Raw genomic sequence first — 288,358 nt, 5'->3', positions numbered from 1 at the left:
CATGCCACATCACATACACTGCTGTAATTCATGCAAAGCAAACCCTGACCAAATAGTCAGTAGTCCCACATTGCTGTTAATTTTTTTTTATTCGTCTAAAGTAATATTTAAATTTTCTGAGATACTAAATTTTGGGTTTTTGTTAGCTGTAAGCCATAATCATGTTTAAAAACTACAGAGTTACAGAATCATATTTTAATACATCTGTATTGTAGTACATTCTAAGTACATTGTACTATATTGTACTTTACAAAACTGCAGTATTATGGTACTTATCCCAGTTTTTATCCCAGAAACTGCAGTTATTATTTGAAAGGGAAATGCTTAACAGTATGACTCAAATGCATTTAATCTACCATCACAGTTCACCTTAGTAGGAATGCATACTCTTGTACATCCATGCAGTGCAGGGCTTTAGGAGTAAAAAAAACAATCCATGAAGTTTATTAACCACCTTAACAGTATAAAAGAATGAAAGACAGTATGTAATGTGTCTAATGGAAGTTACGTAAATGCTAGTCAGAGGTGAGTAATTAAAAGCATTTAAATGCTAGTCAGAAATGAGTAAATGCTAATCCAAGGTGGCTAAATGCTAGCTAGAAATAAGTAAATGCTAGTCAGAAGTGAGTAAACGCTAATCGAGGTGGCTAAATGCTAGCTAGAAATAAGTAAATGCTAGTCAGAGGTGGCTAAATGCTAGCTAGAAATAAGTAAATGCTAGTCAGAGGTGAGTAAATGCTTGTCAGAGATGGGTGAACGCTAGTCAGAGGTGAGTAAACACTAGTCAGAAGTGGGCAAAGTAACACGTTAGAGTACTTGGATTACTTTTTTAATGCAATGAGTAATCTAATGCGTTAGGTCTACCATTTAAGTACTCATTTATTTAGTTATTTTTAAAAAAATGTAATCTGCTGTTCAAACAATTTATGTAATACGTGAGGCAGACAGCAGTAATTCCCAATCCATTAGTGTGTGTGTGTGTTTGTGTGAAAGTCGTCCTACAAGCCCCGCCCCGATAACCCACCCTCCTGTTATTTCTGCTGTTATACCTTATCTCACCTATGCGGTTTGACTATGTGAGGATCAACACACAGAAAGATGGAAACGTAATCACAGTGCCAAAACTTGCGGTAAATCATGATACGGCGACCGCGTGAAATCACGTAGGTGAGATAGGGGTATTAGAAGTTAACAGATTATGGCCCAAACTTCGCTGAATGATGATGGTAGAATAATTATTAAGGTCTTGACTAAAACAACATGCATGAGAAATCACAAAGGAGTTTTCGTTTTCTCTAACTAGTTACTTTTATCAGAAAGTAACACTGTAATGTAACTGATTACTTTTTAAAGACAGTAATTTTGTAATGTATTTAGTTACTTTAAAAAACGTCCCCCAACACTGGTCAGAAAGTTAGAGGTGCATAAATACTAGTCAGAGGTGTGGAAAGGCTAACAAGAGGTGGGTAAACACCAGTTAGAGGTGAGTAAACATAGTCAGAGGTGCGTAAACAATATTTCAGAATTTAATAGGTGAATAGGTGCCATTTACCTGCATGTAACATCCACTACAGCCCTGATACATTAACCTTATTGGATGTGGTGAAAAATTTCGCAGTGGTTCGACTCTCCTGTCATTAATATCTCAGACAAATTTAAAGCAAGTCGGCCTTCAAGTGATGCAGTGGTAAAGTGCTTGCCCTATCATCCTGCTGTAACCTCTTGCAGCCGGAGGTCTAAAGAGAGCTGATTGGCCAGCTGATCTCAGAGGGGCGGGATGAGAGGTACTAAGTGCTCCCATAATAATCACGGCTCTACAGCCAATCAGGGGTGTCTGTGAGCTCACGCAAGCAGAAGGAGCAGATAGCGCTGTCCTTCAAGTGTGCAACAAAAACAACAAAAATATTATTTTAATATTGCAATTATTTTAATATTTTAGTAATAAAGCCTCTGTGTGACTTTATGCATTGTGTTGCAGCCACATGATTGGTTAACTAGACAGTACAGTATAAAATTTTACTATCAACTGCTTCATGTTTAGGTATTTGGTGTTCAACAAGCTATCCGTTCATTTACTGGTAATTTTTTCATTTAGAATTCAAGAAAAACAAGAGCTTAAACAATTTGGAAAATTTAAATAAAGCCTCATTAATAATTACAAAAGTACAGAAGATATCAGAGTTGTTTGATCAGGAATAAAGAGGAAAAAAATTCAAGTCCAAGACGCATTTACAGAGTTGATATATTGCTGTTGCAATAACACTGCCGTTTCCAGACATGGTCAGGAGCAGAAGTCAAAGGTCAATCACATGTTAGGCTGAGTCATCCAGTGCTGTATATTTTTCACTGATGATTCTCAGATTGCACTCAAAACAGGATGATCCAATACCAGACATAAAGATCATTATTCACCTTTTATTTTTAACAGCAGTTTACAGGAAAAATCAGTGCCATCAGCTGATGTCTCCCAAAGGAGTGGAGAGGGAGGGGTATATACAGTATATATATATATATATATATATATATATATATATAGAGAGAGAGAGAGAGAGAGAGAGAGAGAGAGAAAGAGAGACATGTTCAAGGTCATGGGACAAAAGGTCATGAAGGTTCACCATTGAGCTCAACGAGGAAGTGGTGGATGAGCAGGATACAGAATACACCTCCACTGACAGGAAACCCATCTTCTCTATCTGGTGACAAACACTTCAGGGGTGTCTACCTATCGGACATGGACAAATGTCTGTGATTAGATTCTGGTTTAGATTATAAAGTCAAACCAAAGCAGTGGGGTTTATGTTTGACAGATTATGGTATCACTTCATGTAAATAGTTTACCTATAAATAGTGTGTGAATGTGATAAACAGTTGATGAAATAAAAAAAAAAAAAATGCAAAAAAGTAGATTCTTCTGATGTAGTAAAAAACCCAGAACAAATGTTACAGTAAATTATAGTATCCAAAATAATATATTATAGTATTACTGTGACACTTCAGATATTAGCATGGTGAGTACTATAGAACTTTATAGAATACCAGGATAGGTACTACTGTATGGCACATCAGTGGGTATCATTGTAGTACTATGGTGTGTACCACAATATCATAGCCATGCTGATATTCAACACAATACAGTGAAACCTCGGATTGCGAGTAACGCGGTTAGCGAGTGTTTCGCAAGACGAGCAAATATTTTAAATAAATTTTGACTTGAAAAACGAGCAAGTCTTGGTTTACGAGTACCGAGTATCATGTATCACGCATCAGAACTGAGCCAGTGGTTTTTCTCTCTCTTGCGCTGCAGAAGTGAGTAATCGCCTCCTCTGCTGGGTCTTACTGGTATAATCATCATCCGTGCACGCATTTTTCCCCTCAGCCTATCGTTATGTATGTGCATGCGCGTAATTTGACACCGTGCCGTTTCACACACTCTCTCTCTCTCTCTCACCTTTAGTAAGAGAGAGAGCAGCAGGCAGGCACTGTGACCTAACACACAGCGTCTGCATGCATAAACGGAAACACTTATATGTCGGGATTTATTTTGACTTTTTTTAAAGGTAAAGTGCAGGTTGATTTGTTTTATTTTTACTTTATATTTTGTATTCATTATTTTTATGTATTTATTTTTTATGGGCTGTGGAACAAATAATTTGAGTTTCCATGTTTTCTTATGGGAAAGTTAAATTTGTTTTACGAGTGTTTTGAAAAACGAGCCCACTTCCGGAACTAATTATTCTTGTAAACCAAGGTTCCACTGTAGTATGATATTGCTTAAATAAATAAATAATCCAAGAATTTGCAGGTTAGACTAAGGGCAGTCTCAAATTGCCTGTAGTGTGTGAATGAGCGTGTAAGTGAGTGTATGTGTATGTGCCCTGTGATGGATTGGTGCCCTGTCCAGTGTGTACATTGCCTCTTGTCCAAAGACTCCTGGGATAGGCTTCAGGCCCCCCATGACCCTGTACATAGGATAAGACGTTATGGACGATGAGTAAGTGAGCTGAGGTGTTTTTTTTCTCTTATCTGTATTACGCAGTTCTAAACTGCTCTTGTAGTTTGTACTTAAGGAACTTCATGTGTAGCCAGTGTTCAGATATTTAATGAAATTCTATTCAATTCAACTGTATTTGTACAGCCTTTTTAACAATGGTCATTTCTGAAAATCATGGGTGTTCTTTTTTTTTGTTGCTTCATTCAGTGTAAAGCTTCACCCTTTTGTTTGGACATGCCACAATGCTAAATTGGATTAGGGAAAGTTTTATTGTCTATTTATGATGTGTCAAAAAAAACACACTACCCCTATATTAGTATATAAACAAAATACTTGAAAAACAAAATAATCTGAGAAGAGCTTTAAGGATTAAAACATTCTGTTTCATCTTGTTTTGCAAATTTTAGAACTGTTTATCATTTTGTAGGCTTTTTGTTCTTAAAATTAATTTATTACCTGTTTGAAGTGACAAAGTGATGCAAAAGGATAACAAACAGTTAGTGATACTGTAAGGAAGTATGCCTGTACCATACTTGCAATCCTTAGTGTCCATTGTAAAATAGGGTTGGGTACCGAAAACCGGTGCCAATACGGCACCGGTACCTATACATATGTACCACGTATACGTATGTACCGAAACGAAACAATGCGAATTTCGGTGCCTCATTTCGGTCACACTTAAATGCTTGTACTGTCGAATAATTGACGCAGTTGTAATAAGCATCAGATTCATCAACACACATGATCGCTAGGAAAATTTAAATACTTCATTCACGGGGTGTCAGAAATGTTCGGAAAAATGAATTATTTCCTTAATTAGAAAAACCTTGAGAACTTCAGAAAGCTTTGATAATACAAATCCAAAACATTGTTGCAGTAATGTTACTGTCCATTTTATTTTTGTAGATAAAAAGTTTATTAGATTAGATAAAAAAATTGAAAGCACAAATCATCAGGAAATGAGACTATCCGAGATGCGTGTGAATGCAGCAACTAACGATACACTTACACTGACGGCAGCAGGGGGTCTACCGCTATCTTAGCTTGCTAAATTAAACAACTTTCGTTAAAATGCCAAAAACTAAACTGTTTTACCTAGAGCAAATGTTTTACAGCAGTTGCGTGTAAAAGGGGAAACATATCAAATCTAATGAAACATTTGAGGGCACACGGACTAAACTTAAAAACAAAGGGTTGCACCGTGATTGACAGTTTGCGGACAACAGCTGGCACTATCGGTGTGGATGACCCCAGCCCCAGTCATACCAACCGTAGCAAAAAGGAGTCCATGATTATGATCCCGACAGCAGCCTTTCCGCAGGTTAGTCGTAGGCTAATGTAATGGTAATTGCAAAATGTTAATTGCGAAATGCAAATTCATAGTCTTTTATTTAATTTAATTTTAAGGTCACGAGCAGTTGTCTAAGCATTTTACTGCATATCGTACTGTGTGACTGTGTTCAAATAAAATTTGAATTTAAAATTTGATCTTGCATTCATGCTAACAAATGGTCAAACGATTTGTAAAATACTAATGTAGCATGGATTCTGTTTATAATTATAGCTTTCCAGCTAGTAATACAACATTTACCATTGCAAATAAAGCTAATTTGACTAAGGAGAATTTTATTTTATTTATTTTTTGTTCAATAAAAATTTTTTTTTGAGTCATTCACCATCATTTTGTGGCTTTTGTAAAGTATCGGTTCAGGCACCGTTTTGGCAACGGTACCATTTTAAAGTATCGATTTGGCACCGGTATCGAAAAAACCCGAACGATACCCAACCCTACTGTAAAAGCATGTAGTAATTTAATAATGCTCTTGTGTTTTGCACGAAAATGGTTTGAGAACGTTCAATGTCCAGGAGATGTCAGTATAGAGCTGAGAAAAGTAAGCCTTCGATACTAAATGGCAGATTCCAAATCTTAGTCCTGGATCCCACATATCCCCCATTTAGTTCTTAATGTTTTTCCTTAAGTACCTGTAGATGATTAGTTATCACTTTGCACTTTTAACCCACTGTTTGTGCACTTTGAATACACAAACAGTGGGTTAAAAAAAAACTAACTTTAACTCGTAAACATCCAGCACATCAGGCGATGGATATTCCCCACAATGGGGGACACCCAAGTGTGTCTGAGAATTTGGGGGGGGGGTTGGAGTTACCTTGCTCAAGGGTCCAACATTGTCAGCCCGGTGACATTGGAGCTCAAACCGGGGACCCCCAGGTCAGGAGTTCAAAACCTAAACCACCAAGCTACCCATCTACAGCGTTACCTAGGGCTGAAGACTATCACAGGGAGCTTAGAGCACAGAGTGGAGTATACACTGGATGAAATGACAGTGTACAGGCACACGCACACACAATTATACAGTATGGGAATGCTTATCAGTCTACAGTGCATGCCTCCAGACTATGAAAGGAAACCAAAGTATATGAAGGAAACCACAAAAGCACAGAAAGAACATGCACACTACATACAAAAACACCAGTGGTGAGAACCCCTATCCCTCGAGGTGCAACAGTGGAAACAGGACCTACCGAACGTACTTCGAGCAAATGCCAACACCATAATAAATGGTGCTGAAGCTGTAACAAAACAGTGATGTGAAGAGTAAGCGCAAATTTAATCTGATAGATTAAACAACGTGGCTAATTTTATTGAAATGTATGAAAAATATATAAATGTGCCTTTCTAGTAGCATTAGATACATTAAGAGGTATTTATTTATTTATATACCTGTTTTTTTTTTTTTTGTTTTTTTTTTAAGATACAGGGTTACACATTATTCTTGAAACTATTCCTGGCTTTAAATGTACTAAATTTACAAACAAATGTACAAACTTTTATGAATTAAAAAAAAAACAATTAAGTGAACATAGTAATTTAAACATTATTTACATTAGAAAACCGATCAACAACACACTGAAAAGAATCGTCATCCATGTTTTTTGATGGCGTTTTTATTCGAGGATCTCTTCAAAGACTGCCTTGTCTGTATTAATGCCGTTCTTTTCATAAAGTTCTTCCACAAAGGCCCTGCAGATTTCCTTTGCACGCTTTTCTCTTCGCAGAGCGTTCGAATACTCCCTTGCCATGTCTTCGTGTTTCTCAGACAGCTGAAAAAACTTTCGTTTCCACATCAGTGCTGAGCCAGCATATGCGTGTTCCTGGGGGGCAATGAGAAAAGCAAAATATTAGAAGAGAAAATACTATCAAAACGAGTAATGATACAAACACTGTAAGACAGAGATGCATACAATGGTTTGTTGTCAGAGCTCTTGAAAGCTTTTCTAAGTTCATCATATACACCGTTCAGGTATTACATTAAAAATACCAGCCTGATATTGTGTAGGTTCCATTGTGCTCTGACTCATGATGTGCTGTGGTATCTGGCACCAAGGTATAAGCAGCAAATGCTTTAAGTTGTATAAGTTGCTAGAAAGGACTTCAATGGATCAGAGCAGTTTTCTGTCACAAGCCTGCACAATCTGCCCAGTAACTCCACCCAAGGTTTTCCATGCTCCCCGGGCTGATTACCTTAGTACACCTGTCCCTAATTTGGCAACCTACTGGAGGCTTTAAATAGAGGCAGAAGAATCCACTCCTGGCCGATGTATCTTACTTGCGTGCCTATTTCCCCTGCTTTTTACCTGCGATTCTCTAGTATTTTGTTTCTGTGTTTGACCTTGCCTGTTCTTTGGATTTTCTCTTGTGCCTAGCCCTTCAGATTATCCCCCTCTCTTTGGATTACACTACTATATGACCTCACCTGTTTAACGACACTGCTTTTGGATCATGCTTCCGGATATCACTGCCTCCACTGCTGGATTCTCGTTGCCAACCCTCCTCTGTTTCACAAACTTCTCACTCGCTCAAACCGCGGTTCGGGACACTAATGACGGAGGCAGCCAGACACCTACTGGGGCTTCCCCAGGGGGAGACTGTATTCGCTATCATCACATGAGAGAGAGGCTATGAACAGATATATCCCAGAATCCACGGCTGCCGGAATCATCCACGCTTCATCTTTTTCTTTGTGGCTAAGAAAGACAAGATGCTACGGCAGTGCATTGACTATCGAGGTCTGAATGAAATAACAATCAGGAATCGTTACCCTCTTTCCCTTATGTTGGCTGCATTCAATCTCCTTCAGAGAGCCAATGTTTTTACTAAACGTGACCTTTGTAACGCCCATCATCTAGTCAGGATCAAGGAAGGGGATGAGTGGAAGACTGCTTTTAACACCCCATTAGGACACCACAAGTACCTGGTGGTGCTGTTCAGTCTTGCCAACGCCCCGGCCGTGTTTCAGTCATTGGCCAACTACGTTCTCAGGGACTTCTTAAACATTTTCGTATTTGTCGCAAAAAAAAAAAACAGCCCTTCAACATGTTATCCAGACATTGACCCTATAAAGAGCAAAGTTTAATGTACATTGAGAAGTGCTGTATCCCCTTTACCAGTCAAAACATGTATAAAATAGCTGTATTAATTCCCATGCAAAAAACACTTAGATACAGTCACAATATACCCAATAGCTCACAAAGACAAATAGACGATTATATAAGAAAAAAAATGTAAACACTACCTTTCATGACAACAGCAGAAGACAAAGAGGTTTGGTGTTGAACATTATGTTTGAGAAATCGGTCAGTTCTAAGGAAAGCATGGACAATCTTTCAAAAAAAAGTTAAGCAATGGTTTATTTTGATTCTTCACAAATACTTTGTTACTGACAGAATTTTACTGGATAAGTAACCTTGAGTGTTTTCATTGGGTGGGCCTGTTTTTTTAATTCGGTGGTCTCAGGCCCACCAAGGCTACATATGGCAGGCACTGACCATTTGCAGAAGATGTGCTGCATGCGGGCGGTGCGATGCCATGTATTCCCAAAACTTCAAAGGCGAGTGAAGGAAGAACTTTCAAATGACCACCGCATGAGAGAGATCTTGGCCCGTGGCGAGCATTCCAGCGCCAGTGGTGCCCAATACACTTCCGCAGCACCCTCATCTAGGCCACGCACCAGCTAATGTGAAACAGCCACCGACAAGGAAAAGCCGCTGGGTTTGCCCGCTGTGTAAAACCTCGCCTCATGTCTATGGTGAGCCAAAGATCTTTTGGAAGTGCAGAAACAAAACAATTCCACCAGTCCTAGTTTACAGAAATAACTGGCAGGTCATACTACTGATTGGTTAGCACACCAAAGTGATTAACTGTCGAACTGATTGGCTCTGTTGAGTGATGCGTATAGCCATGCCCAACTCAAGGAGAAAAGCACTAGATTACTGTATAATGTTAATAGATCATGGACATTTACTACTATTTTATTACTGCTATCCATAAGTGTTGTTGTTACTGTTATTTTATTACTTTGAGAAAGACAGCTACTTACGTGCTCTACATAACTGGTGTGTGTTTCTGTTGAGGGAAGTGCGTCAGGTAAGGGTTGAGCTGCACTCTCAGCTGCTCTTTTTGAAGTTGCTGTGGTTCTGGGTTTCACTGTTTTGGGCTACAGATAACACCACATTAAGGGTGAGCGACAAAACCAATTTTTTTACATAGAAAGCAAGCAAGAAAACAGGAGATTTTGGTTCTTTTTTTTTTTTTTTTTTACAGTAAGATACCTGTAGATGCTTTGGTAAGTTAAATTTCCCCCAGTCAGGTACAGCACCCTCCCTCAACCTGACAGTTTGCCCAGTTCTGTCGAACCATTTTGCTTCAAAATGACAGCTGCAAAGGCGTGCATGCTTAGAAGGATCTTTTTCCCTCCTGCACTTTCTTACCCAGTCTGCATAAGTGTCTGGAAATTTATTCTCATCTGGGAATCTGAAATGATAGAATAAAGATAACTAGTGACTATAAGAACTGGAGTTCTTATTGCTCATGCAAAAAAAATAATAAAATACCCACTTGTGAAATGTAATGCCTTGTTCACGCCAGTAGCTATTATTATAGTGCCTGCAGTTTACAGCAAAACATTGCAAGCCTTTTGATTTAGATACGGACACTTTGGCCATCGCTTTACTTTCCGAGAAAATAGCTCGCTCCAATATGGCGGCGCTGCTCGACAACCAGGATCGACACTTCCGGGTTGCAGAACCCGGAAGTATGTAATTAGACAATTATATTAGGTAGGCAATTATAATAAGGGGTGTTTTATACGCATTTCAGAATAAATAAATTAATGAGTATGTTGAGTTAGTTTCTAACTAACCTAATTATCTGTTTTGAAACTTATTACTGTATCTACTAAAACACACCGGAAATACGTCATCGAACTTATCAGCACATCAAAGTCAGCACATCATACACGCATTTTTTTTTTTAGCTTGTCATAACTTTTAAGCTTGAAATTAAATGGTCAGGCAGTATAGTATTTTTGGCTTCTCTACATACATCCAAATATTATATTAATAGTCAAGTTTCGTATTTAGTACACGATCAGATAACATAATTAAGCTTAAATAATAACTTAACCACGATTAAATGTTACTTATTGAAATTCGTGTATTATATCAATTTAATAAGCATATTATTAATAAACTTAAATAAGTATTATAGGTATTATATTACAGTTATTATTCTGTTTGTTGCAGCGCATCCTAACTGTGGCGTTTTCTGACGCGGCAGATTTCCTTAGCCAATCACTGCATTATATTGTGATGACGCATATTATAATGGGCGGGTCTTCCTGATAGACTAATCAGATTGTCTGAACAGCTAGCAAGTTTGTTTGAGCGAGACCAGTGGCTTCAGGAACATGAACGGAGCTAGCGAGTTAGCCGGTTAAATAAGTGTGATAAGTTTTACAGTTTGCTTTCTATTACAGATATACAGTTTGGTTATTTAGTAAAAATGCCTCCCCGGGCCGCTTCCCGGCCTGTTGAGGCGAGGTTGTTCTTTGTGCTTTTGGTGTTGAGCGCCCTGAGTACAGAGACAGTCTCAGGTATCCAGGAGGAGAATAAATTACCGGAAGTGCAGCAACAGCAGCAGGCTGAGGAGGTAATGTTACCTGTTTAACATGAAATACACCTCTGTACATCTGGGCCATGACTATAGAGAGTCAGCTTACTCTTATCTGTGAGGTTAATCGGTATTTCCTGTATTTAATACATTAGCTACCTAGCTGTCTGCCTGCCTGCCTACATTTAGGCAGGCCAAGCTGCTTCTCCTTTGTATTGTGTTTGTGTGTGTGTGTGTGTGTGTTTGTATTGTGTGTTTGTTTGTGTTTATTGTATCTTTCTTTAGTAAGTGAATATTGGGAACATAATCTTTCCAGATCTAACCTATAAACTAATCAGTGATTCCTTCATTCACAGAACTCATAATATATATATATATATATATATATATATATATCAATGTGGTATCAAAAAGTTTCAGACTGGTTTTGTAACAGATGCCAGTACAAGGCTGTACGAACAGTCACAGGGAGCACCGACCTTCATAAGTCAGTGTGTCAAAAAACTTCGTCCTGTGTACGTCGGGAGCACGTATGTTTTCACATGGACAACATTTTAGAACAAAGATAGAACATGAAAATCTGTGTGAATCTGCCACAGACATCTGACACGATTTGGCAATGAGTCGTTTGAGGTTTTTTAAGAAGCACATGTGCTTCAAAGTTCCAACATCACTGGAAGGCAATGAGAGATCAGGAAGACCATCAACCTGCATGATGATTGTCAGAGAAGAACCCACAACATTGCTGCCATTGTCGGAATGTCACTTAACAGTCCAGGCAATCCTCACTGCCGAATTTGTTCCCAGCCTGCTGACCCAGGAACAGAAGGAGCATCCGGTCAAAGTCTGCCAAAAAAAATTTGTTAGCGTATCATAGATGACCCGTCCTTCATGTCAATTATCATTATCGGCGACGAAGCAACAGTCTTTACCGTGGAAAAGTCTATAATCTCCATGAGCAGAAAAAGCAAGACAGGTCCACAGCTCGACATTGTGCATGCTCGTCTTTATCAGCATTTGTGGCATTGTGCATCGAGGATTCGTCCCCAGGAGCTATTCTGTCAATAGTGAATTCTACAGCCAGGTTTTAAGGCATCTGAGGGAGCATATTTTATAAAAAAAAAAAAAAACTTATCTAATTTCTAAATTTCTTAATACCACCTCTTATTAAAAAAGTTTAATATTCAATTGTTTAAGAATTCAATACATATGAGAATTCTGACCTGTTATGTTTCATCTGTGACTTTGATGCCTAGGATTTCTCTTAACATACTGTAACGTTACCGAACCCTGACAACCTTGAGATCAAGCTCAAACTGGTTCAGTGTCAGGGTCAGGAGTGTAGAAAAGCGGTCTTATGTCTTTATCATTTACACCAATTTCTAATAAAACTGCAATAACGATTTTTGTCTCTCTCTCTCTCTTTTTATTTTTATTTTTTGTCTGTACAGAAAGCGCCAACTGGCCAACCTGCAGTTCCAGCTGTCAGCCCAGATGAACCAAGTAAAGACAACCTTGGATTTATCCATGCGTTTGTTGCAGCAATTTCAGTCATCATCGTGTCTGAGCTGGGAGATAAGACCTTCTTCATCGCAGCCATCATGGCCATGCGCTATAACCGGCTCACAGTCTTGGCAGGCGCCATGCTGGCACTGGGTCTCATGACCTGTCTGTCAGGTAGAGTCGCATCAACCTTCTCGTTGTTCTTTGTATATGTGCATATTATGTTTGGGTGTAAGAAGTATGTAGTCTGAGCGTTGCTGAATCTAGGAGAAATATTGTTCAGATAGGACTTGTTGTAATTGTTCTGACGCAATTGGAAGATTCTGTTAACGCTAGCCTGTATTGTGTTGTAGGGAAAAAAAAGTCAGTAACATTTTACTTTGTGGTCAATCTGATCCATGTCACATGTCACCTAAGGGCAGGTCACGTTGAACATTTTTTTTTTTTTCCCGCCCCAGAAAAGAGCACCACATTAACTCACAGTTGTAGCTCTTAATGTTGTGATGTGTGCCCTGGTAAAACATGAAATAATAACAGCATTGTATTTCCCTAGTTGATAAGCAACGTAGATTATCCTTCTAAGCGACAAGAGCAGGCCTTGTCAGACCACTGCAAAGTAGATTATTTTCCTTTATGTTTACGTCGCGTAAAGTTGTGCTTTGCCCTAAAAAAATACTCCTGTTAGTTCTCAGACACTGCCGTTCTGTAAACTGACAGTTTAACCATTGTTTACACACTGCTCGGACAAATAAAAGGCCACAACCCAGCAAAAGTAAATCGTTGAGAGCCTTCCACTGGGTTATCACTCAGTGATAATACATTTCAGCTGCAACATGCTATTAAAACCTAACTGATGCAGTAAGTATCTTCTCATTTCTCAAACAACCATGTCTTAAGACGTATCCTGTGGTTGTGACAAAAATGTTAGTTTCAGAAGGGTCAAATTATTGACCCATTAAGCAAAGGGTCTGACTTTTCTATCATACAAGATTGTGGTGAGACATTGTTGTGACATTGCATAAGCTCATTAAATCGAAGCCACAGCTGTAATCAACGCAAAAGATGGTCCGATGAAATATTAGTGTGCGGCTTTTTTTTCCGGCTGGACAGCGTATAATTTTTTTCTGTTGTCAGTAGGGGCATCCAACGTTAAACCTGTGCCAAAGTTGTGTGCGGATTGGATAGTCCATTGTGGCGACAGAAGCAGCATCACAAATGCTCTCCAGCTTCATATTTTCATTTTCCATAATAAATGAGTTGTTTCTGGCAATGCCCCAAACAGGTCATCACTACAGCCGCTGCGTCGTGGTGTAGCCAGCCTCTACAAACACCACCATTTCTTACACAACTTTTGTTTAAATGCCCTTCCAGTGCTCTTTTTTTCCTCAGTGTGCTTTCTTTTTGGAAGGTTGGCTGACTCCATGTAAATATTGCCACATACTGTACTAGTCTGGGGCTAACACTAGCAGCAGACAAGTTATGGAGCTCGCCTGTAGAGCAAACAGAAATGGTGTGGTGGCTGGCGTTTTAGTGTGTGCGTATTTGCGGCAGTGCTGCGCTGGCCCGTCTCTGTGAAGCATCGACATGCAGACCACAGAGGAGCAGGAGAACAAATCTGCACATTAATCAAATCAAAGCATTGAAAAAGAACTAATTACATGCCTGTTTTGGTACAAATGTATGTGTAACGTGGATAGCCATCTTGACATTGTGAAAAGATGTGTGTGTAGTACTATGAAACATTAGGGTTGCACGCTTTGATTTTAAAAATTCGCATTGTATTTAGTTTGACACGTCCCGCAATTTAAAGTTTAATCTACAATATGTAATAGACATTTGGAAAAAATGCAGTTACGTATTGAGACTTCTTCTTTCTTTTTTTTTTTTTTTTTAAATCTATCACCACACTCGCGCACACAATCAATTTTTTAAAATACATTTTAATCTATATATTTCTTTGCATTTGAGGTGATGATGTGCTCCAGTGTGGTAAAAGATTAATATTTGTTGAATTGTTTAGAACTAAGGCATAAGGTGGTCCCTAGTGATTTCCATCTCTAATATTTTAATATTAAAAATACCGTTTGGTGTTCAAACTTATTTCTGTAGAGTAAAAGCAAACGATGACATGTCAGTTGCAGGCAGGTAACTTATATTTCCAGGCTAGTGTGTTTATTAGTTTCTGAAATCCCTTTTTTCACAGCATGGGCACCTTGACCCTTACTAAGCACTGTGTTTAAATGGGTTAATTTTCTATGCGATTTACTGTGACACTGTAAAATATTATGCAAAACAAGTATCATCTTTAGTTATAATTCAAAATAATTCCTAATGCTATCGTATCAATTAATGATTAATCATTAACATCTGTATTTTGTGGCAGCAGCTGTCTCTGCGTGTAGGGGCGCGGGAAAAATGAGGGAACAAGCGTTTACAATACCTGATAGAGTATGTACTGTATGTTTATGTAAGCTGAAACAACACAACAGCAGTATTTCTGACATGAGTGTCTGTTCTTTGTCATCTCTCTAGTCCTCTTTGGATACGCCACCACGATCATCCCACGGGTCTATACCTACTACATCTCCACAGTGCTGTTTGCCATCTTCGGGGTGAGGATGCTGAGAGAAGGGCTGAGGATGAGCGCGGACGAAGGCCAGGAGGAGCTCGAGGAGGTGCAGGCTGAGATTAAGAAGAAAGATGAGGAGGTGAGGGACAATCTCCTGTTCAAATGTTTGATATCGCTTCACCAAGCACTGTTTAAGTGACCGATTGACTGGTGTGTTTTTTCCAGCTTCAGCGTTACAAGCTGGCCAATGGCGCTTCTGATGTAGAGGCGGGGACGGCGGCGGCCATGTTGCCTCCTAGGAAATGGCATAATTTTATTTCGCCCATCTTTATCCAGGCGCTCACACTCACGTTCCTCGCAGAGTGGGGTGACCGCTCTCAGCTCGCTACCATTGTCCTGGCTGCACGAGAGGTGAGCACTTACTCACACACCTTCAGATTTACAGTATAAATAAAGGCATGAGGTAAAATGTACTCAGGTAATCATCAAGTAAGTGACCAATTGGTTCCTCTCGAAAGAACATTGCTTCTTTTTACAGGGCACGAGAGCTCACTGAGCTGTTTGATATTGAATAATGATGTAACTTATAGAAAGTGGTTGGGGGCGGGTGGCTTTTTTGATTTGGTAATGTATTGTAATTCATTTGTGGGACAATTCTGCACAACTCTGATTCCAAACTCTATTTTTTACATGTACATAATTTAAGAGAGAAATCAGCATCAGTTATACGACAGGATAACAATCATAAGTCAAGTCTTGGAGAATCCATATGCACCGAAATCCATGTGCTGATCTGATTATCAGCATTAGATTAACCGTATTTTAACCTTTAAATTAATGTTTCTTTCATGAGGGTGCAGTAGTCATTGAGTCATAATTTCCTCAAAGGCATTTCATTGGTTGTTTTAAAGTGCTGTAAAAATATTTTTTAAATATTAAGGTACTTATTTTGTTAATATTTACTTGATTGGACTAATAGGGACTAATGGGAGGTTGACTCTAATGTCTCAAACGCTGATACTAATGGTGTCAGTTGGGGATCATCAAAGTTTACATTTGCTTATTTACATTTTATTGCATATGTATTTTATTAATGATAACTGCATGCACATGTTTAAATAAGTGATTACGCATAAACCACTCATCCACCCCCCCACACACACCCAATTGCTTGCTGCAGGATCCATTTGGCGTGGCGGTTGGAGGAACTCTGGGACATTGTCTCTGCACAGGCCTGGCGGTGGTCGGTGGAAGGATGGTGGCTCAGAAAATCTCAGTCAGGACGGGTGAGGCTTGCTGTACAGAGCACCATGTGGTGATCATTACCAATTAACGAGAACTGCAGATTTAATTTGTGCGTTTCTCTCCACAGTCACAATCATCGGCGGAATCGTGTTTCTGGCCTTCGCATTCTCAGCTCTCTTCATCAAGCCAGATACTGGTTTCTAAGAAGAGGACAGACTTTCTGGGCTTAAAATCTACATACCACCTCCGAAGTGCTGTATTCACAACGACAGACTGTACACAAAGACCAGCGTTGGACAGTTGAGCGTGTTTGAGAGTTTGCACAAAAGATAACTGTTTAGACCCAGGCACAGACGCTGCATTAGTTTTTATTTAGCTTTTTTTGTGTCGAATTCTTAGATTTGTATCCTTTAGTAACACTTTCCTTTACTTCTTTCTCTTATCAAATTTCTTATTTTATCCGGTTTTCTCTTCCTATCATGGCCATAAACTGACAGCGAGTCTGCATGAGCTCATCAGGCTGTTTCAATCCAGTGCATGTGTATGCGCGTGTGCAACTGGGTTAGGAGTAAGTCCCCAGGTTTAGATAACTACTCTTCTACATCGTGTCCTTTTAGTCAATGAAGGAAACCGGTTTGCAGTAAAATGCAGTACGTTTTTTCACAAGCCAGACCTGTGAGCTTTGTTAGAGTGTGTCATGTTGCAGGAAATATAAGCACAGGCTAGAATCAGGAACTTGTACATTACACTAAATTATTTATTAACTTATAAAACCTCTGTTTTAACGGTCGAGATCCTAAATGTTGTGGGATGAAAAGCATCCAAAAAGTATCAGAGACTCTAGATCCTGTAGCTTTATATGACACACTGTTGATTTATAAACTCCTCTAACAAATAACTGATACAATGCAAATCGAAAGAGACACAAGTCAGCAGATGCAGAGAGATTTCATTTAAAACAGGAAAGGAAAATGTATTATGTTTCACTTATCTTAAGATTACTTTTTATTATTTGGGAAACTGAATGTCAATTGGTTTTGTACTCCAGCTCCATCCATAAAAAGAAAATAAATCACATCATCTACAGTAAAATACCTTTAGATCAGTACTCTATTTCCAATAAATTAATCTTATTTTTTTTATTCCTGTTAAGAGCTTTGACTCTTTTTTTTTGTTGTTGTTGTCCATGTACTGTAGAACTGTCAGGGATGTCACTGCTGCATTTTGTACAGTTTGGGATGAAACACGTCTGTCAATATTTGAATGGAGTTACTCATCTGTAACAAGTCAGGAGATTTACTATTCAGTGTGCAGAGAAGTTGACTGTAAAAATTCCTGTAAATAATAAATTGTCAGTATGACCTTTTATGCTCAGGGTTTTCTTGATGCTGGAAAAGATACAAGATAAAGTACATTTATTTGATATTTGTACTTTATACACGATTGTTATGAGAATTAGCTGATAATCATAATTTTTACAGATCAGTTGTCTCTCAACCATTATTAACAACAATGAACCAATATTATTGTGATTAATGCAAAATACACAAGTCAACAGCGACATCAATATGCCTTCGCCATCCTGGGAATATTACCATGTATCTTTTAAGGACGTCAAATGCAATATGTAACTTTTTTTCTGGAGCAAAAGCACAATATGACATCTGTCAAAAGCGTTACCGTTTTTCTCGATTGCTTAAACACATTTGCCCACTCTGACATCACATTTTTAAAACTATGGAGTGATATCCTGGAGAATATTCAAAAGGGATTGCAAATTGCATTTCCAATATGTGGACGCACAATTTGCAATTGCATTTCCGACACATTACACGGAAACCTGTCAATCAGCTTTAGGGGCAGGTCTATACTGTGGGGCGGGATTGTGTGGGGAGTGACGTTACTCGCAGTCGCCGACCAAGAGGGGGGAATTTGAGCGATGAAGGTGAACCGCAGTAAAGTTGTGTTATGCACTAAAATGCCCCCTGGCACGGATTGCACCCCCCACAAAATCTCTATCAAATATAGTAGGAGGTACAAATACCTCCTCGATTGGGTTCAGAAAAGGCGAGTATGCAGGGAGGAATTGCATCATAATACGAGGCTGTGCTGCAAACCATTCATTCACAAGGCGAGAGAGGTGGAAAGCCACACTGTCCCAAATTATGACATACAGAGTCATGCCAGCCCTCTCTCTTCGGGTGGAATCAGTGCCTTTGTCCTGGCACTATGACAGTGGCCCTCTGCCCAATGATGTTCCTCCCGCGTCTCCTCACTTTACAGAGGTTGAAGCCGGCTTCATCCACAAAAATGAATTTGTGATGTGCCCCTTCTGTTTCAAACTCTATTATTCTCTAAGAAAATAAAGAACCCACAAATTCATGAAGCAAATGATTCCAGTCGCATGTAACTATTGTAAACAAGGTATTACAATAAAAAAATTGTACCTGCACATACTGAAATCGTGCCTCCTTTACGATGTCAGAGTTTCTTTGAAATGGAACTCTGTACAGCTGCTTCATTCTGACTTGGTTTCGTTTAAGGACTCGATCTTAAACTCACACTGTTTATATTTCTAAATACTCCCTGGTCTGCAATTACTGCTGCCTGGATTTCACGCAGTCTGATCGCATTGTTTGCCACTACCATATCTACAATAGCAGACTCCTGTTCAATACCAAATATCTTTCCTCTGCCACCAGTGTGTGGTAATGTGTGGATTCTATAAAGTAATAGCAAAAAGCATGTCAAAATTGACATTACTGTATGACAGCCACATAAATAGGATTGATAAAGCATCTGCATTACTGTAGACACAGTTTATTCTGCTAACAGGGCAATGCAGTAAAGCTGAAATACACAGTGGTATACATCACAGTAACACTGTGAATTACCTGTTCATGGTCAATAATTGTTGCGCGATTTTCATTTGGAACTTGAGCTCGATTTCATCCTCTTGCTGCTGCAGCTCCTCCACCACGCATACGAACTCCTCTTCCTCTGGCCCCTCTGCCATGGCCTCTTACTCTCCTTCTGTGCCTATGGCCCCTTTGATTCATGCATGCAAATAGCAATACAGAGGTGGCATCTTTTGTAGAGGGATGAGGATTGATTGCTGATTAAAGAATTGTGCAAATAAGTTTCACACAGGTGCATTGGATGTTCATAATTATGCAAGTACTTTCTATCAGCTGTTAATAGATGTTTTCCTTTTGTTCAACACAGTCACCAAAGATCTCACTGAAAGATCTGAAACTCTATTGGATTCACTGTTTTGAGAAAGGGTGTGAAAAATGCGTAAAACAAATGTAAAAGTGTTAAGGCCATTTGAAAGAGAAGACTTCTCCTGTGCTAAGAATGTGAGCGTGTATTAGCAAATGAGAACCACTCCATGCATGTGGGCTGACAGTGAGCAACTATTCAGCACGGCTGCACACTCGGAATAATGCAGAAATACCTGCCTCTGCTGCTTACTAATGACTAGCCATGGTTGGCTTGCCCAAATACACCCACTGATGCATCTGTTTATTTACAAATATTTGGTGCAGTTTTTAAAGCTTGTCTAGACAAGAAAAGGTGAGCGCTACCATCAGTCCTGTTTCACGCCAACAGTAAAGCATATTGGTTGCTTCTTAGCCGAAGGAGTGGGCTCACTCACAATTTTGCTAAGAACACACCCATGAATAAAGAACGGTACAAAAACTTCAGAATGTTTTTTTTTTTTTTTTTTGCATGATGGAGCACCTTGGCAGCACATAAGGCAAAAGTGATAACTAAGTGCCCTGAGGAACAAAACATCAAAATCTTGGGTCCATGGCCAAGAAAACTCCCTAAAAATTCTCCCCACAAATTCTGACAAACTCCAAGCATTGATTATCCACCAGTCAGGATAGGTTGATTGACAGCATGCCAGGGGCGAATTGCAGAGGTCTTGAAAAAGAAGGGTCGACACTGCAAATACTGACTCTTTGCATAAACTTAATTTAACTGTCAATAAAAGGCTTTGATACACATGAAATGCTTATAATTATACTTCAGTATTCCATGGTAACATCTGAGAAAAAAGATCTCAAAACACTGAAGCAGCAGACTTTGTGAAAATTAATGTTTGTGTCATTCTCAAAACTTTTGGCCACAGGTGTAGTTTTAGTAGAGGATACTTTTTACTTTTACTCCACTACATTGTAAAGTAAATATTTGTACTTTTACTTCATTTGTACATGTTGAATTACATAACTACAGTGGTGTGTAGTATCTGAAGCGGCTGCGCTGTTATGCGTAATTGCAGGATTTGTCTTCAAGGGAAATGCTTCATGTAGCAGATGTTTGAAATCAGCGAAGAAGGTGGTTGCAGACGGATGAAACAGCACGTCCACGGTCATTAGAGTGTGAGAGAGACCCACTGTATGGGCTTAAAGGCTAGAGTAAGCTAATACAAACTCAGGGACTTTGATGCTTAACTAAATCTTTAGTTAACTAACAGGCCCGTAGACAGCCTAGTGCAAGGGGGGGGGGTCTTTTTTTTTTTTCCTTAGTATTTTGTATTTCATTTTGAGTCTGCTGGTATCATAATGTCCATGCTTTTAAAAAATATTACCAATAATTATCTAATAATAATAATATACAAATATTACGGGGAAAAGACGATCAGTTGATGTTGTTTTTTGTGGGCTGATTTTATTTATGTTTTATGTAACAATTATTCATAATAAACTTCATTCGAATGCTGTCTACACCGCGTATAGACACTAGACAGCATCGCCTATGGTTAATAGAATAATTTAATAAATTTACTAATTTAATATAATAATTTATTAATTCAAAATAAAATGTTAATAAATCCTAATACTATGCATGGTCAAGCAGGTTTGTTTACGCATTGAACTCGTCGTTCTTTCTTTTCTTTTTTTTTTTGATGTATTAACATTTTTTAACATAATAAATTCACAGATCCATCAGATAGGCTCCTGTCTGTTAATGTTTATTTAAGATGTTACAGACTTGTCATAGCCATTCAGACTGCTCAAGAAAAGGCACAAGAGAACTATTCTGTGTGTGATGTGGGGTTGACGATTAGCTACCACTTAAGTAGCGTTAGCAATTTGATCTTGAGGTAGTAACAGACTTACTCTGTTTGGCAGTCTTTTTGAACATATGTTCAATATTCTGCGATAATGACGCTGCTGCCTGCTGTCTCTTCCGTCTCTCCTGCTCTTTCTGACCGATATTATACACCGCTGGATGCCGCCGCACACATTTAAAAAACGTCAGTTGCTGCGCAGACTTGTCACATGTCACGTTTTTTTGTAAATTGTTTTGTAATAAACTGTTATTTTAAATAATGCCCAACAATTTTAATCTGATTTAAAAAATAAATAAATAAATAAATAAATAAATAAAATAATAATAATAATAATAACAAAAAATTCTGGACCTTTGGCAGTGGGGGGTGGGTCGTTCGAACCACCAGAACACCAGAACTCAGGGCCTGACTAATGTACTTTTACTTAAGTTTATTTGTAAATGTAGAACTTTCACTTGAGTAATATTGCACACATAGGGAGTCAGTACTTTTACTGAAGTAAAGAATATTTGTTTTCTTCTTTTTAAACCTGCAAGTGGAAACTGTTTGCTGAATGACTTTAAATGATGTAATGTTTTAAATCAATCTTCGTTTCATATAGCATGTTTAAGTGAACATATAGAACTAGAAGTCACTGGACAAATCAGAAAGATTTCAAGGAAAATGAAAAGGCTATCCAGAGAAACAAGAACAACAAAAGCAAGTAAATTAGCACCGCTCTATGGATATACACAAGTCTTAGGATTAATCACATCAGATCAGATATCAAGTGTTTTATTACCAAAATTGACATGGAACTTGTTTAAAGAACACATGATGGCGCGAGATAGACGTTCTTTAAAATATAGGTTTATTTTCAAAATCGAGTACGGAGAGCAAACTGCACCGTCTGCCTCACCGTAAGCCTCTCTTATGGTTTTGTTAGCGTGGCCCATCAAATGAACCCGATGCAGCACATACACTGATATTAACAGCACCTTTTACAAAAGCACAGTCTTTACCCTCGCCACCGAGTTCATCGCATGGACCTATACTTTAAAAAAAAAAAAAATTAAACCTAGTTGTACAGAAGGGATGAATTAATGAGTGATTTATTAAATGAATTAAGCCCCACCCACTTTTTATTCCACGTACTGACCAGGTTGATTTCATGAGCCAACCAGAAGGCGAAAAAAAAAAGTGTCACACAAAGAAGAAAACACAGAGACATTGTGTGCATGTTGAAAATACAGAACATGAACAATAACCAGCTCATTTGCATTAGGGTTTCAAGTACTTCAAGGACTAGTAAAACCATTTAAAAAAAAGTGTGTTAGAGAATTTTTTAAAATAATAAGTGTCCTTATTTTTACTCGCAGCTCTTTGGGTACATAAAAATGACTTTACACTATCAGACATTATACTGAATGCCAGAGGGAAATGAAGGGATACCTGGTTAGGTGGCAGAATGTGAAAGGTGCATAAAGTAAAAATAATATAGTCCAAGTGTTTACTCGAGACTGGACAAAAAAAAAGAAAAAAAAAACAGATTGTGTGTAACTGACGTTGGCCTGTTTGAAACTAGTTGGGGGCAGCCATGTTTAGTATTCACTAACTACTACATCCTAAATCACACACACACACACACCTCTGTTCATCCCAGACATTAACTTATCATCGCTGTCCCTGACGACTAGTGTCCAGATTCCAAGGATTCGGTCCTCACTCTTTAGCTTAAAGGAAAATGTTGACAAGTTATTAATGTAATTAGTGTTGATGTTTAATATTAACAATTGAGGCTGTCAGAGATAAACGCATTAATGTTGTGAAATTAACACATTCATTAGTTTCTTCCGATGTTCAGCAGTTAAAAGTCAAAGACAAAGTGTGCTGCTGTAGTTACTGCGCTAGTACAGAGCTCCAATCTTCAGCATGACCTATCTGATGTAAAAAAAAAAAAATTTAAACTGGAAGTGTCTGGGATGTGAAGCAGTTCTGAGAATAGTTTGGAAACTTTTAGAAGGTTTCGAAGTGTCTGATTCTAGACCTATTCTCAGAACTGTCTCAGATCCATCACACTGAGCAAGAAATGAACATTTGTTTGAGGTTAAATTACAAGAGCCCTTCAAGTCAAACCTTGAGACCAAATTTCCAGTGAAGAAACATTTACAGAAGACATTAAATACAGTACGGTGGTGAGACGCTTATCTGGAGCAACACATTTAAATGGTGGAAACCTTTTAAACAAGGCTGTAAATCTGTAAATGATGATGATGATGATCCCGGCTGATGTGGCTTGGATCAAACTGTAGTCGTCGATATTCAACGAGTGGAACGTCTGATCCTGGAAAATCAGCAGATAACTTGTCACTCTTGAGTAAGTTGCACACGAGACACATTTGTCTGTGGGAACTGTACACACAATAATTCATCCGCATACAGTCCTGACCTCGCCCCAAGCCGTTTCCACTGAAGGATTTCCTGGCGTTCTGATCACGGCTCTGGTGTACTGAGAAAGCTTTCTACCTCGATGGTATCCAAGCACTAGTGAAACTCTGGGATAAGTGATTAGCAGCGGATTATACAGAGAAATAAAGAGACTTTTTACTCTCATAACCGTGTTCTGTTATTCTGCACAATCAAAAGTCCCAGTTTGACTTGAACACCCCTTGTAATTACAAACACATTAATTCTGACAGCAGTCTTATAATAATAATAATAATAATAATAATAATCATTTAAAAAGTGAGAGGCAATCAACAGCTTTCATCCTCCCTGACTGGTGAAGCGTACTCTTGGGGAGAAAAGAAAAAAAAAAAAAAAAGAAAGAGCAGGGCAAGACTTGGGCAGTAATTATGTGCATTTGTATTTACTTATAATATGGAATATAAGGACATAAACTGCACCAGTTCTCGGAGGTCTATTCACAAGCGAAGACACAAGCGACAGCGCCTGTGAGACGTCTTTTACCATGATGTCCTTAGCGTGCACAAATTTCACTTTAAATATATAACTTTTAGAGATTTTAAAAGAGGACAGCATGTAGTACATGTTGAGTTAAAATCTCGGCATACGTTAAAAGGCCATACTTCATCAGCACTATTTTGAATGGTGAATTTAAATTACAAATCACTCCACCTCCCTCATTCACAACTGATCGAGAAACAACTCCAGGCCCCGAGCCCAACTGCATCATGAGAAAAATATTCACTCTGGTTCTCTAGTGTGTCAAAGTTTGTTTAAACCTTTAAAACCATAGCCTATAAAGCATCATTTACTTATATATTCTATCTTCTTAAACTCTTTCCAGTGGTCTGGTCTCGCCATAGAAAAATAGAGATTTTACCAGGTTATACGTCGCTCTAAAATAATATTACTTCTTTTAATATGACAAGATTCAGCTTATGTATATGGGTTGAAAAGTGACGCTGTTTTACATTCATACTGTGAGAGAAATTCCTGCCACTCAAGCCAGTAGGTCCTCAGACATCAAATCATTCGAAAAAGAAATGGTGAAAAAATGACTTTTGCTACAAACTCAGTATAAATTAGTGTACATCCATCAGCCATAACATTAAGAATGATTATCAAATACCAGTAGTGACAAGATCATGGGTACCCTAAGCACATCTAGACCATGAGGACCCAAGGCCAGCACGTTCCAGTCCGATCCCACAAAAAGCCGACGTAGCACAAATTGCTTAAAAATGTCAAAGCTGAAGATAATAGAAATGTATCAGAACATCCAATGCATCACAGCCCGTTGTGCATGGGGCTGTGCAGGCAAAGGGCATTTTCACCTTAGACATGTTTGATTTGTACCATGCCCAGAAACGTTCAATCTCCCCTCCCCACTTCCCCACTGGACAGTGTTCACATTGGTTTTTTGTTCTCTGCACTCGGGTACACTATCGAGTATTTACAGTATCTGATGCAGCAGGTGGCAGTATGCACCTACTTGGTTTGTGAGCCGCCATTAAAAGTGTCGTCCTACTTTATCATCTATGGCTGTGTAGGTCGGAGGAGACAGATGGCACTAATAGCGTCGAGTCTTAACAGCGACCTACTTCTGTGGTCAGATACAATTGGCTTCCATATCCTTTCCGACTTTTCCAAGGAGACGTGGGCAAGGTTCCCAAACCCTGAATGATTGCGTTCTTACTTATCAAAATGAACCAGACTTTGCGGTCTAGTGTTTTGGAAAACGATGCGTGAAAACGCCCAAAGAGTTCAAGGTTGCTGATCCGTTCTCCAAATTCCTCAGACCTCAATCTGATCAAGCACCCATGGGTTGTGCTGAAAACGAGTCTGATCCACGGAAGCCTTAAAGTACTTAAAGTACCCGTCTCTAATATCCCGGTACCAGACTCCACAGCACACCCCCAGAGCTCTTGTGGAGTCATGCGATGGGTCAGAGAAACCTACACATTACTGGGATTAATGCTTTAAAGTTTTAAATGTTACAGCTGATCGATGTATTGATGGTGTATCAAGTCTAAAATAATTTCATGTTTAATGAAAAATACATTATATTTAGCTTATATAACCTATTCACATAAAAACTCTGAAATCCAGCTTATATAACTGCACTCACTGAGGTTTTCCTTTTTCTTGTATCACTAGAAAATCCTGGAATCTTATTAGCCTCAACAGTTTTTGTTGGCGAACTTAGAGAATCCAGTTAATCTGGCTTCACTTGACAAGCAAAGGACATCCTTGGAGAAACCGTGATAGTCAGATGCGAGAGCTAGCAATGCTACCGGATGAATACTGCAACACGAACATGTGATTGGACCAGCATTTGGAACTGCTGGATGCAGAAAACTCCTGAGAAAGTGGAATGCAGGACCGGTTGGGTGCTGCCACACTGAGGTCTCGTGTGAATTACTGCAACCCGTTTCTACTAGAACTACCCTGAAAAAACAATGTTTCCTTTTCTCTCTTTTTGTGCACATCAACTGAAAGGTAAACGCTTATATAAAACAGATTAGTCTGGTCACATGGCATAAGAACAAGATAACTTCAAGACAAGACAGTCATGATGGCCATAAGTATAAGGACACCTGATTGATGATTTCCATTTTACAGCATTTGGCGGATGCCCTTATCCAGAGCGACTTACATTGTTTTTATCTCATTACACATCTGAGCAGTTAAGGGGTTAAGGGCCTTGCTTACTCAAGGGCCCAGCAGTGGCAACTTGGTGGTTGTGGGGTTTGATCCTGGGAGTTTCCGAACTGTAGTCCAATGCATAACTGCTGAGTTACCCCAACCCTCTGATGACACCTTTATACGTTGATTACTTTCCAAATTGTTTCTGCTAGATCATCATCTGCTCCACTCTTCTGAGAAGGCTTTCCACTAGATTTGGGAGCATTTTGCCACACAAGCATTAGTGAGGTCAGGCGATGGTAGTGATGTTGGGATTTCGCTTTGATCCCAAAGGCGATGGTTCAGTGAGGCAGAGTTCCGTCAGGGCCCTGTGTTTGACAACACTTGAGTTCTTCCACTCCAACCTTCACACTTCATGGAGCTGGGTTTGTGGACAGAAGGACGCTAGAACAGGTTTGACCTCTGAGTTCCGGTGAACGAAAGAGTATTTCTACAGAACTGCTTTACAGAAGAACATGAGAAGGATGAGGTGTTCACATACTTTTGGCCATGTGGTATATCTAAGTGCCATCATTTATTCAAAGAAGTTAAAGGAAGCTTTCGCTTCCTGAAATGATGATTGTCCAAACTTTTCAAAGACACCTAAGCAAGGTCAGAACTGTCCCAACACCTATGATGATTTAATGTTCAAGCAGGAGAATTAAACTAAATCGACGAACAGCGGATTATGTAACTCTCAATCATTTATTCACCACCAATAAGGGTTTTAGCTTAAACTGGGAGGCGGCAATGCTAGCAGTCAGCAGTCTAATCAACCTTATTAGCCATATAGCATATCATACGTCTATAACATGACAGCCTGACTAGGCCAGAGAGATCTGCTATACTCCTCACTCCTACTGCAGAGCTGTCAAGACCATCATGGGGAGATGCAACATTAGAAAATAAAATAAATTAAATATATTTTTTTAAATAAGTAACTTTGGAACTCTTTGTTCCACTTATTAGGAACAATAATGATTTAAGACCTTACTTAGGTTTAAAGTTCCACAGTGCCCTAAATGTAAAGTGCTATTCAAACATAAGTGCTAACGTTTTCATCCTGGGACCAAAAAAAAAAGGATGTCAAGCACAAAAGACTGCACCAGAAACACGATCATCATCACAGACACTGTAACATTAATGATTTTCTGACATGTAGTTCTGTCGTCGTCGCATTTTGCTTCTAGCCCACTCAAGCTTAATGATAATCTAAAGAAATCCCCCCCAAAAAAAACACGAGGGTGAGTCAAAAATTATCTGCACTGCGGTTATATTAAAATGTCTGTTGGCTGCAGTGTCTTATCAGAGCTTTCCGTTCAAGGCTACTGTCTCCCCAGTCACTGCTGTGCAGGTGTGAATGTGTCACATCAGTTCATTTTTAACTACGGTGCAAGCAAAAACAAATGCCCCACTTGTGATTTGCGCAAAAGAGGAGTAGCGCGCAGTGATTCATTATTTTTGTGGTCCAAGGGGTTACCTGGTATCATTATTTCGCAGAGACTTTGTGTGAAATTTGGACTGATACTCTAATGAAGGTGAACGTTTCTAAAAGAGAAGGTGTTTAAGCATCCTCCCTATAGTCCTGATCTTGCTCTGATCACTTGTTTGGTCCCCTAAAAGCAGCCCTACGAGGAGGAAGCTTTACTTCTGGTGAAGAAGTAAAGACATCAATGCATATGTCACTTTTTAATAAAGGGGGAATATAAGGGTTTGCTGACAGATGGACAAAGTGTATTAAACAGAAAAGGGGATTATGTGAAAAAAAAGATGGTTTTGATGGTTTGTCTTTTCTGGATGTTTATTAAAATAAATTCTACAGCCAGAGTGCAGAAAATTTTTGACTCACCCTCATATTTGTGCAAATAGAAGATTTCCTAGCGAGGTTTGATTTGGTAAGGCTAAATTTCATGTTGGTTGAAATGACAGTAATCTATTTGTTTTATAGCTTACATGTTACTGTAAAGATAAGACATATATATATGTGTGTGTGTGTGTGTGTGTGTGTATAGCTTAAATTATGGTTTGGCACTGTGTGGGTTCTTTTTAAATACAATATACAGTATGTGGCCTTAAAACATTAATATATATGTGTGTGTACATATATATATACACACACACTTACGTAGCTCACTCGTTATGTATAAACATTTCAAACTCAATGTGACACCTGAGTACATCACGGTCAACTTTCCTGAAAGCTCCTGATTGCGATACTCATCATGCGCACTCGTACATCATAATATATTATGAATCTATATGATCAGAATCCATAGCCTGCTCTCTCTCGGATATATACATACAAACGTTAAATATCTGTACAGGTTAGAGATTAATAAACGTCTCTCGGTTACATGTAAAAACTGGAAAGTTATTGAGAGTAGTAGTGTTATGAAAATATGAAGGTGTCCATCGTTAAACAAACTCTGACACACCGAGCAGAACCAGCACTGCCCGCTTTGCAGACAGACACACACACTGGCACTCTCACAAACAATGACACACGAACAAACAAACAAACCCCCTACGGCTCGAGGAAGTCCGTAAAGGCATCGGCCATCGATGTGTTTTCTTTTTTCCTTTGAATGCTAGAAAAAAAAGTATATTCAAAGCTACAAATAACAGACTACACTCTTTTTTTTTTTTGTGTCATGCATCGATATAAAATATTAGTTTCTCTTTGTTTTGTCTGTATATTTACATATTAATTTACAGGTGAACTATACAATAAAAGCTGAATCCACATGACAATCTTAAAAATATTTTCTGACCCATAATTAATGTTTTTTTTTTCTTTTTACATGGAAAATAAAAAAAAAAAAGAAAAGAAGAGGTGAGTATTTGCAAAGGACGAGGATAAGGGAAGTAAAGGAGATGCCGTTTTTTTGGACAGGACTTCTCTGAAGTCTTGAATCACCACCTCCATCTTACAAACCAGAGCGCCCTACAACTTATCATGCAATGGTGTGGATTAAAGACGGCCCACTTCACAACTTGCCTCGCCTCTTATCTCCGGCGACTTGACGAAAATCAATAAGCATCCAGAAGTTGATGAGGGACGACATGTAGGACGCAGAGACACAACAGCACCTTTTGCTTTTGCGCCAAATAACAGGTACGCTTTGAATACTGCTAACACTCCTCCTTCATCGCACTGCGCAACAGCGGTCATGTTCATTCTCCCTCAGGTCTTTGTCACGCCGTTGGCTGTTGCCGGGGTTACTGAGGCGGGCCACTGGAGCGGTCCGTCATGCTGTCTGGCCTATGAGAAGCCAGCTGCTGCTGCTGCTGCTGCTGTTGGTGCTGAAGCTGCTGTTGGTGCTGATGCTGCTGTTGGAGTTGCTGCTGCTGCACCTGCTGTTGCTGCTGCTGTTGTGTGGTTGTAGAGAAGGCGCTCTGCTGCTGGAGAGGAAACGCTGCCTGGAGGATCAGCTGCGCTGACTGATTCCCGTGAAGAAGACGAGGTGCCTACGTGACAAAAAATATACTCTCTTGAATCTGCTTGCGTTAGCACTATGTATTGTGAAAAACTGCTGAAAATTACGCCTTCAACTTGAAATAGTCTACTGAACTACTTGCAGATCCTTCATTGTTTATGGCGAAAGGTCAAAATCAGCATAGGTGCACTCACTAGGAACATTGTGGCATACCCAGTTCCTTCTATTAAATGAGTTTTCAGCAATGCAGGCTTTCGATCAGGTAATATACACTGTTCAGCCGTTGATGCAAAACAGCTCATATGTCAGTCTACTTAGACAAAGTGTGCGGCTGAGTTAGTACAGAGCTACACTCATCAGCATAACGTCTCTGATTTAATAAATTCTTGAACTGGAAGTTTGGGATGCTCTTACACTAGACAGATCTGAGAGTAGTTTAAAACCTCAGCAGTTTCTAATTCTAGAACTGTTTTAGTTTGTGCATCTACAAATCCCAGATAATCAGATGCATCATACTGAACAAGTCGAAGAAATTTTAATTAGTTTGTATTAAAAATAACAGTCAAACTGAGACATATGATAAACTTTCTCATGAATGAAGGTGTAAAACCGATTGACATTTACAGAAGACTTCAAGCACAGTATGGTGGTGAGACTCCTAGCCGCAGTAAAACAGTTCAAGTGGTTTAGAGAAGACTGTGAATGATGATCCTGGCTGAGGTGGCTCAGGGCCCACTGCAGTCGTTTCCGTGAACATTCTCTCTCATAACTGTCTTCTGTTATTCTGCACAATCAAAAGTCCTGCTTTGACTTGAACACACCTCCTATTATTTAAAGATGACAATAACGGTAACCTAATAATATTTCATCAGATTCTTTTTATTTGGGTTTGCTTCTCCCAAAATAAACCAGAACAGTGTACAGGACACATGATCAGTATCTATAAAGCTGGGACATGGTGCTGCTGTGGGTCAATATAGGTTCATACAATAACCATGCATGAAATATTAAAAAATAAATAAATAATCTATTCATTTTCTGATACGCCTGTAGACATAGCCTGCTCTGTGCTCTGCATGTGGTCTGCGTGGGCTATATGGAACACCAGCGCTATTAATAAATCAGAAATGTAAAAAGATAAATCTAAAGCGTTCACTTCTTCCCCATGCAGGAAAATGCATCTCACGTGTGTGTGTGTGCGATTTTTGAGCTCAAGTTTTAAAATAAAAACCTGAGCGTCGCACAACACCTAGTCTCAGCATGAAGTGGTACAGTGCGCTTAATATTCATAACTGGATTTAAATCATATGTTCATGATTGACGAATTATGCTTGTTTTTAAACCAAAGTGATTTTTGATTAACTTTATTATATCACCTGACCTTTCATTCAAGTTGCTTTAGTGTCTAGTGATTTCTAGAAACTGACTTCACAGATTTTTACTCTTTTTTTCCCCCCAAAATAGTTATGCTTATTGCTCACTGATTTTAACTTTAGCGTCACCTTCAGATGCAAATTCTTTATAAAGATATTCTGCTATCACAATGTCTTTGTTGTACAGGTGACTTTATGTATGTATAAACTGCAACAAACCTACAGATTTTTTTTTTCTTTATTCATCATCCAGTCTGCTTTTTTTTAATACTCACCTGGAGGAACTGAGTCTGGCTAAGTGGGGTCTGGTTTTGGTTCTGTGTTTGAGTGCTGGCCTGTGCCTGGCCCTGCTGCTCCTGTGAGGGTGTCGGTGCCTGCTGCGCAATGCTGATGGTCTGGTTTTGACTCTGCTGAGGGGCAAATGGTGTCACCACCTGACCCATGAACATGGTGGTGGGCACCATGACAGCACCACATGCCATAGGGCCTGTCACAAGCTTAGTGAGGAGCTGAGGGGCTGTTGGGAATCTGGAGGAAATAAAATAAAAAGTCAGCAAAATAGTAAGGCTGAAACAGACCTGTCCCTGGAAGGAGATTACTCAGTGGTGCTTAACAAGAGGAGAAATATATATTAAACCATCTTAAACCTAAGGGTTATTGGTGAGGTTCTGTTCTGCTCTTTAAAAGTGTCTTTGCTATTTTCAAGGTGATAAGGAAAATTTCTTATTTTCAATAATATAAGAAATCTGCTGAGGCCTTAAAAAGCCATAAAGAAAAAAAACATAGAAGTAAAAAAAAAAAAAAAAAACATCCTCCTTAAAAATAAAAACTTGTTTTATTGCGCAATCTCACAAACCCAGAGTAATGTTTATAATTACGGGTCTTTTAAACTACGCTTTAAAACACGATTTAAGCGCCACATTCTTGCTCTAGGTTTCTAACCAATAACAGTTGAGAATTCTTATAACCAATCGTAACGCAGAATATGCATTTTGTCTGTGTGTGACCTCACACAAGTTTGCTAACAGTCTTGCAAGTGTTCTTTCTTAATGGTTTATCAGAAATGCAATGTAGAATATATGTGAAAGATCTGTTCACACTCTGTGTAACAATTCTACAGCACATTCTGGAGCAGAATGAGGTGGTACCGTATCTGTCGGTCCTGAGTGAAGGTGGCCACTGCAGTTCCACTCGGGCTGTTCTGGGGTATACTGGTGGAGATCTGCACCACGTTGGCCTGGCCAGGCTGTGAAATCATCATGGTGTTGTAGAGAGGTGCAGGCATGGCTCCCTGCGGAGACTGCAGTGTGTGGGATGACCTCTGGGGCTGCAGCACAAATTTAGAAACACACATGGAAAAGCTGCAGTGAATTTAAGAAAGTGAAGTGCAACACTCTTTTTTTTCCCCACATATGACAGCTGGCCTAGACACACACGGGAACAGATTTAGGTCCTTTTTTCTGAACCTTTTCTATTACTGAATTCAGTCGATTATATTTCCAAAAACACAACTGATCACTGACCACAAGTACAATTTGAATCACTGTGACCTGACCAGGCCGTAGGTGTTGTAAATGTAAAAATTTCACTTTACAGCAGTGATTCCGTTAGTTTGCGCTCACACGAGTGTCATTAGCGATGTTCCTTGCAAATTTTTCCGACAAAACAGTCCTTCTCTGTTAGTGTGTGTTTATGTGAAATTCAAATGAGAAAAAAGAAAGGTTTACTGTGTAAGTCTCATTAGAAGGTTAAAAATTAATTTTCTCCCTCAGCCTCTTTTATGTGTGTTCGCGCGCATAATTTGACACTGTGCCGGTTCACACACTCTCTCTCGGGAAGGAAGGGCCTTCCCTCTTACACACACACACACACCGCCTGCGCGCATAAACGAAAACACTTATCTGTCGGGATTCATTTTTACTTTTTTTAAAAGGTAATGTGCAGGTTGTTTTGTTTTTATTTTTACTTTATATTTTGTATTAATTATTTTTATGTTTTTATTTTTTGGGGGCTGTGGAACAAATAATTTGAGTTTTCATTATTTCTTATGGAAAATTTAATTTGGTTTACGAGCCTGCTTCCAGAACGGATTATGCTCGTAGCCCAAAGTTCCACTGTATTAGTCCCGTTCCATATTTACTCGCCTCAAATGTAATATAAACGCATTATGATTAATGGTATTTTATTGCCGACTAGCTGCTATGCTGAGACAAAGATTAGGCAATCAGAAAAATGCATTTTTCCATTTTCTTTTAAAGCTTCCACTCCAAGTTTAGGATCATCGATATCATAAATAATAAATTACTGAACAAAGCCTTGGTCCCACATACATAAAATAAGCTATAATTAGGCCTACAATAACATCATGATTTATCAGGGTATTTCACCAGGGTCAACCCTAGCGATTTGTCGGTTGCTGGCATAAGAAACAAACCTTCTGCTCATGTAAAAGAAATGACTGGCGCAGCCCCAGCTTTAATAACTTGTAATTTTTCCTTTTATGTCTGGGCTAAAGTTTACACAGATCCTTCCTGTAGGCTGTACAAGTGGCCTGTGGTGTTGCAGGCATTTATCCCTGTACTCTAGTGTTTCTGTGTCACTCTGCCAAAACCACTAGGGGGCTGTAGGGTTTTTATGCCACTGTGCCAAGTCTCTTGGGCACTCAGCAGATAACTATAAACTATTTAGAATAAATATGCCAGCTCATCAAATTAATCTTTGAATGATGTAACCAGTATAAATAACACATTATTATTATTATTATATATATATATTTTTTATAATAATAGCTAGTACTCATTTTTAAATAGTTTTTTCAAACTTGCGTTTTCTCACCTGGGTGTGTGTGCCACTCTGCTCTCGGAGAATGCTCTGCTGCTGAGGCTGGGCCGCCTGGCTCTGCTGAGTGATAGTGTGTTGCTGTGCGCCCGTATGTGTTGATGCCAGGTTGCCCTGTAAGATACCTGCAGGCACCACCAGCCCCTGCATGGTCAGAGCAGGACCAGTTTGCACAGAGGAACCCTGCGCTAACTGCACTGAGCCAAGGTTCAGACTACCACCACTTTGCTGCAGGAACATCTATATACACACATACATACACACACACATTAATATCCTCCTACCTGAGAATTATGATACTAATTGAGTCAGGTTTAATTAGGCTACACCTGATGCCAAGACCTTCCAGACTTCCTGTAAGTCTAACAAAAGGAACTAATGCTAATATTATTTTTTATCATCATCATCATTATTATGAACATAGTAGTTTAACCAGGGGTGTTCAAGTAAAACCGGGACTTTTGATTGTGCAGAGTAACAGAAACGCAGTCATGAGGGTTAAAAACTCCTTTTATTTCTCTATAGAATCCCCTGCTACACTAACGCATTTACCCCAGTGTTTTACCAGTACGTGGATGCCACCAAGGTTTAAAGATTTCTCTTTACATCTAAAATACTAGCCTCACAAACATGTGGAAATGGCTTAGACGTGGCAGTAGCTTCCAGCCGAGTTTCTGTAACGTGCAATTGGTGCTGGTGAATGGTGTGTGTACAGTTTCCCCACAGACAGATGCATCTTTTCTGCAAGTTATTTGTCGATTTTGACTGATCAGGCGCTCACCTCACTCAATGTTGACAGGAACGACTGCAATGGGCTCTGAGCCACCTCGGCCTGGATCGTCATTTACTGACGGACGACATTCTTTAAAACGTTTGCACCTTTAGATGTTTTACTGTGTTTAGGAGCCTCATCACCATACTGTGCGTGAAGTCTTTTGTAAATGTAATTTTTACGCCTTGATTCACCGAAATTTCCCGTTTTGTCCCGGTTTGACTTGAACGCCTTTGTAATTTATGTAATATGTATTATATAAATGTGTATATAGGATTTATAAGTGTAGCATTTGGACCTCATATTGGTAAACAAAAAGCTTTCTGGGGTAAAAAATCTTAATCTCTTCAGCTCTAAGCAAACAAATCCTCAGAATTCATATAATCATTTACATCCTGAAAATATCCACATCTCTACCAGTGTTATGGACGTCATATTAAACAGACAAACTTTGATGAGAGAGAAAAGGCGTTCCCCAGTTTTAAAGACAGTTCGACTTGTACAATGAAAGTGACTTAAATGAACTCAAAAGGTGTTGATTTAAAAATGTTTGTCATTTTTGCGACTGATGATTTAGGATAAACTGGGACCATGATGTGACGAGTCTTTTACACACTATATATATAAAACACCATTAAGTGGTGAATTTTAACTATTAATTGTTTAAAAACTAGAAACTTATTAAATCTGTGATTACTGAGGACTTTTTCCTTGTCGTTTCCTTTCCTCGCTTTTTCTCTGCAACTTTCATATATTTTTTTTTGCTTTTTATTGCCCAGCATTATAAATTACGCCTGCTTTTTTCCTACAGTATGGTAAGATGGACTTTTTCCTACGGTAAGGTGGATATTTTTCTCTATAAAATATAAAAGTTCTTAACATACAATAGGATAAATGTTTTATTAAAGTATGTAAGATGAGTTTATTGATTAAAATATCTACGAAAACCCGGTAAATGTAGATGTGTGGTCCAGCAGAGGTTCCTCTGACCTGTAAGCCCTGGCCCTGCACCCTCTGCAGCTCGTCCTGAATCTGACGCAGCTCCTCCTGCTGCCTCTGGATGTTCGCTTCGATCATGCGTGTGCGCTGCTCCAGCTGTTCCTTCAAGTGCTGCATGGCATCCAGCTGTGTGGAGAACTGCAGTACTGGCTGAAAAAATAGACAGACCGACAGATATACAGATTTTTGAGTATTTTTAGACATGCATCTGACATGAGATGCAATTTTAGACATGCAAAAAAAAAGTATGACGACAACAGATGACGACGCGCACGGGGGATTTGTGATCCCCATGTGTTGCCTGTGCTTTGCACAAAAAATGACATCATTACAGTAGGTCACATTAGACATTTAACAGCTCGATAATGAGGAACCAGAAGAAGAGAATTATAAGGGAAGTGACTAAGCTGCAATAAATATGACTATTACTCATACGGCTGAAATAATCCACAAGAACCATCTGCATAAAGTTTATCTACTGAATATGAGGAAGTCTTTAGGACACAATTATTTTAAATGTCTGTGTCATGCAGCTTAATGACCTAATGGTTTAAAAGAAAAATTATACTTTTTATTTAAGTGGACATGTTACTTGATTAACGGCCTAATTAAGGCTTGATATGCACATACCCAGACCTCATATGGCCTTCATTTGTCAAGAAATAACTAAGAAACAGGCCACAGCTGGCCATCAAATTGCTTATCAGTTAGTTGTCTAATAACTTGTGAGAGAGAAGGAACTGTGTAAAAAAGGCTGACATTCTTAAACAATTATATTTCTATATTATATATATATTAAACAGCAATATTTGTGTCAAATCCACATAATAAAAGCTGAAATTATTGCTATAAGCAACAAGAATAGTGTATTGTATACAGAAGCAAACCTGTGAAAAATGCCCCAATACTTATGGACTCAACTGTACTAAAAGTGTAGAAGTTAGAGATTTGTAATGAGCCATTTGAAGCTCCAAATAAAAATGAACAAAACATAATTAAGTAAGCATGCAAACCATGAATATAATTATACACAATATCACACTCGAGGTCATGATGTTGTACTGTATATCAGCACGGCTGTAATGTGATTGTAGGCACAAGTACCGTAGACATCCCCACTGTATTTTACACTAAATATTAAATCAATCGTAATAGAACCCCCCAAAAAAAAACATCCTACTCAGGGTAGGACACGATCTGTAAGAATGAGTTGAGTGAGTGTGTGTGTGAGTCTCTCCTACCTGCACACTCGGCTGCAACTGCTGTGGCTGCTGAGGCTGAGACACCAGACAAGCTGCCATGCTCTGCCCCGTGTTCTGAGAGCTCATCGACTGGAGACACACAGACAGAAAAACTGATTTTTACAGATTTCATTTTCACAGATTTAAGGGGCTTTATTTAATAAATATATATAAATAAATACAGTGGAACCTTGAATTACGAGCATAATTCATTCAGGAAGTGGGCATGTATTCCAACACACTTGTACACCAAATAAAATTTTCCCTTAAGAAATAATGGAAACTTTAATTATTTGTTCCACAGCCCAAACAAATAAATACATAAAAATAATCAATACAAAATAAAAAGTAATAATAAAACAAATTAACCTGCACTTTACCTTTAAAAAAAGTAAAAATAAATCTCGACAGATAAGTGCTTCCGTTTATGCACGCAGTGTGTGTATTTGGTTCTGCCGTTATGTGTGCGCACGCGTAATTTGTGTAGAGTGTATGAACCGGCATGGTGTCAAATTATGTGCACACACACACACATAACGACAGGCTGAGGAAGAAAATGCGTGCACGGATGTTAATTATACCAGTGACAGACGCACACTAGCAGGGAAGACGAAAACCCACTTCCGCAGAGCAAGAGAGAGAAAAAACGTTGGCTCAGTTGTGATCACGTGACGCTTGCCATTAAAACAAGAAGCGCATGCGTGATACATGACACTCGGTACTCGTAAATCAAGACTTGCTCATTTTTCAAGTCAAAATTTATTAAAATCTTTGCTCGTCTTGCAGAACACTCGCAAACCGTGTTACTCGCAATCCAAGGTTCCACTGTATATAACAATTAAAAATTAAGCACAAATAAAAATAACATGTTTCTTTTATACTTATATGCGTATAACATGCATATAATACAATATGTCCTCTTTATAGGGGGGACATTAAAATTGAGATTCCTTCAATTTGATAATTGCTTGTACTTTTGCGCGCACACACACACACACAAATATATATATATATACATTTATATATGTATATATACACACACACGCACACACACACACACACACACACACGCATATGCACACACAGATACACAGACACACACAGAGATACACAGAGACACACACACACACAGAGACAGACACAGAGACAGACACAGAGACAGACACACACACACAGAGACAGACCTGGCTGCTGATGGACGATCGGCGTTGGGAAGTCTTCTCAATAGTAGAGACGGATTGCCGAGGGGGCGTACTGCGCTCTGCCTGTAGCTTTGTCTGAGTGGCTATACAAACACACACATGCGCGCAAGCACACAAAACTTTTAATAAAAGCATTTTACACATGCTTTCCATTACTGGTATGCAATCTCAGTTCAGATAGTAATTGGTGGAGCACGAGTCTGCCTACATGAAGGTCTGAGGCCAGCATGTCTCCACTTCTACCTGAAAGAATGTCAGTAATTTCATGCAAATAATTTGTACTAAAATACTACCAAACCCGCATGAGCTGCTGACGATCACACCCATATGCACTCCTTAAACATCATGTTCCAGCTTTAGTCCTCTGTGCAGTTATAATACTCTTCTGTGAAGGCTTTCCATCAGATTTTGGCTGTTGGAATTTGTGTTTATTTTAGCCACTAGAGCGTTCGTGAGGTCATGTCATGTCATGCTGGAACCGGTTTGGGATTCATAGTTCCAGTAAAGGGGAACGGTTAAAGATACAAACAATAAAAACTTCCTATAATATCGTATGATGGTGACTTTGTGGTAACACTCTTAGGAAGAACCGCATGTGGGTGTGATGGTCAGGTGTTCACATACTTTTTGCTACATATATACATACACATTCCTGTCTAGTGTTAGCCAATTTAAATTGATTATTAATAAAACATTTTATTTCACACTGATGAAAATCAAATATCCAGAAAGTGGATTTTCATGTGTAAGAGTTCTCAAAACTGTACTAGTGCAAAGAAAACAGCAGAATATCAGTTTAATATTCGTGTTAAATGTTTCATTTAAACCTGGACGTTTCAACACAAATCCAGTTTGGCTCCACCAGGAGGTTAATACCTACACGTGGGGTCGGATACGGCGGTATGTGAGGAGGACTTCCGTGAGCTCCGGGAAGACGCTGACGGCGTGCGGCTTTGATCAAAGCGCTCCAGCGCCTCCTTCAGGCTGGAGGTGTTGAGCTGAGATTCAGAGCCCGAGTCCTGAGACTGAGCGACACAAAGAAAGAAAACCACAAATCACACAGATGTCCGAGAGAACGAGAAGGAAAAGATTACATGGTCATTTCTACACGCCTTGTCTGCAGAGATCTCTGGAGGAGACTCCTCGATGCCCAGCTCCCTGCGCTGTTCAGCCCTGACCTCAGCATAGCTACAGCAAGACCAAACACACACCAAGCACAAACCAGTTACATCCTGACCAGATACCTGTGATTGCGTGGCAGAAAAATTTCAATCCTCACCTGACAACAGTGTGTGTGCAGACGATGAACTCCGGTCGTGAGTTCCATTGGTGGTAGGTGATGTAGTATTGGGTCTGAAGCCAAATCCACTGCTGACCCTTGGTCAAGAACCGATAATAGCATGACTTCCCTTTCCCATACTGCATCACTGCGCCAAACACACACATCCATATTCAGGGGAACAGAATAGGGTAACATGATTATATAATACTACATAAAATGATAGCACTTAAAATGTCACACCCTGTAATTAATGCACGATTTAACACGATAAAACCAAACAGATCGCTCTAACTCACGGTGTTCATGGCATTTTGCAAGGGTCTCCAAGTCGTCTACGTGATAGTAATCATACCCCGATGTGCCCAAAACTTCAAAAGGCAGGTAACCAATGATAGGGGGCGCCCTAAAGGTGACACAACAAATTAATATTTACACAATTCTTATGGAATAATCTTATATAATCATAATTCTGCTACTTTTACATCTGCTCATAGTTACATACACCTCTCAAAATCTGCGTGATAACCTTTTTTTTGTTTGCATTTTATCGCCATATCAGTTTCTCAGGCTTTTTCATGACAGATATGTATTAAACAATGAACTTATTTATTTAAACCAATATAATATTATGTTATCATGTAAAGGATTTAAAAAGTTATGGAAAAAGTAAATAATAATAATAATAATAATAATAAAACTAAATAAATATCACATTATACCATGGCCTTGGCCAGAAGAACAAGACTTTACATAAGGTTCTTTAGGTGCATTTTTGCTAAAAAATTATAAGAGTTTTTCTGGTTTCGTCTTGCAGAAAATATTTTTTAAATCTTGTTCTGGTAGAAATTGTTTTCTTATGGTGTTAAAACATGGGCCGGTCAAAGTATATGCTTTATGGTTAGAGTAGTGCTACAGTGCAGACATTCTGGAGCTTCTTCATCCTTTAATAAATACGCATGGGTTTCATTTGGATGGCCTACACGGCAACTTGTATATGCAACTTGGTCGTGTCAAGATTCGAAGGGATTGAAGCATCATTTTCCCACCACTGAGTTTATTTCAAATAATTTGTTTTTTTGGTACTATTCCCATTCTGCTTGCCATTTATTTAATATATACTGATTTATCAACAGCTTGAGGTCAGAGGGTGGGATTTGACATACGCTAATTGTTTCTGTAAGGGCTTGTTTCGCTGCCATGTCAGCTTGTTCGTTTCCAGTAATTCCACTTTGTCCTGGCATCCAGTAGAAGACAACATTGTGATGGTTTTTCTATGGTTGGTTTGCCTTGATTAATATATCAATAATTATTGGGTGATTTGTTTTCATAGATTCCAAAGCTTGTAGGCAGGATCTGTTCCCTTTCTTTTTCGATATGTTCCAGAGAAAGTAACAGAGCCCAGGCTTCTGCCGGGGATATGGATTCCGTAGTGATGTCGGTCCGTTATTGCTGCTGCAGAAACGTGGTTTGCCATTTGTGACCCGTCAGTGTATATGGGTTTATGGTAGGGAAAAACGCTATTTATTTCAAGGGCTTGTTGGCGGAATATACAGTATACGGGTGAGTTTCAGACTTCTGGTGCGTATTCCCGGAAGGTCTGATGTAATTTGGTCTGGCCTCATACAGATGCAAATATTGTGGGTAAAAGATTGGATTATAAAATGGATAATGTGAACTTGTCTTTATCTTAGTTGCATACTGGAGAGCTAATTTCAAGCGTCTTATCTGAAGAGGTGGTTCATTTGCTTCTGTGTATAGGCTTTGTACTGGTGAGGTCCTGAAGGCTCCCAATGCGAGTCTCAGTCCGTGATGGTGGACAGTGTCTAGCATTTGCAAGTATGATTTTCTGGCGGTTCCATAAACGATATTCCCATAATCCACTCTGGAACGGACCAGCAGAGCAGTCTGTATAGTCGTAACAACACTGTGTAGTCAGACCCCCATTTAGATTTTGCTAGTACAGGAACTTAATATTCAAAACTTTCAGGCATCTGAGAACTTTAATATGAGGGATGAAGGTCATTTTGTTATCGCAGAGCAGACTTAAGAATCTCGTATTTCCAGGTGGTGTCATTAACCTTTTTTCAAGTCAAAAAGAACAGCTACCACATGCTCCTCAGAGACAAAAAGGCTTCACAAAACGTGAAATATTCATAACCATATTTTAAAGAGTTCTACTTTCAGTGTGACTATTTTTGGCTTTCTGTTGGTGGCTCTGTAATGCAAGCAGTAATCCTGAATAATAATGTCGCAATTCTGAACCTGTACATGACTTTATAGGACAACTAGATGTAAGATTGGGGTGGCAAATAAATTATGCATTTAAGGGACACCCAGAGGGATTCAGAAAGACCCAAAGAGATTTAGAAAGACCAAGAGAGAGACAAAGAGAGAGACAGAGAGAAACAATGAGAGACAAATTAGTTCAGAGGCCCCCAGAGATACAGAGAGTCCCAGAAGGAACCAGAGACTCTGTGAGAGACCCAAAGAGACATAAAGAGACTCAGTTAAAACGTGAGAGAACCAGCAAGACGCAGATACTCAGAGAGAGACCAAAACACTCTCAGAGAGACCCAGAGACACCAGGACAGACTCAGAGAGACCCACCTGTGGTCCAAGAAAAGGAATTTCCACTCCAAGCTGTGCCTGGAAGTAAACTCCTCATTCGGTTCCTCGACAGTGCACATCTCCTGTACAGAAGAGGTTGACGAGTTTTTAAACACACAGCATTTTATAACAATATTGCTTATTTTATATTGATTTCCCAATGACTGTCTAAAGTATCAGTGACGTCACCAAAAAAGGAAAAAAAACCTTTCTATGTTTGATGCATTTTTTTTCCTAACAACTTTTATAAGTGAAATGTAGTAAACATAAGGTTCAGGGACAAATTAAAAATTTATCAGCTCACCTTGATAAACTGAGGCTTGGCTAGCCTCACAGTGGCAACAAAACACACACGGTCTTCAAACGAGGGCCGGAGCAAGCGCTGTATCACACCTTCAAAGCCGTTCCGTGTCGAGTTAGGCACTTCAGGAAAAGAAAAGAAGAAGAAAAAAAGGACGTCCTGTATAAACTGTACAAAATACGATATGAAGTCAGGGTGTACTTGCATATACAGAGTCAATAGGGGGCAGCACTGAACACAAAATTACTGACACTGGCACAGTAACTGGGTGACCAAATATCAGAAGGCTATCCGCTGCACGTGTAAACCAATCAATCCCTATATCTACTGGTTTGCATTGATCTTACTCTCTACTGCACCTGAGCAAAGCTCTCGATCCTATTTCACACCAAGGTTTTCCTGCCTGTCCCATGACTGAGCCACCATTCTGAGCGTAAACACCGCTGGGTGAGATTAATGTTTCATTGCTGCATAGCTTTCACACTTACCAGTGTTGAGAGACTTGAAATTTCCAATAAACTTGACGTACTCGTAGACGGGAGGTTCTTTGGGGTCGATGGTGCCCCGGAGCATGTGGCAGCAGAACTCCAGTTGGTTTTTAGCTATTGAAAAAGACAGATTAAAGTAGATTATCGTCATCTCGCAATTTACAATTCAGACGAGCAAATTTACAGCGAGCTTACTAATTAAAATTAATTCTATAGCCAGTGTGTGGATATTTTTTGACTCACCCTTATATAAGATTAAATGAACAATGAGCGATTACTTAAGGGCTTACCAAGCATATAGAGTATAACCTGGAAAAACTCTTTCATGGTGAAATGTAAATGAGCTCATTTCTCGCACACACCTTTCTGAAATCCACAGTTGTTCTTAAACTGTGATACGTCTCCTTATTTGTACGTATCTTAACCATATGTAAAGCTCTTACTTATAAACTTTATCTTCTTAGTGTCAAAACTCAAACGATGCCCGTTTACTTCTAGACTAATACTTAGGTATGAAAAAAAAAGACAGATCTCTATTCACTCCGTGACTGATAGGGAAATCATCGCTCGTTAATTCACTCAGTCCGACTGACTAAAATGTTCTTTTACAGAAGGCATTAAAATCTAACCTATTTACAAACACTGTCCTTGTCTGAGTGATTATGATTATACTCCTATACTGTCATTAACATTTATTTTGATAGGATCTGATTTGCAAAACATATTATGCTCATCTTGATTCATGCACACTTACATTCCATACAGACTTAAATAATTCTTCTGATTGTGTAAAGCTGCTTTGCGACAATGACCATTGTTAAAGGCGTTATAGAAATAAAATTGAATGGAATTAAAAATATCCAGGTGATCTAACCCTGATCAAGTCAATCAAATGAGAAAACTCTCACACTGCTATATATATATATATATTGTGGCGTGGGCGAGGCGGCGGCTGACGACCAGCATGCCTTGCGGGGATGTCGGTGTGTTCACCATGATGGGGAAAGGTGTTTGGGTAAGTGGCTTCGGCCCTGTTTGTGTGTGTGAATGTGTGACGTGTGAAATGTGCTCCAGTTCAGGCTGATGCTGAATTGGATGTAGGTTCCTGAGTGAAGGTGCTGCTCATGCCATACATGCTGTGTGCTTAATAAAGTACTCCCAGCCATTGCATTGGGCAGCAAATAAGCTCACTCGTCTCTCCACCATCCTTTCCGGCGTAAAAAACGCTACATTGGTGTCAGAAGTGGGATGGAGAATAACGGGTTCGAGCGCACAACGGAGGACCTTCTGAAAATCCAAGCGGGCCGCCGAGTAGCGGAGCGACTACTCGCGCAGAAGAAGCGCTTTCCTGACGGAGCTAGCGCGAGCACACCACGTCAACCAACGCGGAGCGGGAAGAAGAAAATCCCGGCGCTGGATCTCGGGGCGGAGGCTGGCGCTGCGCAAGCGCCGGAGCAAGATACAGCTCCGTGCGCCGTTAGCCAGCAAAGCGACCTGCCGCTGCGCGAGGCCGAGCGCGCTGAGCCCATATCGGCGGTACATCGCAGCGGAAGAGCCGAGCGAGCGCCCGCAGCTCAGTGGCGCTCCGTTCGTGAACCTAGCCGGGGACAGGGCTACCCGTCGCGGCTAGGCAACGAGCAACTCTCCAACGTTTCGCGGGGAGGCCGAGGCACAGGACAGCGTACACCAGCAGCCGCTAGACTAGCGCCGGGAGGACGCGTGGTAAGCCGCGCTGGGCTTTACATCGACTGTGTGCTGGATGGCGTCTTACTGCGGGCGCTCGTGGACACCGGCTCCACTGTTTCGCTGCTGCGCTCTCGATTACTGGGGCAAAGCAAGCGTGTTTGCGGACGGCCTGATCCTGCCTTCAACATCTGCACCGTTGCTGGGGGCTACGTGAAGGTAAGGGCGTGTTGCACAGCGCGAGTCCAAGTGGGTGGACGGACTTATTCCCACTGGTTCGTTGTGGGGAATGTCGAGGAGGACTGCGTTTTGGGGTTGGACATTTTGGGTAGATGGGGTGCGGTGCTGAACTTGTCCAGCGGAACTCTGCGTGGTAACTTCGGGGTAGTCAGGTTGCTCGGACCCAAACCACAGCCGGACAGGTTAGCAGCACACACCCGGTGGGCGGAACTTCCGGTAGCAGACCGAGCGGGAAATCTGCGCGCCAACACCGGCGCTTTACCTCGCCGGCCGGCCAGCAAAGTGCGTGGCCGGTACTGCGAGCGAGTGGAGCGCCGTGTCGACGTAGAACCCTCGACGCAGGACGTTCCCCCCGTGCAGTCCTCCAGGGGTGATCAGCCGTCCGAGCCAGCGTGCAGCCGTGTTACTGCGTCACCCAGAGCGTCACCCGCAGTCGCTCCGCCGGTCTCACAGCTGAACTGTGAACCGCTCATCGCCAGGCAGAAGGGCCCCACCCAGCGCTCGCGGGCACCGCTGCAAGACTTTCGGGTGGGGGCACCTATGGGGCGAATGGGCGTGGACACTCACAGCCAGGGGCGAGATTTTGCTGCTGGCGAGCAGGTGTGGGTGTGTTCCTCCGGAAGGAGGAGGAGGGGGCTCTCGGCCGGGCGTGTGTCGCTCATTTGTCTCTAAGACGACTGTAGTTCGCAGGTTTTTACCTACAAAGTGGCGCCCAAAACACTGGACTTTCAGACATTTATCCTTTATGTACTTGATATTTATCCTTTATGATATTTTTCTTTTCAATTTTGACCCAAGATGAAATTTCAAAACAAACAATAGAAAAGTGACCAGAACCAGCCGTAGAACCACTTGACTTTTTCCGTCTGCTAATCTGAAGTCTGTAATCGATCAGAATCAGGAATCTCCTCTGCGTCGAATATCAGCAGTTCACATTTTCATGAGGAAATGTTCAGCAGTTTTGTATTCAACGTCTACACAAACGCTGCCATGGACCTAGACATTTCTTCCCTTTCCTCGCAAACAGCTGTGCACATTTTTGCCTTCACAATAGTCTATCCTAATCTCAATGGTAATGTCTGAAGCTTCTACTTCTTGTAGAACATCAAATTTTCTTTAATAACATTCTGTATAGCTGCCACTCTACATTCCAGGGTCTTACACTTCAAGTAGTCTGGCGTGAGGTTCTCTCCTTCCAGGATGTGCGTCGAGAGGGCTTTGTATACTTCAGAGTGCTCGCCCAGTGGGAGAAAATTCAACAGGTTCTGGTCCACCAGGTCCGACTGAAACACACAAGCAGATATGATTTCTCTCCAGTTCTCGCTCATACTGTATAACCCTAAATCACACAAAACTGATTTTAGGTTCATTTAAATCCCCATTCTTGCCTCTTACGTCACATATTTTATTAACGTATTTGTGCGTTACGACTCAACTCTGTAACAATACCATGAAGTTTTAGAGTGCTATTGATATTTCCATGAAACTTCAACTCTATAGGGATCCACTTATAGAGTAGTGGATAAAATAACCTGGAGGAGCCTGGAGATAAGCAGCCTGTTCTCAGAACTGAAATAAGTTTTTCCTTTGGGAGTGTTTCAACCAGACATAAATATGCAGGAGTATCAGGGGTATATGATTACAACCTAAATTGATTAAACCTACATCCATATACTCAACATTTAACCTTTACACACTTGCCTACAGAAGTGTAATAGGATAACCGATCGGTACTTAGTAATTGTTTAGAATTTAATAGAATAGAATATTAAGAATAAGAAGAATAACAGAATTAGAAAAAAAAAATAGAAATTGTATGGAAGTTTGCTATTGAGACAGAACACGTATTTGTTTATCCAGGCCAGTAGTGGTACAGCAGGTAATGCTCAGGATTTCTGATCAAGAAGAGCACGGGTTTAAGCCCCCACAAAGTGTTAGGCCCTTAACCAAGGCTGATATCTCTTTCTCCCCAAGGTGGCGCTATATCATGGCTGACCCCCCTGTGCTCTGATCATGCAGACGGATACTTACTGGTAAATGCTCTAGTAAAGAGGTGACGCTCTCAGACACGTAGATTATGTTGCCGTCTGTCATGATGGCCAGAAAGAAGCCATCTAGGGCCTGAGAACAGACAGCAAACAAGTACACAATCATAATAATAATAATAATAATAATGATGCTACAATATATTTCTTACAGTAAAAATCAGGTCAGGTAGGACAGACAGGTAAAAGTGTGTCCTCTCACCTCTAACATCAGCTGTGTGAACTCCTCATTGCTGAGGAACGGAGGCTTCCAGTCCTGACGGATCTCACTCGATTCCGACTGTGCAGCGATTTCTTTAAAAAAAGGAGAAAAAAGGAAACGCAAGACAATATTACAAATGTTATAGCATGTGCAGATCACCTGTTAGCATTAAACTTTTTCTTAACTCAGAGAGGTTACATTTATACTCTCAATGCTAATCAAATTTTATTTAATGCAATTAACACAACTATGTAATGAATGCAAATCCAAAAGTAACACCTGATCAGGAAATTGTGCAATTCTAAAAAAATTATAATAATAAATGAATCCTGGTCCCTTTTTTTAAATTAAACTAAAGCACAGAAACCAATGTATTTATTCTTGGGCATTACAGTACAGTAAGTCCCCAACATATGAACGAGTTCTGTTCTGAGAGCGAGTTTGTGCATGCAACAAACACTGTCTAGGTACTAGGATACTAACACAATTAGCTATACACAGCATAAAACAAGCAAGTTGCATGATCTTTTCCTATTCTTTTAAATTGTGCCTATTGTTAAACGATTCATGTTTAAAGAACGAGCAATGTCTGCTTTCTTTTCACCTCGCTCCTTTCTCTTAATTATTTCACTTGTGTCTCCATCGTTATTGCTTGGCGCGTCTTAGCAGTACCAGCTTCATTACCGCTGCTTTTACGCTTGCTTTCCAACATCCTGGGATGTACGCTGTACGTAATGTACGCTGGACATGTGATCTAACTTCCGTGATTGAACATGCACTAATTTTTATTCCAGGACGTTTTTATAAAAATACGTTTAAAACTCTTTTATTATTGTAACATATTTCCTAATTTTTAGCTTAATTCAATAAAATAATAAAGTCGCTCCTCCCACCTCCATCTCTACTTTACAGTAAAATACTTCCTACATGATGGCATAATTGGCAACATTTTAGCCCCATCTATTTAAGATACATTAACAACTATAACAACATTATGAAATCGTGAAAGATAATGATCTCTGATCTACAGTCATCACATCAGTAGAAAAAAAAAATCAATAAAAATGAACATGATTATAGAGGACAGGTCGGATGGAGCTTTACTCTAGAGGCCAATGAATGACATTAAATTAACACATAAATCTAAAACTTAATTACAACTTGAGTAATGTAATTTTGACGGATGATGACAGGCTCCTGCGCATGCATACTAAGCAGATGCAGTTTTTAATAATGATTGATGGGGGATAAAACAGTGAGTGAAGGACACCTTTGTGCTTGCGCAGGAAGTCGATGCTTTTCTGCAGAATGGTGGACTTGTCCATCTTGCGAGTGTTGCCTGGCAGCATGGTTCCCAGCTCCTTGATGAGCACATTGAACTGGTCTCGCCTCTTCTTTTCCGACTTGTTCCTGGAAACTCTGTATGAGTGGGCGCATGGTAAGCACGGTGGTGAAAACCGTAGCACGCACACACACACAATCAGCAATTCATTGCAAAAGAGAAGTATCACAGAAAACTAGATCTAGTTTAGCAAAGACAGTGAACTAAAGCAAAGCCGGTATTTGATCAGACATTTGTTTCTCTTGCTTGTTGAAGAAAGCATGATAATGTGACCATGATTTGAGAAGATGTGCCCTTAATTCTTCCTGCATTCTCTCACCGTTTTGCTTTGTCCTTCTCATCTTCTTCCATCAAACCATCAAAGATGCTACTGTCATCCCTGCAAACACACAAACAACAACAACAACAAAATTGAAATGACAACTGGATGGAACGGTTATTAAGCTTTGCACGCGCACAGAGTAAACAGACATTTTATTCTAATGTTTCATCAGAAGTCAATGCTTTTCCCTTTCCATGATGGATACTGAAGTGCAGTATGTATAATTACATGATTATGTACGATTAGAGACATGATCCTAAAACCTTTAAAACAAAACAAAAAAAAAACATGACTTCCATGACTATCACACAGCCAGTAAAAGACTCCTGTTTTATAGAAAAGACACATTTATTAATCGAATAATTATTCGAACAATACCTTATTTTTTATTATACCTTATTTTTATAATTATAACCCCTTCATTTTATGTCTGTTCTCAGCATACAGTAAAATCAACTCATTTCAGCAACCACAGCGATGGTTTTAGGTCAGCAGTAGGAGTCAAACACGGATGAAAACTGCAGCTCAAGTCGAGCCACAGAGGAGTGCTCTGAATGTGTGTCTATATTTAGCAGCAGTTGGTATGTTCTCTGACTCAGCTGGTAACAGGGCAGAGAAAAAGACAGCATCTCTGGCTGTGGCGACTCGTCCATAGGGGAATGTGTTTCCTTTTACATTCCAGAGACATGCATGGTAGTTTAACTGGCGCTTCCAAATTGCCTGTAGTGTGCGATTGGTTGTGTAAGCATGTATGCGAGGTGTCACTTTTTCAAGGGTGTATTCTGCCTTGTGCCCAGAGTTCCCAAAAATGAGGGCTGCAACCCTATACAGGATAAGCAGCATAGACCATGGATGGATGGATGGATGGATGGATGGATGAATGGAGGCATTTTTGTATCTAGTGGTCTACTTGTCAAGATCTTGTTTTAAGCCAAATATTTAAGGCTTAAATTAAAGTCTTTTTCCATGGATCTTCAGATGTTGTTAAGCTAAAACCTGCCAACCCTCATACCAATATTGTATGGCCTTGCTGGCAAGAAGACACACACCTCTTGTATTGATCACCGTCTAAAACCTCTTAAATGAATTATGCCTTATACTGGATATACCAGTTTAAATACAACGGATCTCTGGTCACCTTAGATGGCGACCCTGTGTCTGACTGCTGAGCAAGAGTCAACGCTGTATGAATCAACTAGAGATAGTCCTGTGCAGCAAGAAAATGCATCTCACGGCAAAAATCTACAAGACAATCGTGTGCCCAATAGTCCTCTATGGTGCTGGTCCATGGAGATAAAGATGTGCAATTGGACCCCTGGTCTGACCCTGTTTTGACGACAAAAGTGAAGAAGGATGTCCGACACAGACTTAGAGTCGTCATGATCAATAAAGATAATGAGGGAATCGTGTGTACGCTGGCTTGGACATTTGATGCGTGGCTCAACCCAGATGGGCACCAACCTCGTGGGCAAATAAAGAAAAGCTGAATGGACATTGTCGCAAAAGACAACCAAGCAGTGGACCTCGCCCGCCAAGATGGCCATGATCGGGCCAAATGGAGAAGACGGAGCAGCGAACCCTGCTCCAACGGGACACCACTAAAAAGAGAGCCACTAGATAACTGTTTGTTGTCGACTCTTAAGTGAATATTATGGGGCAACTCCAAAATGTCACCAGATTGCAGCTTTTGGTATAAACCGAATGGGACATTATTTTGCATTATTAATGTTCATACTTTGTTCACTCAGCACGGTTTTCCTTCATGTAAAATGTGTTGCCTTTTTGTCCTGGACATTTTAACTTCATAATGAGATTTCTTCCGGCAGGGCTGAATGTTACAGGCTAATCTCCGACCTCCTGGGCCGCTTTATTCCTGAATCGCTCCGGAACAGATGAGTATTAAGCTGAGCATGAGTCAGCGTGTATGTGGATGCAGGCTGCACTGCTGCACTTTTATAGAAACAAGGCAGAGTCCAAATGGTTGTGCGTCAAAGCACTCACCCCCTCTTAAACAAGTGGGCAGGAAAAACGACAATGTTGCAGTACAGATCTTAATGGAAACAGTTATTTATGACAGACAGATATTCTTTTAGAGAGTGAGGTTTTAAAAAAAGCATATTTCTTTCTTTTATAACTTTCTTGGAAGTCCCAGCAACCTTACAAAAACATAATATCAAGCAACAACGATGAACCACTTAGTACCTATTAGGGATAGAATCACCCGATACCATATCACCATAGCCAGGTACCGTTTCGATATGCATCACAATTCTGTAAGCATCTGGAATTTATAAATATCCCAATCCGATATAACTTTTAGAAAATTGTTGGTTATAATTCAAAAGAACCTTAGCAAATAATTCGTTCCTATCACACGGGATGCTGTGCTGCCTGCTGATTTGTGAATAGTTCACGGCGCACCACCTGTAGGGTTATAGAGGAACTCCAACATTTTACCACCTCCTGGGATCTCTTTCTAACTGATTTTTCTCTTTCTACATTGTAAAGCAATGGTGAAGGCATCCAAGATATTTAATAATTTTCTTTAAAAAGGTGATGAAGATATATCTGCTACTTGTGCTTTGTAAAGCCTTGATGATGTCTGAGGCTGGTGACTCTAAATGAACTTCTCTGCAGCAGAGGTAGGTTTTGGTCTTGCTTTCCTAGGACGGTCTCCTACTGAAGTGAAAAACTTTTTCGAAGTCAAAAATGGGAGGGAAGAATGAATGATGGATGTGCGGCGTGCTGTTCGATCCAGTTTAAACAGAAATCCAGAGTCCAGTGGGACAACAATTAACAATCAAAGGTGTATTACTTTGCTGTTGTTGTTACATCATTGGAACTTCAGTTTGGGCTGGCTTGCTTTCTTTGTTTTTCCACATTCTGTACCAACATGGTGACAAACAGTCAATAATAAATGCATTGAAGGCTACGTACAGTAATGATTATCAGTTCTACTACTCATCTTTCTGCACTAATCATGTGTTTGTGTGATGTGAAAGTGAGGATTAGAGGGACAATAGCAGCACGCTTTTGCCTCGTAATAGACTGGAGTTCTGTCTAGTGGCCCGAGTCCTCTGGGATTGGCTTCATGCCTCCCGCCACCCTGTACATAATAAGTCATATAAAGAACGTGTCTGTGTTTGTCTCAAACCTCAGCTATCAAAAACTGAAGTTGTTTATGTTAAGAAATGAACACGCATGTATCAGAGACAAGTAGCAGATCCACATGTACTATAAGAGGGATGCCAAATAATCACAGCACACTTCCTGTTCCTACGTCTGCTCAACCCTGTTCCTTACACCAAAAAATAAACCATACACAACCTGCTCTGTAAACACAGAACGCATTAGGCAACCCGTCTGCATCTTGTGTATCATGACAGCATATATAAGAAACAAGGATAATGAATAAATTATATTCGGTTAATGATTTGCTTTTGAGTGTGTGTGTCTGTGCAGCAAAACAGGGAAAACAGTAAAAGTTTTCTTAGAGAGGAACTGATAAAAAAAAACAAAAAAACAAGCTCTTTCCTGATCATCCAAACAAACCAAATTTACTGCTGTTTATATGTACTTTGTGCTATCAGATAAGATAAGCACGGAGCAGAGAGGGTTTTCATCATAAGAATGTTATGCCCCGTTCACATTACCACCCACGTTGCTCAATTCAGTTTTTTTTTTTTTTTCCCAGATCGTTTAACAATTCATAAGCGGCGTTTATCTGACTCTGACGTGGACACGTCTGTCCTCCTGAACAGCATGCAGGCGCACATTAATATGTGTTTGCTTGCGTCATCTGGGGAAGAACAAGTTGTATTTGTGTGACAGCTCATTCGTTTAAACTGTTGCTAGCGCTGCTATGAAATCCCTCGAATCCCATGAGCATCTTATCTAGGACTGCAAGACTGAAACTGACTCCAATCCGAGAAAGACTTGTGCATTCAAACAGCCCTAAAATCTGATGTTTATGCTGGTAATGTGAAACTAACCCTGACCTCTTCGCTCTATGTACGTCATTTCAGACATAAGGCATGTAATTCCAGACATGTTTTTCTGTTATTTTTGCTCAGTCAGTGAAACTAGCTCGTAAAGAAGTGAGAATCGTCACGCTGGCTGGATTGCCAAGACCTACTGGCAGCCTGTAGTATGTGAAGACACAGTTTTAATGTCAAACTATTTCAAGAACTGGACATTTATGAAGCGAGACACAGACAAGCCGAGTGACACAAGCAGTGAAATACATACTAAATATCTGCACTCCATGAAAGCCTATATATAGTGCACTATTTTTAAAAGTCGTCTATTTTGTATGGTCTCCAAACGCCCATCAGAGCAGCACAAACAAACTCTTATAGCGTTTTCACATCAGGGCTGCATGATTGCTTATAAGAACACAAGACACTGAAGCCTGGTTTGTTGTGTGAACACAATCGTTCCATGCTCGGGAACCGTGTCCGAGTCCGCTGGAAAAGGTGGTCGGGAGAATGGTACAGCGAACACTGTCACGGATAGCTATGGAAGCCGATCAATCCTGAGAACAGAAGTAGGCTGCTGTTTAAACGCGACATCATCAGTGGCGTCTGTCTCATCTAAAATCCGTGTGTGTGTGTAGCAAACCCACCATCTGACCTACACGGCCATAGCTGATAAAAAAGGCAGGAGAAAGCGTCGCTTTTGACATTTTTTTTCCGGAAACATCAATATTAGGCGTAACGTTCCTCGTTCTCGTCCTCTCTTTCTGTTTAATGGCAGCTTGCAAACCAAGCAGGTGCATACTGCCACCTGCTGTATCGGAGTGTACCCAAGTACGAAGAAAAATAATAATGTGCCTGCTGAGCACAGTACAAGTCAATCGTGCCAACTTGTAAAAACACCCTGATCACTAAACATGGCGAAGATCAATAGCAATCAAGCGAACGCATCTCAAAGCCTTGGGGTGGCAAAATTCAAGGCAAAAACATATCTACCTTCTGATACTCACACAAAAAGACAAACAAGACACAAGCATAGGAATTTATACAAAATGAAAAAAAAAAAAAAAAAAGATAAAAACCTAAATTTTATTTGTTTCCCTACAGATGAGCCCCGGAATTTCCACACGCACGGCAGGATTGACCAGGCAGAAAGAGTCCCCGCTTGCAGAGCTTTCAAACAACGGTTTCCATGGTAACTGAGCAGAGGCTGGCGTTAAAGAGAAGGATGTGTGTTACTGTGCCATTTCTGCCCGCATGCAAGACTTTCTGGGAATAAAATGAGGTGATGCAAGGTATAAGAACAAGGAGCAGAGGACTAGCTTGAATATAAAAGCACTCCTGTCTTTTCCTTGTTCAACCTAATTCTTTTCTTTAAGAAAGCTGAATGTCGTGACATGAGAGACTCACCGGTCTATGCTGGAGGTCATTTTGAAGTGTGATCAGGGCTGCAGTGGGACACAGAGGAGCTTTAATCGTGAGGTAGACATTTGTACATGAACCTAGATGAAAAACACACACACACACACAGAAGTGAAATTGCGTGACAGTTTATCTGATAGCAAAGCATGATATCAGAAAAATGACTTTATGGTGTGTTTAGACCTCATATTAACATACTGGGTGAGCTGATTACACAGGGTTGGTGTGCTGGTGTAAATGTAAATGATACACTGACTGGGCACTTTATTAGGAACACCTGCACACCTTCTGATTCATGCAATTATCTACTCAGGACGTTGTGTGTCAGTGGTGCAGCTTGATGTTCACATTAATCATGAGAATGAGGAATGATAATTATTTTGACCCTGCCGTGGTGATGGAGCTCCCGAACTGGAGTAAATCTGCTGTCTCTAGAGTTTCACACAGAGCAGTGCAATAAAGAAAAAAACAAAAACACCCTGTGAGTGAGAATGTCTTTTTAATAAGAAAGGTCAATGGAGAACATCCAGACTGGCTCAGGTGGAGATCACGGCTACAGTAGCTACAAATAAACCACTCTGGAGACCACAATTGGGTTTCAAGAAGAGGATCTGGTGCAATCATGGGCACAGATTCTAGAAATCTCTAAGCGCTGCCAGGTCTGATGAATCTTAATTTCGGTTGGTAGGACCAGAATTTGGCATCGGCAGCAAGAAACAACGAAGTGAAGTCCAGGCTGGTGGAGGTGTTGTAATGGTGTGGGGAATCAATCACTGATTGAATGCCACAGGGTATTTTTGATGATCATGAGCATACCCTTATGTGCACAATTTGGCATCTTCTAATTGCTCCGTCTAGCATCTAACACTACGTCACAAAGCCAAAGTTGTGTCAGATTGGTTTCATTAACATGACCATGAGTTCAGGGCTTTTTAGTGGAGTTCCCATGGGTAGAATGAGAGCTTCACAGGATAGAAACGCACCAGGAAAAAATCTGCAGGAACTGTGTAAGGCTATCATGTCAAAGTCGATCAGAATCTCGAGGGAATCAGAATTTCCAACATCTTCTGAAATCCATCTTGTGAAAGAAAGAATCAAGGCAGTTTTGCAAGAAAAGAGAGGCTCTACTCTGTATCAGTATAGGGCTCCTAATAAAGTGCACCAAAAGTGTATGTCATGATAAATAATTACTGTTAATCAGTGATCTAAATACAGTGGAACCTCGGTTCACGAACGTCCCGGAGTACGATTAAATCGGTTTACGACCAAAAAAATGTGCCCAAAATTTGTCCCTTCTCAGAACACGACCCAGAAACCGCCACCCAAAGCTGCCGCCACCGGCTCAACAAATTGGCCAGCATCAGTTTAGCTCAGGTCGCGGTCACGAATCGCACACGATAAAATAACTTTATGCAAAGTGGGGTGACGTCAAGAAGTATCATCTGAGGAGGCCAATAAACATAAAGAGAGAGAAAACACCTGAAGGAGAATTACACAGTGCTGTTATGGAAGGGGACTCTCCTTCCAACACTAACCTCCTTCCCACCCATCTCCATCACTTCACGTCAGCGAGTCTCTCTAAGAAAGGTGTGCGAACAATACATGTAAGTATGTACAGTTGATTTATTTAGTGCAGTATAATTAAGGCTTTTTTATACCTTGTTATATAATTTGTGAACAAAGTCATCAAAGGTTAAACATAGTTCATAGTGACAGGGAACGGATTAATTCTATTTATATTTATTCCTATGGAAAAAACTGAATCGGTCTATAACCAGATCAGGTTTTAACCAGAACTTAAGAACGAAGTAAGTTTGTGAAACAAGGTTCCACTGTATAAAGAATAAAAAGCATTATATCTAATAAACATGCAGTGAATGAAAGCAACATAAAATACACATATACTGTACAAATTCTGCCTAAAATAAGTCTGAATGTAAACAGTTACTACCCACCTCATCAATAACTTTAAAGAGCCCCCTGGTTTGCTATGCTATTTAAGAAGTACAATCACAAGCGGTTGCTCTAGACGTGTTTGAGGTGCATGAAAATGTGTGTTAACAGCTCCCTCCGTCTCAGCTGTCCACTCGTTATCAGATAACCAGATCACCCGAGACAGGTGCTGATGCCGGGTCTGAACGTGGCCTCGGTTTCATTCTGAGCCAAACCGACCTCCAGTCCACCCGGGCTGCGCGTCAGCAGGGGTTTGATTCAGTTTTTTACATGTCGTAAGGAAAGCTTGGAGAAATCTGAGAGATCCAGCTGTGGTGCAAAATGCTCAAAAGCGTGCTTTGGGTCTCTGTGGCACGTCAACGTTTTCCAGGAAGGAGGAGCACACCTGTACTGCATTTCAGCAGGAAACTCCTTTTTGAGAGACAAACAGACAGGAAATTACCAAAAAGTCACCTCCCTACTTCAAAAATGAACAAAACTGTGAAGGAGGAGAGTAATGTAGACACTTGCTTGACTTCAGAAATGATTCCTCTTCAGTTAGGTCCTCGGATTAGTGTCGTCGCCCTGAAATATATATAAAAAAATAGAGAGATTTAAAACAATGACATCACCGTGACATTACACTATTTATTCAATTCCACATCATTTGTGCTCAGGTGTGAGACTGAACCGAAAAAAGGCCAGAACAGAATTCTAAGGCTATCACACAAACCAGACAGTCATCTACTGTACAGTTTCACTGAGCCTGTGTCCATGATAACAGGGCCTAAGATATAATGCCTCGGGAATTTTAAGATTATTTTTCGGTTCGCCACAGTTGTAAAGAGTGTTTATACAAGTTACTACAGACTTTTTGACACCGTTATCCTTTGACAACTTTCATCGGCGAGGCGTTTCCACCTACAGAGCCGACACTCACTCAGGGTTTTGTGTGTAAACTCGGGAGACTGTTTAGTTTAAAAAGTTGACCATCTTTACCAACACCCCTGCCTCATGTAATTAAATGATGCAGATTAAATTAAACAAATGGGAAGAAATGTTTTACTGAGAGACTACAAAGTGCCTAAAGATTTAACAATAATAAAAAAAATTGGTTATTTATGTAACAATGGTCTGTTCCAACCACTCAGCATTCAGCATCACCAGGATACTAATCACTGACCCTCACTCATCACTCATCAGTAGATAACCTACTGGGATAGCATTCTGTTCATTTTGCTCCAATTATAAACTGCATATTGTTCTCTGATTGGGAATCCTAATCTAATCCTAGTCCATCCTTAATCCCTCCTGCCTTCGCAAAAGAAAAGTCATTAGTGTGAGATGTTTAATGGTTAAATATCTAAGTATAATAGTATAATTTCCTACGCAGCTTTTTTTCTTCGCTAAGATAAAAATCATTTCTGCTAGGACCATTAATAGAGCCAACATTAAAAGCTGTATGCTTTCTTGAAGTGACACAAAAGATGATGCTGAACAAAGAGACATTCTGTAAAAAACATGTTCGATACTCATGAGATTTGAACCCTATCCCGACTGGTTTAATCACCAGTCATTAAGTTCTTACACTTAAAAAAAAAGTTAAACGCCATTCAAATTGATCCTCTCATGGGTCACACCCACAGAGCTAACTAGATGAGGCAGGGATGAAATATTTGCTTACTGCCTCTGAGACAATAGAGCGCAGAGCAACAAGAGTGAGCAAGCTTTCAACTGAAAGAGGAAGAACCATCAGTTAACCAAATTCCTCTGACTATTGTTGTGGAATTATAAGAACAAAACAGACTGGTGACTTGCAGTCTAGGAAAAGTTGGCAATGTAAAGCTCAGGGGTGGGACGACGTACACAGTAGCAGCTTTGCTGTCCCATCTGAGCTCCTTAAGCAAAACAGAACACTTAAGGGGTTTTCACATTAGGAACGATTGATCTGCACCGGGCTTAGGAACGATTGCTCCGCCCTCTCCACTCTCTCCATACAGCAGATGGCAGTACACGCCCACTTGGTTTTCAAGCCGCCATTAAAAACACGAGGAAGAACAAGGAAATTTTCCTGCTATGCTTAATATTATTTGTATTTGAGGAAAAATATCAACAGCAAACCCTCTTGCGTGCCTTCCTACCGTATCAGATATGGCTTTGTGGGTCAGAGGACGAGATTGGCGCGTGCTACGCACACACAGATTTGAATGGAAACCGACGGCACTGATGACGTTGCATCTAAAGTGGTCTAGAATGGGACTCAATTTTAAGTCCTTTACAGCTAGCCTGGATATCTGAGCTAAAGAGAAACACCAAATCACAATCAGATCTTTGCTTTCTACAAGGAAAGCAAACTAGGGGTCGTGCCAATATGTGTTTTCTGAGCCGATACTGATCATCAGTAGGAAACACCGATAATCAATATCCAGGGACGGTATTTATGTTTGAAAACGTACAAATATTTTAATTCTTACTCACAATTTACATTCAAAATTTCATTATATAATGACCCTTGTCATCATTTGATGGTGTGTTGCAAAAACCACTGAGCTAAGTTTTATAACAGAGCACATTGTACATTTTGCGCTGAATTTTTTACCTTTCCTCTTACTGTTGGGCCAAAAGAAAAAAAAAAAAAGGGAGCCCCATCTGTGGGACACTGCTAAGAATAAAAACCATCAGAGACTTCAGAAGTGTTAGCTTTTACTTTCAACAGTCGCGTCAACTCACTGACCTGCAGAAATCTTCATTATTCTAGATACTAATAAATAACCTGAACCTGTTGAGAACATAACTATAGCAGAAATTCAGGCTCAGAAATATTCAGAACCAATGCAAAAACTGGGACATGAGTACTGCTGGTGTCTGTGCTGCTTGTACTGTATAACCAGTAAATCAGAGTACAGTAGATCACAAGATTACTTTAGATAAGTTCTTTCCCAGTTCATGTCTTATCAGACTGACTCTTATCAATTTGTTAATGTTAATTGCGACCTCTCTGTACGTACAAAAAATAAAGTTCAGTGTTCTCTACTGCAACCCCATTGCATGGTACCACTGAGTAAATTAATTTCATAAAACGTGATTATTATCTATATTATATTCTCCCAGTGCTTTGCTAATGATGTGTTTCACTGAAACACACAAACTGAAATACACCAGCTCAATACAGACTTTAGACTACCCAGCACCGTTCTGCTATTATGACCTGGAAGTATAAAATCAAAGTGAAAGATTTTTTTTTGTTTTTTTTTAATGTACGCGAATCCAAAGCAAGTCCTAAGCAATTCACATGGGTCATGGCCAGGTTTTGTAGTCAATGGCTTGATAAACTCAGTTAAAAGAATCTGGTCCACATCCAGCATGATAAGAGAGGAGTTTATTACTGCGACAGAGGTCTGATTAACTCAGGTAGCACTTCTAGTAAATCTAGTACACAACTTTAAACTAAAAACCACGTTTCTTTAAAAGTTTTCAAATAAACCAGAATATATTCTTAGTATCTGCACATCATCAGATGTCTGTTATTCTTGTTTAGCTTTGCTATTAGTGTGAATCCTAATTCATTTTACGACCTTACATTGAACGGGATTTTGCAGCAGCTTTTCTATAGTTGATGAGATTTCTACATCACCTCTAAAGGGGCACGGACGTTGTCATTAAGGTGAATAATTAATGAATTCTGAGCTAAACTGCGATAAAAACACTAACGTTTTAAGTCCCGCCTTCACGCTCTAAGATTCGAACTAATCATGATGAACCGGAATTCTTGTAACCAATCATGTTTTAGAAGGCGGGGCAGATCATTTAGATAGATAATTACAAATAATATTATATAGACTTACATAGAGATAGAGATTAAAAATGCAGTAAGAAGCAGCTGTTTCTTTAAATCATTTGATCTTTAGCTCTAACACCACAGCAGGTTAGTCTGGAAAAACCTGCATTGATGCAGAACATGTATTCCAGTAGCTCGCCTTCCATCAGCTAGAGGTAATTCTAAAATATTTACATTCAACACAAAGCACTCGTCACAGACAACAAGAGAAGGACGCAAATTCCATCCTATGTGTTGCAAGTCAGGAAATAGTGCTATACAAGAGTATATACCAAAGGTCAAGGGTCTAGCTATTAAAAGATGTATCTGTTTATATTAGTGATGATTCGGCTGCCTGAAAAAGCGGAAAAGCATCAGCGTTAGTGCCCCAACAGCTTTATTACAGTATTAAAACTTTATCCTGGAATAAACGCTTATGCAGGATTGTATTAGAACGTTTCTGTTTTTAGTTAATAGCCAATAGATCAAATATTTAAAAAATGTTTTTAAATTAAATGTCATGACTTTGACTAAACATGCCCACAGAAAAGTGTTTAAAATAATTAAACCTCCCTCCCTCCCTCTTACTTACTCACTGAGTCCCAGGGAACTCCATGGACTAGGCGAAGTACACCCTTAAAGGAGTGAGCACATACTGTAAGTACACCACACAAGCACACACACACTCATTCACATATTACGGGCAACTCAGAAATGCCAATTAGCCTACACTGCATGTCTCTGTGATGAAACTGGAGTAGACGATGGAAACCTACTAAGCACAGGGGGAACATGCAAACTCTACGCACACAAAGACCTGAGGCAGGACTCAAAACTTCGACCCTGGAGGTGCGAGACCATGGAGCTAGCCACTACGCTACATATATACTGTAAAATATACAAATATAAACATAATTATATCACGAAACACATCTCAAAATAAGGAGGTTACCTTTTTAAGGGTTTAAAACGAGGCTCATAGTGTTAACCAATCAGAGAAGGCGGCTCAATCAATAAGTGAATGCATGACCGGTTTACTGCTCCTGCCCAGTAGGTGGGGGTAATCCAGCTTCAAGCTCAAAAGAAGACTGCGATTAAGTCATCAGTGCTTCTGTGTTGCCAAATTGGGCATTTCTCTGTCCAACAGGGCGTGTTTTTACTCATCTTAACCAGATTCCAGTGAGCTCATGGTAAGAAGCGGCATAGTGCCCTACTTCCCCGACTTGTACTAGTACACTTTAACGAGTAATTGCATTTTTAATCTATTTCTCTAAGAAGAACTGTCTCTTTCTCTCTCACACACACACACACACCTAACACAGGCCAAAGTGTGAAAAAAAGATGGTCAAGTAACAGGATGCTTAAAGAAAGCCATTTAGAGAGAAATCAGAACCAGACTTTGAGACAGAGGAGGGTCGTGTGTGAGAGAAAGGGGGTTGTTGCATGGCTGGGAGGCGGTAGTTAGCGTGGTGAGAACAGTGCGAGGACGCTGTGGTTTTGTAACTGTGATGTCACTGAATGCTTCACTGACCCGCTGACCCAATGACCTACTTTCCTGCCTCTGCTGCTCCCTCGCTCTAAGATCTAATCTCTACTTCACAGTCAGACCGCCTGAGCCACTTTCCTTCAAGGCAGCCATATTCCTTCATTTAACACAACAACATGAAAGAAACACACACACACAAAAGCTTCTCCTATTTATTCTGCTCCTTTACTAAAATGACGAGTGAAGATTTAGTGATTTAAACTGAAAAAAAGCAAGCAGTCGATTAAAATCACACACAAAAACACACACACACACACACACAGTGCTGTCTAATATTCTTGCAATCGTCTACAGGTGGACAGAACAGTCCTTTAATATCAGCCAGAACACATCTGTACAAGTCCCAGTAATATCACATACATACTGTACATACAGACTAAAACATCCCAGGAATAATTTAATCGGCACTTGCATTCGTTCAACTGAAACACTGTACAACTTTCTGTCTCGTAATAAGTTCCTTAAAAGACACCCGGGGCATTTTCATTATTCTCAGTCACTGCAAGTCTCTGCAAGCTCTCAGGGAGCGTGTGCATGTGTGTGTGTACGCTTCTCAGATGTAGGTCAGTGAAGCTCAGAGTACTTGAGTCACTCCGACACGGATCCTCGGTATGCACGGCACCATGACAACGGTGCCTGTCGGCAACACCATAGCAACCGCTCACACCAGCCGGGGTAAAAATAGATACCGAATTCCTCCACAGCAGAAATTCCCTCCTCCTCTCATCGCTCTTTTTATCTTTCTCGTTCCCAAGCACTCAGGAATACACACCGTCTCCTGGCTCAGCAGAACTGGAGCATCCTCTAACACTAATCCTTCCTTTAAAATCCAAGTCAGGGATGTTATCAGATAATATCCCTGTAGAGATATTATTAGATAGTATCAATATCTGCGTTAAAAAATAAAAAGAACATTTGTTTTTGCTTCATATGAAAAGTGTCCTGTAAAAAAAAAAAAAAAGACAAAACAAGAAAAACATTTCCATACATCATTCCAGCAGAAAAGCGATTTCAGTTAATCTTCACCTGAATATTCTCTTGCACTATCGCTTCCTTCTACAGATTTCTGGTATAGACATGATCACATTTTCATCACGCTGTCTACTGGCTATGATCCTACTCCACTACAGTGCAAGAACTGCAGAAACCATTTCCACTTTTCAGAAAGTCAGTGAAAATTCAGACTTCCTTTAGATTATGTCATGAACATACACACTTTATGTGGAGGAAAAAAAACTAAACCAACATTGTTTATAAAAGTATTCAGCAACATTAGCATGAAAATTAATTGTGCAGCAGCATCAGAAAACCGCATTATTATTTGAGTCTGTGTGGAATTAAAATACAGTAAGTACCTCACATACGAACATTTGAGTTACGAACTTTCCAAGATACGACCTAGTGTTCACACATGCTAAATCATGGACGTTAGATCACATTGTCACATGAGTGCAGCGTACATCCCAGGATGTCCGGAATCAAGCAGAAAAAACAGCAGTGATGAAGCCGTAGTACCTGGACAATGTTTGTTAAACTTACGAACAAATTTGACTTACAAACGCCCTCTTGGAACGGAACTCGCTCGTATGTAGGGGACTTAGTGTATCTTGTGATCTTAATGAGAGTCGCAAACTTCACACATTTTTCTTAACCCATAGTCAAACACTTAATTAACAAAGAATAACTAATCAATCATTAATAATTAACGCTAACCAGATGCACGTTTCCACCTTAATTTAGATTATACTTAAAAAGAGGTGTACACCAATTCCTTTATAGCAGCTCAGCACATTATTAGCACTGTCCTCTTCATATTAATGTTCTATCTCTTTTTTGATTATTATTTAAAATAGTTAAAATCTAATTACATTGACATAACTCTCTTTCCCTCATCGCTGTGTTGCCGCACAGATCTGTGCTGCTTGCGTTTTTAGGGATAATCCCTCCTGTGTGGGTTTTTTATTTCTTCTTGTCTTAGAGCAGCCTGTTCATTGTATAGAACTGTTTCTCTGCAGAGAATATGTGACCATTACTACGGCCTTCCTACACTACTGCATTTACTGTGTCCCAATACACACCTCTCACGCTACTGCTCCTGTTTATTCTGCTCGCGCGAGAGGGAACTGTCCACTATTAGTTAATTGATCATGTATGGCAGATGGACAGATTTTTAAAAAGGATCAGTAAATATACTTGGAAAGCCTTGGGCGGCCCACCCACGTAACAGAACTCTATCAGTGGGAAACACTGCGATCCATGTATCAGCACATGACTTTTACATTTTTAATAGATAAAATCTGGATATTTATACAATCGTGATACTTCCAGAATCGCGATATAAATTGAATCGGCACGTAGGTATCGTGACATCATATCGGGTGGTGACTGGAGATTCCCGTCCCTACTAGTTACACAGATACAAACCCTTAAAACAACAGCAACAACACTATCAGCTAATATTCCATGGCTGAACAACAAAACATTTACTCTGAATGTGTGAAGATTTCTCAACTGTATCCCGTGCACATAAGGAAGCGGTAAACTCTACACAGGTTACTTTATTTTCTCCTTGAAGGCTCGGAGATGCTTCTTGTTAACACCACTTCAGAATCTGCACCCCTGCTGTGGGTGAGCTGTGAGCCCCATGCCCCATGCCCCGCGCTCACAAAAGCTTTCTTTGTCTGACGAGGATTTTCAAAGGCCAGCGAGTCGGAAAACATCAGAAAACCACTGGTGCTGGGCCTCACCACAGAGCTGGCAGCGAGCCTCACGCTGGAGCCGCTGCTGCAGCCTTCGTGCCAAACATTGGCACCTCTGCCAAGTGGGTCAGCCAAGACCTGCTATAAAGGATGCAACGAGGTGCAGAGGAAACAGCGAAGAAAAAGGATTTCAGAGAACTTATTGTTCATTCATCCATCTCACTGAAACATTTGCTTATATATACACTGTATCTATATGATTTGTTTCCCTCCAAACAGCACCAAATAAAGAGAAGGACTAGAGCCCCAACATGCAAAAATCAGAGCTTGGAGAAAGTGTTAGACAAAAACATGCTAGAAGAACAGAATAAAAAGCTGTAAAGTTGTGCCTTCAGTACGAAAAACAAAATATATCCATAAACTACCATAAACTCTAGCATAGAGTCTCATAAATTCTACCATAAAAATTAGAAAAAGAAGTAAGGATCTCCCAAAACCTCTAAGAAGGAAGCAGTTTGCATTATCTGCAGAGGCCAGGGTGTATCTTTAAGCAATTCATCAATTTTAGACAAGCTAACATTTTAGCTGCTCAGGAAGGCTCCATGTGGTCTACTTGAGATGTGTGTGGTGACCAGTGACGGTCCCACTTGACCATGAAGACAATCTTGGACTGGGAGGATGGAGACAGCTGTTCTCTGAGGACTCGAGAGTTCAGGACTAAAGTTTCCACAAACAGTTTGGTACCTGAGCCTTCAATAATGAAAGTGGACTCTATATTAACATCTCCTGTTATACTGAACTTCAGTCTCCTAACACACAGTATGACTGGAGATCCATCCCTGATATCTGATATCACCCAGATGAAGATTGTTGACTCTGGTTCCTTTTACATTGTAAAAACAATTACATTTTTAAAAAATAATTTTAGCATATTTATTTTGTTTGGGTTTATCATGCTATACACATCAAGCAGATTTATAAATAACACTTACGCATCAAGATGATGATACAGTTATTGTCGTTCTTTCAGATAAAGTAAGCCGAACACATCTTCAAGTAAGAAGCAAAAATAATAATTAAAAAATATTTTTATATAGTTTTATGCATTTTCCTAACACGAGCTTTAGTGAGACAGTGATGAATGCCTGTGTAGGGTTTTTTTTTTCTTCTTGCCTGTTTCTTCATGCATTTTACACATTTCTCAGTATCATTTCGAACCAAACCGTCAGCAAAAAAAAAAGGAAAAAAAAGAGCAGTGATATATTCAACATTTTTCTTTACGGAAGCAATTTATCAAAAGTAAAATGGCGAGGCCAGCAGAAATCAGCAAGCGAAATCAGCTAAACTTTGGGTAAAGGAGACAATATATACGCACACAAAAGTCCTACACTTTTTTTATTACAACACAAAATATTATATCTATGCCTAGTATTGTAAAGGTTCTCCATGGCCTTGGTCAGGCACAGCATGGCAGGCTGTAATGCACCGGGTGTTCTGGTGCCTTTTTATCATGAATTTTCAGCGATTTGTGTTGCATTGCTTTTCTATTCTAAAAAATTGCACCAATCAGGCTGGCCTTAGGTCCCCTTGGGCATGGGTGAGCCTTGGGTTGTGAACAGATTGGCTACATACTAGTCAATTCTACATAGTTAATGCAAACAAAAACCATTAACCCCTGAGGTATGCCGTTATTCCCAGATACTTACTGGTGATTTTTGGGTGTGGAGATTTTGGGTAGTCGTAGCCAAATCTAACAAGTTTTTCAACAACTACCAACCATGGTGGGCGAGGTCTGTCACAAGTCAAATCCCCAGAAAGAGGGTGGCCATCTGCTCTCTAGACCCCCAGCTACGGCTGGCTGTATCATCACTCAGGAACCAACTTAATATAGTGAACACATTTCCGCATGACTGTAGGTCTTGAAGTATTGTGTATTTGCAGAGTACGGCCGGCATAGGGGTGCAAGTCAGAGAGGCGCAAAAAAAAATGTTCTAAGAACGGTTTTGTTATTGCAGAACTGGTTCAATTAGATTGTTTTACACCTTTAGAACTGTTCTCAGAACAGTTAAATACTTGGTTAATTACACATGAATTTAACTGCTACTGGAATTATGGGAATGGCGTCACAAAAATGTCTGACTCACCAAATGCTCATATTATTATGTTTGGACATGAATACTGAGGCTTGATTGACTTCTACACCGGCGTTCGTTTGTCTCTGTCTAACGTCAGCCCGCAGTCCAAATTGTAGTTTGTGTGTTAACCTGTGGGGGCAGTGTGTCGGGAACTGGATATGAAAGCCCCCGCTACTGGGTTCACTCTTTGACTGCACAACGTCGGATTAAAGGCAGTTTTTTTGTGGGTTATGAAGAAATGCGAAAAATTTTCGCATATTTTTTTCAACAATTTATTTTATTTTATTTTGCCTTTTTCCGAATTTCCCCATTTGAACGCCAAGAAAAAGCTGCATGCAACGTTTTTTTAATGCCGTATAAACGCGCAGCCGGACAAACGCACGTCACCAAAGCCCGTGTGAACACTCTCATTGACTCCTACGTGTAGAAAACACTCGCCGCATGATCCGCGCTCACCAGGTGCTACAAACACAAGAAAAACGCTCGATTTTAACGACTTACTTAGTCATGTTTGTATAGCTGGTTGAATCTACCGTCCACGTCTCACCCATGATCATTACTTAAGCTACGAAGAAGGTGTGCACGGGTACACATCCCCTGGCCAGAGTGCCCTCTCTGACCCCGCTCTTCACCAAACACTTCTACACTTAAACAAACACCCTCCTATCTAACTGATCTACTGTATCAATGTGTAAGGCTTGGGTTCTCGGACTACAAAGCCGTTGCACTACAAAGGGCGTCTACTAAACCTTTTAAATGGAAATTCGACTTTATGAATTTGAATGGCAAAACGCTGAGTCTATGTTTGTGTTTAATAAAGCAAATAAGTATGCACTTCATTCATTCCATGCGAGCCAAAGCTCAAACAGAATAAAAAATCTTTTTTACTATAAATATAAACCTTGACGGTAAAAAGTGTGAACAGAACATTTGAATGTTCTGTTCAGAGTTGGAGATATTTAAGTGATCAAGTCAAGTGAGCATTTGTACATAACGCTTTTTTCTGAAGAGCCTTTCAACGATAGATATTTTTTTATATATGATGTAAATAAGGCTAGGCTTAGGTCGGCTCGGTTTCGGTTTACTTGCCTGGTGTGTACCGAGGTTTGGATGGCGGTGTTCACACTTGTTTAAGTACCAGAGTTAATTTTAATTGAACCAAACATATCAAGTTTGAACAAACCCTTAGACATCTCCAAAATGCTTCTGAAATACAACTCGTCATTTCCACCTTTGTTTTTTCCTTTAAGGCTTCCTTTTTGCCAGATTCAAAACATGAACATTGACCACAATGAAACTACAAACTGAAAACTCATGGATAACTAAATCTATCTAAACTAAAATTAAAATACAGAACGTAGACAATCTTTCTGTTAAAGATCGACACAAACTTTAAACAGACTTACTTTGTCTTTTTGCAAAAACCACGTCTGCTAAATGACGACAAAGGCGAGTAAAACATGAAGCGTGAACAAATTGAAGTACAACAGACCATTTAAGGCAATCAAAGCAGTTCCTGAGAAACACACCCACTTTTAAATGCCAAACAAGATAAGAAGCTTTGTGTTGTATTTCTTAAGGAAGACATCTATATTTAAAACGTGAAAATGTGCACTTGCCTACTGCGAGTTAAACAGTCTTCTGATTCGGCCGAGCAGCATGTCCGTGTGCCGTGCCTTTGTCTCAGGGCATAACACTAGAAAATGCAGACAGTACATTCAGTTCCTGAGCTTTTACTCTGATGCCTTTGCTGCTTGTTCCACAGTGCGGGTTGACACTACTGGTCTTTGTGGCCTTAAGGGTTTACATTCTGCATGTTAGACTGGATCGCAGCGACGCTTCAGCTGGTGACACACATCTACAATATTCCCAGTTTCAGACAAAACGGGTTTTCGGCAGTAATTGACAACGCACCACAGAACGTTGCTATGCTTTGGACTTTAAACAGCTCAATTACCGGCACACCACTGACATCTTCTTTAAGAGCTGTACAATTTAATTGATGATGTCAGCCATTACCAAATTAAATGTAATAAGAAAATTACGTTGTTTTAATACAATGAGTGTATTTTTATTATATATTATTACTTTTAAGCAGCAAAGAAACGTAAAAACTTAATCAGAATTAGTTTATCTAAATTTTAAACCAAAATATAAACCTAAAACATCAAACTTTTCAGTTAATTTTTTATAAATTATGTCCCATGAACCACCTGCACTACCATTACAATAAGAAACTTTGGGAAACACTGCATTAAGCAATTCAATCGATCTGTTGTCAGTCGAATCAATGAACGGAATCAATGGATCAATTTTTTATTCAGAATCTCATCACACTTTTTAAGTTAAAATTTTTAAGGTAAAATTATAAAATGGTAAATAGCCATAATTTCTCATATTCCTTAAAATGAATACAATAGCTTTTGCCAAAAAAAAGCTTTTCATTTTCTTGTTTGCCAATACTCATGTTTTGCAAGATTATCACTTTTTAGTTATGACTGGAGGCTGAAGCACAAGATCACGTATCCATACAAGACATGTTAAACAGTCTATACCAAAAAAAAGCCTGCAAGTAATATGGCTTTTTTTTTTTTTTTTTTAGAACCATTTCCTTTTTTATAAAAGATGTGTCTGCAAAGCTGTGGCTTCCTTCACTGCCACACACATTTCCTCTGCTTAACCTATTTTTTAAAGTTTAATATTGTGAAGATGGTCTATATTGTTTATACATCAGCGAGCCCAAAGACAGCACAAGCATTAGCAGCAGTTCATGCAGGCGTATGGGGTTCACATGTCTCTGGTGTGTGGAAAAGACTAAACTAAAAGAGGATCATGGGTAAATCAGGGGTGTAAGTAGTGAGGTCAGGTGCTGATGCTGGGCGAAGATGGCCTGGGGTTCCGGTTCATGCCAAAGATGTTCAGTGGGTTTGATAAGAGAGAGAGGACGCTTAAAAACACATCCTCCACTCCAACATCCGGACACCATGTCTTCACGGATTTCATGTACTTCCAGTAAATAAAAAGGAAATGTTACCCATAGTATACAACCAGGTGATCACGGCCATATAGCGTAGTTGATGCATCACGCCAGACACCTTCTGTTTCAAAACACACCTATACAGCACCCTTTCGCAGACTTAAAGAATAAACCCTGTTGCCATGGAGATACACATGCGCTGGCTAAATCCATGAGACTGAGGCTTCTTATCTTGAGACTCCTAAAGCAGTGATGTTATGACTCGGGTCTTGCTGCATGACCTTGCACATGGTGCTTTTATTCTTACCAGTGGCTGATAATCGAATTCTCCCCCAATACTACTACAGGAAACACACACATACCAGAATAACTCAGAATATTTGCAATGGATATCAAAATCAAACCAGTGAATGACATAGGAAAAACCTTTAATTCATTCTGCTTTAGTGATTAAAATTTCCAATCTGTAAAATAAAACCAGTGGACGACTAACAACATGATGCATGTTGTTAATTAAAATAAAGCGCTCCAAAATGGAATCTTTCCGATGAAAAACATCATGCATAATAAAGGAGACCCAAATAAATACAAGATGAAGAATAAGATATTTCAAAAGAGAGAACGTTCTGGTTTATAGGCAAATTAGATGCTATTTCTAATGATAACTTCTAACAAAAGTCATTATTACAAGAATGATGCTGTGAAAGGTCAATAGATTTTTATAACGCTGGAAAGCTTTTGTGTTCGTGCTGTGGGTTCATGATGTGTCCACCTTGTGAGATAGCAAGAAATGTTTTAGAGTGAAATCTCGGTGAAGAGGCTGCATGTTGGGAGAATAAAGAAGTTTCTGCAAAGTCACGCTGACCCTTCCACTAGCCGGTCTCCTCCCGTTTGTCCCTGAGAAGAAATGGGGAAAATCTGCAACTGAGGGAGCATCTGTGTGTATATTTGTTTATATCCACTCTCCAGGAAAAGACTGTTTCCATCCAATCTATTCCGCATCCCTCAGTCACGTACATTTAATTTTCCATGCAAATTGAAGAAAGTCAGACTTTTGAGCATTTCCAGAATTGTGCTCGGTAAGGTCACATCAAATGTCAGTAGATTTGAGAATAAAGGAATACATGTGCTCTCAATCCAAGGAGCAAAATCAAAGAGCAGCTGGGGACTAAGCAGTGACGCAGCAATGGTAACTCTGTGACTGATGAAAAGATGGCTGAATTATTTACTCTTAACTTTAAGCAAACAGCTATAAAAAAAAAAAAGAATTTCAAATAACACTATATGTGACAAGAAACAAAAAGGAAACAGGAAATGACTAAGATTTAACTGATGATAGCTATTCGTGCTGGCAAACCCAAGCTGTTCTTTCACCAGCAAGAGAGGGTTTCACCACATTTACTGTAAACTTTCCAATCACTGTAGTGACATTTTAGCTGGAAGAAATTAACCAGATGAGACATGGTTGTGGTATTAAAGTCTGTGGATTTCACTAATAACGAGCAGATTGGGCAAACTGGGATCCGCAAACGTGTTTCCGCCACTTATTGAGAAGCGCTGCCTTATATCATACCTTAACATTTTGTGGAACTATAATAAAAAGCTCTTATTCGCCCCTTCCTGTTATAAATTGAAATCCTTGACATTTCTGTAAATCGCAGGTAAAAGGTCAATTCGATTCAAAGTTTTATTTGCTTGTTTATTTAGGGGTATTGAAAGTAAAGTAGTAAAATAAGTTTTTGTAGAGTCATTTGTGGAAAAAGCAACTGTTACTTTATAAAAGTGTGGACTGATTTGAAGAAGATTAATTGTACTCTATAATTACTTTAAATCATATTGCTTTAAACACAGCTTTAGACATTACATGACATTACATTTTCATCTTCCAATCCTGTACAAAAAGGCTTTGCATTAGACAGGAAATGACATGACTCACTCATAAAATCACTTATGGTGTACTTTGGACTTCCCACGAACCACATTAAACTCAGGCCAAGTCATCACCAACTCACGGTTTAGCTATAAAGTTACCAAAAACCGCTAGTTTTTTTATCAAACTTCGCTTAAATGAGTCGAGACTATTTGTTACAACTTTTCATTTATAAAATGTGTATGTTTTAATGTGAAGCAGAACCATGGTCCTTCTTTACTTATTGTTACTTGAAAACATTTACAGAAGACTTCCGTACGGTGATGAGACTGCAAAAAGCATTTAAATGGTCCGTACATCCACGAATGGCAATCCCGACCGAGGTGACTTGGCACTCAATGCAGTCATTCTCATGAACATTCAGCAAGTGGAATTCCTGATCGTTGAGAATCAAAGAATAACTTGTCACAACTTGTGGAAGAGCCGCATCCGTCTGTGGGAACTGTACACACATTCATTCACCAAAACCATTTGCACATTACAGGAACTGGGAGTTATTGCCAGAGCCACTGTACAGTCCTGACCTTGATTCAAGCCAATACTACATGCTTCAGTCATTAAAGGAGTTCCTGGGAGGCCTGGGTTTTAGATGTGTAGCAGACAGACTGATCATGGCTCCAGAAAACTGAAAAAGCTTTCTACCTTGATGTTATCCAAGCGGTAGTGCAACGCTGGGATACGTGCATTAGTGTAGCAGGAGATTATATACAGAAATAAATGATGTTTTTACACTCTCAAAAGTCCCAGTTTGACTTGAACACCCCTCGTAATAGCAAATCGTAGGAGCTATACATTTCCTTGGATCGCTCCTCCTCTGATCCACCTTTAACTAACTTGCGCATTGCTACAATGTTTTTTCGTTCAGCTAGCATGTTTAAAAATTTTAAGTTGTGACAAGCTGTTAGTTATTGGGATCAAATTCAGAAATGTGAAAAAAAAATTAATAAATAAAGCCCTACATGCAAGAGCGTACTAAAAGTCATGTTGGTACTAATAATGGATTACGTTTAAAAAAATAATAATAATAATAATAATAACTAAATAACTGAGTAGTTAAATGGCGGATCTAACGCGTTAGACTACTCATTACATCAAAAAGTAATCCAAGTACTCCAATGCGATACACCGAACACTGGTACTGTGTTACTGTAGTGTTACTGTGATTGACAGGAAGGGGAGCAGGCCCCTCCCACTCAAAAAGCACGGCCAATTTCGCTCTGTATGCTCTCAGCTATGGATGGTCGTGACACTGCCGAGATTCAAACTCATGATCTCCAAAGTGCCGGCTTGATTATGTTTATTATAGATGCTCATTATAACTCATTAAACAATTCATACCATTCTTATGATGTCTTTGAGACTTCTATTGAGACTATCGAACACATCCACAGAGCTGCACAAAGCACTGTAAAGTGTGACAGAAGATCCGACACAACATTGATTAAAAATCAGTTAAACCTGCAGCGAGTTTAATTTCAATTCATTTAAACAGCACCTTCAAATAGATGCTGTCCCAAAGCACCTTGACAGAAACCTGGACAGATTTAGCTTCCTAATGAGTGAGCCAGAGGGAACAGCAGAGAGGAAAAAAGATTCCTCGAGATGACATGTAGAGGAAACCTTAAGAGGAGCCAGGATTTAAACAGGAACCCTCATCTAGGTGACAGCAGATAGTGGAATTATAGCGTCTCAAACGGATGTTCAGCTTGAGCATATGGTGAAGAAGAAGAATCCTGGGATAAGCCCAGGGCCGTCTTTAGGATTACAGCAGAAGTTCTTAACAGAAGGTAAAAGTCTACAGTGTCCAGCTGAGATTATCCAATAAAGCACAGAAAAGGCCTGGACTTTCAAGGCCTGATCTGCAATGCAGCGCTCCGTCACACCTCCTAAACCAATTAGGAGCAGGACAGCAACACCACCACAACCTTCTAACTGGTCTAACCAATAAAAACCAGACAAAATAAACTCAAGACTAAAGCTGGCCGATTCAAATAGGATAAAACATTTTACTAAATATTCGTGGGTTGAGTCAATTGTCTGATTCTAAATCACTTTTGGACTCGGAATCAATTCCGAATTTATTATTTCAATAAACTTACAATTATTAAATGACCTCACATTATTGAATTGTTCGAAATTGTGTTGTTTAATTTTAAAATCATTTGCATGTGTGGATAAATCATCAACTCAATAGCTACACCACCAGTCACATGAAAGAGCGTGCCTGAGTGGTTGCCCTGAGACATAAATGAGACTACTAATTGTAGCTAATGTCGTTTAGAAATCATACAGACAGATATACAAATAACCCTTAACCTCTCTTATAAAAACACTACAATACTTTTCAATTATCCCTTTTATTATACAAGGCTATTTAACACTCGGAGCTGTGTTACGGTGCACTGATATGAGCCACAACAAGAAATACACTTTAATTAAAGACAATCATTCTTTATTAATCCAGAGGGAGATCGCAGATTTAGAAACAGCAAAATGCAACATGATCTGAATATGATATGAAGTTCTTTCGCAAGGAATAAAACGACGAGATGGGCGTCGATCAGGATAGGATAGGAGCGGGATAAAGAAAACAAATGACAATACCATGAACTACTCAATAAGACATTTATTACTGCCAGCCATCAGGCTTCCACACAATCACATATCCTCAATCCGTAACCGCCAGAACATTTTTTCATGCCCCCTCTTCACAGTAAGAGCCCTCATTTACCCCCCATAGAATATCGCATACATATCTTTTATACAAGCAGTTATATGGAACTTAACAAACACAACCAAGACCTGCCACAGGGGCAAATGCTTTGTTAATAGTTCAGAGTGCACCACATGCAAGATTTTAGAGAAACAGCTAGAGAAATTTTACGACTTTAAATGCAAATATACAACAATTGAACAAAATTTAAAAGAAAAAAAAAAACAATTTTGAGAGTCAGTGTGGTGACACGTAAATTGTCACCCAATTGAACCATTTTCCGCCATCTAACGCTGTTACAGGGTTTACCACAGGACGACATTCTCACCAAATCTGACTTTTAATCATTTTTGAGACTGTTAGACATTGTGTGTTTGTTGTGGCCTTGACCGATCGGTAAAAATCCACTAACGATCTAATTTGTTACGAATGTTCTAATAGGGAACATTTGACAAACTTCCATAAGACATAAGAATAGACAATGATTTTCCACAGATTAAAATAAGTTTTAGTCACTAAGCAAACACTAACACATGTTATCCAACTGGAAATACTACTTCGAAATTTGGATGCCTGCAACCCCTTCAGCGTTCGTTTATGCCCTCAAAGTCAAAGAACTCTTTTGAACGGACATCACGTATTTCAATTACGTAACCGTCATGATTTGCATAATGGCGGAACTGGCTGATTTGAAACTTGTCAATGGAACCATACAAGGAGACAGACTGACCTGTACAAGAAAATTGATTTGAACAGTAGTGCATTCTGTATAAAGGAGCCTTCTTGTGTGGAATGGAGATATCTAAAAGAGCAGCATGAAACTCAGTCCTTATGGGTGTAACGATAAATAAAAGTACCAGTTTAACGTCTGGACACAAGGTTGGATTTATACAACAACAATCACTTGTTTTTTTAAGACACAAAGGGCAAATAGTGCTTGCAAGAAAAGTATCGTCAAACGCATCAGCAGACACATTTCAGTATCAACTGTTCAAATGAGATTATTATATATTTAGGAAACCTTCAGGATGGTTTTACAATGTAGGAGAACATTTAACTCAGACACACCATTTAACTACGGAGTTAAAAGGTGTGTCCAAAGTTCTGACTGGTAGTGTACACGTGTGTTGTAAAAAAAACTTTAAACACAATAATCAAGCCCGAACTATCTTAAAAAAATTCTTCTTAAATTGGACTAAGCTACTGGTTAAAATAAAAAGAACACTCCTTTTAATCAGCTTTTCTTAATCCATACTAACCAGCGCTAATAATATCATTGTCAATATCAAGTTTGCATTATTGTCATTGTGCCGACCTGAAAAAGCGTTCAACTTATCTCAAATTCAAAGCCACAGCCATAGTCACCGCCACAGTGGCACGAGTCAAACCAGCCAATATAAAGAGGAAATGGGTTAAGAGGATGCAACTGGCTAGCTTCATGGGTCTCGAAAGAAGCAGGTGTGTGCTTTCTCAGTTATTCTTCGACCAAATCGGGCATAAAAATACCATTAAAAATGAAAACCTAGGGTACACATTTAGAGCTTATTGTTACCATTTTGTCATGACATGTATTTTACAAATGCAGCATTCAAACATTCTGAGAAAGACACAATTATTGTGGCTAAAATTAGAGTAAATAGCCCAAATCATAAAATGAGCCGTTGCCGTTTCACAGCAGCGTTGAGTCAGCAGAGCGTGCAGTGCGCAGATGGAGTTCACTCACTATGGTAAAGCGGGGACATGCTAAAATCTGCAGAAGCTCTCCAGAGTCCCCATGAGGCTGAAACCATGGGCCAGATGCCAGCGTGACCCTACTCCTGCTCTGCCAGTACAGAAGAGAGCTGTTTCTAACTATTACACTGCCACTGCCATATAGAGGCGGAAAATAAGAAATAATTACAGAACTAGAATAGTTCTTGCTGCTGAAGGAGCTCTAGGGAGTTGAGTTTTGATTGGCAACCATGCCATGATAAAAATATAGTTTACAGTCAGACAAGCCTGAAGAAAATCAGAAACACGCATATACATCAACACGTCTTCTATACATTTTTTCATTTATCAGAGCAAGGCAATAGCAACAACCACCAACGCGCAATACCCGAAAATCTAGTAGAAAGCCTTCCCAAAGAAATTTAGCGCAATATAAGTATAAATGTTCAACAAGAACATGCAGATGTCCAAATACTTTTGGCCATATACTGTAATCTTCCCAAATTACATTAGTAGTTTTAAAATGCTATTTTTCTGGTGGCTCTTATTTGTCATATATTCAAATAAATATTGTAGAAAAAAATCTTACATAGAAAGCACTATTTTGTTTGTGTGTGAACAATATTTTAAAAAGTTGTCAAATCTGAAAGGAAAAAAATTATAATAATTTCACATTTCCACCCCTGTCACTGAACCGATTAACCATCACACACTTCCTTGGAGCTTTACGGAATCTAACACAAAACAGGTTGCATTCTTCTTCTTCTTCATGATACAGAGATATAACAAGAGCCAGAGTCCACACAAGACATGTTTCTAGGAATCTTACACAAGGAAGCAGTAGGTAGCAGTATTGGTGCTAAACAGTGTCTCAGGTAAAATAGTGAATTTTCAGATTGGATCATATAACACCAATTTTCAAGATACTTAATGCTTTTATCTCCCGATCCATGCTTCATTTTTTTTGTAAATATGCATGACACACTTAGATTTATCAGATAAAAAGAAACACATTTGAAAAAATTAGGGATGCACCGAAATGAAAATTCTGGGCCGAAAACGAAACCGAAGTTTTTGGATGCACTTGGCCGAAAACCGATACCGAAACCGAAAATGGCGTCATTAAAAAACATGTTTAAAAAATTTTCTTTTTGTTTGTATTAAAAAAATGTTGCATATTGCAACTTTGCTGTCCTCATCTGAAACTTTGAAGTGCTTCCAAACCGCCGACATACTCCGTGTTTGATGCGTAATGACAGCGCGAACGAGACGGGAGGGGCGTGGCGACAATTTCGGCTTTTATTTTCGGCGTTTTCTTACGTTTCAGCCGAAACCGATAATGCTATTTCGGCCGAAAATTTTCGGCGGCCGAAATTTCGGTGCATCCCTAGAAAAAATTGTTCGAAACTTTTTTTGAACTTAAATCTTTAAAAAAAAAAAAAGTAAGATATTGCAACATGAATTTGACCTGTATTTGACGTATTTAACTTTTTATTTTTAACTTTAATTTTAGCAAAAAAAAAATTAAAGGTCATATGCTTCTAGAAACTTACACCAATTATAATATCAATACTAATTAGAAATATAAATAATTAGCATTTAAAATTGTTACTGTTTAAAGCCAGACAGTATAACGCTGATTTAAAAAATTTTTAAGCTCATATAAAATCATTTCTCCAAAACAGCTAAAGTTAGCAACTTGAAATTTTTAGGGAAGCAAGCCTAATCACTTCCATGTTGAATAAACTTCAAAAGTAGCAAAAATTTGAATCAATACCGTGTGATAACTATAGTTATCAAGGTGGATTTTCTCAAATCAAAATGCAAATCAATTTGAACAATTCATGTGTCTACCTCTGCATAATTTAATCACATGCAACAAAAAAAAGGGCAAAAAAAAGTACAACTCTTGACAACACTGCTACAACACAATGGTTGACATTTTTACAAATTTATAATACTAATTCTTTTTTTCTTGAACATACATATATATATATATAATATTTACAAATGTTTCTTGATTTTTTTAATTATATTTGTATTTACTGATTTATTGGTTTATTATTATTGTTGTGTTTATTTTTATAATGCATTTTATGTATTAAACTATAATATAATAGTTGACATTTCTTCTTTTTATTATTATTACTCAGAAAAGCATACTGTAACCCTAACTTTAACCCATCACAACATTCTAATTATATCCTCATCCAGCTAATAATATTGTTTTTAATACCCTGTCTAAACATGACAAGCTTTATAATTGTCTTTATAATCATCTTAAAAATTATAACAGGCATATTTGGGACAAAATGAATTATGATAAAGTATTTACATCAAAAATCAAAAAGAGAATCACAGCGAGCTGATGTGGTGGGCACAATAAAATGCCACATGCGTTACAAAAGGCTTAAGTGTTCTGGGTGACCTGGTGGGAGCGGTGGGGTAACACACTGCACATGCTGGAGTTATTTACGCAGCCATTTATTTTGAAGCTGAAATATAAGCATGTGGCGCAGAAGCCTGTGGGTTGGCTAGCTGGCATCTGCAGATCATGATATCAATTAGCCAGGGAATGTCTGGTTTAGTGAATCCAGCTTTCTTCTGAGAAAACCTCACCGTTTTGAGCTCACTTCATGGCACAGCTCTTTTCTCTGAAGCAGACGTAATGTCGGAAAAAAAAAAAAAAAGAATACGCAGGCACTCGGCTTGCTCTGGCATTTCAGTGCTATGGAATAATCTGAGCACCAGGATTTGTACATCTGTTAAACCTTACAGGACATCCTAACCTTGCTGTATTTAACACACGAGGAGACAAACAAACTCTATCAGCAGTGTCCCCAAGGAACTCTGGGAAAATGGAAAAACTGGCACGTGTTCAGAGAAAAACGGGAGCTGACGTGCATAATGATGAGTTCCCCTTTAACAACAGTCCAATCACTGAATAATGCAAGACATGACACAAAATCAGTCAAAAAACAGACTGAAATCACGAAAAGTCCTAAAGAAGTGGTTTTGTGGTTCTTGGTTAGTGTTAGTGCATGAACTGAACGTATTTTTAAGCAGTATAAGGGTTGAGTACCCATAAACCAGTACACGGAGAGCTTGCAAAACACCACATCCACAGTACGACCAAACTCAGGGCAAAAGTCGTCTAATGCAATTCTGTAAATGTTTTTTTTTTTTTTTCACACCACATTATACGACACCCTGAGACAATATCACCACTGTGAATGACATTTGAGTTGTTAATTATTATCGAGTGCCACATGTGCATTCCTTACCCAACAGCAGTACACACACACAGACAGCGAATGGCACATAGACGTCTGTGCGAAAGTACTGTCTCAGTTTTTTTAATGACTCCTGGTACTAGTGCTAAAAAATAAACACCCACACTATTTCTCTCTAAGGATTGCAACACATTTTAATGAATATTTTAGTCCAATGCAGAACAGGACGGACACAACTTAATCAGAGCCAAAATAGTGTGTGCAGAAACATCACTAATTGTTACCGTTACCCTAAATGATGTGGACTGGCATTTTATAAACAGCTCTAAAAAAAAATCATGTGGCTTACAGAAGAAAAACAACCCCATTAAAGTACACTCTGGCAAATTCCTGACCAGTCGACACTTATGCGAGCAGATAAATTGGTTGCCTTAAATATATAAAATGGTTGCAAGGTGAAACCAAATATGGGAACCAATATTCAGAGGATTCAGCAAACGTGACAGTCAGAGAGTCTCTACTAAGGTAACCCATTACACTCCTTTTTTTCAGTTGAGATACCACTCAGATCATACATCACGGCATCCCTGAAATGCCCCGAGTTTCACGCCGGTTCCAAACGAATCATTTGAGTGTCTACAGCTTTAAATGCAAACGAGCCAAGTCATGTTTATAGCTGTATATCAATTTGCAAAGTGTCTGTATTGAAAAAAGACAAAGTGCCGCCAAGTCCCCTCTATAAAATGCTTAGGCGTCAAAAATTATTATTATGTTTTATTTATTTATATACGTTTAATGAGGTAAAATGTGGCCATTCCTTTAAAATCTTACAGGTGGGGCACTAGATACGGGGAGAAAAATTAATAGATTCAGTGACTGATACAGATTCTTTTGTGTGGCAATTCATGCATCACCACCAAGAGTCCGAAATAAATGTGAATTTTATATATATTTGCATTTGAAGAGGCAGTTCTCTAAGCTATTCATGCTGCAATGCATCCTGTGTGGTAGGAGCAAATTATTTACAGTTTTTTTTTTCATTATTGTACTAAAATATGAAATAAAAGTAATATTGAATTGGGATATTTATAAAATCATGAAGCAAATAAACAATCAAAATGCAAATCGAATCAGCACCTGGGTATCGTGATATACTGTATATCGTATCAGGCGCTCCCTGGGGATTTAAAAAAAAAAACTGATCATATAACTAAATATTACATTTAAAGCATTTACATTAACAGATATAAAATTCCACTTACATTTGAAGACAAAAGACATACTTAGTCACATAACTAGGGTTCATCATAATATTCGACTGACACAGAGTTTTTAAGAAAGAGAAGCAAACAGGAGCATGAAGTAGCACTGAACACTTTTTAACCAAAGTAGACGCAGCTCACACAGGTGAGCAGGTACAAAGGCAGCCTTCACATGATTCTGCAGTGCACAGGGCACAGGAAGCGGCATCGAATGCTCAGCCATATACTACAGTATGCAGGACATCCTCAGTGTCTATCTAAAGCCTACACAAATTAGATGTATGGATCTGTGGTGATGCAAAAAAAATGATCCAAAGTGGCGACCCAGAGAAGGTTCAGACAAGCCCAAGAAGAAATACGTTTGCTTCATATTTATTTTGCAACTTTACAGTCCTTGCCAATCCATCACAGGGCACACAAGCACACACATACTCACTCACACTATAGGCAATTTTAAAAAACACCAATTAGCCAAATACGCATGTATTGGGACTGTGGGAGGAAACCGGAGAACCTGAAGGTGAGACTTGAACAATGGACCCGGTAGGTGCGAGGCCACAGTGACTCTTTATGTAATTCTGAACCTCATTATAACTTCAAGGACACTTCAAGGTTCTTTTTGTATTACATGACTTCTTTGGTATTTTTTCGGTGAACAGTGTGTGACAAGCTTTTTAGCTTATTTTCCCAACATTGCATATTGGGCGTTATTATCTTAGGCACAATTGATTCATACCGTGCTCAGGAACGATTGCCCCCCTCCCCCACCCACCCTCCCCCAGCCATTAAACACAAGAAGAGAACAAGGGAGTTCACTTTCGTGCAATGCCTGTTATTATTAATATTTCTGGAAAAATGTCCAGAGTAATACTCTCACATGCCTTTTTACTTTATCACCTATGGCCTATGTAGATTAAAGAATGCTACTGGAGAATGCTACGTTAGGGATAGACAGAATCGATGACATTGTGTTCAAAAACTAAGTGATCTACTTTTGTTCTCATGTATAATTGGCTTTCATATCGGATTCGATTCGCACCAGAGTACCCCGTATTGCTCTCGAGACCACCTCTTATAGCGGATTAGAGAACACTCCCTGGCACGGACTGATCGTGTTCTCACTGATCAAAATTAATTGGTTGCAGGTTGATTACATTATTGCCAACTGTAGGTCTCATTCTTCCTCATTTTGCCAGCTGATTATCCAGACCAGCCTTCCTTAAAACATTTAATGCTTCCTCTTCGTCTGCTTTATCCAGCATTTCGAAACACTCTTTCTTCTCGATATATTTCCTCTCTGTACCACTCAGCATCCAGTTGGAGTTGCATCACACGACCAAAAAAGTGGATGTTGAGGTCAATATCAAATTACTAGAGTCAGAAGGGAAAAGTCAGCGGGGAAAGGTTTACGAAAAGGTATTAAAAAGTTTCTAGCCTAGTTTGTAACACGCCAACAGATGTCAGCACAAGGCTGCATGCACAGTCAGGAAGCACCAACCTTCATAAGTCAGGAGCTGTGCGACTGGTGCTATTCTAACCATATTCTGATGCATTTTCAGCATACAAGCATGACAAACTGAGCCGAACCGAACGGCAGCTAAGTTGCGCCTATGTCTGAAAGCCATTCAAAACCTGTTTGTATCAGTGGAAAGCCAACCAAAGCAAGTTTTTTTTCCCATTTTTCCCCCAAGACTCAATAAAGACATAGCACCATGGGCAGTGTTTCCTACTTGTTTAAAATATAAATGTGGTGGTAGCCCATACATACTGTACATACACACAAACAAAATTTATACAGACGTCAGGAAAAAAGAAACTTTGTATAAATATTTAAATGAATAATGCTATAAATTATATATTTATATATATGATAATATTATAATAATAATGTTGTTATACATGTTAATATTGTTAAATATGTTAATATTATATTATTATAATATATACAGTATTATACTATTTTTCTTTTCCTGAAGTGTGTTGAATTAGTTTTGGCTGACTCAGTTTTTTTCATATGGAGCTCAGGACTGTGCAATATAGAGTAATTTTTTTTTTCGCCACAACCTAGACAACATGATAAACTGAATTTAATTTTAAGCAACTACACAAACAATTTTTTATTTTTTTTTAAAGGATCACATAGGAAAATAAGTAGCACAGACTCATAAGATCAAGTGTTTTATGGTTGTTTTTGGTTGTTCCTGTAATATAATAATAATAATAATAATAATATGTCAAATCTCCATGATAACTTTGGTTCTACATTAAATATCCCAAAACCAAAATGCATAGTGTTATGTTTGAAGCCTTCTTGTTAACACACACCATACTGAAGCAACACAACGCTTCAGTATAAGGTCCAGTGATGTGTTGCGACTGCTTGGGTTTTAAGGGTTAATCCTCTAGGTGTACTTACCTGGTTTATTCGCTCTAGTGTGTGTGCATTTTAGGTTTTTTTTGTTTAGTTTTTTTTTAAAGAAGAGCCCAGTCGCCATGTGAAACTGTATTTCTCATGCCGACCATGTGCGACAATCACTACAGCTCTCTTAGACCTTTTACCGTAGGTTGTATCCACTGCATTTACTGCCTTCTCTACCTGTTTATTCTGTTAGATCAAGAGCAACTGTTCGCTACTAGTTAATCAATCACGGATGGCAGATGGACAGATTGTTAAAGAGGGTGCGCAAATATATGTGGGCGGCCATCAATATACTTGGATGGCCCAAGTATACTCTATTTCTGGGAAACACTGACGAGTCCCAAGATTCTTAGCAGGAAGAAAACAAAGTCATTTTCAGTTTCATTTTTTTAGGCAGTGCCAAGACTAATTATAAAATAAGATTAAGTTAGGTTAAATGGACATTCATAGGTTATTCATTTCATAGTCTTTTCCAAATGTTTTTCGTAAACTGGTAATATTTGTAATATTTTGGGGTTGCTGGAACGGACTATCTGCATTTACATTATTTCCTATGGCAAAATGCGCTTTGCAATACAAATTTTCATTTAAAGAACTTACTTAAAGAATTAAAGTCATTTACCAAGGTACCATTGAATATGTGATAAGGAGGCGGGGGGATTGCAAAACCTACCTTTAAATAACCTATAAAAAGCTACTGTACTTGCTCAATGTAAACAAACACCTGCACCAATAAATATTTATCAGAAAAGCTTAACTAAATATTTTCATAGCTGAAATAACAGTGCTGAAGTGGTATAAGTGAATTTTAACGTGCTGGAGTCATGTTAAGGAAACACTTCATCTTTATCCAATCTACTTTTTCAATTTCTCATCTGTGATTCGCCCTCCGATTACTGAACTGGGAGTGTACTTGGCTGACGATGACAGAAGTATAACTTAGTGTTCTATGTGCTCTCTTTCCCATTGATTGTAATAAAATGACATGACAGCAGATTTAAAGTTTTGCTGTGAACCTTGTTAATTTAGTAGTAGTTTCCTAAAATGTAAGCATCAAGTCCAGTGGAAACCAATAACACATAATGTCAATATAATGCTCTGATTAAACAAAATTACAGTTTAAAAAAATTAAGGGGTTCAACCACAAATAACAATAGCACTTACATTATAGCTGATTAGCTTATTTTCTTTTCAGCTTTAACCTTTTAACTATTTCTACAAACTCTTTTCCAGTATAGCGAAATATTTCCCTGCATCAACCACCTCTCTACAGGTTGCACTAGCAGCAATAATAATAATAATAATAACAATCAATACAAATTGACCGGGTAGATCTGATGAAATGCATGCTGTAGATAATAAACAGTGCAGTATGACACCCGATCCGCACAATGCACCGTTTAATAAGTGACCTACATTCACGCGCAAAGACTCCCTATCGCGCGCGGCTTGTTTCGTTGGTGGAACTAAATATAGCAAAGTTCAGATCGTGTGTTTTTTTTTTTTTTTTAATCGTCCAGACAGGACTCGAGTGTGTTTAGACATAAACATGGTTAGCTAGCTGGAAAACACGCAGACGTTCGCGCGGCGCGGCGCTCGCGCTCTCTCTCTCTCGTGCTCTCCGGCGCGCGCGCGCTCATCAGCGCGAGCGAAATGTGGGTCAGCAGGCCTCCCGGACTCCGCACGAGCTTTGTCACAAATAGGCTAATAAAAGCTCAGGGTTTGGGTTTTTCCAAAACATTTTCGCGCGTCGGCGGTAAAACAAACGCTACATTAGGCGTGTACGAGTTGTCGCATTTTTTTTTTTATAGATAATATAGGTGGTACTTACCCGGTTTATTCGCCGTCGTAAGGGGAGCTCGCGCTCGTTGTTTTGGTTGCGCTGGATTGAGTGGAGTTACACAAACACCAGGGCCTACCCTGGGCTTCCCACGCGCATGCGCAGGAGAGACTCCAGCAGCAGCCTACACCAATCTGGCAACACACACACACACACATAATCTGCGCGAAGAGAATGTCAAACGTCTTGTAGAGTTAGTAATATTAATTTATAAATATATTATTAAATATCATTGATTTACGTATTGAAAAAATATTTTTTGTCAGTTTGTGTGTTTGTGTATTATACAAGCGCCCTCAATCTGTGTGATTGTGTGTGTGTCATTCTTTTGGTTTGGCGGAAGGCCAATTAGGTCAAACTCACCCGACAACCAAACCTGTGGAAAATTGTGGTTAGACGTCCTTGACTGACGTCCGCTCTGTTCAATCAGCACGTCGTGTGTGCGTGTGTGGGCGTCACCTCACCTTATACCAAGTCAAGAGTGTGTGCTCACCAAAAAAATCTGAATAACTCACTTAAACACCCTATTATTTTACATTTACATTTGGGTATTTGGCAGATATTTTATCCAGATAACAGTCCATTATTAAACATATCCTCACACTGGGTTACTAGGTTACATAGAATTGAAGTAAAATAAAAGTAATATCAGTCACACACTAGTGATAAGGATTTTTTTGTAATTTTTTGTAAATTTGTGATACTGACAATTTTTTTTTGTTTTGCTGCTACTCAGGCTTGTGCAAGACAGAGTGACACATCCTTTTCTTTCAGCACAACCTAGGCAATATGATGAACTGAATTTTAATTCATTTTACCCGACTGTACAAACATGACTGAGAATTTTTTTTAAACTGGGTCACACGGTCAGAGAAATAGCACAGATATACATGATCACGTTTTTTTTTTTTTTTTTTCTTTTTTCTATTACTGGAAAAATAAAAGAATAAAAACATATATACAGTGTGTGTGTGTGTCTATTTCCAGATCTAAAAAAAAAACCCAAGACAAATCATTAATTCAATCATTCATTTATTCTTTGTCTATACCGCTCACCCTGTACAGGGTCCGTGAGAGGAAACCGGAGTACGCAGAGGAAACCTACCAAGCAGGGGGAGAACATGCAAATTCCACACAGACAGACTCAAGGCTTTTACTGGATTTTATTGTCACAAGGCTTAGGCTATAGATCCAAGCCCACCTAAATTACCTAAAAATATGTGACAAAATGTATTGGTCTGATGAGACCCACATACAGTAGAATTTTTTGGCTATAATAATGATGACATATTTATCACAAAATACCAGACGTATTGGTTAGCACTTTTGCCTTGCACCTCCAGGGTCCGGGTTCAATTCCCGGACAGGGTCGATTCTGGTATCTGTGTGCATGGAGATCGCATGTTTTCCTCGTGCTTGGTGGGTTTCCTCCGGGTACTCTGGTTAACTTTCACGGTCCAAAGACATGCAGATTAGGATATTGGAGTTTCCAAATTGCCCGTGGTGTGTGTATGTGTGTGTGCCTCGTTATTTAAGTGAGTCAGTAATATGGTTAGAAGTATTCCAGGAGTGGTGATAATTGATGGTAACAGCACTGGGACATTTAACTATATCTATTACTACATCTTCTAGGTGTTCTACAGTTAGTTACACTAACTGTCAGTCGCAGTGTGGGTGAAAATACGTCAGTATGGTCCACAGTACTGAAGAAAGAGCAGCTGCCTGCCAAAACCCACATTCAAAAACAGAAGCAACCTGTCGCAGAAGGAAAAGTGTTGGAAGAACAAAATAACTAGTTAAATAAACAAACTAAGCATAATCTGTGGATAATAAATGGTGTCTGTAGATCTGAATACTACAGAAATACTACAAGCACAAAAAAAATGCGTGATATTTAAGCACCATTACATGGTGCTGTTGCACTGAATATCAGCACGGCTGTGTTAACTGCAGTGCTCAGGCTACGTCTCTGTCTATAGCTGCATCACAGCCATGCTGATATTCAGTACAACAGCACCATGTAATGGTGCTTAAATATCACACATTTTTTTTGTGCTTGTAGTATTTCATTCTTTGTAACAAGGTGTTTTATTTAGTTGTGACATGCTAGCATGTTGTCCCTCCCAAAAAAATAACAACCTACATTTCATCTGACTGTAAATGTTTTTTTTTCTCATTTTAGGTGTTTATGTACACGACATGTACATTTATTTCACAATGCACCAAAAATGAAAGTTTATACAGTACCTAGTTTTGTGTAATATGCAGGATGTTTAATATTTTAAGCTAACTACATATGTACTGTATATACTGTATACATAAATGTAAAGGAATAAAAGATGGAAATCTGTTGACTACAGACACCTAGAAACACCTAGTGTCTATTATGTTAAACATTTTGTTTTGTAATTCAGTTTTTTTTTTTCTGTGAATGTAAAGTACATATGGGGCTAAGGGTTTCAACGAATCTTATTCCCTGACCAGGGAATTAATTCAGGAGGAACATCATTTCAACACTTTGTTTTATGTGACAGCTTTGTCCTGCCCTAGTCTTAATAATAATATAAATAATAGTAATAATAATAAAAATAGAAATAATAATGTCCACAAGATGGCACTGGACATTCAGTGTTCATCCTCTTCACATTGCACTTTGTATGCTCAGAGGCCCAAACCCATTTCAGCATGTCAGTGTCCCTGTTACATAAGCAAGCTTATCATAACACATCATGGAACTGTGTTGGAACTTGATTGTCCTGCACAGATCCTTGACCTCTAACACATCTGGGATGAACTGGAACTCAGCATCTGTCTCATTTATAAAGAGCAGCACCAGATTTTGGTTGGGTGCTATATACAGGTATCTGACGCTTAGACTACCAGCAATATGCAGTCATGCTTTAAAGCATACAATACCATGATACTAAGATATTATCAAACAGCGATCTATATCAGTGGTGGTACAATGACGTAGGGGTTAGCACTGTGTCCTCATGTCTCCAGGCTTGGGGAATTGACACATTAGGTTTGTATGAGTGGAGTTTTCATGTTCTCCTCGTGCTTGGTGGGTTTCTCTGTGCTCTCTGATTTCCTCCAACAGACATGCAGGTTGGTATAATTGGCATTCATAAATTTTCTGTAGTTTCTGCATGCTTGCACCTTTGTGATGGATTATCACCCTGTCTAGGATGCTTGACACTTTCCCACCCCAAGCTCTCTGGGATAGGCTCCAGGCCTTCCAAATCCCACAACATACAAGCGATATATAAATTTTTACATTAGGAGCTTAAAATTTGACAGTCAATTCCCATCTGCATGAAAGAATAAGGGCATTATTACACTAGGCACAACTGATTCGTCCTGTGTGCAGGCACGATTGCTCCCCCTCCCCACTCTCACACTGGCCAGTGTTTACATTATTTTGGTTCTTCATACTCGCGTATACTTATGTATTTACATTTTCCAAACAGCAGCTTTCAGTATGCCCCTACGTGGTTTGTAAGTCGCCATTAAACACAAGAGAAGAAGAAAACAAAGAAGTTCCTTCAACCTTCACGCTATGCCAAGATTAGTGGTATTTCTGAAAAAATGTCAAGAGCTACACTCTCACTTGCCTTCCTACTGCATCAGCTTTGGCTGTGTAGGTCAGAGCATGAGATTGGAGATTTCAGAGGAATCATGATGAAATCGTGTCAAGACAGCAATCTACTTCCAGTCTCAGGTATGATGGGCGTCCATATCTGATTCATGCCGTGCCCAAGTTCGCCACCTCTTTAAGCGGACTCAGGCACAGTTCCCGAGCCTGGAACGCTTGTGTTCTCACTCATCTAAATGAACCAGACTTTGGGCTTAAAGGGGTCATCCAGACACATTTTTCATTAAATGTTAATGATCTTTAGGGTCCTAATGAAAAGTTTGTAATATATTTAATAAAAAATTCTCAATGGTTGTGTAAAAAAACAATACTTTTAACTGGTAAAAACTAGCTCTGTTCTGAGCAACCTGTTTCAGTACATGCTCCTTTAAATGCTTATGATCTCTGCTGAGTCCGCCCCCCCCAGTTCTGTGGGGCGTGTCTTCACAACACACGTGGGGTATAGCCACAGGAGTGTAGTCCAGTGCGGGCAATGCTTTGGACTGCATTACCCAACGCAGTGCTTTGTGGGTAATGCAGTCCAAACTGAAAGACGCTGGAATATAGAGCCCGAGCCTGTACGGAACCTACGCGGAAGTTTGTAATATCGCCTGACAACGCAAAAATTAAAAGAATGGACATGCATCGACTCGATTTGACTTTCTCATCACTGCATGGGCATGAATTAACGGGCTGTTACGCTGCCGCGAGCAACAATAACAAAAGCGGAGAAACTTACTGAGAGAGATACGAACGCGATGTGTTTACTGATGTGTTTATATGACTTCTTAATCTTCGACAGACATCGTTATAAACCATCTAACGTTACAAAGGTACTGTCCGACTATGTACACAGTTTGCAACTAGACAATCACCTTAATGCATTGTTTATTATAAACGGGCGATTAGAGATTAATCGCTTCTCTGTACACAGAGAAGAAGCCATAACCATGTTCTATGAGAGTATAAGTTAACGTACACTAAGCATGCATCGTGATTATTAGAAAAGGCGATTTGCAAAGATTCATAGAAAAAGGAATTACACTCACTGAGCCTGGTAAAGATAAAGCAGGAACACGAAGCGTTAGTACAGATCCATTTTTAGGAGCAGCTTCCTAGTAAAACCTGCTTTATATTGACCCGCGTTTATAAAGCAGTCTGGTGAAAAATGATTAGTGCAAACATGAACGCATTTAGGTAAATCGGCGGGGACGTTAGCTTTAAAAACTAAATTCAGCCACCTCGTCCTCAGTGGCTCAGATGTCGGTAGTGAATGATGACTGCTGTGTTCGCTATTACACCCAACAACTGTACACAACACTCGCTTAGGCGACATTTCACTCCAGCGGCGAAAAACAATGGCCGACAGCTTCTTCTCACTCGGGGCGGGTCTTTGCTAAAACACCAGTGTCAATCAACTAGTGTAGGAGCGGCCTTTTGTGGTGTGGCGTCACAGTGACAGGCATTTGTGATTGGCCTGATTTCAGAAGGGGCATGTTATTGTAATAAATGAAAAGAAAACCACTGGATGGCTCTTTATCATCGTAGAGTGGTTGTGTACACACTCTCCTAACACACAGTTCAGTCCAAACAGCTTAAAAAAGTGCATGTAGGCCTGTATGACCCCTTTTAGTGTTCTCGGAAATGATCCCAGGGCTCTAATGTGAAAATGAGAGAGATAGAGAGAGCATTCTCTATCAACTGACTTCATGATAAGCACTGAAATCAAGAATAGATAAATAACATAAACGCTTTTGGAACATTTGGACCTGGATTAAACAGGTGGTTAATTACTTAAGTGATGATATCAGGTTCTGTAGTATTCGTCTCTTCATCAGATCCCACACTATCTATTACACACAGGCCTGTTATTCATTTAGGTTTAGAATCACATGTGGGTGCAATTGGATCCAGTTCACACAGTGATTCATAGAACTGTATTCATTTGTACATTTATTGATTCCAGTTCCAGAATTTGTCTGATCGAGTGCACCCTCAGTCACATCCGACAGGAGACAGAAAGCTTGCCCAGAATGTTGCCCAGAGCATTTGGTTGAAGAGTTGAACAAAGTTATCCTCTGCAAATTCCTGTTTTGTTTAAATAATGAATAACTTTATAAATATATATATATATATATATATATAGGGAAAATTTACTTTGCCAAACAAAACAGAGAGAGAGAGAGAAAGAGACTCCCCATCAGTGCTACTGCTACAGTTTATCAGCAAAGGCACGGGTTGCTCAAAATCACACTACTACAATGAGAACATTGCAGAATGACTTTAATTTAAAAGACACAACATGGTTATACAATTAGGGCCTGTCATCCCCCCTGACCCCCCAAAAATCTAGATTTTATTTGAATTCTCTATTTACATTTAATATAACTATACACCATAGACAGGTGGTAGGTGGATACGTCCACGACAGGTGGTAGGATAGACCCAAGTGAATTGGGTCTTCTGGAGCTCCATCAAGGCTGATCAGCTGCTCCAGAGAGAAAAGCAACAGGTTGTGATACAAAGACAAAATGGTTTAGCCTCATCAGAGTAACACACCAGAATATATAGATTAAGAGAATGTGTATAGGAGGTCACTTTTCATTTTGTCTATGAAGGTGTCTTTTTTATTCTTGTGTTTTAGGGCTGTCTTTTTTTTTTTTTTTTTACTCTTTACACATACTCTGTTGATCGTCTCCCATTACGTGGCTGCAAAGTAGAAACAGATGCGTCTCATGAATAACTCCATATTAACCAACTGTTACTTAGTTATAAGTAAGTTTGGAATAGTTTGCAAAATTTGTTTACCTTTTTCCCATGGTAATACATGGAAAAACAAGTATGTTATTATTATTATACTCACCCGATATAAGAAATATCCTCTGCTCTGGATCGTGCGTGGGGTCTCCTGTAAAAAAAAAAAAAAAAGGCTGCTGTGTTAGTTATACAACAAGAAGTATATGATAGACATAACTGGAAACATGGTCAGTCCATCCATCCAACCATTATCCATCCATCCATCATCTATATCACTTGTTCTGTGTAGGGTCATGGGAGGCCTAAAGCCTATCCCCAAAGTTAACCAGGTGCTAGTTTATGTCTGGCGCTAGAGCTAGTCCTTTCCATAGGCTAGACAGTTATGTCATTACATCACTGTATAAACCAATGTTGGTCTCTACTTTCCCAGCACTGGTAAAAAAATTCCTAGCAGCAATCACTTCAACATGTCTTCTCCTGGCTTTATCATTACTAGAAAGCATTCGTGCTGCTAATTGCATGTTGAGTCCATTTTGTTAAAGACGCCGGTCACAAACTTTCAGTTGGTCATGATAACCCCGCCCCCAGTTCCTGGAGTAAGGGTTCCTTTGTCCTAGTCCAGCGAAGTGTTGTTGCCCCCATGGAACTGGTGCTTTGGCTCTTTGAAAACAAAGAACTAGTTCGAAATTGGCAACTGGCTCCGAACTAGCTCCGGAACGTACAGTAGGCCCCAAGTCAGGATGCACCATGAATGGGGTGTCAGGTCATCACAGGTCACACTCACACACCAATTCATACACAGCAATTTGAAAACACCAGTATACCTACACTGCATGTCTTTAGACTGTAGGAAAAAACTGGAGGAAACCCACCAAGCACAGGGAGAACATACAAACTCCACAAACACAAAAATTTTGACCCTCTTGGTGACCAATAAGCCACAATTTTGCCCAGCATTGCCAGTATTAAATTTAAAATATTACTACAAATTAATTATCCAAAGTCCTGCTGGAAGATCTTTGGGTTTTCAGTGCAGTTAGGTGAAAAGTAGAAGAAAATGAACTCCTCAGTGAATCAGGAACATTAACGTCAGCTCTACACTGGTTTCAAATAAAGTCCAGTCCTTTTGGCTGAACAGTGTGAGACATTTAACCTTTTTTGTAATTTATCCCCATCACTTTCACCAAATCTCTTTCGGCAGTGCTAATTTTTATTATTTTTGTTCTTTTTTACTTCTTAATCTTCCTATTTTTCATTGAATGTTAAAGTGTTTCGATAACGTGGACATGGCATTCAAATCTTTATGGATGTTTGTAAGGTTTTGGATCAAATCAAAACAAGACCTTTACAAACAAACAAATATTTACAAACAAACAAAAATTTACAAACAAACAAAAATTTACAAACAAACAACAAAAATTTTTTTTATAAGGATTGCCATTTCTAACCACAATGTTTATTGTGAGAGCTATTATATGAGAACACAAATGAACATCCTCAAAATGTTTCGAGAGTACAGGAAGCTTTAATTGCCTGACTGATGCTTTAGTTATCCACGCTGTATGGTGCTGGTCAGTGCAGATAATTTAGTCGATAATGACCAGGCGAACGGAACAGAACAGCTAATGCCGCTCGCTAATTTTGAGGCTTGGGAAGGGAATCCACTTAAGCAGAAGCAAACACAAGTGCACCCCACCTTACACTCCCACACACTTAATAGAGTAAAGGAACAGGTTGTGATACAAAGACAAAATGGTTTAGCCTCATCAGAGTAACACACCAGAATATATAAACTAAGAGAATGTGTATAGGTCACTGTTCATTTTTTTTATTCTTATACACATACTCTGTTGATCATCTCCCATTACGTGGCTGCAAAGTATTCTTGGGTTTTAGACCGTTCTGATCATGATTTCTTGGTGTAAACAGAGAACATTTGGCATGATAAGGACATTCTTACAGTAAAGCATGCAAGTAAAAGATGTGGTGGCACGGTGGCTCAGCAGTTAGTACTGTTGTGTCACACCTCTAGGGTTAGGGGTTCGAATCTCACCCACAGTCTCATTGTTTGTATGCTTTGTTTTTTATAGGTTTTGCAGCAGTTGGCATCCACTATGTTGCGCTAACGCCACCTTCTGGTCTTGGTCCCCCGCATGTGCCTTTCAGTTTAAGTCGTCTTTTCTAGTCCCACCTCCTTTAAGAAATCCATCAAATACTTTCTTTCTTGTCGTCTTTCTCCCTTGTCTAAAATACTTTTCATAGTGTACTCAAACTTTCCATATTCCCATTGCTTCTCCAACAGACTGCTTCCAACTGTAGCTTTTTAAGAATGCACCCAGAGAATGGCAAAGAGTGTTGTACTATACACGATTCTTGCCTTGCCATGCCTTGCCTTAATCTACTCCATTGTTTTTAAATCAACAAGGGAAAAGATTATCCCTTGTTACTCCCTAAAGTTATTCTAGCTTTTTGGTTTGTATGTTTAAAATTCATATAGTATTTCTGCACATACTTTCATCTCCTTGAATTTCATAACAGAATGCTTTACAAAAAAAAATGGATGTAGCAGAAATACTTCTGTAAATGTGGACACAGAGTGAGCAAAGCTGGGAGAGTCAGAGACAGTTCAGCCAAAACAAGGTCTTTTTGGACCAGCTCATGGCTGGGCTCTCCTACTTAAAGTTTTGAGGGATGACTTTTCCACCCAAGCCCAGTCAGAGGCTGATGGAAGCGAATTCCACCCTAGACGAGAAGTAAGAGGCCTCGCAAGCAGGGTATTTTTTCCTGGCCACCCTGCCTCACTGATAATGTGGCTCCATCTTGCTGCTTGGCTAAGGATATTACTCCTCTTCCCATCTTAGCTGGGGAAGCCACTCCACCTCAACCTTTGGTTAAGGAAATAACTCGGCCTCAATGACTAAGCATTTCACTGCATATCGTACAGGCGTATGACTGTGTATGTGACAAATAAAATTTGAATTTAAAATTTGAATTTGATTAGCTGAGGACGTCACTCCTTTCCATGCTCAGCTGAGGACATCTATCCATTTCTTAGCAGCGTTGTTGCTCAATTTTCCTGCTAATGACATTGATTTATCTCTCTGTGTGTGTAATGACTGTTTTCTCCCCCACTCACATCCTTTCTTGATTGTCCACACCTGTTTTGTGTTTCCACAACTATCAGTCACCCTAATCACATTTTTATATTTTGCTCTCTTGGATTGTCAAGCATTCTAGGAAATATCATAACATGTCAGTCTGGTTTGTAGTTAGCTAGTAAGTTATGCATTTCCAGTCTTTGTTTATTTTTTAATCTAATTTATAATTAAAGGATTCCTGCACCTGCATCCGCCTCCCAGAATTTCATACAAGATAAGATGTAATGCTGAAGTTTTAATTGCAGCAACGCAATTACATGTATCTAAAAGATGTAATTGGGTGGTTACGAAGGCGCCACACAGCGGAAGTGGAGAACAGAGGGAGAAACAGAGAGATAGAGATAAAAGATCTCTTTAGGAGGATGAGATCATTCCCATGTCCATTAGTGTATTCCTAGTATCAGTGCCGGTTAAAGGAAGAGGAAACATGCAGAGGATACGTACATGTGGTACTACTCTTCTGCGTCTTCTGCTGTGGAGCTGCGGTATGAGCTGCAAGAGAGGGTGGAACACAGTGGACTGGCACGCGCACGCACACGCACACACACACACACACACACACACACACACACAGGGACATAAAGAGACATGATAACCATGAACAACTGCAAGAAGATTTTGGGTGTGGATAGCAAAAAGGAAGTAGTGTGCACACACACACACACACACACATACACGAGCCAATTTACACACACATTTATCAGCATTGTCTGAATGCAGTATTCAAAGTAACAATTTATTTGTAAAATTGAAACCGGCCTTGAAACCACATAAACATTTTTGTTAAATGTTTTTGTATTATGTTAAAAGAAAAAATAAGATTTAATCCCTTTATTTAACTCCGTGAATCATGAGTATTTCTTAACAGAACCACCCAAGCTCTTTTCAGTATAACTATAATTATACTGTACATACTGATCACCACAATAATGCATCAGTGACATACAGTACACATATACAGTAATGTCCTTTTTCTTTTAAATAGAGTGCCTTTATCTTCAGCAAAAACACACTCTCATGTGCCATGCAGAAGCACACACACATACACACACACACACACACACACTTTCAAACACAAACATATACCAGAATACAGGCAATGCAGTGCAATTAACGCAATTAAAGCTTCCACTGAGGAAAAAGCCTCTGCTATAGTGTTCAATCATTCCATGAAAAAAAAGTCGATGACCGCTCATGAACGCTTTGTTTTTGCCTGTACAAATTCTCTGCAATATTCTAACTCTGGGAAAATGCCAACAACAACTAGCACATTTGGGTTTATCCAAAAGACACATTTTTTAAAATAGTGTTTTCATTTAATAATAGTACATTTTATCTAGTAGCTATAGGTTAATCAGCTTAAAAAATCTTTTTATCGTGTCATGTTGAAAATAGGTTTGTGTTATAAGAAAGTTCCTATCATTTATAATGAATATGAAGCTGTTCACCTCTTCAGAATAACAAATTAACTATATTTCTATGATGATAATAATAATAATAAGTTTGCATATTGCATAGGCACACTTAATAATAATAATAATAATAATAATAATAATAGTAATAACGAGGAGTGTTTAAGCTAAACCGGGACTTATGATAAACTTTCTGGGATATGAAGGGGTAAAAGTAATTGACATTTACACAAGACGTCAAGTATGGATTTGTGACTCTTAGCCTTTTGAAATTTGAAAACTTTTTAAGGAAACGTGAATGACGATCCTAGGTCAGCAAGGGATTATGTAGAGAAATAAAAGACGTTTTTTACTCTCGTAACTGTGTTCTTTTATTCTGTGCCATCAATACTACTATTATTAGTATTATTATTATTATTATTAGTGTTATTACTATAACTCTTATTTTTATTCTGATTATTATTATTATCAATAATAATAATATTTATATTATTATTAAATATAATAAATATTTGTATTGCATGTTATGAATGTTAATATCATAAAAATCATAAAACAGCAATACAACAATACAGATCCAGAAATATTATACACTGTTCTGTATTATTTTGTTCTTTAAATTAAAAAGATTTATACCAGGTACAGCCCAAAATTATTATCTCTAATATTCTTTTACAAATCCTTAATCTGTAAGTATAAGTACACATTTTTAGTTACATGATGTCTAAAATTTGTCTAGATGTCTAAAATTTATAACACATGAAAGTCTAACATGTCATGGATGCTTAATAATGCTCTGAGAAGGAAAATCATTTGGGTTTTGGTATTACAAGATTACAAGTAATTACAAGTAATACAAGATTATTATATTATTTTGGTATTATCTAAGGCATAAATAGATGTACATACAATATACACATTAAGCTGTACCATGTCTCCAAATTATATATATTTGTATTTTCATTCTCAGTCACTCATTATCTATACCGCTTATCCTGTACAGGGTCCCGGGACTCTTGGATTAATTACACCAATTAAATCTACTACTGTTGTCCAATCAACTGAATTTACTACAGGTGGCCTCCAATCGAGTTGTAGAAACATCTCATGGATGATTAGTGGAAGGAGGAGGCATCTGTATACTTACATGTGCTTTTTTCGGGTTTTTTTAAATAAATTTTCAAAGATTTCAAACAAACTTCCTCATGTTTCCATTATGTGGTATTATTTGTAGAATTTTGAGCAAAATAATGAATTTAATACATTTTGAAATAAGGCTGTAACATAGCAAAGTAAGGAAAAAGTGAAGCACTCTGAATATTGAGAGAATACTGAGAAATACTGTGGACAGCTGTCAAACAAAAACACTTTTTTTTAAAGCAGGTACCTATTTCTACATACTATTTTGAAGTTTTTTTTTTTCCATTTGTAGCATTGTACTGTGACATTTTGGCATGTTTTTGCAGGTAATCATTTGCAGCTATACGGAAAACCAAACACTGTACACTTTGGGATATAATGACAGCAAGCCAGGGTTTACCATGGGAGAACAAAAAAATCATTTAAGAATAACGTACCGTCCCGTCAGGCAATCCAGGATTCTGCTTAGTGTAATGAAATAAAAACTACGCAAATACACATTTAAACAGACGTTCACATTGAGACGAGTGCACCAAACAAAATACACCAAACGAAATACAAAAAGAATAAAAAGAGGCACACTCAAGCACACATAAAAATACAAGGATGCGAGCATAAAAGGACATGTAACAGGTAACGTGTACACAAATACATTACACATGTTTACAGGACCACAAAGAAATAGAAAAAAGTTTGAGGTTATGATGCTGTTACACTGTAATTTGAGAAAGCAGTGAATGCATGTGGATTTGTGTAAGTGTGAGTGTAAGTATATGGGAGTGGGTTTGTGTGTAAAGGCTCTTACCCTTTTCGATGTTTCCCGAGGCGCCAGCTCCTGTATTCATACAAGTCAAATTTTCACTTTAACTACATTCACAGATATGATTTTTTAAAGGAATAATTGAGATTTTATGAAGTTTGGTAATCAAAATTAAGGTGCATGTAAGTACACCACAAAAGATAATGGATGTTGTAAATTTTCCTGCACTTCACAGCGACCATAATTTTTGTCACCTGGAAAGTGAGTACATTTTGAGTAAAGTCCAGGTTCTGGTGGGTCAATGAAAATAGTTACAATTGTAAATTTGGATTAAATACACCATAACTTTGAAAGATAGTTTAATTCTGGGACTGCAGAAGCTTCATACGAGTCTCAGCTGTAGTGTTGAATGCATTTTTGCGTGGAACGAGGGTTGTGTAATTTCCCCCTGATTTCCTACATTGTACTCACATTTCAAGTGACAAACTTATAATGACCTATAGTTAAAATATAATATACTTACTGTACATGCACATCAATATTAAATTAGGACAGACTTAAAAAAAAATCAAACAGTCCCATATAAATGGATTAATAAATATATGTAGAGAGAGAGATATTTTTGTTTTACTTAATCGATGCTTGTAAGATAATACTTAGTTATATAATTCAAAAGTAAAGGATTTACCTTAGATTTCTGCAACAGACCCTGAATCAAGTCACACAGATCCCACAATGTGTCCAGTGTCTAAAGGAGAAGGGCAGGGTTACAGACAGTTTAATCACATAGTTTTTATGCAAATGGATCATTTCATTCTAATGGAGATGTTTTCTTTTTTCCAGCTGGTCCTGAGCAATAGTCTCATTGCCTTGTATAATGAGAGTCTCACTCACCCCGAGTGGTCGTTCCTCAGTAAGAAGGGATGAGCATGCGTTATCTATCTGTGTGACAGGAAGCAGAAGGTAACACATGAATGAGTTCCATCTTTAAAATTTTAAAAGCTAGCTTTGATGTTGAGATAAATCACACATTTTATTTTTTGATAGGCATCAACTGAGCGCCCCAAGATTTTACAAGTATCCTATGAGTCATAAGCAATAAACTATGCACTTGCACATTGTTTCCATATTATGGTGTGATTTAAGGGTGTTATGAACATGCTCGCTTACACACACTCTCTCATAAGTACCCTTACATAAGTACTCTCTCTGGGTCCTAATGTTTTACCATCTAAATGTCTTACAGTCTTTAGTCTTTATCTTTAAGACCAAGATCAAGATGTTTTGTTATAAAGAGGATGAATTCAGAAAGATCTCATCTGAAAGAACTAATGTGTGTGTGTGTGTGTGTGTGTTTATATATATATATATATATATATATATATATATATATATATATGATATATTAGTGAACGAATGGTTCCTACCTGGTTTAGTAGTTTGTCATTCTCTGTAGTGGATGGATCTAAGAACACTGCTGCACCTTATAATCACACACATACATAAACACATACTTTTATTTTAGTAATCTTGTTGTAAATTCCCACTACAACAAAGAGCAAGAGTTTTGTAAACGCTTTTCTGACTATCATTAAGCTTTGCTCTGTGACTACAGGAGATTATTAACCTCTGAACAACGTACAGGCAAAAAACCTACCATTACACACTAAACACAGCGTCTAAACAAATCCACGAAAGCTTTATGCATCATCTCAAAAAAAGGCTCTTAAGCTATGTGTAGCTTTTACATACTGATATTATGTCTATATTACTAACAAAAAATACTTTTGTAAATGTAATTAATTCTACTTAATTATTTAAGCATAAACACACCAGGTTTTTTCTTTCTATTATTTACAGTTATTTATTTATGTACACATATTTTTTATCATTTATGTTACATATTTCATTAAGTAAAAATTCTATACTTAATTTAAACATTTTGATACATAAATCATTGGATCATCAAAATGTGAGCTGGTGGTTAGGAAAATATAAGGTGTTACTTACCTTCAAATTATCATAATCTGTATTATATCATTATCATTATCTGTAATTCTTTAGTGCAAAATCTTTTTATAAAAGTGCCAGACTTTACTTCATGTCCTACACTTTTGCATTTTCTTTTTATGATTTCTTTGACTTCTTGGTAACATTTTAAACTGTAAATATTTTTAAATAAAAATAAAAATATTTTTCTAGTTTAGAATTGAATGTAAAATTTAGATTAATTTGTTAGGCTTATTTTAATTCATGGACAATAACTACAAATATATTTAATATTTAGACAGAAATAAAATGTATATCTCCCTGTATTTGAAGTTACCAGATGTTCAATGTTAAAAACAAAAACAAAAAAAAGCAAGTTATTAGTTAAATGGTTAATTAATTAAAATATTATTATTATTAATAATTATTATTATTATTATAATAATAATAATAATTATTATTATTATTATTATTATACGGTATGTTTATGTGCTATAGGTGTTCATGCAACACTGAGAAGTGTGTTCATTATTCTTTATTTTTCTTTTTATAATCTTTTATATTATGTATACTGTAATCTTTATTTATTTTTTTTCAACTTAATCTTTATTTGAATAATTTCTGAAGAATATAATAAAATTTTAAACAGATTGCACAAACAGTTTATCTTTTAACTGAAAAAGAAAAAAGTATATTTACTGCCTAAGTCTGCACTTTGGGACAGAATACACTTACACACAAACATTTGCAATGGAGAAAATGAGTCAGAAAAGTGCTGAAAGCAGTGTGTTAAACCCAGCAGTAGTGTGTGTGTGTGTGTGTGTGTGTGGTCACTGCTGCTCCACTAAAACTCCTGCTTAACAAACTAAAACTATGTTGTACTCACCCCTGAGCTCATATTAAACTCTACCAACACACATTTCTTTATTTTAAGCGCTCAGCCTGAACGAACTGCGCCCTGCAATAACGCGGAGGATTGTCCAGCACACAGTATAAGGCACACAGAGCTCCATATGATTTTCCAGGCGAACACCCGTCGCTTGCACTTATCTCACTCTGCTGTAAGACGTTTCTTACTTTACTGAGCTGTGAGTTTTGTTTAAATAAAGCTTTCAGTGGACTGGGGAAGCTCGCGCACTCCAGTTACGCACGGAACGTCCTTCACGCGCGCACTTTTATCCACAATGGAAGAGTATCAATAAACTTGTGTATTGATAAGTATAATGAGAAAATGTGTATATATATATAAACGTACCTGTGCAGGGTGTGACGGCTGAGATGAGCAGAAGGGCGAGTGCCAGGCTTGTGCTGTGTGAAGGACTCATTTCCCAGGCTCCGAGTTTGCGCCACTGGCTCGTCTTCATGTTTTCTCCTGCACTGACTCCCCTCGTGCAGGTCTCTCGTGCAGGTCCCTCGTGCTTCCCGCGCGTTTCCTCTCTGACTTTCTCTCCGATTAAAGGATTTGAAGGCTTCAGGTCACACCCGTTACCGCAGACTGCATCAGAGATCTGCGTCACGGCTCCACGCAAACTTGCAATTATATCTTTACGTGAGGTGGACTTGTAATGTCTCTGTTGTGTGTGTGTGTGTGTGTGTTTTTCCGGTGGTTAATTCGTTTTATTTTAGGATTCACGACCGTAATCACAAGAATTTTTCTTTTTTAAACTATCCCATATACACTGCAGATGTCCTACACTCTAAGTGGTGCGTATAAACACAGTCAGTGTATTTTTATAATTCAAAAGTAATATAAACATAAGATTAAATGCCACAATGAGATTTGTAAGCATAAACCCCCCCAGAGGTGCCTACAAATTATGCAATAATTTGGCATCAAAATGAACCACATTGTTCAGACTAATGCAAGGAAAAGGTAGTGTGTCTACAATGTGTAATAACAGTCTAAGATAATAGTAATATATATATTATTATATATCTAACCTAATATTATTACTGTAAATTGTCCCTGTAAACGGGGCCTTATGCACATTGAGTGTATTTTTATAAATATTAATAATAATAATAATAATAACAAAACACACAAACATGACATTAGATGCCACTCTGAGTATTGTAAGCATAAAAAACATAAAGGTGCCTACAATTTCTGCACTGATTTTGTATTAAAATTAATTTGAATAGTAAGATTATGTGGCATAGTGGTTAGCACTGTCGCCTTGCACCTCCAGGTTCCAGGTTTAATTCCCACCTCGGGTCTGTGTGCATGGAGTTTGCTTGTTCTCCCCATGCTTGGTGGGTTTCCTCCCGCACTCCAATGACATGCAGATTATTTTTATTGGTTTTCTGTAACACAGTCATTCGGGCTTTGACACACATCTTTATAAATTCTAATAAGAAACTGTCTTTGTTCATCCAGCTGAATGTGGTAATTAATGTAGTTTTTCATGAGACATGAGAATTAAGAGATAAAGGAAATGAACAAGGGATGTGATGGATACGAAGCAGAAACCTGTGTTAAGAGACAGATTAAAACGTGCACAAAAGTGTTCGACAGGTAGAGCAAGAGCTGTACAGACAATAAAGAATATGTAATGGAAATACACAGAGCAACCATAACAATGAATTCACATTCTAATATTGTGTAATTCCCTCTGGTGTCACTAAAAACAACTTGAACCCTCAAGGTAAGGACTCCACAAGAGCTCTGGAGCTGTGTTGTGGTATCTGGCACCACGCTGTCTGTGAGCAGCAGAGCCTTTTAGTGTTGTAAGCTGAAAGGTTGGACATTCATGAATCAGACTTATATCATTTCCCACAGATGTTCAATCAGATTGGAATTTGGTGGCCTAATCTACACCTTGAACTCTTTCTCATATTTTGAAATGATTTTGCAGTGTGACAGGGCACAATATTCTGCTGAAAGAGGCGATTGCCATTAGGGAAATTTTTTCGGTAGATGTTACAAGTTAAAGTTACAGCCACATTAGGGATTTTCCATTAGATCATTGTCCTGAGCATTACACTGACTTCAACGGCATGCCTTATTGCCATAGTGCATCATGATGCCTTCTATTGCCCAGGTAAGCAATGCACACCCTTTAAAAGAAAATGTAATTCAACAAACCGGTTAACTTTCTTCCATTATGGTCCAGTTCTGACATTCATGTGTCTATTGTAGGGGTTTTCAGCAGTGGACAGGGGTATTTTCCTATCATAGCCAGAAATAACTTTTTAAGCAAATCGTGCTATATTCGCTCTTCTGTAAGATTGACCAAGAACAGACTAGTTTTTACTTCCCATGCGGATTGAAAAATTTTGACCATCCATGATTCTCTCACTGCTGTAGTTCACCTCTTGTCCTTCATTGGAATACCTTTGGTAGGTACTAACCACTGCATAACAGGAACACCACAGAAGACCTTCCATTTTGGAGATGCTCTAACCCATCTTTTATAATGTGCAGATTTAAAAAAAAAAAAAAAGTGGACAGATTGTCGGACTGTCCCAGAGAAAACAAGCTAGGAAGCTTGACATCCCACTTCCTAGCAATAACAGAATTATAGTTCGATTTAAAGAAAAGGGTACAACAGTAACATGACCTGTCTAAAACGGGTCCTTTTTTCTGCTGTCACATGTTTGAGCGCCCGCACAGATATGCAAAAAGTATACGTTACTGTGCAAAAGTCTTAAGCACTCTGTTTTTTTGTACAAACTTTTTTTGTACAAACAGTACAAACTGTTGTTTATTTCATGACCTCATCATTAAGTCAGTACAAACTCTGCAGTATTCCAGCAAAAAAAAAATTACAAATAAATTAATTAATAAATAAATATTTAATTACTAAAACCTTTTACAAACAACAGTGTAAAAATGATTATCTTCTCATGTCGGTGTAAGTCCAATATGTTTATCTACTATAAAGAATTAATGATGTGTAATAATTAAATTCAATTTTATTTGTATAGCGATTTTAACAATTGACAATGTCGCAAAACAGCTTTACACAATCAAAATAATAGATTACATTATTACAATTATTAAGATAAACCTCTATTCAAAATCTGCAAATATAAAGTACTAGTTAATATTGCACAGATTAAAATTGTGTTTTTGCACAGTTGATATTGCACAAATGTAATGCATGTAAGTTATTGTAATTATATTGTAAGATATTAAGATAATATCTTATAACTGTTGTAACTATATTGTAAAATTGAAGTTATTGTGACACAAGTTATTGTGACTCATAGAAAAAAACATATAGTACTATGCAAAAGTCGTAATCATCCTGTTTTTTGTACACTTTTCTATAAATGTTTATTTTATGACTTCATTATTAAGTCCAAACAAAACTTTCTGTATAGATGAGTGACATATAGTGAGTGAGTGAGTGAGTGAGTAAATGAGTGAGTGACCTTATGGATTTTGCCGCATAAAAAAAAGCAGGTGTGACAAAGTCTTCAGAAGGACAGTGGCTGGTCCTGCAGGATGTTCATAAGGAATTTCATAAGGAAATCAGACTAAGCATCTGATTTCCTTATAAAACTCCCCACCCTGTACTTGAGACTATTTTTTAAGCAACTGGTCGTCATACCAATTATTGACTTCCTCTACGGCAGTTATTTGCATGTGTCTAAGACTTTTGCACAGTACCGTATATAATTAAATGAATCATCATTATATGAAGACGGGAAGATGTTATGAAGTGAGCCTCCACACACACTTACAAGTGCATGGACGTGCAGTTAGACATGGGCAAACTGGGATTATAAAACTACGTCTAAGGCTGATTCTTAATATTGTCATGCACAATCTCTAAGGATTGACGCTCACGTCTTAAACAGCTGCTGTAAATATCGTCATGTAATTTATGTGCGAGTGTGTGTGTGATCTGCTGCACTCGTTTCTAACAGGACACTGGAGGAATAAGATACGAAGCACAGATAGGCAGCAGGCCATTGGGAAATATCCTCGAAATCTAAAAATGAATAAATAATTGGAGTATGTTCCTTGTAAGACGGTTATTACCGGATCACACTGGGGTGTTGGGTTTTATGTTCTTCACTTTGAGGGTGTCTTTTCTCCACAAGAAATATATACGTGCAATATGTAGAAATATGTAAAGGTGCAGAAATTGGAGAAATAAATCAAGAATGAGGAAAAGTAAAGGATAACTTGTGTAGCTAAAACCCTGAAGCTGAATAAATGAAAGAACAAAAAGGCACGGCATCATGGGAGAGGAAACGTATTCATTTACATAGAAAAAGAAGAAAATTCTTGAGCATGGTCCTCAAGCCTGTTCCAATGAAAAAACAGTGTGATCATCTGATCTGGGTGAGTTTGTGGGCATCATTTACTGGCAAATCTTCCACAGCCTCTCTATTCTAAATAGGTGAAATAAATAATTGGAAGTGTACGCCACCATTTCAACCTAAAAGCTTTATTTGGAGTGACAGATGGCCTTACAAAGCAGGATATCTTACTAAAATCTGACTGACAGTCAAGAGGCGTGGGAGTAACTTGCAGTTGTTGCTTCCTGTTACTAATTGGTTTACACCCTTTCCCCTTCTACTGCTCATCCATCTCCCTATCTCTTGCTACATGATGACATTTTGGCAGTCCTTGAAATCCCTTCCTGATAACAGAAATGACGACGACAGTAAACAAGCCAACTGTTGAATAAATTGTTCGAACTAAATTCCAAATGATATCAGGGACCAAAATATCACAATAATTATTTATTCACCACGCCTCTGACCATTATGGCTTGCCACACTTTTTTATGTCTCCGTCTTCGTGTCTCTCAGATTACTTCTCTCTTTGTCTTTCTCGTGTCTCACTGTACTTCTAAGTTGTAAGCTGGTTCTTTCCTTATCTTACTTCCCTGGTCTCTTATATTTTCTTGTTTCTAAGGCAACCCTGCTGGATAACATTTAGCATCATGCTATGTTCAGTTATCACAATCATCCAGTTGCACCGAAGGATGAATGCACTTTGATTTCTGCACTTTTGATTTCTGCACTTCAGTCCTGGATCAGCTTTTGTGCTTTTGCAGCTACTATTGAAACATGACACATATTTCCTTAACATTATACGCTCCAAGGCAGTTGAGTAAGGCAAGCACACTGTCTGGCCCCCCAGAAAAAATTGCACCGTCTAAGATTTTGTTCAAGCGCCTTTGGGTAATGATTACGGTGTGCAATATGGTGTCCAGTTCATGTGTGAAAATGATTCCTTATGTTCCTAGAATCACTCACAGGATTTTAGACCTGGAATATGGCTGTACCATCGGGAAAGAAAAAGCATAGATGTGATAGCCTGGTCATTCAGTACATTCTGGCTCAGCCGACCCAAACCTGAGCAACTAAAGCTACCACAGATTATAAGACTGCCTCCAGAGGATTGTATTTGTATCGCTTCATGCACTTCCTTTCTTACCCTAACGCGCCTATCGCTCTGCAACCTGGACTCCAAAGTCCAATCTTCATGCTCCATAGCAAATTAAAGCTTTGTTCTAATGGGTTTTATCAAGATGTGGTAAGTATTGTAAGAATTGCAATGAGGAATGAGGGGAAGAAAAAAGTTTGCAATTTTGTCAAATTTAAGGTGCATTAAAGAGGAAGAAAAATGCTAATAATTATATGAATATGAAAATACTTTTTCTATGTACACATGCATGATGATTGTATATACAGACGTCCTTTTCTGTAGACAGGACCTCTGATTTCTTCTCTCCGTATTTTACAATGCCACATTACGACGACATTTGTTCTGCAGAGCAGACAGTTTGGCAGTATCCTTCCAGGTTTTTGGTAATGTGTTAGTTTTAAACCCACTTCCAGTAATATTAATGTTTTCCTTGATTGATGCAGAACAAGAAATGTGCCTTTTTTGACCAGGCAATGTGTATGTGTGTGTGCGTGCGTGTGTGTGTTGTGTGTGTTTTATGTCCATGTATGTGTATTCTAGAGTAGACCTGTCCAAGCTAATCAGCTGCGAGGGTGGGGATGATTTAGTTCACTGGAACTGTAATTAAGGGTGGAGAGCAATAATTGATTGACTACTGTAGCATCTGACCTAATTGCTCTATTGAAGGAGAAAAGGTTTGGATGACCCAGGAGCCACATGGGAAAAAGAATGACTCAGAAATGAATCAAGCAAGTGATTAAAAAAGATGCTTACTTATACAAAGTCTATACCAGCTCATACTATCCATCCTTTCTCTCTTAATCATTTCTCTATCCCCCCATTACATTCATGCCCACTCACACCATTGAGCCATTCCTCGCATCCAGAGTAGGGTAATTTTGATGTTTTCGAGTCGGCTTCAGGTTTATGGATTAAGGATCTTTTTTCTTTATTTTCCACATCTGTCTTCTCAAAACATGAAGCATTATTGATGTGGACAGCAATACTGTTCAGTCATAAAATAAAAAAAAAAAACAGACTGATTTGCTGCAATTTCTGAGGAATTGCTGTTAGTAATTGTCTATATTTGACTTCAGCGCAAAGCAAGCATAGTTCCAGCATCAAGTCTGTTTTTTTACCTGCCACAAATATAAAAGTGCAGCGGTGGGAGTGCAAACTGGACTAAATGATTCCACCACAAAACAACAGCAACCTTTAGCAGCGGCGGAAATTACATCTTCTTCATTTTACCAACTGTTTAAGATGGAAAGGGGAAGAAACCTGTCTCTGACATCTCCTTCCCAGTAAAGCCCACTGACAGGATGTAATTAACCTTATCAATATGGCAAGCAACTGACATTATTTTAGTTATGAATCACCCCAAGCTTGAAAAGATCAATGAGCATAAAACACGTCTTTGCTTCCATATCGATGAGGGCTTTCAGAAACCTGCTGCCAGTTGAAAGGGTGAATGATGGTATTCCATAGGAATGTTGATATCTTTTTGAGAAAAGAAGGGTAGGCTGAATTAGGGTCAGAAGCAGCTCAGCTCAGGGGCAGCTTAGTGGAGCAGTGTATATACAGGGTGGGTATGAAAAGTAACTAGACATTAAAAATCACATGTTCTCCCCGTGCTTGGTGGGTTTCCTCCGGGTACTCCGGTTTCCTCCCACAGTCCAAAGATATGCAGATAAGGCTAATTGGCGTTCCCAAATTGGCTGTAGTGTGTGAATGAGTGTGTGAGTGTATGTGTGTGTGCCCTGCAATGAATTGGCACCCTGTCCGGGGTGTACCCTGCCTCGTGCCCTAAGTCTCCTGGGATAGGCTCCAGGTCCCCGCGACCCTGAATACAGGATAAAGAGGTATAGAAGATAAAGAGTGAGTGAATAAAGTCCATATTTCTAATACAATTTTTTTTAAACAAACTTTATTACATGGGAAAATTAAACAGATCTTTAAATTTCAGTGATGGTGTGAACCAGTACATTCAAACAGCCATGGATGGAATGTACAGTATTCTTAAGAAAGCCGTTTGGCATATTGCTGAGAACCTCCTGAATCCGTTCCTCCACGTTCTCCAGTGTGCAAGGCTTTGTCTTGTACACCTCTTCTTCTGCATAGACCCACAGGAAAAAAAATCACATGGAGTGACATCTGGACTTGGAGAACGTTTATGAGGTCCATGTCGTCCCAGCCAACGTCCTGGAAAATCCTGGTCTAACCATGCACACACAGTAAGAGCAAAATGAGGTGGTGATCTAATGATAGTACAAGTTCTATAGGCATTAAATATTGCCTAATTAATTTTCACCCACGCTGTACATTGCAGTTGTTACTTACTTGTTGGTCTTTCGGCTGCTACCAGCAAGGGATTGCCATAGCGGACAATCGAACCCGGTAAATTTCATGTACTGCATTATTTTAATTTCTTCTAGCACTAATGAAAAGAAAAGTTGTCTGTTAGATCTGAAAAATTAAAAAGAAGAAAGAATGCAAACAAAGGCAAAGTGTAAGTGCAGAGATTGTGTCCATGATGTACTGTACATATACTGGGAAAAATAAAGAGATGTTATTTAGTGGAAAATGTGCATCTCATAGTATACAACAGTGACATTGTTTCCAACACAAAATAATTTGACAATCAATATTTCAAGGTTACTCTTACAAAGGAATTTTGTTCAAGTCTGTAATTATTATTATTATTATTATTTTATTTTATTATTTTTTTGCTTATCCTTTACAGGGTTGCTGGGGCTAATTAACCTACTCTGCTTGTCTTTGAACTGTGGGAGAAAGCATGAGTACCTGGAGGAAACCCACAAGCACGGGGAGAACATGAAAATTCCTCAGACACAGACCAGGTGGGAATCGAACCTTCAACCCTGGTGGTGCGAAGCCACTGTGCATCCCACTGGTTCTTAATTTAATGTTAATTTTACCATGCTGGTTTAATTAAAGTTAAATCAAGTACTATACAGTATCTTTAAAATTATATGAAAATGTTTAAATCTTAAAAATTATCGATTGAAATTATTCTTAATGTGACATGAAATATCAGCCAATAGATTCTAAAATAAATGACTTAAGGGATCTCTGAATGGCGGTACACAAACACTATGCAATGTGCGGTGTTGTAGCAGAGCATGATGAACAACAGTGGAACTATGGATTAAAATGACTCCAACTCATTGTTACTTCTCTATTCCTTTCTGTTGCATTAGGGTTAATTGTAGTGGTTGTATATAATTAATTTCTCTTTCCAGATTCCACTCCAGAAGTCAAAAGACTCACAGGCTGATTTGTGTTTCCAGATTCCCAATAATGTATGAAGAGGTGAGTGTGTGTGTGTGTGTGTGTGTGTGTGTGTGTGTGTGTGTGCCCTGTGCTTTTGCCCTGAGTTCTCTCAAGCAACCCTTTGCATGATACGCCATATAGATAACGGATAGATGTTTCTTTTTTTTTATTAGTATTCTTTGTCTGCATTCGTTGTACTGTCTTGTTTCTGTGTTTAAATTATTTCACTCTAGTATTGGCTGTATTGATATTCTTGATATTCTCAAATGATGGTACAACACTGTTTCACCGATAAAATAGTTCTGATTCTGAGATGCACCTGCTGTCATCTTTGTGTCTTTTCTTGTGTGCTTCTTCTTTTGTTAACTGGTTTAATATAATAATCAGATGTTTCTATCTAATTGTCAAAAAAGGCTCCAAGCGTCCAAGCGCACACATGCACACACACACACACACACACACACACACACACACACACTAATTATGCAGTGCTCATATTAAACTGCATAATTTTGCTCTCAGATTTAATTTTATTCCTCAGTAATTGCTGATCATCTCGTGTTCCTTCTCGTAATGCTAAGATTATGGTTTCAACCATATTTTCTTTATTTTTTCCAGTCATAAAGTCATACATTTTTACATCCTGCCTGGCAGTTGCCGATAAAAATGTTATGAAGAAATTTCCTTTAACTTTAATTTCAAGAAGGCATCTCTCAACAGTGCAATGCAACTACAAATAAAAAAAATATCAACGACTGTTATTGCTGTGTTATCCTACCAATTTCCAATTTCATGCCACATACCAACTGAAAGATGCACATGAGAAGCTGCAGGAGCAAACAGTTAACATCAGAACATTGTCTCAGACAGTGCAGATTCAGAGCCTTTGTGTGTAATGCCGATCAAGGGTCCACAGTGTGATCCTCAGTTTCCAGGTTTCTGGGTAGAGGGTGTCCTATGACGTCATTTAAAGATTTGCCAGAGGCTCAGCTGTACGAACATCTATAGGAAGTTCGGTTTACCACCAGAACTGGAAATGCACGTCTTCCTCGAGCTCTTAAAAATGGTGGGACCGGCCGAGCAGTTCTGGTGGATCGAAGGGAACGTGGTGCGATGTGTGGTGTGATGTCCTCTTTATCTGACAGGTCCCACATTTTACCACACATTTATCTCAGTAAACAGTCTCCATACTACTTTCGAACACATCCTATATACTGTTTTCCTTACAATATATAAGTCACTCTTCCTAATTTATATTTATTAACTGCCTAAAACAGTGTTTGATGGTTGGCCTATTGATCTTTTTCTGAAACATGGCAATCAATCTCTTGATACGTATCTATTAATATTTTTGTGTCTTTTGAGCATTGTTGGGGGACGTTTCTTTTTGAAGTAACTAATTACATTACAAAATTACTGTCTTTAAAAAGTAATCAGTTACAGCGTTACTTTCTGATAAAAGTAACTAGTTCGAGTACTTTTCCATTGCAATAAAGGAAAACTCCTTTGTGATTCCTCATGCATGTTGTTTTAGTCAAGACCTTTACAGTATAATTATTCTACCCTCATCACTCAGAGAAGTTTGGCCCAAAATCTGTTAACTAATAATACCCCTATCTCACCTACGCGGTTTTATGCGGTAGCTGTAAATACGGTTTATCGTGATTCACCGCGAGTTTTGGCGCTGTGATTAGGTTTCCATCTTTATGCGAGTTGGTCCTCACATAGTCGAACTGCATAGATGAGATAGGGGTATAACAGCAGGAATAACAGAGGGGGCGGGGCTTGTAAGACGACTTTCATACATACACACAATAACAGACTGTCTGGGTCACGGATTACATGAATTATCTGAATAACGGATTACATTTTTTTTTTTTTACTAAATAACCAAATACTTAAATGGCGGACCTAACGCGTTAGATTACTCGTTACATCAAAAAATCCAACACTGCTTTTAAATATAACCCTAAAATAAAAAAAACTTAGGGTCCATTGGGATGTCTTTTGAAATGATCTTGTCTACTGTTTTTTTTACCATCTTGCCAGAAATATTTTATATTACTGCATTTCCAAATACAGTGCAACATAGTCGCTTTCATCTCAATGCACTAGAATATTGTATATTGGAATTATACCAATTTAGTTTAGGTAGAGTGACATATGTTTGCATTAGCTATTTATACTGTATTGATCTGTGTCTAGAGTTAATTGACTATGTGTGAGTCTTAATACATATTGACTCCCAGTCCTCTATTGTCTTCTCCAAGGTCTTCCTTCCGTGCTTTTAGTTTACACTCAGAATTCTCAGGTGAATTTGATATTAAAAATTATAGCTCTGAGATAACACCTTTGCCTAAACTTTGTTTACTCATCATTTGTTCTGGGTTAAACTCCAGGGCCTGTATTCACGAAGCTTCTTAGAATTTTCTCAGAGAGCTCCTATCTTGGCCGGAAAAGTCCTAGCTGGGAGTCCTAGACTACCATTTAAAATACTGATTTTATTACTTGTAATCCATTTCAGATTGATGGAAACAAAATGGCTCAGATTTTACCAATTTACATGATTGCAGGACAGTCTATTTAAATTGCACTTTTGGATGTTATGTAGCCAACAATCCAAGAGAGATGGAAAGAAGTTAAAGAACAAGAAAAACCAAAATTGGACAGTGTTTACTTTTAGCTTTACCTTTAATATTTCTTAAGAAATCTACTGGTCCTTAAGAAATTAAATAGGCTAGATGGTGGTAAGCTATCCTGTGTTTCAAAGGTCCTGTAACTGTTTTGTAAATTAGAAGTGGTTAATACTGTGCCCTCGCATGTCCAGGGTCGAGGGTCCAAGGTGTATTCCGTCCTGTGCCCAAATGCTAACCACTAAGCCACAAACATGATTTGATTCCTGTCTCAGGGTCTGAGTGCAATGGAGCCTGCATGTTCTTCCCGTTCTTGGTGGGTTTCCTCCCACAGTCCAAAGACATGCAGATGAGGCTAACTGGCATTCCCAAGTTGTCATTGTGTGTTTGTGTGCTTTGCGATGGATTGGCACCCCACCCCTCATGCCCTAAGTCTCCTGAGATAGGCTCCAGGCTCCCCTTAAACCCTGTATACAGGATAAAGTGGTATAGATGATAAGATGATAATAAGTCAACTATACACATTATACAGTTTATAATGACTGATGACATTTTTATTTTCTGCATTTGATATTTATCAACGAGGCAACAACTGTTATTAATTACTTTAGGCTGTTTTTATATGTTTCAGCGTTTCCCCAGAGTCCTGGTTTAAAACCTTTTTAAAAGAACATGGGCACTTTTCCCCAAACTGCACTAGCCCCCTTGTGCACTTTGTAAGTGCCTATTCATTGCACAACCTGGAACTGGCAGGCTTGAAATGTCATCAGACATTTCAGATCAAGGTGAAGACTCCTGAGTGTCTCTTCTACGGTTGATGCGAATAGAGAAAAAAACTTTTTTGATAAACCATCGAGTAGGTATCACCTTCAACGAAGCAGCTAGAGCATAATGTTCATGCTAATGCGTGTTAATAACAGTAATTGATGATCTCTGTCACAAAGGCCTTGTTGGAGCGTCAGTTTTAAAATGGAAATAACACAATTGTAAAGAAATTGGGACAACGCTTAAACATGACACATGAAAAGAGAAATTACTCCTACGGTGTATTATCTCGACCCAATTTCGCAGACAGAGCTAATAACAACAAATGACCAAATTGGTTTCTGAATATATTTTAGCACAAGGCATGGTCAATACATCTGGATGATTAAATCCTTGAAGCAAGTTAATGAATTATGAAAGACAGCCTTCTTAAGTGAACAAGAATATGATGCTTTTGTATTTCTAAAAAAAAAAAAAACACACGAAATAATAGGCCTTTATAATAATGAATCTAATTATAAAAGTGATCCACAAATGACAGTGAGAGTAATATGCACATAATAAAAGCAAACTATTATGTTATATGAATAGTCTGCTTACAAAACATGAATTATACCATTTGTATGACATGAGAGTGAATTAGGCCATCTTACCTAAACCCAGTGAAGATGATTTCAAGCTCGATGGAAACTTACATGAGAAAAAACGCATTGTCAAAGAAATGTATGCAAGTTAGATTATTTATGTGTTTTGAAACTAAACTTGACTAATTGTTTTACAAGCGATTTTTTGGTATTTCGGATATATACATTTTTCTCACTTATTCATTCTTATTTTAACACTTATCTTTGGAGCCTAACTCACAGGACTCGGGGTAAAAGGCACTATACTCCTTGGACTGGACAGACGGCACAGATGCACACACTACAAGCAATGTGGAAATGTAGCCTAATCTGCATGGGACGAAACCAGAGAACACGAAGGAAATCCACAAGGCAATAAAAACGCTGACAAGATTTCCATTTCCACCAAACAAGCCGCTGCATACTCTAACCTAAACCACACAGGCATTACGCCAGCCAAAGTGGAGCTTATTTTCATCAAGGAAACTTGAAATAAATGTCTGGAATGATGAAATTCAAAAGATCCGGAATACTGTTATATTTTAAATGACAGTTTTTTCCTTTTACTATTTTATGTTTGTAATTATGCCAATCAGCCACAACATAATTACCTCCTGCTAAGTAGTGTGCCATGAACGGAGCTCTGACCCTTCGTGGTGGACAGGGGTTAGCATGGCACTCTGGATAGTCTCTGATGCACTGAGTGTTCTGACACTTTTCTATTAGAGCTATTAACTTTATAAGCACTCTGCACTATGTGATTGGACCAGATGGGCCTGCTTTCACTTCCCATGCGCTTCCATAAACCTGGCACGGCCATGCCACTGTTACAGTTCACCGTTTGTCCTTATTTTGGACCTCTTTTGTTACTGCACACAAGGAATGGTCCATAAGACAGGTTGTTTTGCAGATGCTCCGACCCAGTTGTTTTGACATCACTGTGGTTCTTGTTAAATTCACCCTGATCCTTATGCTTGCTCATCTTTCCTGTTTCCATCGCATAAACTTTAGTCATTTCCGTAAACTGTATGTCATCAGTAATACTAATAATGGTGGCGTAGTGGAAAGCACTGACCTCGCACCTCCAGGGTCGAGGGTTTGTTTCCCGTCTCAGGATGTGCATGGAGTTTGCTGTTGTCCCTGTACCTGTACTTGGTGGGTTTCTCTGGTTACTCAGGTTTCCTCCGTCAGTCCAAAGACATGAAGATTAGATTAATTGGTGTTTCCAAAATTGCTCGAAGTGTGTGAATGTTGACTGGAAGTCCTACTTGTATCATGGTCATAAAAATGTGAATAAAAACAATGGACATCACTGTCCTCCACCTGCCCTATTGGACTACAGAGGTTCCCAGGTGATGGATGGAATACATATAATTGATGCTATAAAATTGATTGCTCAGTTAATTATGGGGCACCACATGGGACACATTTTTTAAAGACATCACATGACATTTTGCCTGACAATTTTAGTTTTAAAAACCTTACTGTACGTGACACATGTCACAGTGATATTTTCTTAATTTGTTTTGTATCGATTTGTTCAAGGAATGCAGTCAGACCAGGTTAAATATAAAATATATATATAAAATATAAATATAAAAAAAAGATTTCATTAAATTATTTGAATTGTTATAAGATGAAAACTACTTTCAATAAAACAATAAAAGTAAAACACCGGCTTTTTTTCAAATGAGCTCACGTGCTAACCAGGCACACAGCCATTTTGGAAATTATGTCACAAATTCATTGTTTGTCACATGACTGCACCAGAATGTTTATTATGTCACTTTGGGACTTCATGCATTAAAGTCAAGGGTGAAAGTGAATAAGGAACAGTCTAGAACAGTTAAAAGGGTTCGTAAACAGACATGGGTTTTTATAGGCTACAGATAAAATGCACTCTTTTTAAATTACGTGCTTCTTCTACTTATCCAAAAGTGATATAGTATGGTAAAGCCATGTATTCATCTGAAATGTATTGTTCACAGCATGCTCATTTTATAATGTAAGTGCCCAATAGTGCCTCTTAGTGGATAATGAAGCTTTCTGCAGAAACATATTTCAAACTTGTGCACAATCACATTGTACTACAAAATGCACAGACATTACAACGTGCATGGTCAACAAACATTACAACAACATGGTCCAGTGTTGCATCCAATGGGGCTTTAAAACACTGGAGCAGCATGAGAGGGAGGCGAGATATTCCCCAGGACATCTCCTGAGCATTGACGGCCTAGTGTTGGGCTTCTTTACCTGGATACAGTACTGGTCGCAAGCTCAAAGCCTGTGTCAGGAAGGGCATCTGGCATAAAACCTGTGCACACAACCAAAAGTTGTGTGTGAATCAGATGGTCCGCTGTGATGACATCTTGATGGGAATAAAAAGGACAAACCGGATCATCTGTCTTAGACATCTGTAATGCAGAAAAGATCAATGAGTCTCTTCACATAACATGTGAACATTAAGTCAAACTCTGCTGCTAATGAGATCAGTGCATGAAATAAACATTATTTGTACAGTGGAGTAGTAACTAGTTGCAGTACTGCTCCTTGCCAGTAGGAGGAAACCCGGAACCCGGAAGTCAGGATTGTTCGTGTAAGGTCTGACCGGAAGCCGGGCTGTTTTGGTGTACAGTGTTTTGGGCTGTGTCGCTTTTGACAGATTTTATTTTATTGTCGGAAATGATTAAGAGTAAATAAAAGTGAAAATAGTAACTAAAGGATAAAGATTGCATTAGCAGTAATTCCGCTGTTCCGAGGTAAGAGAGTCGCGCTGGTCTTTTCTGTATCCGGTGTTGCTAAAGGGCTAAAGTGACTAGCCGGTTCTGTTTAATACCTTAATATAGTAATAGTGAGAAAATATTCAGTGGGGTATTTAGTGCCCGGGTGTAGTGGGGTATTTGGTGCCCTGGTGTAGTGGGGTATTTAGTGCCCTGGTGTAGTGGGGTATTTAGTGCCCTGGTGTAGTGGGGTATTTAGTGCCCTGGTGTAGTGGGGTATTTAATGCCCTGGTGTAGTGGGGGTATTTAGTGCCCTGGTGTAGTGGGGTATTTAATGCCCTGGTGTAGTGGGGGTATTTAGTGCCCTGGTGTAGTGGGGTATTTAATGCCCTGGTGTAGTGGGGGTATTTAGTGCCCTGGTGTAGTGGGGTATTTAGTGCCCTGGTGTAGTGGGGTATTTAGTGCCCTGGTGTAGTGGGGTATTTAATGCCCTGGTGTAGTGGGGGTATTTAGTGCCCTGGTGTAGTGGGGTATTTAGTGCCCTGGTGTATTGGGGGTATTTAGTGCCGTGGTGTAGTGGGGTATTTAGTGCCCTGGTGTAGTGGGGTATTTAGTGCCCTGGTCTATTGGGGGTATTTAGTGCCCTGGTGTAGTGGGGTATTTAGTGCCCTGGTGTATTGGGGGTATTTAGTGCCGTGGTGTAGTGGGGTATTTAGTGCCGTGGTGTAGTGGGGTATTTAGTGCCGTGGTGTAGTGGGGTATTTAGTGCCGTGGTGTAGTGGGGTATTTAGTGCCGTGGTGTAGTGGGGTATTTAATGCCCTGGTGTAGTGGGGTATTTAATGCCCTGGTGTAGTGGGGTATTTAATGCCCTGGTGTAGTGGGGTATTTAATGCCCTGGTGTAGTGGGGTATTTAGTGCCCTGGTGTAGTGGGGTATTTAATGCCCTGGTGTAGTGGGGTATTTAGTGCCCTGGTGTAGTGGGGTATTTAGTGCCCTGGTGTAGTGGGGTATTTGGTGCCCTGGTGTAGTGGGGTATTTAATGCCCTGGTGTAGTGGGGTATTTAGTGCCCTGGTGTAGTGGGGTATTTGGTGCCCTGGTGTAGTGGGGTATTTGGTGCCCTGGTGTAGTGGGGTATTTAGTGCCCTGGTGTACTGGGGGTATTTAGTGCCCTGGTGTAGTGGGGTATTTAGTGCCCTGGTGTAGTGGGGTATTTAGCTGTGTAGGTCTGACAGGTTTGTGTCGGCTAACTCAGTCTCACTACACCATTTATTACACCTAGAGATGTGTTTGTTATTTATTTCCCTACTAAGTGTGGAGGCAGCGCCTGACTCACATTACACCTGAGGAGTTCAACCTCCCCTTATCCCTAACATCAAACAACCCTTTATCTAATTTAGTGGCATTTTTGTTTGTTTGTTTGTTTGTTTGTTTCATTTATGTACTGATCTTCCATTACCATCCACTGATTAAAAACATCAAGGAATCTATAAAAATAAAAGATATTTTTTGTCTGTACATTGGTCAGAACTTAATCTTCCAATTATATCTTTAAATTTCATACAGTGGAGAATCCGAAACCAGTCTCTGTCTGTATGTCTGTCCGTCTGTCCAGCCAAATTTTGTCACAGAATCATGCAAAACCCTGCCGGACAGAATTTAATTAAACTTTTTCAGTAGTTAAATATCTTCCTGCACTATAAGTGAAATAAAAATTTTGAGTAAAAGCGATGTTATGAACAGTTTTTTTTTTTTTTTTTTTTGAACAGCCGGATTTTATAAACTAGATTAAAATAAGCCTCAAATAGACTACATGCACAATCTAAACAAACACCTGCACCAATTGATAGTAACTAGAAAAGCTAAACTGAATATTTTTATTGGGGTTAGTTAATATTTTCAATGCTGAAGTAACAGCACTGAAGTTGTACTGTATAAGTGAATTGTAACACGCTAGAGTTGTTTTAAGACAAAACTTAATCTTTATCTGATCTACATTTTTGATTTCTCATTTGTGATTCACCTGCTGATTACCGAACAGGGAATTTAACTTAAGATAGAGGAAGTACAACTTAGCCCTGAACAAGGCTAAAGCATAAAATTTCTATGTGGTCCCTTTTCCATTGATGTAATAAGATAAATACAGTAACAGCAGATTTAAGTACATTTTGTAGTTTCCTAGTATTTACCCACCAATCTAGTGTTGGCACACCAAACAAATTTATAGTTAAGGGGTTTATCTTTGTTGCAGGCAGACATGTACATGGGTTTCAAACTAAAATAATAATATGGCGGATTACGTTGAAGCTGATCAACTTTTTTTAGATTGAATTTTTTAACTATTTCTACAAACTCTTTTCCCATCAACAATGGGTATTTCAGCTAGGTTAAAATATAAAGGTATGGTTTTATAAAAGGTAAACCAGAAAAAAATATTAAGATGGGGCAGAGGGAGCTCAGTAAAGATTGGGGGGAAAATCTATTTAGTTATAAATCTTAATTCTTTTGTGTGGTGATTCACGTATTGCCACAATGACTCCAAAATAAATAGGAATAAAAATTTTTTTATAATTATTATTTACACAAATTAAAGTTTTTCGTAATGATAATAATCATGGCAAATGACAGAGATATGTGCTGCTGTTAAATGGTAAATGTTTGAAGTTATTTTGCTTCTGTGCTTGGTTTTTCATCAAGAAACCTAATGGTATAAGAAATTGGCTACACTTAATTACTCATTAAGTATACACTCAGGAAGTTTTTCATTGCCACTGTTGCCGTCACCCTTGGCTTACTCATCAGAGACATTTCATTCATCATTCATTCAGTCATTCATCTCATTATTATTTAGATAATTTTTTTTTTACACATGTATACATGCAAAACTGTTTCTTTTTTTTTATTTCTATTATTTTTGTGAAGCTGCTTTGAAACAATGATCATTGTTAAAATATATAAATAAAATTTTATTAAATTGAATTAAACTTTTATTAATGCTTGAAAATTTTAATAAAATTTTATATCGAATCATAATATTTATACTTACAGAATTACAATTTTAATTGAACCTAAGGATCATGATAATATTGTATCGGGAGGCGATTCACATGCTTAGGGCTCAGTAGTTAAGGCAGGATATTAAGCTGTACTAATTTTCTGCACAAGATGTGAATATACAATACCATATGGTTGTTTAAGATTGGACACACATTTTGATTTATGTATTGATTTATGTATTAAGTTTCTCACATAAATAAAACTAAAACAATAATAATGTTTCACGTCCCAGTAAACACCTTATTTTAAAAAATATGCAGCGGCTCTAAATTGTTTATTGTAAATGTTATGCTTTTATTGATTAAAGATTAAGGTATCTATGCTAAAATCATGACCTGATGTTCATATGCAAGTTTTTCTTTGTTTTTTAAGTTTTGCAATATGTTTGAAATTTGTGCAGGATTCATTATATTATATATATTAAATAAGAATTCATCTTCTTTCTGTTAAAAAAAGAATCATAGATATCTGAGCTTTATATAATGTAATGTTTTACTTTAGCACTATTGTCCTGACAACTTTATCACTGGCATCTTAATGTCTCTGAGTTAAATCTGTGTAATATTTTCCAGGAAGCAGAATGACTGCCATAAAGCATGCTCTCCAAAGGGATATTTTCACTCCCAACGATGAGCGCCTGCTCAGCATCGTCAACGTCTGCAAGGCAGGAAAGAAGAAGAAGAACTGTTTCTTGTGTGCCACAGGTAGGCAATAAAACCCCAAATGTCCTGTGTCTATTTTTCTCCTTTGTTTTAGTGTTTCACATCAGAACGCAGCTGAAGCACAGATTACATAACGACTCTAAGCACTGGATTCATTAATCTGTAATTTTGTATAATGACCCAGCTCTGCTCTTGGTTTGCCTTTTTTTCCGTGCGTTAGTGACGACAGAGCGCCCCGTGCAAGTCAGAGTGGTGAAAGTGAAGAAGTCAGACAAAGGAGATTTCTACAAGCGACAGATGGCCTGGGAGCTCCGCGACCTGTCAGAAGTAGATGCCAAAGATGCCACCAAGGTGAGGTTTAGGTGGCGCGTAAGAGAGATACTTAAACATGTCAGACATACCATTGCACCATTCTAAGCTTGTGTTTTATGTTCGCCTGCTATTAATGTATTTTACTTACTTTACTTTAGTTATAGCTGGTTATACTGTATAGTCCAAAAGCCTCAACTTGATCGGCTTTAAATCATATATTTTTTTAAATATACAACTGTACTTTGAAATTTACAACTGAGTATTCTGACAGGATGAGAGCCATTGAGTGCTCAAATGAGTAACATCAAAACCCACATTCAAAACCAAAAACAAAAGCACTATTAGCAAAAAAAAAAAATCATCTGATAGTGTTACGTTAAACAACACACTTCTAAGTCATTCTAAATCGTCTCAGAACCGTCCATGTTGTTCAGTTCATGGTTATCATAAACAATAAACAAACAAATCATAGTCTGTAAAAAAAAAAAAAAAAAGTATCAGCCGTGCTGATATTCAATACAACAGCACTCTCTCTCATGTGATGTTGCCTAAATATACTGTCAAGTTTCAGTTGCTTATTTGTACACATTTACATCATTTAGCAAACGATCTTATCCAAAGGAGCTTTAAAGAGAATTAGTAAGAATATTTTGTAAGTAATTTTATGTCATTGAGATTAATCAAAGTTAAAGAATGCGCGAACCAAGAATGAGCCAACGCGAACCCAAAAACTTAGACGAATAGAATTAATTATTTGGTTATGACAAAGTCTGTAGTCTGGGTAAGTTTCCTGCAAACACAAACAATTTCACAACACAATCTGTCATAAAGCAAACATGATTTTGCTTAATGACAGATCAAATTATGTGCGTGAGTTTAAAGAGAAAAAAGATAATGTTCTTAAACGTCTGTGCTTCTGGTTTAAAAGTTTGGCTTTTGTTTAGACTAGAAGCCTTAGGGTAAACAGGACAGGACCTCCACTTCAAAATGAGACCAGAGACGCCTTATTTCTTTCCTCATTGTGGAAAACTTCAAAGTAACCGCGCTATGGCATATAATCATTAGGATAGTGATATGTCTTGTCACTTGGCAGTGTGTTTTCTTAGCCAATCTTCAATGTTCCATGCATATCATCAGTTATAGTTCGACTTATAGCCAGCTGTTTACTTTCCCTGGCTATGTAGGAGAACCCAGAGTTTGACCTACACTTTGAGAAGGTGTATCGCTGGGTGGCCAGCAGCACGGCAGAGAAGAACTCCTTCATTTCCTGCATCTGGAAGCTGAACCAGCGCTACCTGAGGAAGAAAGTGGAGTTTGTTAATGTCAGCCCTCAGCTGTTGGAAGGTAGAGCATTTTTACACATTTACACAACTTACTACTGGTGCTAAGCAGTAACAGCATGTGCGGTGGGATTGTGTTTTACAGTATGCACAGACTGTGTTATAATAACAGTATGAACTTCATTATGAACAATTTCAGTAGATGACTAAAGTGCATGTAGAATTACTGAAATTGTTAGTTATGTTCATGCAGCCAAATATTTACCTGATTAAATACTCTTTCTCTTTTTCTCTCTCTCTTTCTCTCACCTCTTTCACTAAGTGGCTTTATAATGCTTTATAACCTCTCCTATGCATTCTTCTTCCTTAAATATCTCATCGGCCAGAGCTCCCTGAAGGTTGGTACAGGTCCTACTTTTTCCTCCTTTGTCTCTGTTCTCCATCATCATTCATCTTTTCATTTTCTTTATGTCCCCCTCACATTGAGTTGGAGCACCACCCATGATGGTTTTTATCTGTTTTGATTCACCTTCATGTAGCAAGAGTTGTTTAACTTTAATCTGTGCACAAAGAACACTTTTGCTGATTGTGTATGTGTGATGCCCTTTAGGTTCTATCCTAATAATAATTTAAATTCTACGCTACATATTATGTGTGCTTCCCTATTAAGTAGTAGTTATTAGCTCTCTAACACACTTACCTCTTTCTCAGAGTCAGTCCCTAGTGGCGAGAGCCAGAGCGTCACCGGCGGTGATGAGGACACTCTGGACGAATACCAGGAACTGAACACGCGTGAGGAGCAGGACATTGAGAACATGATGGAGGTGTGCGAGTATGCCATCTCCAACGCCGAGGCCTTCGCTGAGAAACTTTCCAGAGAGCTGCAGGTCCTGGATGGGGTGAGTAACTTGTGGACACTTTACTTTCTTTTCTTTTTTTTCAACACCGCTCTCTTTCATTCTTTTTGTTTGACTGTCTCTCCACCCAAACATCCATTCAGGCCAATATCCAGTCAATCATGGCGTCGGAGAAGCAGGTGAACATCCTGATGCAGCTGCTGGATGAGGCGTTGACTGAGGTGGATGCTATAGAGGGAAAGCTGCTGAGTTATGAGGAAATGCTACAGAGCGTCAAGGAGCAAATGGACCAGATCTCTCAGAGCAACCGGCTCATTCAGATTAGCAAAACCAACAACGGAAAGCTCCTTGAGGAGATCCAGTTTTTGGTGGTGAGTATCTATCTGAGCTGTGATGTTAGGGGTGGTGTGTGAGATGAGTAGATAGATAAACGAGAATGTCGAAGCATACTGCAACAGTAAAGATCAATGCAATATCAGACAAATAGAGAGAAATTATAAATATTATATGATACTGTTGAAACACTTCATATCACCATATCTACAGCCCTATGAAAAAGTATTTGCTTTTGCATATTTTGCATATAGTAAGTCCCTGACTTACGAACGAGTTCTGTTCTAGAAGTATGTTCGTAAGTCATATTCGTTTGTAAGTCCAACAAAGTGCAGTCCAAAGAGTCGTGCACACCAATCTCACCTATGCTGAGTCAGCATGGTTTTGCGCGGTGACGGCAAGTACTATAAGGTGTTATTCACCATCTGAACAGCTTTACAGGAGAGCCATTTCTATTATCTAATAACTGGTTGTGCCACTCTTGGCGTAAACACTGCAATTAAGCAATAACTGGCAATGAGTCTTTCACATCACTGTAGAAAAATTTTGGCCCACACTTCTTTGCAGAATTCTTTTAATCTAACCACATATGAGGGTTTTCGAGCATTAACTGCCACAGCATGACCTTAATCAGATTTAAATCCGGACATTGACTAGGCTTCTTCTAAACCCTTTATTTTTTATTTTTTTGTTGTTGAGCAAGAGGTAGACTTGCTTGTGTGTTTCAGATCATTGTCCTAATGCATTAACCCAAGTGCACTTCAGTTTGAGGTCACAAACTGATAACCGGACACTCCCCTTCATGTTCCATCGGTCATGGCAGGTTGTCCAGGTCCTGAAGCTACAAAGCAGCAAAGCAAGTCTTGGAGATAATCAAGATCTCAAGTCTGAGATGAGCCTTCGTGTTCTTTTTGGTCTTCAGTGGCTTTCGCCTTGGGACTCTCCCCTGGATTTTTGCCCAGTCTTTTTCTTATTTAATCTTTAACTGAGGCAATTGAGGCATGCAGGTCTTTATATGTTGTTTTGGGTTTTTTATGAGCTCCTGGATGAGTTGTCTGTATGCTTTTGGTGTACATTTGGCTGCCCACTCCTGGGAAGGTTCACCATTCTTCCAAGTTTTCTCTATTTGTGGATAATGGCTTAGCCTTAGACATGGCGTGATAACCCTTTTCAGACTGATGTCAGTTACTTTGTTTTATCTGTTCTTAATTTCTTTTTAAATTGCATCATGATGTGTTGCTTTTTGAGGTCTTTTAGCATGCTTTACTTTAAGAGACAAGTTCTATTTAGGTGATTTCTTGATTCAACAGGTCTGTCAGTAATCAGGCCTTGGGGTGGCAATTGAAATTTAACTCAAAATGTGGTTAATCACAATTAATTCATGGTTTACCAAGAGAGACATGTACTTCAGTAAGGTTTGAACAGCTTTTCTACCCAGGTTATTTTTGTGTAATATTAAAAATGTGTTTGATGGTCTGAATTGTTTAAGCGTGGCAAATATGTAATGCTTTTTTTTTTCTAATAAAAAAAAAGAAATACTTTTTTACAACACTGTATTGATATAGATATTTGATAAATGAGACTGGGCTCTAAAACTCAAGGTGGAAAGTGTGACTTTTTGTCTTTGCAGAACTATATGGATTTGTCTAAAGGGCATATCAGAGCTCTACAGGAGGGAGACCTGTCTTCTCCGAAAGGTATCGAGGCCTGCATCAATGCCTCTGAGGCTCTGCTGCAGTGTATGAACGTGGCCCTTCGACCAGGTAGGGATAAGTGTGTGTGAGTGTATGTGTGTGTGTAACTGTGTGAAGTGTCCAAAGTAAGACAATAAAATTCTTTTGCAGAGGAGATGAAAGTAATGGTCCAAGTACTCATGGATAGGCATACATAACATGTAACATGTACATAACATCAAAACTCTGTGTGCGTGTGTGTGTGTGTGTGCCAGGTCATGACAAGTTGTCGGCCGTGAAGCAGCAGCAGCAACTCTTTGCTGATCTCCGAGACAATTTTGCCCGTCGCCTCACCAACCACCTCAACAATGTCTTTGTGCACCAGGTAACGCTCACTGTGCACACTTTTTATTTTTATTTTTTTTGTTTAAATAAGCTCTGTTCATTTCTCTTTTTTTTCCTCCTAGTCTGTGACTGTTTTCCTGTTCTGATTTCGCTCTGTGACCTGTTTGCTTCTCTTCTGAAATCTTTTGTCTCTCTGTGCCACCTCACTTCATTCTTAGTTCAACCACTTCAGTCACTTCAAAATGACCATTCCTCAATTCTATAGGTCGTCCTGTCTGTCACTCCCTGTGAGTACACGCCTCCCCGCTGTTTGACCCGCCCTATAACCTCTAACCGAACTTGGTGTCCTCATTGACTCCGCTAACATCCAACCATCCACCGAATGTCCTTGCTTCCACAGAAGCATGTGTGTGGTGTTTTCTTCATCTCAAGAAGTTTACCAGCTCATGATCCATGAACTCACCAGTACCACCAGCCAGCGCTATCTGAAATTATTATTTTCTCTCACTTCACCTGGAGGTGTGGAGGAAAAAAAAGAAACACTGCATTCTTTTTTTCTTTTTTTTTGTTCAGTAAGAACTGCTTTTAATCCCTCCTGGTTATGTGTAGTAAAGTACTTTTGATGAGTATATAAAATTAAGTATAAAAGATCCTGCATGACATAATTAGGGGCCGTATTTGGAGTTGGTGACTTACTGTACTGAATATACTGTATGTGAGATATTTAGAATATACACAGAGATTGAGAAACATATTCTGAATAGTGTTATGTAGGTGCCTGGGCTGATTGTGTGAGCACTTAGATTATTAAAAAGATCTGTCAGATTTGATAAGAAGTGGTGTTTTTTTTGGTCTTGCATCTTTTTTAGTCTGAACAGACCAACTATAAAGTTCAGGTGTGGGTTTTGGTTGAGCCACTTAAAGAGACTTGCCTTGAATCCATCCCCTGGCTGTATACTTCTCTGTGTGAGGTTATGTGCCTGCTGGGTTCTTTGATTCTCTGTATTTGTATTTGTACAGGTCGGGATTAAGACATTGACTACTGATTGAAAGGTCATGCGTTTAAAGCACCACTGGGGCAAGGCACCTAAAAGTCAACTGCTCAGATGTATAATGAGATGAATGTCAGTCGCTCTTGATAAGCACATCTTCCAAACACATAAATATAAATGCACTTGTTTCAATTCTGGACTCTACATTCCTGCCCCTGAGAAGGATTCCCTTTGTATATTGCTGCATTGATGCAAACAGTTGGTGCCTATCCCTTGCTCTTTCGTTGGTTTTATAAGAACGTCTTTTTCCTTTCCTCTCTGAGAAAGGAAAAAGACAGTATCTCTCCCTTACACATCTTACTCAAGGAAGCTTTCTGTCTCTCCACTTTATCATAAGGGCCTAAGTGAGTGACCATTTCTGAAATGGTCATTATTCTGATTGTGATTTATGGTCATAATATCCGATGCTACCCAAATAAGCATGGATTCCCTGTTAAGTCTTGTTCCATTTTAAGATTTTTTTTCCTGTTGTCATCTCAGGGTAGTGTACTATCTATGATTTATTAAAAAAAAAAAAAAAAACATTAGTTAAAGCTGCTTTGCACCAATGACCATTGTTAAAAGTGCTATACAAAAGGAAGTTGAAATGAATGGAATTCTGGCTGAACTCCTTTCTACTTTTGAGGATTTATTAAAGCGGCCATTTTATCGTTCCTCATGGTTCTAAACGTCTTCTGTTTTTAAAAGGATGGAGCCTAGAGTGGTCCTGGGAATATTTAATGCTTTCGAAATGTTGTATACTTATTCCCCGGTTTATCTTTAGGCAAACTTTCCACTTTTTTTTTTGTCTAATATGTAGTGTGAATTGCTTTTCTACATCATGTCAGATCAGTTGTGTTTACACTCCAGTGAAGGTCGCGAGACATATCTAGGATTTTAAAGCAGGCATTCTGCTCAGTTTGTATTTTTTTGGTTAAGGCTCTGCTTACTTAGTCAGAAGAAATATTTAAGTTTTTTATATTTAGGTATTAGATTAAGGCTATAATCAGACTACTAGCCTAAAGTGACTCAATCCTGATTTATTCAGCTTTTTTAGGGCTATGTGAACGCACAAAGATGTTTTTCAGATTGGATCCACAACTTTTGTATGGTGTCCCAGATTGGATCGCCGTATATGAGGTCCCGCGGCTTGAATGAGAATGAGCAGATTGTAATTTATACGCCTTTTTGCCTATGCACATGGGAAAGCCGCTTGCAGACCTCAATCAGCACCATTAGTGCGGGGATTTCCTAGCAGCACTCAAACAGCTGATAAAATGAGGCATTTGGCTTTGTTCCCTGTTTCTGACAAATACAACTGACTAACTGCCCCAGAGCAAAACCCCAAGCAAGTTTTTTTTTTTTTTTTAATAAACGCCTGAACTGAAATAAATGAGCGCTCGCACAAATATAATGTGTTTTAATCCAAATACCACAAGCACGCAAGACATATCAATGTGTCCACATTAGAGTCCGATAAAAGTCACAAATACACAGACAGCAGTCCTGATACACACCTGTGTGAGGTCTCAACCCGCACACACAAGCAGCGATTCATTTAAAGGTCAGAATACGAACAGACGCTTCTTATTATAAACTCGCACGTCACTCAACTCTGAATACGGCCCAGTAGCTGCTGGATGTGAAGTCGAGACAGATAAAGAGTGTCGGTGTGAGGTAAGAAGGTCAGAAAGCACGCTGTTTGAGTTGAGAAAGTGAAGCATGTTTGCAAGTGTCAGGAGAGGAAGGAGAGATCCCTTACAAGGATAAAAGACTGCCTGTAAGGAAATGTTAGTCCAGACTAACTGCATCATAAGATCATGCCTGTAGGTCTGCTCGTTTCCATTAACGGATTATTTCTTACAGTGATGTCTTCAGAGAGTGTGTGTGTATGTGTGTGTGTGTGCGCGTGTGTGCTCCTCTCAGAGCTGCATCAATGTATTGTTTTTCTTAACCATTTTGGGTGTTTGTGTATCTGTACTGTATACGTGTAGGGTCACGATCAGAGCTCGACACTTGCGTCTCAGCACACGGCAGAGCTGACCCTGCCCAAGCACAGCCCCCTACACAGAGACCTGCTCAGATATGCTAAACTGATGGAGTGGCTGAAGAACACACAGAGGGAGAAGTATGAGGGCCTGTCCAGGGTGAGACTCTTTCATCACCTGCATCATCATCACCATCATTGCCCTAAAGAAATCAATGCTATTATTATATCACCTTAAGAATTTTTTAAACATCATCAAACCAGGAATAAACTAAGCATGTTCTGTCTCTAATTTAACTTAGACCTATGTGGACTACATGACTAGATTGTATGAAAGAGAAATCAAAGACTTCTTCGAGGTCGCAAAAATTAAAATGGCTGGAACAACCAAAGAAGGGAAAGGAAAGTTTGGTAAGATTTTACTTGTCTCTTTTTGTTTACTTGTTTTTCCCTCCATATGCAAATTCATTGTTGTCAGCTCGTGCTCAGTGTCTGTCCTGTGTTTGCACCGGCCTTTTGCTTGCATTTGTGCATTTGTCTTAATCTAATGTTCTACACAAGATAGAGTTGACATTGCTTTGCTCTAATGTTGCTCCTAATGAAAAGCCCTTCAGTTTATTGACGTCAGAAGCATTAGTGTCGTACTGGACAGACAATCTAAATTGCTAACGACTCATTATTAGAAAGAGTAAACATTCAGGAAGTTGATCTGTCTACTGTGCCTTAAAATACCTGAAATCTCTTAAGCAAAATAGATTATTTTAGCTTAATTTGGTTTGTTGCACTGCACCTAAATTGGTTTGTTCCACATTTACTCAATTAAAGGATTGGTGCTGTGAGTTGGATAGTTTTACAATTATAAATATTATTTACATTTGGGGCTGCAACTAAAAAAAAAAAAAAAAAGGTAATTTTCAGATAGGACAATAAAACCAAAACTTTTTAGAATACTCAGTGCTTTTTATCTCCCAATTCATGATTTGGGTTTTATAAATATTCATAAACATTTATATTTTTATCAGATAAAAAGAAATACAATTTCACAGCCTTTTTTGTAGTGTACGTAACCTTTTTAAATTCAAATCTTTCAATGATCTTAATTGTCATTCAGATAAAGCTTGGACATGATTACGGACACAGATTTTTTTGCATTTTAAGCTTTTAAAGCAATTTAAAAGTAAACCAATTTAGGCAAAAGTTTTTACAGTTCATGTGCTCCTAGAAGCTTACGCTAATTTTAGTACCAATACTCCAAGAAATATAAACAATTTGCATTTTATATTATTATTGTTTGAAGTGAGACATATCACAACGCTCTTGGATAGCAGGATTTAATCCAAAGTTTAGACTTCAGCCCTTTTTCAGTTGTTGTATAGGCATGGGTTTAGATGGATACATGGATAGATGGATAGATAGACGTACATTTTGAAAATTCCATCCATCCAGTAGCAATGATAGCAGGTAGCAATTGTGAATATACACACTCCAATTTAATAAACCATTTAGATTTCTTTCCCCTCTATTGTGACCCTTATATAGGAATATTCCCGTCCCTGACCTGTTGCGCAGCTTTTCTGTTCTCTGGAGGGGTCTGGCTTAATTACACAGACATTAAAATGGCATACTCAGAAGAGAAGTGAATTATAAGGAAGTTAATTTAAAAAAAAATGCATTACTTAAAGACAATTTCAGCTGCAGCCTTAACACACACTGGTCTGGGGAGATATGGGACATTTTAAACCATCGAGTTGTCCTGCAAAGTTTTGAAGATGGTTATAAATGAAAACTGGATACACTAAGTTGACTCGTGCAAGGCAGTTCATTTGCCTGACTTAAACATTGATGTCATGTGTAAATGATTACAAATTAAAAATATTGCTCAAATTATAACACAAGTTCATGATGGTAACAGAGTAGGTGTAATGTAAAGTCTTTCCATGAGTATGTGTTTTTGCTAAAATAAAAAAGTGATGTCATGCACCACAGCATGCTTCATAACTCAGTCAAACTAATTGATAATTATTGTCCATTATCTACTAAAGTCATTTCGTTAACAGGCTTTAATCATCTTGTTTTCTAGTAGTTGCAGCCCTATCTGAATCATTGAACTAATATCTGCACAGTTACAAAAGAGCCTTAATTTTTGTTTTATAATAAAACGCTCTCCATCAGACAGAGATCTCAGCCCGACTCTATTCTATTATCCTGTGGAAAACAAAATGCTAGTGAGTTTCGTTTTTACACAGTTTGAAGGCTGGCCAAGCTGACTTCGACAGCGCATGTCAATGTGTATACCTCTGACCTCATGTCTAACCCCTAACCCCTGAGTCCCACTGCATGTCATGAGCCTAACGTGTCTCTGTCTCTGATGCCTGCCTTTCTAACTGGCCTGCAGCCACGCTTCCTCGGAAAGAGAGCGCTCTCAAACAGGAGACTGAAAGTAAGTACCATGCATCTTTCAACGCTTAAGTGCCACCTTTTACTTTTATATATTTTTTATGATAACTGACTTTAGAAAGAATGCAACAAATCTTTTAGTAAGCGTTGTGTTTTATGCAACACAGTTTACGAAACACACACACACACAAATGTTTTCACATCATTCTCATGACAATCTCCTGATGTGTGTGTCTTTCACTAAACATTTGCTTGCAGAGCTTTACAGAGTCTGATGATTAGTCTAAGCTCTTTGTTATAAGCTTTTTGTAGTCCTATTTTAGTTCTATTATAAGTGTAGTCTACAATTCATGCTGTATTATGCTGTATTATGAATATGATTAATGTTTTTAATAGTAATATTTATATTGCCAGAGTCATAAATAACAGCATAAACACAGTATGTTTGTTATCAGTTGGAGCCTCTCTGTCTCTGAGTGTCTGTCTTCTCTGGGACTCTCTTAGGTCTTCATGGGAGTTCAGGGAAGCTAACTGGCTCCACCTCCAGCCTAAACAAGTTGGCCGTCAGCAGTTCCAACAGCCGTCGCTCGCAGTCTTCGTCTTTGCTGGACATGGGCAACATGTCCGCTTCCGACCTGGATGTAGCTGACAGGACCAAGTTCGACAAGGCAAGAACAAAATTTCTGTTAGTCTGTAATTCAGTTTTAGATAATAATCTCTTCTATGACAGTAGATACCTAAGAAATGTTCAGCCAGTCAACGCCCTTTCCTCAACCAGAGACCCAGTGGATGAAGGTAAACATGAATATGAGGAGAGAGAAGAGTTGACCAATCAGGAAAGGAAGCAAAATGTCCTAATGCAGTGTGCCATACGCGACTGATTAACTAGTAGCGGACAGTTCACCACTCTCGCACTAGCAGAATACACAGATACTGGAGCGGTAGTGCGAGTACTAATTAATTTATTATTATTGATGATATTTAAATAAAGCAGTTATTAATTTATTTTATGTATGCGATGGCTGTAATAAAGGGAAAACAGTACCTGGATGAATGTTCAGAAGTGTTAAATAGCACTATAGATGGTTAAACATGTCAAGTGACATAATTAAGCAGTATCACACCAGAGGGGGTGCTGTTGTCCTGAATATCAGCACAGCTGTCACACTGGCGTAGGAATGAAGTCTTAGCCCAAATACTGAAGATATCACAGCCATGCTGATTTTCAGTACTGCGGAATGACCTTAAGTGTGATGTTGCTTTTATACAACATTTATTATCAAAACATTAGGATTTTTTGTTTAATAATAAATTATTACTGGTACTAAGTAGGCAGAAAATGTGAAGAGTAAATTATGTGGGTGGTGGTGGGTAGTCCTGTAGCTCTTGTAAGTTTCTCTTTCAATTTTTCTGCATCGCCCCACATCCCAAAAACCCATCATTAATATTTTTCTATAAGCACATGATCAACTGTGTTTTAATTCCTACTTAATTGATTCCATAAGTTCATCAGTCCCGGAATGACTAACATTACCTTTTACAGTCATACAGTACTTTTCTGAAGGTGCACTTGTTTTGGAGTGAGTGTATTAGCTGTGGAGTAGTTTATTCAATAAGTTTATACTGACCATGTTGGTGTTTAAGGTTTTTATTTATTACTCTGTCTTTGTGTTTTGTAGATCTTTGAGCAGGTCCTCAGTGAGTTGGAGCCTCTGTGTCTGGCTGAACAGGACTTCATCAGCAAGTTCTTTAAACTGCAGCATCAGCCAGCGCCAGCTCAGGTGTGTATGCGCGTGTGTGTGTGTGTATCTTTTTGTTTAATTTAAGCTGTATATTATTATTATTATGAATGTTCCTTAGGGAGAAACCACGGATGATTATGATGGCGCACTCCAGTCCAGACCAGCCAGCGAGCACAGACACTCCATATCATCAGAGTAAGCGAGCGCTCGTGTCTCCACATTCATACACTCCTTCATCAGGGATTGAGCAGAATTTTTATATTTATGCCAGGAACTCATTTTCTCATTCTTGTTTTTGCTCAGCTTTGATATGTGTGTCATTCTTTACAATGTTAATGCTTTATTAGACTTTTTTGTCTTCCTGGCTTTTTGGTTCTTTTCACCTTCATGTCAAATTATTTATCTCACTTTTTCTTTCTTTCCTTCTCTCAGTAAGGACATGGTGAGGCAGATGATGAATAAGATCTTCCACAGCATTGAGACAGAACTTAACAGTCTGATCGCGCTGGGAGATAAAATCGACAGCTTTAACTCTCTCTACATGCTCGTAAAGATGAGCCATCACGTGTGGACAGCCGAGAACGTGGACCCCGCATCTTTCCTTAGCACAACGCTGGGTAACGTGCTGGTCACCGTCAAGAGGAACTTCGACAAGTGTATTGTGAGTCAGGAGTCACAGGCAGCTGGATAACAAGGCTATAGGGAGACGGTTTAGTCTCTCTGATCGTGCCAAGAAATTAGTCATCATTTTCTAAAACCTTATAGTCAGCTCCAGAATAATGTGCACCCTTAGTAAAGATGTGTTTAAACAAATCTAAAGTTGCAGTGCTGTGAGTTTTCTCATTCGTGCATGTTTTTGCCCTCAGTTTGGTCAAATCAAGCAGATGGAGGAGGTGAAGATCTCTAAAAAGAGTAAAGTGGGCATCTTGCCCTTCGTCACAAGCTTTGAGGAATTTGCCGAACTGGCTGAGACGATTTTCCGTAACGCTGAGCGACGGGGTGACCTGGATAAAGCGTATGTCAAACTCATCAGAGCTGTCTTTGTGAATGGTGAGACACTTGGCTCAGACATATTCTTTGTCATTGTTTCATGGATGTTCTGATTACATGTTTTTTGTGTGAAAATAAAGCTAGTCACGTGGAAGTGGTTCATAATAGTGATTCATAATGATGATTTGTCTGTCATTCAAAAAAATATCAGCTGCTAATTATTGTGTCTGTGTCTGATGGGAACAGTGGAGAAAGTGGCAAATGAAAGTCAGAAAACCCCCCGCGACGTCGTGATGATGGAGAACTTCCACCACATATTCTCCACTCTGTCACGCCTCAAGATCTCATGTCTGGAGGCGGAGAGGAAGGAGGCCAAGCAGAAATACACAGACCATCTTCAATATTATGTTATTAACTCGCTGGGTCAGCCGCTGGAAAAACTCAACGTAAGGAGCAGAGATTTACAGGAATTCTTCTTTTAAACCTCAAAAACATGCTGTGTTTCTGTTCTGTTTAGTGTAAAGGAGTGAGATATAGAAAAACATTTAAACTTATAAGCCCATAAAGGTGCAATCTTTTGAGCACCCCACACACAAATTTATTCATATTTTGCTTCCAAAGAGACGGACTTTCTAGTCCCTTTAATGTAGTCTTGAGGAATAGTTCTCCTTGCTTCCTCAAGGACTTTTTTGTCTCATTTTCAGTCTAGTCCCTGTCCCTGAGCAGTTACAGAGGAATGGTTTTTGTTTGATAAACTACACAGTGATTCATTTAAGCAAAAAAAAAAAAACTTATGGCAACCCTCCAACGTAAGGCGTGAGCCACTGAGATGAACAGGTGCAGATGACGACAGGTGATCAGGCCGGTGGTGATTAGTATACTCGTGATGCTGAGTAGTTGAAACAGACGAGAGGTGAAATGAGGCTGCTGAGGTTGTCACATAAACAACTAATTTTTAAAATGGTTAAATCTTTAGGAAGTTTGCAGCCTGTTGCAGTAAAACATTTGTTCCCATTTGTTCAATTTACTTTACATCATTTAATTTAATATAAAAATGAGGGAGACTTTTGCACAGTGCTGTGTATGTGTTGACCTACCTTACTTGTGTGTGTGTGTGTGTGTGTGTAGCACTTCTTTGAGGGGGTGGAAGCACGTGTGGCTCAGGGTGTGAGGGAAGAGGAGGTGAGCTACCAGCTGGCTTTCAACAAACAGGAGTTGAGGAAGGTGATCAAAGAATACCCAGGAAAAGAGGTGAAGAAAGGTCTGGACAATCTGTACAAGAAGGTGGACAAGCACCTGTGCGAGGAGGAAAGTCTCCTACAAGTGAGTGATCTGAATCTATTTTAGGAAATATTTGTTTTAATGCAGTTGCCACACGGCCTTGATTTTAATCACGCATGCACATAACTGCTGTCCGGATCTGGTGTTTCTAGTCCATGAGCAGTCATTTTAGCATTTTAAGGCGCTTGTCTTACTTAAAACCTTTTACATCAAAGAACATTATCAGGGGCTGGCAAAAATGCTTAACCCATGGGTGTTTCTTCATTTCGGCCATTCAGTTTTACATGCACACACCAAATTCAGGAGTTATGAGTCAAATTTCACAATTTTGTCATCTCCACCCACTAGGAAGTCAAATTTTGCACTTTTACCAGCTAGCAAACCATTAAACTCTCCTACAGGGTTCATGAGATTTACACCAGATTTGATCAACATGATGTTAAGATAACCAGGAGCTTTTGGTATCTCAAATGTTTGCCATAACAAGGTGATTAATTATAGTTATACCATACAAACAGAGAGCATAACATAATTCTTAGTCACATCCACACTGTATTAACGATTTACTGTCAAAGTGCCACCACAACTTTTTTAGTACTCGTTCTCAGAGATCCAGATTGAAGGGTGTGTTTAAGTGACATGTTGATTAAGTGAGTGTATCTGTGTGACACTTTAAGTAAGGGAAGATGTGTGTGTGGATAGTTAACCACCAACATGTTAGTTTATCACACCACACAGAAACAGGAAGTGTTGCATTCCCCCAAACATTTAAAACATGTTCATGTGTCTGTTTTTTTAAGCTTCTCTTTCTGCATTCTGCATGCCACTTTAGAAATGCTGAAATGTTTAGAATGTCGCTGCTGTGAGATGTGCTTACTCTAAACTTTTAGGATTCCTTTAACTGCATTTGCAAAAAATAATAATAATAATGTTAATAAAAAATCAGTACTGTAGTTTTTGAGCTTGTGTCATTAAAAATGACTCAAGTATTCAAGACACAGAGGTTTGTGCTTTCCAACTGCATTGATTTCGAGAGAGGAGAAAAAAAGCAGCATGGGGGTGTCAAAAATGATCTGCAGTTTTGTTATATTAAAGCTTCTGTTTGCCACACTGTCTTATCAGCGCTTTTTATTCAAGGCAGGTGTGAACATGTTACATCAGTTCATTTGTAACTGTGATGCAAGCAAAAATTGACTTCTTTGGCTTGTGATTTGCAAGAAAGAAGAGCAGCGTGCAGTGATTTGTTTTTGTTCTGAGGGTGTAACTGTGGCAAAACAACTTGCCGAAGAACATAAACAGAAGAAAAAAAAATTAACATTGACCAATACTCTAAGGAAGGTGAAAGCTTCTTAAAGAGAATCATTACTGGTGACGAGACATGGATTCATCACTACAAGGCTGAGAGTAAACGGCAGAGTCTAGAACGGAAACATTCTCAATCTCAGACCAAAAAAAACTCAAAAGACAACCATTAATTTAAAGGTCTTAAAACATCACCAGGAAGAAGGTTTAGTAATTACCAGTGGTCATGACAGTGAGATGCTTACCAAAATGTGGATTAAACTTGGAGGATTGTTGTCCAAGGGCATTGTGATCTTGCATGACGATGAACGTCTGCACACTTCAGCCCACACTGCCAACACTTTGATTTTAGGTGTTAAACATCCTTCCTATAGTCCTGATCTTGCTCAGTCAGACTTTCCGCTGTTTGCTCCCCTGAAAGCAGCCCTATTCACTTCTAATAAAGAAGTTAAGACTGCGTTGCATTCGGGGGTTCACAGCTCGAAATTCTCACATTTTTAATAAGAGAATACGAAAGCTTGTTGACATTAGCAGTTTGGCTGTAAAATTCATTTTAATTTTTGACTCACCCTCGTAGTAATTCTTGCCTGTTGAAAACACTGATTATATTTTTTTTTCGATATGAATTTCACTTGCCTAGGTGGTGTGGCACTCCATGCAGGACGAGTTCATCCGGCAATATAAGCATTTTGAGGGTCTGATAAATCGCTGCTACCCTGGCTCGGGCATCACCATGGACTTCACCATACAGGACATGCTGGAGTACTTCTCCAGTATCGCCCAGTCCCACTAGAATGGGGACATGGAAGTGAGAAGGGAAGAGATTGTGTGCGTTTGTGTGTGTGTGTATTAAACTGTTGAGTGATCAACTACAATGTTAGCATTATAAACTGTTATGCAGTACATCCTAATCTGTGTATGTACACTACAACTCTAAAAATCACTTTTTGGCAATTAAATAAATTCATCTCGGTTTTTTTTTTTTTTTTTAAATCTTTGTTTAAATCCCGGGATAAAGTAACACTGGGGCCTATTGTAAATGTATAATATATAAATTAACAGTAACAGTGAAACATTGTAATGACTCAATTTTCTTTTTTTTCCATGAAATTCTCCCCCACTTAAAACCATATTGAATCTACAGTTATGTCCTTATCTGATGCCAAATGTAAAATGATAATTTAAAAAAACACTTTCACTGTAATTCTGTGTTTGTGAATTATTTAAATCCTCTCACTAATGTCTGGTACAGTTAAAAAGAATAAATAAGAATATAGTTGCAAGTAACGATGACGGGCCCAAGCACCCTGTGCCATCGCTACTCCAGCAGCGCACAATCTGTGAGTGTGTTAAGACCTCGAAAAAGCCATCGCCACCCGGTTGCACCGCACAACTTGCATACATCACACACTATACAGGGCTAATGTCAGTTTGGGCCCGAAATATTTGGTGTGTGTGATGAGTAAGTGTTTGTGCATGTTTGTGTGTGTGGTGTGAGAGACATGTGACTTGTTAGTGGGTGTTTCTGCGTGCGGGCGTGTGATTGAAAGAATAAATAAGAATATGATGGGAACGTAAGACTAGTTGAGTCCACTTGAAAAGGTCTTGACTACAGTTTCTGGTTCCCGTCGGGTGTAAAAACTAACATGGAAGTGGACTGCTATTTTAAAAAATGTGATGTCATCAATAGTCAAATAAAAAAAAAATCAAATTTTATGTGTCACATACACAGTACGAAATGTAGTAAAATGCTTACACGACCGCCAGTGACCTTAAAAAGAGAATGAAAGCTTATAATAAGTAATAAATATGAATAAAAGAAATAAGATAGAAAATTTAAATAAAAAAATAAAAATAACATTTAACTAGAAAAAATAGAACTAAAAATAGAAACTGTGTGCGTGCTTCACACGGATACTGACAGCTTCCCTAACCACAGGTGTCCACCATGCTGTTTAAAGGTTACCGCCCCTTAAGGCACCCAGAACCTTAAGACCACAGCTTACAGCTGCAGCTTTAGCAATAGAAGCTTTGAACATTGAACTCTGATTCAATTTCCCCAGCTCCTACAGGGATGCTGAAAAAGCTTCGCTAGAGCTGGGAGTTGAAGGCCTCTTGGACAGGGGCCCCCCCTAGATGTTCCCAATTTACCTGCACTACCACCAGATGGTAATCAGTTGACAGCTCCGCCCCCCTCTTTACCCGACTGTCCAAGACATATGGCCTCAGTTTAGATGATATTACCACGAAATCGATCAATGACCTTTGGCCTAAGGTGCTTTGGTACCAAGTACACTTATGAGCATCCCTATGTTCGACATGGTATTTGTTATGGACAATCCATGACTAGCACAGAAATCCAATAATAAAACCCTGCTCGGGTTTAGACCAGGTAAGCTGTTCCTCCCAATCACGCCCCTCCAGGTATCTTCGTCATTGCCCACACTAACAAAGTTCAACCCCTGGTCCTTTGAGGCCTTCAGCCTTCACTGCTACCCAAATAACAGCGCACCCAACCCCATCGGTTTCTCACGCAGGTGGTGGGTCCACGTTGCTCTTATGGGCTGTGGCTCCGGACATGGGCCCCGGGCTTTCTCCAGGCACGGTCACTTTACTCCCTCTTCTTTTTTATGGGTTTAAATCATAGGAGATGGGAGACTCTACCAGGAGCACATGGCTCCAGGCAACACCGCCCCGAGGTTAATTAAGGCACGCAAACCTCTCCACCGTGATATGGTGATGGTTCCCGGAGAGGATATCAGTAATCTTATGCATAGGTTGAGGGTTGACTCTGTTACACTCTTCTTAATGTTTATCAGCAAATCGCAACGCACCATGTTGGAGTGTGGACTGCAAATTATAGGTATCGATGCTATTCATTTTATCAGCTTTATCAGTCCCAGTTTTTTTTTATATATTTCAAAATACACTTCCTGACCAAAAAAGCCTTTGGGCTGCATCAAGCAAACACCACAACTAAGGACTAAAATGACTGAAACTGGGTTAAGAACGCTTCAACACTTTTTTTTAAAACCTGGAAGAATAGTGGTCAACTGTAAACTTTGTGGTCAGTAGTGCTCAAAATAAATTACAAATGGAGATTATACACTTGGTGAAGTTGCATGGTATTAAAAAAAGCATTTCCATTCACACAATGCGAGACTCATATAAGTAAGACTCATCAGGGAAAAAATGCTTTAATTTGCTAGGCAGCATAAAGATTGGACATTGGAGCAATGGAAAAAGGTCATGTGGCCTGATGAATCCAGGTTGACCCTATTGCAGAACGTCAAGGTAAGAAGGGAAGCGCATGAAGCGATGCACCCATCATGCATAGTGGCATGCCCTTCACCAGTTTTTCACATTGCTGTTGGGTAACTTTATACCACTCTTTTTGCAGTGTAACCATTCATCAAAATATTTTTCTTCTGCTAAAGTGCTACAAACAGGACTGTCTCCACCTTGGTGCAAAACAACCACCTCATTGTAATTTGATTGTTCAGAATCTAAATAAATATGTATTTACTTATTTATCTTTAAATGACATTGATATCCAAATCAATAGGGGCAGTGGTGGCTCAGTGTGTTAAGGCTCTGAGTTACGGATCGGAAGATCGGCGGTTCGAGCCCCAGCTCCGCCAGGTTGCCACTGTTGGGCCCTTGAGCAAGGCCCTTAACCCTGTCTGCTCCAGGGGCGCCGTAAAAATGGCTGACCCTGCGCTCTGACCCCTGCCTACTAACAAGAAGCTGGGATATGCGAAGAATAAAGAATTTCACTGTGCAGTAATGTATGTGTGACGAATAAAGGCTTAACTTAACTTAACTAACTTAACTTAAATTAGCAAAACAAAAAATGTCATCCAATGTGTTATAGAAAAAACATATTTTCCTTCTACCTGTCTCAGTCCCTGGCTGAATTTTGATGTGTGATCACTGCACCAGAGCTAGTGCTAGGCTGTCTCCTCTTTAATTTGAAAAAAGGAAAAAAGGTTTTAATCTTTAAAAATGAGCAGACAATTTTTTAAAAGGTAAGAATTTGAACAATAATGACTACATTAAAACAATATAATATTTTTTTTAAATCTGACTTTATGACTCATTTTTGTCCATGTCTACACTCTAGCTCCTGTTTCCCTGCTGCCTTCCTACCTACAGTATATAAAAGAATCTGATTTGTTGTTGTATGTTAAAAGACTCATGTAACTTTACAAATAATATTAATGTATTCTAAGTGATGATGTAGTATGGCGCTACATCTCATATTTATTTGCAGTTCAAATGAAAAAAAAAAACCTTTCAAAGATAAATCTACAGCCATTTACAGATAAAACTGACTGCACTTGAAGCCGTGAATAAATCTGTGCAACATTTCTTCTGCTTCTTCTCGCGTGTCATTTCCCTCCTGCTCCACCTGGCCGCTTCCTCTCCATCCCAACATGTCCGTTTAAACGCTTTGCCGCGGAGGGAACGGAACGTAACAGGGCCAGTCAAGACTAACAGCATCAGATTAATGAACAGATTCATATTGTTATTAACATAAGTAACTAATTAAACGGCATCTTCAAAAATCATCACTTTAGTACACAGGGCGGGCAATAATATAGAAAATATATATTAATTATTTAAATAAAAAAAAACACGCTGGCTGGCAGCAGGCCAAATCAGTTAGGGAATCCTTCAGGTGCTGATGGTCAGTCCGGACCTGCTCGTAGACTGAGAGTGTAATTAACATTTCAACATTTAACCAATAATCAATCTGAAACCTTTGAACTGCATCAGCTTAACCTTAAACCTGGAGAGGAGAGAACGCATGCTGACCTGATGGCTGTTCCCGTCAGGTCACTCTCATCTCATGATGTGTGTGTGTGTGTGTGTCATCATCATCTCAACAAAAGTTTCCAACAAGCTGGCTAGGCCTTGCGTGACCACAGGCAGTTGGAGCAGCGCGCGCGACGGCCATCCGGCTCTGCTCGACTTCTGATACATTGTTTAAAAGTTTAAAAAGCCTTTGAAGTTACGCGTCAAACACACTTAGCCCTGTGATTTTCCTGACTCCGCCTCCACCCCACGGCACGCGGCAACTACATTTCCCAGAGTTCCCCCTTTCCCCAAAATACACCCCCCCCCCTCCCCACCACCACCCCCACCCCCCCACAGCACCTCCGTCAGCAGCACTGAGAGCTCCAGTCAGAACTCTGTAGTCAGAGGGGACGGAAAGCGGAATGGACTCGCTGTAACTTTGCCACGTTCGCTCTGGGGTGGTTTGCGGAGTGAGAGTGAAAGTGTGTGTGTGTGTGAGAGAGAGAGAGAGAGGGAGAGAGAGCGCTGTTCTCCGCCATGCCGTCTCGGAACGCGGAGTCCGGGGCGCGCGGCGGCGCGAGCGGCTCCTCGGTGCTGCGCCTCAGTCCCGCGCTGAGCTCGCGCTCCACGCACCGCCGACGCACGGCGCTGCTCCCGTCCGTGCTCACGTTCGCCGTGATCGTGGCGTCCGGAGGCCTGCTGCTGCTCATCGAGAAGGGAATGCTGAACAGCATGCACACGCCGTCGCCTCTGGGCAGCGGCAAGACCCCCGGTTACCGGGTCACGCAGCAGGAACCAGCTGTGGACGTGGACTCGCAGGTAAGAAGAGACTTAACTGCCCCCCTCTCCAGCGCCACCGGAAGCGCACGAGCCCCAGATGTGTGAGCTACCCTAAGATTTTTTTTTGAAAATAAGGTTTATTTTCAACATCATTTCATAATCACCAGATGTTTTTTTTTAGAGAGACAGAGCCAGAGCTTTGTTTGTCCTGGTCCTGCTTCATGGAGCACTTTAACCACAAGTTCATTAGACTTTTTTTTTTTCTTTAGGAAACTGCAAACACACACACACACACACACACACACACACATCTGTGTATGAGTCAGAACTCCACACATATTTGCAGTGGCTTAAAACTGCATTACTTACTTTTTTTTTTTTTTGCTTATTCATCAGTTTACATACATAATACTCACTAAGTTAATGTTTTACATTAAACACACTGAATCACCAGTTTACGATTAAATTATTTGTCACATATACTTTACAGCACACACAGTTAGGGTCAGAGCACAGGGTCAGAAAGAATACAGCACCCTTGCTCAAGGGCTCTAATGTGTCAGCTTGTCAGTGCTGGGGCTTGAACCCCCAACCCTACGATTAGTAAATCTGAGCCTTAACTATGTGAGCCACCACTGCCGATCTGGCTCATACTGCATTATAACTTCATAATCCATCTTGTTATGCATTATAGACCTCTACCCGTGGGTTTAACTCCTGCCACAGGGTTGCTCAGAAGCTGTAATCAAAAATGTATTTAAAAGCATAAATTAGATCAAATGCTTACACTGATGAACATTTCTTAATGTATCAGAACTGATCATATTTCATACAGAGACGATCTCCTTCCTAATTTCAGAGAGAAAAGTCGACTGGTGTTATGTCTCGCTTCAAAGTTTTATCCTGGATCTGAAATGAAAAACACAATATTCAAGACGTCACACCTGATTGCACCTGTTTAATTACTTGTTCTTGGCTCGTAACAGACTATCAGGTGTGGCTTCTGCTCGGTTCGAGTGACAGCTTGCACCCACACTGGCACTTCCTGGAGATTTGGTATATGCTTTTTTGTTTTTCAACCCTGAATCCGTGATTCCCATTTTTGTGGCGATGATCCAGTGCTGAATTAGAGTATTTGAATTTATTACAAATGGAAAGTTGATTTCCTGCTCACATTCTAAATTAAATAAATAGTTTTGCACAGCTACACCTCTTAGACATTTTTTTATGGGCTTGCAGTGACTTACACCTGCACATCTTATTATTGCCTCCGCACAGATCTCACTGGTGTCACAAAAGGTTTTTAGTCAAAGGCTTTAAAATCAAGAAAATGGGAATCTACGTGTCAAAGATGATCACTCTTGTACATAAGGTCTTTCCCTGATTTTGCACAAAAGATTCTGTTTTTCATGGTCTTCATGTTTCTTGTCTTTGTCCTCTCTGTCTCTTATTGTACATAATCAAGGGAGGACTTTGTGCTCACCCTGTACTTTTGTTTCTAAAAATGTCTTTTAAGTAACATGGAACAAATGTAAAGTTGAGCTTCTTCATTTGGAGGAATGTTCCAAAAAAAAAAACGCTTGAAAAAACTCAAGCTTAATCAGGGTGAATTAGACCAATCTAGGACTTGCTGATTTATCAGATTCAGAAGAAAGATTACAGATTATGTAATCTCAGCTCAGCTAGACGGGGTTGGAATGAAGTGCAAAAAATATGATTAATTACGACTTGCAGTAAAGCAACCCTGAACCTACAGCATTCTTATGAACAATGCGAAACCATGTAATAATTTTTTTTTGCTTAAGATTTGGAAATGTTTTTACAAAGATTTTTAGCATAGTTTTTGTTTAATTTGTTAAAAAGCAAAAAAAAGGTATTCTGTGAGCACATGGCATGACAGACTGGTAATGAGATGCTAAGAAAAACTTGCTGTGTATGAGGCTTCGCAGGCAAACAATTGTTGATTTGACCTCAAAATTGCTCTGATCTCAGTCCGATCGGCATCAGTGCCATGCGTCAGACAAACAGGTCTGATCCACGGAGGCCCCGCCTCGCAACATTCAGCATTTAAAGGATCTGCTGCTATTGTTTCAGGGCCAGACACCATGATACACACCAGAGATCTTGTGTGTGTATGCCTCAAGGGGTCACAGCTGTTCTGCTGAAACAAGGGGAACCTACACAATACTGGGCTTAATGTGTCTTTGCATGCTTCCAGTTTCAGAAATATCAATTTACAATTTAATTTTCATGAATTACTGTTTATTTTTAAAGATGGATTGAGGGAATCGCATGGGCTGGATTACAGCCTCGGCCGTTAAGTGCAGCTTTGTGTAAACTGCAAATAAAGAAATAAGCTCCAGCTTATTAGTTGTTAATGTGTTGACTGACTCTACTTAACTCTTTTAACATGATAAAGGTCATTCTTGTGTGAGATTTGGGTTTGACACACTGATACACTAAAATAAATCACAGTTAGATAATAATATAAACTTTTGTCCTGATGAAGAGCTCGTGTGTGACCATGTCGGTGGAATGCTTAGTGTAATCCAGCCCCTGTTTCAAAATCTGTTTGTTTATACAGTTTTTCATTTGAGCTTTCTCGTCCTTTAACTTGGCGCTGCAGAAATGTCGAACAGTTGAGCGGTACGGCCTGCGGCTTTTGTTGACATTTCTGCATCATTTCCTGATTCAAAAACAGTTTTGGCCAAAACTTAAACATGTATGCCTTACAAGGTAAACGAGGGATGCAGTGCTCTAGTAGTGCTGTTCCATTACTGTTGAATATGTTCAAGATTTAAAGGACTTTATTAATCCCAGAGAGAATTTGCCTAAATTTCTTATAGCTATCTTAATAAAGCTTTAAATATAATGCCAGTAAGTTGCATATCCGGAGGACTGTAGCCTCATGTCAAAACTGAAGCAAGTTACACCTGGTGTGGATTAGGTTCTGAGGTTGCTTTTTTATGCTCACAAACAACAGTGACACTCCCATGCTCCGGGGTGCATGTGGCAAATTGTGTGTTCGACAAGCTGCCCACTAATAAAAATCTACAACCAGTAAAACAGGAAAAGTCTAAACTCATAAACTCTGAATCACAAAACGTTAAATAACGCTTCTTAATTAACAGAATAAAATTTAGTTTATTTATATAGCACTTTTAACAATGGTCCTTCTTATTAAAGCAGCTTTACAGAATCAAAAATTATTGAAGTGAGTTTGAAATCTCCTTGAGATGCAATTGAAAGAAACCTAGAGAGGAACCAGAAACCATCGTTATTTGGGTGATCTTAGGAATCAGTCATGTGTGTATATCATACTGTGTGTTAAGAGACTGAAAGTTCAGTATAACAGGAGATGTGTTTAGACATGTGTAAGATAGGGATGATGTGTTCGTATCTTCTGGGTCTAGTAAGGATTCTCGCTGCTGCATTCTGGACTAACTCGTTTTAGGTTAAACTAGTTTTTCTCCTCCATGTAATGACATTATATTCCTTATCTTGGCAACCTTTCTAACGTTTTAAAGTGAAATTACATAAAGTGAAACAGATGTGACATTCCCATATGTAGTTCCCTTGTAGACTGATTTCTTGTGACACATGATGATTATCACAGTATATCCTGTAACCAGCTATTGGATTTAGCATACCGTTAGCTCTGCTATAGCACTAATATTCTACCATCTTTTCCTCAGATTTTACAGGATATCCGTAACCGCACTATCCGGGCGATGTGCGGCCAGCAGAAGACAGCCCAAAGTGTGTGGTCTCTCAGCTCACTACAACGGAAAACCCTGCTCCAGCACGTCCTGGTGAACGAAAAGTATCGCTTTCTCTACTGCTACGTGCCCAAGGTGGCCTGCTCCAACTGGAAGCGAGTGCTAAAGGTACTGAGTGGCGCGCTGACCGACGTTCACGTTAAGATGAAGATGGACCACCGCGCCGACCTGCTCTTCCTCTCGGACTTCTCGCCCAAGGAGATCCGCTACCGTTTGAGCCACTACTTCAAGTTCATGTTCGTGCGTGAGCCAATGGCACGCCTGCTCTCTGCTTACCGGAACAAGTTTGGCGAGATCAAGGCATACCAGCAGAAATACGGCGCGGAGATCATCCGGCGTTACCGGAAGGGTCATGCGAAGAATGCGAAAGTAGCTGGGGACGACGTGACATTTGCAGAGTTTGTGCACTACCTGCTGGACGAGGACTCCGAGCACATGAATGAGCACTGGATGCCTATATATAACCTATGCCAGCCATGCGCTGTTCAGTATAACTTCATAGGCTCGTACGAGAAGTTAGAAAGTGACGCTGCATACGTGTTGGAGCGAATCGGTGCACCACAGCACGTGCAGTTCCCCGAACGTCAGGCCTGGTATAAACCTGTTACTAAGGAAACGCTGCATTATTATCTATGTGCGGTTCCTCAGAAGTTTCTCCAGGAACTTTTACCGAAGTATATTTTAGACTTCTCTCTTTTTGGTTATCCTTTGCCCAACATCACCGCTGAGTACTGTCGACAGTAGCAAAGACTTGCCTGTGGTCTTGTGTACAAATTCATATCATGGCTATTACCTTTTCAGCAATCTGTGAAGTTTTTATTATTATTATTTTTTATTGAACGTTATTTCATTTATAAAATGTTGTACAGAATGGGGAATATATTCCATGATAACCTCTGAATCAAGTGTTTGACAGCTATTTAAAGATTAACCACTATTTAGCACTGGAACAGAGGTGACATTTGTAATAACTGAAATCTATTTTTATGGGCGCTGTTACTAATTGCATTGCCACATCTTTTGGGCAATTGACTTTAAGTTGTGCTGGGCACAAACAGACTTTATACAGCATCAACAAGCACAAGATTCGTTACTAAGCATTACACTTTTGAAAGGTCATTTATGTAGCTGTTTTATGCCTTGGTTTCCTTTAAGCATTTTTCTATAATAATAATAATAAGAAGAAGAAGAAAAAAAAATGGGGGGTCAAGCAACACAATTTAAGGATGGGAGATCAGCAAGAAAAAAAACATTTTATATTTTATATTATAGCCCAAATACACATTATATAGGATAATAAGTAAAAATTCTGCACTCTGGTTAAATTAAAACTCCTGTCGCCCGCTTTCCATTCAGGTTCAAAAGTCAACCAACAGCTGGAAAATTATAGCAGTATTGGAACATTATTCAGAAAAATGGTTTAACAATCAAAGACCTGTAGTCTATTAGAGTGTTGTGATCTTGCATAATGATGGACGTCCGAACAATTCTGCACACACTGATGAAACTTAAAAACTTAATTTTAAGGTGGTAAATCATCCTTTCTATAGTCCTTTTTGGTCCTCTGAAAGCAGCCCTGAGGATGAAGATTCACTTCTCATGAAGGGGTTGAGACAGCGTTGCATTCGTGGCTCACAGCTCAGCCTAAAACATTTTTTAATGAAAGAATACAAAAGCTTATTGACGGATGGACAAAGTGGTAAGAAGCAAGGAGTTCATGGCGAGACAGTGTCATTTTTTTAAGTCATATAAGTGCTGATCATTTGTATATCAGACTGAAGCACTATGCAAATACACTAATAACATTAAGCCTTATCTAGGGAAAAAGAATCTTCTCATTGAGACTGAGTTTAATCCCTTACGAATGCAGTTTGACAACCACAGGTGGCTCTGAGAATTTTAACTGCAGGACTGCATTCCTAAGGGATGCTAGTCAGAGCTCTAGCCTGAAGTCTTGATGGCATGAAGACTTTATCGGTTATGGCCAAAGCATGTACTGTATGTTCAGAATGAAAGAATTGCTTACTAAAGTATGAATTGTGACTAAATACGACCTTTTATGTTCTTACCTCTAATCATGAAGATGTTTAAGTGAAAAAAAGAAATGTCAAAAAAGTATGAAAAAAAACCAAATATTCAATGATTTTTATAGTGTTAGTAATTTCATAGCGGTTCAAACAACCAGTGTGAAGTAAAAAGAATAAATAAAAGGTTTGTTTAAGTCATAATTTTTTCTTGTGCTAAAGATTCTTTGTGTCGACTGCTGACAAAACAAGTGCTGTAAGAAACTGTGCAATTTTATTCAAGGTAATAACTTAACGATTCAAGTAAACAGACACACAAAAAAGTGATTTACAAAACACGACACCAGTCATAGGTTCAGATTTGGAGAGCAGTTTGAGAGCTCCCTGTAACACTTTTCAGCCTTGAGGACTTTTACTTCCTGTTTCATAGTAATGTTTGTTCTTCTTTACAGCCAGTTCCATAAGAAGCACCACAGGCTGTCTAAAACTAACATTCGGCATAAAAGTACTAACTAAAGTCATAGAAAATACATAAAATACAAATTTAATCCAAGTTCAATGCTGTATTACAAAAGTAGGCGTTTAGTAGTTCACATAAAATGTTAAATATATATACATGAGTTAATTTCCTTCAAAATATAAAAAAAAATAAAAAAATACAAACTTTGTGTCTTTGTGTTTGGCCTCATTGGCATGATCGGGTTTGTTCCTGTAAAACACATCAGGGCATTTGTTTCCAAAAGAAATGATCCAAGATAAATCTGGTGTTTTTGTTCTCTTGATGCACAAAGCCCTGAATCAGAATTCATGCCACAATGGAATGAAGTACTTGAAGCAGACAGACATAAGATGGCCTCTCCAACCAAATCCACAATAACAGGGATGTTGTATTAACAGCGCTTCCAGGGAGTAACTCCATCTCATGTCCACATTTTATTTTCCTCTTTAGTCCTTAAAGCTCACACTTCTGAAAGGAAAGAAAAGAAAGCATGAGCTGAAAGATAATTCAGTAAGATCACTATTTCAGCAATTACTAATGCAAGTTATTTTCTTAAACTACATGCATTAAGGTGGACTTAAATTTGTGTCCTCACTTATAGACTTTAAATATACAAAAATATTAAATGCAAGTTAACTCCAAATCACTAAAGAACATTATTATAATTTAGGAGAGAATAAGCTCTTATGACTATTTGTCTTCTTACAGTTTTTGGCTGTTGGGAGACTTTTTGTTTCATGTACACTATTGGGGAATTCCATTGAACTCTATGAATAATTTATACAATAAATGGTTAAACCACTACCTCACAGTGTCATGTCTGATCTTCTGGTTGCATTATCTTCTTTTTTCTATTTACAAAACCTTTTTGAAATCAGCAGGAATTTAGTTGATTTTTGAATTAACTTTTCTACAACAAACTGGTGTCCTATAAAGGGTGTATTCGAGCCTTGTGGCCAGCAATCCCAGGAATGTCTCCAGTTCCACCACAATCCTGACCAAGAACAACCACTCACTGATGATGAATGAGTTCTTGCTACTAGCAAGTTTAAACAGTCATGACTTCAGTTGCATTTTTTTTTTTTTTTTTTTTTAGTATAGTTGTGATGGAATAACCTTAACATCAAGCTTGTTTATCATTTTCTATTATTACTAGGGACTGGATGCAGTGCCGGTCCCAAGCCCGGATAAAATGTGAGGGTTACACCTGGAAACACATCCGGGGTAAAACCTGTACCAAGTTGTATGCGGATCAGTTGGTCCACTGTGGCCTCCAAAGCCTTAAAACTCAACTTGACACTGAGCGCCTGGTTTGAGTGGCTGTGAACATGCAGGCGTGTGCAGCTTCTAACTCATATGCACTCGCAGTGTTTTGATACTTATGTTATTGATAATCATGTATAATGAGTGGGTTTAAGACTTTGAGAGTCCATTCACCTATCCTGGATGTGTGTGGATATGTGTGTGTGTGTGTGTGTGTGTGTGTGTGTGTGCGAGCGGAGGAAGTGTGGTTTAGCCCGGTTATCTCAGCAGTGGCTCTTGCTGCATGGCAGACTCACGCACAGATAATGTAACCCGATATCTTTAACTGCCCTAAATGACTGCTGATTCTTGGATATCTCAGAAACCATTAGTGCTAGAGTTTATTTTTTGATGTAGTCAGGAGACCTGGCTGAAGATTTTGATATTTTTTTTAAGTTTTTTGACATTACTAGAAAAAAAAAGCACCACACCATCTTCCTGTTATTATATTTATTACTCTCATTGATCTATCTGCTACAGCCAAACATTGTTTTAAACTAGTTCAGTTGCCTTTAGCAACATGGACAAGAACAATTATTCACTTAGCTCAATTATTCACTTATTATTATTCTGCCAAAAGTAAATTTTCATTAATACATTCATAATTATATTTATCTGCTCACAAAAGAAACCCATGTAAATGCAACACTCACTCACTTCTCTGCTGATTTTTCAATTAAGCGTTCCGGAGTTCGTAGGTCAGAAGGGTCAGGTGACAATGGACGGGGACTGTGTGAGATACTGAGGGGGGAGGAGCTACGCAGTGAATTAAAAGACACACCTTGTCTTCGCATCTCCTGGACTGCTCTTTCCCTGAGAAAAACAAAGTATAAGAGATGGGTTGAGGTTGTTGAGGTTGAAGTTAGTATAATGTAGACAGATGTTTTGTATAAAAAGTGCATTAGATGTGGCCGAGTGTCTTACCTCTCAAATCGCTCGGTTGTCAGTTGCCTCTTCAGCACGTCCATTTCTGTCTGGAGATGAGACAGTTTTCCACGCAGCTGAGAAACCTCTCTAGCATGACTTGCCCTGTATGAACCAAACACACAATATGTTTCAGTGAGATCATCTAGTGAGCGTTGGTTCTGATGGTAGAAATGGCTCTTTGTTGAAAGAGGTGAGAGGGTAATGGCCAGATTGGTTCAATGTAACTCAGCTGCCAGAAAGTCAAATAAGCACACACAATCGTGAGGAGCAGAAAATCATCTCATAATGCACAACAAAAGGAACATAGCGCTGCAAAATAAAAATAAAAAATAATTTTAAAAAATCACAATTTCTATTCATACATAAGTACAATGATAAAACAATATTAATTCACCAATCAGACCAGCAAATGATTTAGTCATACAACTTGATTACTTCTCTAATATCTCTTCTTCATTTACAGCATTCCACTGTGACATGTAACAACGAGGCAGACCCAAATATTCTAGTCAATTTACATGGTGGGGTTTGCCCGCTCTTACTGTATTTCCATGTTCTGTCCTGGCCACGGTCAACATCACAACACTGTGCTCACTCAACTCCAGCCAATCAGAGGCTGGGGGTGTTGCACTCTAACGACATTCTGTTCCTGCCTCTTTCCATTGCTGTGTGTGTGCGCATGTGCCAAACCATAACATTTTCATCTATTGTTGCGCTCATCAATGCATGAATATATATAAAAACTTCTGATACCAAAAATTCTATACCGTAAACTATGTACTTAATTTCGAAATACCTAATAGACTCTTAGACATTTAGCTTATGTTGATAAAAATAATAATAAAAATCAACTAACCCATGCTATTTATGAATAACTGTAGTTGGCTGAGTGTCCAAAAGCACAGATCAAGTCAAATAGGCTTTTATTGTCATTTCAACCATATACAGTTCAGTACACAGTGAAACGAACGTTCCTTCAGGACCAAGGTGCTACACTCCATCAACAACATAAATTTACAACACAACTCTACCGGAACCAGCTAGCTAACTAAGAAACCTAATTAGCTGACTAGCTCAGATATGACAGATTTACATTTTTTATTTTTAAGTTAAACTAAAACTACTTCTATACAAAAAAGAGACAACAGTAGACAACAGACAACAACGTGCACGTGCAAATGTGCAAACAAACAGCTACAGAGTGACAAACACAACCAGGTAACTCGATTCAGTACTTTTATAGTAATGAGGTATGAGTTGAGGTAGTGGGAGAAGAAACAGTAAACATTTGACATTCCTGAGTAGCAGCAATGATTTAAAAATACTTATTTAAAAAAATAGCAAGAAGATAAATATTGTGCAATATCTTACAAAAAGAAAAGATCAGGTATGAACAAATTGTGAGATGGTTGTAGATCAGAGTGTTTGTGCATGTGTGTGTTATCAGTTCAGTCCTGATGTTATTTAAATCGTCTGAGTGATTTGTGATTGTGTGTGTGTTTTTTTTATTAGACCAGTCCCTTCGTATTAAGGAGACAGATGGCTTGTGGGTAAAAACTGTTACATAGTCTGGATGTCCAATCAGCCACAATGCTGGTGGCTTTACGGATGCAGCGTGTGGTGTATATGTCTTCAATAGAGGGAAGAGAGACCCCGATGATCTACTCAGCTGTCCGCACTATCCACTGTAGAGTCTTGCGGTGTCATATGGCACAATTCCCAGACCAGACAGTTCTCAAACCAGATGTTAATTATTATTGTTAATATTATATTTATTTCCAATAGTTAAATTATTCCCTTTAAGAGTTCTAAAATAAGGATATGCTACTTTTTTTAACACAAGAGACTAAGGTAGTGCAAGAAATGTTTTGGTTGAAAAAAAAAAAAAAAAAAAAAGAGTCGTGCAGCCCTAATGGAACCTTGAGGCAAACAAGCTACAAGAGCAGAACACCACATTGGGTTCCACTCCTGTCAGCCAAGAGAAGTTATACTATGCACAGATTCATGCAAATTGGCCAGAGGAAGCCTGGAAAAACCTTCAACAGGAACAAAATCTTACACAACATTCTGTCTTTTTTATAGGTGGGTTTTGGAGAGAGCGGGGAGTGGACAGAGAGATGTTCCTTACGTTTTGCTGTCTGCGAGAGCCAGACGGTCTTTGAGCACTTTCAGCTCGGACTCCCTCTCACTAGCGCTGAGGTGGTTCTGAAACTCTTTCTGTCTGTTGGTGGACAGCAGTGTCTCAAGGTTCCGAACAGTCACCTTCTCACTAGCCAGCTGTTTCTTGAGGAGCTCCATCTCCGAACGTACATCCTCCAGCTCACCGGTCATCTGATTTCACACAACACAGACAGCATTCAGCATGTAGTAACTTCTTCAGATTGCTCAGGAGGGTTTCTATTAACTGAATGTAAACGGATTAGCCGTAACATTATGACCCACTCGCCTAATATTAAGTAAGTTCCCGCTTTGCCACCAAAACAGTATTGACTTTTGTGTTCTGACACCTTTTCATTGGAACCAGCATTAACCTGTTCCTCAATTTGAGTAACTCTTCTACTGAATTGGAGTACATGGGCCAGCCAGCACTCCTCATCTGAAAGCCGTGGCCTCCTATGACTGTTGCCAGTTTACCGGTTTTCCTTACTTGTAATACTTTTGGTATGTCCTGACCACTGCAGCCTGGGAAGATCCCACAAGACCAAGGCCCGTATTCACAAAGCTTCTTAGAATTCTCCTATCGCTATATAATCTCCACCAGACAGCTCCTATCTTAGCTTAAAAAGTCCTAGCTGGGAGTCCTAGAATAAAAGTGATTTAGCATTTTGTCCGCTGCTATAGAAACTCCTAAGCCTCTTAAAAGTCTTAAGCTGTTTTAAGGCTGAGATGTTTCATGAATAATTTTTATCTTTACTAAAATTTAGTCCTAAACTTAAGGAGATTTTCTAAGAACATGTCATAATTCTAAGAATTTTCAATATCTCGTTACAGTGGCGGCTGAAAGTCGGTGGGATATATTAGGCAGCAGGTGACCTTTCTTTTTTGAAGTTGATTTGTTGGAAGCAGAAAAAAAAGGAAAACATAGGAATTTGAGTGACTTCGACAAGGGCAAGATTGTGATGGCTAGAGGACTGGATCAGATAAACTCCAAAACTGCAGGTCTTGTGGAATGTTTCCAGGCTGCAGTGGTCAGGACATACAAAAAGTCATCCAAGGAAGGAAAACTGGTGAACTGGCAGGGCCAGGGCTTACTGGTGCACATGGTGTGTAAAGCCTGGCTTGTCTCCGATCCAATTGATGCACTAGTGTAGATCGAATTAAAAAGGTTAAAGCTGGTTGTGACAAAAAGGTGTCAGAACCCACAACACATCACTGTTATGGTGGCAAAAGGGGGACCTATTCTAGGTCAGGTAGGTGGTCAAAATGTTACGGCTAATCAGTGTATATGTAAATGCTTAAAATGTGTGTGTACTGTGGAACACTTGCCCTCTCCAACTCCATGCTCTTGGCAGCGAGTTGACGTGTAGTTAGCTCCTTGTTGGAGTCTAGTTTAACACAGAGCTCTCGTACAGAGGCGAGGTCTGCAAGTACAGATGCTTTCTCCTCACGGGCTGACTGCAACTCCTCCTCCAGCCGAGACGTTGCCCGCACCATAGAGGACACCTGAGCCTCGTATGCCTGCAGTGCGTTTATGTGCTACACAAAAACATAATTTAAAAAGATTCCTCATTGTTGTGCTTTGTACTAAAATTATAAAAGTTTTCCAAGACACAGTATTGGACCGTTGAAATAAATGTACTGTGCTTTATTTTCCTGCATTTGAGCACAGCACGTTTTTAGGACACTGTACATTAAACAGATCCACAACTGCTTGTTCCATATATTCATCCCTTCTTGGATAAAACAAAATTATTACTTTTGCACAACTTCCACATGGCCACTACGTAGTTCGCCTTTGCAAAGCTATCCATTAACCTTTAATTGTTCTCCATGTGCGACCACCACAACATTTTTACACTTTAAATAAAGGCATCTTTATGTAAAATCTATCAAGAATCTCCATTTGGATTTAATCCTGAAGTATTGTCACTCTACCTCTTGTATCTCTCGCTCCTGCAGGGAGACTTTCTCTCTGAGGTGCCTGCGCTCTGTGTCAGAGGAGAGAAGCTCCAGTTTGATGGAGTTGTTGAGGCCTTCGGCCTGTTGCAGTTTCAGCTCGCGCTCCTCTGAGTCCGTGTGAGCAGAGCGGAAACGTTCCAACATCTGCCTGTTCTCCTGTTCCTGTTAAATAACCAGCTTATTATTAGCTGTTGTAATTCTCTTTAAAGGTGCTAATTAGTGATATTCCAAGGTACCAATACAAGGATGATCAAGCTGGAATTTTCTTTTTTCACACACAGTACACAGTTTTTTCTAAAAAATTCATACAGTGATGCACATCAACATCCCATGATAAATAATAATATATATTATATATATATAATAACATATATACAGTAAATAATAAATAAGGTTTACCTTAGCCGCCATAATTTTCTCAATCTTGGCCACTTCAGAAATATAAGAGTGGACCCTCATCTTTAGCTCGTCCCTCTCTCTTAGTGCCTCTTCCATTTCTCTGTGCACTGCCTACAGAGACATTGTGGGTATCACAGCACAGACACATAGTGTAAGTATCTTGTTGCCCATGAAGCAATAGAGCATTTTATAAAGCTGTAAAGCTGTACAGCTCCATCCTGTGCTGCACCGTGTGTGTATACCTGGATCTCTCTGGTCATAGTAGCCAGGTCATCCTGTAATCTACGGTTCTCTCTCAGCGCAATCTCTCTGTCTCGGCTGACTGACGACTGCTCCTCCTGCGACTGATCTAGCTGTCTGCGCAGACTAGCTATCTCCCGCTCGCGACTGTTCAGGACCCCCTTTACCTGTCTGTAAAATATACAACACACAAATTCTCCACCAACAGTTATCACAAACACCAAATATCTATAAATCAAATGGTATATTACATAAAAAATAACACGCAACAGACTTGTGTGTTCATGAAAACATGCAATCATACAAAAATAATCCATGCAGAGGCGGTGTGATGCCCAAAGCGAATTATTTTTGTATAATTGCTTAGTCTGGAGTGTGTTATATATATACTTATACTGTATAACTTACTTATAATATACTTAAAATAGTTCATAGATCCCATACAGACAATTAAGTTTTTTATTTATTAAACAACATATTTTCTCCCATCAGTAGTACAGGCCATACCGACCTACTGTCATCCATGCTGTGACCAACAGTTATTGAAAATAACAATTGTTAGACCACCTTGCTTTTTTGCATGCGGTGTGATACATATAGTTCCATGTCCCAGTGCTTTTACCATGCTTAATCACCACTCATGGAACGCCTCTCGTCCAGTAGTGTCCAATCTTTACCAGAGAGGGCCAATGTGTGGCTTCTGCTTGGTTGAAATAAAAGCTGGCACCCACATTTTTTGGCACCCACAAATTTGTTATTTGCACAAAAAACTCTTTTCTGCTGCTATCCACAGGTAAATGTTTACTGTTTCTTATTGCACTACCTTAAATTACTACCACAGAGCATTGAAACATATTATGTACTTCTGTCACTTTTGTCTGCACATTTGCACATGCACTTTGTTGTCTTTTTCTGTATAGGACTTTAGATAGGATATTTTCTGTTAATTTATAATGTTAATCAGGTTTTTCTCTTATTAGTTAGTTAGCTAGTCAGTTTTGTTAATTTATGTTGTAACTTTGTCGTATGTAGCACCTTGGTCTTGGAGGAACATTGTTTCGTTTCATCGTGTACTAAACTGTATATGGTTGAAATGTAAATAAGGGCCTACTTGACTTCACCTGACTACTGTCTATGTTACATCCAGGACTACTGACCAAGCAGATTCAAACACATTGTTTTATAAAAAAAATAAACAATAAAAAAAAACTCACTCTAATGAGATCTCCATTTCTGTTATAGTGAGGCGAACTTCTGTCAGCATCTTCTCCTGCAGAATATTGGAAGCTAGCAGTTAAAATCACAAATAATAATAACCTCCAGTTTAAGGGCTTAACTTTATAACATACATTTTCAACATTATTTCAACAAAATACATTTTTCTTGCTTTTTAAACTGTGTATAGTTTTAAGTGAGACATGGAGGGTATGATGTGTTGTTTCAGTGCTTCCGTGATGACCCTTATTTCTGAGCTACCTTCTTGTGTAGCTGGTCTTGCAGCAAAACTATGCTCTCTGCCTTCTGGTCCACTGCCTCCTGCAGGATGTCTTTTTCTCGATCCAGAGATGCTATGGCGGTCTGCAGCACTCCCACTTCATCTTTCTGAGAAATCCCATTCCGACTCAGCTCAGCTAGAAACAAACGCAACAACTGCCTGGAGACGTGCTTTCTAATACACTTATAGCATATAACATATATAGCAGATTGAATAACATATAATAGCAGATTTAAAGCGTAGGATCAAATTTGTCATGAAACATAGTAAAGGGAATAACAGAAAACATTACCGTGAGGAATGAGTGCAACTTACTGATTCTCTCCTCTAATTTGTCCATTTGTTGGTGAGCCGCCTGCAGTTCGCTCGCCTTTACAGACAACCTGTGCTGAACATCCGAGAGAGACTTCTCCATCTGCTCCTGTAACAGCCTGCAAACACACATTTTTTTTTTTGTTTTCTAAAATTTATGGATGGATGCAAGCACCCGAAATCCAAAAGAGTCTGTGTTACAAAAAAATACAATCTGCTGTACCTCAGAGTGCTGCTCTCCGCCCTGTGCTGAGCCAACTCCTCTGCGTTTTGAAGCAAGGCTGCTGAACGGGCCTTCAGCTCCTCCTCAACAGCTACACGGCTCTCCTTTAATATAGCGACCTGAGTGCGCAGATCTGCTCGCTCTCTCTCCAGCTACATTCAGGTGCAAAATTTGGGTGCAAAATAAGTCTCAATTACTAAAGTTATACACTGAGGCAAATACTGCAATATGAGGACACTACTGTCAAAGAAGTGTGGGGTGGCCAAAATGTTTGGACCCATAGTAAATTTTCCTTAAATAATTTTTTTTTTCTTTCAGACCCAAGATGGCTTCCAAACAACAGAAGATCAAATACAATGAGATCTAACTGCCCTCGACTTTTCTCTTTGGACTGCTTTAAGTCAATAGTCTATCGACACTGGCAAATCATGTTTGCAGTAAAAATAAAATAAAACAAATTACCCTGCTTGCTCTTTAACAAGTTAAAATTAATTTTAAACTCTTTGCTCATCTTGCAAAACACACGCAGACCAAGTTACTCCCAATTCAAGGTTCCACTGTAAAGCAAAAAAATCTGTAGTGTCCGTAACTCAGTCAAATTCAAGTTGCAATATTATTAACAATAAAAAGTTAACAATTTTGCACTTTAGAATAATAAATTTTTCCATGTTAAGGTCTTCTCATGTGAAATCTAAATTGGCGTAAGTTTTACCTGCATGACAATTAAGATCATTGAAAAATTTGAATTTAAAAGTTACGGACACTACATAAAAGGGCTCGAAATTGTATTTAGCAAATGTGTTTCTTTTTATATATTTATATTAGATTAAAAAAAGCATGGATCATTAGATAAGAAGGATTAAGTATTAAGTTATATGATCCTATCTGAAAATTCACTTTGTTTGTATAACTTTTAAATAGATTTTGTACTACAGAAGCAGACTTTGTACCTCAACAATTGGTACAAGCCTACCTGGAAAGAATATAAACCCTGAGAATCTTTCTGTCTAATCAGGTTGGGTAAAATTTAGATGTTTTATAATTTTTTATTTTATTAGACATCTCTTAGATTCATGGATAGGGTTAAATCTAAAAGATGGAAAATTCCAAGCACTGCGATAACTAAGATGCCTGTAGATCTTTCAAGCTCAAAGGTATGCAATTTTTGTGAGAAATATCTTAATACCGAATGGAATTTCAGATGCCACTCAGGTTTTTCTTTTGTGTTAAAAAAACTTTACGGTCATGGATGACCAAAAAAAAAAAAACATTCTCACATACCTGCATTACAGAACTTCAAATCTACAACTACATACTCAGAATCGCCTCAGTGCACATTACACACAGCAGAAAGCCTTCAGCATGTTTGCTTACATCTGGTACCATCAGTACATAATCATTAATAGAGTAAATTGAGAGTTGTACCCTCTGAACAGTGTTCTCCAGCTCCATTATTCTTATCTCCTCTTGCTCGCTGTCTGTCAGGGCTGATGTCTGAACCACCTGCACATACCAGCATTCAAGAACTTTCTTTATAATCATTATGAAAGCATGACAAAACTGCAAGTTTGTGCCAACCTCCAGCAGTGCCTTTGTATGTGTAAATTCTGTCTGTTTACAAATATAAATAAATAATAATAATAAAAAAAAACAATGGTAAAGAGTGTAGAATTTTAGCAAATTAAGTACAGGTAAGAACAACGGCATATAAATACAGGTAACAATAGCATCCAACCAATACAAATATTGAAGGTACAAAGGGAGTTTTTGTTTTTATTAATGTCACAATTATGAACTACTAGTGTACTGTAGTGTTGAATGATGTATGTACAGTCATGTTCAAATGTTAAAAACATAACTAAAAAATCATCTGATCATATCGGGTCTCAGCATTAGGCCAAAATAATCTTAATAAAATAATAATAAACTTTTTTCACCGGCCATTATTTCTTCAACAAAAATTAAGCCTAGGGAAAAAAAACAAACATGTGGACAATACTAAGTACCCCCTAAGTATTGCCAAAGAAGGCATGAGGGCAAGTTGCAGCCAGGTGCTATTAATCATCAGCCCTTTGATTAATTGATTGGCAGCTGGTGTTCAGACCTTTGTAAAAGCAGAGGTTTGTTGTTCTGGAGCCTACAGGTGTTGTGTTAACGCAATGCCAAAACCATTTCCAAACAATTTAGAGTTCAACATTTTACAGTGAGAAATATTATTCACAAGATAAAATAATAAAAAAAAAATCCTGAGTGGATGCCCTAGCACATTTACCCTAGGTTCAGAGAATACAATGCTACGTCTCATGACCCTAAGTCCATGACAGTAAAATTAAAAGCAGACTGATTTGATTTGTTTGAAAAAGTTGCCAGGTAAGTTGCCAGGTAAACTGTGTAAAAAGAACATGGAAGCATGACTGAGGTTCGGAAAACTGCATCTGAACAAACCACAAGGCTTCTGATACAATGTTCTATGGACAGATGGGACCAAAGCAGAGCTGTTTGGCCTTAATGCAAGTGCCATGTTTGGCGAAAACCAAACAGCATTTTAGCAGAAACACCTCATACCCACTGTCAAGCATGTCCGTGGAGGAGTGATGATTTTTTATTGTTTTGCAGCCACAAAAAATGGAAATGGTCGACCATGAACTCCTCTGTATACCAGGGTATTCTAGAGACAAATGTGAGGCCATCTGTCCGACTTTTTTAAAAATTAGGTTATGCAACAAGACAATAATCCAAAGAACAACAGGACGATGATCCAAAGAACAATCTACCCCAGAATGGCAGAAAAATTAATCAATTACGGCTTTGCAATGGGCAAGTGAAAGTCCAGACCTCATTCCAATTAAAATTTTGTGGCGGGCCCATAAGAGTGCATAAGTTATTGACCAAAAACACTCAAAGAACTGTATCAATGTTGTAAAGAGGAATGCGAAGTGATGTGACTGGTAAAGTCATACAGGAAATGCTTACTTCAAGCTATTGCTAATAAAGGTGGATCTACAAGCTATTGAATCATGGGGGGTACTTGCCCAAATCTATTGCTTACATGTTTTTTCTTTTCGTTTTCATTTTTGTTTAACAAATAAAGGCGCAGTAAAAAGTTATATGTTAAGGTTTGTCTGAAGTTGTATTTGCCTAAAAACAAGACAAGCATCAATCGAATATGATTTTTATTATGATTTATAAATTTCCTGTACTTAGGGGCGGGGGGGTGGGGGGGGCGGAGGGCTGGACGGGACACGACTCGTTTTTTTTTTTTTTTTTTTAGCTTCATACGTAGAGTTTTGAGCAATCAACTTTCAGTGCAAAGGAACTAATTGAAAGGTATTGTCATGGTGATAAATCAGAAGTTATGACAAATGCAGCAAATGGAGAACATGTTGAAAAATCATAGAGTATTCCCTTATGGTTCGGGAGAAACAGACAAAACTACTCTTAAAAAAATTTGCACTGTGGTCTGCCACAAACATAAATGGTTTAACCAAACCACCCACACGAACCTTGAGCCTCTCACGGAGCGTGTCTCTTTCTGTTGTAACTTTTTGGAGTTCAGTGTCTGCCTGCTCTCTCTCTTCTCTTACTCTCTGCTGCAATTCAGGAGACAGAACTAACTTGCTGCGAACACTCTGCAGTTCCTCCTGGGCCTAAGCGCGCACACACACATACACACACACTACAGTAAATACATAAATAGTATCCCTTTTATATTTATTTATATTTATTTATTTTAGAAAATTTGCCAAGCCATGCTCATGTTTTATTGCTATTATTTTAACATCCATGCACATATGTTATGTGCTAAAGTTCTGTATTTGTCACCTGTTGATATTGAGTGCTCAGTTGATCTCTCTCACTGGTGAGCAGTTTGACTTTAATCTGGATGTCCTCCATGTGTTTCTCAAAGCTCAGCAGCATGGCTTGCAGCTCATCTCTCTCTCTAAGGACACGTAACATCTCAGTGTCTGCACTCTCTCCCTGCACACAAACAGCAAGCAGAGCAGAAAATATGTTATATAATGGAAGAATTATACCAAATGCTCAACTTATACCAAATGTTCAACACTGTTTATTAGTGTTTGCTCAGAGTATCGTACTCTTCTTACAGGCCAGCTCCCACGCCCTCTGGGACTCCTGCTCTTGGAGGGACTGAAACTGTCTGCCCCACCCCTTGTCTTTCTGTATTTTTCCGCCTCGTGCCTGTAGTGGTCCCTTTCTTCTTCCAAACTCTTTACAAAAGCATCCAATCGAGAAGGAGATCGCTCTTTGGCACACATGCCATGACGAGCACGCATGCGCTCCAGTTCCAAAATCATTTCTTTATCTGAAACAAATTTATGTGAGAAATCCAGGAGAAGCTTGGATATGCTATATTGTACATTTATTCAGCTTCATTTTATATGTTGTCCACTGACTAATATCTGCATCTCACCAGCTTGCGTCATTTTATCTACTTTGTCCTGCAGTCTCCTTTTTTCCTCCTCCAGGAAATTCATCAATCCCTCCATCTTCCCATTCCGCTCCTGCACTTCTGAGAGCTGATCCTGTAGACGGTCCTTCTCGTGATTGTTTTCTGCTAGGCTCTGAAGCAAAGGCAAATAAGCATATATGCAGAAACCATAAATAGCTAAACAAAAGAATAAAGAATAAATCTGCAACAATCCTAACATAGAATGTCCAGTGGAAAACTTTCCTAGAAAAGGAGGCTATTATAACACCTTTAGCCCTGTTCTTATCTAGATCTGTGATGCTATCCTTTCACACCATTACAGGTATTTAACAGACTACTTAAGATACACATACTACTTACAGATAAACAGAAAATTTATCAGCTTATTTTATATGAATAAGCTGATTTATATTTTATTATTATTTTATTTCATGCCGACTGCAGAGTTTTCAGGATCCTGTAATACCGACCTGTCTTAATTTAGAAATCTCTTCCTCCAGTTCTTCTGTTAGTCTGTACAGCCGCTGAATCTCTTTCTGTAAATAGAGTCATGGGAGTAATAAACAGAGCAGCAACGTCTTTATAATGCCTGTACTGTTAAACAAAGACAAGTTTCCTAGATTTATGTTTACTTTTTTTTGTCTTAACAGTTCACCCTGCTTCTGTGGCTACAAAAGATAGATAGATAGATAGAACTTTATCGTCAATTTAGCACTTTATTCTGGTACTCAAAAATGAAATGCAGAAGTGCAAATAGTAGTGTATATACATCAATTCAAATACTGGTATTGTGCAACGTATAAGATGCATGATACATAATCTATAAGTGTATATGAGTGAAATCTAATCTTCCTATAAGTTAAGATTTATCTGAGATGAGTCCTCATTGGACACAACAGATCTTCCATGGTCCTAGATCCGACCTTCTTTGCTGTTCTCTTAAACTCACTGCACAGGTTTTCAATGGTTAAGATTAGGGGACTGGGGTAGCCATGTAAAAAGCTTAATTCTGTGATCATAAATTTTTTTGGTGGATTTGGAGGCCCTTGTTCTACTAGAAATTCCAAAAGGTAGTTGCAGCTTTTTTTGGGCCTTTCTGAACATCTTGTTCACTGCATGCCAAACTTTCTGGAGAGGTTCATTACACCGTAGTTTATTTATTGCCCTTATTGTAGATTTGGCCTTTTTTAAGTAAGAATTCATTTTTATTTTTTTATAGTTGTTTGTCTTCTTTTATTTGTGTATTCTGTAATCTTCTACATGTTGCGGAATGGTTAAAGGAATTTGGAAGTTATTTATATTTGTTTATATTATAATTATAACTCAGTGAAGCAGGAAGTCACGAATGATAACTTGTGCACTTCTAAACACACATTTTTTTAGCCCATGTAAATAAATTCCAGTTGTATCCATAGATGTAGAATAACTGGACAAACCCTCCATGAAATCATCTGTAGGTTTTCTGAAAAGTGATTCTGAAGCTCAACTGTGGGAGCTTTGGTTATTGCCATCTTGGCAGGAGCTGACTCCATCTAAAACCTGGTTGATTCATAAAAGACCAACTGGGTAAAGCAAACAGGGCCTGGCTATTGGTTGGAATACATCTTCTTACTTTTACAATTTCTGTTGTAAAGTTGCACATTTTAACATGAGGCTTTATGGGCTGAGGACTGACTTACTTTTGGAGCTAGCGGACATTCAAGTAACTGCACATTTTTGGCACGTCTGCATTAAAGTCATTTTTTAAAACTGGAGGTTGCCCCCTGGTTATATCACCTATGCGTGTAAAAGTTTTTCACCTTGGCTTCCTGCAGTTCCATGTCAGCCGTCTCCAACACTATCTCTTTGTCCCTCTCTAACTGCTGTGCGAGCTGGTCGATCTGGGTGAGTTCGCTGCACAGCTCCTGGTTCCTGGCGCTCAGGTCGGCCATCTCAGTGGAAACTGTATTCTTCTTCTGTTGTAGTCCATCCACCTTCTGCTCCAGAGTCCTGTTTGTCTCCTGCAGGTATTCAATCTTAGAAAGAGGAAGAGAGTTTTATTCCCTTAGTTAACCAAAATAATGCTGTTAATGATAGACCTTATGAAATCGAGTATCTTCTCATAGGTTCTAGCACTCCTCTATACTGCCTAATAAAGTATGACATTGTAGTGTGTTTTATCCGGTTAAAATCAGGTCCTTAGGGACAATCTAGAAGAAAGCAATACCAAAACAGTGCTCTCAGTGGAGGTTACAGGTTATTTTAGTAGATAGGGTTGTGGTGAAGTGATGACAACTAATGTGGCACACCTGAGCCCTTTTGTTGCATATATTTATGTATGCGCATGCAGAGGAAAAAAACAGGTAGATTTGTTTTAACCAAATTTTATTTTGCTGATGTCTTCTGAAAGATGTTATACTGTTACTGAGTTTCCAAAAAGTGTAAAAATAATGGATGTGTTAATTATATCACCATGGTATGTTAACATAGTAAGCATCCCTAAAAAGGCATAAACATTTGGCACATACAAATTTATTTAATTTATACATATATATTACATTTTTGTACATCGTACAATACTAGGAGATTACTAATGCAATATTAGGTTTTGTTATTAAGTTACTGTTTATTTTCCTAACCATATAAATAAGCTATCATGCAAGTAATCCAAGTTTAAAAAAAAAACTTTAAAGGGATAGTCTTAAAGTAAAATGAAGGTGCATAAAGCATGTCATATATGACAAAATGCTAACTCATTTAGCTTAATGGAACTGCAGAAGCTTCTTATAAGTCACAGCTGAACTTTGCAATGCATTTTTGCATGAAACGATGGTTGTTGAATTTGGGTCTGGTTACTTACCTTGTACTTGTGTTCCGGGTGACAAACTTCGGTTGGTGTGCAGAGCAGCAAAATATATAATTACCCTGACCTATTGTAATATACTTTCATGCACCATCATTTTAATTAAAGACAGGCTTAAAAAATTTACTATTATTGTCAATTTCTAAACATTTAATTAGTTACCTGTAAGTTTAAGTGAGCAATGAGCTTTTCATTACTGATGTTCTGAGCCTCCAGAGAGATGACATCATATGGTCGTCCTCCATCTAGAGCCCGGTTCAGGCGCTCAATCTCTTTATCTCTTTCCTCTACCTGCACCAAAAAAATACTTGCTTAGCTTTTATAGACCTATGATTTGCAGTTACTTATATTTTTCAGTCTCTAATTATCATTAATATCACAAACACCTGAGTGTTGAGGTGCTTGATTCCCCCCTGGGCTCTTTCTAGATCCAACTTTAGTGCTTTTACTTCCTGCTGCAGCTCTTGAATCCTAAAACAAGAAGCACAAATCTGAAAGAATAATTCTGATTACACTTGTAACTGTAGTAATAAGTTCTCTCAAACCTGTTGTCAGCAACATGAAGAAGATCAGCAATGTACGGGTCATCAGGCTGCGCCACAGCTGGAGATGTAAGTCTGTGGGCGGCAGGGAGGAGCTCGTCTATCTGCATGCGCTGGCGTCTGAAAGGGATTGGCCTCTTTTTCCCTCCTGTTTAATCAAAATATACCACACATTAAGGTTTTATACTAACATTTTAGTGTTAACTAATTTTTTTTTTTTTTTTTTCAAATTAACTCCTTGGTGGATTTACTAACACATTTGGGATCATTATACGGTAGGAACTTTTTTTTTTTTCACAGACATCCCTTCTGGAATGAAAGAAAATGAAAGAGAATAGACTGAGTGTTGACTAGGCCATACCATATCCAACACCATGCTTTAGAGTTGGTATGAGGTTGTTCTGATCAAATTTTCTAGCAGACACAGCTTCTGGTACGCTCTTTATACAGTATCTAACAACTCTTGACTCGTCTATCCATAACATAGAATTCCTGGTCCTTTCCTAGTTACACTTTAGCAAACTTTAGTCTTGCCCTGATACTCTCTTCAGACGTGAAAAAGCTTAGGCGGCCTCTCATATGCGGGTTGACCCCTTGTGGGTAGTAGCATAATTACAGCAGATCTGTGGGATTTTTTCTAAAGATATTTAGAATAGATGTAAGTGACTCACTCTCACTTATCGTCTATACGCTTTATCCTGTAATTCATGGTCTCCTGGAGCTTTTTACAGGAGCCTTAGGGCACGAGGTGGGGTCCACCCTGGACAGGATGCCAATCCATCGCTGGGCACACACATACGTACACTCAGGAAATAAATACGGGCAATTTGGGAACATCAATTAGCCTAATCTGCAGGTCTTTGGACTGTAGGAGGAAACCGGAGTACTCAGAAGAAACATGACGATGACATACTTATTAAACATATAATTTTAAAGAGATTACATTTAAGAAAAGCTTGCAACATTTGCTAGATTTGGTTACAAGTTTGAAGTTTGGGTTTTTCATCTTACCTGGTGTCTGCACTACAGCCTGCATGTTTTTCTCTTGGAGCTGCTGAATTTTTTCGCTTTTGGCTTTGCTGTCCTTCTCTAGGGAATGGACCTTATGTACATACTGATTGTTAAGGAACTTTAGATCTGTGGTCTCATGGTCCAGTTTCCTGATGAAAGCCTTTAGCTCTAATCACAGAATTACATGTTATCAGGAGGATTTCATAAGTGTTATAAACAGTTTAAAAATCCCTGAGCGAATTGTATTTAATGTACACGATGTAAAGCTTGGAGTCTGCTTACCTCTAGTTGTTCGATCCTTATCCTCCCTTAATTTGAGAAGCCCTAGGTGCAGTTCGTTATTCTCTCGGATGAGCCGAGCGTTTTCCGTCTTGTACGGTTCCAGCAGAGAGTCAACATTTCGACTATCCTTTTCGGTCTTCCCAGCTGAGAGTTTGGCACTTCGAAGACTTTCAGTAGTGTGGACTAAATCACTGCAAAATAAACCTCCACAAAATTATTTCTAATCTACAACATGCAAGTAAACTAACAGCCTTTAGTTTAAGACTAAAGTTTAAAACTTTTAACTACTGAAGGAAAAGGCAATAATTTATTGCATTTTAGAAATAATCATGAGAAATTACTTACCCAAAAAGCTTTTCAACCAATGGCAATGACTCGATGCCTAACGGCTGCCTATATCCTAGCTGGTCCAAACGCTTTCGGAGATTTAGAAATTTCCGCTCTGCGGTGGTACTCATGGTGGCACTCTGTGCAATGCGCTGTGAATGTGAATGGATTGTATTAATACAAACATCAAATCTTTAAAAACAATAAAGCTTTAACTACAATTCTGTAAATTTTTCAGAGATGGAGGTATAAACTGATTCAGTTACATGTCGCAAATCTTTTGTAGGACAATTCATGTATTTCTACACTGATTCCAAAATCTTTTTTTTTTTTTTTTTTTTTATTAACTATTTATTTATATACAAACCTGGCAACGACAGGCAAACAGATAACAACCATAAACACTATTAATATTTCTTTTAAAAACCACCAGGAGCTTATTTTGTCGGTTTAATGATAAACTGCCTTCTTAAAAAATGTCACGAGTAATAAATGTTGGGTTGTTAATCATGATCAAACTAAACCTGGTTAAGAAAAAGGTCCAATTAAATAGTTACAGCAGACAATGTTTGAAGAATGCAGATGAACGTGCAGCTATGTTGGACAATTCATCAGACATTCATCAATATAACAGTTTTCCTTGTTCTCTTTCTTTTGCTCTCGTTCTTTCAAGCTACACATGGCGTTCCTAAGCTCCCACTGATCCAGGCCCACTCTGTCCTCCGGACCCGTCTGACTTCCTGGTCCAGAAATGTGGCTGGCAATCTCGTTGCATGAAGGCTCATGTAGTCTGCTTGGGATGAGTGTGGTGACTGTTTACAGTTCCACTTGACCATGAAGATGGTCTTGGAATGCAGCTGTTTCCTGATGACTTGTGACAGCAGTCGGCTCAGCAGTTCAGAACTTAATTTCCTGCAAACAGTTTTGTACCCGAGCCTCCAATGACAAAAGTGGATAATTAAAAAGTAATTTAAACACCTGTCCTGTTCTAACTTCTAGCCTCTTAACACACTACAACTGGAGCTTAATCAATGCTATCGGATATCACCCAAATGAGGAGGGGTTCGCTGGTTCTTCTCAAGAACAATTGTTAAATGCGCTATAAAACAAAATAGTATTGAATTCATCAGATTGTGGCTAAAGCCCTGAAATAAATGCACAGATAACCAGACCTAAATCTTTAAAATGGCACTAGGTTTTGGAGCATAGCCGCGTTTGTTCCACTACAAGAGCATTAGTGTGATTGCGTACTGTTAGCAGGATGTCATGGAAGGCGTATTTTATAGTAGTAGTTCACTCAGGGCTTTGTGTTTGAGGTTCTTTCAGTCTTACCTTCTCCTACTATGTCTTCATGTGTGTGATCACAGTTTGATAACAAATAACCCAACATGATGCTTGTGACAGCTGGGTGTCCAAATACTTTCTGTCAAGAATCCTCCTACAGTTCAGCAGCTTATTTACTAGTAAAATGGCTTTTAAATATTATTCCTAATACCATGTTACAAGTCACAAAAAGAAGGTTAAAAAAAGACTAGCTTAGTAGTTTTAACTGAATGTAACCTTAACATGAATTATAAACAGCTAAAACGACTTACCCAAGAGCTTTATTACTCGACGTGCTCCTATCAGTCAGCTAGCTTAGTTAGTTAACGAGTTGGTGAGGTAGCAGCTCAACGTACACATTAGCACTTAGCTTCATTAGCTAACGTTAGCTATGTTTACAATGAACTCAGGAAGGGGGAAAAAAGCCGTTTTCTCTAAACCTGTCAAATAAAGCGGAACATATTGTGATTTTTTTTTTATAACTCACACTATCGCATTAAACTTCTGAATTTTTGTGGGGGTTATTTAATCTCTTTTCTTTGTAGCTAGCTATCCTGCAGCTAGTTTCCTTCCTTTAAGTCTTCCGGCGACGTTTGAAAATGGCGCCCAACACAAACTGAATTGCCATAGAAACCAGAGGTTTAAAATGGAGAAACAGCACCACCATGCGACGTTTAAAAAAGTGTAACATATAAAAGAAAAGAGAATAAAAGGAAGAAAGTAAAGCTTAAATCCAAAACCACTTTAATACACTATAAACTTACACCTGACATCACATCCTTACGTGGTTCCTCAATTGCCTATAAAATGCTAAACCTCACTCATCATCATCATCTATACTCCTTTATTCTGTCTACAGGGTCAGGAGGACCTGGAGCCTATCCCAAGAGACCTAAGGCATGAGGCAGGGGACACCCTGGACGGGGTGCCGATCCATCCATTGCAGGGCAGACCCACACATACACACACTCACATTCACACACTACAAGCATTTTGAAACACTAGTTAGCCTAATCTGCATGTCTTTGGACTGTGGGAGGAAACCGGAGCACCCGGAGGAAACCCACCAAGCGTGGAGAGAACATGCAAACTAAAAGTCCTAGGGCAGTCAGATTCCCTGATTTGATTTGATTCCCGCCTCAAGTCTGTCTGCATAGTCCAGGTGATCACGTTTCATGATTAGGCTAATTGTCATTCCCAAATTGCCTGTAATGTGTAAGTGTATTCATGTGTGTGTGTGTGTGTGCCCTGATGGATTGGCATCCCATTAAGGATTAGTGCCCTAAGTTTCCTGGAAACCACTTACTGCTAAATCGCCAGGAATAACTCTGTTCCAACTTAACAAGACAACTTCACCACATAAGAATTCCATGAAGACCTGGAGCATGTGAAGTGTGGACTGGAAGAACTTAAGTGCCTTACACACAGCCTTTACCACTGAATTTTTTAAGATGCACTGGACCGCACATTACACGTCGGGCCTCCTCACACAACATCATCACCCACTCTTTTTCACAAATATTTTTGTAGGAGGATGATCACAAATCCCCAGAGCCATGCTTCAAAATCTAGTGAATGGATGACTAATTTTGAAATGTATAATTCTATATTATATCATATCATACATTTTTAAATCTATTCATAGCATAGGCAATTTAACAGGATAGTCTAATGGTGCTTAGGGTAGTGCAGCTTAATGGTGAGTAAAAAGTGAGCCACATTCTGGTTATATTAAAGCTTAAGTTGGCTGCACCGTCTTATCAGCTCATTCCATTCAAGGCTACTGTCTCCACAGTCACTGCTGAGCAGATGTGAACGTGTACATCAGTTCATTTGTAACTGCGGTGTGAGCAAAAATGGATGTGATTTGCACAAATAAAGAGCACCGTGCAGTAATTTGGTTGTACCTGGTGCCATTATTTATCGGAGAATTTGTGCGCAGTATGGAGAAGTTGTTTTGTCGGGAAGAAATGTGTATGAATGGATAGAGAATTTCCATCTAACTTCCATAGAGTGTTAGCCATCAAGAAGGATCCCATCCATGTCTACAGCTGATGATAAACAACCTCACGCTTCGGCCCCCACTGCCAACATTCTGAAAAAAGAAGAAATGTTTTGAGGTGTTAAAGTAACCCCTATAGTCCTGATCTTGCTCCATCTGGTTTTCAACTGTTTTTCCCCTACTGTAAAAGCAGCCCTACGATGAAGAAGGGCTTGCAACTCAGACTAAAGCATTTTTTATGAGAAAATAATTTTTTTTGTTAAAAAATAAAGTGTATTGAAAAGGAAGGAGATAATGTGTGAAATAATATTTTATGTTACATGAAAAAAATTCTATGAACAGAGTGCAAATAATTTTTTACTCATCCTCATACCCTGCCTGTCTAAAAATAAATAAATAAATCCCCATCTGGAATTAACTAAGCAAATAGTTAAGAGCCTTCCATTGAATATTTACTGGATTGATTAATATGGCTCAGCTGCAACAAGTTATTTAACCCTAACTAATGCAGTGACTAGCTTTTTATTTCTCAAACAACCATGTCAGAAGATATATCCTGTGGTTTTAGCAAACATGTTCCCCTGTTTCAAGAATTATTGCCTGCATCAAGCAAAGAAAAAAAAAAACTAAAGAGATTGCTGAAACTACTAACATTGGGTAAAGAACTAAAAAATGCATAAATAAAACCTGGAAGGATAATTCTAAACCACTATTTTCGAGGAAGAAATGTGGTCATAAAAAATGTGAATGACTGTGGTAGAAAATCACTTAAAAATTTAGTATACAAATACAAAATACAACAGTAGAACTCATGATTATGTTTAATAGTAAAAGTAAAAGCATTTCCACACACTGTGCGAAGACATCATTGCAGTGTACCTTTATCAGGTGTAGTGTTATAATATAGTAATAAAGTATATAGTAATGGACTACCCTTAGAAGTATACCAAGATACAACTTTACTAATAGTCAACTTTACTAATTGTCACGTTGTTACAATCCCAGCAAGTTTGCCATCATCTAACTCAAAAAACAATCCATTACACATTTTACCAATGCATATAATATAGAGTACTATGGTAAACTATACTACAAAGCACAACATACCATAGAATTACAGTGGTACTTCAGACATTACCATGGTAGGCACCATTCGACTTTGTACAGTATCAGGGTAGGTAATATAACACTTCGGTGAAACCCATGGTAGTATTATGATATGTACCACCATATCCACTATTTGGAGAATACCATTATATTTCATGGGTACCACAGTGGCTACCGAAGTTTACCAGGTATTTAGCAGGTGCTTGTACAGTATATGTTGTATGATATAAGATACTGTACATATTACTGTTATAGTATTGTACATTTAGTATTCATTCATTCATCTTCAAGGGCCCAACAGCGGCAACCTAGCAAAGCTGGGTCAGTAACTCAGAGCCTTAAAACACCCAGTTACACATTGGCCAGAGTAAATATGACCATAATCTATATAAATAAAGCAAAGGATTTGTCTGTACTGTACATTGGTCAGAACTCACTCTTTCAATTATATCTTTACGTTTCATATATTTGAAGACATAAAACCAGTCTCAGAATTTTTTTTTTAGTCTGTATGCCTGTCTGTGTGTATGTCTGTCCAGGTAGATTTTGTCACAGCATCATGCAAAACAAGATATAACTTAATAAAACTTTTGCAGTACTTCGATATCTGCCTGAAGTCAAACCTGCACCATAAGTAGAAATAAGATGCTATGGTATGAACAGGTATGTGCCGGATTTACTATTCTACTCTACACTTAAGTGCTGAAGTGGTATAAGTGAATTTAAATGCACTGGAGCCGTTTTAAGACAAAACTTAATATTTATCTGATTTACTTTTTTGATTTCTCATCTGTGATTCACTCTCCGGTTACCAAACAGGGAGAGAAAAAAGTACAACTTAGCGTAAAAAAACATGGTGTAAGATAACAAAATTTAATTTTTATAGACAGACATGTACTTGGGTTTCAACTTGAAATTATAATATCACTGATTACATTAGATCAGGTTATTTTTTAGCTTTAACCTTTTACCTATTTCTGAAAGGTCTTTTGCCCTCAACGACAGGTAAATACAAACATGCAGAACATATGTTTGACTGTATCCTGGCACGTGCTTCACAGTACCATCCTTACAGAACAATACATGTACCATTGTACCATGGCAGATCGATGTACCACAGTGTGAAGATCTTACATGCACATGTACAAATAACACACCCAAGTAGTAGAACAATATCTTGCTACTAGGGTAGTGTACTATTCTTCTGCCAGGCTGCCGGTGCCACACCCTCCAGCACGTGCAGGAGGAGGAGGAGGAGTGGAGGAGGGCGATGAGCGCGCGCAGCATCAGCAACACGCACACGCGCACACGCACGCACAAAGAGGTCGGAGAGCTAGCGCGTGCATGGGAGAGATGACGGAGCGCTGCAGGACGCGCGCGAAGCAGGACTAACACGCTGTCTCAGACACACAGTGGGGTAAGATGGTAGTTTTTTTGTTGTTGTTGTTGTTGTTGTTGTTTCGTTGCGACGGCTTTATGGGCAGATGCATAGCTTTGTCTGTGATGTTGACCTTGTCGGAGCTCATATTCTTCTTATAGGCTGTTCCTCACAGATGTAAGCACACAAGGCTGGGTGGGGGTGGAGTGGGGCACTGATGTGTGCATTGTATTTATTTATTTATTTATTTATTTAAAAAATAATAAATAAATGCATTATACAGCATAGAATCCACACCTTACAGTTAGGATTATATGATTTGTTATGTTGCATGTCTGAGTCTCACATCTTGTCTTTTGTTCATCAGCCTTTTTCATCACAAGTCGTCACCCATTATTTTTCACACACACACACACACACATACACACACACCACACATTATCATATTAACCAGGCTTGTGGTTTTGATGAACAGAGTGCTTTGATTTAGTCGCTTTTGCTTTCATAATGTACAGATCAGCGGTGCCATCGTGCAAGCTATTGTGCCACAAGCATGCCAACCAACGACAGCATGGACAGAGAGCGCCAGACATCAGACATCAAGACTGTTTTCTATCACTGCATATTTATAGCTATTAGGGATCAGGTATCATATACATAATGTGTTCACGGTTGTGCAATATTGTGCAAACATGCATCAATTAATTCAGGTTTTGGGTTTCATTTTGTGCAAGAAACCTTATTCAGTTTTTGCGATGATGTCATAACTGTACTGTAGGCCCACATCATGCTCCCTAACAGACATGTGTGTACATACAGAACTCCGTTATCTTATGTTACTAAATGCTGCTCATGGCTGCGTATATGTCTACATCATTTATTCCCACCAAAAGTCCATAAGATTTAGGAATCAATCTAGGCAATTTGCATTTAGTGATAAAATCACAGTGACAGATATGTTCAGATTTCAGTTTTCCTATGCAGGGCGCATATTTTTTTATTGAATTAAATTTTAGGCCATCCTATTCTAGATCAATTGTAGGATGCTGCCTGAATGTAAATACCATTTAATGACAGAACTACTGTTTATACTGGCTGAGCAGTTTATTAGGAGCGTCTATACAAATATTCTTTCATGCAATTCCCTAATCAGCTGTTTGTGCGGCAGTAGTTAAATGCATACAATCAAACACAAGAATGGGGAAAAAAGTGGTCTCAATGATTTTGGCATGACTGTGGTATAATTGTTGGAAGGGATGGGTTATTTCTATAACTGATGATCTCCTGGATTTTTTTATCCACAACAGTTCTACAACAAAGAGATTACGCACAATGGTGCAACAAAGAAATAAAGAAGAAACAGTGAGCAGCAGTTCTGCAGTTGATAAAATTGTTTAACAGGGAATGGTCAGAGTGATTTAAACTGACAAAAAACACTTGTTAATCAGATTCATTTTACATTGTTTACATTGTTACAGTACATTGTTGCAAAGCAGCCTTACAGGATAAAAAAGTGGAAATTAGCTTGAAATGTTTGAGAAAATATGTATAAATCATTATTATCAGACTTTCCCCTCAAGAACAAGCTGATAGCAGTGGTGGGACAAAAACACTCCCTAAGATGGCAATTGCAAGAAACCTTAAAAGGAACCAGATTTAACAGTGAACCAGTCATCATTTGGGTGATAACCACTGTGTGCATCTGTGACGAGCAGAAAAGCATCTCAAAATTAACTGGGCTAAAAGAGCAATAGACCAACTGTATTAGTTTCCTGTCCTTAAAGCCAAGAACAAGAATCTGTTTCTGTTGTGTGACTCAGTGGATCAAGAAAATGTCAGTCTGGTCTGACAAATCTTGATTTCTGTTGAGAAGTCAGAATTGGATATCATCATCATCAGTATGAATCCATGGACCAAACATGAGAACAGTCCAAGCTGGTGGAGGTGAAATAATGGTGTGAGGACACTTAGGGCTTGTTAATACCAGTTAATCAATACTTAAATTGCCACAGCATGTGTATTAGCATTAAGGCAGGCGACAACTGGTAAAAGTCATTTTAGATCGGTTTCAACATGCACCTGAAAATCTGCAATAAATGCATGATTCAATTATTTCAGCATGGACCAGAATCTCCAGAAAATAGGAATTTGTTTTAATATCTTGTGGAATTCATGCCATGGATTATTATATACTATTATACATAGTATATAGTGTTGCTGATGTAGTGCTCAGTGAGTGTATATTTAAAGCCTGTCTATAAAACATACCTCATGTCTAATTAAGTCAGTGTTGTCAAAACATCTGCAAAATTAGACCCGAGGGCAAAAACATTGATTATTCTACTTGAGCCAGCAAACAACGTTGGATCGTATTATCCAGAAATACCATGCTGATTCTTTCAATATCCAAATGCTAATTTTTGAATTGCAATAAAACAGCATTATATTGTAACTGCTATATTAGTAAGAAGACATAATCTGCAGGACTCAATCAATTTCAGTACGGCAAAATTGATGGAACCCAAACAAGAGATTTGCATTTCCAAGCTTAGGCATATCATGAGTTACTGAAGGGTTCTTATTTATTAGGGATTTTTATAATGCATTTATTTCCATATCATTTAAGATATCAAAAAAGTGAAAAAGGTATTACGAAAAAAAACACCTCAGAGCGTTATGTGCATTAAACCGCTTCCTTTAAACAGCATTAAACAGTCAGCTTGATTAATAATATCTGCATAGTAGTGTTAATTTTTCACATATCAAGCAGTTATATAGAGTTATAACAGTGGTTATATTTTTGTTTCGTGTTATTCATAAATCCAATTGGGCTTGTTCTTAGCTTGTTGCGTAAATGACTTTGTTAATGTGTGCATGTAATGGATTTTGAGGCGTGCATACATAACTTACACGGAATGCACAAAATATATTTTGTATATTCTGATTCCTCACAATGTTCAGTGATATTAAATGCAAAGTTGGTCAGTGAAATAAAAAAAATACGCCTTGGCACAGATACCTTTTTTTTTAAATATTTTACAAGTTCATAAAGGCAGGGATACTGTTTAGCTTCACACTGTCAGAACCGAGACATGCTGCAAGATGTTAAAAAAAAAATTTTAATCCATCTGTCACTTTTTTTTTTCCTCCCATGGAGCAATATTAAATTTCTCAAAGTGGTCTACATGTCCTTCAAACTTGTCTGTGGAAGACAGACCAAAAATAAAGCTTAAATGGCTTTTGGCAATTTATATTCATTATCACGGACAAAATCATATACTGTACTGTGAAGCTGTATCCACGAGAGGTTCTGGTTACGCAGCCTACAGCCTACAGGCTACGCTTCAACTAGGCCAGTTGAAGGACGACTAATTTGATGTATACAGCAATGAAAAACAGTTAGAAGTAAAAGGGAAACCGAGAGCAAAATATAAATAGTTAGAAATGTATGTATGTATGTATGCATTGAGATGATTGTATGGGTCTTCCCTGATTTCACAATTTGAAAATAAAGAGCAAAAGACCGCAATGATCCTGAAAAAAGATTTAACTCAATCAGACTCACAAGAACTCATATGAACTGTATTACTGACATGGGACCATAACATACACCCCCCCCCCCCCCCCCCATCCTAAAAGTGCCCTAGTAGACATGACGGATGAAAGGAAATGGTAGCCAGAAAGGTGAAAAACAACTTACGATAAGGGTTTTTTGTTAAAGCTTAAGGCCTGCGTATGTTTTTTTTCTTTTAAGAGGGACGATCTTTACTGCAAATTGAAAAGGAAGGGGTTTATTGTACAATAAGCGCACCAGTGTACTGTACATGCACACGCACTCATACTGTATACACACACTCACATCTAGGGAACTAACACTCTAGGTTGGAATTGGGAATTTGGGGTTTAATTCCCCAAAGGCTGGAGTGTGTGAAAACCTGTTGTTTACAGGTCATTGAAGATTCCAGTTGTGCTTTTGGTATGTGCTGTAGAGTATATGTATCCTGTATACTGTACGAGAGAGAGAGAGATGTGATAATGTGGTGTGCACTGTAATTACATTCCTAAGTTCACCTTGATATCTTGTCTAATTTTGGACAGTCTCTCTCTATACGCTGTAAGTAAGTCAGTGTGGTTTAAATACACACAGGGACTAGGATTCTCTTTCTGTTTCTCTCGTCACTGTACCTCCGTATTTCTCTTTCTGTTTACTCACAAACGTTATCACACTTTCTTCTAGAATAACAGGAAGCCGAGACACGGTGCCTATTTCTGACTCCTAACCACACGCCGGCGCTGACTCCACCGAAAGCAAAACAGTGAAGTATCTCTGATTTCACTGAAACCACAAAAACAAATTGGCACAAAAAAAACCCCAACCTAAGCTAACCTGTGTGCTAAGAGCGGTGACCACATTCTCACACAAGCTTATTACAAGAACATACGCCATACACACCGTCTCACAAGAGGTTTTCTGTCCTTCAGACTAAATGTTTGCTCAAAGAGTATAGTTTTGTTATCTTGCGGAATGGGTTTCACTTTCCAGACCCTACAGTATGATTTGCACAGGAGCAGGGTGCATTCGACCATTTTGGTGTAATGGACAATAATGTCTCACAGTCAGCGGCCACCCAGCTAACCTCAGCACGGAGGGGCCGCGTTCAGCAGGTCAGCGAAAACGAACATTTACTAAAAACAAGGCTAAAGCTGCGGTGGCGGAATAGGGTTTCCCCTTTGCTGAACTTGATAAACCAAGCTTATTGGGTTTATTAAAACTAATCAAGTTTATTAAAACTAAATCTAAAACCAAGGAAAAGCCACGTAGCTGGAATAAAATATAATTTAACTAATAGTTGTCAGCTGAAAAAAGTGAAGAGCAGGGTGTATGAGAGGGAAAGAGAGAGAGAGATGCAGAATGCGCATGCAGATCTCAAACAGCAATAAGGTGTGTGTGTGTGTGTGTGTGTGAGAAAGAGAAAATTTTTACTTAAAATGTTTATTTAGGAGAACTGGAAACAGGAGGTACAAGCACTAATTATCTACATTCTCTTCCTTTGCCACCTACCCGGCTCTCATGTCCTTCACACAGCGGTGCTTGGCCACACCTCCGCCAGCACAAAGTCACTCCGTCCGATTCTAGCGACTGTTTTGCTCAAGTTAAGAGTGAAATGCTCCCACATTTAGGAGATTTTTGCTTGTGAAGGTGTTTGCCATCGCACTTTTACTCACTTCACTCTAGAAAGCCTCGCGCCTAGACGTCAGAGTGCTCGCAGTTCACGTGGGACTCAAGTGCGGTGATGTCATCAACTAATCGACGTCTTTACTAATTGAGTCTCACGCGAACTGTTAGCTATCTGATGCTTAATCTTTACACCCTTAGTGCAAATTAACTTTAAATTTCATGCTAACATTGCATCTCATATTTCGCTAACCAACCAAACCAAGTCTCTGTATTACTATAGTGTGATTGTGTTATATAACTACATGCATTCTGGACCTTTAAGTCCAATATTTCCACAATGCAATTTACATTAATATAATCTCATCTTCTATACCACTTTATTCTGTATTTAGGGTCGCAGGGGCCTGGAGCCTATTCCAGGAGACATAGGGCACAAGGCGGGGTACACCCTGGACAGGTTGCCAATCCATCACAGGACACACATAAACACTCCTTCAAAGACTTCGGGCAATTTTGGAATGTCGACTAACATTACCTACATGTCTTTGAAATGTGGGAGGAAACCAAAGTACCCAGAGGAAACCCACCAAGCACGGGGAGAACATGCAAACTCCATGCACTCAGAGCCCGGAATCAAACCCGGACCCTGGAGGTGCAAGGCGACAGTGCTAATCACTACACCACCACCCTGATATTGAACAGTGTTGGAAAATAGTCCATGCAGAAAAATCTGCCTGTTGTTCTTTTTGTCTAACATCATTGTCATTTTATTCTTCTAAACGCCACTTTACGGCCCAAGCATGGACAGAAATAATAGAAATATAGCACAATCTAACACATTACCACTAGAATCGTTAAACATGTCGAATATATTCCATTATACACATATTTATTGTGTCGCCCAGTGAAGTTTTCCTTTAAAGTTTAATGTAGCTAAAGCCCATTAGAGCTTTGTTTTGGGTGTTGTGTCATTTTCTTGGCCTTTTATACAGTACATTGGCCAAAAATGATTATTTTTGATTATGGCACACAATGTGGTGTCCATGTCATGTGTAAAACAATTTGAGTCCTGGAACATTCCTGTGTCATCAGGGAAGAAAAACTTCATAGATGTGATGACCTGGTCATTCAGTATATTCAGGTCATCATCTGACTTCATTTTATTGCTGCATAACATTGCTGAATTTAGACCTGAGACCTGAAGCAACCCCAGTTTATACAGTAACACGACCTCCAAAGGCTTGTACAGTGGCCACTATGCATGATGGTGCAGTGCTTCATGGGCTGGCCTTCTTACCCTGACACACCCATCACTCATAAATACGGTCAATCTGAACTTATTAGGCCATATGACATTTTTCTCAAGTCCAAAGTTCTGATGAGTCTCACTAACAAGTGGTTCTCTTATGACCACACAGCTGTTTAGACCTCAGTATGACTATGAAAATGCTCTTACTTTCACTTTTAAACATAGCTATGGTTTTTACTGTTGATTTTTACCATGCAAGTTCATCATGTTTAAGTAATCTCTATTCATGATTTTTTTTCTGACCACATTTCTCCCACAAAGTTCTTTCTTGCACTGTTCTTTCAGTGGTTTTGATAACGTGTTCTAACTTTTTAAGCTTGCAATATTTATTCTTATGTACAATTGTGGTTACTTGGACCAAACCACATCCACAAAAAGGGCAAAATGTGGAATGAGTGACATTTAATATTTATGTTGCAACAAATGATATCTTAGCAAGTGAAAACATCTTAAATAGAGTCAAATGCGATTTCCTATTTACTGTTATGTCCTGTGGGTCAGTGGTTACCCCTGTCATCTTGCACCCCCTTGGATTGGGGGTTTGGATTTCGCCTGTGGTCTCTGTGGGTGAAGTCTGAAAATTCTCCTGTGCTTGGTGAGTCTGCTTTGGGTACCATTGTTTCCACCACAGTCTAAAGGCATGCCATGTTACATGCTATGTTAAATGCCATGTTATAATCCACAAATATGATGGGGTGTTTGCTAAAACCAGTCATATCTACAGTAAAATGGGCTTCACCCGCAAACTCTGAATTGCATACAGTGTCCTTAAAGATTTTTAATGGGGTTGTCCTGGATGTTACTCAAGACGTATTCCTTGTTTCCCATGAGCCTTATATCTGACTGGCCACTCCTATCTACATGAATAGTAAAAGCTGCACCGTTCCCAAGATGGTTTTAATCCTTATTCACATTGCAAATTCACACACCACCGCAGTTGTGCTTTCTGCTGTCAGGCACAGCCTTTCTCTCTCTTTTCTACAGTGTCTTACTGATTTCTTCATGTTCTTTGCATTCCTTTCCATTTTCTTTTTAGGCAGCTTGCTTATCATGTTTTTGGGCTCGATGATCATTTTGTATTTCCACTAATCTTAAACTTAATCAATCTTTAGTGAATTTTCATGTGCACACTGCAGGGATGGTAATGAATGTGAAAGGACTCTGGTCGCTCTTTCATACTGGGCTCTCATTTCGGGTATTTTACATGCCCTCACCTTGGCCTTCTGCCGATGTGTTTGCTCTAACACCCCATGTTTTATCTTATAGTGGCGGTTCACATTACTGCCTTTTATCAGCGCCACAGTTTCTGAACATACTGTATAACACAAACTGGTTTTAAACTTCCTGTAGGAGGAATAAACATACATTTATCCAATTATCTTTGGAGGTTCAGTTTTTCATAGTCTACTTTTCTTTTCCTTGAGTAATGCTGTGCCGTTCTTTTGTTTCTGTTTCCTTCGAATATTTTGTCCACAGTATGCGCAGTAAGCTATTACACTGATTGGCTCTTTTCAGTGATTACCTTAAGGAAAAAAGCACTAGATTATTGGTATATTATTTATTCTCATTTATTAGAAAAGTATCAGGGAGCGGATAAAACTGTCACTCTGTCTGGATTCAGACTGCAGTTCGACATTTAGTGATGTCTTAATGATCTAGATGATCACAATGGCTTGCTGTCTTGGCAGTACAGTAGTTAAAAGATCTTAAGTGGTGGACTCGTACAGTATCATATACATCGATTACATGAAAGAACATAAGCCTTTTAACATGTTCTGGTAAAATCCGGGAAAGCAAAGTGAGGAAGTTGTATAGTCTATTGAAAAGATGTCCGGTTTGATAATATGCAGGAAAATCATTGTGTCGAGTAGTTTCCTCATTCCGATTTTTGGAATATTATTTTTGAAAATTCTTATTATATTTCTCCTTATTTAAATAATTGCCCAAAATTGTGTATCATTTTCATTTGTTTGCTAGGTACCATGCTTTTTTAACTAGTTGTGGGATGTGTTCGAATTTAATCAAAGAATCTACTGTATGTTGTTAGTCCTGGAATATTTCACTGCATACTGTAAAATAAGGCAGGTGTCCGACAGACCTGGCATTCCAGCGCTTAGACTCCAGTGAATACAAAACCATCCGTGTCTGAATTCCAACAGATTTGGACCATGTGTTTCACCCAGAACCGCTGTCTTACAGTCATGTGTAAAAGTTAAGACCACTATTTTAATTCTTTCAATGGCTTTTCTTTTTGTGTAAAAACATAATCAGAACTATTGGATCATAGCTGGTCTCAGTATTCGGCAACAACATAACAATATATACATTTTTTTATAGTGCTTTTATTTATTTAACAAAAATGAAGCCAAAAAAAAAAAAAGATGAGCAATACCTAGTACCTCCTTAATGCTTTTACAGGAATTAAGAGGGTAAGTTGCAGCCGGGTGCTGCTAATCAACAGGCCTTGATTAAATGATGCCGATTGTTTGCCAAAAACCAAACAGCACTTCAGCTTAAACAACTCCTATCCACTCATGTCATGGAAGAGGAGGGGTGATTATTTGGGCTTTTTTGTTTTGCAGCCACAGAACCTGGGCATATTGTAGCTATTTAGTAGGGTTTTATATGATAAGAAGGTTCTCATGCCCCTATGCCCATAAAACACCCCCTCATTGTGCTTCCTGACATTTAATGTCGTAACACTTCCTTTGACATCATGCTTGCATTTGTCTATCTCTACCAGTAGTTCTGCTCCAGTAAATGTATTGAGGTGCAGCGATCACAATAAGCAATAATTCATCTTCTTTTAATTAATCTTAGAACTTAATAATTCAGACACTCTTACTTTTTAAACCTAACAGAGATGGATTTTACGAGGGGAAACTACTTAACTAGAAACCGTTAACCATACTATTGTACTGTACAGTATGTCATGTCCTTGTATACAACCAAATATTTATCAGAGTTATAATTGAAAATCAAATGAGTTATTAAAATCTAAATGTCAGATTCTACGCAATGTTACTGTTCGTGAGCAAACAGCACTGAACTCAGCTGACTCAAACACTTTGACCCAAGTCCAGGGACTGAAGCCCAAGGTATTTCATGCTAAAACACACAGCATTGCTGCGGTGGACCACAGGTTTGTGCACGTGCACATGGGTGGGAATGCACACGTGTGCACACACAAAACTGCTCTTCTTTGTAAAATACTTTTATTGACTTGTGTTAGTATTATTTAAAATCAACAAATTCATTTAACAGCAAAAACTGACCTCAGTGACCTAGACAAAAATGTTTTTTTTTTTTTTTTTTTTTATTATAACCTATATAACAGGATACTGCTAGGTAGGAAGTCTTAAATGTCATAAAGAAGTCGCATATTTCTATTAGTGTGGAACATTTAAGGAATTAAAAAACTAAACATGTATAATATGGTCACACACACACAAACAGAAATTGTCTTTTTGACATTTTTACATTTGATAAATACAAAATTCTTTAATTGGTGCATAATATAAACCCATGTTATAGCCAAACGTATGTGGACATACTGTAGCTGTACATGTGTTTTCTTTCCCAAGAAGTTAAATAGGATCCAAAAAGTTGTATAGGATGTCCTTGTATGCTGTAGCATTAACGATTCCTTTTTCCTGCCACTAAGAGCACCAATTCGGATGAAAAGTTCAACAAGCACATATGGTTCTGATGGTTAGGTGTTCACATACTTTTGGTAGCATAATGTCTGAGATCTTGCCTTACAATTAACAGACCTGGATTACAAATCTAAGACAGTTAAACTGCAATATATATCAACAACCCATTCCTACAAATTAACAATATTCAGGCTAAATACAGCAGAACCAGGCAGACACTGTACAAGAAGCAGAAACCTACCTTTATAAGCAAAGAATAAATCCGACATTCAGTTCTCTCGGATGTAAGAACATAACAGCAACCTTGAACCAAGAATGGAGTCAGTAGGAAACTGAATTTATTTTACTCTACATCTTGCTGCATATCCGTTTCAGAATCAGGAAGAAGTAAAGATGTGAGAACGAGGACAAAATGCAATCGAATGCAGCGAATGTTATATAACTGTAAAGATAGCTCATGCAGCCCACCTCATGTGTAAACCCTTGTTAAGTAAAAATAAAGGTACTACTCAGAAAATGTTGTTACCTGCAAGACAACACCACAGCTCATAACTGAAATGATGAGGCAAAAGCTTTGTGGTTTTAAAAATGCATTAATTAACTCATCATTCCAGCGCTAAATTGAATAACCTTTGACCGGAGCATGGTTGAATCTTCGCACCTAAATGGTCAGAAGAGGTGCATCATTTTTGTATAGCAGCAAGGCTCGGACAAAAATGGGAGCTTAGTTGTCTTTCCAGAGTTTTACAACATTTAATCTAACTATAAGCTATTAAAAAAGTGTGCTGTATCAATCATGAATACGAGAGCTGGAATCCCATTAACTATCCTAGGATGTTCAAATTGCAATTGTTGGGTAAAGTCTCCAGTTATATTTTAGTGTGTATATACCAGGGCCCGTATTCATACAGCTTCTTAAGCCTAAAAGTTGCTCCTAATAATAAAATTCCTAAAAAATTCTTAGAATTATGACATTTTCTTATCATTAACGAAACATCTTAGACCTAAAAACATCTCCTAAGGTAAAAATTTTATATTTTCCAAACACTAAACGTAAACACTGCTTTTCTGGTTTTCTTGTACTTTTACTCCCTTCCATCTATCTTGGATTGTTGGCTACATACCATCCAGAGGTGCAACTTAAACAGACTGTCCTGCAGTCATGTAAATTGGTAAAAGGTGAGCCATTTTATTCTAAGAAGCTTTGTGAATACGGGCCCAGGGCTTTAGTGGAGGCTAAACATACATCAACTGCATTTACATGCCTTCTAAATCTCTGAAATATTGCTTACCCAGTTAATCATTTAATCAGTCATTCATTTTAAAGTGTCAAAAGTGACATCACTGATATATGCAGATTTTTGAAGCGCGGAAATGACAAGCCCCCTTCTGCTCATGCTGGCGAAGGACAACAATTACAAAGTGGAAAAGAAAACCCCAATAACAATTCTTTATATTATTATAGGGCCAGCCAGGTAGTAATATGATTCATGGTTTTAATAATATTTAACTTCCCAATATTTAACTTTCCTCATGTAAATGCACGATGGATTCTTCAGATCTTGAACGGTGCTTGATGTTAAAAATCTTCCCTATGGTCTTTCATTCTTTTATACCCTTTATGGTGATTAATTAACATCATGAACTTGAGCTATGTTTATTCCTTTCGAGCTGTTGTTAAACAGTAAACTTCAGCTTCAAGCTCTTTTTAATTTTTTTCCCAAGAAATATTCCCCATATTTAAAAAAAATTTTTTTTAATACTTCATAGTTTACTCACCTTTTTTGACATATACATTATAACAGCTTCACACTAGCACTGGTAGAAGCACTGGTCTATGAGCTGCCCATTAAATTATTTGACGTTTGACATGGGGAATTTAAGAATGATTAAGGTCTGTGACATGGCCAACCTCAGACAGCATAGATCATGAATGTGAAGAGCTCTATTTAGTGGTTATAACATGAAACATGTTGTTGACTTGACACAAAAACATGAAACTGCACAGGTACAGGGACTGGACCGAAAATCAGAGCCAAAAATTCCAGAGTCAGGAAAGTCCTCATGGAAGGCAGGAAAACTATTCTTCAAAATTACGTTAAAATACAATAAAGTCTAGCTCTTTGGAAGAAACATACGAAGAAATGACGAAATGACCAGGACTTTTGCACAGTACTGTACAGTAGATTTCAGTGCCCCATCCAAGCGTTTTTTTGTTTGTTTGTTTTTTGTTTTTTTAATGCCTTAAAACTTTCCTCTTCCAAATGTGCTTTTAGTGCTGTGTTAATTTTGGGCAATTTGATTAGATTTAGTTTTAGTCTGTGGGCTAAAAGTCTATTAGTTTTAGTCACATTTTAGTCTTTTAAAGATTTTTCAATTTCAGAACTCCGGAATTTTTAGTTGACAAAAAATAAAAGCATTTTAGTCATTTCAGTCACAAATTTATTCATGCATAGTAACATTCATAAAAAAATGCTTTTACATTTAATAAAAGTTATTTTGCATTTATTAATAAAATAATTCCGTAGGCCACATTTTTATTCGAATATTTTAATAAAAAATGACAGTTTCACCAAAATGACTGTATTTTATTGTTAATTTGTCTAATAAACACATACAGTGCAGTGATTGAGCACAGACAATATGGTTTCACTTTGACTGCATGTGCTTTTTTTCTAACTAGTGCAACTGCAAAAAGTGTCACAAGAACGATAGGACTGTTAAGGAAGTGGCAGCAGTGCTTCTGGAGCGTTACAGATTTCAGACCCACGTGACTCCATTTCCCATGCTGGATGCACGATGCTAATACTTCAGTCGTCTGCTGAATTAAAGTGGCTTGACACAGATGACAGTAATTTGCGCCATCAGCTTTGTTCAATTAGTAATTGCAGACTGCAAAGCAGTAGTATTTCTGATTATATTAAGGTTGTAGGAATTGCATTCAGCTGTAGTTATTTGAAATTGCGACCAGGTTTCGCTGTTAGTATCCCATGAAATGGAGTGCTGTACTATTGGATGTAGCGCTGTGTAATTAACAGGGGTCAAAGCTTTAGAAATCACCTTGAACCTTCCAGGGTTCTGGGGTTAAATCCCAAATAGTGTTTAATGGAAAATTAGCATGCTATGCAGGGTGTACAGTCCCTTGTTAGAGCGGGATTTGGGATTCAGGCTTGTGCTAGAAGCTTTGTAGCTCTCATTATCTGTAAAGGAATAGGAATGACTTTGAAGCAATTACAAAGAAAACAAAGTGTTTTTTAAGGAGACAATGTTATCGGATGTGTTTTCTTGCTGAAAGTGTTTCTGTACCTGGTTTTGGGTGTGGGTTTGGGCAGGCAGCTGCTCTCTCTCCTCAGTACTGCGGTCTGCACAGACCTATTCTCACACATGCTGCGACCAACTGATAGTGTAACTAACGGTTATTAACATCTGTGCTGTGAAGTGACACATATAGTTAAACAACCCAGTTGTGTATACAGTCGGAATAATAAATTTTGTATTACATTAAACTAATGTCACCAAATCACATATTAGTGAGCACAGAAGCTATTGATTATGATAATGATAATAAACTAGCATCATGTAAATGTAGTCGATAACATTACTACACAAGGTCAAGGTTAAATAATGCTACACATTTAAAAGTAAACTGTCTTGATGCAACTGTTATACAGTAGATACTGTTATATATACTGTTATATTAATCTTAATCATAGGCTATGTCCACATGTAGCCGGGTATTTTGAAAAATGAGATTTTTCTACTTAGTTTTTAAAAAATAATAATGTTCAAACAACCTTTAAAAATATCCCTGTCCACATAAAAAAAAAAAACAACGCAAAATGCCCTGTTAAGTACTGTCAGGAGCATCCCTAGTCAAAAGTCTAGACAAAACATTAATGGTTGCAACCAAGTCCAACCGGGTCTCGTCCAAGTCTCGTGTCGTCTGAGTTTTGCATGCAGCAGAAAAGGCCAGTAAGCAACGCTAACACAGTCACTATTTGACTGTATGTAAGTCCACTATTGCACAAAATATCCTCATAAACTTAGCTGATGCAAATCAAGGAGACTAGCACACGGACATTGACATCATGGGCACACAAGGTGACGTTACAACAAGCCAGAATCTCGAGTTTTGGAAAATCTTCACTTTGGACGGGGTTTTCACCCACCAAAACTGCATTTGCATGTGGACGAAAGGCCAAAACTGCAGGTAAAAATCTCCATTAAAAAAAAAAAAACTGGCCACGTGTGGACAATAACACGTGTGGATAATGTCTATCCTGAGGAAGGAGCGCCTCACCAGGTTACAAGTTGTTTTTGATGGTGGTAGTCTGGGCACTTATTTTAACCATCAATCATAAGGTTAGCTAAAAACCGCAGTTTGTAAAGTAAACGTGTGCAGATTATTAGATAGAAAGATAAAATAATGCATCCATTCATCTGTCACATTATTGTTTAGTATGAAAAATCTAAACATTTTGTCAGTTATTGTTTTCAAAGATTACTTTTTATTTATTTTTAATCTCATCTTCGTCATAAAAAAAAAAACAGTTTGTCGACAAAGTCTTTGCGTTTTTAATTGCGTAGGAGAAACTAACACTGTTTCAATGTCTATGCAAATGAGTTATGATTTTCTTATGGAGTCACATTTAAGGGACATTTTAATTAACTTGTTTAAGCGCCGGCCAGTGCAAACACAGAAAAAGAAGAGTTTTTTTTTTTTGTACATGCAGACTCAATGTCTAAAAATTACTAAAATTTTAACCCGTATTTCTATCTTTATGAGGACATTTACTCCCCAAATATGAGATGAGTACATTCACACACACACACACACACACACACACACACACACTGATGCATATTTACAGTTTTTCAACAATTCTGTTCTTTGTGTGAGTCAGGCAGTTTAAAATGATCAATGCCCATCTGTTCCTCCTGCTTTGCTAAGCTGGCAAAGGAACAGAGTGCCATTCTGTTAACAGAAACAGAGATGGCTGTAGAAACCAAACCATACCACCTCAGTATTACCCACTCTATCTTACTCTCTCTGTTCCCATTCTGTTGCTTGCTTCACTGTCCGGTCATGCTCATTAATATACATGTACACATACTGTACATACTGAACATTATTTCCTTTTTTGTCCTTTTTTTCTCACGCTGACAAAACCCACGCACAAACACACTTTCTCACACACTTTGTTTGCCATAAAACATGTTGCTCATGAGCAAGAGACACATATGCATTTGGTACACCTGCTTAAGTACTTGACATGATGATGATGATGGTAACATTCCTAAAAAATGTGTGTATACAGTACATCAGCATATATAAGTGTATATATAAGTGTGTATATAAGTGTGTATACAGTATGTGCTACATAGGAAGCACAGTGAGATGCACATGTGAGTTGACCAAACACTCACAAACACTCTTCAGGTCCCAAAGTGACACCTGACTCCAGATAATGTCCCAGTTACACAACAGCAGGGAGGTGGAATGGACACACACACACACACACACACAGAGACACACACAGAGATACACATACACACATGCACGCACTAACAGATGTCCTTTCATCGGAATAATTCAGTCAGCAGGTAAGCCTACATTTTTATAGATCGCATCTGTATTACAGCTTCCTTTCATACATGTTAAAGCGCTCATCATTAAATGAGCAGACACAATGTGCTTTTGTTCTCGAGACAGCTATTATTTACCAGCCTTGCCATTCTAAGATCCTTGTACAGGCCTGCGCCGCTGTTTCACTTTATCGTTCGAGATAAAAACATCTACACAATAAACACATCTGCTGTTTTACTGTACGCTCTGCTGTAGATATTAGATAACATATAAGGGGAATTAAAAGAGTGCGCATATTACACTGTCTTTATTGTGTTATAAGGGAGTGTGTAAATGTTAGAAATCCAGGTTTCACCTTTTCTTATTTTGTATTGTACATCCTTGAAATAACTAAATTCATAAGTACCAGTTTATCATCTGTTATTTTTAATTTGATATATTTTTGTATGTACCATATATTTTAAAATGTATGTGTATGTATATGCGTGTTGTCCTATAAAACATTTTTTAAGCCCTTTTCCGACATTGAATGCATAACTTTGCTGGCTTCCTGTCATTTGTACATATAACATGTACTCTGTTAATGTTCCTCAGTCACATGAGAGAGAGAGAGAGAGAGAGAGTATACGTGTGACAAATCCCAAATTCTGCATTATGATTGGTTGAAAGAATTCAGTCTCATCTGTGATCGGATTGATCTTTATTGAGCATGAAATGCGAGGGAAGCCTACAGTATGTTTAGCTCATTTATTAATTATACATTATTAAATCACAGACTCTGAAGTATGTTTTACTGTTGTAAATATATATATATATATATATATATATATATATATTTCATTTCTCACTATTTATTTTTTCATAGCTAATTCTCACCTGTCTCTCTGTTAGGGCACGCTCTAATTATGTAACAACTTAAACCCAGGGAGGACACGCACTATCTCATGCTTCCCCAAGACTCTTTTGAACCCGTTGCTCATGCAACATTGGGCCACTAGGGGCAGCACTCAGAGGAAAGCGCTATCTGCCTATCATACTTGTAGATGCCCATGATGGCTTGATTGCTTTGAGAGTATGGGTATGGCATCACTCCCTTCCGAGAGAGCACGGCCAATCTGCTCTTTGATCTGTAGCAATGTGACTAGGGTCATTCAAGAAATGAGGGCATGTCTGAAAAGGGCTTTTGTGCTACATCATTGTTCTTCTACTTTTCTCATCACTCCTCATAATCTTCACCTCCCTCATAGCGTCTTAGAATGGCTTAGGAAATAATGGCAAAAGTAGCCCCTAGTGTCTGAGTAAATTTACCCATCATCCTCTTCCATACATTACCAATGACTTTATGATTGTGGATGCATCACGTAAGGCTCATGGGCTTCTTTCTTTCATCACACAAAAACCGCCGATGCTCATGTAGACACGTTTCACAGGCTGTGTTATATTTCTCTCCTAAGCGTCAAGGAGCTGCAACAGGTGATTATAAAGCCGTCTGTGGAAGACCGACCCCATGTTGCCTAAGGTTTTCCTGCAGTGGTATGCGGCATTTTCCTCTTGTGCAGCTAAATTAGGTAATGGTGCATTGCATTAATATGTACGCCTGCTTGCTACAGCATTGCACATACTGCACGCTGTAAAGCCGCTCCACTTCAACTCGCGCCTGTAGCTTCTCATTTCGACACGGGACAGGATATTCAGAAAAGTGTTGCACTGTTTTAAAAAAAAATCCTGTAAAAGCTGGGGAAAAGGCAGAAGGGAACTATTCCATTACACTGACACGTCTACAATCTGCAATTGATTTCGAGAAAGGTAAGGAATAAAATAAAAAGGAAATTGAGAGAATATTCAAAGTTTAACAAATTTCAGGATTTTATATTGAATTCACAAGCCGAAAGCATAATGAAACTAAACACAAAGTGGAACTTTATACAGAAGCCTTATGAGCAAGCTGGTAGCGAGGGGAAAATACTGAATAAGTATTAAAGATAAGGTTAAAACAAGACATAGAATCAGAACTCAGAAATAATTATAATATAAATTATAATTTATAATTCTCAAAATAATTCCCTCATGCTCCCAGAAACGCTCTTTTAAAGTGTGAGTTCTGGAATAGACCCGTGGCATCAGGGAGGAAAAACTCATTCAGTACATTCAGGTCGTAAGCTGACTTCTTTCTTTTTTTTGCCATATAACGTACTGTATCTGGGCCTAGACCTGAGAACCTGGAAATACAGGACACAAGGAAAGAACACACCCTGCATAGGCAAATTAACGTCCCAGCTAGTGCTTCGTCAACATAAACAAAAAATATAATTGTAACTCTTTACTTTAGAGTCTTAAGCCTACTATTGAAAAATCAATACCAATATAGAATCCACATGTGGAGAAAGTAAACTTTCACCTCATAGGGTCCTCAATCTAATTCTGAGAGCAGGGTTTTTGTGCATATTCTGCGTGTCAGTGTGGCTCTTCTCCAGGTTTCCTCCCAAAAATGGCAAATTGATGAATTGCTCCTGTATGAAAATTCGTGTGCTTATGCACTAGGGCTGGAACACAGAGCCTACACTTTTACAATTGTTTAAGTTTGTCCCCACTTTTGGCACTGAATGGAGGACAATGAGACTTCATGCCCAAACATTCGAACCAAATTATCAGATGTGTGAGAATGCTTTAAACAGAAACCTAATGAATTGGTGTCCGTGTCTGGGAGTCGCTTCACTGTTATCTGTTGTGTTTCAGACAAGCACTCAATGGGAGACTCTCTAAAACTGACTGCTTAGTAATTGCTAGTCAGGCAACGGCCCTTTCCAGTTTGCTTATGAATAGACTTTTAAAACGGAATGAGGTACAGTACTGTGCGAAAGTCATGAGCCCTGATTTTAGGCTGTTTCAAAGGAAGGTTTTTGTTTGTTAAGCCACACGGTAACCTGTGAATCATTCAAGCATAAAAACACCCAACTCAAGGCATGATCCAGTGAGAAATAGGTTTGTGCTTTAAGTGTACTGGTGTACTGGTGATGCTGAATGCTGGGTGGTTGGAACAGACCATGAGGTTGCTGCTGAAGTTGTTACATAAACAACCAAATTTAAATCGCATCTTTATGGGCAGCTCAGATGGGTGAAGCCCTGATCAGAGGCACTGATGAGAAGGTCAGGGTTTCAGGCTCCAGCACTGCCAAGTTGCCACGGTGGAGCCTTTCAGACCCTTAAAACTGTCTGCTTCGGGGACGGTGTACTGCATCTTGGCTGACCCTTGCTCTGATCGCAGCTTCCTTACTGGGATATGCCAAAAAAAAAAGAAGATTTTGTTGGCTGTAAGTTACATGTAAAAAAATAATTGAATCTTAATATTTAGGCACTTCGCAGCGTGTCACATGAAATGGTCCGGGGGGGGGGGGCAAGACTTTTGCACAGTACTGTACATCAGTCTGTACGTCAGTCGGTCAGTTAAGTCGGGGAAGGGCAGCCTTTTACTTATAAACAATATTAGTGTTTAATATTAGAACTTACAGATAATTTTTTTTAAAACAGTGTATTAAAGATCCACACATTTATCTGTTGTCCTGAATGCGATGCTTTACAAGTGTAACCCACTTGTGGACAAACAGAGCTGAGGAATTACAAAATGCTTTCATTGCAGCAGAACTGCTGAGTAACTGAGCTACGCTACACTCATACAGTGATGCCATTATGCTTCTGTGTAAGACGCCGGACCTCGTGTCTGTGTGTGTGTGTCCTGCTTGTCATGTCAGGAACTACAAGATCTGAACATTAAAACATCCAGCTGTGTTGAACGACATGTTGTTTTTGTCCTTAATGTCTTGCCGTGTCCAGCTTAGAATGTCCATGTCTGTGTTCAGGCATTTTTCGATTGATTAAACAGGGAAAGGTTAAAAATGTACTTCCTGTCGCGGAGAAAAAGAAAGGCAGAAAAACAGGAAAAAAATATCCAACCCACTGCTCGGATTAGTGTGTGCTTGTGTACTGCATGAAGCTGAGTTTGTGGGCTAAGTGAATCATGCTTCTGTTAGCCACAAAGCTGCAGCTGTGTGTGTGCGTGTGTGTGTGAGAAAGAGAGTACGCGCGTGCATCTGTCTGTATGACTGAGGATCTGTTTCCTAGTCCAAAGCACATGCTGTACTTTGTGCTTCATCCTAGCATCATCATCCCATTCACAGCTTCTGCAGCTCACACACACACACACACACACTTTATTGTATTATCACTTTATTATAACTTTATTTATTTATTCCCATAATAAAGGTTTATCCTATCTTATCTTATCTTATCTTATCTTATCTTATCTTATCTTATCTTATCTATAGCAGCCAAATAATTCACTAATAAGAGTTTAAACAGAATAGACCTCCATTGATGTTTTAACCTCTTTAAACTGGACTATAATTCTGTTAATGTAAAAAAGGCGGATCAAGTTTCCCGGCTGTTTGTCCCTGGGAGAGTCCACCCTCAGACTGACCAACAAGCTGAGCTCTGTTAAAAATCTGAAACGTCTGTTGATTTATCACTGATAGAAAACATTAGATGATTCTATTACAATCTAAAAAGAAGGAAACAACTAATCATTTAAACATTAACTAATTTTGGTGCATTTATGATATACCTGTTTATTCATTTATTTATTTATTTCTTATTACTGTATATTTTCTTATTGCAACTGCTTTTAGATCTTTACAGTCTAGAGGGTCAGAAAATTCTATTTGTGAACTCTCCTGCAGGTAGATTCTACTTACATTACATTATTATTTTTATTTTTTTTACTTTATCTAAAGCATTTAATGTTTTTATTTCATTGTGAGAGACTATAGGGTTAAGGGCCCAACAGTTACAACTTGATGGTGCTGGGGTTTGAACCTAGAACCTCCTAGGCAGTAATCCAATCCAATCTGGACCACTGTGCTACCCCTGCCCCTTGTCATTGTTAGACATCCCGTAACCCTGACTAGACCTAGAGAGGGCATTCACATGCAACTTATTTGTGCCGTCTTCTATGCATTAAATAGGCAGAGAAGCTGCATAACTTATTGTTACTCTGCATAAATAACACTAAGTAACACTAATCGTTTTACCCAAGCTAACCTCTAGGGTATTTCTGAAATGAAAGAATGCATGTATTCTCAGAAACTCAAAGACATTTTCCTTTTTTTTTTTTAAACGCTGAAAATCTGCACGTTAATAACATGATACCCATGCTAGTATGTCAGTCTAACCACACTCTCAGCTAGGGAACGCTAAATATATTTAAAAAGATTTTAGTTTTGACATTCTTATTCAAAATACACTGCCTGATCAAAAAAAGTCACAGATTACATTAAGTCTTTGATTACGGGACACAATGTGGTATCTAGTTCATGTGTGAAAATGATTCCTCATGATTTCACACTTTGATTGATGATTCCTTTCCTACACTGATGCACCCATCACTCTGGAATAAGGTCAATCTGAACTCATCAAACCATGTTCCCAGTGTTTTAAAGTGACAATTTAAGTTTTTTTTTTAATTACAGTGGGACCTTGGATTGCGAGTAACTTGGTCTGTGAGTGTTTTGCATGATGCGCTAATTTTATACGAAATTTTTACTTGATAAATGAGCGATAGCTTGATATACGAGTAGTACGCAAGCACTTCCGAACATCACGTGATCATAACTGAGCCAATGTTTTTTCTCTCTCGCACACTGAGGGATTATGGGTCTTCAATGCTCAGTCTTAGTGCACGTGCATAGCTGTGATTTCGGCTGTCACTTTTTACCATGCATCTTTACTAAGTGTTTTTTTATTTTAATGGGCAGTTTATGTTTTGTTAAACCGCATGCATGTGTATCTACTGTATGATGAAAACCTTAAATTGAATTGTTTTGGGATTTTTCAGTGCAGTCAGAATAATTCAGGTCAACCAGACATATATATATATATATCAGGGGCAGATATATTTATGGTATCATTGTGTTTGAGAAGGGTCCTTGATAAGATCCTGAGCTTGGGGTTACTTTCTGTGCTGTGTTTGCATTTCACATGCTGCTCATCGTCTCTAGTTTCCTCCTCCTGTCCAGAAACATGCAGGAAGGCGGATTGGCTTTGCTAGATCGTTGCAGTGTGATGGATTTGTGACCCAGCCCAGATGAACACTCCTACCTTGCTTCCAGTGGTCCTGGGATAGGCTGCAAATCCACCGTACATCAAGATGAAGGAACAAATCTCCCCCCAAAAATTAAATAAATAAAATGCGATGCTCCAAAAAGTTTAAGAAACTGGATGGTAACGGTGTCTAATCTGCTACACTTTGAACCCAAAGATTTTGGTAGATTTGTCAGATGCGTTGTATTTCCATCAGAGGCTGGACACTTTTGAACCGTAAGTGCCAGGGCTGGTTTAATGCTTGCATTCGACTGAACCTTGAAACTCAGTGCTAGGAAATAGTAAAAAGCCTCTCAACACCCCCTTAACTACTGGATTTAATAAGTGACACAGAATCAACATGCACAGCAGCAGCAGTAAACAGAGCAGCACTTCTTACCTTTAAATGAGTTATATTGTGCTGTATATATACAATTAAGTTAAGTTAGTCAAGTCAAATCTACCACACTGACTAAACACTCTGAAGTGCAAACTCAAAGCATGCAATGTAAAAAGAGAAAAAAACACACACAGGTCCTATGGTGGCTTTAAGAACTGTGCAGTAGTGCCTCTATAGTATCCCTACACGTTGTTCGCTGCCAGTGACATGTTTATAAAGCTACACATATCTACAGTGCATGCACAAGTACAACGGAATTTCTTTTATTAATTTTGGGCTAAAGCCACAGAAACACCCACACATAAATTAGTCATTCATTCATTTCATCTTCTATACTGCTTATCCTGTACAGAGTCACGGGGGTCTGAAGCAAATCCTAGGAGTCTTTGAGCACAAGGTGTAGGGTGCCCCTGGATGGGGAGCCAATCCATCACAGGGCACACACACACATGCACACTTTGGGCAATTTGGTAACGTTCTGAAAGTCAATTTGCCTAATTTAAATGTTTTTGGACTGTGGGAAGAAACTCACCAAGCATAAGGATACCATGCAAACTCCACGCACACAGACCCAAGGCGGGAGCGAAACCTTGACCCTGGAGGTGCGAGGCCACAGCTTTCCATTAATCATTCATTTATTGTCTATACCGCTTATCCTGTGTAGGATTGTACAGGGAACTTTTGGCACAGGGTGCCAACCCATCACACAAGCACGAATGAAAACACCAATCCCCCTACACGCATGTCTCTGGACTGTTTGAGGAAACCAGATTATCTGGAGGAAACCCACTAAGCATGTGTAGAACAGGAATTAAAAAAATGGATGGGTGGTATCAAACTAATACAGCCAATTATTATTATTGTGCTATTAATGCAGTAAGGAAAGAATTTTCTTCCTTTTAGTTAGAATCCGCTCTTGTTAAATCAAGTGTCATTATAGTGATAGATTTTCATTGTCGGGACTTTAGCACCGGTTTGCTTAGAATGACTTTTGTATTGCTTTCATAGTTTTGTTAAATACTAAGAATTTTAGTTTTTTAAACATTTCTTTACAAGTTCCTGAGATTTTGTACAGTAATATAATGTGTGTGTGTGTGTGTGTGTGTGTGTGTGCATCGTAAGATGATAACGCTAAGTGTCTTCATCTCCAGTCATTATTCTGAATTAGCTCTTACTCCCTTGACAAGCACATATCTATAATTTAGTAATGATGTAAATAACCTAATAACAGCTATCTTTCTCTTGGTATTATCAGTATAATGGGATTAAATTGCACACACACACACACACACACACACACACACACCTAGACCTGTGAAACTTGAGCTTGAAATTCAATTCCAAACTCAACCAAATACTCTCTCTGTTGTTCTGTCTTTCCAAAGCAGTAACACCTTAACTTATTTTCCATTGATCCACTTATTTGAGGAGACTTGATTACAGATGTTTCAGCATTTTTCACGTCTGTGCAACAGCCTGAACGAGACAGGATGCTCAGTGCTGGAGAAATATAGTGAACTTGAGAAACAAAGCAAGTAGAAGGTTGATGGGATTGTTAAGGCACAGAATAATAAGTTGAATAATAAAAGGAAAAAGGAGAGAGAGAGAGAGAGAGAGAGAGAGATCCGACACAGGTGAGCGCCATCAGCATCATACAGTAGTCTCCCTGAGCAACCGTGAGCTCACATTTCGTCTAATCTTCTCCACTTCCTTTCTTACACTCCTCAATCCAAAACCCTTCCATTTATATCCACGCAAGAGCCAGCGGAAATCTCCCATGTCTTAATGTTTCTCCACACTCTCTACCCTTGATGCAGGTAAAAAAAGGTCTTCGTAACCATGGTGATGGACAGTAAGGAGACTAAGCATGACGCGCGTGTAGAAGTAACCCTATCTGAAGGCCCAGGTAAACAGAGCATCCATCTTAAAGAGACAGCATGCAAATGATATTAGTGTGGTAAATGGTGAATGAAGCAGTAATTAAAAGGCAATAATTACCAAATTTAAGTGCTGTCCCTTTAAGAAGTGTGTGTGATGCTGATGGGGTGTAAGTGCTCATTAAAGCTTACAAAAACCCATTCAGGACTTGTGTGCCGTGCTCTGTGCTCTAAACGTGTGCCTCCAGGTTTATTCCATGTGTATTGTGTACATCTATGTGATAATATGCTACCTTGCCATGATTTCAGTTGACAGTGTCGGGACTACTCCGGCTTTAACTCCACAGTTGGAAATTGTGCTTAAGGACAATTTAGAACATTGAACTTTACAACATTAAGCTATAAATAGATAGAACTTAAATTTACTGTACATAGTTCATAGTACAGGTACTGTACTAAGCAACAAGGTGCAGTTTATCTACCAGAAGTGCAAATAGTAGAGTATACACATCAGTGCCAATATTGTCATTGTGCACCTTAAAGGTGCAGGTTAAATAGGTACCCTGATCAGCCATAACATTATGACCACCTGCCTAATATTGTGTAGGTCCCCCTTTTTGCCACCAAGACAGTGATGCATTGTGTCTTCTGACACTTTTCTATCATGACCAGCATTAAACTTTTTATCATTTTGAGCTACACTAGCGCTTTTATTGGATCTGATTTCATGAGCCAGCCTTCACTCCCCATGTGCATCAGTAAGCTCAGGCCGCCAATTACCCCGTTGCCTGTTCACCCATTTTTTTTCCCTTAGATCACATTTGGTATGTCCTGATCACTGCAGACATCCCACAAGACTATTAGTACTGGAGTTGCTCTGACCCAGTCCTCTAGTTATCACAGTTTGGTAATGGCCAAAGTTAGCCAAAACCTTATGCTTGCCCATTTTTTTCTGCACAATATGACATGCAAGAATTATAATGACATCACTTGAGAGAGGTCATCTTTCTTCATGGATGCTAACAACAGATTGTGCAAATTATTAAATAGAGCTCGCAGCACTGATATAATTTAATATATCTTTTTATGTGATAACTATAATTAAATAATAATAATGATCATGGGATTGATAGATGTGCATGATAGAAGAGTGTTTTTTAATTCTTTTAAAAGCTTTTTTTCAAAAATGCTGTTTTACCCATTGCGCTGTTCAGTTTCTTACAGATAATCACAAAGCCAAAGTCAACGTGGAATTGGGCCATGAGTTGTTTCTCTTAGATATAGATATGATTGTAGTTTAATAGTACCTGTACCATGGTATATATTATTCTATGGTGCTTATTTGCTGATACAGTACATGCAATACACTATGGTACATACTTCTACAATGGTAGATAACTTGGTATAACAGTACATGTACTATAGTATGGTACTTGGTTGTACTATGTGTACCATAGTATGATACTATGAAACACATTGTATACTGTCAAAAATATGTTTATATAGTTCCTATAATATTTATATAATATGGTACCATTGTATTGATGTTTAAACATTAATTAAATACTATACTGTATGTTAAAACTCTTATTCAAAGATACAGGTGTATGGTGGTACATACAATATTATAACATAACATATAATAATATAATATTATATATAATAATAATATAACATATTATACCATATCAGTAATACTGAAGTGCAATGGTACGTACCCTGGTACTTCATAAAGTCATACGGTGCCTACCATTATAATGTCTGAAATATTCTATGTCATAGATATGTAATTCTATGGACATCTCATGTTCCATTCCCATATTTTAATACCTTAATTTTTTTCCCAACTTATCTTATTTTCTTTATTTTGATAGAATTATCATTAGACTCTGATGAGCAAGTTACCCTATTTAATAGTGTTAATGTATTATAAGGGCTTGATCACTTAGACTTATGTACTGATTCCTGGAACCTAAAAAACATTTTATGACCCTGGTATAGACAGAAAATTATGGAATGAAACCTTTGCCAAAAAGGATTGAACAAAAATAAAACCATGGTGTCCCTGGCGTTTGGATATCTGCAAACAAAATTTGGACTTTCTTTACTCTAAGGAAGGTGAAAGTTTCTTAACGAGAATTATTACATGATAGACATAGACATGGATTCATTCTTTAATTTATGTTCAGTCCTTTTTGGCACAAATCTTATTCCACAGGACATGAGCCACTTGTTGATATGACCTGAGCTGAGCTGTACGTATAGCTGCATATCTGTGCTCCTGTAGCCGTCCACTGATTGGTGCACAAGTCGTGACATTTTGTGTTAGTTGAGTATTAATGGAGTGTGTGGTGTATTTAGGAATGTTAATGCATTGATGAGGTAACTGAGGACAATATTATCATGTGCAATATGATATACCTATCTTTGGACCAAAATAAGAACTGATCAGATTAGACATTTAAATGGATATTTTTAGTGCCTATAAAACACAGCTATACGTAAAGTCTCATTTTAAAATTGATCTGAATCATACCGTCATATTGAATCAGAAAGAGATTCATAGAGATTTGAGTGTATGGTATCGTATGATATTCATAGGTGCTTGAGCTGATTTGTGCTTTGATCTTTTGTCGTGATGATTCTTCTGGGCGCCTGTCAGAAGAAATCCTGTATATACTGATTAGCCATAGCTTTAAAACTCACTCCTTTTACACTATCGTGAGCACGTCCAATCAGAACTGGACAACAGACCAACAGAGAAAGGTGGCCTGGTATGATAAAACTATTTTTTTTTAATCATGTGGACAGCCTCAGCTGGCACAGGCAGTGTGATGCCAGGCAATAAACCATGTTCTGCTGGTAAACCTTCGGTTCTGACTTCCATGTGGTGTTACTTTACCATGTCCCACCATGGCAGTGGTTTATGGGCAATTTAATTTTTTCTACTAAATTATAGGCAGTAAATCGACAGGATTTTTTTGTTTTGTAGACAATAACGGAGTACCTTTTTCTCTTCCTTAATATTGCCAAGATGATTATTAGTCTAGATGCATTGTGCTTAGAATGATGATGTACCGTAATGTTTAGCAGCTTCAACTCTTTTATTTTTTTTAGGATGGAGGAAAGTAGTGTGAGGAGCCTCAGGTATTGAGTTGAGTGGTACTGATGCATTGAGCGGCACCGAATGCCACTCTCTTGGTAGAGAGCTGTCCAATTCACTTCCACGCCTCAGTAACTGAACATGCCTGCAGCACTATATTGTGCAAGCGAGACAGGAGAGAAAAAGGAAGAAGCATGTACACAGAGATAGATAGAGAGAGAGAGATGTGCATTCATGCAAGCCTCATCAGGCAAAAAAATAAAACAAGGAATCTTACCGAAACCAAACACGAGGGAGAGTCAGAAACGATCTGCACTCCAGCTATATTAAAACTTCTGTTGTCTCATCAGCGCTTTCTGTTTAAGTGTCTCCCCAGTTACTGTTTGCAGGTGGGAACATGTTACATCAGTTCATTTGTAACTGCGGTGCAAGCAGAAATGGATGCCCCACTTGTGATTTGCAAGAAAGAGGAGCAGCATGAAGTGATTCATTCTTCGTGATCCAAAGGTGTATCTGGTGCCATTATATAGCAAATATTTGGAGCCAATCTCTAAGGAAGGTAAAAGTATCTTAAAGGTGACGAGACATGAATTCATTACTATGAGCCTGAGAATAAATAAGTATGGAGTGGAAATATTCTCAATCACCAACCAAGAAAAAGTTCAAAAGTCTCAGCCAAGATTTATGCTTACAGGTTTCTGGGACTCTCAAAGGAAAAAGGTTCAACAATAAACAGGTCCTGTTACAGTGAGATGCTTATTGCGTATTGAAAAGCAAAGAGATTACGCTGAAAAGTTCATTTAAATAAATTCTACAGTCAAAGTGATGATAATTTGTGACTCACATGGCACATGGAGTGCTGATTTAATGCCACAAAGGCTGAAGTGACTCAATTCTGACACAGATCAGGGCTTTTGGGGATGTCTGAATGCACAAATATTTTTCAGGTAGGGTCTGAGTCATTTTCGAATATGGTCGGAAAAATACCCAATATGTGGCAAAGCAACTTGAATGAGAACGAGCAGATCGGAATTCATGTGACTTTTGCCTCTGCACATTCATAAGGTGATGCTGACGAACAGGAGCTGCTAAGACAGCTAGAGCCAGACGTCTGGCATTCTTCCTTTGTCTGAATCACAACAAATACAGCTGACTACCTGCTTGCCATTCCCAGGAAATCTTAAGTATATTTTTGTAAAATCACATTTTAATTGAGATGACACGAGCACTAAGACGTATCGATGGGCACATGCAAGCTGTTTCAGAGGACTGATGGGTCCACTTGTAATTATCATTGTGAGCCACATGACATGCAAATCTGGGCTGACCAAAAAATTGGAATTGAACCATGTGGATTGTAACGTGAACACAGCCAAAGAGCACGTATGGATCAGTGACGCTGTTTGTTATTCTTCCACACTGCCTTTGTGAAAACACAATTCGTAACTCTAGACTTATTTCCTTTTTTAGCCTGTAATGGATCCACCCAGGTCCCTAAATGCAGCTACCGTATCGGTACCGGTGTAGAGTGGCTCTGTAATGAAGGAAAGAGAAAAAAAAACGCACATACACATAAAAACATGAAGACGGCTATCCTAGACTCTTATCTAACCATCTCGATGTTTATGATTCATATGATGGTTCAAGGCCAAGCAGACACTCATAGAAATAACAAGCAGAAACCAAAGGTCCTTCTCTTATCTTAAATTTTGCACTGGTACTGTACAATCGGAACAATGACAAAGAATGATTTCCTGGTGGCTGTGAACATTTGCCTTTTAAAATTTGGTGGCTCTTCATGGTAATTTTTAATACATAACCCGAAGGTCTGCCGATGCAACTGAAGTAGACCATTATAACCATTGAAAACAACTAAACTGGATGATCACGGAATTCTTCCATTGGTCGAGAAAACCGCCTCCACGTCTTCTAGCCAAGTCAAGAACTCTCTGGAGGTAGGCCTATTACTATCCATGTCTACAATCAAGAGAAACATTCACGAATGTAAATAGAGACAATTTTGCTCAATAAGAAATACTCAAGACGAGAAGGCAGGGTATCTGCACATTTAAAAGAACTATTAGATTACTTTTAATACCTCTAAATGAAACAATTTTAACCATGACTGTGATAAAAAATATTGATAAATCAGACAAGTTCAAAAAAACATGTTAAAATGTTTCAATATTCAGCACATCACAGATCTAGTGGCTACGTCCTCTTACAGATTCCTTAAAATCTGTTAGTAGAATCTGTTAGTTATTGACGCTCTGGACCCTGGGGATGAATTCTCGATGAACAATGTTGTGAATGTCAAAAAAAAAAAAACATTGAGTATGCACTTTGACCTGGTCGACCTGCTGTGACTTTTTTGGTTGTGGAGATGATGGGCTCTTCCACTGTGAAGACTCTTGCTTCGTCTCGTGTGTGTACCCATAAACCCACGTATATACTCACCTGTAATGATCCTGACATTGACATGAATAATGGGACATCCACGGCACGCTAACGACTTTGACACAATGTTCCTTCTGCTCCTGGGTCAGCAGCCTGGGGAGGAACTCGACGCAGCACGGCGCATGTTCAAAACACACGTGAGGGTGATCATTTTGCACAAGTTGGTGCTTCCATGTTTCCACATTTCCTGTGATTTAGCCTGTTGAAGGTCTTCCTCTCTCCTCGTCTCCTAGTGATGTCATTCTACTCTTAAAGGGCGCATTTCCCTCAAAACACCTCGATCGAATCATTAAAGCTTTAACGTTAACCTGCCTGATTCATGTCAAATGTCTCTATTATATTATATGTCAAATGTCTCTGTGGCAGATTTGCCCAGTTTCACCCAGAATTCCACATTTGCTGTCCATGTTGAAATAGCAGACGCTATTATAGATGCAGGTGGTATCGCACTTGGTCAGAATAGCACCAGTTGCACAGCTCTGGCTAACACACTGACTTAGGGAGGTGACTGTTTACGCAGTCTTGTACTTGGAACAAAACTAGTTTCGAAACTTTTTGATACCACCTAATACACGGTTATTGCCTTTTTTTTGATGTTGAATAACAAATATTTAATGTACTGTACATTAGCAAAACATAACCACCTTTTTATCAACATTTGCTTCGTTACTGTACATTAGCACATATTTCACGTCTGCAGTTTGAAATATTTATTAGAGGATACCTGTAGCCCACCACAACAAATATCTGTACTCTACTCTACTTAACCACATTTCTGCATGGCGTTGTGTTACAAACCACAGTAGTGTGTAGTATTTGAGTGAAAGATACTTTTACTGTGAGCTAATATAAGCCCTGTACCTTTAATACTTAAGTTTGATGGTGAGCCTTTTTGTACTTTTACTAAAGTACGTATGCAAATGGAGGACTTCTATTCTTACTCTTTTGTGTACTTTGCCCATCTCTGTCTACTCTATTCTAAACTCACAGCACCTCTCTGCCTTTAACATGAAAAATGCTGAATGCTGTCTGATGACTGGTAGAGAGGCTTGAAGGCTTTGTTAGAGTGGACATATTATCAATACACAAATCATCTCCAGGATGTAACGCCAAACGAGCAGTAGCAGCAAAAGTAGTTGATAGGCATACTGTAGTATTTATTCAAGTGATAAAATAGCGATTGTGTTTTTCATGTGAGAATGCAGTGCTTTACAACCCATTGCCTTAAGTGTCATGTTTTGTTCAAGGTGAAAGTCTGAGCATTTCCATACACACGCAATATGATGAGAACCGACAGGATTGGGACTAAACAGCTGTGTGTCCGTAAGAAAACCTCTTGTTATTGAGACAAATTTTTAAAAAAAGGCTTACTTTGCTAGGGAGCAAAAAGAAGAAGGTCATGTGGTCTGATGAGTCCAGAGTGACCCTATTCCAGAGTGATTGATGTCAGGGTCAGAAGGGAAGCTAATCAAGCAATTCACCCATTGTGTACAGTCCTCTGGAGGTCTCTGGTTATGGTCTGGCGTTGCTTCAGTTGTTCAGGTCTAGGCTCAGCAATGTCATGCGGCAATAAAATGACCCTAATGTACTGAATGACCAGGTTTTCCCATCGATAGAGTTTTTTTCTCCTGATGGCACAGGGTGCTAACTGTAACTTTTACGATGCATCTGTCCATTTTTCCATTTAATAACAAGTCGTCTGGGGGATTTCTTTGTTCTGTATTTCCAATCTTTTGCTCATGTGTGTTTGTGTTTTCAGTGTCTAAATTATAATGGTCTGGTATTTTTTCCTGACATTTTATTACATCAGATGTGTTGTGTGGTAGAAAACCAGACTTTAAGATGTGTGTGTCGGTTTAAAGAACAGTAGATTTACCTGCCCACTACTGCTTTAAAACCTTGTCATTTTAATCAGTTATATTATAGGACAGACAAAAACACCGTATCCCATATAAACCCATACAATACTGGCAATAACGACAAAAAAAATTTAATCATACCTTACAGAAGTGACTAAATAAATTAATTACGCATATTATAATGTAATCTTTCGATTCTGAATCTAACGAGTGTATCTAACAAGTGGTGTGTTATCCACCTTTATATACTTGGAGTTGTTTTGCTGTTTGGTTTTAATGTGAGAGAGGTAATGTACCTTACGTGTCAGTAACCAGTGAATAAAGTTGTCAGTTACTGATATGCACTGTCATACCTCTATGCTTTCACACTTCATTCAAAATCACTAAAAAACTAAACACGTCTTTGATCATATGATAATATCCCTTTTCTTGATTGCAGAACGGCGGAGGCCGGGTAAATTCCAGCCTTTCCGCCGCCTGTTTGGGAGGAAGAGGAGGAGGGAGACAGAGCGAGGGTTTGAGGAAACTGAGCTTAAACCGAGCCACTCCACCGGTGATGTGTGCAATGGGGTGGTCTCAGGCCTGGAGGAGTCCAATCAGCATCTAAGGTTATAGATTTGACAGGAATATTGGTATAAAGTATATATAAGAAAATAAATGCAAGTTTAAAAAAAAGAAAAATTTGTATAATTTAATACTGTATAATTTTTCCCATTTTGTAGTAAATAGCTATATTTACAAGTATAATTCCAACTTGCACATTAATAGTTATAAAGTTTGGTTTATAATGTCTCTGTGTGTGTGTGTGTATAGACAGCTAAATACCCTGGGGTCTCGAGCTTTTTCACATGAGAGCATCTTCATCCCTGAGGATTCTGTAGAGAAGCCGTGCTCAGAATTGACCATGTCTCAAGAGAACGTCTCGGACAAAGTCAGAAACCTACAAGTATGTAAATTTCAGATGCATGTAAAGATATTTTAGCAAGGCATGTTACAATAAATAATGAATATAACACCAAAGGACATTGGGTTAAAGAAAATATTAACCAATCCTCACACCTCTATGGTTGAGGGTTTACGTCCCACCCTTGGGTCTGTGTGCGGGTTCTCCCTGTGGCTTTCCTCTTGATTGGTATGTCAGTTTCTTTCCATAGTCCAAAGACATGCACATTAGGCTAATTGATGTTTCGATATTGCGCGTAGCGTGTGAGTGTGTCTATACAGGATAAGTGATGTAGGGAATGACTGAGTAAGTGAAGATGCAGGGATCTGGCTCAATGACTTGAAGCCTCCTCTTTTCTTCTCTTTCTCACCGGATGGGAATAAGTCAGAAAAATGCAGTTAACTAGAATCCAAAAAGTCACCTGAGAGCTCAATGTTTAATAAATCTTTGAATCTGCTTAAAATCTATGATTATATTCTCAATTAAAATCTTACAGCAGTAGATCTTAAGCATACCCAATTGACACTGGCCGCACGTCTGTAGAACCTACACCAGGTGGGATCCTTGACTACAATCACAGGGTACAATTCGTACTCATTTATACTTGGAGGCAATTCAGAATCTGCCCACCTGTATGCTTTTTGGAGGTCAAAGAGAACCAGAGAACCTGGAGGAAATTCGGGTTTAAACAAGGAGGAAATGCACACATGGTCGAGCTCAGGACCAAACCAAGGACCTTGCTACCTTTCTAAACCAGTGTCACCCAGGTAACATGGGCGACACTGATTAAGAAAAATTCATCACCACCTTCTTGCTAAAGTAATTAATATACTTATGATTCCATTATGATTAATGTTCAAATTCAGTCTATCACTATGTACCTTCTTTACCTCATAATATAACAAAGCTCTATCTGCTGGCTTTTTACTCTACAGAGGCAGATAGCTCATAATATAAAGTTTGGTCAGAAACCTCCATCAGTAAGAAAAAGTGAAGGAGATGAATGTAGCTCGGATGAGGAAGAGGTTCCAAAAAGTCCATTGCAAGTCCTGGCACAAGTGGAGCCAGAGCCACAAGACACTGAAGCCAGGGAAAAAGTAAGAAAAATAAACTTTTTTAAGAACCTTTAAAAGAATTGTACCAATAAAAAAAAGACAGATTCTAAGACAGACTAAAGAAACTATAAATGGACACCTGACCGTCAAACCCACATTTAACTCCAGATTTAGTCTCCTGCTTGCTGTTATAGTAATCATCACTCTTTCGGGACCTCTTATAGATTTTGAAACGAGGCTGTGTAGATTCATGCTAATCTGAAAGATGTTAAATAAAGTGGAAGTCAGGACGATTACATTTTTTTGATGTCTTCATGAAGGTTTCACTGTCATGCTAAAACAGGTTTTGGCCCCTTATCCCAATGACAGGGAACTGCAAAGCAACAGCACTAAAAAAAATGCATTACATACATTATAGACATATTATGTACAATTGTATGCTTCCAAATTTATGGCACCAGTTTAGGGAAGAAACATTATGGGTTTGACAATCGAGTGTCCACAAACTTTTAACTATATGATCTATATTGCTGATTACGTTCACATTCAGTATTTATTTCTGTACATGGTTTAAGAAATCGTTTATTCACTTTTTCTATGATTCATAATTAGGTTCCATCTGCTACCCATGGTGTGGTTCAATATAGGACTCCCATGAAGTCCCCTCGGACAAAGCGGCCTCCTCCTCCTGGTACGATAGAATCAATTAACTTGGACGCTATTCCTCAGTCTGCACCACGCTTGGACAACACTGCTGCCAAACACAAACTGTCTGTCAAACCCAAAAATCAGCGAGTGTCACGAAAGCACCGCAGATTTACGCAGGTAAGGAAAAAAAGATATTTTGATATCTTTGATACCTAGAAGAGCTGTGAACTAGAGACTCAGATTCAGAGTGAGGATTCAAATGAAGGTGACTTTGCAAAACTCATGCCTTTCTTTGTCAATTTAAGGAGTTTCTGGAGGTGGATATTTCAGCAGTCCTGCAGGAAGAGGCAGTTGTTCAGAAACTTGCAGAAGAAACAGGGGGTTGGAGAGAAGGTAATTCAAGAAGTCACTGGACCAGACAAGATCAAGAGTTTCCTGAAAAGTCTAAGAAGCAGAGACTTCATGAAGAAGAGCAGGAACGTCTGATGCTTCAAAGAATCCAGGAGCAAGAGAAACACAGAAGGAGAGATGAAGAAAGAAGAGCAGAAGAGCTGAGATTGGAACAGGAGACAATGCGCAGGAAACAGGAAGAATTTCAGCGGCGGGAGGAAGAGGAGCGAAGGCAGTGCGAAGAAGACCGAAGAAAGGAGGAAGATGAAAGGAGAAAGTGGGAGGAGGAGCAGCGTTTGAGGGAGGTGGAAGAGAGGAAGAGGCATGAGGAAGAAGAAAGAAAAAAAAGAGAAGATGAGAGGAGGAGAGCAGAGGAAGAAAGGAGACAGCAGGAACTAATAGCTGAGCGCCTACGTCTAGAGGAGGAGAGGAGAAAGAAAGAATTGGAGGAGCAGAAACAAAAAGAGGAGGAGGAAGCAGAAAAACTACGGCTTTGGGAGCTGGAGGAAAAACATCGCAGAGAAGAAGCAGCACGCCTTTATGAAGAACAAAAGCGGCAACAAGAAGAGGAGGCTGAGATTAAAAGATTAGCTGATGAAAAGAAAAGGAAGGAGGAGGATAAAAGGAAGAGGCAGGTAGAGGAAATGAAAGCAGCTGAGGAGCACTCAACATCCTCTGATCCAGAGTGGAAGAGGAAAGCAGAGGAGCTGCGATGGAGGGAGATGGAGGAGAGGCAAAGACCTTTCACCTTCAAAGTGTCTTCAGGTGAAAAGCAAATCCTCTTTCAGAAGGTCAATCTAACACCAGTTACCCCGATACCTGCTCAGCAGGGCGAAACAGCTGCTGATATTAGGGAAGGCACACCAGGAGTTCCTGATTCTCCGACTTTATCTTCGTCACTCTACGTTCCTCACACTGCTATATTAGTGACTGGAGCTCAGCTGTGTGGGACCGCAGTAAATCTGGATCAGATAAAAGACACAGCCTGTAAGTCTCTGCTTGGTCTCTCTGAGGACAAAAAAGCCTTTGGGACACCAGCAGGGAAAAACAAGACCTCACCAGATCGCAAATCTGGAAGAACCAAATCTTTGAATGAATCATCTCTTTCTGTAGATCAGTCTAGTGCTGCTGTCCTGGCAGAGTGGGCCAGTATACGATCCAGGATTTTTAAAGGTGGCCTAGATGGAAAATACCAGGATTACCCAGACAGACAAGTGCAGAGCCAAACAACAAGTGAGGACAGCAACGAGCCACCATTCTCCCACACCAACCTCAGGAAGACCATGTCAGCAAGCGCCAAGTTTTCCATCACTCCAGCCAGAAAGAAGTTTGCTGACTCAAATAGAAATTCTGAGGTCTTCAGTCAAGATGAGACAGAAGTAGGTAGAGTGGAAATACCATCTACAGATTCTACTCCTAGCAATCAACTCCATTCACCTTCCTCTGACAGCAAAGGTCAAAACAAGGGGGGAAAGATGGTCCGTATCACAGACAGTACTGAAGAATGCAAGTTTGCCAAAGACCTCCCTTCCTTTTTGGTTCCAAGTCTGCCACATGGATCCCCAAAAGCTTCAAGGTCTGAAACAGTTTTCCTGAGCCAGGTGGAATCAGAGGACACAGACACCAAGGATTATGGGGATCAGAGAGAGCAGAGTGGTGATGAGAGGCCCTCACCATTTGGTATCAAGCTCAGAAGGACCAACTACTCCCTTCGTTTTCATAGCGAGCAATCCACAGAGAGAAGGAAGAAACGGTATAGTGCAGGTGACAGTTTTGAAGGAGTACCAGTGCCCCTCACCTCTACTGACCAACACTCTGACTCATCTGCATTCTCTGAGAAACCCAGTAACACTACTCCAGCTGGGGAGAGTGTAACCAAATTCCAAGGAATCTCCAGTATAGAGTCACGCTCCAGACTTGGTAGAAATGCTCCGTCTTCAGCAAGTCATGAACGTGACAAAGTAATCTTCAAGCCCCCAATTTATCAGAAACCAGCCACATTTTCCAAACCATCTGATGGTGCCACACCTCCACCTTCTCCACTACCTAAACCTAATAGAAGAACATCTGGAGAAATGCTGTCCCATAGGTTAGGTGGACCAGAATTGGCAGCCTCTGAAGAGCGTGTCGAACAAAAGTCAGCGCCCACAGAATCCATGCAGGGTCATAGGAATGGTCAGGGGGATGATGAGCCAAAAGAAAAAAAGTCCTTCTTTCCATCCATCAGCATTCCATGGAGGGAGAAAACAGATCGGAGGGCTGACCTCATAAGAAAAGGCAAGTAAAATCTCACATTTAAATAAATCTTTAAATTTCTCGACACAACCAGAAGAGAACAGAATAACATGTCATGTCCAAGAATGCACACGCCATACAGAGCATCGGTAAGATGACGGTTACGTCTTTGCTTACTGTGTGTCTAATGTCACTTTGCTCTCCTGTTTCTTTACAGAAAAGCCATCTCTGCAAAGCAGGCATTCCTTAGACAGCCCACGGACACAGGAGAAGGAACCAGGACCGTTATGGATCACCCTGGCTTTGCAGAAACAGAAAGGATTTAGAGAACAGCAGCAAAGCAGAGAGGAAAGGAAGAACCAGAGAGAAGCTAAGTGGGCTGAGAAACAAGCCAAGGACCGAGAAAGTGTAAGTACAGAGGCACCAAACGTATTTGTTTTACTCAAAGTTCATGTATGTAAAGCTAAGTGCACTTGACTTGACTTAAAATCTCAAAATTGTTTCTATTTTTTACAAATTTTTACAATTTACAAATTGGCAGGAATTCAAGATGGCAATCCAAGGTACTCTCTAAACATGGTGGAACACCATTTATTTTCAATGAAGTGAGTACAGGGCTGTTTAAAGCAGTTATAAATTATTTTTGTTCATCATTATTCAATGAGGAGTAGGGATTTTTTAAACCATAAATGAGCTAGGGTTATGGGAGCAAAGGGGCACAAGCATGAGTCCCCAACCAATAGTCGAATACTCGAAAATGGTGCATATTTTTACCGCGTAAAAACTTTTTTTCTTATAGCGCTTAGGAAGCACAGCTGAATGTCTTGATATATGTTTCACGGGGGCCGTGCGGACTAAGGAAGATAATCCTGTCTAGTCCGAATTTTGAATTTTGGGAAAACAATCGGCTTGATTTTGAATGAGAAAGAAAATGTAGTGTAAGGATTGAATGAGGAGACACAGGCAGAAAGGATGTTTTTTTCAGTTTTATAACGCCCACTATCAGTAATCTCAGTGTGTTCGGTTTACTATTATACGAGAGTCAGTTCTTAAGATATATTATTGTGCTTACACTCTGTTTTTACTCCTCCACACAAATATATGGATGAATAACACGATCTAGGGCACATAGAGTACGTATTTGATTTCCTGTCTCACTCTCATTGGCTGCTTCTCATCGCTCTCCTGCAACCAGGGACAAGTTGATAAAGATATAAATGTATTCTCATTTTATGTATTCCACATTCCTTCCATTTTTTAATTTGTGTGTGAACTAGACCTAAGCTGCAAAGAATATTTACAAGTCTATCTACTGTGGTTTGGGAAACATCTCAGGAATTGTCTTACAGGGTGGACTAGTGAGCCCTACGGAGGGGAAAGGGAACGGGAACTCCGGTACTCCTAAGGCACAAACCCAGGAGAACAAGAGACCAGACACCTTACTGACTCGCTTTGAACGCCGTGACAACCTAAAGAAGGCCAACACCTTACCAACATCTGTCACAGGTTTTGTAATCTTTTTTTCTTGTTTATTAGGATGTCCTGTGCACTTTTATTACAGTTAAATAATGTTTAAATGTAATCACTGAAGTAGGTCTGTTGTTAATCTTTTTCAGTCGAGATAGCAGACTCAACCCCATCGCCGCCGGCAGCAAAGGACATAACAAAGCGCTTCCCACCTAATGACACTGCACAGGTTTCCACTGAACCAGCTTGGCTTGCTCTTGCCAAGCGTAAAGCCAAAGCATGGAGCGATTGCCCGCAGATCATCAAGTGATATATTTGGGAAACACGTTTGTAGTCCGCCGTGTCATTCACAGGGTCATCATTTCACCATACTCATGTCGGTTCAAGAAATACCACATTACCGCACAGCTGCATTCCTTTTTTTTTTGTGTGTGCCATTTTCACCCCACAGGATGAGTAGCAAACGGCATGTGTTTCTAAAAGACTGACATACTTGTGGTATTTAAAATGATCCAAATAGTAATGGTTCAATTCAATTTAACTGACTTTTTTATTTTTATTTCTCTCTTTCAAGCAGATATCATTCTAGTCACAACCTGAGAATTGACTGAGCCCATTAAAGAACACAGGAGGGAAAAATACATACAGTGGAACCTTGGAGTACGAGCATAATTTGTTTTAAAAGTGGGCTTCTATTTACTCGTAAACCAAAGCGAATTTTCCCATAAGAAATAATAAAAACTCAAATTATTCGTTCCGTATTCGCGCTGTTTGTGTGTGTGTGTGTGTGTGTGTATGCATGTAAAGCTAAAGTAAGAGGAGAGGTGGAATTAGAGCCCCCCTCCTTTTACCTCTTCTCGTCTTACACAGTAATTCTTCTTCCTCTCTTATTGGAGTTTCTCTCTCACACACACACACACACATTAACTGATAGACTGCTTTATCAGAAAAATTAACAAGGAACATCGTCAATGAAACTCGCGTGAGCGCAGACTAATGGAATCACTGTTGTAAAGTAAAAATAAAACAAATGAACCTGCACTATACCTTTAAAAAAATTGCGAAAGAGCAGTGCCTCCATTAGAGACAGAGAGCGAGAGAGAGTGTTTGTGTGTGTGAGTAAAGGCGAGAGGAGGTGTGTGTGAAGGGCCACGGTGTCCAATGACGCGCACAGACAAAGTGCAGACTGATACAGAGCGGGAGAGAGAAAATCGATCTTTAATCTCTCTAATGAGGCTCTCTTTTGCTTTACACGGGCGCACACACGTGTGTTATAATAAAGAGTACACGCACACTGTACACAGATGCATACAAACACAAAAAAAAATTTGCTTTATGCACACACACGTGGTCACAGTGTTGTAGTAAATAGTAAATGCGTGCACGGATGTTGATTATACCAGTGAGAGTCGCGCACTAAGACCCAGCAGGGAGACGATTACCCACAATTTCTCAGCGCAAGATAGAGAAAAACCATTGGCTAAGTTGTGATCAGGTGATAAACAAGAAGCGTCAAAACAAGTAGCGCATGCATCATACAGGATACTCGGTACTTGTAAACCAAGACTTATTTGTTTTCCAAGTCAAAATTTATTAAAAATCTTTGCTCTTCTTGCGGAACATTCACAAACCGCGTTACTCGCAATCCGAGGTTTCACTGTACATATTTTTGGTCTATTTCTTGGATAGCAGTCCTCTGGGGGTAATCCGAAGTTTAGACTTCAGCTTAATTGTTAAACCTTTTTCTGGCCCTTGAGAATCCCAGAAACTCGTACGGAAAAACTTTTGAGGGTTGACTTTTTAACGTTACCCTTCCATACCCTACCGTTTACTCTCAGGCTGGTAGTGACGAATCCATGTTTCATCACCAGTAATGATACACTTTAACAAACTTTCGAACTCTCCTTTTGTGCAAATTACAACCGTGGCATTTGCCCACACTACAGTTAAAAATGAACTGATGTAACACATTTACACCTGCAGGTTAAAAGTCCTGGAGGTATATCAGTCACTAAGAGGGTTGTGGGATCTTCCAAAACCATAAATCTTTTTCCCTTTTATGTCTCTTTAAGGGCTCTGTAGGAATCTAAGCCCAGCAGACCTATTGCTAGCAAATCATTACATATCCAAATATGGAAGGAATGCATGGTATACACAAAAATATAAATTAAACTTAATTATTTAGAAAGAAACTCTTTGGGGAGTCTTTTAAGAACTCACTCAAGGGCTAAGTAGGTGTCACCATAACAAACGTCACCCACTGAAATGTATTACAAGCATGAACTTCAGAACTGCCTATTGGTTTTGTAGTTTTTTTTTTTTTTTTTTATCTAGATACTGGTCCTAACAGATTTCAAAAATGTACTTGTTAAATTGTCTTAATAGTTTTCTTCTTCTTTTTATTATTTTTTTGTGAATATTTCCTTATTTGATATCCTGGCCAAGATTTTCACTGTGTAACGAATGATTGCTGACGTTTAAGCCGTAACCGAAAATTAACATAAATGATGACAGTCACTGTGTTTACTTATGTAAATAACTTACATAGTAAATGTTACTAATGGCGCTTCTGTTCAACCACGGCGTTAAATCATTTCACTGGAAACCGTTCACCAAATTTTAATGAACTATCTGCTTCCTGCACAGTAGTGTTTATGGCCTCCAGTTTCTTTGGAAATAGTTCTCTGGAACACAGACTGCTTGCTCGCTATAATAGAAACACTGTTATACTGTAGCTCGTCCTAGCTCTTCTTGTATCAGACATTAAAAGCAAATCAGTGAGAGATCAGTGCTTTAAAAAAAAAAAAAAGAAAAAAAAAAGAAAAAAGAAAAGGCCTGCTGGGAAACCACAACCTGATGTTTTTGCAGAGGAAAAGACATTATTCGCAGAAATAACAACAGCTTCGAACTAATAGAAAGCCTCGATCTCCTAGCAAAACACCAACCTCCTTTACGTAACGTAATATTTTTTTGTATGTATGTATGTAATGTAATGTACGTAGGTATCAATGTACAGAAGTGGACTGAACTGCACTGTGTTCCTTTAAAGATCCCTGACAAAGTTCTGTCGCTTTGTTTTTAATTTGGTCGTGTGCAATCGTGTAGCGTCAAAACAGTGTTGTATGTAACATTGAAATAAAAAAGCGGTTTGTTGGTAATTACTTTTTTCCTTTTTAAATACACATGAGAAGTCATTTTTCCATTAATACAAAAGTTACTTCAATGAACATTCTAAGAAAAACAAAAAACATTAAAGACAGATGTTCAACGTATTGCGTATTGTTTTTTGAGCTGTTTTTGGTTTAAAATCTTTCTAGGAATATTTCAAAAATAATATATTAACGTAATAATAATTTAATTCTGTTATTAATTGTTATTCTGGAAATTTGTATATACATTTTCTATAACTATTTACACATTAAACCAGAAAGAACATTTTCTAAAGGGTCTTCAAGTCAAACCGAAATTTCTGGTGAATGAAGGCATAAAACTGATTGACATTCACAGGAGACTTCCACGTTCGAATTCCACGTTCGAGTTGGTTGTTTGGTTCCACATGTTTGGCCGTTAAATGAGTTCCTGGGAGGCCAGTGTTTCGGACACGAAGCAGGCAATCCAATCATGGCTCTGGCATGCTGGGAAAACTTTCTACCGTGATGTTATCCAAGCACTAGTGAAACGCTGAGATGAGTGCGTTAGTGTTGCAGGAGATTATATAGAGAAATAAAAGAAGTTTTACTCTTATAATCAAAAGTACCGGTTTGACTTGAACCCTTATAGATCATCATAGAGATCCTTTACTTATTCCTTCCTGCTAGTCAACTCCAAGCAGTACACATTGTCATTCCGGCATCCCAGCACTATAGTGTGACCCCACACGACAGGAGAGGAGAAAAGTTCTCCAGGTAAGGAAAAAGAGGATTTCACTGTTCCCTGATCTCCATCCAGAATCCACAGGGTTCCATCAGTTGACGCTACAGCTACCAGGGTCTTTTCGCCCCAGGGAGTACCATCAAAAACAAAAGGACTGGAATACACCTTGCCTGTGGTTTGGAAGCGCCAGATTAATGACCCGTTTGCAGGATCGATGCAGTATACTGAGCGATCATGTGAGCCGCAAAAAACAGCTTGAAAAGCTGGAGATAGTGAGGTCAGGCCTCCAGGTCTTGTTCTGTGATCGGGTGGAAATGAGGCTAGGCACGGCGATGAGAAGACAGGGCCATCGGTGAGGAACCTCCATAACTAAAGAAATGTATGAAGTCAAATATAAATAAAAAAGGAAGTCAAAAGCAAAATCCTATAAACGCTGGATTAAAGTTTGTATAAATACTAAGAATTAATAGAATCCATATAAAAGCCTTTACTTTACCACATCGGTACCTTCACTTACCACATCGCCATCATGGCTCAATGCACTGATGTGTCCGTTCACTGAGCCGATGCAGACGCAGGAGTCCAAACAGGAAGGAGAGGAGAAAAATGGAACATCAGTCGAGTATGTCCACGAGACTTCACCGCTGTCCTAATAGAACAATAAAATGAGTTTAAGCTTCATGTCTATGGATAGTACAGCTCTGCATGGATAGACTAATCAACGGTTGCATCTAAAAAGGATGCATTGGAATGGGTGTAAATAATGCTGTTAAATTTTTTTTTTAAATAAACTCATGATTATTTGCAGAAGATCCAAGCGGTTGGAAGTTTTTCCACTTTTTTTCCCCCCATTTAATATTTGGGACAAAACCTTACTATATAAAATAATAATAAATCTGTGAAATTAATCTGAACCGGAAACTGACAAACAAAACAATTATTTCGCTTTCACACATTTTCCTCCAACACAGTACAATTATTAATCGATTAAATCATTGGGATAGGTTCCAGGCCCCTCGAGACCCCGTATACAGAATAAAGCGCTATAGGGAAAAAAAAGAAGACTACTAGAATTGCAAGTATGCCCTCTTGTGGTGTACAAGTTAATTCATCTATAATTCAAACTAAACTACAGTATGCCTGCATTATATATGTTCTTGTGTACAGAGCTACATAAGTTATAAAGCTCATAAATCTCACCATCCACAGGGGCATAAAAAAAGAAGGTGGAACCCTCACCGGACTGAGGCAGTGGAGCTGTCCTCTTAGTGTGGCTGAGTAAAGCCGCCTGGGAGAGGAGTGAACGCAGGGAGAGGAAAACACCGCACCACCCCCACAGTAGTACTTCCACACACAATGCTTCACCTGAAACACACACACACATCCATCACACACATGACCATGTCTGCATATATGCCATACACAGAAAACCTTTTGAAAAGAGTTTGTATTTCATCAATATTCACACACATGATGTTTAAATGGTCAGTATTTACGAACGCTCATGTTCAACATACTGTAATGAGCTGACAATGACATCAGTGTTTACCAGCGGTTCTAATGCGTAGACATGTCCATCGTGGGAACCGATGATAACCAGTCCAGTCTGAGGGTCAACAGCAGGAGAACTCTTGACTGTGTCTCCCGTCTTAAACGTCCAGCACGTCTCCCCCGAGTCCACGCTCAAAAAATACACCTGTCCATCATAACACCCTGAGGACAGAGGTTCGACATTGGACTAGCAACAGTTGCAGGAGGTATTTATGCACAACCAGCATGTCTGTTGGAAGTCCATCAGATCTTAAGGTTTGCTTAACCCTCCTAGTCTGTCTAAAGACAACAACACATACTTAAGACGCACTCTTCACTAAAAATGCATTAGTAATTTCTAACCACACACCTAATGCCATTAGGGTTCCACATTTCGAAACAGCAGCCGAAGATTCCAGGCGGTCCCCCAGCACACGTTCCCACAGCACCTCCCCGCTGCTCAGATCCAGAGCCTGCAGTCTGTGCGAGTGAGAGCCTATAAACACGGTGGCTCGCTTAGGATCGACCAGCAAGACGGGCGAAGCATCCACACACCTGCCCGTGTCAGAACTCCAACAGACGCGCAGGCTCAGGGATGGGCTGTCCTTTCTAAGGCCTGGTTGTGGGGAAACACCACGTCCTGCGTTACAGTCCTGACTTTTGTCTTTGTTGCGTTCTGCACTCTGATTATTCTCTTGTATCCTGTCCATACTGTTATTGGCTCTCTGCTCCCTGTTTGGAAAAGAATCCCCAAATACAACATCTCCAGCTCTACGAACAACTACAAACCCCATACTGCCTCTTTCCGAGGAAACCCCAGAGGGTGAAATCTTCTCAGTGTCCGAGTTTGACTCAGCGTCTGTGTGGTGCCTTTTAGACGGAACAACGGATGCCGAATCTCCAGGTTGCCTTTTCAGTTTGCCTGTGGCCTGGATAAAATGTTGCTGAGTTGCTGTGATGTGTTTCAGGAGATCTGAAAAAGAGCCGTCTAGAATAACCTCCAGGAGGCCAGCAGGAGCTGTTTCCATAGTAACAGTGATGCAATCAAAGAGGCGCAGGGCTTGTAGGGAATCCCCGCCGCTTAACATGAAATGTGCGTCGTCTGCGACAACCGCGTCATCACAAAGACCTAGACACTCCTACAACACACACACACACCCACACACACATACTTTAGGGGTAACCTGAATGTATTTATGTATGTCATTCTGTGTAATCAAAACAATCATCAACATCTTGTGAATTTTAACCAGGACATGAAAAACACACTAGCTGCAAAATAATCGTCCAGGTTTACAAGCTGAGGATACAACCACCTGTACAGGAAACACATCTGTATATTATTTCTAATGCTCCCCCTCTCCCTCTCTCTCATATATACATACACACATGCTTTTATGTACATGGAATACAAATGCATGATTTTTTCCAACATTACATAAGTAATAATCCCCAAACCTTCCATAGTGCCTGAAGTGTTTCTCGAACCGTCTCCAAGTCTCCAGCGCCAACGTGCTTATCGCTAACCTCTCTCCGTCTCTCATACATCCTCATCAGCTTCTCCATGGCCACTTTACCTGTTTCACAAGTGAAAATGTGTCAATCAGAGAGAGAGAGAGAGAGAGAGAGAGATTATTGGGCTGAAGTTATTAATCATTACTTAAACAAGGGAACAAATCCATGACAACTACAAATAAATGTGCTCCATGCACTAGGGATTCTTTTGGTGTGACGGGAAGAAGATGTGCATCGTACCGTGATTAGTGAGCGGCAGTGCTGGGACCAGTAGCACAGTATCTGGAATGCTGTGACTGGGCACTACCTGAGACAGTCCTCGAAGCACTTCCATCTCCAGAGTTTTAGAAGAAAATGTGGTGTTGCTTGCGGGCTGGTCACTGTGTTCAGGAGACGTGTTAATCGCGGGCACTACAAAAGCCACCAATCTGTTGCTCTCATGCAGACCCACTGTGGCGGCTTCCACCTGAGGCAAGCTTTCCAAGGCCTGGAATGATCAGACAGAACAAACACGATCAGAAGACAGACCGATGCAGCATCCTCTACTGATATGTTCTCCATATCATCAGCTCGGGTAAGAGGCATAAGGAAAACGGGACTCACATGTTGTAAGGCATCCAGGTGTAGCATCTGACCATGCCGTTTCACCAGCCGGTCCTTCCTACCCAAATAATAGAGGTAAGAGTTGTGCACCATGACCCAGTCTCCTGTAGCGCGCATCACTCCTTCGGCAGCAGTCATGGTCTTCTCATCGTCTACGGAGCACACCCTCTCCCGACCACCTACAACACGGTTCATCGAGTCTCTTAAACAACACAGTCCCAACAGTGTTATAAAGACCAAAGCCTTGTACCTTTTCATTATGACCCTATTATTATTATTCCTATTACTACGCGGGTAAGTCAAAAATTATCCGCACTCAGTCTGTAGAATTTATTGTTTGTTTTTTTTTACTTAGTGAGCCACAAATGCACCACTGTCTTCACTTCTTCATCAGAAGTGAATCTTTGTGCTCGTAGGGCTGCTTTCAGGGTGAATAATCAGGTGGATTGACTTTTGAATTTTTTCTTGGTCAGAGATGTTCCAGTTCCAGACGTTTACACTCAGTCTCGTAGTGATGAATCCATGTCTCGCCACCAGTAATGGCTCTCTTTAAGAAACTTTCACCTTCCTTAGAGTAAAGAAAAGCCACATTTTGTCCACAGTTATGAATAACCTGATGTAACACATTCACACCTGCACAGTGCGAAGAACAGATGTTGTGCAGATGATTTGGACTCACCACCATATTATTAATATTATTAAGTATTGTCATTACCTATGAAGACCTGTCCCTCTCCTTCAGTGACCAGGCGTCCATTCTCATCTCTCACTTCCACAACAGTGTCCATGAGCGGATCCCCCAAAGGCACAGACCCATTGTCCCTTTCAGACAGGACACATCATCACAATGCACTTCAGCAAATACGGTTTTAGCCTCAAAACCTTAAAATACGACTATACTATAGAAACCATTAAAATCTCAGTAAGTATCAGCGATCCACATCACTCACATATGGTCTGAGGAGAGGAGATTGTCTGGCAGTTTATAGCAACAAGCCCAGCATGAAACCTCAGTGGTGCCGTAGAGATTATAAATCTGTGTCTTGTTACCGGCTTGTCTCCAGCTCTTCAGGAGAAACAGTGATGGACAGACCTCTCCTCCCAGAGCCAGCACCCTCAGCGAGGAGCCTGTACTGAGTATCTGTTCCCGCAGGACGCGTCCACCGAAGCGTCTCAGGAGGGTCGGGGTGGCCTGAGGGACAAAACACGACAACGTGGGGATTTAATCCAGTAAACTCATCCAGGATTGAGAGTATTCTCTCTGTCTCTTGCATAAATATTAAAATTAATGATACTTGATAAAGCTATTTAAATAAAGCTTCAAATATTACTGCTGATGTTATTTTTTTTGCGATTATGACAATTGATGAACAGGAACAAAATGTGAAACTAATCAAATATATTCAGTTTAAAGACATTTTTACATTACTGTATGATTTGTTCGGAATAAATACAATTGAAAAGTAGTTATAATAACGGGAAAAAAAACTATAATAACCATAATAAAAGGAAAAGATCTGATACCCAATTTCAGAGGAAGAGAAAAAGAATGATGAGATTAGGAAGAGAAGGAGAGGGAGAAAAGAGAAGAAAACAAAGATCAACATCAATTTAAGAAAGAGAAGAAGTAGAATTAGGAGGAGATGGAGCTGAAGGAGGAGAAGAATTAGAAGGAAAATTAAAATAAGGAAAGGGGGAAAAGGAGAAGGATGAAATGGAGAGTAAGACTGAGAAGATGAAAAAGAAGAAGAAGGATTACAAGACGAAGATAGAGAGAAAGCAGAAAATGAATCAGGAAGAGAGGGGAAACAAGAAGAAGAAAGATGAGAAAAGGGGGAAGAAAAAAAATTAGAAAGAGAAGGATGAGAAAGACAAGAATGGGAAGGGAAGGAAGGAGAAGATGGAGAAAGGCAATAAGAAGAATTATAGGGAGGAAATGAAGGAGGAGAAGGAAAAGACAGAGAACATGAAGCAGAAGAAGAAAGAGGAGGGGAAGTGGAAGAAAGCATCAGTCCGATACGAGTACCAACGAAATGTTATAACATTATAATATTATGAGGAGATCAGAGAAAACCTTGGATCCTGTGACGAGGAGTGCTGAGTGGTTGTTATTCTTTTTCACTATATTTACTCTGCAGGTGATTTTTTGTGAAAGAATAAAATTGTGCTTTAACTTCTACATTCTATTAAACTGTATCAGATGTGTCTGGATATCGACTGGTGGATAAAAAGTGCTTCTATGCCGTCTCCGTCTTCCTCCGACGTCAGCTGAACCAGGCATCAGGATCTCTCCGAAACTGATATTTACCTCCCTTACAGATGTTTACCTGTAACACAGTGGTGGCGTTTCGTCTGAACAGCACATTAACCAGTCTGTTGGGCATCCTTCTCACAGCAGAGGGAACCATCAGGAGACAAGCTCCAGAGGACAGCGCCAAAAACATGTCTACCACTGAAGGGTCAAAGGTTAACGGTGATGCCAGGAACACAACATCCTCTGCGGTCATCTGGAATAAGGAGCTGAAGAGACCATCATTCAGACAATCATTCATTCTACTGTACATAAGCTTTTTCGATGAACATTGTCTTGGTGGTATAAAAGTATAAATCACTGAGCTGTAACCTTACCTGAGATGTACTATATTAGGTACTATACACTTGTGTGGAACTTTTACGATTTTAGGAAGCCCTGTCGTTCCAGATGTGTGCAAGATGTATGCTAACTCTTGAGCGTCTCGTTCCTTCCCAGGACCATTAGCGCTGGGACGCGGTCTCTCCTGCTCTGCGCTGCTTCCTTCAGGTGACATCAGCACATTTTTGTGAAGCTTTACTAAAGTAAGATTAAGAGCTGACCAGGTTGCCAATACTTCCGTTGACAGTAAACCAGAAAAGGCGCTCTGGAATTGCTGGACCAAAAAAAGGGAAAATAGAAGAAAAATGTCACAATTAAAAGTAAAATCTGACCAACCCACCAAGCCACGCGAAAACACGCAAAGTCCACACACACACACACACACACACAAACACACAAGGCAGGAGTCGGACCCTTGACCCTTGACGTGGGAGGCCATGGTGCTCACCACTACGCCACCACAGCATGCCACTGGTATCCATATTAAATGTTATAAAAAAAATTAAAAATAAATCGCTTAACACTATTAACTGTTGTCCAGCTATTTCACTACAAGTCAATGAGTTGCGGTGATGTAAAGAAGTCTCATGGATATCTAGAAATTGTCCCTTTTTGAGGCCACTTGAATCGTGAACACTGACACCACCAAGGTTATCTGCCTTCATACCCCCCTAACACCTTTCCTGTTATTTTCCCTTTTAGTTGTTTTAAGAGGATTAAACAAAGGTCTAGTTGTTCTAAAAGAGACTAAATACCTGCAGCAGGGTGCTCTGTATCAAGCCGAACTTCAAATGGCATCTGTCCATTATTCTTATGGTGAACAGAGGTGGAGAGACTGGGTCCAGAGGAACATAGGCAGCGGGCACCTGCAGGACACTGGGAGACCAGTGAAGAGATTGTGATTTTGTGAGACAATGATGTACAGTAATAATGCCCTATGTCTACAGTATAGAAATGCATGCAAAATAATATAGAGGCTAGATATGATGGCACAGCTCCAAGAACTAGAGAGAGTAAAAAGAATGTTAAGAGATTTTAAGATGGGGAATCACTGATCACAGACGGAAGAATTTTAAGTTGGTTCCTGAGGAAGACTGGACAGGAAATTCGACTTTAAAGTACAGGGAGGCTGTGGAGAGAGTGGTCTAGAGGTGATATACCTCTATAGATATAGAACTTCACCTACGCGTGGAACGTGTGTATGGAAGTACCAGATAAAGCAGATGAAGAGTTCAAGACAAGATCAGGGTAGGGAGCATTAAACATTTTAAGTCAGGCTTGTCTGGAATATGAGGGAGAACGTAACCTACAGTTGGTGGTAAGACGACCAACTGGATTCCAACCGCCGTTAAACAAAGAAGAATGTAGTGAATGTGCTGCGTTAGATAGGAAAAAATTGTGAACACCTGATCCATCACACTCATTCATATGTCCATTATATATGACTTGTCATTGATAGAAAAAAAAATTGAAAATAGTAGAAAAAAAGGTAGAAATAGTTAAAAAGACAAAGCTAAAAACAAGCTGATCAGCTTTAATGTTATCAGTGATATTATTATTTTAGATTAAAGCTCATGTCCATCTGCAACAAAGATGAACCCCTTAATTTTTTTTCTTTTGTAATTTCACAAAATTTTGTTTGGTGTGACAACATTATATGGTATAGGTTTCTACTAGATGGGTGGCTAAATATTAGGAAATTGTACAAAGCCTTCTTTCATCTTCAGTCAAATACACGTCCAGAGAGGGATTAGTTTTGTCTTAAAACAACTTAAATTTTACTTATACCACTTTAGTGCTGTTATTTCAGAAAATATTATTAAAATATTAAAAACAGTCAAAATATAATGATTCTGTATACCTGCTCCTATATATATCAGACAGATATCTAAGTATTGCAAAAATGTAATTTAATTCTGTCCGGCCAGTTTTGCATGACACTCTGGACAGACAAACAGAAAATTTTCTGTGACTGGTTTCTCCAATGTATGAAACATAAAGATATCATTGAGATCAAGAGTTCTGACCAATGTACAGACAAGACCTTTCTTTTATTTATGCTGTTATAATTCCCTCCACTATTCTGGATTTTGGAGCATGGCTGTGGGAATTAGAGATCATTTAAGGATTACTGAAGTTAGCCGGGTTGGTCTGGGGTGCTGTCAGTGTTCTGGATCACTCAGGTGGTGTTGAGTGGGGTTGAGGTCAGGGATGTGTACAAGGACACTGGAGATGTTCCAGTCCAAATTTGGCAACCCATGTTTTGTGTGAACAGGGAAACCTGGAAAAGTCAAGCTGGAAATTGACTAGAATTCATGGAGGAGACGCATTTAATGGGTGTAACGATCAGCAGACGAACGTACCCAAAGATCCAGACCGGGAGTAAGAGGTTGACGTCACAGAACACACCGATGACGTGCCTGTTCCCGTCCTCTTCCAATGCTCCGTGCAGATTGCTGCACAGCTCGTTTCCTAGAGCTACGAGGTCTCTATAGGTCAGACAGGTCGCGCGCGCCGCGCCGGGGTCGAAAACGACGGCGGTTTTCGCGCGGTGATTAGCCGCAGCCTCGTGCACCATGGCGTGCAAAGTCTTCGCGATTACTCGATTCATCTGATTTATAAATAAAGCGGTCTGGTTTTTAACGTTAAACACAACATAAAAAAAGCGCTCGGGCTCGGTCCAGAGCAGCAAGAAATGGCGTCGCTCACTGATGACGTTTCCTCGAACCCGCCAATCAGCGCGCGCCGGGGGAAATTTGAAAACTGTTACGGATTAACTGATGAATCTGTAGTCCGTTGTGTTAAACCGGGTTGAACAAGAATCACTCATTTCATCAGATTTCAGTGGTTTTTAATCCGGGGAAATGGAGCAGCATCGCGGCAGGTCGTCTGTGAATCAACAGTATATTTCAGATCAGTTCAAGAAAAATGACGAGACGTTTAGAAACACCATGGAGCGGATTTTTAAAAAGGTGAGGAGCTTTGTTCTGGCTGAAGTCGGCTAGCTCTGGTGTTTAACCACATTTAGCTAACAAACATAATGCTAAACACACGTTAGCTGCTAACTGAGCTTAGATCATTTAACAAGACTGACTCTTTAATGTAATGAACATTAATAATCTCTTTCAGTACGCAAGTTTAGGTGATGCAGGACCTGAAGTCTGTCTTAAAACAATGACCATCACATCTACAGAAGGTGGGACATCAATCACTTTATAATACTTCATCAGATCTTTATTATATTTGTGCACTGATGTTTAGAATAATTATTTTTCCATCTGCTGTAAATAGTAAATAATGTTATTGGATGACATTTTGAGCAGGATTTTGGCCCCCGTGACCAAAATGGGTTCATCTTAACTTTATAACTGGACGAAAGTTAAACATTTTACTCGACGAAAAGAGCCCTGCGGTGATCTGATGGAAACCCAAACCCCCTTCAGCCTACATCTGCGTCTGCGAACATCCTAAGAACTGGCTTTCCCATTAGCTAGAGTGTCACATCATTACGTCGCTGTATATGTTCATGTTCAGATTTACTTTCCCAGCAATGGTGGCAACAGCAACAACAAAAAAAAAGGAGCAGTAAGCATAACAACAATGGCGAGCAGTTCTCCTGGCTTTATCATTACTAGAATGTGAATGTGTGCACATTGCCTATTGAATCCATTTTTAAAAGATGGTGGTCACAGAGTTTTAGTTGGTCATGATAATCCGTCCCTAAGCACCTGATATAAGTGGTTCTTTGTTCTAACCAATATTAATAATAATGAAACCAATATTAGTTGGGTCTGGGTATAAAACGTTTCAGAACATTTGGTACAGAAGGAGGAATATGTGTGTATCCGTAACTCGGTTTTTAAATATATATATTTTTTACAGGTACTGTGCCTTTGTACAGCACCGAAGCAGAAGAGGAGTTGGAACAATTAAGGGTAAGGAAGAAAAAAAAAAAAAGGTTGATTACATAACATGACTTTAGGCCAGTTTTTATTTAATTTATTTATTTATTTTTAAGTGTGAGGGTCATAATTCATATCTTGTCAATAAACTAACAAATATTTTGATAATGGATTCATCTATCGATGATTTGAAACTGTTAATCATGTTTAAAAAAGCCACATTGACTCAATAGCTCTTATTTAGCTATCAGCTTTTAAAGTTAGCTTGAAGTTAATCAAGATAATCAAAATGACTATTTCAAGGCGAATATGTCTTAAATAACTTATAAAACAAGGAAAAGCAAAGTAGCAGCAATAGATGATAATTCTTAATTCAATCTTAGAGATGGTGGATGGCAATTATGTGAGTTAAGTTCGGGGATTGAGGTGGAATAAGAACACACACACCGAGAGTGTCTAACATGACTAAATGTTTTAATTATTTTTATAAGCAAAAATATGATTATAGTGTTGATAATATTGGTAATATTTTTGGGTGGCTTAATCAGAATATCTGCATTTACATTGTTTCCTATCCTTTTGCTGACAAACTTCTGATTAACTGATTTTTATATAGACGGTGATATAAAATGTCACACAAGTCATATAATACACTGGAAAAACAAATAATTAAGCATAAAATCTGGCTTCTTAATTAAAAAAGTGTTGCAGTTTCTCTATAATCCAATCATGCTCTCTGAACAAGGTTGTTGATTTGGGGCTCTGAGGTGGTTGCCACACCCCGTACTACCCAGACACTGCATGCCGTGCTGATCCCAAGGCGGTTAGAAACATGGGAGGGTTGTGTCCACCTGGCATAAAATAAAACCTGTGTCAAGTTGTGTTCAGATCAGATGGTCCACTGTAGCAGCTCCTCGACGGGAGGAGCTGGAAGATTGTTTAGAATTGTAACAAAATATAAAAAATCATATTTTTTCATATCACATTTATCATAAGTTTTATATTATATTTAATATCATAAAATTGTGATATACAGAATCCCAATACAAATGGAATCAGCACATGGGTATTGTGATAATATCATATCAAGTGATCCCTGGTGATTCTCCTCCCTAGCTGGTATGCTGGACACATTTAACTTTTACAGCCCTGGTCTAATCTGGGTCAGAGTAACTTTCACAAGATCACAATGCTTTGTGAGACAGCTGCACCAGAGAACAATAGTGACGTATCCTTATAAGCTTTTTTACGTCTGCTCATTGCTTTTACAGAACAATGTCAAAGAGATTCCAGTGCAGGGTAAGAAACATTTCGTTTGGCAGTTTTATTCTTAGAATGAATAGTTCTGCAATTGAAGAATCCACATCATGCCTTACGTTTTATCTTTTAGACTTGGATAATCCTCAGGAAGACCAGAGTCTTTTGGATCAAGATGTAAGTTCATCTCTCTCTTCATCCCTGGTGAAGAGTTTGTTTATTTATATACTTGTAATAAGTATCAGATTACTCATTATTCCTTACAGATAAATTTGTTGACACGTGCATTTTTAGGCGAGTGGTTTTTAGATGAGAGATCTGAATAATTAGTAAATAAAAAAACTTATGTCTTTTATAATTTTGTCATATCAGATGGATGTAACAATGAACCATTCCCACCAGGTGGAGAACAGCAACAGCAGCCTGTGTAAGGACTCGTCATTCCATGCTATTATTATTGCATATATCTAATACTTTATTAAATAAAACAAACCCCTTAAATACACCCCTTACACTATATGTCGTTTCAAATGCAGGGTGTGGTTCGGAGACATCTCATCTCTCTCTGAAATCATTCAGCTCTCGTAGCTGCTTGTGGGGCGAGCTGTCTCAGCCCGAGGAAGACGACCCGGATTTGGAAAGAACACTAAACAGCAACGGTAGTACTCTGTTAGACATCTATCCAAGCATGCTGAACCAGATTGGCGAGGCGTATCGACGTCAGCACACGACCGATGCGGCTAGTGCCATCTTGCGCAGATACCATCGCAAGCGCTGGCAGTCATCCCAAGCACAGCACCACAATCGTGACTTGAAGAAGAAAAGAGAGAGCTTGTTCGCGGCCTCAAAACCCCCCCATGATAACATCATAAACGATCAGAGACGCAAGTTTAAGTATCAGGGATCTCCACCTCACAAAAGCACACGGGACTTTTCCCCAATGAAGGGTATCAGTAATGCTTCTGTCGTTTCCACGGCTTGTTTTTATTCACCAAGAAGAGATGATGCGGAGAAAAGGGCGGGAGTGGAAAATGTGTCCTGGTGGACAGGCCGACCCTCAAAAAGTGAGTCTCCATATCAACCTGTACGTGTGCTGGACCTTTCGACGCCGCCGTCTTCTGCTTCCTCCTCCCCATGTTCTCCATCACCAGATCTCAACCAGACCTACATTGTTGAACCTGTCCCTTTGCCAAGATCTCCTGGGCTTCCAGCTTCTTCCGTCTTTGGCCCAACCTGGTCACCATTAAAACTGGCCAGAATGTCTTCTTTTGCAAGCCAAGGAGGCAAGAATGTTCATTCCTCACCATCTTTCTATCACTCAGGTCTGCACAGGGAAAACAACAATTTTCTACAGAAACCAGGTTTTCTTTCTCAACTAAGGAGTCCTCTAAAGGCCAGAATTAGCCAGGAACACGACCAGCAAACCTCTTTGTCCTATCCCAAACGAGTGTCGCCTGCGATTCATACCTCCGAGAAGTCCCACCGTCTGAGACCTTATCCGTCTCCATGCCAGCAAATCCCACCCCTTCAGGAAACTTCCACCAAACACCTGAAGCGTCGGCTATCCTTGCACAGCTGCTATTCCCCGTCCTCTTCCGTCTCCCAGATCCCGAGCAGGCAGATTGACGCCGAGTTCATGAGTCTGTATCATCATTTTATCTGTTGCAGCACCAATCCTACATCTTCCTGTCACCTGTGCAAGAGGCGCTCAGGGCTCAGTCCTACCCCGTCCTCTACGAGCATGTCCGCACTGTCTTTGACACCTGTACGGAGCAGACTAAAGAAGCGACATCGTGAGCCAGAGGTAACGGAGTCCTTGCGCTTCAAGCGTTTCCGTGAGAGCTGTTCTCCACGCCGAACCACCCAATTCTGGCCGAAGCAGCAGCACCAGGCAAACACCTTTGTCAATACCACAAGAGTGGAGTCCAATGAGGACAAATACACCTGGAACAGAGCTCTTCTCTTGCAGTGTCCAAGCCCAGGATTCCTCACAGCCATTAGACAGCATCGAAAAAGTACATCAGGAAGCAATGGGAAAGGACCAGGCTCCAGACTGGACCTGCAAACACAACACTACTCTCCTGGTCCATCTTGGGTAAGACATGACATGTAATTCATGCGTTGCCTTTCGTTGGCTTTTGGAATAACCCGTTTTCATTTCTCACCTTCTTACAGAGAGATTCACTGAGATGTAGTGCTGAAGGTGAGAAATATTACGTCTCTGAAGCGTATGCAGGCAGTAAGTAACTGGACGTTACACATTGGTTCGTTAGCTCTGGCGCATTGACTCTTTATGTAATTTAAGAGTGATTTTTAATTTGACTGTGTGTTTATGCATGTTGAATGAACCAAATAGGTTTTATAAATAATAACTCCTTTATAGGGGAATAAAAGTAATGAACAAATAAAAATGGTCTTAAACAATCACGATTCAAAGCATTCAATAATTTCATGAACTCCAAAACGTGTACATGCCTCCTGGTGATGCTCTGATAATTCTAATTGCCATTTTGAGTGTAATGTACAAGGGGTGTTCAAGTCAAACTGGGACTTGGGATGACATTTCTTGTAAATGGTGTGAACACGATATACATTTACTGAAGATTTCAAGCACAGTACGGTGATGAGACTCTTAGCCAAGGGAAAAAAATTATACAGTGCAAATGTTTTAAAGAAGGGAGTACATCTACTGTATGTAGCGGGCTCGGAGCCCATTGCAGTCGTTCCCATGAACAGTCTTAGCAGTTCCTGATCTAACTTCACTTGTGAGATGTTAATGGCTATAAACACATTTAAAAGAAATTTAAGTTTCAGTCTTATGGTCATTCTTACATTTATAGGGGATATTCAGACTGCACTATACATTTAATTATCTTTTTTTTAATCTATAGCCAGGTCACCAATGAGACCCTGGGATCAAAGTGATTCAGTCTCTCCAAGGTAAAGGCCCTTACATTCACTGCAGTCAGAGGGGTCATGCATATATGGGTCCATGACACGGTCATCTAAAATGTAAACGTTATCCATAACAATTTATGAAGGCGAGTAAAAACAAAAAAAATCTTCACTCCGGTTGTATTAAAACCTTTTTTGATCGAACGGTCTTGTCGGTGCTTTCTGTTCGAGGCTACTGTCTCAGATTCCCTTATGCTAAAGACGTTTTACAAACGAAACATTCCATATGTTTGAACGATGAGTAATTGACACTTTTATTAAGAAGTCATACTGTTGTCATGTCGTGAGCTGATGATCGTTGTGCATCCTCACATTTCTGCTAACGACAGTATCTCTGCTTGACTCCACCAGCTGCACTGGTGAGCGGCCAATACCACACAGCGCTATCCAGTTGGAATGACCCAAATGATTTAAAGAGTGGTGTGTGTGTGTGCGCTCACAATTCAGACATTAAATGAGAATATAAACATGTAGAAAAACACACTTTGCTCTCACATTATTAGTAAGACCTACTGCGACAGGTTCTACAGCCGCCTAATCTGAAAAATGCTCCTCGAATTGAATGGACATGACACCTCTGACTGCAATGCTGTTCATTTCAGATTATGTAATAAATTTTTAAAAAGTATTATTTCATTATAACTCTCTTTCAGGCTGTCAAGGAGGCGACTTCTGTACGGACCTCTCCAGTGATGAGTGTTCCCTATTCTCTTTTGGGACGCCTGATTTACAAGAAGCCATTTCCAGCAATGTACCAGATTTGTACAGTTGCCAAGAAAGTCAGACTGGAAACATTACATTCCACAGTCTCCAGTGTAGACATTGATTTAAAACTTGCTTGTGAAAATCCTAGGATTATAACCGGGATAAAGCCACTAGAAGCAAAAAAAAAAAAAAAAACATTTTTGAACTAGAATATTTTCTAAAGGCCTGTCCAGTTTATCTAAATGATCTTGCTTTCCAATAACTTCTGTAATATAGTTTATTACATTTTAAAATCTGAACTTAAGTATAGACAATACCCAAGAGTCTTGATGTTTTGTTTGTAAATGCCAGTTGTGTGTTCGTAATGCCTGTAAACCAATTTTAATAAATAAGTTGACTTTCTACATTAAAATAATCAATTTTATTGCAAAATTGTGATTTTTTATTATTATTACAATGAATTTCAACAAGTTATTCTGCATAACTAAATTAGAAAAAACATAGAAAAACACTATGGACAATTTTTTTTTTTTTTGTTGGAAAAATTAGGAATGTCATCGAGAGTCATCAACATCATAATGCTATTCGGTAACATGTAAAGCTTCATGTCTATATAGAAATGATCTGCCTATAGCTCCAGGTGAACCGACGTCATTCAATAGGGGAAAGGCGGAAAAGCTGATGGGTGAAAAAGTGCTTAAATTTGAGCGCACACATACGTTATGATATTGAAGTATGTGCTGCATCACAGTGATTATGTGTCGAAATATACAAAAGTGTAAACGAGCTTCAGTGTCCTTGAGAGAGTAGAAACTCTACTTAATATAGAGCATTAGAATTAAACACGGGCATCACTATTCCCTCTCACACCTGCCAGGATCATGACCCTATTCTACCCACAAACGGTTCCCACTTGTCACGGGCTCAGGTTTTCACGAGGTGCAATACTGGCTGTCATGTTGCTGCGCGTTTCATCACCACTCCAGCTCGACGGGGTATTTGCCAGTCAGGCAGGCCGTACAGTGACCCAGTTTCGCGCCTGCTCTGCTGCTGGAGCCGATCTGCTCCTTGTCGTACGGCTTGATCCCACTTTGTACTGCAGTCAACAGGCCCTCGACGGACAGGTAACGCACGCTGGTGGCTCCTATACAAATATAAAGAACATGCATACGTGATCAGGGATGCGATCTTAAAGGTGCAGATTCATGTATTCATGATCTAAATCTGTAACATAGGCCTAAAGCTGTAAAGATGAAAATCACTACTATTCCTCAGTTTGTGTTTACAGTCATTTTTATGAAGCTCAGCCTGTTTTTACTCATCTTCATGATCTTGAACTGAATTTTTATTCTTTTTTACTCTAATCCTTTAAAGCACTATAATGAAAGCAATCTTATGGTTACTCCAGTTGCGATAAAATGCATGATATTTCTCTCCACTTACCAATATAGTCAGCAATGTCCTTGAACTCTGGTTTGTTAGCAATAAGCTCTTCTTTGGTAGGAATGTTGATGCCCATGTAGCAGGGGAACCGAATTGGAGGAGAAGCCACACGAATATGGACCTATTCGTCGAGTTTCAAAGCAAGGAATCAAGAACTCTATTAGTAAAGCTTTTCCTTTAATTCACCATAATTAAACATGAAACACTTTATATAAGATGTTCATATCCACCCTACCTCAGTGGCTCCGGCCTCTTTCAGCAGTTTAATGATGGGGGAGATGGTGTTGCCTCGGACGATTGAGTCGTCAACAAGAACGACTCGTTTGCCGGCGAAGTTGTCCGTCAGCGCCCCAAATTTCTTCGCCACCCCAAGCTGACGCAAACGAGTGTTTGGCTGAATAAATGTCCTGCCGACGTAGCGGTTTTTACACAGGACCTCCACGTAAGGCAGGCCGCTCTGGGGAGACAGAACAACATGCTACCTAAGTTCTACCGAAAAAAAAAAACGTGCAAAGAATAGAGCAAGAAACTATAGAGGATGAAGTTAAATTTAGATAAATTTACAACAAATGGCACTGCTGGGGTGCAGCCTGGTGCTGAAGGAAGTTATACACCGCGCGTTTTATTCCTCTTCCATTACAGCGATTTGTCAACAATTGCATATTAATTTACTATATCTACTTTGAACAATATAATAAGTTATAACACGTTTCTGATTGGACTTTTAACCTTTACCATTTTTTTTTGTTCTTACAGCACATGTTGCAGAAAATTCTTACATTATAGTACATTTATTATTTGACTTGAATCCAAAGCTCAACCGTGCTATGGTACACTACCTGGGGAAAAAAAAAAGTCACAATTTTTCGTGTGTGAATTATTTTGTGGCCCCAGAATCACTTTTTCACAATACCCGATCAATACCCAGGCTAGACCTGACCGAGTGAAGCAGCGCTTTATCATAACACTGCCGCCAGAGGCTTGTACACTCCAGATGTTCCCCAGATGTTCCCATCTCTCTGGAAAACGGTCAGTCCACACTCATCAGACCTTCAAACTTTTTTCCATTGCTCAAAGTCTTTATTCTCCCTCGCAAATCGTATCCCTCTTTTTCTAACGAGTGCTTTCCTTATGGACACAGGTGTTCAGACCCAATTCTGAAAGTTCTCATCACACTGTGTGTACGTCTGTGTGATTGTGTGTGGACATGCTCTTACTTTCGCTATGAAACAAAGCTCTGATTTGCACCGTCCATTTTTTTGATGCAGCCTTCCTAAGTGTTTAAGTGATCCACATTTCTTTCTGTGAAGCTGACAATTCAGCTCGACCCTTCAAGGATTTCATAATGTGTTAGAAGGTTCTTAACTTCAGTTATACTTAAAGGTCCTTTAGTTATTTTCACTGTTTATGCAGGCCAATAATTTGCCCCTTTTAAAACTGACTTTGGCCAGACAGAATGCATCATAATTTATACAGGACTAAAAAGCTCTTCTACATTATGTCCCTGTCGCTTACCATTTCTGCATATCCTAAAGCAGCTGGAGTTGCAGACTCAGGCACTGTACTGACCACATCTGCATCAGTGGGTGCCTCCATGGCCAGCTGGCGTCCACAGCGTTGCCGGACCGAATACACCATCTGACCTGAAAACACAATACCACAGTGATCAAAATGAAGAGTGAAACTAAGTATGTGTGTGAAACAGTCATTTACTCATTTAAAAAACACCTTTAATAACCTACAGTACATACAGGTACTATTACTTGTGAAAGTCTGAAAGAAGCTCCAGCGTTTCTTCCAGAAGGGCAACCATCTCTGCAGAACTCCAGCAATCAGACCTATATGGTAGAAGCCACTCCTCAGTATGAGGCACATGACGGCCCACCTGGAGTTTGCCAAAAAGCACCTGAAGGACTCTCGGACCATGAGAAACAAAATGTTTTTGTTGAAGCACCTTTGACACCAATTACAGCCTCAAGTCTTTTTGAGTATGATGCTAGTTGTTCCTTTAGAAGGTTCTCCTCTCTCCACAGAGAAACGCTGGAGCTCTTTCAGACTAACCATCAGGTTCTTGGTCACCTCCCTGAATAAGGCTCTTCTTCTCCGATCGCTCACTTTGGCCGGGCAGCCTGCTCTAGGAAGAGTCCTGGTGGTTTCTAACTTCTATGTACAGATGATTGAGGCCACTGTGCTGATCGGGATCTCCTCAGACCTGTGCCTCAATACAATCCTGTCTCAGAGGTCCACAGACAATTCAATGGACTTCATGGTTTCTGCTCTGACTTGCACTGATGACTGTGATTAACCTTTGTTTAGATGCTAGACAGGTGTGTGCCTCTTAAAATCATGTCCAATCAAATGACTTTAGCACAGGTGGACTCCAATTAAATTGTAGAAACATCTCAAGGATGATCAGTGGAAAGAGGAGGCATCTGAGCTCAATTTTGAGCGTCATGGAAAAGGCTGTAAATACTGATGTACGTGTGATTTTTTAAATTTTGAATAAATTAAAAAAAAAAAAAAAAAAATTTAAACACCCTTCTCTCATGTTGTCATTATGGGATATTTTTGTGGAATTCTAAGAAAAATAATGAATATTAATGAAATAAGGCTGTAACATAAAATATGGAAAATGTGAAACGCTGCGAATACTTACTAGATGCACTTTAAAAAAAAAAAAAGTGTAATGTTTTTCCCCAAACTTCCCCATAATTTATCTTATAAAGTATAAAATGGATTATTGGAATTGTTCAGAATTGATAATACACTTAACAACAACGCGACAAAACCTCCGTTCTAGTCTGATATTTGTCCTTCTTAAAAAAAATTCAGGACATGCCTTCCTGCATTGACGTTGTGAAGCAACAGTTGATTCAAATCCTTTTTAGAATTGTGCACTTGCCTTCAAATATGGAATCTGGCCTGGCAAAGTAGACGTATTCGAAGATACAGAAGGCTGGAGGATCTCCCTCGGGACGGGGGATTATGTTCAGGCTCTGGATGCCATGTTTGGAGATCTGGACTATTTCTCCAGGCTGGACTTCACGGTAATACCTGTGGACAGAAACAAGAGACGTGTCCACCTGCTGTACCACGTGTTGCCAGGATCAAAGTGACACATTCAATAGGCTCACTTGGCACCAATAGACTGGAAGCTGCAGGATTCCGAGGAGACGACCCAGCCTTCTGTGTGTCCTTCTCCATTTCCTGAGGAACACAGAAAGGAAAGCTCTGTTGGTTAATTGAAAATGATGGAAACAATCTCTCGTTAGGGCAGGGGTAAGAATTCAGTGGGCAGGATTTTCCCCCCTGATCTACTCTCTCTGTACCATTGCTGTGTAGTTTGGAGATTGGCACCAGCTGTCCGATAGACAGGGGTCTGTTGCCGTATGGGTCTCGCACAGCGTAGATCACATCTTTGTGCATTATCAGCAGGGAGTAAGACGTTGGTGTCTCGGTCATCAAGTTCTTGATGCTAAAATCAACCAAAAGAAAACAATTACAGCAGAATATTCTACTGAACACCAAAACAGTGGGTACAATTTCAATTAGAATATTACACAATTTGGTTACTTTGAACAACCGGAACTGACCGTGCAACCCAATCAGGAGTGTCGACCTCCTCCATGGGTGGAGTAAGACAAAGGAGCTGAGTGATGAGCTCGCTGTCTGAACTAGTGGAAAGACCCACGCCATGTCTCATCACCTATAAGACATACACATACCAAATATAGAATCCACTAGAGATGGGGATCATGATTCTTTTGTGTGCCATGTGATGCATCTCCAAATTGACTCCAAAATCGATTTTTAAACGATTTATTATTGTGTATCGAGTGCATGAGTTTCTGAACAGAAACATATTTTAATGGTGTTACATCGGCCATTTTCATCAAACTCTGCAAGCGAATTAGTGACACACCCACTCTGTGCGCTCCATAGTCTCAGAACATGCGTGTTAAAGGCCACACATGGCCGCACGGCGCACAGCTGTTCATTAAGTTCATAAGTTTATAACAATTAAGGTGCATAACAGAGATACGTGCTGCTCAGTAACAATGCAGCTTTTTCTTTTGTTTAATTTAAGGCTAATTGTTAAACTCTTTGAAGTTAGTTTGTATTGTTTTAATGTAAAAAAAATGGAAAAACTTTAATACAGATCGAAATATTTAAAATATTTTGACACTTGCGGAATTGCAATATTAATTAAATCGACCCCTAGATATCGTATCGAAGTAGATTTCATCTAGTAGAACCTATCACACTATCACACTAATATGTGCATAAAAACCTTCCTGTAAGCAAGAGTTTTAATATTATTTCATAAATCCTAGGCAGTATTCATGGCTTTATAAGATGAGGTGTAATACATTGCCTGGACATAGCTATGTTTAATAGAAAAAGTAAGAGAATTTATATACACACATAATGTGTTGAGAACTCTCAGGAACAACTGTGTGTCCATAAGAAAACCACTTGTTAGTGAGGCTAATAGGAAAACAAGCTGGAATTTGCTAGGGAGCATAAAGATTGGACTTTGGAACAATGGAAAAAGGACTAACGGGATTCCAAGCAATGGTCAATGAATGAAATCTGAGAGTGTATGAACTTTTTTTGGCTAGGCAGTGTAATTCTTTTAGGTTTGTTTTGTTCTGGTTTTCTACTATTTCAGTGTTAAAGATACAAGTGTGCAATAATGTTAACTGCTCTGTGGTTAGTGGCAATCACAAAAACCCAGCAAGAATGAGAATTCTGCAGTTTTTCCGTATTGTTATTTCAACTTAGGATGTCCTGATTCCACTGTCAGGTATGAAGATCACCACTGAGGAGTCGGAGTTTATATGGTTTAAAACACATGCAAAAATGATCATTCTATTACACTGGCGAGAAAAGAACAAATGTTTTATCATAATATCACTGGCACTGAGATGCATCAAGGTTAAAATAAAAGTACGCCTGTGCTGAATGAAATGTAAGGGTATACGTAGTAAATGTTCTTGGATAGTGTGTCTGTAATAAATAAATAAAATGCATGTCAGTGATGAGTCCTGACAATCATGCATTTTTAAATAGTATATCAAAAATATCTAAAACTGCAACAGTGGTGGATTCAGACCTATGGACCCCTTGTGCATTAACAAGTCTTCCATAGTCACTTAAAAAAAATAATTAAAAAAATATAATAATGTCCTGCCTTTTTGCGCAGTGCTGCAGCATTGACAAGTTCTCCGTTGTGTGCCACTGCGATCTTGCCATGCAGCGTGTCCACCACAAAGGGCTGGCAGTTCTGCAGCTCTGACATTCCTGTAGTCGAATAGCGCGTGTGCCCGATCCCCAGGTTACCGTATCGCAGTTTCAGCAAGTCTTCTGGTTTAAAAGCTGTGCTCACTAATCCCATGCCCTAGAGGAAGAACAGACATTAGGAGGAAAAACAAAAAACAAAAAACAAATATAGCTCTCTTCTGCATTTCTCATAATAATATGTAATACAGTAATTCTCTCAATTTTCTGGTGTTTATCTGACGTGCATACATGTAATTCATTTTTCTCTCAGCTTTATAAACAGATTTTACCTTGAGCGTGGTGTATGTGGGTGGACTGGACCCATTGCTTGTAACAATGCCTGCACTCTCTTGGCCCCTAATTAAACATAACAAAAGCACAGCGTTAATAATGTTAATGAATGCAGTGCTAATTGCTTTGAAGAGCGAGTTTGCTTACGGGAGAGTTTTTTAATCTTCCAAGTTTAATTTGGAACTTTAATGCATAAAGTACAGATCTGGCTTCATAACCATAGTTTAATTGTCATGGTCATGCATTCCTATCTATACCATAACTTATACCATCACATAGTTATAACATTCCTATACAACATCAGGGATTTTCAGACCATATTCCTTGTTGGATAAAAGGTGTGTGTATACTAGTTCTGACAGCGTTGCGGTAACATGCCTCAGCATGGCTGACGGATGAAAGTGGAACAGGATGGAAACATCTCGCTCTCGGATGCCAGAATCGTTCCCTCTAACCTTAAAAACCTACCGAAATCGAACAAGCGTGCTCTTCGAGCCGGTTTTATGACACTGTAGCTGCCTTACTTTAAGCCCCAAGGCTGATCAAACTGGTTTGTGTGTGTGAAGTGGTTTTCCAGACTGAAAAAAAAAGGGCGGGTGGGGAGGGAAGAGAGAGAACGATGGAGAAAGAAAGGGGGAAACATTTGCAGGTCAGGCTAAAACAACCTGCCTACTGCGCAGAAACAACAGACATAGCTTTAAAAAAAAAAAAAAAAAAAAAACCCTCTCTCTGCCGCGCACACAACAGCACTTAGGCTTTAACGTTTTCCGTGTTAGCATGTGGTTCCTGCTGCAGCTGCAGCTCTGTCTGCCAAGCCACTTCTCACATTTTCGCACCCCCTTCCCCCTTCAGCTTAAGCCAGTCACAAAGCCGTTCTCCGTCACGTGAGCACTCTTAACTGGCTCAACTGTCTGGTTGCCTAGGACACTGAGCTTAAGGCAAAGGGGGAGGGAGAGGAAAAAGGAGAAGCAGAAATTCAACAGAAGCCATTTCCAAGCTTCTAGCTCAACTTCATGGAACACAGTAAAAAGCAGAAAGCAGGCAGAAAGGAGAAAGAGAGCCAAAGAGGAGCAAGCAGTCTGTGGGGAGGGGAAGAGGTTAGGGCTTTGCTCGTGGTGTGGAGGGAAAGAGAGGCCTGGGACGAGCCTGAGAGCAAAGCCAAGTATAAGGCCATCTCCAGTCGTCTGAGTGAGCTGGGAGTGTGCAGGAACTGGCTGAGCTGCCAGGCACAAAGCAGGGCGATGGCACTACCAGACTGGAGGCCTCCAGCCATCCGGACATTGATGGATGGCACCACAATGACCCAAAGATCTTACGAGATGGATGAAGAACAGACGAGTCCTTCCAACAGGAGACAAGGCAGCGCTTCTCTGAACAACTTTCAGGAGGGTAAATATCTGACACGAATATCTAGACGAATTGGTTTTCCTTATTTTTTCCTTATTAATTGGCTTCTTTTTCACAAATTTAACACACAAAGTCACAAAGTCCTTTTTTTTATAACACACACACACACACACTCTTCTGCTCTACGCAGAAACACTGCTCTGTCGCGATTTTTTTCCAAAGGTAAAGCGCAGGTTTCTTTGTTTTATTTTTACTTTACAGCAGTGATTTAGTTAGTGTGTCGCTCAATCGAGTGTCATTAGAGAGATTTCTTGTTTTTTCCCCGATAAAAGTGTTTTCTTTGTGTGTCGCACGTGTGTATAAAAAGAGTGGAGGAAGAGTAACTGTGTAAGACGAGAAGGGGGGGAGGGGAGCTTACTTTAGGTTCACACACACACACACACACACAGTGCCTGCGCGCACAAACAAACAAAACAGATTTATTTTTACTTTTTTTTTTTTTTGTAAAGTGCAGGATAATTTGTTTTATTTTTTTTTACTTTATGTTTTTTTATTTATTATTTTTATGTATATTTTTTGGGGGGCTGTGGAAAAAATAATTTGAGTTTTTATTATTTCTTAGGGGAAATTTAAATTTGGTTTACAAGCATTTTGAAATACGAGCCCGCTTCCGGAACGAATTATTCTCGTAATCCAAGGTTCCAGTGAATTGCCACACAAAAGATTCACAACATGTAACTGAATTGATCACCCCATCTCTAGTTATTAATAAATAAAAAAAACAAGAAGAAGAATCCGCCCATCATGCAGATTTCAGACTAATTCCTCCTCAGCTCAGTATTGGCTTGTTTTGCACACGTGGCATTTTAAATCCATCACCTGTCATCACTTTTGCTTCTTCTGTTTACATTCTTCATGTCAGTTTCCTTCCCTTTATTTGTTCGAAATGAAACACAAATCCTCTCTCTCATACCTGTACGTTCCAAAAAATGTTTAAATTAATTCCTTAATTAATGAGTCAATAATTTATTGATTAGCTGTTTGTTTATCAATAGTTAACATTTAATTTTCCTCCATGTGTGGAGTACTTGAAGTCTAGAACACCTGTTCCTTGTTGAGGTTTATTGAGGGCCTCATTTCTGTTATCAAGGAAAGCCTGCTGTCTGCGCACAGATTTAAGATACCCAAGGTCATGTGTCACAGTCATGTTTTATTTTGGATGACGAATAGTGCAGGTGTGTGACCTCCATGATGGCAATGAAGTCAATAAGAAAAAAGTTGTGTGTTATATTAGACTTGTACAATATATACACGTTTCCTTATTTGAGCAATAGAGTGTCTACGTCTTCAGTCCAGCAGCCAGGATTCGGTATTTAAGCTATTGCAGTACCGAAGTTTCCCAGCCTCGCTTTAATTCCAGTGTTAATCGTAATAAATAAATAAATAAATGTGTAGATGTGAAACGAAAAAAAGGCAGGCTAAAGGCAGATTAATTCCCTCTACTTGACACTAGAGTTAAAATGAATGTTTTACATTCTTTGGTCTTGCCTTTACTTCACACAGTAGATAAAGCAGCGTCAGCCGCAGTTTAGTTATATTGAACAGACAAGTATAAACATTTCCACCCGAGTCTGCGGTCTGGGTCAGACAGCAGACATTCTGTCCAAACAAATGGTTTTGTCCTTGTACTTCTGCTGGAAACACTGGTGCGCACAACGACTTTATCATTTATGCTTTTATAGACCCCAATCGAATGCTAAGACTAAATAAATAAAATGGTGGCGAACCAGAAAACAGGCCATGGCCAAAGCGGTGATCGTAACTCAAAACACTTTATAAAAAGTTTGTTTAACCCAGAGGTCAGCGATGCTCAAAGAGCCATTTGGACCAGTTTCCCCACAGAAACGACAACACAGGGAGCCACAAAACCCTTCGAAGATAAGGATGCATATATCCTTTTTTAATTTTATTCCATGTATAAATAAACTATAGTGTGTTGCATTTATGAAATCAATAAACTGCTACCGTTTTATTTCTGCATGCAACGAAGTCATTGGGTATTTTATTTCAAAACCTTCAACCGAGCATCTTTTTTTTTTCCCCCAAAGTTCAAAATGCCTATTAGAGTCTATTATCTTCGTATTTATGAAATAAAAAGCCAAACTTAAATGCCAAAAAAAAAAAAGCCAAACTTAAATGTGCTGGCAGGTGGCGCACATCGACGGTTGTGATGCATATTCTGAGCGACAAAATATTAAACTCTACAAATAGTCTCAATGATTAGGTCTTTTCCATCAAGCTACATATTGCACTCGGTGCGTCCCAAAACCCACTTCATCGCACGTCTGATTCCTTTGTCAGTTTAGATAACTTAGAATTTTCACCGTTTTCTTGTATTCAGGACCTGGTGACCAGCATTTTGTTCCTCTGTCAGGTATGGACGGAGGGAGGCACTGGTCTGATAAAGAGGTCCGGGCTCTCCTTAACATCTGGGCTGATCGGGAAATGCAGGTGCGGCTGCAGAGCACCCATCGAAACAAGGCAATCTTCCAGGAGATGGCCCGCCGTCTGGACCTCCAGCATGGAGTGGTGCGCGACTGGAGACAGTGTCGCACTAAATACAAGAACCTCAAATATGACTACAAGGTCAGCAAGAGCCAAGGGCGACCTATGCGCTTTTTTACAGAAGTGGATGCAATCCTGCAGGGCAAGGACATTGAGGATTTTCTTGACGAGGAGGAGGATTTTCCCAGGAAAGGGACGGAGGGAGAGCAGGCCACTGTGAAAAGAGAACCAAGAGAAGCTCATTATATTAAGATTGATGATGGTAAGAGAGTAAATAAATGCCAAGGCGTGCTCAGTACTGAAGTACCACCCACACTTATAGTCCGATTTAAGTCGCTTTTCTTCCCTAGATTTGCCTCTAATTTGCTTTTGGCACTTGTCATTCCATTACAGATGAGAGTCTGGCAGATATGCAAACAATAATTAATACCGGTTCTCAGCATCTCATCACAAAAGATACAGGTGCGTCGTCTGATCAAAACACGCACAAGCAGCTCAGTAGGTGTGATATTCAATGGGTTACAATTATTTCTATTAACAGGTTTTCTTTTTTCTAAACCAGGTTTAACCATATCACCAGGGACGAGAAAGCCGTCTGACGAGGAGAACGTGATCATGGTCCATGACTCGGGCCGTAATTGGTCTGAGGAGGAAGTGGCGGCGCTGCTCAACATCTGGTCAAAGGAAGGAATCCAACAGCAGTTGCGAGGCTCGACCCGAAACAAGGATGTGTTCGTGCAAATATCACGCCAACTCCTTCAGCAGGGTGTGGAGAGGGACTGGAAGCAGTGCCGGACCAAATACAAGAATCTGAAATATCTGTATCGGTCCTTGCAAAGGGGCAAGGCTGATATAGGAGACACTCGGCGTATCATGAAGTTCTACGAGCAGCTAGAAAGCATTCTGTCGCCGCCAACCCAGGGCCAATATAGAAACTTAGTGATGTGCAGTCCCCCCGCATTAGACGAGCACTCCATCTGTGAAATACCTGCTCAGGAGGACAGAGATATCGTTTCTCCCGAGTATGACCTGCAGACCATGGACGATGCCATTTTAAGAAGGTCGCCAGGCATTACCACAAGAGCGTTTCACAATGAGGCTAGAACTGATGGAGTTTTAAGGCCAGATGAACTCACTAGAGATGAATATGAAAGTGAAGACCGGTTAAACGGCGTTTTGGTGAGGCCAAAAGACGGAGTTCTGACAAGATACGAAGAACAGCCTTTGTCCAGCCGCTCGATCACAGCAGGTACACGAGCATGACTTAAACACAGAAAATACACTGAATTATGCATTATAATGTAGAACAAAGTTTCTCAACTTTGTACTGCACATTTTGGTGTCTCTACTCCATCACACCATTTCTGAAAAGGCTGTTAATTAGCTGGTTAGTTAAATCCGGTGTGCTGGGAGCCAAGGGAACAGGAAAATGTGCAGAGCAGGGGTTCTTCGGGACCAGTGTTGAGAACTACTGAACTGGAGATAAATTGTGTGTTTGTGTGTCTTTATTCAGATGGCACAGATACAACATGCAGAGAAAGAGAGCTTGCCGGGTCGAGGAGAGGAAAAAAGCGCAAGGCCACAGATGAAGGTCCTTTACTTTTCAAGTTTTGTAACAAAGTTGTTAACTCTCTCTCTCTCTCTCTCTCTATATATATATATATATATATATATATATATATATATATATATATATATATATATATATATATATATATATAGAGAGAGAGAGAGAGAGAGAGAGAGAGAGAGTCAAATCAGCAGGACAATACAATAATCACAAACCTTGAACGAAACATTATCTGTAATGACAACAGTCATGATTTGAAAATCTCAAAATCTCAAAACTCTGTGTTTGCAGACTACAGTGAGTTCAACAAAAGGTTTCAGGAGTGTATTGATGACGGAAACCGCAGCACAGACTGGTCTGAGCATGCTGATCATCAGTGCAAAGAGGAGCAGGATCAATACATCCCGATTATGGAGATCAGCTCTGTGCGCTCGATCGCCGAGGCCAACGATAACCTGGTGAGCTGATACAGCAAATCAATATCCTGAGTGATCCAGAGGTTTAAAAACTAAGGGTCATGACCTCAGGGTCACTTGGATTTGCTTGCATGGTACTATTTAAAAATAAAAGACCATACGTGGTTTCTTTTTATCTTGACATTCTGAATTAGTGGGGTAGTGGTTAGCACTGTGGACTCGCACCTCCAGGGTCAGGGGTCCGCTTGTGTATGTGTGTGTGTGTGTGTTTGGGGGAGGGTTACATGTTCTCCCTGTGCTTGGTGGGATTCATGCGAGTGCTTTGGTTTTCTCCCACAGTCCCAAAGACATGCAGATTAGGCTAATTCAAGTTCCCAAATTGCCCATAGTGTGTGAATGAGCGTGTGAGTGTTTGTCTGTGTGATAGATTGGCACCCCGCCCAGGGTGTACCCTGCCTCATGCCCCATGTCTGCTGGGATAGGCTCCAGGCCCTCCGGAACCCTATATACACACGATAAAGTGGTATGGACAATAAATATAATACAAATCTTAGGCAAATCACACTTCTTCTGAGTCGATTATTTTCTTATAAGAATGCACCCAGTCATTTTCCAAAACTAGATGTGGTGGTTTTTTTCTAAACACACCTTTTGACCTCTTAAATTTTAAAAAAGTGCGTGAAAAATGACTGATATGTTAAAGGAATCTTCGGCTCATCTTTTTGTCTGTTCACATTATTTTTAAAATGTGGCCAAAATCAAATCCTGGTATGAACTGGTCATGGTCCAAAGTGACCTGTATGTACAAAAGAACAATAATATGATGACATGCAGCATAATCTGGTAGAACAGTAAACCTAGGGGTTGTTGAGGGCAGGTTTGCTTGTACACAGGTTTCCCAGCAAATATTTATTTTTTCTTTCCCTTCACTGAGTACCTCCATTGCAGCCATCTCACATTTGTACTTAGCGATTTACATCAGCGCATGATTTTAACGAATACCGATTTTTAAGTGATGTAAAAGCCATTTAATTAAATTAATTTAAGATTGCTCTGCAAAAATATTAAATGTCTATCTAATTTATACAACATATGCATACAGTACAAGTGGACCAAATCAAAAAAGATCAGATTTCTTGTGATTTATGTTGTTTATGCTGTTAAAAAGAAGGAATTATGGACATAAGAAGAAAAAAAAAATAAAACAGGTTCACTTTTGCTGGAAGTGTGAATGCAAAATTAGTTTAATTTATAGTCACTTGTGTTGCAAATACAAAATATTAAAGAAGACCTAATACATGTTTTTCAAATGTTACAAGATTCAAAATCTGGAAATAATTTTTGTAAATTGTTGCAAAAATTTTATTGTTTCAATTGATCTTGTTTGCAGTAAAAGCTGTTAAGCCCCTTACAGAAATCAGGATTGAACCCTTTAATTCTGGCAATACTGGTCCAAATCGCTCTCTAAATTAATACACACAAAGTGTTCCGAGTGTTATTTTTTTGTTGTTGACGCTGAGGCTTCTAATAAGAGTACATGCACTAGAGGCATATGAGATCCATCCCAATCATAATGTTTCAAAAGTATTGGCACCTGTCAAGTTAAAGGAAAGATCTGTTATTTGCCAAATATTTCCTGAAATCATTTCAAGTATCTCTGAAGTTAAACAAACAGCTTTCGGTCACACTCCAACTCTGCAACTCTTGAGTGTTTTTTCAAGGTTTGCTTGTATGCAGCAAATACTTAAGTGGTCTAATACTGTACCTTTCTGTCTCTCCACTGATTGCCCCCATTCCAGTGATGAAAAGTTTCAAAAGTATTGGCACCAGGGGAGCCAATTCAGGGGAAACTTAGCTGTTATTTGCAAAATATTTACTGAAATTATTTCAAGTATCTTGTCAAGTATGTTCTAGTTTTAATTCTCTCGTATGTCTGGAAGAACCTCAATATCACATATATCAGGATTGTAAACAGTTATCTTACCTGTGCTGTAAAGCTACAAGCCCCAGTGTTAGAATCTGAGCAACCTCCAGCTGTGTTGGCCATTCTCCTGCTGCAACACAGCCGAAAACACCACATTCCTCTCCGATACCGGATTCCTCAAACTCCATGACCAACAGAACTTTAAATTAACAAAAATCTACGCGCAAAAAAAAAAAAAAAAACTACAAAACTTAACTCCCTGCGCTGCGCGAGGATCTTCTGGTCCGACCACGTGCTGCCTCTGGAACCCGCCTACGTCGGGACGTACCAACGCCAGAGCGGGAGGTAAAAAAACTAAAAAAAACACTAAAGTGTGATATCAGTTCTGTACAAATTATCAACACGGTCATGCAAAGTTAACTATAAACTAATAAAGTGGGTGAAACAAACTGCTTGGCGGTAGATATCGCAGAGGACCTCGGGAATATCTGCAGTGTGTTTAAATCACTATCTGATCAGACAAACTTCAGAAGATCTTCCCACGTGGTTGAACATGGCGTCACTGATTTTTTTTTTTTTTTTTTAATAAAGTGTCGTGACTTGTATCCCAGTCGCCCTGTTTTCTCCAAGCCCTTCGCGGTGTGTTCACCCCGAGCTCCAGCTCACTGCAGGTGGGGTAACTTCACCTCGACTCTCCGCTGCGCCGCGTGCTGTGTTTGTTTCTGATTGATCATTATGATCTTGTGTGTTTTTTTTTGCAGGATCACGGAGCTGTAACTGAAATGGCGTCGACATCAGGTGTGTAGTTGTGTAAAGTTTGCACTGCAGCATGTGTGTTTGTGTATACGCGCGTGCGCGCGACATACTTTTATCCAGGTTGTAACGGTCACTAACACTTCAAAGTGTAATTGTTGCGTTGATTAGCTTCAGTGTTCTGCGTTATTACAAAATAACGAACTTTTTTTTTTTCAAAATAACGAACTTTTTTTTTTTTTTTTCAAAATAACGAACATTGCCTTTGATATGTGTGGTTTGATTACGTTCACCTGTAACACAGCAAAGCGAAACCAGGTTTCACGTGTACCGCTGCAAGTTCTGATCACGCCCACGTGTACCGCCGCCAAGGTTCGATCCCGTCTCCTGAGTAACGCTTGGCGGCGTCCAAGCCTCGATCAAAGGCGCTGCACTACTTGTGAATAGGATCATGCGTGACGCAGCAAGTTCCCGGTTGCATTAGCGAACGTATGAACATTTTCACGTGTAACAGAGCTTTAAGTAAGCGTTACTTACAAACGTGCTAAATTCCGCACACTCCTGACAGTTAATATCTTTTTTTTCAGAGACACACCTTCACCCATTATACCAAACCCCCAATCTTAGTTATTAAGGTAGGCAGCGGATTAAACCAACGTCAGGCATATTAGTGGCACTGTTAGTTTTATTTTTTTGTAAGGTGAAAAATTTCAGAAAATTCCCTTGAAAAACTAATCTTCATTTACTGAGTCCCTGTTACCTTGCTGTGCTTTTCCTTTCCGCTTTGTAGATCTGAAGCTCGGCAAAAAGCTCAATGAGGGCAAGACCAAGCAGATCTTTGAGCTGCCGGATATGCCGGGCCAGGTTCTGGTCCAGTCCAAGGACCAGATCACTGCAGGCAACGCAGTGAGGAAAGACCAGATGGAGGGCAAGGCAGCCATCGCCAACAAAACCACCAGTTGCGTCTTTAAGCTCCTGCAAGAAGCTGGTGAGTTCGGGTACATCATCGGTGCCACCTTTATATAGTCCATAGTCTATCTATATAAACTGTTGTAAATTCTCCCTGTAATTACAATAAGTTCTTCCTGGGCAGTTCCAGGTATTATAGCGGTTTTAATAGTGTAATCTAAAGTCGGAACATCAGGATTAGAGCTGCAATTAATATTCCGTGTCATCCTTCCATGCACTGTTTTCACTGTGAGCCACATGGTTACCCACAGTGTAACATGTTTTTGTAGCCTTTTTAATTCCCTAAATTTCTTCTTAATGGACTGGTCCTGTCGTGCACATTGGCCTTCTTTCCTGAAATTCAAAATATTACATTTGATTTCTTCTGCAAAATCTTTTGCACTTTGTTAAACTGCAGTATGGGGGGAAAAATGTCCATCCATGTGATCTAAGTGAATACAGTGCTGGAAGATTCTCTTTATTAATTTGGTTGTTATATTCAAGGAACAGGCGGCATGTTGTACATCACGGTTGAATGATGTAGAGTTTCTTTTTCCAACAGTGATCTGTACAATTATTGTTTCATATTTAAAAAAGAAAAATAATATCTATACTGGCAATGAGAACTTGAATGAGGTGTTATATTTACTCGCATTACAAAATATTGAATGCTATTGTGATAAATATCAGCATGGCTGTAGTGGAGCCATAGACACAAGGTTGAAGACCAAGTACTGAAGATATCAAAGCTGTGCTGATATCATGATGTGTGTGAACTATATCATGTACAGGTATATCATGAAATATGTGCACAATATCATGATCGAGCGTATACAACAAATCCACAAACTTTTTATTATCAACAGATTATGATGTGTTCATTTAACCAGCTCTGCCAACAAATACACTCACTATCCGTGACCGGCGAAGCTTGTGACCGACAGTTAGTGTGATTAACAGGGCTGAAAGTAGTTTTAAATTCTTACCTGTACTATGTAGGCAAAATGTGGGGAGAATAAATCATTAAGGTGGTGGACAATCCTGTAAATCTCGTAAGTTTATCTTTATATATTCCCTTTATATATTTATATATTCCCTTTTAGAATATCAGCTCTTAACTACTGGGTTCCAGGGTTAAATTCCAAATACCATTAAATGGAAAGCTAGTGACCTATATAGTGCGTATACCTGTCCCACACACCAGGTAGTGCCCTTGATCAGGGGTTCGAGAGGGGTTTGGGATTTAGTCTTGTGTTAACCAGGTGCTAAGTCCTGCTGGAAAATAAAATGAGCATCTCCATAAAGCTGTTCAGCAGAGGGAAGCATGAAGTGCTCTAAAACGTCCTGGTAGACGGCTGAGCTGACCTCGGACCTGACAAAACACAGTGGACCAACACCAGCAGATGACATGGCTCCGCAAGCAAACATTGACTACAACCTTTACACTCGACCTCGAGCAACTTGGATTCTCTGCCTTTCCTCTCCTCCTCCAAACTCTGGGACCTTGAGTAATTAACATAACTGCAGCCTGGTTCTGTGGTTTATGAGAACTTAAATCATTGTCTTGTGACGCCTGCTTTCTTGAAATTAAATGTGATTCACATGACTCCATATGTATTTACGCTTAAGTGGTCTGTTTATTGTCAGTGTTGACAAGTTTTCAGATATTTACATGTTAATCTCACATGGTTACCCCAACCCAATGTTTTCCCTGACTGATTTTAGTACTGAAATGTTCCACTTAAAAACAAGTTTCCTTGAGTTTTATCTTCACATTTTAAATGTAAGCTTTTATAAACCTACACTGTTACTTCCTGCCAGGAATCAAGACGGCGTTTGTAAAGCAGCATTCGGAGACAGCGTTCATAGCCAGCCGCTGCGAGATGATCCCCATCGAGTGGGTGTGCAGACGCGTCGCCACCGGCTCGTTCCTTAAAAGGAATCCAGGTGTCAAAGAAGGCTATCGCTTCGCACCACTGAAGATGGAGATGTTTTTCAAGGTGGGGTGTTAATGGTGGCTTCACAGAGCATTTTGTGCTTTTCAATTACAATCAGGTCCTGAAGATTTTGTTCTGGTCAATATATTGTCACATACGTTTAGAGAGGAGCTTGATGATGATGAAAGTAAATGATGGGGCTGTTATCACTGGAGTTTACAAAGCAGTTTGGCTTTGAGATAAGCAGGAGATAGCACATGTGGAGATGATTTTGAAATACTTCTATATGACACAACTTGAGGCCAAAATCTATTCACGTTGATGTTTGTTTCCTCTCAGGACGATGCCAATAATGACCCTCAGTGGTCCGAGGAGCAGCTGTTGGCAGCTGCTTTTGAGCTGGCAGGGTTGAAGATTGGCCGATGTGAGGTGGACATTATGAGTAAGAGCACAGTGGCCATCTTTGAGATCCTGGAGAAGGCATGGGCCACCCAGAACTGCACGTTGGTGGATATGAAGGTACATCGAGGAGCTTTTTAATATATATATAAAATGCTTTCTATTATAATTAATATTATTAGTGAAGTTTTTACCTTCAGCACTGACAACATCTCCTCTATTAAGATCGAGTTTGGTGTAAATGCGACCACCAAGGAAGTTGTGCTTGCTGATGTGATCGATAATGATTCGTGGAGACTGTGGCCGGCTGGAGATCGCAGCCAACAGAAGGACAAACAGGCATGTTTTACATGTTTTTACCTATTCAAATTTAGTTGTCTCATACACAGTACGATATGAAATGCACATGCACAGTAAAATACGACCGCCTGTGACCTTAATAAAATAAATAAATATAATAATAAAAGTTTATCAATAAGAAATAAATTTAATAAAAAAAAAAAAAGAAATACAATAGAAAATAAATTAATAATAGAAAATAAAATACAAAAGAAAATAATAGAAAATGAAAAAACCTGTAGGTGCATGTCAGTCACTTGAGCACAATTCCCAGACCGGCCTTGTTCCTGTGCACATTTCTGCTAACTACCTACACTAACACTATAAGGTAATACTAAGAATAAAAAGCATGTAATTATGCTTAATATTAATCTTAATTAATCTAAGAAGCTGACATGTATGGACAATGTAGTTCATGTGCTTCATAAAAACATTGGCCTCATCCTCTAGTACAGCAACCGTAGGTATCTCTTAGTCGGGTTAACCTTGTGCTTTTCATTTCCTCTTGCAGGTATATCGTGATCTAAAAGAGGTGACGCCTGAGGCCATGCAGATGGTCAAGAGGAACTTTGAATGGGTTGCTGAAAGAGTGGAGGTATGCACGCGCACACACACACACAAGCATGCACATTATAAACTTAACATTTTTGTTCGTGCTGCCATTACTAGATACTTTTAGATGACAGTATGACATTTGTTGCTTTTCCCCTCTACCTGTGAGCATGTGTAGATCATAGACCTCCTGCATGCTGCCTCACGTGCCGTAGTGGAAAGATCAGACATGCAGATAAAACGTCTGTTTAGAAAGTTAAACATTTACATTTGGCTGGACAAAATTGCACAAGATGTCCTTTTTACGTATGTTACCTCTTGATATTGCTGTGTACTTGCCCTTTTCAACCTTTACTAAAATCCATAGCTTTCACAAGAAACTTTAATCTCTGTGACCCTTGACCTTTTTGGCAAATAAGTCTCCTCTTAATTTTTTTTTATTATTTTTTTAAGGTCTTTTAATTACAGTATTTATTACTTTATTTCTTGCCTTCCATTCAGGTGCCACTACAATAGCTCCACCATGTGGTGTAATAGCTGTTGTGCATTTGGGCCAAATATTAGACTCTGGAGCTAGTCCTATAGTGAAGGGGCTCAAAGGGTTGCTTTCAAAAGGGCAGAATCATGAATTGGTGATACAATTCTATTCTATCACTTTAAAAAAAAAAAAAAAAAAAGGTGTGTCTTGTCTTCTTGGGGTCGAGGTTGCATTACCGCCACCTACTGGTTCTGATCTCCCTCACCTTTCTTTTCTAGTGTATTTTCCACAATACTTTTCACAGTGGCTTCATCCTTTGCTTTTCCTGCTGAGTTAATTTCTTATGTTAGTGTTGTGCCACCGTTAAAATGTGCTTTTTGGATGCCTGGATGCTTTCACGCATGAATACCGTGCAACAGTGAGTCATTTTTGTATAAGGAGATTTTCATCCATGCAGGTCAGAACAAAACCTGTTTTCGCAACGTTTTCAGTGCAAGCTCTTACACCAGCTAATTACACTAACCTTCCACTAATCTTTGTTTGTGTTTTATTGAGTTAAGCCGCTATTGATGGGCAACACTGATGCAGAATTTCTTTTATGTATTTCTAAAATTACTTACAACTCTGATCAGCTACGAGTAAAGCTGTTTCATACTTAAAGTTTGTTTAACTTAGCACTTGTGTTGTGTTTAAACGCCCTTTTTGGTATAAATCAGTAAGGCATGTGTTTTCTTGCATTGCGGTAGCCATGAGAGATTAACACGAAATATCTCAAAGCAGGTCACTTTTAACAGTAAACAGACCAGTTGAGCATGAACAGACATCCAGGCGCGTGAAGCACATTTCATTTCAACATAACTTCTGCAGCATTACATTTTTTTTTTGACAAGTTTAAATTCAGTCTTGTTACAAGTATACATGCATGTTGCCAGCAATAAATGTTTTTTTTTACAGTTTTTTTACTATTTTTACAGGACCAGGGTGTTGAAATCTCATTGCAAATCTACCCGGGTCCCAAAAAAAAAACCTTAAATGTGATTGCTAGTGTTGTCTTAATCCTTTACCGTAAACTCTTTATAACCTGTGCCTGTAGCTGCTCCTGGAGCCACAGGCGAGCGGAAGAGTCGTTGTAATGATGGGCTCTACATCTGACATGGCTCACTGTGAGAGGATTCGTAAAGCTTGCGGGTCATATGGAATCCTCTGCCATCTCCGAGTCACCTCCGCACACAAAGGCCCTGACGAGACATTCCGCATTAAATCTGAATACGAAGGTAAAATGATGTATGCATGAAATAGTTTTTACCAAAGTGAGGTTGTATTGTAACCACACCCTCGGGAAAGATTCCCAGCTTTATCTATTACTGTGGGTTTGTTTTCCCAGGTGATGGCATCCCCACCGTTTTTGTAGCCGTTGCAGGGAGGAGTAATGGTTTGGGTCCGGTGATGTCCGGGAACACGGTTTACCCTGTTATAAACTGTCCTCCTGTCACCTCTGACTGGGGAGCTCAGGACATCTGGTCATCTTTACGCATGCCCAGTGGTAAGAGGCTAGATTTTACTACACTGGACTGACTAGTAAGGCGTTAGATTGTTGATTTGTTCAGCTTTGACACCATTTTAGTTATCCCACAAATGTGATTAGTATGCATTAAATTGAGGAGGAAAAAATGTAATGCTTGGCTTTAGGTGTTTGTCAGGTTCCTGTTGTTTTGCATGCCTGTGTACCATGCCTCTCCCTCATGTCCCAAGTTACTCCTCCAGCCATTCTTCAATATTCCCTTTCTTCTTCAGGTCTGGGCTGTTCAACGGTTTTGTCTCCAGACTCAGCTGCCCAGCATGCCGCTCAGGTCCTAGGCCTGACTGATCACCTGGTGTGGGCCAAACTGCGTGCCTCCATGCTCAACACTTGGATCTCCCTGAAGCTGGCTGACAAGAAGCTTCAGCAGTGCAGCATCTGAACACACATCACTTCAATTTCCTCTGAACCATTCCAGCTGATTAACCATTCCATTACTCATTACTGCATACAGCGTTTGTTTACAGATGAATCAGGGCTTGTGATCTAGTGCCGAGTCTAAATAATCTCATTTGTAGATAAAACTAATAAATAGATTTACAGAAAATGAAATCGATTCTGATTAACTGTGTTGTATGAAGAATCATGCTGGCTTCGAGTTTATTGTTAATTATGGGGAATTTAGTTTGTATTAAAGGTCCCATATTTGACTATTTCTGTAGCATGTTAACAAAGGTCTCTAAGACATTTTTTAAATGTTTTTTTTTCCCTTATAGCTGATTAGTTTTGATTGAAATAAGCTCAATTTTTCTGTCAATGCAAAAATAACATGCAATAAAAAACGAATGTTTCATCCACTAGACATCAAATTATAAACCGGCAATTACATAATCTCATTGCTTTTCAATACTCTTTTGTCCATCTGTCAACAAGCTTTTATATTCCCCTATTAAAAAAATGTTTTAGGCTGAACTGCGAGCCACAAATCCACAAAAGTGAATCCTTGTTTTCAAAGTGTTGCTTTCAGGATGTAAGTTTGAATAAGCAAGATATTCGCGCTAAAGGGGGGATGCTTTAACACCATAAAAGAAAATGTTTGCAGTGTTGACAGTGTAAGCAAACGTGCGCAGAAGGGCATCGTCATGCAAGATCACCATGGAAGGCAGTCCGCTAAATTTAATCCGTAGTTTGGGCTTTAACTCTTCAACAAGCATCGCACTGCAATAAACACTGTTGATTGTCGAACCTCTTTTCTGATTATGTTCCAATACTGGCCCTTGAGAATCCCAGAAAACTGTTAGCACTAATTGTCCAGCTGATTATTGACTTTTGGGCTTTTTTCTCGGTCGGCGCTTGAGGATGTTTCTGTTCCATACTCGGACACTTTCCCTCGGGCTCGTAGTAATGAATCCATGTTTCACCATCAGTAATAATTCTTTAAGGAACCTTCACCGTCCTTAGTGTTAGTCCAAATTTTATTTGCAAACGCTTCTGTTTATGCTCTTTCGTCAGTTGTCTCATACTGCTGCTGTTTATTGCAAATCGCAAATGAACTGATGTAACGTTTACACCTGCACACCAGCGACTGGGGAGACAGTAGCCTTGAACAGAAGGTGCTAAAAGTATAGTAATTACAAATGTCAATATTATAACATTTTTATATTTAAAATGACTAAAATTGTAAAACGTTAAGGTTATTTGTGATGTGCACCTTCCAGCACAGTAAAATTATCTAACTTATAAATCTGGGGATAAGAGCACAGGGTCACCCAAGATATATCACTTCTGGAGCAGATAGATTTTGAGGTTTGAAGCCCAACCTTCCAAACTAATCCAAAGCCTTAACTGTTCGAGGCACCACTTGTCGCCACCTGAAAGAGTAGTTCTGGGAGCATGAGGAATCATTTTCACACATTAATTGACCGACACATTAATTATGCAGTAATCAAAGCTAAAGGTGGTTGAATGAAATCTAAGAGTTTGTGACCATTTCCCGAACCAGACAGGCTAATAGTTTGCAGCTTTACAGACATAACATATTCTTGTGTTGAAAGTCACCCAGCGTCAATTTCGAAGGTTGCCCTTAAAATTAAGCAACTTCTATATATCTATGTTGTGTTTAAAGAGCAGGTTGTTGAAACACCTCATTTCCCATGTCAGTCACACCCATAGTGATTCTGAAGGTATGTCCTCTTTGCCCCACCCATCTCCACTTAAAATCAGGAAGTTCCTTGGCAAGAAACACTCCGACTCTCCTCTCTCTGATGTTAGTGAAATGGCTGAGGATAGTAATATTTCAGTGGACCATCTTCAGTTCAGCTGTTCAATCTGCTTGGATTTGCTGAAAGATCCGGTAACTACACCATGTGGACACAGCTTTTGTATGGCGTGTATTAATGACTTTTGGAATCAGCCTCTTCAGAAAGGGCTGTACAGCTGCCCTCAGTGCCGAGAGACGTTCATGCCGAGACCCGTCCTGCGCAGGAATAATGTCATGGCTGAAGTGGTGGAGAAGCTCAAGTCGAAAGATTTAACCAGTGCTTCTTTTCCTCGTTATAGATCAGAATCAGGAGATGTGGAATGTGACATCTGTTCTGAGAGCAAAGAAAAGGCAGTCAGGTCCTGTCTGGTGTGTCTGGCTTCTTTCTGTAAGACCCATCTCAAACCTCACTATGAATCTCCTGTTTTTAAGAAACATAAGCTAGTCCAGGCATGCAATCAACTGGAAGAAAAAATCTGTTCTCGTCATGATCGACTGAAAGACTTCTACTGTCGAACAGACCAAATGATTATTTGCGCACTGTGTATGTTAGATAAACATAAAGATCATAATACGGCATCTGTCGCTTCGGAAAGAACTGAAAAACAGGTAAGAGGTACTGGATATTGTGTGACTGTGAAAAATGTAGTCTGCTATGAGACATTTACGTATTAGTGGTACATTTTGCTGGTACAGGAAAATCTCAAATTCCCATTTTTGTCTTTGTAATGCATGATGCACATGTGGCTCATTTGCTTGCTGGGTGTTGGCTTTGTTACGTTCCCTATTCCATACACCCTCCTTACAAATCTTGCTCACCATCTTATTCGGAACACAGAAGCAGATAAAGGACATGCAGAGAAAATCTCAGCAAAAAATCCAAGAGAATGAGAAGAAACTGCAAGATCTTAAACAGACTGCGAACACACTTAAGGTAGGTGCTAATCCGAGGACCGCTGTAGCATTTAATTTCACTCAGCTGTTTCCTGAAAGATGAGCCAGAAGGGTTCAGAGTTTGAAACTCAAGCATAACCTGAGTATTCTTCTTCCATCAGAGCTTCTCACAGGCAGCGGTAGAGGAAAGTGGAAGGATCTTTACTGAGCTGCTTCTGTTAATTAAAGAAAAGTGTCATGAGGTGACCGAACTGATCAAAGCTCAAGAGAAAGCGCAACTGGATCAAGCTACTGAACTGCAGGAGCAACTGGAAAAGGAGATTGCTAGTCTTAAGAAGCGAGACGCTGAACTGGAGCTGCTATTAGACACTGAGGATCATGTGCATTTTCTCCAGGTACAACCTAAAAAACGTTTCTGCATTTTTCCCCCTCATATTACGTAAATCTAATAATGCTTATAATAATAATAATAATAATAATAACAATAATATAACTGTGTCCAACCCTAGTGTACAGTAGAACACCATGTAAAGTCTAACACGCCCATATCTACTAATCCTGTGTTATTTACACAATAATTTATTGCTTCAATTGTGGTTTCATTCTAGAGGTTCCAGACTGTCTGCTCCACTACTAAAGCTAATGCAGTACCCAGGATGGCTATAAATCAACACATTTCATTTGATGGACTAAGGAAATGTCTTTCTGACCTGAAAGAGCAATTTAAGGCGTTCTGCAAAGATGAATTCAACAAAATCAATCCAAATGGTAATTGAAATTTAAAAGTCACTTACTGTATATGACATTGTTCCCCTTTACATGCCTGTAATGATGGTGTAGACAAAAATACCTTAATACCATGTGACTTCCACTTCCATTTTTACATTTACACACTACTATACACTGAATTATATGACCTCAGAGGTCAGCCAGTTTATTCGACACACTGTACACTGTTCTACTGTACAACAACACTACTATACTCATATCAACACAGCATACACTATACTGGTCAAAGGTAGTGGAATTTGATCAAAACACCCACATGTGCCTTTTGAACAAGCCATTCCAGATGTTGCGCATTAGTGAGGTCGTGGGGTGCAGTTGGTGTTCTGATTCATCCGAAAGGTTATCAGTAGAGGTGATGTCAGTGCTCTCGAGCTCTTATACTCATGCCTTAACTCACTATATCATCTTGGAGCTTGCTTTGTTCACAAGGACCTTGCTTGTTTAGGACTCCTACGTCCAGTAAAGGAAAAGGAAAATCACATTCCAAATATGAATATGTGATGAAATTTCCCATGAATGAAGATTGACATTAACAGAAGGCTTTGAGCAAAGTGTGGTGATAAGACTCTAAGTAAAACATTTGTATGTATGTCAACAACGATCTGGTACGAGCTAGATTTACCGTGAGCATTCATTGCCTGATCCTTGAAAATCGATGGATTTCGGACCATCGATGGAAAATCTTTTTTTGTCATGAAAAAAACTTTTTACCAATTTGCAGTAGAGATGCATCTGTCTGTGGGAATTACAGTAATTCACCTGGGAGTTATTGCCACATACCCATACCTGACCTCGCCTCCGAGCCATTTCACATAATTGGACTATTATAGGAGTTTCTGGGGGGCCAGCGTTTCAGATATAAACCAGGCAGTCCAATCATGGCTCAATCATCCCTGTACTTTGTACAGTGCATCTGGAAAACTTTTTACATGGAAAACATTTTACTTTGCACTAGTGAAACGCTGGGTTAATGCATAAGTGTAGCAGGGAATTTATACAGATAATTAGCATAACCGTGTTCTGTTATTTTGTACAATCAAAAGTCACAGTTTGACTTGAACACCCCCTATATATATGTACTGTGCATCCGGAAAGTATTTACAGCGCACCATTTTTTCAACACTTTGTTATGTTACTGCCTTCTTCTAAAATGAAGTGTAAAGTGGTAAATTCAGTTGATTGGACATGATTTAAAAGCCCATCTGGAGTTTGCCAAAAGGCACCTAAAGGACTCTCAGACCATGAGAACCATAATTCTCAGGTCTGATGAGACTCTCTAATCACTCCACCATATAGGCCTGATTGGTGGATTGCTGCAGAGATGGTTGTAAACGCTGTAAGGTTCTCCTTTCTCCACACAGGACCTCTGGAGCTCTGACAGCATGACCATCAGGTTCTTGGTCACCTCCCTGACTAAGGCCCTTCTCCCCCGATCGCTCAGTTTAGATGGCCGGCCAGCTCCTAGGGGTTTCGAACTTCTTCCAGTTACGGATGATGGAGGCCACTGTGCTCATTGGGACCTTCAAAGCGGCAGAAATTTTTCTGTAACTTTCTCCCGATTTGTGCCTCGAGACAATCCTGTCTCTACAGACAATTCATTTGACTTCATGCTTGGTTTGTGCTCTGACATAAACTGTCAAATGTGGGACCAGGACCTTATATATAAATCATGTCCAATCAACTTTATTTAGCACAATTGGACTCCAATTAAGCTGCAGAAACATCTCAAGGATGATCAGGGGAAACAGTATGATCAGGGGAAACAGGAATGCGTCTGAGCTCAATTTTGCAAAGGCTGTGGATATTTATTTGCAAAAACCTTAAGTAAACTTTTTCCGTGTTGTCATTATGGGGTGTTGTGTGTAGAATTTTGAGAAAAAAATAAATTAAATACATTTTAGAATAAGGCTGTGACATAATAAAATGTGGAAAATTAATGCACTGTGTGTACTTTCCGGATGCACTGTATATACTGTATTTATACTATATTTAATACTAAGACAGATTTTCACGTCTATAACGTCATTAATTATGGACTTGTATTTTTCTCTGTTCCTTAATAGTGGCCAAAATGCAGATGATTTTACCTTGTGAACCAAAGACCAGAGACGATTTCCTCCACTGTAAGTGTAAATTGTTATATATTATTTAGTATGATAATTTTCATTAATATATAGAACAGAAATGTTACATACGTGACTACACTATACTATATGATTTCTTTTCCACCATTATTTAGATTTTTGTCACTTGACTCTGGACCCCAACACGGCGAATGAAGCACTATGTCTTTCTGAAAACCAGAGAAGAGTGTCACGCAGTGGGAAGCTGAACGTGTACCCTAGTCACCCAGAGAGATTTGATGGTTATGGACAGGTGCTGTGTAAGCAGAGTCTTAGTGGGCGCTCTTACTGGGAGGTTGAATGGAGCAGGGATGGATGGGTTTACATCTCAGTCTCATATAAAGGAATTAGCAGGAAGGGACGTGGTAAGGAATGTTGGTTTGGACACAACGCTCAGTCCTGGAGTCTGGAGTGCAGTTCCACTTTGTCGTTCTGGCACAACGACATTCAGACAAAGATCTGTGGTCCGTTATCCTCCAGGATCGGAGTGTATTTAGACCACAGTGCAGGAACTTTGTCTTTCTATAGTGTCTCTGACACAATGACTCTCCTATACAGAGTTCAGACCACATTCACTGAGCCACTTTATCCTGGGTTTTGGGTCAATGTACTTGCATCTGCTAAGCTGTGTTACTCTGTAGAATAAAATAATGGAGAATGTTGCGATCCTGAATACTGTATGTGTTACGAGAAACTTGTTGCTGATTACATAGGGTTTGTATTTTATTTCTGGGTGTGTGAACTCAGAATACTTCACACGGCGGGTCAGTGTTTAATTATCTGGGCTCATGAAATGTGTGAGTTCATATCCTTTAAGCTAGACTCATGATCGTTAATTACCCTTTATGGTTTTGTTGGATAAAAGTGTTAAAGTGCCAAATAAATAAATGTTAAATCATTAATCAGTGAAACATTTGTTGATGTAACTAATATGTAAAAATAACAATGATTTAATAATAGTAATAATAGTAATTTTTTCATTTATTTTTGGATGTAGCATATAGAAATATGTTTTTTATATTATGATATTTGATGATAATGGGTTATTTGAGATTATTGAGAAGATGTGCTGCTAATTTCATGTTTTAATTCAATAATATTAAGTTAACTGTAAGTCATACAAGGTACTTGATGGCATTTTTGGCTGTAAAAAACAAACAGATAAAAAATAGCAGCACCTTCTCATGCTATAATAATGATCCATCCTGAGATCAGGGAACTGTCTACTCACATAATTCCCTGCATTTGTGTGGATTTCCTTCCTCCCACTATTCCAAAATATGCAGGTATGAGGAACAGCTACACTCAATTGCCCCTACGTGTGAGTACATGTGTGCACAGTGCCCCGTGAGACACTGACATTCCATCTGTCCTCGGGGTGAATTCTCCAACCTTGAGGCTCATGATAAAACATTTCATTTCAGCTAAAACGTCCCTTCTAGTACAACTAAAAGAGATCCTTTAAGAGACATGTTAACATGATTTATTTAAATGTATTAACCATTTAGGAAACTTCTCAACAAGGAGCTGGTCCTCCCTGGCTGTGGGATATTAGGAAATATGTCTAGGACTAGGACTAGGACTAGGATTAAGCAAGCAAGAAAGATGACAAAGCCTTAGACATCTTCCTGTGTTAAGCAATGTGTGTTTCTCACTCACTCACTCATTCTATACCACTTTATCCTGTATTCAGGGTTGCAGGGGGCCTGGTGACTATCCCAGGAAGCTATAAGGGCACGAGGTGGGGTACACCCTGGACAGGGTGCCAATCCATTGCAGGGCAGACAAACATACACACACTCACACACTTATTTACACACTACAGACAATTTAAATACAGAATATACAGTAGTTTTGTTTCATTTAGTACCTACGTTAACTCAATGCATATGACGGCACATGACAGGTACATCTATAAGATAGTATAGAAGTATAGGATATATTTTTTTTCCAATATGAGAAGAGATAAAGTTCAGAGGTTCATATCACCCACTTTCAGTTGTCATTGTTCGAGATATTGAAAATGTAGCTACTGTAAAAAAGGGGCCAAATTCTAATGACTTAACAACTGGTTCAGAGCAAACTCCAAAACTTTAACTCTGTTTGTGGGTGCAGTGACCTACTCAATATTAGGTGGGTGGTCATAATGTCATGGCTCATCAATGTGTGTGTGTGTACACTATATTGCCTAAAGTATTCACATGTATATTCACATATTTACATTCCTACTTCACATGCATATGAGCAAACTGGCTCACAGTCTTCACTCTAATTCATCCCAAAGGTGCTCTAACGGGATGAGGTCAGGACTCTGTGCAGGCAAGTCAAGTACTTCCACCCCAAAATTACTCATCTATGTATTTATGGACATTGCTTTGTGCACTGGTATGCAGTCATGTTGGAACTGGTGTGAGGTTGTTTTTCAGGAGTCGGGCTCGGCCCCTTAACTCCAGAGAAGGAAATGTTAATGCTTTAGTATACCAAGACATTATGGACAATTTCATGCTCCCATCTTTGTGGGAACAGTTCGGGGATGGCCACTTCCTGTTTTAACATGACTGCGCACAGTGCACGAAGCAAGGTCCATAAGGACATGGATGAGCAAGTTTATATATCTGCTACCCGTCATCTGTAAAGCCTTTATAACGCCTCTAATCCGAGGTGCTGTAAATTGGTGATTTTTGAGGCTGGTAGCTCTAAATGCACTTGTCTTCTGCAGAAGAGGTAAGTTTTGGTCTCGCTCTGCTTGAAAGGTCTTAATGAGAGCCAGTTTCATCATGATGCTTGAAGCACCTGACAATACTGTTCTTGCAAGAACTGTTCCAGAACAGCTGAGCTCCGTGTGTTAAAATAACAAGACAAAAAAAAAAAAAAGAAATTTGCAGGTGATCCCATACTTTTCAGTTATCCCCAACTTGCTTTATTTGTAATATTAATCTTATTTTAATGTATTTACAGTTTATTTTACTGAAATGTTATTTTGCTTTATCATTCCCTTTTTTCTGGTAACTAACTGTTATATCAAGCATTTCACTGCAGGCACTACTGTGTATGGTTGTATGTGATATTTCAATCTTGTGTTGTTGTTGTTTTTTCTTTAAATCAAACTCCAGGGGGCGCAAGTTTCATATTGTGTATGTGTCCTTAAATTCAATATTAATCAAAAACTGCATTTATCGGCTTAAAACGTATTAAGTAGCCTATCTATCATTTCTTGCTTTAATATCTATTCTGTAATGATAATTTGAAATAAATGAATATTTATACAGTCATGAAAATATTTTAAATATAAATATGAGTTAGAGATATTTTGAGACATTACTTTTTGCTACTTTGTACAGAACTTCACTTTCTCCTTAACAAAAGGCACAAAAACATTAGCATTAGCATAACAACGGTTTAAAGTCTTCCAGGAAGGATATACGCAGTGGACGCAGTACTTTTGCTTTCACTTCACCTCGCAGTCTCCTCCCAGTCATTTCTGAGAAAACAAAACTGACAAGAAGTCTGCTTCTACTTTGTCTCTTTCAGTCTCCAAATCGAGTAAAATGGCAGAAGCTAGTATTTCAATCGATCAGGAGCATTTTAGTTGTTCGATCTGTTTGCATCTTCTGAAGGAGCCAGTGACTACTCCATGTGGACACAGTTTCTGCATGGTGTGTATTAATGGGTTTTGGGATACAGGAGATAAGAAGAAAATGTACAGCTGTCCACAATGCAGGGAGACTTTTAAACCGAGACCTGTCCTTTCCAAAAGCAACGTGTTGACTGGGATTATCGACATATTGCAAAGGACCGAGCAGCAAACATCTTTTGTTCAAGCTTTAGACATCATTTCCCACGAGGATCAGGACGTGGAGTGTGATTCTTGCATTGGTGTCAAAGACAAAGCTGTGAAGTCCTGCCTGACATGCCTGGCTTCTTACTGCGATTCTCATGTTAAGGCCCATTTTGAAGCTCAGGCTTTCAAGAATCACACACTTATCGCAGCCATGAGTAACCTCCAGCAGAAGACGTGTGCTCAACATAACAAGCTTCTTGAAGTTTTTTGCCGACACGATCAGAAGGTTATTTGCTACCAGTGTTCGATGGACAAACACAGAGATCATGACACAGTCCCAGTGCAGGAGGAGTGGGTGGAGAAAAAGGTATTTAATTCAAATTTAATTCACGTATAATGCAAGTATGAAAAGGCCATTCTGTGTGTGACTGGTATGTGATTAAAAAATAATGAAATTAGAGTAGTAGAGACCCTTGGCGACATCATGTTAATGTGAATTAATGAGTTTTTCATTAACAGAAGTTCTTTGGGGATCTACAAGAAAAATATCAGAATAGACTTGAGAACCGAGAGAAGACATTGCTGGAGCTGAACCATATGATAGTGGCTTATAAGGTAAGCATGACCAGTTTTAGCACATGGATCCCTCAAACTCTCAAATTCTCATCCTGGTTAGGAAACAAATCAGGAGAAATAACTTACTGATTACTGATAAAAAATGTTTTTATTATTACAGCTTGTCCTAATAATAGTCTCTTATATGTAATAAAAATAGATTCTGAGTAAGCCACACTCACTGACAGCATGTTAACTAGCTGGCTAGGTCAGTTGCAAATAATGTTTGTGTATTCCTGTTAAATGTAAAATTAGCTTCGCTTTAACTTTTCATTCTCATCTTTCATACACCGTCACGGATTGGCATCCCATTGAGGGCGTGCCCTGTCTCCTTGAATAGGCTCCAGGCCACCCAAATAAACAAAAAAACTTGAAATTTGTTTTTAGTTTGATTGCCTTTAACTTTAATTTTAATTAGAGGTGTGATGATGCGAATTCACCAAGCATTACGTAATCTCCAATTAATGTCATTTATAATTGCTTTTTGACCAGATTTATTTTAAGTTAACGATTGAAGGTTTTTATAATTCCAGAGTCTTATACACAATTTCCAGTCATTTCACCAATCTCCTTAGTATATTCTTTGCCTGATATTTGACACTTCTGAAATGTAAAAAAAAAAAAAAACGTCATTTATCGTTGCCACACTTTTCTTCTATCCGCAACTCCTCCTAAACCATTCTTGAGAGTTGGCAGAACCTTTATCAGGAATTTCTTAGAAAAAGAGGGAAAAGTCATATCTACTATCCACTCCTAAACCATTGAATGGAATTTGACAGAACACCAGGAAGTACCATTACCATGTGTGCTAGTCTAGTTAAGAGGTCCGGATGCACTCTATTTTCTTTTCTTTTCTTAAAAAAAAAAAAAAAAAAAAATTTCTTTACTTTTTTTTTTTTTGTGAAGCTGCTTTGAGACAATGACCATTGTTAAAAGCGCTATATAAATAAAATTGAATTGAAAAATTGAATTGAACTCTAGGTTTAGATATTGAATTTTTGAGAGTATGCTACTGTACAAAAATAACATCATACATCATAAATAAAAAAAAGCCCTATAAAAAAATTTGCATTTGCAAAATACTAAATTAGGCATGCTGTAGCTGTAGTATGAGAGCTAAAAAAACACTTTCCATAGATGGCAGGCAGCAAATATACTGTAAAAAGCAAGCTGTCATAACAATTACTTATTACAGCTGCAGACAGGTTCGGAGATCATTTTAAGTGATTGCTTGCCATTGATTGTACAAAATGTTAATAAATTACGTTTTTGTTAAATTCCTCAATATTTATGTATAGCTTTTTCGTTTCCAACTACGACAAAGTTTATCAGTTAATTGAAATAATCAGGATTATCAAAGCAAGAATGCAATAAATTTTGCACAATATGTGACAGAATATCCATAAGAGATTAATTTAATTAACCTTGGCGCATACAATGGTTTTCAGTAATTTTAATAAAAACCCACATTTGTTTCTGTAGATAAAGACACAAAGGCCTATCCCAGGAAACTGGACAATTCATCTCAGGGCACACATACACACACACTATGGGCAATTTGGGAACACCAATTAGCCTAATTTGCATGTCTTTGGTCTGTGGGAGGAAACTGGAGTACTCGGAGGAAACCAATTAAATAGGGGGAGAACATGCAAACTCCATGCACACCAACCTGAACTGGGAGTTAACCACAGTGCTAACCACTACCCCACCATGTTGTCCAATTAAAGACATTTCTCATGACATTTAGATATATGTGGTATAAGGTTCAAAATAAGCCCCCAATCACAATGAGAAAACATATGGAAAGTCTCATGCTATAAATCCCCCCTTTTCACAATCTCTTCTTCTATGTCCAGCACTCAGTACAGACAACAGTGGAGGACAGTGAAAGAATCTTCTCTGAGCTGATACTCTCTATAGAGAAAAGACGAGCCGACGTGACCGAAATAATCAGAGCTCAGGAGAAAGCTGAACTGGCTCAAGCTGCAGGAGTACTAGAGCAGCTAGAGCAGGAGATCACTGACCTGAAGAAAAGACAAGCAGAACTGGAAAAGTTGTCCCAGACCACTGGATACGTCCATTTCCTCCAGGTAACATCATAGGCATTATTATTATTATTATTATTATTATTATTATTATTATTTCAAGCTACCAGAAAAGTTTCAATGCTTCACAGCATAAGTCTCACATGTCTCCAGAACTGTCCTGGAGGAATGAACAACATTCTTTCAAATAATATTCCCTAAGTGGGTTTTAATTGAGGTGCTTGAGAGATCTGTCTACATTGTAAATGGTGCTCGTTGATGATAGCATCATTGGCATATTAGTTAATCCATTCAGTCAGCCCTTGAGCCCCGTCATTAGAATTTTTGTAATATGTCAGGTGGACACTGTGTTTAATTGTAGTGACCCTCTTTTCCCCAAGGCATGTCTGACCCAGGCTCTAATATGCCCATCTAATGCGTTCTAAATGCAGTTTATTTTAAGGACTGTAATTGAGTTAAATAAAAAAAAAAAAAAGAAATAGAGTCATGAATATCTCCTCATTACACACACAGCCAGACACAGCAATAAACTCTGTACTATGAGCTTAGCTTCTGACAAAATGGGTTAATGAATAATGTGCAGTTCTTTCATAGCAAGGTAAACATTTCCTACTGTAACCATGTCTCTTTCTAAACCACATACGCTGTATGACTTGTACACACCTGTCCATCACACCCAGATGTGGGCCTCCCCAAAACTGCTGCCACAAGGTTCAAAGGGCACAATGATGTGAAAGATCTATGTATGATATAGTATAGTATAGCTGAAGTACCCGTCGTTGACAGAAAAGATTTTGTAGAAATAGTTAAAAGGTTAAAGCTATTTATAAAAAATAAAATGATCATCATTAATGTAATCAGTGATATTATTTCAGGTTTATGCCTACTGTATGTACATAACTGCCTGTCTTAAAAAAAGTAGATCAGACAAAGATTAAGTTTTGCATTAAAACAACTCTAGCCTGTTAAAATTCAATTATACCACTTCAACACTTTTATTTCTGCAATGAAAATATTAGTTAATCTTGCTAAAAATATTCAGTTTAGATTTTCTGTTTAATACGTATTGTGCAGGTATTTGTTTATATTAAGTAAGTAGCTCATTAGTATCTTATTTATATAGTAGATTATTAAATTCGCCACATAACTGTTTATAACATTCAATTCAACATTTTGATTTTACTTATGGTGCAGGTAAAACTTCATGCAGATTTCCTAATACTGCAAAGGTTTTACTAAATTCTTCTGTCTTTTGTTTGCACCCACAGTCAGCGCATGCTCAATCAAACAATGTATTACCAAAAGTATATTTAAAACCATACAGAAGTACTGCCAAAGTTTCATTAAATTATGTTTAGCCAGTTTTTCTGTGACTTTGTGACAAATTTGCTGGATAGACAGACATACAGACAGACACACACATACAGACAGACAGACAGACAGACATTTCTTCGGAAGAGCGAGTTCTGACCAATGCACAGACATTTATTTATTTATTCATATAGATTAAATGAGCCATCACTCCTGTGAGTCTTCACCTTAAACCAGTGGTTCTCAAACATTTTCTGTCATTCCCCACTTAAGGCGGTGGGCGAATTTTCAAGCCCCACTTGTCAACAAAATGATAACGAAAACGGCCAAGTGTACTATTTATTGAAATATCAATTTCTAAACCAATAAGATCAAATAACGGCATGTTCAAAACAGATACAATACACGTGCAATTGTTATAACAGGCTTACTTCATCACTTATCTAGAGCTTTCTTTTAAAGAAGTCGAGTGGCTTATTAACGTGACTGGGGTGTGTTGTCTCTAAGTGTCTTCCTACTTTGTTGGGTCTCATGCTGTCTGCTGCCAGTGGTTTAAGACACAAAACACACACGGGTCTCTCCTCTGCCCCCCACCATCCCCACCATGAATCCAAGCGCAACATATAGGCTTCATCATAGGCTTTTTGGTTGATTAGGCTGATGATGCTGAATCACCTGCTTTTTTGTGGTCCATATAACAAATGTATCCATTGACGTTATTATGCCCACTACATACAGTACGATACTGACCCGGTGTTATGCTCTAAAATGCCCCCCCCCCGCCACGGATTACCTCCCCTACATAATCTCTTTCAAATAATATATTAGAACATAAATTCATAGGTTTATGGTTTACAAATTACAACAAACGAATTTAATTATAAAAGAAGCAATATAAATAATGTTGTATAGGAAAAAAAATATAAATTATATATATTTTTTCATATACAACATATATATTTTTATATTGCTTATTTTATAATAAAAATCGTTTTCTATAATTTTTCACCACAAACGATATTTATTTACTGTAATTTGTGATAAATAATTTGTTAAACAAACCCCTGCAAAATAAATGTGCCATAAAATAATCATTTTGGGGGATTTGTATTAATCGTCTCGACGGCTGTCACGTGCCTAGGGTTAATTATAATAGTAATATATTTGATAATAATAAACCTTTTAATGTATGTCCTAATATAATATTTGATAAAGATTATGTAGGGGGGCAATCCGTGGCAGGGGGGCACTTTAGCGAATACACATTGGAATAAATGAAATGACATATATAATACCAAATGTTTCCTTATATATTGTTCCTTTGCAGTTAAAATGCCGACGTTAAACCGTTATTGTTGCACTATGGTTCCACTTTTTCTCTGTTATTATTTTAATTTACTTGTATTAATGATCCATTTCTTTGCATGTGATTGTTTAGTTTCGAGTGTCCGATCTTTATTGTCAATAAAGAAAAGCATGAATTATAATAGGTACTTTCCTATTATTTTCCACTAATTCCCTCCCGTTCATTGCGCCACACCTGTCATGTCTGTATTCACCACTAGTGGGGCGCCACACACTTTGAGAACCACTGCCTTAAACCAACTTTGATGGACTGGAACCGCGGGCCTCCTTACTTTACCACAGGCCTTTTTGCCTAACATTAGTTCCTACATGTTCTTGTGACTAAATAAAGACAATTCCCTATAGCCACGCTTCTAGTAGAATACTTCTAAATTAGTAGAAAATCTAGTAGAAAACCTTCTCAGAAGAGTGGGGGCTATTACAGCAGGAAAGAGGAATAAATCTGAAATTAGATGTTCATGGTTTAATTTGCTCTAAAATATTAACTGATTAAATGTCAATCTTTCTCTTTGTATTAGAGATTTCAGTTCCTGAGTCCTCAACTGGAAACTTCTGAACCCTTCAAGGTTGCTTTTAATTCCGAGTGGTCATTTGAGAACTTTAAGAAATCCATAATCCAACTAAAGGAGGAAGTAGTAGACTTCTGTAAGGAAAAGGTTGTGAAAGTGTCTGAAAATGGTAAGCTTTCAAATATTCAAGATATCTGTAATATAATACATATTGTTAATGACAAAAATATTTATGGATATCCAAATATCACAACCATATATGGGTCTTCTCTAAAATTTGAAGCATTTAATTGTTTAAATGTGAATGCAGACTGTAAAACTGCAAAGTCTGCCCATGCGAAGTCAATAAAGCTCTTTTCCATATGAGTTGGGACAATCTTCATTTAAATGCCCATGTCCATATTATAAACGAACTGTAAAACTATTTTTTGTAAAATCCTCCTGATGCTGATGTGACGTGACACTTTTATTAATGTTTCAGCAGTGACATTTGACCCGATCGTTATAATGCCTGAGCCAGAGACCAGAGAGGAATTCTTGAAATGTGAGTTACATTTTTGTAGCAGAAAAAATAATAACAGAAACCATAATAGTCACTTCGGTAACCTTATTCCTGAACTCAGTAACCCTTGCCCTAACACCAGTAATGCTAACCCTATCCCCAGTAACCCTAATCCTTAAAACAGTAACTCTTACCCTAACCCCAGTAACAATAATCCTAACCCCAGTAACCCCTACCCTAACGGCAGTACCCCTCAACCTAACTATCTGCTATCCTAACCTCAATCTGCTAAACTTTCATCTGTCCTCATCCTCCTGGACCTGTCAGCTGCATTTGACACCGTGAACCACAAGATTCTATTATCTATTCTTACAAGCCTTGGAATTTGTGGCACAGCGTGGCAATGGTTTGCTTCTTACCTAAAAGATAGGTCATATGAGGTAACATGGAGGGGATCTACATCTGCCCCACGTAGACTCTCGACTGGTGTCCCGCAGGGCTCAGTACTTGGTCCTCTTCTGTTCTCCCTCTATACCCGGTCTCTTGGTAAGGTCATATTATCGCATGGATTCTCATACCACTGTTATGCAGACGACACCCAACTTGTTCTCTCCTTTCCTCCCTCTGACACTCAGGTTTCCACCCGGATCTCAGCATGTCTGGCAGACATCTCATTTTGGATGGCTGCTCATCAGCTGAAGCTTAATCTCAGTAAAACCGAACTGTTGTTTATCCCTTGTGACTCATCTCCAGGTCAAGACCTTGTGATATCCATGGACAACAACCAAATCACTTCCTCAACCACTGCCCGCAATCTTGGGGTAACCGTGGACAATCATCTGTCATTTTCCCCATACATCGCTAACCTTACTCGCTCTTGTCGATTTCTTCTTTACAATATCAGAAGAATTCACCCATTTCTTTCTTCACAGGCTACTCAGGTGCTTGTTCAGTCCCTCGTTATTTCAAGACTGGACTACTGCAACTCGCTCCTGGCAGGCCTGCCTTTGTCCACGATTCGTCCTCTGCAACTGATCCAGAATGCAGCAGCACGACTCGTTTTTAACCTTCCCAAGTTTTCCCACACCACCCCACTCCTCCGCTCCCTGCACTGGCTTCCTGTAGCTGCCCGCATCAAATTCAAAACACTGATGCTTGCCTACAAAGCTAAAAATGGCCCAGCACCCACTTACCTCTCTGCGCTAATTACACCACGAACTGCACCACGTTCCCTCCGATCCTCCAGCACTGCTCGCCTCATCCCACCATCTCTCAGGGATCGAGGGCGGCATTCATCCAGGCTCTTTTCTGTTCTGGCACCTAGGTGGTGGAATGAACTTCCTCTAGATGTCCGTACATCAGAGACTTTGACTATCTTTAAACGACGACTCAAGACGCATCTGTTTCTCCAGTACTTGGGCTAAACCCCCCCCCGAAAAAAAAAAAAAAAAAAAAACTCAGATGTGTTGGACTAATGGTACTTAGTTATTAACCTAGTTAACCCAGTGTAAGTATGTATCCAATGTTGTAAACATTAAAGCACTTTTTGTAAGTCGCTCTGGATAAGAGCGTCTGCCAAATGCCTAAATGTAAATGTAAATGTAACCCTAATCCTGAAATCAGTAACCCTTATCCTAATAGCAGAAATGCTAATCCTATCCCCAGTAACCATAATCATATCCCAAGTAACTCTAATTATATCCCCAATAATCCTAATATTGACCCCAATACTAAAATTCCAATCCTAAATTCAGCAACCCTTATCCTAACCCTAGTAATTCTAATCTTGAACTCAGTAACACTTATTATAACCCCAATAATGCTAATTCTAACTCAAATAACCCTTATCCTGTTCCAATCTATATTAATTTGTCACTCTTATTGTATTTTATCATTCTTTCTCATTTTCTCAGATTCCTGTGAGCTATCTCTTGATCCCAACACTGCAAACTATAACATTGGACTGTCAGACGATAACACGCAAGCAAAATGTGATAATAAACACTATGAATACCCCGATCACCCAGAGCGATTTACATCCTGGCAACAAGTGCTTTGCAAACAGAGTGTCCCTCAACGTAGTTATTGGGAGGTTGAGGTGGATGGCGAAAATGGAGTTTCCATTGCTTTGTCTTATAAAACCATCAACAGAAAAGGTGATGGAAAGGACTGTCGTTTTGGACTGAATGAACAGTCATGGAGGTTGGTTCGATATCCTAATAAATACTTTTTCTGGCAAAATGATATCAAGACTAATGTCTTGGTCAAGGGAGCCAAAAGAATTGGGGTCTATCTTGATCAAAAGGCAGGAACTCTGTCCTTTTACAGTGTTTCTAATAAAATGACCCTAATTCATAAAGTCACAACTACATTTAATCAGCCCCTGTATGCTGGCTTTGGGATAGGTACTGGGTCCTCTGCAAAGATTTGCCTCCAGGTCTCAGCAGCTAAAATTGCTGCTGCTGAGTGTTTAAAGACAAAATAAGGTGTGATAGTGGATTATTAAAGGAAACTTTAAATATGCAGTACAAATGTAAGTACAAATGTTAGTACATTTCCAAGTTTTTACCCAATAATGGGCAATGCTGTTAAATCTTCTCTGCTAAAAATGAAATGGATATTGTCCCAATGCCTTGGGATCATTGGAATCCTAACACTTTTATTATTGATATGCTGCAAAAAAAAAAAAATTCTAATGGTTTTTAAATTTTCTCATTGTATAATAAAATTATAATGTTAAATTATAATTAAATTAAATGAAAAAAATAAGGTTCTGTGAATATACAATCATAGCAAAACATTTAATAATGATATTGTTTTACAGAAAATTTAAAGTTTGATTTACCTCCAGACAGATGCAAATGCAAAACAGTATGTGCATGTTAGTAACTTTGCTTGGTAAGTGTCACTTGGTATTACATGTTGGAATTATGTTGTATAAAGTATTATACTTTTTTGTGCAAATAAATGTTAAGTAGGAAACTGTTACTTTTCAGTACAATTTCATGATCATTTTTTTTTCATATAATATCATGGTATTTCCAATATCATATAACCATTTTACTGTACACTGATCAGCCAGAACATTAACATCATATACAGGGCTAGAAATTAACTTTTTTATTTGGTAGCACTGGTGCACCCAACTTCAAAAAGTTAGGAGCACCAGCAAAGATTTACTGTAGGTGCACCCACCAAAAATCTATGAGCACCACAACTATAAATTGTATATTAACAGATTTCTTTAATTTGAAAACAACACCAATCAACACTAACAACAAACAGCTACAACAAATCACTGAAGCTTTACATATCTTGTGACCAGGATTTGAAATTCGGTCTTCTGCCTCCTCTTGGAGTTTGACTGATACACCTCCCTTCTTCCCAAGATTCACAGCTGCTCCATCAGCTCCCATAGCCACTGTCTTCTGCATCCAGTTGTGGCATGACTCCCCAAGACCAGCAAATGCTGATTCCTAAAATATTTCCCACTAGTTTAATACTTATGTTTAAATGTTTAAATGGGTCTAACATCATTAACACTTTAACAAACAAATCCATTTATAATATAAAAACCAACAAACACATTCAGCAAGACACTCAATACAATTTTTAAAAGTTAAATTAATATAGTAGACTAATATAGGACCATATATATATACATATATATGATCGATGGAGACACTGACCTGTCTGACCATTTATATATATATATATATATATATATACATATATAAATGGTCAGACAGGTCAGTGTCTCCATCAGTCATGAATGAGATGTACTGGGCTGATGATACTTTAACTGCAGTGTTCTCACGGAGGGTATCTGCTATTACGCCGATGATATTGGCACATGACTTTTCATTTGCAATAACGTTCTTTTCATTACCTGCAACATGGATTTAAATTTAGTAAAGGCGAGCTCTTCGCACAAGTGGAACCCAAAACCTGGGTTTTTATATTGTTAATGTTTTAATGTTATTTCTGGTCTGTGTATAATTGTGTATTGTACTAGATTTACAGGTTTATGTTTTGACCGGAACATACTTCTAATACCTAAATTCACTCTTTATTAGCATTTGATAGCCATGATCCTAATCGTCTTCAAAAAGGAAAGTGTTTGGCCAAAGGTTTTCATATGATGATTGTACAAAAATAAATTAAAAATGTAGTTGGGAGAAAATATTATATCCTCATTTGGGACTGAAAAAGTTGAGACAAGGATTAACTCCACTGTGTACCATATTATTGAACATTATGAATATTATAAATATTATTGAGACAAATGTGGGACCGTCTAACAGTTTAAGCCTGGCTGAAAATGAGTCTTGTAGGAGGAAAATGATCCAAGGCACAACAACAAATTAACATCTAATTTGCTAAAGAAAAAAAAACTTAGCCAAGTAAAAGTCCAGACCTCACACCCATCGAGATATGGTTAATCATCAATAAACTGAACCAATACTGTAAAAAAAGTTGGCTCAAAATTTCTCCACAACAATGTATATTTATACATATTTATACTTATTTATAGATATTTTCTCACATTCTGTAAAGCTGCTTTGTGATAATCATTGTCATAAGTACTATACAAATTAAATGTAATTAAACTGAACTGATAAACTCCTACAGAAAACATGTATGTCTACACACGTTGTTGTTGCTGAATTCAACATGTTGCTGAATTATAGGGGGTGCTTGTATGTGCCGACCTGATTAATATTAATATTTACAGTACATTTAAAAAAATATATTATTTTTTTAAATATTCAAAAATATTTCGAAATCTGTTGTAGATTTTTGTTGTTGTTGTTATTGTTGCCAGCTGATGGTAGATTTTGATTAGTTATTATTATAATAATGAGAAAATCATTTTATGGCCTGATTAATAAAAAATATATTAGAGAGAGGATGTACTTTCTTTTCCCCATGACTTTATGTGCATTCCACAAATTCCCACAATTTACCTGACTTTATAACACTGAGTTTGCAGTAAGAATCCAGTGAGAATCCAGCATGAATGTGCAGCGGACAAACATACATCAATTATGTGATTAAATCATTTAAACATAGACAGAGTCTCAAAGGAATGTCTAAAGCAACTTGTGCATTCCTTTCCATTAAGTATTTAGGCTGTTGTCATAGCAAAGGGGGCCCTACTTCCTGAATAGTAAATGGTATATGTGTATGTGGGTGTTTATATACCGCATAGGAAGTCTAGCAGGAAAGTAAAAGGGGAGGTATACATAATCTCTTTCTTCTGCTCCAGTCCAGCCACAGGTCAAGAGCTCAAACAAAAATGAAAAACTAAATACACAAGAGTAGACTTCCCAAACCACAGCAGTGCTCTTACATCATGTAGAGGAATACTTTGCTTTTAAAGACATTTTTGTAGGATGTTTTCTTTTTCTTTCTTTTTTTTTTACTACTTCTTGAGATGTTCCAGAATAAAAATCTATCCAATTTTCTACCAAGACTATGGCCCTCACCTTGCACCTCCAGTTCAGGTTCGATTCCCGCCTCAGGTCTGTGTGCATGGAGTTTGCCCTGTGTTGCATGTTCTCCCCATGTTTGATGGGTTTCCTCCGGGTGCTCAGATTTCGTCCCCAACTCCAAAGACATGCAGATTAGGTTAAATGATGTTCCCCAATTGCCTGTAATGTGTGAAGGAGTATGTGAGTATATGTTTATGTGTGTGTTCCCTGTGTTGAATTGGCACTCCATCATACCCTATATCCAGGATAAAGCAGTATAGATGATGAGTGAGTGAGTGAGTGAGACTGTCAGTGTAGAGTTTACTCAGAATGTGCCAAAAAAGAAACAATATTTAGCGAGCAGAAGTTTTGTTAAAAGAAACACCTGATTGATAAAAATGTCTGATTGATGAAACTGGATTGAGATGGCAGAACTGTAGGGTGTAGAAACACTTAAAACAACTTAAAATGTATAACATTTGTACAAACAACCTAAAATGTATAACGTCAAATTTTGAGGCGGATGGGCTACAAGAGGTTACAGTGAACACAAACTGCACAGCTGAAGACTGGAAAATGTAGGTTGGATGATTCTTCATCACTTCAACATCTATCAGAACCACTAGAACCTGGAATACATAAGTACCCGAATGGTTACAGGTTTCCTAAAGCCTTGTTTCACTCAAGGATAATATTTCCTGTCATGCACCTGGTGCATCTGTATCCTAATTCCATCAAATAACCATAAAAAAATGCAGTGGGAAAAATGTTGGGGACTAGTATATAAACTATAAACTTTTACCATGTTACCAAGTCTTTACAGGTGTTGCTGATATCACATTTGCTGACCTTTTTGGATTTGCTCTTGCCCTGACAGTCTATGTTGTGAGCTGATCGACTGAATATTGCCTGCATAAACTTCTGTTGTCCTGAACCTGCATCCTCACCTGTGGTCCTGACATTTCTGCATTCATATGTTTTTTATCAGCCATAAATATTCATTGCCAAAGCATCTTTTATTCCGTTTTTTAAAGTTTATAAGATAAAATATGCAGCATGTCATTCTACTGAGTAACTGCAACAATGCTACTAGCTGGACTATCCTGAGATATCTTCTGAGCCTCGCAAACCTTTTGCCCGAACAGAACATTCTGTGTTCATTCTGGCAGGTTCTGTGTTCACTCATCCCCATAACCATCATAATAATCCCGAGTGTACAGGCAATATATTTTATTGAAATTATGTTTATAATATTTAACACTATTGTATGTACATTGTATGTAATCTTCTTAATATATTGTCTATACATCTAATAATTTTGTATGCACAGTGCCATGATCTAAAGTGGTGTCACTCTCAGTAATGGGTATTTTTGGAAACCTTTGATGAAGGAAAGAAGACACTAGAGCTGCATCTTTCTCAGTAATGATTTCAAAGCAGAACAGGTTGAGTGTCCACTCTGGAATGTTATTACAGAAATCGATTCTTGTGGAAGTTTCTTAGCTAAAGCAAGTTTCTGCATTAAGTAATTAATATGACGTGCCTCAGTTCAGTACTATTCTTTAAAAATCATATTTGATCTTTATAACCAATTTTAAATAGACATACAACCAAATTATCCACTCACTCTATCGTCTATACCGCTTTATCCTGTATTCAGGGTCTCAAAGGGCCTGGAGCCTATCCCAGAAGACTTACAGTAGGGCACAAGGCAGGGTACACCTCGGCCAGGATGTCAAGGACACACACACACAATTTGGGAACACAAAGTAGCCTAATCTGTATTTTGTTAGACTGTGGAAGGAAACCAAAAGCACAGGAAGAACATGCAAACAGGGACAGGAATTGACCCAGGCAAGGAATTGATCTTGGCCCCTAGAGGTGCAAGGCGACATTGCTAACCTCTACACCACCTGCTGTCCAAATTATCCATATAATCTACATATAATATTTAAATGCCTATTTAGGTCCTTTTCATTCCTATTTTTACCTATAAAATGCGGTCTCAAACAATATTCAATATGGAATTCCTATTTGTGCCAAAAACTATTGTGATGCTTTGATTGATGTGCTATGGTGTCTGCCACCAGGATGTTGACAGCAGATGACTTGGGTGCGGTTGCATGGGTGAGAGGCAGTGTCGGCAGCTTTGGGCTTTTTGCCTAATGGGCCCCTAATGAAACCATGCTATTCACCAGCATTGAGTTTTTTCAGTGATTTGTGCTACATTAGCCTTTCTGTGGGATTGGGCTGTGTAGGCTGGCCTTTGGTCTCCAGGTGTAAGCCTTGAGTGTTTAGATAGATAGACAGACAGACAGACTTTATTGATCCCGTGAGGGAAATTATTGTTGCAGCAGCAGCAGGTTACACAAACAGCAATCTCTTCCAGCTGCTCTTCGGTTCTGTCGGCTGTGCAGACTGCTTAACATGGCCAAGCAAGCCTGACAGGAGCGGCCATCTCTGTTCTAGTCAGTCATAGAGTATGAACAAGATTTGCAAGCCAGGAAAGTACAGGCCAGTCAGTAAAGTTGCCTCTTGTCCAAATGCACATGCAGAAGGCGTACAGTTTCAAGTGTAGGTTTCAGGCATGAGTTTGATGTAGGCAATCGTGTGCTGCTGCTCCTTCCCAGTCCTACATGCATGTTTCTGGTCCACTGGCAAGGACCCTTCACTGCTGTGGAATGAGTCAGGCCTCATGAACTATCAACTGCAACAGCCGGTAAGTGCAAATGCACTGTGCTGTATCATATAAATGTATTAAAATGGTGGATAGAACCAATATGGTCATCAACTCTTGCCTCTAACTCTGCTACAGAACCAAGCTGTGATTTAATCCAGTGAGGAAAGGATCTGATGCCCACACAGAAGAGCTGAGCTGGACCAGTTTGTGAATGTGGCTCATGGACATTGAACTGAGAAATCACCGTTCCTATGCCGCTGCCTATCTGAACGATGTCATTATATTTTCAAGTAGTAAGAGGATCATCTACACAACCTAAAACAGGTGAAGCAGGCGGAAGGCGGAAAGCAGGATTAACAGCAAACTCTGAAAGTGACATTTGGGGCTGTTTGGGGTACAATATCTCGGGTATAGGACGCAGCATGCTGAAGCCACATGAGCAAAAAGTGGAGGCCATCTGATTATATCTGTGCCGAACGAAGAAACGTACGCTATTAAGCTAGCAAATTACTATTGGAGATTTGTGTCTTCATTTTTCTCTTTGGCAGCCCCCCCCTTTCTGACCTCCTGAAAAAGGGTCCTTCAGAGAAGGTGTGCTGAAATCATCAGGAAGAAGCTGTGTTCAGTCAACCTAAAACCCACCTCACCAGCTCCGTCAAAAGTAAGATAATTTTGATTGATTGCTCAAAGGTCAAAAAGGTCAAGGGTAATCATAACTAGAGAGGTACATTTCCTGAAGAAAATGTGAGTGGTGCTTGCCGTGGCGAAACTCTGACCCTCCATATCTCTACGACAATGGGATCTTGATAGCAACATGCTAATATAGCTAGCATCAAGCTAGCACCATGCTAATCAGCTAAACATCATGCTAATTACACTAGCATGATGCTAGGACCATTCTATACATGTGATTAGCGAAAAGTTAGCATAATGCTAGCGACATGCTAATAGCGTTAGCATCATGCTAGCGATGTGCTGATGAAATTAGCATAAAGCTAGAAACATGCTAATTTTGTTAGCATCATGCTAGCAAAATGCTAATCGCGTTAGCATCATGCTAACAGCATGCTAATGAGGGTGCTAGGGGGCGTGGCTCATGAGCATGATGAGAAATGCAAAAGAGTGTCTCTACGACAGTCAGATCCACAGTTAAATCAATGTTAAGTCTGTAGGTGGTTAATTGCCCCCTGCGGGGGCAATTAACCACCCACCCCTTAGAAAAGTCACAGCACCCCGTTCCCGAAGATGGGCCGCACGGTTTGACACCTCACTCATGGGACTCAGTCAAAGTTGTTCTCAATGTTAAGTCTGTGGGTGGTTAATTGCCCCCTGCAGGGGCAATTAACCACCCACCCCTTCAAACAGTCAGAGCACCCTACTCCCGAATAAGCCGCACGGTTTGACACCTCATTCATGGGTCCACGACGAACGGTGCAAGACTCAGTCAAAGTTGTTCTCAGTGTTAAGTCTGTGGGCGGTTAATTGCCCCCTGCGGGGGCAATTAACCACCCACCCCTCAGAAAAGTCACAGCACCCTGTTCCCGAAAATGGGCCGCACAGTTCGACACCTCACTCATGGTACTCGGTCAAAGTTGGCCTCAATGTTAAGTCTATGGGATTTCTTGACCCACCCCTTATAAAAGTCATAGCACCCCATTCCCGAATAAGCCGCACGATTTGACACCTTACTCATGGGTCTATGACAAACGGTGCGGGACTAGTTACGCGCCAAACTTTTGTACGGAAGAATTTTGCAAGATACCAATAGTGATGCTTTGCAAGCACCACTAATTAATAAATATGTTGACATGTCTAGGTCAAAGGTCATCGTAATTTGTGAAAAATGCTTACGAGTAATTAAGGAAGTAATTAAGAAACATGTTGACAAGTAATTGATAAATATGCTGACAAATCTAGGTCAGCGTATTTAAAAAAGAAATAATGATATAATTATTTACTTGTAATTATGTTGCCATTTTCCAAACAGGGTGTATGATTAAAGATTGTAATGATGTTAAATGATCCCGTGTGTCTCTGACACACACACAAACATCCACATCCCTTAAACCACACTGACACTAATGCAGTCAGTGTCATTAGTGTACTAATGACACATTAGTACTGCAACCACACTAATTAACGCCTGGAGGGCGATATCCCCCACCCCACCCTCTCTCGCTCGCTCACACACTCGCCCCAAACATACCTTCTCCACTGGTGAGGTAGGTTTTTAACTTTTGTACTGTTTTTGAAACACGATTGGTTCTTACTGTATGCTGTACCTAGTTTTTGCTGTTTGTAGTGTTGATTGCAGTGTGATTGAAGAAGGTCTAAAGCAATTGGTTCTCAGGTAATTAATCAAGAGTAGTTCCAGGCTTCCTTAAGGTGTGAATTGTGGGCAGGGCTTAGCTACATATATTGAAGGTGTCTCCACAATCTCTGTGGAGGTGTCTGTAGCGGTTAATAAGCATATCCTGCAACAAAGTTAGTCATGAATCTGGATATCAAGTGCTATTGACAAGAGAATTGACTCAAACTCTTGTTTACCAAAAAATGACAAGTTCTATAGACCATTACCTCAGTCTAGCATGTGTCTTCAACCTATCTGTCAGTTCTCACAGACCAAGATGCTTTTACTCACACAGCAGAGGCAGATCTCTCAGAAACCTCATCTACCCTCCAGTACGGTCACATTGCCCTGCACTGGTGGTAGGTGGGCTCTGGAACTGCCAATCTGCTGTAAAGAAAGCAGATTTTATCTCTGCCCTAGCTACCCATTACTCTTTTGACTTTCTAGCACTAACTGAGACCTGGATATCTCCTCAGAACTCAGCTACACCAGCTGCCCTATCCTGTATTCTCTCATTCTCCATGGGAAACTGGCAGAGGTGGTGGTATGGGTCTCCTGTTGTCCAAGAGATGGTCCTTCTCGCCTATCCCCCTGTCTCATCTCAGTTTTTCATCATTTGAATTTCATGCAGTTAAGGTAACCTCTCCAATTAACCTCCACATCTTGTTTATTTACTGTCCTCCTGGCTCTCTAGGAAATTTTCTAGATGAAATGGACATACTTCTTAGTATTTTTCCTTCCACTAACACTCCTCTCATTGTTCTAGGAGATTTCAACCTTCCATATGACAAACATCAATCCTTTTTTTCTTCTCCCTCTCCTTAAATCCTTCTCTTTAACTCTAAACAGCTGCCCTCCCACACACAAGGCAAGGAATTCTCTCGGCCTTGTTTTTTGCTGCTCTTCCCCAGTTACAGATATCACTAGTATTTCTCCTCATAAATCTGATCGTTATCTGGTATCCTTCACCATAACCCTTCCTATTCTATGTAAACCTAACCACCAAAATGTCTCTTACCTGCAGAAACCTTCACTCTGTCTCCCTTCCTTTGTGTTTTCCTGCACCCCATCATCCCTTCCAGACCCAGACTTCTTCTCCTTTCTACCACTAGAGACTGCGACTGAAACTTACCTCTCCTCTCTCTTCTCATCCATAGATCTCCTTTGCTTGCTGTCATCTAAACCAAGGATGATGTCTTGTCCTGCTCCTTGGCTATCTGATGTACTGCGCAACAACAGGAGAGAATTAAGAACTGCAGAGAGATGGAGGAAATCACAACTTGATGCATATCTCATCTCTTACCAGACTCTTCTCTCCAAATTCTCATGTCACGTGACTTCTGCCAAAACTACCTGAAAAGCTGAAAGCCTCTGCACATGATCCTGGCAAACTCCACATCATCATCTCCTCACTACTCAACCCACCGACTTCTTCTGCCCCTTCCTCTCTGACTGCTGACGATTTAGCCACATTCTACGATGGGAAGATTGCAACAATCCGCCAGTCCTTCGCTCCCAACCAAACTCCTACGGCAGAACCTCAGGACCTTCCCTTCCCTCCCTTAGCAGAATTCTCCAACCTGTCATCTGATGAGATTCAGCAGATCATCTTGTCATCTAACCCCAACACCTGTTCAAAATTCTTGAAAGAACCATTTATAACCAAATGTCTCTTTATCTCTCACAGAACAACCATAATGATCCCAACCAATCTGGATTCAAAGTGGCACATTCTACAGAGACTGCCCTTCTGTCTGTCACTGAGAAGCTCCATGCTGCTAGATCTGCTAAACTTCCATCTCTCCTCATCCTCCTGGACCTTTCAGCTGCATTTGACATGGTGAACCACAAGATTCTATTATCTATTCTTACAAGCCTTGGAATTTGTTGAACAGTGTGGCAATGGTTTGCTTCTTACCTAGCAGATAGGTCATATGAGGTAACATGGATCTACATCTGCCCCACGTAGACTCTCGACTGGTGTCCCGCAGGGCTCAGTACTTGGTCCTCTTCTGTTCTCCCTCTATACACGGTCTCTTGGTAAGGTCATATCATCGCATGGATTTTCATATCATTGTTATGCAGATGACACCCAACTTACTCTCTCCATTCCTCCCTCTGACACTCAGGTTTCCACCTAGATCTCAGCATGTCTGGCAGACATCTCATCCTGGATGGCTGCTCATCAGCTGAAGCTCAATCTCAGTAAAACCGAACTCTTATTTATCCCTTGTGAATCATCCCCATGTCAAGACCTTGTGATATCCCTGGACAACAACCAAATTACTCCTTCAGCCACCGCCCGCAATCTTGGGGTAACTGTGGACAATCATGTCATTTTCCCCACACATTGCTAACCTTACTCGCTCTTGTAGATTTCTTCTTTACAATATCAGAAGAATTCGTCCATTTCTTTCTTCACAGGCTACTCAGGTGCTTGTTCAGTCCCTTGTTATTTCAAGACTGGACTACTGCAACTTACTCCTGGCAAGCCTGCCTCTGTCCATGATTCCGTCCTCTGCAACTGATCCAGAATGCAGCAGCATGTCTCGTTTTTAAATTTCCCAAGTTCTCCCGCGCCACACCACTCCGCTCCCTGCACTGGCTTCCTGTAGCTGCCCGCGTTAAATTCAAAACGCTGATGCTTGGCTACAAAGATAAAAATGGCCCAACACCCACTTACCTCTCTGCTCTAATCACACCACGCACTGCACCACGTTCCCTACGACCCTTCAGCACTGCTCACCTCATCCCACCATCTCTCAGGGATCGAGAGCGGCATTCATCCAGGCTCTTTTCTGTTCTAGCACCTAGGTGGTACAGCAGAGACTATGACTATCTTTAAACGAAGACTCAAGACGCATCTGTTTCTCCAGTACTTGGCCAATTTCAATACATTTTATTACAGAAAAAGACCGTGGTATGCTTATCTGATTGTAATGTCTAGGATATTGTGAGTCTTTAGGTAATTTCATTCTACCATTTAGAACTTTTTGTCAAAAGATACGATACATAACACTAAAAGAAGATTTAATTTGTTTTCCCGATTTTAGTCAATAATATTCTGATTATTTCGGCCGATGAATTACCTGACACCCGTGCAAGACCTACACCCGGAATCTCGTGCAAGACCAATAGGTGTAGTAGCTCCACAACCAAGACCAGCACAACAAACGGGGGTTATAATATATCCTGAACACAGGGTCAATGATGATAATACAAATGCTCCAAGTAAGATGAGTAGGTATCTACTAATTCATTTTATTTTCACCATCTGTTTAGTGCATAAACATATTTTTCTACAATTTCTGCTCTTTTTTTTTTTTTTTTAGTTGAGTGACATAGCGGAAGTACAAGCGTGGGTTGTACCCAAAGATAACATCAATCAAGAGAATCCTAATCAACTGCGACTCAGGGATGCACTTGGAGACTTCTATCAAGAATTTCAGGTTTTATTTGAAAGCTTTAATAACCTTAATTCATTGGAACAAAACTCTAGTAGGGATTGTGTTTCATCTTTGTGTGATATTCGTGACAACTTGAATAGCTGTGTTTAGTTGAATACAAGTTTAGGATTGTTTTACGATATATGGCGCAGAAACGTTCTTTTAACGTGTCAGCTTCAGAAGCTAATAGAAATGAAAGTAATGTCATCACCTCATGATTTCTGCTTCGGTGAAAACTCATCTTATTCAAATAGTGTGTTACATCGTGAATCGTGCACAACCCTCAATCCGTATTTAACTGATGCAATCAACCATCTAAACGAAAATTTAAGACTATCGCACCAGCTTGTTATTCGGACCCCTAGCTCGTTCAGACCTATTCATTAGTCAAAATAAAAATCTCGGGCACGATTCCGGTCAAAATGTAATAAGCGCGCAGACACAAACGCATGATATATTCCACGAGTTAAATCAGTCTGTTAGGGTTGCAAAATAGTCTAGATCAACAAAGTGATTCTGTAGAGTTAAATCCTGCACTATTAGACGCAGTAAATCGGCTGAATAAAAGCTTGGCCATAACTACAGAACAAAACATCAATGGCCTCTCACCGATCAACAACATAGGTCATTACCTCCTACAGATATGTTTCATGATCTTATAGTCTTACATTGTTAAATGACAGTCTAATTAACTTATTTGATCACCCATCCAGTGTTTCGCCAAACTCTGATAATCACGTCCCTGAAACGTCAAACTCTCAAATAGATGTCGATGAGGAGAATGTACCATCTCCTAATGTTTAAAATGTACAATTCGGTAATAGAGTAGATCCTAATATTAGTATAATTAACCGTGATCAATTCAATAACACTGAGATTCAAAGTAAACGAGAAATTTTTACAGACAATCCGCTTGAATTAGTGATCCAAATAGTACACCCACCTTGGGTGGTACAGCTAGAAGAAAAATGGGTTTAATCTTTAGTTAAGAAGCTATTCAGAAGAAAATGAGACCTCTATACATATTCCCCAATAAAGACATGTGCTTTGCTTTGGGTGTTACACAACTTTTGAATCCTGGAAAAAACAGTTTTCAAATAGAAAAGATCACTAAGCAAATCCGGAACGATGTAGGTTTAACCGAAGACACAGCCGTCACCTTCGCTGATGTAGCATAATTTTAGGTGCTGTAACCATCTACAGTTCAGTCAACAAGGCCGGCTACTCTTTCTTTCAAACCAACAAGACGCCGCACGAAAAAACATTGTACTTTTTTTTTTATTTTTTTTTTTTACACTACAACCACTATTACGGGGTTACTCAGGTTTTGAAGATTCATGAAAATATCGATGTGAATTTTACCTGCAATGTTTGCCATAATGTGGATTGTTACAAAAATGCTCAAAACTTAAGTGTCCAGATTGCTCGAGGCTATGTAGTTCGGAATTCTGTTTTTGACGTGTATAAAGCAAAGCTTCAGTCGAGCGATGGTGAATTTTCTCAGTGTGAAACGGTTTTCTACTGTAGTAACTGCAATAGTGTAATACATCGGAACCCTTTTAACCGTAAAAAAACATGGATGCTTAGAGAGGAAGTGTAAACTCTGTGGTGAAAAACTTGATACAGATACCGAACATAGTTGTTTTATACAACCGATAAACAAGGAGTCCATGAATGGTTTTATGACTTTGAGACTAGACAGGAAACAAGAACTCGTATAGCTAATTATTTATGCTGTATTGATTTTCATTGAGAGGAGTGGGTGTTTGAAGGAGACGGTTGTGTCGCTGAGTTTTTCAAGACGTTCCGGCCTAACAAATACAATGGCTATACCTTCATAGCACATAATGCTAGAAGGTTTGATTCCTATCTTTTGTTAAATCATTTAGTAAAAGAGGGAATAATGCCCGATATCATTGCGCAAGGCGGTAAAATTCTTTGCTTCAATGATTCAGAGTTCCGTCAGGTGTACATCAATAGCCTATTTTTCTTACCCATAAAGCTTAGCAGCCTCCCTAAAACATTGGTTCAGGATATGGACCTACATAGTTTTGGTGTTCTAAGGTGTTCCAGAAATGTGGAAAATACCCTCTTTTTTTCTGAAAATCCAAAGTTTTATGGTGTGGATAGTATGATGCCTAAAGACAGAGCTGAGTTTTTCAAGTGGTATGCTACAGTAACTGACAAAGTATTTGATTTAAAGAAAGAGATGGCTGAATACTGTATACTGAATACTTCAACGGTGTTGACATTTTGAGAAAGGGGTGTTTAGCTTTCAGAAATGAGAGACTCCAGAGTACAAAGGTCGAACCTTTTAAATGCATAACTATCGCTTCTGTTTGCATGAAAATCTTTAGAGCCATGTTTCTACCTAAAAACACTCTAGCTATTCCGCTGCTTGACAGTTACGTAAACAGGCAGAAATCTTTTTCAACAGCATCTATCCAGTGGCTTGAATAAATTTCAGTCACACACAATCTACCCATTCAGCATGCGTTGAACTTGGGTGAAGCTAGGTTTGGTCAATATTTTGTCGATGGTTATTGTGAAGTAGGTCAGACGCGAAAGGCTTTTGGGTTTCTTGGTTGTTTTTACCACGGTTGTGAAAAGTGTTTTCCCTCAATGACCCCACATCCTCTTAGCTCTTCTAAGGTTAGTCTTGGAAATGTCCGTCAAAAATCATTGGGGGAAAAATCAAGAATTTGCAAGAATCCCTCAATTTACATGTCACAACAATATGGGAACATGAGTTGAGTGGAATGAAGAAAAGTGACAGTGGCCCGATAAACTTTCTAAAAGAGTTTGACTTTCCGGAGCACTTAAACCCTCGTGATACCCTTTATGGTGGTCGAACAAATGCGTTACATTTACATTTCGTAGCTAACCCTGGTGAGAAAATTGATTATTTAGATTTTACCTCTCTTTACCCATATCTAAACAAGACAAGGACGTACCCGATCGGTCATCCCGTCATCATTTGTCGCGACTTTGAGCCTCTGGAGAATTATTTCGGTATAATCAGAGCTAAAGTATTACCGCCAGAGGTTTGTGCATGAATCGCATGAAAAGACTGACAATCTTTTTAAAGAGTACATTAAAATGTTTCTCAAGACCAAACAGGAAAGTTCAGGATATCCGTCCTGGGTAGTGGAAGAAACCGCTAAACATGAATAAATTCAAATGAGGGAATAGAGTTAGATGCAAAACGTATTGACATTAACCTCGCCAAAAGATCAGTGGCTAAACTCGCTCTTAATTTATTGTGGGGAAAGATGTGTCAAACCAAACAGATCAAACACATGAGTGATCCAGCCGAGGTTTTACATTTCATGTTCTCTGATATGTACAATGTTAGCCAGTTCTCCTTTTTGAATGATGAAGTCGCACTTTCACAGTGGCGTTATGCGGATGATGGAATGATTAAACCTGGGAATGCTAATGTATTCATCGGTATTTTCACTACAGCATATGCTAGACTTGAACTGTAATTTGCTGGACCGAGTGAATCAAAATTGTTTGTACACAGACAGCGTCATTTTTAAAAGAAAAGGTGATTGGATGCCTCCTTTACGTGATTATTTGGGAGGACTTTTAGAGTATGTAAGTGCAGGACCTAAAACCTACGGTTACAAAACTCTAAAAGGAAAAACATTACAGCTAAAGGTATTACGCGAAATTATACCAACTATAAATTATTAATCTGAAATCTCTGACGGAGCTGGTGGTCGATCCAGTGAAAAATCCCAATCAATCCGATCAACTTATAACTTCGTACAATCAAATCACGAGAGATAAGAGGATTGCATTTGAGGAACCGTTCACAGATAAAAAGATTCAGGGTTGTGTAAGACAAGCGTGTTTTATTATCTGATTTCAATACTCTTCCTTATGGTTATTAAATCTGTTCATGTTTATATGTATATACAGTATGTATGTGTGTATCTATGTATATAGTTCATTTGATTGTTTCTGTTGATTTGTTCATTAGTCATGGAAAATCTAAATGTGACTACATTTGACACGAGGATGCAACTACCATTTTCTTGTACCGTGTGTGGTCCTAGTAATAGCGGTAAAGCATATTTTATCAAACTTTTCCTGGAAACTGTGATGCGGTAATGTCGAAAGCCCCTGAAACCATTGTGTGGATTTATTTTTTTTATTTTTTTTTTTTCCTGTTGGCAAGCTCTGTATGATGAATTGTGGACGAGAATAAATATAAATTTTATTTAAGGAATCCCTGATTCTTTGTGTGATAATGAACTGTTTACCACCCAAAACAAACTTATTGGTAATAGATGACTTAATGGAATCCGCAAGTAAGAACGACGACGTAGAAAAGGCTTTTACAAAATACACCCACCACAGAAATCTGAGCATCATCTATCTCGTTCAAAATTAGTTAGTAAAAGACTAGTAGAACAATCAACCTGAACACAAACTACATGATTCTTTTTAAAAATCCTAGAGACAAATTACAGATCAGCAAAGATGCACGCAAAGATCTCATTTTGAGCATATGTAAACTTGCCTTAAACGTGCTCAGAAGGAACGTGCCGCTGACATCAAAACAGTACAGAGCTTTTAAAAAAAACAGAAATTTATCAACTTTTTGCTGATAAGAGAGCAGCTATAGAAAAAAAAAAAAGTTATTAATCAAGCTGGAAGATTTCTTCTTCCATTGCTCAGTGTAGCCGTTCCTCTTATAACCAGATTAATTGCATCTTGTAACAATTAACTTGGAGACTGCAAAGAAACTGTATTTAGTCCCACAACGTCAGCTTGATAAACTTGAACACCGCCACGGAAAAAGAGTTTAAGAAAAACTGTTGAAAACAACTTGGATGAGGCAATTCATCACATTTTTTTTTAAGGTCAGATCTGAATTAATATGAGAAGGCTAAACTCTACACGTCGACTTTGCAAAGGTTTTTAAACCTGGTTAAACTAGGAGAGTCTCGCATGGTTGATCTTTAGAATCTCACTGCCTAAACATACCCTTTTCAAGTATACCTAACAGGGATGTTCGAAGCAAAATTGCATAAAAAGATCTAAAGACGCATACTCAAACCCCCCCAGACTCGTTTCCTCATCACCCGCTAAAAAAGACTCTTTGACCCCCGAACGTCTTTTTAAATCACCTGAGCTTAGCACATCTGTCTGGTTAGATTTTTAAATGACTGACAAGGAACTACATTTGTTGCAATGTATTTTATTATCGTTTATTTCAATAAAACTCTTTGCATCAAAATTTTTTGTGAAGCATCATTTTGATAGTCCACTGCATACATTAATGAAGCTTGTTCAAAGAGCTAGCACATTGTACACAACTAAATGAATGCATTTTATTTACTCTAGGGTACAATTTTTTTAACAAAAGCCACAACTGCATCATTTCTACTTAAATCGTTGCTATACCTAGACATTATATGATTAAATGAATAACCTTTAGCTCTATGACACAAAAAAATACACAGTGTTGTCCGCAACAAACTGAATTGAAATTTTGAACATGAACAGGGTTATATTTTATTTTGCTACAGTTCTCCTTTAAAAAATTAACAGAATCAGGAAATAGTTCGTAGTCTGGTGGGTTTCCGTACGAGTCAAAAAATTCTCCAGTGGCTTCATCATTAAGACATAAAGCTAGCCAGTGTTCACCCGGCATGTGTCTCGGGTGCGTATTCACGATGAATAAGGCTGGATATTGTCTCAGTGTATTCGTTGGTAACTTATCGCTAGCCATCACTCTGCGGAATATTTGATCTATTTCAGAGCAGCTTCTCATAACGGTTAGTTCTCTGGTACAAATGCGTTACTGGTAATCAATAAACACATTTTTTCGGTTGTTTATTTCTAGCATACTGTTAAAACTGTCGTACACTATTAGATTCACGGTTCTTGGGAGAGGCTGAGTTCCAGACGCATATTCCCAGACCTTATTAATGACAAATGCTTGCCGCAGTCGTCGTCAGGATTCAGGTTGAATGCGAATAAAGTATAACCGTTGGCACACTTCTCTCTGTTGATCGCCATCGACTGATCCTTTAGCTCCTTTTCCGATGCTAAAATTAAAGAATGGAATTCACGAACCGCATTCCTGGTCTGAAAAACCGGTTGCAACGGTTTTGCAGGATACTGAGCACCATCTACATAGAGTGCTACAAATTCTGTATCGTAATGTTTAAAATTAAATAGATTCTTATTGTATGCTCCGCTGAAGGCATAGTTGTCTACCATTCCAAAGGCAACGGTTTTAGGTAATGGGCTAAAAAAAGATTCTCTTGTGAGCAAATGTGGCTCCCCGCAGCTAAGCTGAAGGTCTTCATGCAGACTCTTTCGATAGGATACTTGGCGGTTGTGCTAAGTAGCGCTTGTCCATGGCCCTGTTTTACCATGGTGAGACGGTTATTTCTTTACAAAAAGTGAGGAGTATTTTAAGTGTAAAATTGGCATTTCCTTCTTTCATTAGGCAAAATTCACCTTTACTACAAACCATTTTAATCCCCAAATCGACGCCATTGAGTAAAATTTTATCTTGAAAAAATATATCTGAGTGAATATGTCCAATCAGGTCAAAGGTGGTGCTTTTAGCACTGAATCGAACCCTTTTTTTAAAGTCCATCGTTTCGACCATCCGGATCAGTGCCCCGCAGTGTCTTTGTAAAATAATCCGGTGCAAAATTGTGTTTCCAGGGTATCTTTTACATAGTTGAGAAGACATTCAAAAGCAGCACGGTATGGGTAGGTACTGCTCGACTGAGAAATAAGACGATCCCCTAAGACAACATCCACTTGTGGGAAAAGTGATGCGATAGGATAGTTAAAAACTCCCACCTTTGCATCATTAGCAATGTTGGAACCATCTGCATTCACAATTTTACACGATAGCTGTAAAAAAGTGTTCGGTAAATCATAATAAAATTCCCCGCTCGACGCAATAAAAAACTCAATTGGAGAAAGGGGCGGTATTTCGACGTAAGTATATTTTTCGATGCTCGTTTGGGTATACGGTAGGCTGAAAGTGTCCAGTTCTGACTTTGGACAATCTGAGGATAGATTGTGTAAGAAAGCCATGATGTTAGAAAATGCTCAGCAGCTTTTTTTTGTAAGAGACGGAGTGACGCTTGTTGCCTCTCTGCTTGCTCATTTTTACACTGCTCTTGATTTTAGTTAGCTTACGTATTTTATTCGGAACCGTATGTCGATCTCCCGGGGTTTTCATTGTGTAATATTGGATATAGGCTTTCGGATCTATATAACCCCTATCAGTCATTTTACAGACGAAACGAATGCTTAGCCGGTCCGAAGTGTAGTTTAGCTATACATTTCCCGTAACTGAAAGTATAATCTTGTTCTGTGTTTTTTTTTTTTTTTCCAATTTTCTCCCCATTATTACTCATAGCCAATTCCTCCCCGTGACTAGGGGGCTCCCACATTAAGGCTACTACCACCACTCAGTCGGAAGGGGGGAAGACTATCCCGTGTTTCCTCCGAACCGTGTGACGTCAGCAAGCAGTTCGAAAAGGCTGACGTCACACGGTTCGGAGGAAACACGGGATAGTCTTCCCCCCTTCCGGAGTAACACACTCGGAGGAAAGCGCTAACCGCTCCTTCTGCGTGCACGACCTCACAGACGCCCCTAATTGGCTGTAGAGCCGTAATTAATGTGGGAGCGCAAGTACCTCTCATCTCTCCCCCTGAGAGAGCTCGGCCAATCAGCTCTTTCTGTGCTTCCGGCTGTGAGAGGAAAACAGCATCACCCGGGGTTCGAACCAGCGATCTCCGGATAATTAGGGTATAATCTTGTTCTGATCAGACTTAACTTCAACTACAATATCGGTAATGTAGTTCTTGGTGAGCGGTACGTAATGTGGCTTATCATAAGTAATAGTGACAACTTTGTTGTTTTCACCCGATATATGTACACATCTCAGTAACGGGACAAAGCTGTCACCGACTCGTTGATACTCAATAACGTCCATATATACGTACATTGTGTAAAAACCCGCATGAATATCCGCGGGATTTGGTG

The 288,358-nt window shown here is 39.1% G+C and overlaps 14 protein-coding genes and 1 long non-coding RNA gene across 26 annotated transcripts; 9 read left to right on the top strand and 6 right to left on the bottom strand.

The window, feature by feature from the left end:
- Window positions 1-6,938: 6,938 nt before the first annotated feature.
- Window positions 6,939-10,105, bottom strand: LOC128515207 (THAP domain-containing protein 2-like). The gene is made up of 4 exons (XM_053489283.1): window positions 9,909-10,105; window positions 9,623-9,824; window positions 9,391-9,507; window positions 6,939-7,165 (listed from the first exon to the last, which is right to left on the bottom strand). Exons 1-4 carry the CDS (start codon window positions 10,013-10,015, stop codon window positions 6,959-6,961), a joined length of 633 nt encoding a protein of 210 aa, XP_053345258.1. The 5' UTR covers window positions 10,016-10,105; the 3' UTR covers window positions 6,939-6,958.
- Window positions 10,106-10,724: 619 nt separating this feature from the next.
- On the top strand, window positions 10,725-17,644 carry tmem165 (transmembrane protein 165). Its single transcript, XM_053488539.1, has 6 exons — window positions 10,725-11,000; window positions 12,413-12,638; window positions 14,997-15,172; window positions 15,259-15,444; window positions 16,214-16,319; window positions 16,406-17,644. The coding sequence occupies exons 1-6, from the start codon at window positions 10,854-10,856 to the stop codon at window positions 16,480-16,482; spliced, it is 918 nt and encodes a 305-aa protein (XP_053344514.1). The 5' UTR covers window positions 10,725-10,853; the 3' UTR covers window positions 16,483-17,644.
- Window positions 17,645-25,767: 8,123 nt separating this feature from the next.
- clocka (clock circadian regulator a) lies at window positions 25,768-56,618 on the bottom strand. Its single transcript, XM_053489265.1, has 21 exons — window positions 56,217-56,618; window positions 54,250-54,341; window positions 48,863-48,922; window positions 48,472-48,620; window positions 47,202-47,293; window positions 46,986-47,075; window positions 46,117-46,237; window positions 43,032-43,145; window positions 42,547-42,665; window positions 42,243-42,325; window positions 39,932-40,038; window positions 39,633-39,780; window positions 39,466-39,541; window positions 39,234-39,378; window positions 38,336-38,436; window positions 37,152-37,241; window positions 35,902-36,060; window positions 34,137-34,379; window positions 32,450-32,628; window positions 31,577-31,829; window positions 25,768-29,959 (listed from the first exon to the last, which is right to left on the bottom strand). Exons 2-21 carry the CDS (start codon window positions 54,267-54,269, stop codon window positions 29,711-29,713), a joined length of 2,598 nt encoding a protein of 865 aa, XP_053345240.1. The 5' UTR covers window positions 54,270-54,341; window positions 56,217-56,618; the 3' UTR covers window positions 25,768-29,710.
- A 33,804-nt stretch (window positions 56,619-90,422) lies between these two features.
- nmu (neuromedin U) lies at window positions 90,423-100,793 on the bottom strand. Of its 3 annotated transcripts, none has more exons than XM_053489404.1 (9): window positions 100,580-100,793; window positions 98,763-98,818; window positions 98,230-98,277; window positions 98,024-98,083; window positions 97,381-97,410; window positions 97,013-97,060; window positions 94,468-94,542; window positions 90,972-91,016; window positions 90,423-90,817 (listed from the first exon to the last, which is right to left on the bottom strand). In XM_053489404.1, the coding sequence occupies exons 1-9, from the start codon at window positions 100,686-100,688 to the stop codon at window positions 90,782-90,784; spliced, it is 507 nt and encodes a 168-aa protein (XP_053345379.1). In that variant the 5' UTR covers window positions 100,689-100,793; the 3' UTR covers window positions 90,423-90,781. The 3 variants fall into 3 exon arrangements, with proteins under 3 accessions (XP_053345379.1, XP_053345378.1, XP_053345377.1); XM_053489403.1 differs by lacking the exon at window positions 97,013-97,060 and having other exon boundaries at window positions 90,423-90,596; window positions 90,792-90,817; window positions 100,580-100,785; XM_053489402.1 differs by lacking the exon at window positions 97,013-97,060 and having other exon boundaries at window positions 100,580-100,784.
- Window positions 100,794-115,609: 14,816 nt separating this feature from the next.
- Window positions 115,610-136,481, top strand: exoc1 (exocyst complex component 1). Of its 2 annotated transcripts, XM_053489207.1 has the most exons (19): window positions 115,610-115,771; window positions 119,361-119,492; window positions 119,671-119,801; window positions 120,947-121,106; window positions 121,754-121,941; window positions 122,043-122,270; window positions 123,863-123,995; window positions 124,181-124,290; window positions 127,276-127,428; window positions 127,571-127,679; window positions 129,664-129,708; window positions 130,170-130,333; window positions 131,345-131,446; window positions 131,526-131,602; window positions 131,840-132,068; window positions 132,274-132,457; window positions 132,644-132,843; window positions 133,526-133,720; window positions 135,621-136,481. In XM_053489207.1, exons 2-19 carry the CDS (start codon window positions 119,369-119,371, stop codon window positions 135,771-135,773), a joined length of 2,685 nt encoding a protein of 894 aa, XP_053345182.1. In that variant the 5' UTR covers window positions 115,610-115,771; window positions 119,361-119,368; the 3' UTR covers window positions 135,774-136,481. The 2 variants fall into 2 exon arrangements, with proteins under 2 accessions (XP_053345182.1, XP_053345183.1); XM_053489208.1 differs by lacking the exon at window positions 129,664-129,708 and having other exon boundaries at window positions 135,621-136,477.
- Window positions 136,482-140,141: 3,660 nt separating this feature from the next.
- Window positions 140,142-145,240, top strand: chst14 (carbohydrate (N-acetylgalactosamine 4-0) sulfotransferase 14). Its single transcript, XM_053489113.1, has 2 exons — window positions 140,142-140,599; window positions 144,256-145,240. The coding sequence occupies exons 1-2, from the start codon at window positions 140,318-140,320 to the stop codon at window positions 145,081-145,083; spliced, it is 1,110 nt and encodes a 369-aa protein (XP_053345088.1). The 5' UTR covers window positions 140,142-140,317; the 3' UTR covers window positions 145,084-145,240.
- Window positions 145,241-146,618: 1,378 nt separating this feature from the next.
- cep135 (centrosomal protein 135) lies at window positions 146,619-167,235 on the bottom strand. 3 transcript variants are annotated; one of them, XM_053489112.1, is made up of 26 exons: window positions 166,929-167,235; window positions 165,352-165,485; window positions 165,007-165,197; window positions 164,725-164,892; window positions 163,717-163,861; window positions 163,558-163,642; window positions 163,334-163,462; window positions 162,129-162,344; window positions 160,800-160,865; window positions 160,312-160,462; window positions 159,977-160,203; window positions 159,702-159,857; window positions 159,383-159,526; window positions 157,305-157,382; window positions 155,880-156,031; window positions 155,660-155,775; window positions 155,326-155,480; window positions 155,064-155,119; window positions 153,852-154,020; window positions 153,610-153,720; window positions 153,187-153,372; window positions 152,578-152,787; window positions 151,220-151,422; window positions 149,089-149,193; window positions 148,818-148,977; window positions 146,619-147,330 (listed from the first exon to the last, which is right to left on the bottom strand). In XM_053489112.1, exons 2-25 carry the CDS (start codon window positions 165,462-165,464, stop codon window positions 148,818-148,820), a joined length of 3,492 nt encoding a protein of 1,163 aa, XP_053345087.1. In that variant the 5' UTR covers window positions 165,465-165,485; window positions 166,929-167,235; the 3' UTR covers window positions 146,619-147,330. The 3 variants fall into 3 exon arrangements, with proteins under 3 accessions (XP_053345087.1, XP_053345085.1, XP_053345086.1); XM_053489110.1 differs by having other exon boundaries at window positions 148,822-148,977; XM_053489111.1 differs by having other exon boundaries at window positions 148,822-148,977; window positions 159,986-160,203.
- Window positions 167,236-171,089: 3,854 nt separating this feature from the next.
- On the top strand, window positions 171,090-209,968 carry cracd (capping protein inhibiting regulator of actin dynamics). 3 transcript variants are annotated; one of them, XM_053488562.1, is made up of 9 exons: window positions 171,090-171,182; window positions 203,142-203,310; window positions 203,516-203,648; window positions 204,581-204,742; window positions 205,313-205,525; window positions 205,654-208,015; window positions 208,191-208,381; window positions 209,323-209,479; window positions 209,590-209,968. In XM_053488562.1, exons 3-9 carry the CDS (start codon window positions 203,607-203,609, stop codon window positions 209,748-209,750), a joined length of 3,288 nt encoding a protein of 1,095 aa, XP_053344537.1. In that variant the 5' UTR covers window positions 171,090-171,182; window positions 203,142-203,310; window positions 203,516-203,606; the 3' UTR covers window positions 209,751-209,968. The 3 variants fall into 3 exon arrangements, with proteins under 3 accessions (XP_053344537.1, XP_053344536.1, XP_053344538.1); XM_053488561.1 differs by lacking the exon at window positions 171,090-171,182 and adding an exon at window positions 188,402-188,442; XM_053488563.1 differs by lacking the exon at window positions 171,090-171,182 and adding an exon at window positions 200,144-200,341.
- Window positions 209,969-212,421: 2,453 nt separating this feature from the next.
- aasdh (aminoadipate-semialdehyde dehydrogenase) lies at window positions 212,422-222,361 on the bottom strand. Of its 2 annotated transcripts, none has more exons than XM_053488479.1 (14): window positions 221,957-222,348; window positions 220,349-220,469; window positions 219,590-219,867; window positions 219,289-219,481; window positions 217,912-218,153; window positions 217,677-217,783; window positions 216,962-217,140; window positions 216,599-216,845; window positions 216,302-216,420; window positions 215,214-215,982; window positions 214,863-215,026; window positions 214,553-214,678; window positions 213,831-213,962; window positions 212,422-213,682 (listed from the first exon to the last, which is right to left on the bottom strand). In XM_053488479.1, the coding sequence occupies exons 1-14, from the start codon at window positions 222,202-222,204 to the stop codon at window positions 213,242-213,244; spliced, it is 3,366 nt and encodes a 1,121-aa protein (XP_053344454.1). In that variant the 5' UTR covers window positions 222,205-222,348; the 3' UTR covers window positions 212,422-213,241. The 2 variants fall into 2 exon arrangements, 1 of the variants encoding a protein (XP_053344454.1); XR_008356559.1 differs by having other exon boundaries at window positions 213,667-213,682; window positions 213,831-213,957; window positions 221,957-222,361.
- Window positions 222,362-222,426: 65 nt separating this feature from the next.
- On the top strand, window positions 222,427-228,831 carry si:dkeyp-117h8.4 (uncharacterized protein LOC572032 homolog). 3 transcript variants are annotated; one of them, XM_053488483.1, is made up of 10 exons: window positions 222,427-222,565; window positions 222,723-222,789; window positions 223,476-223,528; window positions 224,767-224,794; window positions 224,886-224,929; window positions 225,155-225,179; window positions 225,289-226,847; window positions 226,928-226,991; window positions 227,644-227,692; window positions 228,361-228,831. In XM_053488483.1, exons 1-10 carry the CDS (start codon window positions 222,458-222,460, stop codon window positions 228,398-228,400), a joined length of 2,037 nt encoding a protein of 678 aa, XP_053344458.1. In that variant the 5' UTR covers window positions 222,427-222,457; the 3' UTR covers window positions 228,401-228,831. The 3 variants fall into 3 exon arrangements, with proteins under 3 accessions (XP_053344458.1, XP_053344459.1, XP_053344457.1); XM_053488484.1 differs by having other exon boundaries at window positions 225,125-225,179; window positions 226,928-226,955; XM_053488482.1 differs by having other exon boundaries at window positions 225,125-225,179.
- A 27-nt stretch (window positions 228,832-228,858) lies between these two features.
- ppat (phosphoribosyl pyrophosphate amidotransferase) lies at window positions 228,859-243,703 on the bottom strand. Its single transcript, XM_053488485.1, has 11 exons — window positions 243,312-243,703; window positions 235,429-235,495; window positions 235,050-235,256; window positions 233,449-233,561; window positions 233,185-233,330; window positions 232,990-233,062; window positions 232,758-232,909; window positions 231,371-231,498; window positions 230,091-230,312; window positions 229,856-229,976; window positions 228,859-229,556 (listed from the first exon to the last, which is right to left on the bottom strand). The coding sequence occupies exons 1-11, from the start codon at window positions 243,437-243,439 to the stop codon at window positions 229,387-229,389; spliced, it is 1,527 nt and encodes a 508-aa protein (XP_053344460.1). The 5' UTR covers window positions 243,440-243,703; the 3' UTR covers window positions 228,859-229,386.
- paics (phosphoribosylaminoimidazole carboxylase, phosphoribosylaminoimidazole succinocarboxamide synthetase) lies at window positions 236,417-251,521 on the top strand. Of its 2 annotated transcripts, XM_053488480.1 has the most exons (15): window positions 236,417-236,818; window positions 239,211-239,603; window positions 239,735-239,803; window positions 239,904-240,590; window positions 240,855-240,932; window positions 241,203-241,369; window positions 244,013-244,049; window positions 244,795-244,992; window positions 246,774-246,952; window positions 247,229-247,408; window positions 247,514-247,627; window positions 248,139-248,222; window positions 249,751-249,931; window positions 250,042-250,200; window positions 250,452-251,521. In XM_053488480.1, the coding sequence occupies exons 1-15, from the start codon at window positions 236,443-236,445 to the stop codon at window positions 250,616-250,618; spliced, it is 3,069 nt and encodes a 1,022-aa protein (XP_053344455.1). In that variant the 5' UTR covers window positions 236,417-236,442; the 3' UTR covers window positions 250,619-251,521. The 2 variants fall into 2 exon arrangements, with proteins under 2 accessions (XP_053344455.1, XP_053344456.1); XM_053488481.1 differs by lacking the exons at window positions 236,417-236,818; window positions 239,211-239,603; window positions 239,735-239,803; ... (1 more) ...; window positions 240,855-240,932; window positions 241,203-241,369 and adding an exon at window positions 243,824-243,922.
- A 742-nt stretch (window positions 251,522-252,263) lies between these two features.
- LOC128515022 (tripartite motif-containing protein 16-like) lies at window positions 252,264-257,111 on the top strand. The gene is made up of 6 exons (XM_053489003.1): window positions 252,264-253,045; window positions 253,275-253,370; window positions 253,492-253,725; window positions 253,939-254,098; window positions 256,183-256,242; window positions 256,359-257,111. Exons 1-6 carry the CDS (start codon window positions 252,287-252,289, stop codon window positions 256,886-256,888), a joined length of 1,839 nt encoding a protein of 612 aa, XP_053344978.1. The 5' UTR covers window positions 252,264-252,286; the 3' UTR covers window positions 256,889-257,111.
- Window positions 257,112-259,671: 2,560 nt separating this feature from the next.
- Window positions 259,672-269,361, top strand: LOC128515289 (E3 ubiquitin/ISG15 ligase TRIM25-like). Its single transcript, XM_053489409.1, has 6 exons — window positions 259,672-260,390; window positions 260,543-260,638; window positions 262,498-262,731; window positions 265,881-266,040; window positions 266,353-266,415; window positions 268,287-269,361. The coding sequence occupies exons 1-6, from the start codon at window positions 259,791-259,793 to the stop codon at window positions 268,856-268,858; spliced, it is 1,725 nt and encodes a 574-aa protein (XP_053345384.1). The 5' UTR covers window positions 259,672-259,790; the 3' UTR covers window positions 268,859-269,361.
- A 9,712-nt stretch (window positions 269,362-279,073) lies between these two features.
- On the top strand, window positions 279,074-280,403 carry LOC128515276 (uncharacterized). Its single transcript, XR_008356604.1, has 4 exons — window positions 279,074-279,192; window positions 279,302-279,842; window positions 279,931-280,117; window positions 280,210-280,403. It is a non-coding gene; the product is annotated as an uncharacterized LOC128515276 (long non-coding RNA).
- The last annotated feature ends 7,955 nt before the right edge of the window (window positions 280,404-288,358 follow it).

This window comes from Clarias gariepinus, chromosome 27 (assembly GCF_024256425.1).
Source record: "Clarias gariepinus isolate MV-2021 ecotype Netherlands chromosome 27, CGAR_prim_01v2, whole genome shotgun sequence".
Taxonomy (NCBI): Eukaryota; Metazoa; Chordata; class Actinopteri; order Siluriformes; family Clariidae; genus Clarias; species Clarias gariepinus.
Note: the sequence above shows the minus strand (reverse complement) of the source record. Positions and strands in the feature narration are given on the sequence as shown.

Excerpts from the sequence above, each read along its gene's own strand:
- LOC128515207 (XM_053489283.1), bottom strand. The coding sequence starts at position 10,015 with ATGGCCAAAGTGTCCGTATCTAAATCAAAAGGCTTGCAATGTTTTGCT. Across the intron at positions 9,825-9,908 it reads CAAGGCATTACATTTCACAA|ATTCCCAGATGAGAATAAAT; the intron begins GTGGGTATTTTA and ends CTATCATTTCAG. Across the intron at positions 7,166-9,390 it reads ACACCAGTTATGTAGAGCAC|GAACACGCATATGCTGGCTC; the intron begins GTAAGTAGCTGT and ends ATTGCCCCCCAG.
- tmem165 (XM_053488539.1), top strand. The coding sequence starts at position 10,854 with ATGCCTCCCCGGGCCGCTTCCCGGCCTGTTGAGGCGAGGTTGTTCTTT. Across the intron at positions 15,445-16,213 it reads TTGTCCTGGCTGCACGAGAG|GATCCATTTGGCGTGGCGGT; the intron begins GTGAGCACTTAC and ends TGCTTGCTGCAG. Across the intron at positions 16,320-16,405 it reads GAAAATCTCAGTCAGGACGG|TCACAATCATCGGCGGAATC; the intron begins GTGAGGCTTGCT and ends TTCTCTCCACAG.
- chst14 (XM_053489113.1), top strand. The coding sequence starts at position 140,318 with ATGCCGTCTCGGAACGCGGAGTCCGGGGCGCGCGGCGGCGCGAGCGGC. Across the intron at positions 140,600-144,255 it reads CTGTGGACGTGGACTCGCAG|ATTTTACAGGATATCCGTAA; the intron begins GTAAGAAGAGAC and ends TCTTTTCCTCAG.
- si:dkeyp-117h8.4 (XM_053488482.1), top strand. The coding sequence starts at position 222,458 with ATGGAGCAGCATCGCGGCAGGTCGTCTGTGAATCAACAGTATATTTCA. Across the intron at positions 225,180-225,288 it reads GAACAGCAACAGCAGCCTGT|GGTGTGGTTCGGAGACATCT; the intron begins GTAAGGACTCGT and ends TTTCAAATGCAG. Across the intron at positions 226,848-226,927 it reads ACTCTCCTGGTCCATCTTGG|AGAGATTCACTGAGATGTAG; the intron begins GTAAGACATGAC and ends ACCTTCTTACAG.
- LOC128515289 (XM_053489409.1), top strand. The coding sequence starts at position 259,791 with ATGGCAGAAGCTAGTATTTCAATCGATCAGGAGCATTTTAGTTGTTCG. Across the intron at positions 260,391-260,542 it reads AGGAGTGGGTGGAGAAAAAG|AAGTTCTTTGGGGATCTACA; the intron begins GTATTTAATTCA and ends TTTCATTAACAG. Across the intron at positions 260,639-262,497 it reads ATATGATAGTGGCTTATAAG|CACTCAGTACAGACAACAGT; the intron begins GTAAGCATGACC and ends TTCTATGTCCAG.
- exoc1 (XM_053489207.1), top strand. The coding sequence starts at position 119,369 with ATGACTGCCATAAAGCATGCTCTCCAAAGGGATATTTTCACTCCCAAC. Across the intron at positions 131,447-131,525 it reads ATCAGCCAGCGCCAGCTCAG|GGAGAAACCACGGATGATTA; the intron begins GTGTGTATGCGC and ends AATGTTCCTTAG. Across the intron at positions 133,721-135,620 it reads AGGAGGAAAGTCTCCTACAA|GTGGTGTGGCACTCCATGCA; the intron begins GTGAGTGATCTG and ends TCACTTGCCTAG.
- nmu (XM_053489404.1), bottom strand. The coding sequence starts at position 100,688 with ATGAAGACGAGCCAGTGGCGCAAACTCGGAGCCTGGGAAATGAGTCCT. Across the intron at positions 98,278-98,762 it reads ATGACAAACTACTAAACCAG|ATAGATAACGCATGCTCATC; the intron begins GTAGGAACCATT and ends CCTGTCACACAG. Across the intron at positions 94,543-97,012 it reads CTGGATTGCCTGACGGGACG|TCCACTGTGTTCCACCCTCT; the intron begins GTACGTTATTCT and ends TGCGCGTGCCAG.
- paics (XM_053488480.1), top strand. The coding sequence starts at position 236,443 with ATGGAACACAGTAAAAAGCAGAAAGCAGGCAGAAAGGAGAAAGAGAGC. Across the intron at positions 239,604-239,734 it reads TTATATTAAGATTGATGATG|ATGAGAGTCTGGCAGATATG; the intron begins GTAAGAGAGTAA and ends ATTCCATTACAG. Across the intron at positions 240,933-241,202 it reads GCGCAAGGCCACAGATGAAG|ACTACAGTGAGTTCAACAAA; the intron begins GTCCTTTACTTT and ends CTGTGTTTGCAG.
- ppat (XM_053488485.1), bottom strand. The coding sequence starts at position 243,439 with ATGGAGTTTGAGGAATCCGGTATCGGAGAGGAATGTGGTGTTTTCGGC. Across the intron at positions 233,331-233,448 it reads ACTCCTGATTGGGTTGCACG|CATCAAGAACTTGATGACCG; the intron begins GTCAGTTCCGGT and ends GGTTGATTTTAG. Across the intron at positions 233,063-233,184 it reads CTCCAAACTACACAGCAATG|GAAATGGAGAAGGACACACA; the intron begins GTACAGAGAGAG and ends TGTGTTCCTCAG.
- aasdh (XM_053488479.1), bottom strand. The coding sequence starts at position 222,204 with ATGAATCGAGTAATCGCGAAGACTTTGCACGCCATGGTGCACGAGGCT. Across the intron at positions 215,983-216,301 it reads CACTTCAGGCACTATGGAAG|GAGTGTCTAGGTCTTTGTGA; the intron begins GTTTGGGGATTA and ends TGTGTGTTGTAG. Across the intron at positions 214,679-214,862 it reads TCTACGCATTAGAACCGCTG|GTGAAGCATTGTGTGTGGAA; the intron begins GTAAACACTGAT and ends TGTGTGTTTCAG.
- cep135 (XM_053489110.1), bottom strand. The coding sequence starts at position 165,464 with ATGAGTACCACCGCAGAGCGGAAATTTCTAAATCTCCGAAAGCGTTTG. Across the intron at positions 157,383-159,382 it reads CGCTCCGTGAGAGGCTCAAG|GTGGTTCAGACATCAGCCCT; the intron begins GTTCGTGTGGGT and ends TGGTATGTGCAG. Across the intron at positions 155,120-155,325 it reads AAGACCAGCTACACAAGAAG|GAGAAGATGCTGACAGAAGT; the intron begins GTAGCTCAGAAA and ends AATATTCTGCAG.
- clocka (XM_053489265.1), bottom strand. The coding sequence starts at position 54,269 with ATGACCTCCAGCATAGACCG. Across the intron at positions 47,294-48,471 it reads CTTCCTGCGCAAGCACAAAG|AAATCGCTGCACAGTCGGAA; the intron begins GTGTCCTTCACT and ends CTTTTTTTAAAG. Across the intron at positions 34,380-35,901 it reads TGCAGGGCCAGGGCTTACAG|ATGTTCCTGCAGCAAAGTGG; the intron begins GTCAGAGGAACC and ends GTGTGTATATAG.
- LOC128515022 (XM_053489003.1), top strand. The coding sequence starts at position 252,287 with ATGTTGTGTTTAAAGAGCAGGTTGTTGAAACACCTCATTTCCCATGTC. Across the intron at positions 253,371-253,491 it reads AGACTGCGAACACACTTAAG|AGCTTCTCACAGGCAGCGGT; the intron begins GTAGGTGCTAAT and ends TTCTTCCATCAG. Across the intron at positions 254,099-256,182 it reads CAACAAAATCAATCCAAATG|TGGCCAAAATGCAGATGATT; the intron begins GTAATTGAAATT and ends GTTCCTTAATAG.
- cracd (XM_053488562.1), top strand. The coding sequence starts at position 203,607 with ATGTCTCAAGAGAACGTCTCGGACAAAGTCAGAAACCTACAA. Across the intron at positions 205,526-205,653 it reads AGCACCGCAGATTTACGCAG|GAGTTTCTGGAGGTGGATAT; the intron begins GTAAGGAAAAAA and ends TGTCAATTTAAG. Across the intron at positions 209,480-209,589 it reads CTTACCAACATCTGTCACAG|TCGAGATAGCAGACTCAACC; the intron begins GTTTTGTAATCT and ends AATCTTTTTCAG.